General features: G+C 39.2%; 1 protein-coding gene across 2 annotated transcripts; it reads right to left on the minus strand.

Annotated features, from left to right (window-relative positions):
* Window positions 1-84,561: 84,561 nt before the first annotated feature.
* LOC149243519 (putative RNA-dependent RNA polymerase 1) lies at window positions 84,562-233,975 on the minus strand. Of its 2 annotated transcripts, XM_089374555.1 has the most exons (5): window positions 233,155-233,975; window positions 232,284-233,009; window positions 156,899-158,811; window positions 87,340-87,490; window positions 84,562-85,451 (listed from the first exon to the last, which is right to left on the minus strand). In XM_089374555.1, the coding sequence occupies exons 2-5, from the start codon at window positions 232,797-232,799 to the stop codon at window positions 84,687-84,689; spliced, it is 3,345 nt and encodes a 1,114-aa protein (XP_089230681.1). In that variant the 5' UTR covers window positions 232,800-233,009; window positions 233,155-233,975; the 3' UTR covers window positions 84,562-84,686. The 2 variants fall into 2 exon arrangements, with proteins under 2 accessions (XP_089230681.1, XP_089230682.1); XM_089374556.1 differs by having other exon boundaries at window positions 232,284-233,975.
* Window positions 233,976-288,358: the final 54,383 nt, after the last annotated feature.

Raw genomic sequence — 288,358 nt, forward strand, 5'->3', positions numbered from 1 at the left:
ATCATCATGTCATCAAGTGATCTCCAATTCCTTCAATTTCCATGTCATCAAATGATCTCCAATTCCTTAATTTTCCATGTCATCAAATGTAATGTCACCATATATGTTTGTCAGACCAGGCAGTAACTCCTCCAAATCAATTCATTTATTCATTCAGGTTGATCTTTATTATATACACGAGGAAGAGACTATTCACTTCATCTCCCGGTGTCTATTCATATTTCTTATTATTTATTTACATCAGTTACTTATTCACCCAATCCTGATGATTAGGTGTCAACATTCCCCCCCTTAATCTGAAGGGATGTTGGTGAGTCCAAGCATCGTTCTGAATCGTTCAAGCTTTTCTCTTCCAAGCGCTTTGGTGAAGATGTCTGCAATTTTCTCATTAGTGGAACAATGGCGGAGATGGATTGTTTTGGCCTCAACATGATGTCGAATTAGATGATATTTAGTATTGATGTGCTTCATTCGATCATGGAACTTTGGGTTCTTGGCCAACTTTGTTGCTGAGGTATTTTCAATCATGAGTGGAGTCAATTGTTCTTGCTTTACCTGCAAATCTTCAAGAATTTTTCTGAGCCACACAATTTCTTTTGTTGCCTCAACTGTTGCCACATATTCTACTTCTGTTGTGGAATCTGTTGGAACTTATTGTTTGCGTGATCTCCAGGAGACAGCTCTTGATCGAATACTCATAGCATAACCTGAAGTAGATACCCCAGTTTCTTTGTCTCCATCGAAGTCTGAATCAGAGTATCCAATCAAGCTGAAGTCATCCACCTGTGTATACTTGATTCCAAAGTCTTGAGTTCCCTTCAAGTACCTTAGAACTCTTTTTGCAGTAGACCAATGTCCCTCACAAGGCTTTTTCATAAACCTAGAGAGGACTCCAACAGCAAACGAAATGTCTGGTCTAGTAGTAGTTAGGTAGATGAGACTTCCTACAAGTTATCTATACTTTGTTGCATCCTCAAATTCTTTTCCTTCAATGGATGTGAGCTTTAAGTTTTGTTCCATTGGAGTAGTAAGAGGATTGCATTTTGTCATGCCAAACCTGTTCAACAGATCTTCAATGTACTTTTTTTGAGAAATAAATATGGACTTCGGATGTTGAGTTACTTCAATACCAAGATAGTAATGAACATAGCCCAAATCAGTCATTTCAAAACTTTTCCCTAATTCCTTCTTTATGGATGCAATGTAGCTTTCATTGTTCCCTGTCATCAAAATATCATCTACATATACCACAAGATATACAACTATTTTGCCAACTTTCTTGACAAATAAAGTTGCATCATCAAGATCATAATGTTTGAAATTGAGTTTCAAAAGATGCCCAGTTAGTTTTTCATACCAGGCTCGCGGTGCTTGTTTGAGGCCATACAAGGATTTCACAAGTTTGCATACTTTATGTTCATTTCCTTTCACAGCAAATCCTTCAGGCTGGGACATAAAAACATTCTCTTTTAGATCTCCATTCAAGAACGCATTTTTTACATCCATTTGATGGACTTTCCAACCGTTCTAAGCTGCTAGGGAAAAGAGTGTCCGGATGGTAGCCCATTTTGTTGTGGGGGCAAAAGTCTCCTCATAATCGACCCCTTCCTTCTGTGCAAAACCTTTTGCCACAAGCCTGGCTTTGTGCTTGTCAAGTGAGCCATCAGCTTTATACTTGTTCTTGTAGACCCACTTGCAGCCAATTGGTTTGATTCCTAATGGAGGATCAACCAGCTTCCAAGTGCCATTCTTTATGAGGTCATCATACTCCTTTTGCATTGCTTCTTTCCATTCATCATGAGAAGCAGCTTCTTTGAAGGAAGTTGGTTCAACATCTGTAGACAAATTCAATCCAGAATCATAAGAAACATCCATATCAACAGGTGAATTAGAGTCATCTACATCACATCCATTTTTCCGGTTTGAATTTCTAGTTCCTGTCTTTCCAACCTCATCACGATGAACACTTTCAAGTGTCTTTATCAACCACTTTGGAGGACCTTTGTCAAATGGTCCAGGTTGCTCCGTTGATTGAGTTGAGACTGAATCAAGATTGAGTCTCCCAATTCTATCAATCACATCACTTAAAGCATCATCCGTTGTTGGAGTTTCATGCGAGGGAGAGAGTTCTTCAGAAGAAGATTCCACATTTTGATCTAGTATAGGAATCCCCTCCTTCAAGATGTGGAATCTGATTATCAATTCTTGAAATGATTTTTCATTTGCAAATCTATCCAAGCGATCAAGTTGCCACTCAAAAACATTGTCAGTTTTGGATGATTCAAGAAAAATTACATCTCTAGATACAACAAACTTTTTATTGACTTCATCATAGAGACGGTATGCTTTGGAGGTGTTTGAATACCCCAGGAAGAAACACTTACGACTTCTTGTACCAAGTTTGTTTCTATGTACCTTTGGTATCTGTTATCACTCAGGTTTTTCCCAAAAGTTGTAAGAAAGGGAATACTGCCGAGGTAACCACAGACCAATCTTTTAGATACATAATCTAGCCAATCTGTATCCAGAGAGGGCTCTCTCTTTATGATTTGGCTTTGTTTTTAAAGGTGTTAGGCTAGTTATGAAGTTCAAGGGTTTTGTTTTGAGTTTGAGTGGTGAGATTCGATAGAACAGTGAGGTAAAACAAAACAGTTCAGTCCATTGGGCATGATGGAGTCAAAGAAAATGGTTTCACGGAGCGAGGTAGTCAAACAGGGAACAAATGAAAAACTTGAAAGCAGATGGAATGGGCTCAAATGGGTGAAGTTAAGAATCCTTCAGCATATTGAAAGAGGGAAAATGGATGATTAATGATAAGGAGCAGTTAAGAATTCCTTAGCAAATAAACAACGTGAAAGAATCAAGAAACATGAGCAATTAAGAGTTCACTGCTTATTCTCATTTTGAAGAAAACACAGAGAATAATAAAGACTGAATGCAGAGTGCAATCAAGCAAATTCTGAAATTAACCTTTTTCTTTATCATTCAGATTATGAAACACAGATGATATAATAGACTAGGAAAACTGTAAAACAGAAAATATAGGGGACTTATTGATCCAGAGTTTGATTCAAGAATTCTGTGACAAGTCCTCTGCTTCAATTCTTCATCCAGTAGACCAGACAATAGTATGATTTCCAACAGCTCTTTATTCCAAAATTTTCAGTATTACAGCATAGTCTAAGAATTTACACACCACAGACCTCCTCAATACTCTAATGGAGGGGGTATATATACAACAAAATATGTACAACAAATATCTCATAATAGCTGTGAGATAATATCTGGGTCTAACTAATAAGAGTTTACAAGTCAAATAGAAATAGCTGACTGATGTTGTGCTGGAGGCAGGCCTTTAGGGTTCGGCTTGCAACTATATTCTGTCGTAGCTCTGCACCGACTCCCTGTCTTAACTGTGCATTTAATTCTGATCTACCCTCTTTAATTATGTTCTGACATCTTCAACGTTGATCTGATACTCTTTTAATGCTTGAACTGATACTCTTTTACTTGTTTTGATGCTCTTTAATGCTGAACCGACCCCTGCCCATCGTTGTCTGGCAAAATAGAACTGCTAACGTGTCTCCTCATCTCCTTTCTCTAGCAATTTTTGCACTGATAGCCGACTGTTGGAGATAGATAAAATAGGTACCTGCGTTTACAGAGGAAAAACTATATGTTGCAGTTTGAATGGCCTTGAGCACGTTGCTGGAGCTTTTCTGGTCAGGTAGTGGAAATGCGACCTCAAACGACTTTATTCTGCAGGAGAGCGCAGGGCGCTGTATGCAAAAAAGGATAACAAAAATGACCTTTTTCCCTTTTATTGAACAAAAACTGAAATTTTGGCAGGAATTTATTGTTTGAAGGACGGATGACGTCAGCGGAGGTACGGTATAGATGATGTGGCGGTGACATCAGCAAAGGACAGCTGACGTCAGTAGATGACATTAGTGGAGGGCGGTGGTAAGCGATTTGGCCCACACCGCTTTTGGGGCTGGGTGGTTTTGGGCAAAGGGCGAGCGAAGGCTAAGCAGTCGACACGTGGATTTGTACAAGCGGCAAAACCACCCGTTCCCTATGAGTTAACGTTCAGTGATGGAGGGGGGCGCGAAATAAATACGGACCATCGGATGGTCAGACGATGATCTGACAGTGGACGGAACATGAACTTGGCAGAACGTTATGTTGCGGGGCCAGCTTATAATAAAACAATGTTTTTAATGGTATCGGGGCTATTTTGATTGGTCTGTGGGGTTAGCTATTTAATTAACCCGGATGGTTTAATTAAATCCATAATTGCGCAGAGGGGAAGGCTTAGAGTTCTTAATAAGTTTCAAACAAACTTATTAATCCCTGCTTTATACACAGTGAATATAGTTTATAATTAACCGGGGGCAGGAATATTAATATTTTTTGGGTTTTCAATATATTTTTATATAGTACAGGAAAGGGAAATGTTTACATGGGAGTTATATAATAAAGGTTAATTGTTAATATGAAAAGATGTAAAATGAAAGTGCCAAGTTAAAAAACAATTTGTCTTTTGCAGTTTAACTTAGGCTTTGAAGGGGAAAAAGGTTTTATGAATGAGAAATATGGCTATTTCCCTAAGTAAAATGGAATGAGTGGCTTGTGAATGATATTAAGTAGATATTAATACCTTTGGAGGGGAAATTAGTAAATGATTTAGGGAAAGTATGAAGGGGAGTTAGTTATGAAACCTGCCTCGCTTGAGCTACATCAAAAATATATGTCTTTTACTTGTGATGGGAGTGAAACTTAACTCACTTTTTTTGAAACATAATCCATCACAAGTCTCATTCTGCAACACCAATCTACCTACCCTACCTACCTTGCCTAGCATTTTTTCTTTTATTTACTTGGGTGCACTTAGACTAGCAAACAATTTTCAACTTATCTTTTATTTTCATGGTAAGCCTACCTAAGTCTGCACTTATTACTACCAAGGGTTCAGATTAAACTGTTGAGCTCCTTTGCTTCTCTACCTATCTACTTATCTGCCAAGATTAAACAGTTTGGCCAGATTTTATTCTCTATCTCTAAAACAGGAAATTCAAGCAGAACTGGCCAAGATTAAGTTGTTTGGCCATTTATCAATTGTGGCATGAAAGAACAAGCTGCACACAATGCTTTATTTACAGAAAATGAAAAAGTAGTGGCTTTTTGGACTCGCACACTTTCCTGGTCTTTCTTTATTTGGGGTTCATTTCTTCTCATTTTTTCTTTTGACCATTTTATTCATTTTACCCTTTGATTTTTCTTTTAGGGCATACCCTCTTTACATTTTTTAATTTTTTTATTTTTTGGTAATATGGAAACCTTTACAGCAAGGAAAATATGAACATATTACAGAGCTCAACCAGTCAATCATGAAATATGACACCTATTGGTATAGGAGTATAATAGTGGCTCCACATGGGGATGGCTTTCCCTAGTGGAAAGTCAAGAACAGTAAATTAGATGGCCTTATGACTTTTACTGTGTTCTGAAATCTTCCTTTGTTGGTTTCTTTATTGCATGTATGATAGCACACTTGTGAAGCTTAGGGCCTTCTCTTCGGGCTTCAACTGCAGCAAGTTACTATCAAATCCAAACTGTGACATTATTAAGGATATAGTATGTACATTTTAGAGTCAAAATTCATCAAAAAACTGGATCAAAGTAATGTTTCAGCATTCGACCATTCATTGGTCCTTCTTCTGTTTCTGTACCATCCAGGCTCTTCAGAAAGTAAGTATTGTTCCCTTGCAATGCATGGATGATAAATGGCCCTTTCCACAGGAATTCAAACTTCCCATGCTTTCCATTGTCTTCTCTCCTAGAATCCCACCTTAGAACTTTGTCTCCAATGTAGAAGTCTTCTGCTTTGGTCCAAATATCAAATATTTTCTTGAGTTTTTCTTGTAACACTTGGGATCTTTAGTGCACTTCTTCTCTGGTCTGCTGCAAATGGATGGTCTGATTTATTCTCCTTTGAATGTCATTGGGTTCCACTTGAGTTTCTTGCAGCAATTTCATTACAGGAACTCCTAACAATGATGGAAACACAACCTCCATGCCATAAACCAACTCATAAGGGTTGATTCCAATAGATCTCTTTGTAGTAAGTCTCTCTACCCATAGTGCATTTGTGAGCTTCTTGTGCCAGTTTTTCTTGTTCTCTTCCAACAGTTTCTTAATAATATTAACCAGGCTTTTATTGGAGGACTCAGCTAGACCATTACCTTGAGAGTAATAGGCTGTCGAATGGCCTAAAGTGATATGGTATTTGCTGCAGAAATTTATCAGTTTCCTAGACTTGAAGGCAGCAACATTATTGGTTATAATCTTTTCAGGACAGCCAAACCTAGACAAGATGTTGGTTTCTAAGAATCCTATAATCACTGAATCATCAGCTTGTCTAGAAGGAATGGTTTCTATCCATTTGGTGAAATAGCCTGTGGCAGTAAGAATCCATTTGTGTTGGAAAAAAGAGGGAGGGTGTATTTCTCCAATGAATTCCAAACACCATTGTTGAAAAGGCTTTCAGCGGAAATTGGTCTCAAGGGCAAGGGTAACAGTTTCCTTTTGCCTTCAAAAATTTGGCATTTGTGGCAAGCAGTGACAAACTTCTTTACATCAGCAAACAAGGTTGGCCAGTAAAATCCAGCCCTTAGGATTTTGTCTGCAGTTGATTTCCAGTAGAGGTGTCCACCGCAGTCCCCTACATGAAATTCTTTAAGAACCTTGTCAGCTTCTTCTTTTATTAAACAATTCAATAAAATACATTCATGATTTTTCCAAAAAAGAGCATTATCTAAAATACAAAATTTTGAAGCTTTCATCTTTAAAAACCTTTTCTTTGTTCTGGATAACCCTGTAGGAGCCTACAGGTTTAATAATACATGAATTATATCAGCATACCAAGGTGATTCTAAGAAGGCCTGGCTGATTTGTGGAGTCGCCATCTCCTGTTCGTTATCCAGTTCATTAATATCCAGGGCTTGAAAGTTTGTTTCAGTCATGAGTTTAGCTAATCCTTGTCCAATGTCATACTCCACTATTTTAGCTATCCATTTACCCTGTTTGCCTTAAGTTCCATCTTGAGTCAGTATATCTTTGACAACAACATTTGGAACATAGGCTACTACATGGGAGTACAGTATATAGACTCTGAAGTCTTGAATAGCTTTCACAAATGCATAAGCTTGTTCTTCCATGATTTTGTAATTCAGAGGTGTATCTCTAAGTGCTTTACTAAAAAAGGCTATGGGTTTTTCACATCCTTGATCATCTTTCTGCAGTAAAACATCTGCTATCGTGTGTTCTGATGCAAACGAGAAAATTATGAAGTCTCTATCGAACTTTGGACTTGTAAGGACTGGTGTTCTAGTCAAAGCCATTTTAATTTCTTCAAATGCTTGCTTGGCTTCTTCTGTCCATTTAACCTTTGAATCCTTTTTTAACATGTTGTTCAGCAATCTAATTAATTCAGCCAAATTAGATATGAATCTTCTCAAAAAGTTAATTTTCCCTAGGAAATCTTGAAGTTATTTGACATTTCTAGGGTGAGGTATTTGCAGAATAGCTTCTACTCTAGTAGGATCAATTCTCATGCCATCTTTGGAGATGATGTGGCCTAATAGTTTGCCTTCCTCTAGACCAAACAAACACGTTTTAGGATTTAATGAAATACCATACTTTCTGCATGTTAGGAACACTTGTCTTAAATGATCTAAACGTTGTTGATATGATCTAGAAAATACAGTGAGGTTATCTAGATATACAACCAAAAAATCGTGAATTTCTTTTGCAAAAGCTATGTCAATTGCCCGTTGAAAGGTTGCTCCTTCATTCTTAAGTCTGAATGGCATTTTAACATATTTAAATGTACCCCATAGTGTTGTAAATACAGTCTTTTCTTGGTCATCAGGATGAACCAAAATCTGATTAAAACCTGAAAACCCGTCCAAAAGTGAAATCCTAGAAGCACCTACTACTCTTTGTAAAATGTGATCCATCTTGGGTAAAGGGTAGTTGTCTTTCAAAGAAAACTTGTTTACATTTCTTAAGTCAACACATAATTTGATTTCTCATGTTTTCTTCCTGGTAGGCACTAAATTAGATACCCACTCTGAAAAACTGATTGAAGCAATTATCCCTGCATCATGCATTCGCCTGATTTCTTTTTCAATTAAAGGGAGCAGTACAGGGTTGATTCTTCTGAGTTTCTGTTTGAATGGTTTTTTATTTTCCTTGAGGGTTATTGTATGTGAATCACAGAGGCGTCATAAGATTTCAGGTCTTCATAGCTCCAGGAAAAAACATCCCGAAATTCTTTGATCAGTTCAACATACTTAAGTTTTTAATCGGGGGGAAACGATTTGGACAATTTTACCATTTTTGGATTTTCTTTTGTTCCTATGTTGTAATCTTCAGTGTCTGCTTTTGGAGGTTCCATCTGAAGTTTCTTTGGAATTTCATTGAAATCAAAGAGATCTTCCAAAGGGGTTAATCCTTTGGGTAAATGATTGTCTTTCAAATTGATAATTTCAGATTCTCCTTCAATAATCTCATCAACCTCTATTTCTTTTAGATCCTGTATTTCCTCTTTGGTAAATTTTGTTGGATGAAGCATTTGAGTTGCATTTTCTGTTGAAATGTCTGTTTCTATCTGATTTGTTGGATCAAACTCACTAACTGTATCTCCATCTACGTTAGTGCTGAAAAATTCCTCTTCTAGAGTTAAAAAACTGTTGATCTGTTTATCATTGTCAAACACCTGCCATTTCTTTACATTATCAGGTATGGCTGGCCTGTGTCTAATTTCTATTTTGAATTAATGATTTGGCTCAAATGGTAATTTACAGAAGCTGGCAAAAATTGCTAGGCTATGAGCTTGCAAGTTATGTTTTCTCGGGATTTTGGCAAGCTGAGTTTCCAGAAATGTGTTAAGGATCTCTATGGCTGCTCCTTTGTACTCTCTCAATCTGGGATCATTTGTCAAGAACTTCCCTTTTATCTGTTGAATGATTAAATTGGAATCTCCTAGGGCTGACACTCTAGTTTCTCCCAATTTCTTGACCAGTTTAAGACCTAGCAATACAGCTTCATATTCAGCCATATTATTAGTTCACCTAAAGTTTAACCTGTAGGCATGACCTTCAGCATGATTGTTTTCAAGATTGTGCACCCAGACTCCTGCTCCAGCTCCTAATTTGTTCACAGAACCATCAAATTCTAAGTACCACAGGATTTCATGTTTATAATTAGCATCTGGAGTTTCAGAGATTTGTTTAACAAGGAGATTTGTTTTTTAGTTTCTTCTGATTTATCCAAAGTTTCATGATTCTCAGAAATTTCTTGGATTCGGACACTGGACCTCTCATTTGCTATTTCTTCCGTTTCATCTGCTAAAGCTTTTATTTCATGTGGGGGATCAATTTCAGCATTGTAAAGGATAAAAGAATCCATATCTGAATGTACTGAGTAGAGGTTTCTCTTGAATACTCACTACATACTTCATTAAGGTTTCTCTATATAGTCTCTTGGGTTGACCAAACACTGAAATAGTGGCATAAGACATGTCTAACTGTAGAGATCCTTGAAGCTTTGCTCCCCAAGATCTAGACAATAACATACCATACTTTGGAGTAATATCAGCTACTACTATGTCCATTAAGATGGTTTTGGTAGGATATTGGACTAGTGACACACATAAGTCTTTGATTAAACCCAAACATTTGACCTGACTTGAATCAAAAGAGAAAAGGTCTTTATATGGTCTGGTGATGTCAAGGTCAAGTTTCTCCATTACAGATTTGGGCATTAAGTTATGAGAAGCACCTGAATCAAACATGGCGTTATGAAGTATTTTATCGTGTATGTTTAGACCTACATAGAAAGGGGGAACTTCTCCCTTTACTGTTTTTCCATTTACTCCAGGGCCAAATATCAATTCAGCCAGTTGATAAAAAATGTTTACTGAATCTTCATTCACGGAAATTTTGAGTGATCTGCTGATTTGACTTCTGTAGACATCATGTTTAGCTAATTCTGATAATGGAACAGCTATCTTTAGTTTGCCTACTTTTGTCTCAAGATTAAAAGGTTTTTCGGTCTAAGTTTTTATATTTCGAACAGCTGGATTTTTTGCATTTTTGTCCTCTTCAGGGGTGGATTTATGTGCTGAAATAGCTTCCAAATCAAGTTCTAGAGGCTCTCCTACTTTTTCTTTAGCAGGAATAATAGTGGAAGGTTGTCTGTTGGGTGGCTATTTGTTTGGTATATCTTCAACGATTTCGTTATCAGGGCTAGGATCTGTTCTAGCAAGAATATGTACAGGCGGGTTGCTGATCTTACTTTTGTTAGGCTGCTTGGTATCTTTTTGTTTATTTTTTTTAGGGATATCTATCCTTCTGCTCCTCAGATTGTATTGTTTATGGACTTCATAAATGGATGTGTCATATCCCTCCCTAAAGTCAAATGTTTTACCTGACTGAGTTTGGAATTGTTTAAGGCTGTGAGCTTCTTGATCCTCTTGGGTCAAGAAAACTTCTTGTTCATTGTTGAGTCCCATCAAATTAATTTGAATGTCTTCTGTTGGTTCATCAGAAGTTGAGGCTTCAGCATAATTTTCTTGAAATGGGGGTCTAATATTTTGGTCAGGCCCTGTCTTTCCAGTGTTAGGATTTTGATTTTTCCTGAAATTTGGATTTCTTTCAATATTGCTTGGTTAACCATCCCAAGGGGACTTTCTCTCGATTGTTTCCACTCTATCTCCAAGTCTATCCATTCCTTTAATTATAGCATATAATTTATGTTCAAAGGCAGAGGGTTCTTCTTTGAAAGGTGTCCTCCTTTCAACTCTAGCTCTAGATCGTTTCGATATCAGATTGGCCTCAACACTGACAGTTATGCTCTGCATCTCTTCTAAGTTTCGAGGAGCTCTTTCCCTAAGTTGGTATGCCATATCAGAATCAAATGCATCAGGGAACTTGATCAAGGCCAAATCTGGAGGAGGTCTGAGATTTTGAGGAATGGCATCGTATACATTATTGAATCTGGTACAGTAATCTTGGACAGTTTCTTGTGTGCCTCTTCTTAGATTTTTATACTCTGATAAAATGTGGAGAGGATCTTTCTTATTTTCCCATCTATTCAAGAAGGTCTGATAAAGAGCTTGTGGATCATTGATACTGTTTGCAGGGAGGGCTCTAAACCAGGTTCTAACATCTCCAGTTAAACTTTGAACAAATACTTTCATTCTAACATCATCATCATCAATCTCATAACTTTCAAAATAGTCAGTCATTTTCTTGGCATGTTGTTGAGCTGTGTAAGTGTCAGTACCGTTAAAAGAAGGGGTTTTACTTTGATAGTCTTGAGGCATAACCCCTAGATTGGCAGGTAAGTTTAGGGGAGTATATCGGTTTGCCATGGTTGCAAAAACAGATGTGACAACTAGAGGAGTAGGGATGACAATGGGAATGTGCGTTGTAGATGGAAGAGTGGCAAGGGTAGTTGGAGGTGCTAATGGTGAACTTGGAGAAGCTGTAGTAATCACAGAAAGGTTTGGTGTTTTTTCAGAGGTAAGCTCAGATTGAATGGAGTTCTGCAAATGTTTGTCAAGGTGTGAACTAGCAGAATTTTCTTGGTTCTCTTGTCTTCTAAGAATCCTAGGAATCATATTAGGATTTTCAAACATAGGTGGGGGATTAGGATCAGGATTTGATCTAGTGTAATGAATCTTTTCGGAAGCCAGTTTCTAGGTGTGTTTTTGGTTTTTTTTTTTGAAATAGTTTTGAAAATACAACTTTTAACAATCTTTTCTAGGAAGTTTTGGATGTGGGAATTTTATACTTTCCTAAAGATTTTATGAAAATAGGAACTGATCAAGTATTTGAAACCAACCGTTCAATACATAAACTAGACCGGAGATAGACTAAAGCAGCATTTATTTACTTCTGCAATTGCAAAGCAAAAGCATTTCAAAGGCTATCTGGCTAACTTCGGGCTCCATCTATAGCTTATGAAATAAACAATAGTAACAAACAATTATTCAGGTCCCCAGTTGAGTCGCCGATGATGTTATCACTCACGTTTTTCCCAAAAGTTGTAAGAAAGGGAATACTGTCGAGGTAACCACAGACCAATCTTTTGGATACAGAATCTAGCCAATTTGTATCCAGAGAGGGTTCTCTCTTTATGATTTAGCTTTTTTTTTAAAGCTGTTAGGCTAGTTATGAATTTCAAGGGTTTTGTTTTGAGTTTGAGTGGTGAGATTCGATAGAACAGTGAGGTAAAATAGAACAATTTAGTCCATTGGGCATGATGGAGTCAAAGAAAATGGCTTTCTGGATTTGGTTTCCTAACAAAGGATGGTTTCACAGAGCAAGGTAGTCAAACAGGGAACCAATGAAAAACTTGAAAGTAGATGGAATGGGCTCAAATGGGTGAAGGGCAGTTAAGAATCCTTCAGCATATTGAAAGAGGGAAAAATGATCATTACTGATAAGGAGCAGTTAAGAATTCCTTAGCAAATAAACAACGTGAAAGAATCAGGAAACATGAGCAATTAAGAGTTCACTGTTAATTCTAATTCTAAAGAAAACACGGAGAATAATAAAGACTGAATACAGAGTGCAATCAAGCAAATTCTGAAATTAACTTTTTTCTTTGTCATTCAGATTATGAAACACAGATGATATAGTAGACTAGGAAAACTGTAAAACAGAAAATATAGGGGACTTATTGATCCGGAGTTTGATTCAAGAATTCCGTGACAAGTCATCTGCTTCAATTCTTCATCCAGTAGACTAGACAACAGTATGATTTCCAACAGCTCTTTATTCCAAAAGTTTCATTATTACAACACAGTCTAAGAATCCACACACCATAGACCTCCTCAATACTCTAATGGAGGGGGTATATATACAACAAAATATGTACAACAAATATCTCATAATAGCTGTGAGATAATATCTGAGTCTAAATAATAAGAGTTTACAAGTAAAATAGAAACAGCTGACTGATGTTGTGCTGGAGGCAGGCCTTTAGGGTTCGGCTTGCAACTGTCTTTTGTCGTAGCTCTGTGCCGACTGCCTATCTTAACTGTGCATTTAATTCTGATCTGCCCTCTTTAATTTTGTTCTGACATCTTCAATGCTGATCTGATACTCTTTTAATGCTTGAACTGATACTCTTTGACTTGTTTTGATGCTCTTTAATGCTGAACCGACCCCTGCTCACCGCTGCCTGGCAAAATAGAACTTCTAATGTGTCTCCTCATCTCCTTTCTCTGGCAATTTTTGCATTGATAGCTGACTGTTGGAGATAGCTAAAAGAGGTACCTGTGTTTACAGAGGAAAAACTGTATGTTGCGGTTTGAATGGCCTTGAGCACATTGCTGGAGCTTTTCTGGTCAGGTAGTGGAAATGCGACCTCAAATGACTTTATTCTGCAGGAGAACGCGGGGCGAGGTATGCAAAAAAGGATAACAAAAATGACATTTTTCCCTTTTATTAAAAAAAAAATGAAATTTTGGCGGGAATTTATTGTTTGAAGGGCGGATGACGTCAGCGGGGGTATGGTATAGATGATGTGGCGGTGACATCAGCATAGGACAGCTGACGTCAGCGGGGGGGGTGGCGGTGGTAAGCGGTTTGGCCCGCACCGCTTTTGGGGTTGGGTGGTTTCAGGCGAAGGGCGAGCGAGTAGGCTAAGCAGTCGACATGTGGATTTGTACAGGCAGCAAAACCAGCAGTTCCCCACGAGTTAACGTTCAGCGATGGAGGGGGGAGCGAAAGAAATACGGACCGTCGGATGGTCAAGCGATGATCTGACGGTGGACAGAACATGAACTTGGCGGAACATTACGCTGCAGGGCCAGCTTATCATAAAACAATGTTTTTAATGGTATCGGGGCTATTTTGATTGGTCTGCAGGGTTAGCTATTTAATTAACCCAGATGGTTTAATTAAATCCATAATTGCGCAACGGGGAAGGCTTAGGGTTCTTAATAAGTTTCAAACAAACTTATTAATCTCTGCTTTATACACAGTGAATATGGTTTATAATTAACCGGGGGCGGGAATATTAATATTTTATGGTTTTCAATATATTTTTATATAGTACAGGAAAGGGAAATGTTTACATGGGAGTTATATAATAAAGGTTAATTGTTAATATGAAAAGATGTAAAATGAAAGCGCCAAGTTAAAAAACAATTTGTCTTTCGCAGTTTAACTTAGGCTTTGAAGGGGAAAAAGGTTTTATGAATGAGAAATATGGTTATTTCCCTAAGTAAAATGGGGTTTTTACTTATGCAATTGATGAAAATGGAATGAGTGGCTTGTGAGTGATATTAAGCAGATCTTAATACCTTTGAAGGGGAAATTAGTAAGTGATTTAGGGAAAGTATGAAGGGGAGTTAGTTATGAAACCTGTCTCGCTTGAGCTGCATCAAAAATATATGTCTTTTACTTGTGATGGGAGTGAAAGTTAACTCACATTTTTTGAAACATAATCCATCGCAAGTCTCATTCTGCAACACCAACCTACCTACCCTGCCTACCTTGCTTAGCATTTTTTCTTTTCTTTACTTAGGTGCACTTAGACTAGCAAACCCTTTTCAACTTATCTTTTCTTTTCATGGTAAGCCTACCTAAGTCTGCACTTATTACTTCCAAGGGCTTAGATTACACTGTTGAGCTCCTTTGCTTCTCTACCTATCTACTTATCTGCCAGGATTAAACAGTTTGGCTAGATTTTATTCTCTATCTCTAAACAGGAAATTCAAGCATGAACTGGCCAAGATTAAGCTGTTTGGCCATTCATCAATTATGGCATGAAAGAACAAGCTGCACACAATGCTTTATTTACATAAAATGAAAAAGTAGTGGCTTTTTGGACTCACACACTTCCCTGGTCTTTCTTTATTTGGGGTTCATTTTTTCTCATTTTTTCTTTTGACCATTTTATTATTTTTACCCTTTGATTTTTCTTTTAAGGCATACCCTCTTTACATTTTTTAATTTTTTGATTTTTCGATAATATGGAAACCTTTACAGCAAGGAAATGATGAACATATTACAGAGCTCAACCAGTCAATCGTGAAATATGACACATATTGGTATAGGAGTATAACAGTATCAAGGCATAACAGGTGGAACCAAAAACCCTGAGATGCTTTACTGAAGGAATATGCCCATACGACATTTCATATGGAGTCTTTTTTCTAATAGCATTATTCTTTATATATGCAGCACATAGAACAGCATCAGCCCAGAAAATTATTTTTACATTTTTGAAGAAGAGCATGGTGCATACCATATTTAAGATTGTCCTATTCATTCTTTCAGCTACACCATTCTGTTGGGGATTATAAGGCACATTGGTTTGATGTTTGATCCCATGTTGGCTAAGATAGTTTTCAAATTCATTTGATGTGTATTCTTTTCCATTATCAGTGCAAATAGACCCAATATGAGATTGTGCATCATTTTCAATCCATTTATGAAAGTTTTTGAATGTTTGAAAAGCATCAGATTTTTTCTTCAATAAATAAACCCAACACATTCTGGTGTAGTCATCAATAAATGTCATCATATATTTATTTCCATTTGCAGAAGGAACATGCATTGGACCACATAAATCTAAATGAATGAGTTCAAGTTTTCTACGTGCTCTTGAATGTGAATCATGAAAATACTGTTTGCTATGCTTTCCTAGAATGCAATCATCACATTTCTTAAACTTCCTAGGAATTGTAGGCAAACCAGCAACACCACTTTTCTTCAACAAGCGGAGGCTGTCATAGTTCAAATGTCCAAATCTAGCATGCCATAATAAGCTTGATGGAAGTGTACCTTCTTCATAATGATAATTGTATGAGAAATGTTGTGCACGAGCAAAGGTACCTTGCAGCTTGAGAAGCCTTTCTTCTTCTATTCCCCTCATGACAAGTGAGTGGTCAGATGCTTTTCTCACCTCAAGCTTGCCATCAAACATATGAATGGGGTGACCTTACTGGCAGATGTGGACAAAGGACAGCAAGTTTCTCTTCAGCTATGGGAGATATAGAACATGATGCAGAAGAAAGTCTGGAAGACCAGGCAATTTAAGCCTGATTGTGCCAAGCCCTGATGGGTTTATTTTTGATTGGTCTGCAAAGTATACTGCTCTATCAACATTGTCAGTAAATTCTTCAAAAAAATCATTTCTATGAGTCATGTGGCAAGTTGCTCCTGAATCAAGCAACCAATCATTTTTCCAAGAAGCAAGTGAAGCATTAAATAAATCTTCATTTACTCCAATATTACATTGTGCCACAACATAGTGAGCGGATTCAGGTGCTTTACCTTTGTCTGTGTCATTATTTTTACCTTTCTGTTGGTTTCTTTGCTGCTCAATTTTGTCCCATGGTAATTTGCATGTAGAGGCATCACATGATCCATTTCTTTTGTAGCGTATGCAGTGAAAATCTGTGTTTTCTCCTTGAGAGTGTCTGCCCCCCCTGCCTCTGAAATATCTTCCTCTTCCTCTTCGACCACCACTTCCTCTGAAAGAATCTTGAGCAGGATTCTTTTCTTTATGAGCAAGGCACATAGCCTCTTCAGAAGATTTAGGGGCTATCTTATTTCCAAAAGCTTTCTCTCTTTCAGCAAATTTTTTCACAAGAGAGTCAAAGGTAATATCTTTGAGATTTCCATTTGCTTGCAATGACTCAAGATAATTGGAGTAAGTAGGATAAAGTGCCTTGAGAAAAGTGATAAGAGGAATATCCAATTCAACCTTAGTGGCTTTGATATCATGCATTATAGATTTTACTTTGGATGCAAGAGCAAGAGGATCATTATTTTGCAATTCAAGGGTGAAGAGTTTAATCATGAGTTGAACAACTTCAAGTGTAGAATGTGAGTCATAGAGTTCTTTCAGCTTTTGTAAGGCTTCGAAAGCAGTTGAAAATGGTGAAATATGGCGACTCACCTCTTCACTTACAGATGTTGCAATTAATGCATAGGCTTTGTTGTTCTTATTTTCCCAAATGGCGAGCTCTTTGTCTGAGGTAGGTTGTTCTGGCTCTTTGTCTCCGTCTCCAATACACACTCCTTTCCACAACTCATTGAAAATGAGGGTGTGTTTTATCATCCGGGACCACTCAGGATAGTTCTCCTTTCCAGTGAGAACTATTCCCACAATAGATATGATTAAATGCATACTGTAAAAAAAAACTTCTGCTTTTGATGGAAAAAAAATGCACTGTAGTAGCAATATTCTGAATTCTTATGAAAACCAAGAAACAAGCTGCACAGATATTCTAATGCTTCTTTTGGAAAACAATGAATAATATCATGTCAACAGTAGAGCCCTCAAAGATCAACAATCAGGTAGGCCTCGTCCATTATCCCCAGTTTCAAATCCTTCCACACGAAATCAACAGTCTTCTAAAGAGATTCTTAACAGTGTGAAGAATAGCCACCCAAGTTGTTCTACAGCAAAAATTCAAAGGAAGAAGCCTGAAATTGATAGGACATCAAGACAATCAGGATCTTCGAAATCTTCATTCCAATTTCTTATTAAAAAGAGTACAAACTCAGCCCGGACATTAAACTAGTTCAGAGGGATTGAGGACATCCTCATAGATTTATAAAAGTCACAATGCATATAACATTGGCTCAAATAGATTCAATAGCAGTATATATAACAGTATATATAGTGACCGAGAGAACATAAAACATAACAGTAGCTGAAGCATAAAGGGGCTTAATTTCCATCATTATTTTCAACGCTTGTGTGTATCCTGGAGATCATGTTCTTCAATTCGATCTCCATTTCAGAAATCCTGGATTCTAGATACACGAACTGCTCTTCCAATTATGCTAAAATATCAACATTAGCTCAGCTTTTGATAAAGGATAATCACTTCAATGTTCTGAATTCCCCTTTGATATTTCAGCGACTCAAATTTTGTATGCATTGCAAGATCTTCTCGAGGTGTCACACTTTGCAAAAGCATTACAACTATATTCGGCTTCCAAGCTAGAGACGAGCTTTAAAACTGAGAGCAACAACAGAGATGCAATGTATGGAGCTGCAAAGTATGGAGTTGCAGTGTATGGAGGGTGGGGAAAGAGCAGCAGCATATGGAGGGAGGCCACTACAATGGAAACATCAACTGAACCAAATTTTAAAATGTATATGACAGAGGGCGCAGATTTTAAAACGTATATGACACTGCTTGGAGCAGGGTTCAGGCAACTAGGCAGAATATAGGCAGGAAACTAACACTAGGAGTTACACAAAAGCTAATTTCGGGAGCTGGCTCTGATACCATGTCAGACCAAGCAGTAACTCCTCCAAATCAATTCATTTATTCATTCAGGTTGATCTTTATTATATACATGAGGGAGAGACTGTTCACTTCATCTCCCGGTGTCTATTCATATTTCTTATTATTTATTTACATCAATTACTTATTCACCCAATCATGATGATTAGGTGTCAACAATGTCATCATGATAATGCAGTGATCCATTATGAACAATAGGCATCTAGGACAAGACTTCTTCTTAGTGGTTTGACATCTTCATTCATGGTATCCTTGTCAAACAAGAGTCTTGACTATCATTAGCCATCTCAGGAATATTGACATCTCATTCAATGCAATATTGACATCAATGACAACCTAGATTAACAATCTCCCTCTTTCTCATTGATGGCAATATTCTTGTGCTTCCAACATTCTCTCCCCCTTTGACATCAATGGAAAGCGAGGTGCCCAAGTACTCCCCCTGTCAAGCTGCTTCTTTTCTTCAAAAAGTAGTTCTTCATAGGTACATTACTCCCCCTTTCATTGTGCTCTTCTTTCTAGCAATGTGACCCATGATAGATGTGCTTATGTTTATTCATGTGATGAACCAACTTCCCCTATATACACGAACTCCTTTAGCTCATGAAAGATTACCTGCTTAGTGATCAAGTGGGTGAGATCTTTAATAATAGTTCATGGATGAATAAGTGATCATGTTCTTCAATGGAATTGCTCCCAAGAGACGATCTATCAAAGGATGATTCTCCATGTGGCTCATCAAGGATTTCATAGGGCTCATTCACAGATAGCTTCTGCAAGAATGCTTAATCATCATAAGCTCCTCCTAACTATATGCATGGTATTCCTTTTGGCAGAGTCCCCCCATCAAATTCTTAGATTGTCGAAGATCGGGTCAACAACATGTTGGCTGGAGAGTTCAATGGATTTTCGGATTGTATTTGCTTCCTTCTCCATACTTGTGTAACTTTCTTCTCTGGAATGGTTCTAGCTTGTGTAGGAGCCCAAGTCAAGTACAATTACGTGTCATATGACCAATGTTATGACACTTGAAGCATTTTATGTTGTTCATGAGTAAGAATTCATGATTTCTTGCAAAACTGCTTCTCGGAGATTGACGGGGACCATAATATTTATATTTTTGATATGCCCTATAATCTTTTTCCATGTGTCCAAAGTTTGTACAAGCATAACAATAACCAAGAAATAAAATTTGGTACCTGGGAGATGGAGATTTCATTGATGTACTTCTAAAGCCTTTCTGCCTTGGGATTCCTAGATAATATTCATCGCCTTTTGTATTCTTAACATCATCTGCAAGTCTTCTTGGAGTGGGATTTCTTCCATTGTTGTCTTTACTCTTCTCCTTGCTTTTGCTGGAATTGGGAGCATCATTATTTCCATCAGACTTCCTCATGTCCTTGTTGTTTGAAGTATGGTCACCCTTTCTTGAGGATTCACCTTCATAGCCAAGACCTGATTTATCAAATGGAGACCTTTGATGATTTAGCATGTCATCCAATGCTTGAGAGCTCTTCAAGATTTTGTCCATTCCTTCAACCTTTTTCCTTAGGGAGACAATCTCTTCTTCCAATTTTTCACAGTCGTTATTCCTTTTAGCTAGTTGTTTTTCAATTTCTTCCTTGATATGAGTAGCTTCATTTTCTTATATTTTAAGGGAGATGATATCTAATTTCATTTTGAAAATTTCTTCATTTTCCTTAGCTAGAATGCTCTCCATTTCTTCCTTGATCCTTATAGCTTTACATGTTTCAGCCTTGAGAAGGTTGATGTCAGATTTTAGTTTGAAGGTTTCTTCATCCTTGGATTTTAGTTGACATATCATGGTGTTTCTCTCCTTTTCTTCTTCATTGACCTATCCTACTATGAATGCCAAAGCTTCCATTGTCTTATCAGCTGCTTGTGCTAATTGTATTGCTTCTTCTAGTTGAGATCTAAGAGAGGAGACTTCTACCTTGTATTAATCAATATCTGCTTCAAGTTTTTTCAAGCTCTTGTGCCTTTGTTCAAGGTGACTTGACAAGGTATCTTCCCATTTCTTTTCCTTATCCAATTGATTTGTCATGGATATGACTTCTTCATGATGCTTTCTTTTGTTATGATGAAATTCCTCCTTAAGATTGGCGAGATCTTCATCTCTTTCTTGTACTTGAAGCTTGACAAGGTTAACTTCCTTCCTTGTTTGGTCTTGGTCACCAGCTAGATATTTCTTCTTAAGTTCCTCGTTTTCCTTTTTCAAATTGATAATCTCTCCCATGGCAGCCATAAGTTTAGTAAGGAGATTTTCTTCAAAATCGTCTTCATCCTCTTCATCTACTAGGTCTCCCTTCTTATTGTCATCATTCTTATCTTCAGCTATCTTGATGGTCTTTGGATTTCCTTCTTGCAATACATCATCTTCTTGATTAGTGATCAATGCTCCTTTTGAGTGAAGATCATGAAGTTTGTCCCATAAGCCTTTTGTTGATGAACATTTTTCCAAATTAACCTTGATTGAATTTGGTAGCCCATTCAAGATTGTCTTCATAGCTCTTGCATCGTACTCCTTGGATTCTTCATTCACTGGGTCATCAATAATCACTAATTTCCATACATCAATGCCTTGAGTTACTAGGAAATTCCTCATTCTCATCTTCCATATCTCAAAATTTCCATTGAATACGAGAATTTTCTCAAATTGATTGTCTTTATTTTTTATAATTGATGAGGACACATCTTAAGGAGGATTGGAGGATTTCTTCCTTGACTTCCCCATTTATGTTCTAAGTGATCAACCTTCAAGCTGTTAGGCTTTTAGTGAAGGCAATGGCTCTGATACCAATTGTTGGAAATACTAAGAGGGGGTGAATCAGTATTTCTTTTCAATTGTTACTTATACCAGTTAGATCACTTATATTTAGAACAAAAAATGAGCAATAGAAGTAAATGCTTTTATTAATATAATCTTTATAATGAATCAAGTACAATATGGGAGGGCCCCAACCCTTGATGAAGACACCCAAGCTCCAACCTGGGATGTGCCAAGCACCTACTTGGACTTTAGTGAGGCTCTGACCTCTAGGGCTTTGACCCTGTCTTATCCATAGCACCAACCTAGAGTTTAGGAGCACCAGCTCCAAGGACACCAATCCTATAGCTTTGCTTTCTCATGATATGTTAGATTGTTCTTCACGAATCCCAAAGTCTTCTTCACTGAGCCCTATCAATCTTCAGCTTCACCATAGTCTCCATGTTATAGCTCTAATACCACTTGTTATATATCTGATACCACTTGTTATAGATCTAATCCAGAAATATATGATAATATAAATAAACCCAAGAAATGATAAGATCTGAATATAGAAATATATAGAAATGTTTCTTTATTAATCAAACCCTTAAGGTAGGGCGACACCATACATTCACTCCTTAAGGAAGGAGAACACTCCATAAGCCATATGCATGTTCATACAATATTCCTTAACACCTCTCCATGTGGAGTCTCTAGCCTCTATATAGGCCTCATACATACAATACCATGGGTCATTACCATGGTTCCCTCATACCATCGAACTAATACCATGGGCCCATTACATTATTACTAACTACTTTTGGTCCCTTACATGATACGGGTTAACCACCTTATTTATTACTATGGCCCATCGCATTATTACATTATTCCTTTAGGTACCTCCCTTTGTACCTCATATTATCCCCCTTAGGTATATAACATTCCACCCCCCTTAACATGTTTCGTACATAATAAAATCTACTTAAAAGAGTAGTCCACAGGTACCATGCACGTGCATCTAGCCATCCAAGAGAAAGGTGAACCCTCGATCCCACTGGTGCCTCGCTCGCTTGAGATGGAAGTTGACCGTGGCAGCTCTTCTATGTTGATGTGTAGTAGGTGGATCTTCGCTCCGCTCTATCTGTCATGCGGGGGTTGTTGTCCTTGTGGCTAATTGGTTGCCATCTTGTTGGTTGTTGTCTTGTGGGGTGATGTGGGTGATGATATGTTGAAGTTTTAACCCACGGTGTATTTTTCTTTAATTCACCCTTTACTAGAGCCTGATTGTTATCTAGTGCATGTTTGGGTGCTTGTTTTGGTGTCTTATCTTCCAATATTACTTCAACCACTGAGCCCTCATCTGATGTATCGGCACCTGTAACCTTTTCTGCTTCAGCCTTTGTTTGTGTTTGATTGTCAATCATCACTGACTCATCATCTGATATGTCAGTCCCTGGAACATCTTCTGTTCCAGCCTCCATGTACTCTACATGTTTATTGATGGAAATATCCTGTAATGTAATTTTCTTCTTTTATACCAGAGCTTCAAGAATTTCTTTTGCACATTAATATTGATAGTACCCACAGATTCCATCCAAGGATATCCCAAAACAACATCCATATTATCCATCTCTGAAGTATAAAAATCACCATGCAACACATACGTATCCATAGAAATGTTCAAATCCTTATACACTTGAACATCCTCATCATCCACCTGTGTGTTTTCAATGTGTTTTGCTGTAACTTGCAACTTTTTTGCCAAATTAACATTGATAACATTATGCTTGCAACTAGGATTTATAGAAACAATGATCTTCTCCTTTTGAATCAATCCATGAACCTGTAATAAGGATATACCAATAGGAAATAACCCCACATGTTTCCCCTTATCTTGTTTTCTAACTTGAGACCATTTGTCCATAAGGAGTTTTTCCAATTCTTCATTCAAAAATTTGGACAAGTCTTTGATGCCAAGTGAGTTCCACCATATGGCGGCCTCTTCTTTCAAACCAATTGGTACTATAGACTTCCAAAATACCCCATATATGCTCTTTATTTTTTGTATTAATTTTTCAATAGTAAGGCTATCATCTTGTCCTGTAAAATTTTCCATGAAGAGAGTTTGAGAAAAATTCACTTACTTGGCGAAAATTTGAAATGGCCACAATTCCGTCAATATTGATCAGAATCTCTATTATGACATATTTTCGGAAATGGAACAACCATTCTGCATCTGCACATGTGATTGAAATCTTGAGCCAGACACTGTAATTTCATATCTACGTTGCAACTCTCTCGCCATCACCAAAATTTCTCAAAAAAGCGCTGATTTTAAATCAGCAATATCTCCCTCATCCGGACTCCGATTCAACTGATTTTTTTTTTTGAAATTGGGTATTTTTTCACAAAGAATTCAAATCTGCAACTAGATTTTGTAGATTTTGCCCCAAAAAGTACAGATCTGTGCCGCAAACTCGCTGTCCCGAAAAAATGTCTGCAACACCACTGATTTTTAGATCAGTGATATCTCCTTCATCCGGACTCTGATTCGGCCGATTTTTTTTTTGAAATCGGGTATTTTTCGCAAAGAATCCAAATATGCAATTATATTTTGTAGATTTTTCCCCAAATTGTACAGATCTAATTTGCAAACTCGACGCCCCAGAAATCCTGCAAAACATTAAAAAAATAATAATAATAAATAAATAATAATAATAATAATTAAAAAATAAATTAATTAATTAAATTAAATTAAATTAAATTAAATAAATTCTCCACTTTTGCCCAAGAAAGTGCTCCGATACTACTTGTTATAAATCTGATACCACTTGTTATAGATCTAATCCAGAAATATATGATAATATAAATAAACCCAAGAAATGATAAGATCTGAATATAGAAATAGATAGAAATGCTTCTTTATTAATCAAACCCTTAAAGTAGGGCAACACCATACATTCACTCCTTAAGGAAAGAGAACACTCCACAAGCCATATGCATTTTCATACAATATTCCTTGACACCTCTCCATGTGGAGTCTCTAGCCTCTATATAGGCCTCATACATACAATACCATGGGTCATTACCATGGTTCCTTTATACCATTGAACTAATACCATGGGCCCATTACATTATTACTAACTAGTTGTGGTCCCTTACATGATACGGGTTAACCACCTTATTTATTACTATGGCCCATCCCATTATTACATTATTCCCTTGGGTACCTCCCTTTCTACCTCATATTATCCCCCCCTAGGTATATAACACTCCACGTCATATCATCAATGACAACCTTGTCTTATAGAACTTGTCACCACTACTCTTCATGTCACCCAAACAAAAGTTTCCAAGGTTACCTCATCATGGCTTCAATCATGCATCAAGACCTCCAAGATTGTCTACAAGGGTCTTCAATTTTAAGCCCACTCGACAAATGTCTCAATAGCTACTCAAAAGGTTCTTCAAGAATGTCTCCAAGACAACTTCTAAAAATGATGTACTACCTCCAACGAGATGTCCTCAAGGTCTAATTCAAGAACGCTTTCAAAGTCCTGACCAAGATTGCCCAAGATTTTCCATCGAAGGCTATTCCAAAAAAAATGTCGATCCCTACTTCAAGATTTCTTTAAGAATTTCTTCAACAATGCTTCAGTGATGTTCTATGTATGTCTCTAAGACTAAACATGAAAGGTTGCTCCAAAAGGTCTTCAAAATTGCTCTAAGGGTCTACAGGTGCACTTCAATGGGTAGCTACACAATGTCTTTAAAATTTTCTTTCCAAGTTTTCTTCAACTAAGGTCTTGAAGCTTGTTCTAAACTGTCTTCACGATTCCTTCAAGTGCATACTTTACAGTAGTTCCAAGATTTTTTAATGGTGTAACAATTTTGACTTGAAAGCAGATTTCAAGATTATCCTAGCACTGTTTAAGACTATCTTCTAGGTTGTTTTATAATGCCATCATAGTCTTCTTCAAAGGCTTCAAGCCTTCAGCTCTACGTCTTAAAAAAATTTCTCAATCTTTGACCCTTACAGCTGTAGTAGCTTCCTACAACAATAGTGATATAGAGATAGGAAATGCCTCATAAGAAATTGTCATATACCTTAATCCTTATTGTTGTAGCAGCCTATCAATATCCAACGAAATTATGTTAGGAGTATCTTTCACAAATCCGAGATAAAGATAGATTGATCGAGCTTCTTCCCAAGTAATTGTCTGAGGCCTTGAAAGGTTTCCAAAGTCTATTGTCTAAATTATGGCAGGACTATTTTCTGTCCCAAAGTTTGCACTTCTTCCATAAAACCAAGGCACGAGAGTCTACAATCTATCCACAAGAGACTGTTCTTGAGACTATTCTTCAAAGAATGTCCATCCAAACCACACAAGATTTGTCAAATAATGATTCATGCTTCTTCAAAAGGTGAAACAAGTCTTGAGATAAAGATATATTTATTACAAATAATCCTCCAAAGGTAGTTGTCACAAGTTCTGTTCTTCTATCCTTAAGTCCAAGCTCTTTAAGAATATTTTAATCACCGAAAATTCCCAAACTGTGATCTTAAAACATCCTCCTCGGCCTCCTAGTTGTTCTATCCCTTTTCTCTATGTTTTCACCGAAATTACTTGAGGAAAACAGAGGTCCAAGCCTCTCTTTATATACCCTTTCTATCCTTGAAATGAACAGTCGCGTCCTCTATTTGGAGGCTGACTTGTGTAGTTCTTCTCAGGTCAGCTCCATGTCTAGATTTAATAAATTAACTTCGAAAATTCATAACTTTCAAACCACTTGGAGTTTTTGGCTATGTAATAGCTCATTGGAAAGGAAAAATTATTCTCTAAAAGATGGTCTAGGTATTATAATGAGATTATGCCTCTAAGGAGGTGAAAATTATTTTTTAATGTGATTTTTCATTATTTAGTGCAGAAATGATTAGGACAGTATGGGCTTCTTCTTTTTTAGCAAGTGTTTTTAAGTGATGTCTCCACTAGTTATGTCTTTAATCATCATGTCATCAAATGATCTCCAATTCCTTCATTTTCCATGTCATAAAATGTAATTTCACCATATATGTCATCATGATAGTGCAATGATCCATTATGAACAATAGTCATCTAGGAAAATACTTCTTCTTAGTGGCTTGACATCTTCATTCATGGTATCCTTGTCAAACAAGAGTCTTGACTATCATTATCCATCTCAGGAATATTGAAATCTCGGTCAATGCCATATTGACATCAATGACAACCTAGATTAATAGAGTGGAGGCATGTACACCTGGTAAATATGATGTGTATTTGTGTAGCCTACAAAGATCCCCCTCTCACCCACTTTTTCTTGCTCTCTTTGGAGACATGATAATAGACTATGGATGAAAAATGTGAAAGTGGGAGACATCTGGCTTCCTCCTAGTGAAAGCCTCTTTAGGAATAATCATTCCAAGAAATATGTGAGGGCTCCTGTTCTACAAGTAAACAATTGTATTGCAAGCTTCTACCCACAAGGATAGTGGCAATCCCTGGTTATGCAACATTTCTCTAGCAGCTCCTACAATAATTCTATTTTTCCTCTTTTCCACCCCATATTTTGTGTATTGTGGGGTGAAATCAACTCCTTTCTAATACCCTCCTTGGCACATAATTCTTTGAAGGCATTAGGCAAATACTCTCCTCCATTATCACTTCTTAGGGATTTAATTTTCTTTCCAATTTCATTTTCAACTAAGGCTTTAAATTAGCCCCAAGGGTTAGCTCAATTGGTCAAGTACCCATCAGTAAAACACCTCGATAATGGGAGGTCATGGGGTCAATTCTCCTAGACACCCTCAGGGTTAGGCTTTTCTAATAAAAACGACAGGATGTGATTCCTTTGAGGGGAATTTCCCATATATTTCCTCCAGAGAAAACTAAGGGTTTAAATTTGATAAAATTTGAATAAACCTCATCTTTCCTCCTCATGAAATAGATCCAACATTTGTGGGAAAAATCATCAATGAAGATCACATAATACCTGTGCTTTGCAGTTGAGACTATGGAAAATGGTCCACACACATCTGAGTGAACTCGCTCCAAGATGGCTCCAACTTTTCTATCTTAGCCCTAGAAGGAGGATTTAACATATTTTCCAAGAGTGCATCCCTTGCAAACATCATGTTGATCAAGGGTGCATTTTGGAAGTCTAGTGGTGATCTGTTACATTATTTTCAAAGCTCCATGGTGTAGGTGTCCCATGCACCTATGCTAGATCTCTCCAACATCTCGGCCTTGAACATGTTCTGCCTTGCTACTCAATGCAACACATGCATCAACTTCTAGCTTGTAGATATTTTTAACCCAAACACCAATTTCTTTTACTTGTTCAATAGAAACATGATTCAAATATGTTTTCCCTCTAGTGAACACCACATCATATCCTTTGTCTTCAAGTACAACTACAGAAACTAGATTTTTCTTTAGACCAGGCACATACATTACATTCTTTAGGTGAAGATGGGATCTTGACTCCCTATTAAAGGTGACAGTGTCAATCCCTTTGATATTATACCTCCCATCATCTCCAAGCTCTATGTGTAATTATAGGTCCTTCTCCTCTAAGTTGCTGAAGAAATCCTTATTTCTTGTCATGTGAAATGACGCACAAGAGTCTAAGTACCATATACTACCTCGTATAGTACTTTCCATGCAAGCAATGAGGGTGAAATCCAACTCAAATTGTGATGTGAGAGCATCTCCTCCCGCTGCTCCTGCAGAGTTCTTACTAGATTTCTTGTGTGGACACTTGGTTGCATAATTTCCATACTCATGGAAATGAAAGCATTTAATTTTTTTGCGATCTTTCTTCTTGCCATGGTTTTGGATGGACTATGTCTTGCCTTGGGCCTTCTTACTTTTGGCTTTCTTTCCTTTTCCTCCTAAGGCAAAGTTTTCTTCTTCATCAGTTTTGGATGTGACACCATCTCTAGTGTTTCTTCTAATCTCCTCCTGCACCAAGTCATACCAAAGTCTCTCCCAATTTGGGAGCTTGTCTATTCCATTAACTGAATCATGATAGTTGTGCCAGAACTTTGGAATACTAAGGTGTGTTAAGCTCACAAATTAAAATGGCGACACATTTTCTCCAACTTCTCCAAGTTCATCTCTCAGCTGAGTGAATCTGGATATGTACTAAACAACAATTTCATTTTTATTCCTTCAAATGTTCCTGAGCTTATCTTTCAATTCCAGTTTCCTGGAATCACTACTACTTTGGAATAGATATATGAGGGTTTTCTGCATTGTATAAACAGTCTCCTTGCCATGCAAATTCGAAACCACATGGTCTTTGAGTCCCTCCAAGATAATCCTCCTTGCTTTTGCAGTATCTTTCTTCCACTGAGCCAACTGTTGTGCATCTGATGTTGTTGATTTTGGAATATTAGTGTTTGTGTACTCCAATACTCCATTTTCATCTAGAACAACTTCAATTTTGTATTTCCAAGCATGGAAATTTGAAGTTCCCTCCAATGCATACTCAAGCCTCAATCCATTGAAAGACATTGTTCCTGCACTGAAGAAATTTTTGCACTTAAATTCCTGCACTTGTAGAATTTGAATTCCTACACCACAAATATACTATTCGAAATTTCTCTAAGAGATGATTAAGAACCATGTTTCTATGTAGTTTTCAATAGCTCTGATACCATGTAGAAATAACTCGAAATTCAAAATTGCTAATGAATTCAGACTGAAAACAATAGACACATTTTTCTTCTACTAAGTCTACAAAAGGAAAAACATATATATGCAATCATTCAATCACAATGAACACAATTTTTATTAGGGAGCCCAACTGGGAAGAACCCCTCCTCTATTTTGTATTATATCAGAAGAGGAAAATGATCTATTACAATGACAACTTCAATGCTTGAACATCAACCTACATTGCAAAACTGATCTCCTCCTCATGTACCTACACCGGCCAATACTTAGGGAAAATATGCCTCCTGCTTCCGACCTATTTCCTTACGCAATTCTTGCTCCTAAATAATAGGGAAGGTCATATTTCCTTGTGCAAATCCAAGAGAAATGGCTCACCTGCTACATGCAAACTCTATACAATCACTAGTACACAATAATGATTACAAGTATGCATTTTTCCTCCACTTCACTAGGAAATTCGAATTGCATGCATGACTAGGGCTATTTTTAGTAATTTGACTAACTAACTGAGAGATCAGTGAGTTAACAACAATTACAACTACTCAACTAAATTCATACTAACTCTATTCTAAACTAGAGCTCACATAATTGAGTTTCACTAACTATAACTCCACTAGATTGTTGGATCTTAGTAATCGACTCATGTACAACTCTACTTATTTCGCATAAACTCGAATTGACTAACTTAACTGAGTGATTTTGCCATGTCACTCTTGCTAACTGCATGTTAACTCATTTTTCTGAAGTGGAAATTTGAAATTCCTCATTTGACTAAGGCACAAGTCAAATGAAGTCTTTTCTTGCTACAATTTAACAGATGATGAATGCAAAGAAGTCCAAGTTCAAGAGGGAGTTGACTTCTTTCAAAAGATAAGTATCATATACCTTTTCTTTTCGATTAAGACTATTGTTATTGTCTTTAAGTTTTGGTTAGTCTATTGTCTATGTATTCTCTTCTCGGTTATAATTGTTCTCTCATATCCTCCCAAGTGAGGATTGCAGGAAAATAGCTACGATAACCCAAGGCTTTGGCAAAAGAAGAATGAATGATAGCCAATAAGACTTTTCAGATGTAGTCTAGAAGAAGAACCGAGGAGTTGGCAAACCTAGAATTTTTTAAGGAGCCTCCTGATTAAAGAGGACCTTGTACTTTGGGAAAGAAGGATTCTTGAGCCAAAGGAAGTAATATTGACTTCAAAGGGGGAAGTAACATTGACTTCAAAGGGAGCTAGAAGCAAAATTTGACGTGAAGAATCTTACAACTTGGGACTTGAGGTTACATCGATTGAATTCACAGTGATTATAATGAAGAGCAATATTATTAATCATTGAGAAATGAGAACCAGGAATGTAGAAGCACATTATGATGATTGATTCGGGAAGCTACAAGTATATCTTCACTAACGAACAAGTAGTCGATGCATTTATGAAGTTCCCTTTCATGGAAAAGGATGAGTATTTTTCAAACAGGCTTAGACTTGTGGATATCTCCTCCTTGGTTGAGAGGGAATGAAGCTAGACACCGTGTTCTCAATGTGTCACATACTATGGCCAAGACTAACAACTATAAGCCTAGTGCATGAACACAGGTAGGGAGAACGGTGGATTTGATAAGCATCGGGGATTGACATTCTTGAAGATTTGTACTATGACTAGGACTAACAGTTGTAAGTCAAGTACATTGATCTAAGATAAGAATGGTCCTTAGTACCAACATTTCATGGTGTCAAGTATTGTGAAACTGGACTAGGAAATGGTCTTATGAGGACATACCTTGGTGAACACTCGGGTGGGGTATGTTCCTTCAGAGGTGGTGATGTCTAAATTTATGCCTCCCAACAATGTGCTCTGATCTAGTGGAGAGATAGGGCTTACTTGTCAAGGCCTTGGTAGTTTGACAATGTTGGTTATGATAATGTAGTCATCATTGATGCTTATCAATCTGAATCCTTTCTTATAGAAATTCTCAACTCGAGAATATTTTGATAGGTCATTCTGAATACCTCCCTAGTTAAGAGGGAGTGTTGAAATCATAACTAGGTTCGGTCTTCATAATTATTGTACATGTATTAATATGTATTTCATGTAAAAACAAAAAGAAAACATTTTATTTTTATTTTTATTATCAAGTGCGTTCTTCATGCTTTATTTTGGTCAAAAGAAAAAGTTAAAGGGCATGTTCTTCATGACTCTATGGAAAGAAGAAAATTTTGAAATTTTGTAAATGACATTTGTCTCTCAAGTTGCCAAGTCGGCCCTCTAGTAAGACATGTTAGCCTCCCCAAAAGACATGTCTCTTCACATGAATGAACAACTATATATTGACACCTATGCTCAACATTTTGACATCCAATTCAGTCTCTCTTTTGTCGAAGACAATTTAGGTCTAAGGCATATTCTGAGGTGGATCCTGAGGCACATATAACCAAACTTCTTTAGAAGGAAGTTCCTAAGGCAAATATAACCGAACTTCTGAGGAAGTTATTGAGGCACACATAACTGAACTTCTGTGGCAGGTCCTTGTTAAATTTTCTTAGGGCTATATTGTTTTGTGCTTTGATAATTACATTTCTTCATTAACACATTACATTCACCCCATAACATCATAACGTTATTCAGATTTACATCATTATTCAGCAGCATTTGAAAATATATAGAAAGAACAATATCATCATCATCGATGAAAGAGAACATAAAGGAACAATAGAAGAAAAACATTCACACATAGAGACACCAGGATTGGTCAGGGACCAAGGCAAAACCCACTATGGGGAAAACCCTTTCAAATGCTTCTTCTTATTATATCGTCATCAAATGATTCAACAAAAGAGAGTAGAATGATAAATATCTTTATCTATGCAACTATTCACCAAAACAACTACAACATCCATGAAATTATCCCAACAATGCTTATACTAAAAACCCTGATACAGAAACCTGTAATGAACTGTCACTGTCTGGGGTCAATTATCGAACTCTATGGTCAAAGAGTGAAATCTTCGGAACATTGATATTTCATCTTCTAGGTCATGGCCGCATGGACGAGGACTCATGTGAGAAACTATAGCTTCACAGTTTCTCACTTAAGCCAAGCATGTGAGTGGTTGAGGTCAGATTTGGACTGCGGAAACCCTAACTCCCAGTCGCATGGATGGAGAGTTGTCTATGCGACCGAAAGGATCCAGTCGCATGAATGAGCTTCTGTGCGAGCGACTGCAGTCTACTTCTTCTTGTGTTGTGTCTGTGACTGAGGTCCAAAACCCTAGATCAGAGATGCGAACTTCGGACCCTGCAATTTCACCTCAGCACGAACCTGTTCCTCCGTGAACGAGCCTTAGACCTGTGCGAGCCAAAAACCAAGATAGAGGAGTGTCTCATGATTGTGTCTAAATGGGTAGAGGTCACCCTATATTTATATTCTTCCAAGGTGGTCCACTTTTCTTTAGGGCTAACCTTATCAAATATGCACATGTGGGATTTTCTTCATAAGTACACTTTCCCTTATCCAATTTGAGTGATATTTAGGTCGATTTTGGTCCTCTCGAAAAAAAAATTCAATGTAACTATTATATCCATCAAATGAGTTGTTCAAAGTGGAATTTTATCGCAGTTGCATATTTTTAACACTCCCTCTCAACTAGGGAGAATTCCACTTGCATCATGTCATGAGTATCATGTCAACAAATCATATCCAATATCAAGTATCTCATCATCACGTATCATCACGTATCATCATTGATCATATCAATTCATCTCTTGCTTATTCCTTCTTATCTCTTGATTGTCCCTACTCATATGCTGAATATTCTCGAATCTAAAAGAAGAAGAATTTTGACATCGAAGGGGAGCTCAATCTACCACCCTTTCTCCATCGGGCTACTACCAGGAATCACATTGGAGAGTCAATTCACATCATCATCATAGATCATGTCATCAGGGATCACATCTCCACCTGGAACCACATCAAGGAGCTTAATCTCAACCCAGAATCTCATGGGGGAGCTACTACTACGACCCCATATCGAGCAATATGATATCCAAACACACAGGGGAGCACATCTCAACCCTGGAATCACATCATGGAGCTCATTCTCAACCCAAAATCACATAGGGGAGAAAATCTCAACCCAATCCTATTTCATGTTGATCTTCCCATTGATGAATCTAAGTAGTCATGTGGTAGAAAACCTGCATCAAAATTGACTTAGGTTGTACACCCCAAGTACACTCTCAACCCATTGGCTAGACGAGGAGTGATATTCCCAACAAGCCAAGCTTGTGGGTATGATGCCAAATGGGGTATACTCTACAAACACCAAGATAGGGGAGCAACATCTCCGACCCTATGAAGATAGGGGAGAAGTATCTTCAACCATGTGGGTAACAAATAAGGGTGATACCCTATTGTCCAGATTTCCCTGAACCTCGGGAGCCCTTCTATCTCAATTCCTCACCCTCGGAACTCAAACAAGGGGGGGAAGATTTGGCTCAATGTCCTCGATCAACGATTCTCTCTATCATATCATTATGTTTCTTTTAGATATCAACTTGATCATTATGAAACAATATCAATTGTCTCATGTTCATGTAGGTCATTACATCAAATATCATATTAGAACATAAAAAATCATATATATATATATATATATATATATATATATATATCAAATAAAAGATACCATATTCATCCTCCCTCTCAAGGAGGTGTCAATCACAAGTATATGCTTGTCTCATACAGCAACATTGTCTCAATATATGAAGGTATCTCAGTCCCAACTATATATGGGATTCTCTTCCAATCGGATCCCACTCTTTGTCATCGCAATGTATCCATGTCATATTCAAAACTTTCTCAAACATCTCTCCAAAGAGCTTCTTCATCTTTCCTCATAGCTAGTCATGCTAGCAACATCATACTCAACCTCAATTGTGCTTAAATCTATAGACCTTTCATATCATGGAAAATCTTATACTAAGGAAACACCCAGATGCACTCATCAATAATGATCCCAAAAATAATCATTACATCCATGCAGTCATATATCACAAGAAGAATTTTTCAAATTAAAAATATATCATCTCATGCAAATATCTCGAAGGGTGCCCAGTGGAAACTCTATGTTTATGAAGCAGCTCGCAATCACGAATTCATCCAAGTTCTATGCAAATCATATATATATATATATATATATATATATATATATATATATATATATATAGAGAGAGAGAGAGAGAGAGAGAGAGAGAGAGAGAGAGAGAGAGAGAGAGAGAGAAATGTTCAAAACAGAACATCAATGCTTCAATCAATTGCCAGTCGCCAAGTCAAGTTCAAAAATATCTCTTCACAACATCATGAAATCCAATCAGAGTGTCAAAGGATTTGCATTTCCACTTCCAATACTTCTTCAATAGCTTCACAATGTAGATTATTTTTTCCCAACTTTAGAAATTGATTCACCATGCCATGATTCATTATTTTGAGCTTTGGAAGCCATTTCCCTCTTACTTAGATCATCAGAGGCTCATTACCTATCAATAGTAGACCACCAGCATATAAATCCAAAACCAAAATTAAAATCATACCTTGGAACAATTATGGAGTAGAGGTTTGGATCAACCCACCATCCTAAATTCATCAGATAACCATCAATGCAGACACATCAAGATTGAGGAGCTTGATTCCTACAATGCTCTCTGAAAATATAACACTTTTCCAAACCAATATGCTTAGTATTGTACAATCAAATCAAATAAGTTAGCTTATCAAAGTTTAGACGCCAAATCAGAACCAATATCAAAATCATCACAATATCACAGTATCATATTCTTTATACCAGGTGACAGGTAGACCTCTCACCAAGTCACGACTTCATCTATTATCATGCCAACAAGTTGTCATCTACCATGCAATATGAATCCAAACTTCATCAACTTATCATCATTATCATAATATAATCCACTAGATGCAAATGCATACACCAAGAATAAATTATGCAGGTTTTATCCATTCATTGTCATATTACTTCACATTGAATCACATTTGTCAATACTTCAACCCATTATGCTAGGAATAAGGAGGCCAATACAAAACCATTATCGGATACCCATATTAGTCACTGAAGGTCACTATGCCCACATAGAATAAATCATTAGTCATCAAATCAAATCATTAGATATCAAGTCAAATCAAAATTTGTTATCATAGAGATATCTATAGCCCCAAAACATTTTTCAACATCAAGTCAAAGTTCTAAGTCATCATCATGTCAAAACTCCAAACACTGCTTATCTATATTAAACAACCAAATCATGTCAAACTCTTGTAGCACAAACTTCAAACATAATGACATATCTATATGCATGTACTGGCCACCTGCACACACAAGTTTAGTCTATATATTCATATTGTAATAAACGTTTTCTCTCATGGATATTTTTATTGTCTGCTCCACATTTGTAGGACTGACATCCTTCAGGTAAACATCTGACTTCATGCACAAAACTTCATTTTTGTGTCCAGCAGGCGTAGTCGCACCCATAGGCCTTCTTGTGTGCGGTTGGGAGACTACAGTCGCACCCTTGGCCTTACTTCCATGTGGCTGAGAGGCTATAGTCGCACTTGTAGGCTTGATTTCATGCAACTGAGGCTTAAGGTAAGGGAAAACTCTCTCTCCTCATGTTAGAATTTTGCTACAGACAAACAATGTTAGAATTTTGTCTATTCATGTCCATAAATCATACTTCAACAATAAAGAATATACATATAATGAAAATGAAAATAGGAGAAGGGACCTTATGGAGAGATTCTCCCTTTGAATAGGAAGTCACTTCAGTAATCTTCATTCATGCCATCAACCTGTCTATAATGATATCATGCATCAACATATTTGTTAGATCATAAAGTTAGATCATATCACATATTTATCATGGTTATATCATGTTATCATCATCTACTTCATCATGACATCAATCTTTCATCAAGGGTTAGTTTTAAATAGCTAATAGGATCATACTCAAGAATCATGATCACAACATTAATTCTTTGTCACATAACTCAATCCATCAAGTCAAGGAATTCAATTTTACCATATGCCATAATTGCTAAGCACATTAAAGCATAACCATGGTCAACAAAAGATCCTGAATATAAATCTCATTGGTATACTTCTAACATCATGGCTACCTTTTCATAAATAAATAGTGTCAAGTTACCATCTACTAGAATCAAGGTGCTAACCCTCTTTACGGGATAAAGATATCCAAAATGATAGATGTTAGCCAAACATCAAGTATACCACTATATCAAAAATCAACATTAAGTAGCCTCATAAAATCAAGAATTTCATCATGATAAAGAAGTAAGATACTTATTCAATACCAAGTGCACCATTTCATCATAAGAACCATGAATCCAAATCACTTTCATATGTATGAGCTATTTGTGAAAGAGACATTCTCATCATACCTTAGGGCTTACCTTTCCATCCAATTTGCAATTGAAACATACCACCATACATACCTTGTAGTGATTAGATACCTGTGTACCTTCTTATTTTACATAGGCAACTTGTAGCACATTGTCACCTTTTCATCAGATGCCTCTTTTCCGATGCTAGATCTTCTCTTCCTACACTAGCCATGATCCTCAAGAAGGATCCACTTATCATATCTCATCAAGAAGTTAGAAGCATCCAAATACTCAAATATATATGCAGGAAGCATAAGTAATGATCAAAACAATAATAGATCCATAAGTCTAAACAAAAGTAAAGACATAAAGAAGCATCATAAATCGAAAAGTACTTATCTTCAATGAGAGGTGATCATCTCCCTCTTGAACCAGCCTTCAAGAGCCATCATTGTCCATTCATCAACTTTTATCAACAATCAGGTCTACTAGAGACTATCCCATCTAGGGCTTCATCAAATCTGTCACAAGTTCTTGAACATCTTCTTATTGACCATGCTAGGTTTCATATCTCAAATCTTTGCCATAAAACATGGTTTCTCTCAAACCCTAACTACATAATATTCATCAAACCCTAATACACAAATTACCTAAGATTTTCTCCAAATCCTAGAATTCTTTTAGGTCTCCACCAATATCTTCTTGCTTCCATCAATGGTGTCATTATAGGGGTGATCTCCATGACTTTTCTTCAACCCAACACTGATACCATGTTAAATTTTCTTAGGGCTATATTGTTCTTTGCTTAATAATTGCATTTTTTCAAACACATTAGATTCACCCCATAACATCATAACATTATTCAGATTTACATCATTATTCAACAACATATGCAACTGTATAGAAAGAAAAATATCATTATCATCATCAATGCAGCAGAATATAAAGGAACTATAGAAGAAAATCATTCACACATAGAGACACCAGGATTGGTTCGAGACCAGGGAAATACCCACTATGGGGAAAACCATTTCAAATTATTCTTCTTATTAGATCATCATCAAATGATTCAGCAAAAGAGAATACAATGATCTATACCTTCATCTATGCAACTATTCAAAAAAACAACTATAACATTCATGAAATGAGCCCAACAATGCTTATACTCAAAACCCTAATTCCGAAACTTGTAATGAATTGTCATTGTCTATGGTCCATTTCTGAACACTGCGGTCATAGAGCGAAATCTTCGGAAGACTAAGATTTCATATTTTAGGTCTTGGTCACAGAGAGGAGTCATGCGAGTGACTATAGCTCCCCAGTCTCTCCCTTAAGCCTGACATGCAAGCAATTGAGGTCATATATGTATTGTGGAAACCCTAACTCCCAGTAGCATGGATGGAGAGTTATTCTTGCGACTGGAAAGTTCCACTCGCATAGATGAGCTTCTGTGTGAGCGATTGTGGTCAAATTCTTTGTGTGTTATGCCTACGACTGAGGCCCAAAACCCTAAAATTAGAGATGCGAGCTTCAGACCCTACAATTTCACCTCAGAGCGAACCTATTCCTTTGCGGACAAGGCTCAAACCTGTGCGAACCAAAAACTAAGATAGAAGAGTTTCTTGACCTTATCAAATATGCACATGTGGGCTTTTCTTCATAAGTACACTTTCCCTTATTCGATTTGAGTGATATTTAGGTCGATTTTGGTCCTCTCGAAAAGAGGAATTCAATGCAATTATTATCTCCATAGAATGAGTTGTCCAAAGTGGAATTTGACTGCAATTGCATATTTTTAACAGTCTCGAGGCACATAATCAAGATTTATGTGGCAAATTCGACAAATTCATATGCATGCTCTACTGTGATAATCTTTCTATGTGATGTGAATACTATTCCTGTATATGCTGTGAATTATATATATGATGTGAGTTCTGTGAAGTGAATACCAGTTCCTGTTGACATATTTCTGTATATTAGTGTAATCTCTTGTGGCATCATTCATGTAATGATGCAAGCATTCTATGACACCTATAACTCTATGACATGGAAAATTGACTGACCATCATATGGACAAAACATGGCAGAGGTTGGAGGGCATACTTGGCACTTGGACCACTGGTTAGTTTGACTTGGTTTTCTCTTGTTGATTAATAATCTATAAGGAAAGGATTGACGCGTTTTACCCTCGTGGGTTTTTCCCTAGCCTCTAGTTTAATATTTGGTGTCTCTTGTCTCTTGTGCACTATGATTTCTATTTTTTGTATTTGAATGATAATTGTTTGATGAATAATAAAGGAAAAACTACAGAAGAACACTAAATCACTTTATAGGTAATTATCATGCTAAGAAATTCTCCCTTGCATTGGAATTTCAACACAATCATACCACTAAATTCATACACCTTTTTTTTTTAACTTACCTTTAAATTGAAAAAGAATTAAACATGATTTTTAAAACCAAAATTCAGTTCATCATGACTTCAATGGCCCAAATCCCTTTTGGCTCTTTGACACATCATGCTAGTGATACTTCAATCTCTCTCTACCAACAATAGTCCCTAGGTTTTCATGCTTGCATAGAGTCTGTGGCATCAGACTAATGAAGTTGTAAAAGTAGAAACCTTGTCTTTCAGATGCCCAAGACTTTTGTATGGATTTAAGAATGTTGGGCTTTGATACCATACACTGATATCATGAACACAAATGAAACCAAGATTGCATTAATAACGAGAATATGAAATCTTTGTTATAAAGGATTTCAAGCTAGTTCAGTCAATCCACTCTATGAGTGTATGATAGATTGAGAAATATGCTAAACCAAAATAAATGATAAAAGCATAACATAACTTAAAGTTGAAATGACTTTATTGACGCCTATGTCTAATATCTAGTTGACCATTATGATGTAATAATTACTTTAACAATTTCTAGTAGAGATTTAATCTCCTTTGTGATGATTTTCCAAATGGGAACCAATGTGGGAAGTGCCACCTTCACCTGTGTCCACTAATAATGTCTTTTGCAATATGTCCTTTCTCCCATTCTTCCTTGTTTCAATACAAAGCTTCCTTCCTCCCCAAGACAAACTTGTGACTAAGAGTTAACATCACTTCTTCAGCATTTCGAGTTCATGGTTCAAAAACCCTAGTCCCAACATTAGCATTCTTCCTTCTTTTTCTTCTTCCCTCCCATTTTCTCAGTCTTCTTCTCACATGATAATGATTAAAGGAAATATACAAGCATTGTCCAATTATTTTGACATTTTAAAGATGCATTTTTCATCCACGTAACTGATCACCTTCCCATCTTTGAAAATAAGATTCACCCATCAACAAATATGCACACATTTGCACCATTAAAAGTTATATACGCTTTGCACTTTAATTTGACTTCGTGTGGGTATAATAAATTTAATATGACATCATATTTTTGTAGCTAAACAAGTGATTTTGGGTATATAACATTTATACTTTGAACTTGAATTTGACTTGGTGTGGGTATAATAAATTTAATATGATATCATTTTTTGTATCTAAACAAGTGACTTTATAAATATATAATATTTATACAATACGCTTCATGTGAGCACTTCACTCATCACTAAGGAAATGGAACAAGAAATAGTGAATGCTCAACAAAAAGTGCCACTATATAATCAAAGAAAAGAGTGCTTCCTAAAAATGTCACACTTCCTCTACTTACTACAACACTAATCTCTAATTTTGATTTTAACTCCTAGACTAATCACTAAACACACATTAAATGAATTATCATAAGCAACATATACAAAATGAATTACATTATGATTGGTTGCAAAAACCTGCACGCTAATTTAGTGGTGGTATTGATAATGTTAATAATTGGTGCAGCTACATAAGTATTGTTGTTGCTCGGAATGTACAAACAATGCGAAAACTACTCATGGCGGGGATTTTCATTCTGATCCCCGCCCACTTTGTTCTAGTTGTCTCCTAACAACAGGATATGGGGGGTAGTCCCTATGGAAACAAGATGAGAGACAGTTGGGAAACAACCTATCTAGGATACACAGTTGAGTAGCCTAGTTACTTGATAAATTCAAGCAAGATACAAGATTGGATTTACTATTGATACTAGTGCCTTATGGGGTCAAATTCTCGATTATTTACAAATTAGAGGCCAAGTAACTAGATGAACAAGTGCTGCTTAGGTACTTATGAGAAGGATGTGAGTGATTCTTGGGTTAGTATTTCTTGTATTAAGTACTTTGATTGTGATTGATCATGCGTTATGTCAATAAGTTCTTGCTAATAATTTATAATCTTAACCACAGGAAAATGTGAAAGGATAATCTAGCCAATGGAGATGATTGTTACCACGAGTTTATTAAATGCTCACACTCAATTCAAAACTCTCGATATATCAATGAGATACGTGCCAATATTTAAAACGCTTAGAATTTAAATGTCAATTAGAATGCTATCAAATTATCAATTTTTATGAAGAGACCAGAGATGGTAATATCAAGTCCAAGGCTTCAATTTTAATGAACGAGGTCAGATATCAACATCCAATGAGCCTTTCATATTTTTTCAAGATGATCTCAAAGTGTTTTAGAGAATGGCATAAGGTGGATAAATTGGAACTATGGATCTTCACAAGATACCTAACATTAGATACCTCTTATCCAATGCATTAAACAATGAAACACCAACAAAGAATGAACTAATGGAAGTACTTGGTGCCACTTATCATATTTAGCTTTAAAATAAATGAGTAACTAGGACATTAGTAAATAAATTAATGTTAAAATTAGTACCTCATATAAATGCAAACAATGAGCACTTATGGGTGCAAGGATGCAATTGATGAGATGCAAGAGGCAGTGGAAGAAGATGATCATAACATTCCTCTAAAATGATGATAAGAAACCCAAAAAGATAGGCTCATGCAGGAGTGCGGTGGTGTTAAGTACCAAATGCAAAGCTAATTGTAGAAGTATGATTCCAATATCTTTTAAGATGCTAATGTTTAGTGATTTCAGAGTTTGGTATGGCTTTAAAAAAATTTATGAAACTAACTCACAAAAAGATACAAAAGATAGATCAACGACTTAGAAATCAGCCTCTTTGAGGGGGCAACCTCCTTTACATTACACAAATGAACAATTCTTGGATGATAGAAATGACAAAACCTCATTTCTGTATATAGGATTCTAAGGGATCATAATATAACCAAAGTTCACCTAACAATAATAATATAAGGGCACAAAAATAACAATAGTGGGCTTCTATGGGGCACAATAATAACAATATGGGGACAATAGGGGCACAACAATAACAATAAGGGCTACAATGACAATACTAATGGGGGAATAACTAGTATTATAGGGACCTAACATGCCCCTCTCCTTCAAAAAAGTGTTGTCCTCAATGCTTGAGTAGGATTCTTTTGTATAAAATTCTCATCCTCACATGTGGAATCCTCAGCGAGTAAGTTCTTCTACTTGATGAGATACTTTGAAATTGATCGATTTCGCTGTCGAGTTCTTGTTTCTATGACTGCTTCAAGTTCCAATATGATTTTTCCTTCCTCATTAATTTCTGCCAATGTTGTTTGAATTGGGCACTTGTCACCTATAACCTTCTTTAAGCATAAAACATGGAAAATTGGGTGCACTTGGGAAGTTGCAAGAAGCTCCAATTTGTATGCCATAGTACCTATCTTTTGCAACACCTTGTACGGACCATAATACTTTGGTGATAATTTATTATCCTTCTTAGCTTGCTTGAGGGACATTTGTTTATATGGTTGTAGCCATAGGAATACCCAATCACCTACATCAAAACTTTTTTCGCTACGATGTTGATCTGCCTATTGTTTCATTCTATTATGCGCCAAAGTGAAGTTATCCTTTAAGAGTTGGAGAACTTGTTGTTGATGCTCAATGTGATCTTCCACTGCTTGAACCTTAGAATTTTCTCTTAAATATGATGTGATGGATGGTAGATGATATCCATAAAGTGCCATAAATGGGGTCATTTTTGTTGCAGTATGGAATGAAGTGTTATACCACCATTTAGCTAGAGGCAACCATTTGACCCATTGTGTCTGTTTATCAGATACAAAGCAATGAAGATATCCTTCCAAACATTTGTTTAGTATCTCAGTTTTCCCATCAAATTGAAGATGATAAGATGAGCTATGAGCTAACTGAGTACCAGGACAAGAAAATAATTATATCCAAAAATTTCCAGTGAAAATGGGATCTTTGTCACTTACAATAATCTTTGGGTTTCCATGTAGCTTTTGAATTGTTTCCATAAATGCAGTAGAAATTGTACTCAAAATGGATGAGATAATTCACAAAAGTGTGCATACTTGGTAAGTCTGTCAACTACCACCATGATAACACTCTTTCCTTCGGACTTGGGTAAACTTGTGATAAAAATCCATTGAAACCTCCTCCCAATGTTGGCTTGGAATGGATAAAGGTTGTAATAGACCTGGGGTCTTACTTGTTTCAACTTTATTTTGTTGGCAAACCAAACATTCCGCCACAAACTTTTAACTATCTGATTTAAGGCCATCCCAAATAAATTCCTTCTTAACCCTGTGGTAAGTTTTTAGAAATCCTGAGTGCCCTCCTAAGGGAGAGGTGTGCAATTCCCTAAGAATTTTTTGTTTGAGTTGGGAATTCTTACATAGGTATTACCGATTTTTGTACCATAACAAATCATTTTTCCAGCTAAATGTATCAGATGTACTGGGATCTTGTTGTAACTTTTGAATAAGTTCCCACACTTCTTCGTCATTCTTCCATTCATACCTTACTTCATTTATCCAATCTAGTTGGATAATAGAAATGGCGCAAAGAAATGCTTCCACATCCTCATCCTTTCTTGAGAGTGCATCTGCCACAACATTTTGCTTCCCTTTTTTGTAGATTATTTCAAAGTCATAATCCAACATATTTGTGACCCATTTTTGCTGCTCTTCTAAAGATAATCTTTGTTCTAAAAAGTATTTAAGACTATCATGATCCGTTTTTACCTTGAATTGTCTTCCCATTAGGTAGGGTCGTCATTTCTTAAGTGCATGTAGTATTGCCAACATTTCCTTCTCATAAATAGCTTTGTGTAAATACTTTCCTTTGATTGGACAACTTTCGAAAGAAATGGGTCTTTCTTCTTGCATTAAAATGGCACCAATTCTATTTCCTGAGGCATCACATTCCATAATAAAGGTTTTTGTGAAGTCCGATGTAGCTACGACCGATGCTTGGCACATTTCCTTTTTAATATGTTCAAAGGCCTTCGTTGCTTCTAGAGTCCATGAAAATGCATCTTTCTTCAATAATGTTGCTATAGGTGTTGTTGTTCTCCCATAATTCTTAACAAATTTGCGATAATACCTTGTCAACCCGAGAAATCCTTCCAGATGCTTTATGGATGTGGAGATTTTACATTCCTTAATGCTTTTAATTTTGCTAGGGTCTACCTTAACACCTTCATGAGATATAATATGACCACGATATTCCACCTCTTGTACTCCAAAGAAACATTTGGAGCTTGTTGCATATAATTTTTTTCTCCTCTAATAGTTTGAGCACCCTGTCAACATGTTGAACATGATCCTTCCAAGACTTGTTGTAGATTAGTATATCATCAAAAAATACTAACACAAATTTTCTAAGGAAGGGTTTGAAAATGGAATTCATCAAACCTTGAAATGTACAAGATGCATTGGTAAGGCCAAAAGGCATGACCAAAAATTCATAATGACCCTTATGAGTCCTAAATGTTGTTTTCAGAATGTCTTTAGTCTTCATTCTAATTTGATGATATCCTAAACGAAGATCCAACTTGGTGAAGTAAATTTATCCATGTAATTCATCCAATAATTCATCAATGACAAGAATGGGAAATTTATCTTTAATAGTGAGCTTTTTGAACTCCCTATAATCTGGACACATGCGCCATGATCCATCCTTCTTGTGAACCAATACTACTGGAGCAGAGAAATAACTTTGACTAGGTTGAATTATACAAGCCTTTGCAACCATACGTTCAATTTCACTCTTTTGGGCATAGGGATATCTGTAAGGCCTGATGTTTGGAGGAACATTTCCTGGAATCAAATGAATAGTATGATCATGATCACGAATAGGTGGGAGGCCTTTGGGAGTCTCAAATATCTTGGAATGATTGTTCAAGACATTTTGGAGATCTGGATAAATATATGATTTCGATATGGGAACCTCTAGTGAACATAATTGTGTTATTATGCCTCGTTGTTCTTTCTTTAGAAGTTTTGTCATTCCATTAAAGCTTATTATCTTTCCCGGTTTCCCTGTGATACCCCTTAATTCAACTTCCTTTCCTTCTGAAGAAAATTTCATGCAAAGTTCTTGAAAATTAAAATCTAGTGTACCCAAGGATTGTAGCCATTGCACTCCTAGTACAACATTAGCATCACCCATTGGAATGGAAAGCATTGGGCTATTCAATACATGTTCTCCCATGGATAGCTTGATATTATGGCGCTTTCCAGAGCAATTTATGATTCCTCCACTTGCAACCATCACTTGACACTCTGGTTCTGGATATAGGAAGCAATTCATTTCCTTGGCTATCTTAAAATGAATAAAATTATGGGCACTGCCCGAATCAATCAACACTATTACCTTTTTCTTCTTGATATGACCTTCTATATTGATAGTTTGAGGAGTAGTAATTCCAACCAAGGCATTACAAGATATGGTCAAATTCATTTCTTGCCACCCTGAATGTCTTCTCCAATGAATCAAGTTCCCAAAAGCGAACCTTATGTTGGATGTTATCCTTTAAAGTCCCTATGAACACATCAATCTTATGCTCCTCTGGAATATCTTTTACCCTTATATTCAATTTTTGGAAGTCCTCAATGTGCTCCATCATTGAACCCTTTTGTTTAAGATAAATCAAATGGCTAAAAAAAGTGTTGTTTTTTGTATCATCATAATGTGCTATCATTTCATCCGTAAAAATTGCCCAAGTGACAATTTGTTTATGAAAGCAAAGCAAAGCCATCAATACCATACAAATTGATTTGGTTCAAAATATAAAGTTGTAATGCGTATCTTTTGTGTGTTTTGCACATTATGGAGATCAAAATATTGCTCCATTTGTAGTATCCATGTTACGAGATCCTTGCCATCAAACCTCCTCATATCAATCTTTGGAACATGGTGGGTATTCAATCCATTGTTAGAGTCTAGGAAATCATGATTAACATTTATTTTGTTCTCATCATGAGTTTCATTTACTACCCTTTTGCCATTAGTAAGAATTTTTTGTAGAAACTTTGTCAAATTTGTCTTCAAATCTTCCATATTAGCTTCCACGCCTTCCTTTAAACCATCCATCTTAGCTTCCATGCTTAGCTTCCATGTCATTCATCTTAGCTTCCACGTCTTTCTTTAAACCATCCATCTTAGCTTCCACGGCCTTTTTTAAACTGTCCATCTTAGCTTCCACGCCATACAGCGTAACTTCTACGTCTTTCTTTAAACCATCCATCTTAGCTTCTATTACTTTTTGTGAGAGTGAATTTTGTTTCACTTGGTCTCGTAATTTTGATATGTCATGTTGCATTTCTTCCTCTTCTTCATGAGTCATGCTAGAGCTTTCAAGTAGCTTACTAGATGTTTCCATTTTCTTTCTTCGAAGCATCAATTAATGATAATAATGCTTCATTATGTCCTTTGAATTCCTTCAAAATAATTTTTCAAACTAAACCTATGCAAAAATTTAAAAAAACTACACACATTTTTTCACTTTGTAGGAGTTCAATATTGAATCTGTTGTATCTCTGTAATTGCGGATCTCCAAGGTCTGAAATTTCTTCCTACGGTAGCCCTCTGAGTCCTCTTTCTAACCCCGCAAATCTAATCAAGATTGGATTCTCCAAGGAAGAGTTATGTCAAATCTCCCACGATGACCTGATTATAGACTAGTTCAATAGAGCGAACTTGTACGAAGTGCCACGTGTCATTGTTTCGACCTTAGGACCTGAAACAGATACACAGAAAACTAAAAGCCATCCTTTTTCTGCGAATTCATACAAAATTTCAATCTGATGCTCAAAAAACAAGTTACGCCAATTTTCCCCAGGTCACCTATTTGAGATATAATTTGGGATCCTGCAAAAACCCTAGCTTCCTTGGATCATATCTCCAAAAATATAGCGAGAAAAGATATGAAATTCGGACCCAAGGTTCAGAGCGATTTTGACTCAAATGGTTTTTTTTTAGTTTCTGAAACGTCACAAAAGAAGTTATAGTGAAAATGTCGCGATGACCTATTTGGAGCAACGAAACCCTAGAATCCAAAGCTCTCATACCAAATGTTATGAAACCAGCTCACAAAAAGATAGAAAAGATAGATCAACGACTTAGAAATCAGCCTCTTTGAGGAGGAAACCTCATTTACATTACACAAATGAACAATTCTTGGATGATACAAATGATAAAACCTCATTTCTATATATAGGATTCTAAGGGATCACAATATAACCAAAGTCGACCTAACAATAATAATATAAGGGCACAAAAATAACAATAGTGGGCTTCTATGGAGCACAATAATAACAATATGGGGGCAATAGGGGCACAACAATAAAAATAAGGGCTACAATGAGAATAGTAATGGGGGAATCACTAGTATTATAAGGACCTAACAAAAAAATGTGATAGCCATTAAACCTTTTACAACAATGAATGCCTTACTTATGAGTTCATTGACCTCTTCTTATGAATGTTTCATTTGATATCAATTTTATTGAGGTTTTTACATTGATGTGTGATCTTTTGGCGCTGCAAATATGAGACAAAAGGATAGAAACAAAGTGGTAGCCCAAGACCAATTAGCAACTTGCCCAAAACCCTCTCAGAAGATGAGCAATCTTTTTAGCAAACTTACTCCAGATCTCTGTTTTATGCCCAAAGACTAGCTTAGAAAATGAAGATTGATCCACGGTGATGGAGAGAGGAAAGGAGATCAATATCACAAAGATGAATGAGTTGCATAAGAATCCAAGGGCTAGGTGGAAGAGGGAGAAGGCCTTGTTAAGGTTGTGATGAGGGAGGAGCAGCCCTGTAGGGCCTATGGAAGAGGGACAAAGAGGACAATGAAGAGGAGACAAAGATTGTGGTAGCCTTGAAGTAGGGTTGCAGAAGGCTGAGGAGAGGGTTGTGGGGGTAGAGGAAGGCTTCTGTAAGAGGATGAGGGAGGCAAGACGCCTGCAACAAGGGCTAAGGCAGGTTGTTGTAAGGCAACAATGGAAAAAGGGAGACTGTCGCAGAGGGATAAGGGAAGATAGAGGGTTAAGCAGAGGTAGAAAAGGGGATTTGGGGGGATAGAATATGAGGGAAAAGGTTTTCATGAGGGCGCTGGGATGGCAAGGAGAGACTATGATGACAAGGCACAGGAGTAAAGTAAGATGCCTATAGGCCTGTAGCAGGCCTGAAAGGAGGTTGATAAGGAGAGGATAGGGATAGTAGAAGCCGGGATATAGGCTAAAGGAGCCATGACAGGCCTAAAAGAAGGGAGAATGAACCAACAAATGGGAAGAAGAGGAAGGAAAGGGGAGATGATAGAGGAAGAACAAGGCAATGAAGGGTAAGGAGGGATGAGGATAGGCCTTCGGCCTAGCAAACCAAGGCAGAGTAAGGTTGGAATAGGGTAAGGAGAGGTCACGACCAAGGGATCAAGGCCATATTAGGCCAACACTTGACCTGGGGAAGGATAAATCCACGACCAAGAGAGAAGAGGTGGCCACACTAGGCCTATAGGGCTAAAAATTGATTCAAACCCTCGCTGAAACCTTAATTTCGCTTCAGATCTCTGAATATGCCAAATTTCACCATGCAATTTCAAAATAGGGCTCGTAGATTCTCCTTTAGTTTGGACATTGAATTTTAGCGGTGGATCTTGCCTTCCTAGGCCTAGATCACTCCTCTAGGAGCCTTGAAACCCTTGAATTTCCTTATATCCAAATTGAAGCTTTTCTTGCATAAATAAACTTACAAACACCCCCAAAAAAACCCCCGATATATACAAGAAAATCTAAAATCCCCAAAACCCAAGTTAGAAATACTAATTTACAAAATTAATCTACAAAATTACAAATATACAAGGGTTTTAAAATAAATTTTGAAAAATATTTTTTATGGATTTTTTTTTTTATGAATGACTAGAAACATATTAGAAACCCCAATGTACACTATAGCCTTAGTGAAGATTTAATCCACCATACAAATATTTGGAATCCAAGAAACAGTGATCCTTGTCCAAGTTTGTGTACTTGCAAGCTAATGATTGAAGTACTTGCAAGCACTATGTATTTATCCCAAAAAATAATTTTTTAGATCACATGGGGAATCAAACCACCTAATATTAGCCCAAAACTATCAGTAACATGATTTTATTTTCATCTAATAGAAAACAAATATTATCAATATTTAGCAAAACATAGAGATGCTTGTAGTTAGCACACACCACAAATCAATAAGCAAGAACACCTTGAATTTCACCCCAAAGTCTTTATTATGATAGAAAACATAGTTTTCAGCGGGACAATAGTTACAAATATGCTTCAACAACAAATTTTCTAGCCAAATATCAATATGCTAGAGATTCAAATTACTCTCTAATTTGTAGATTTATCCTCCTAGTGGAAAAATAATGGCTAGTTTCTTTGATCCTTGTCAAAATAATCTCAGTTGTTGATAAACACTTTAAGATTTTTTAATCTTGGCCCTTGTTTTTTTTTTTTGAGAAATTTTTGAATTTAACTTTTAATTCCATTTTTATTAATACAAAATTAATTATTTTGAGTTAATTTCCTCAAAAAAATGACTTTGACTTAACCACCAAGGTCCAAGGGTCCAAATTTTCTTGAAATATACAATATTCCCTTGGTGGAAGACCTTTAAAAATTGATTTCTTTGAGACTCATGAATTTTTCCACTTGGAAAAATATTTTTACTAAGACAATTTAATTTTGTTTCTAATTAATTAATTTTCTCGTTTTGGATTTAATTTTATTTTTCTAGAAAAAATAATTAATGTACACGAGGGGATTTAATTATTTTTCCACCCTCTAATACATAAAATTTTATATTTACAACCCTCAAAGGGGGAATACACATTTGGCTTAGACTCTCAAGACACATAACCCATCTGGGACACAATATGATCTAGTAAATCAAGTGATTTGTAATAAAATAATTAATCCAACTAGCTTGAATTATTCCCAAATCGCTCTTACATCGGACTCAACTAAAGACACTAGGAATCACCTAAGATTTTGATAACAAATTCCACCTTAGATTTGGGGTTTAAGCTTGAGGGAAAAAACTATTTTGATTATCCGTGTTTAGAAACACAGGTAATCATTGAGGTTAAAAAACCTCTTGTGATGAAATTTGTCATCAAAATCATAGGCTTATCTATGTTTTTACATATACTCAAGGTCTTACTAGGATCATTTACATTACATAACTTGCAGAATGGATTTACAATGACATGTAGACTACTGGTAGATGACCCAATCTTGTTGAAAAAATTTGGCACTTCTGCTTCCTTGGAACTTTGACAAATTGAGTGCAACATCTAGCTCCATATGGGGACACATTGCTTCTTTGAAGTAGCATGATAACCCCTAAATCCTACATCCAAGAAGACAAAATTCCATCAAATAGATATCCATTCAACATCGAAATCATCATGCATATATAGAAAATATCACTGGAATAGAAAAATATACTCTAATAAATTGAAATATAAATAAAATGCGTGAAATAAAACTATCTATTGACATGAAATAAAAGGGAGTAGGGTTAGAGATACTATACAAAACGATGCACTATGGCATCAGATGTCTTCAACATAGTGCATATTGAGAATTTGCCGACTTTCCGACAAGTCGTGGGTTGCTTCTCAAATGCGATGTTGAATTTCAAAAATGCTTGGACTTTGACTCATCTGAATATTGAGCTTCTCTCTTCCATTAGATGCATAAAACTTCTTCCTTCTTCTCTTTTGCGCTTTATGGTGGCTTTCAGTAGGATGCGATGTTGATGTTGATGTTGATGCGATCGGTGTGCAACTTTCTACATGATTTGGATAACGCTCATCCAGAAGATTTGGAATGCATATGACTTTTGTGAGCTTCTCTTCTTTATTTTCATGACCTTGCTCTGTCGAAACCACTGGATTGGTGTCGCGAACATCGATTTGATTCCCTTCAGTCTTCGTCCTACTTAGATCATCTTTGTTCAACATGTCTCAATGGAATCAATGACTTCTTCATAATAAGATGAAGGTTGCTTTGGCAAGCTAGGAGGTTCCTACACTGGATCCTTTGGTCTTGGATGGAGTTCATGAACCTGTGATTTTTCCATCTTTTGTAGCTTACTTTGAAGAGTGGTCTGTTCCATTCTTATGGCATTCATTTCGTCAACATGTATCGATTCCATAATTTTCATTTGTTGTATGTAATCAACCTCTATGTTCTTAATCAAGCTCTGCAACCTATCTTCAATGGCATTCATTTGGTCGGAATGTTCATCCTTAATAGCATTGATTTCCCTGACATGATTTTTCTCCATGGTGATCATTTGATTAGAATGATTAGTCTCTATGTCCTTTATCATTCTATTATGATTTTCTTGAATATAATTTATTTCTTTCTTAAGATTTGCTTTTATGGAACTTAGCTCCTCAACATGTTCTTCTTCTATGGTATCCATCATGTTCTGAAAGTTGATATTTTGGTTATACTTAGTAACTTCCATTTCCTGCAACTTGTTCTTTATGAAACTCATTTATCTAGTGTAATCTACTATTAATTTTGTTTGGCTAGACTACATGTCTTTGATTATCTTAGTTAATTCCTTAACAAGACACTTATCATTTTCCTTTTCATTGTCAAAATGATTAATTTGGTTACTAGTCCCTGCCTTTCCACTATCGCGGATTCTTCTTGCAACCGCACAAGTGGATTCATCATGAAACTGGTCACAAGATCTACAATATGGTGCTTCTTGATCACTATAATGTTGTAACTCATTCTCTTGCAGCTTCTTTATGTAATTTTGCATATCATTGAATTGATTTCTTTGCTCATCATGCGTACTTTTAATGATTTCTATTAATTCTTTAACCCCATATTCCTCTTCTGGAAAGTCATGAGGATAACCTTGAGTGTTAGTAAAACGACAAGGGGCGGATAAGTCATCCATGATGACTTGCTTAAGGGGAAAGGGAAGCTAATGGATGTCAACGAGATATCCTTGTTCAAGACAATCAATAAATCCACAAGAAGCGAGCTTCTACCAGGAATTATTGTAAAAAATGAAAGAATTGGAATCGCTATTTGAACATGAATCTATGTCCAAAATCCAAAAGGCAAAAAACCGAAAAGTTAGCCAAGAAGAAGCAGGTGGATATCAAGGAAGGCTTCATGTCTAAGAAAATTGAAAACTTACTAGAATGTAATTTGTTTAACCAAGCCCAGAGAGCTAGGTTAACCAAGATACCAGTAAGCTTTTATGAATGGATGAATCAATGGAGTTGTCACCCAAACAGGAAACTAACCCAAATGTCTAGGTGTTGAAGTGCAAACAAAAGAGTGAACAAGTTGATAAGAAGCTTAGTCAGATATCAAAGCGCCAAAAAATATGGTGCTTGATGTATTAAGAAGATGAAAATGAATTAGAAGATTATGAAGATTGTCGTTGAAGCGCCGAGAATAAGATTCTCCTCGGAAACGGTACCAAAAATGTTGTCGCCGAGAATGTATAGGCACTGTTAGGGCTCTAGGAAACTCTCCTAGGTTGTAGCTCGAAGATGCCCGGTAACATATAATCTTCAATATGGTTCTAGGAACTTATTGGGATGGGTGATGGTTTGGTTCAAGCCAGACAACCACTTCTACTATGTTTTCACTCCAAACATGCATGAACACCCTCAGACTACAAGGCTTTAGACCACCAATACTTAACAATTTGGGAATTAGGTGAATAGACGAAGAATACTAACCACACCAGCAGATGCATACAGAATGTAAGATGGCCAGCTGCAACTAGGAAAGAAACTTGCAAATCTAATCTATCAATGCAGAGATAAGATGACAGTTATCTTGCATTAGATACAGAGGAAGCCTGAGTGACTTACTCATTGATACATTTAATTATCTAATCCAGAGATAAGATGACAGTTATCTAGCATTAGACGTAGAAGAAATCATGAATACAAGCCTTCAGGCACAAGCTTAGAACAAAGGAGAAATGGGCATTGAGTAATTAATAGCAAAAGATGCTTGCATTGTTGAAAATGAATATGAGACGCTGCAAGTTATAGAATATCTACAATCTCTGGAAGTTGAACTAAAATGCAATTGCCAACCTTTATTACATCTTGCTTTCGGCTATTTATAGTTTACTTTTACAATGTCGTTTAGGGATGGATGGGTCTTAATCAACCACCTACTACCATTAACTGTCTAATAGCGTCTTTGAACATAGTTGCTTTCTCCACTATGAAAACCTGATCAGTTCTTGTACTATGTTGTCCTGCCAGGTGGTCGGATTAATTATAGCAGTGGAGCTAAGTCGTGCTATGTCCTTTCTTCCTTCGGCCATGCTTTCTGTTAATTCAATTTCACGGTCAGAATGTCACCAGACTGACAGAGTTGGCCATCTTCTTCTTCGTGTAACAGACAGGACGTGGGGTATGGAGTGCATAGGCGGATGGACAGTCAGGAGTGATCGTGAATGATGGTTGTCGGATCAAGGGAGACATACAGTGGAGATTGTGTGTAGGGAATTTGAGGTCGTGGTGGGAGCGGGACATGTTCGGACCGTTAAATCTCAGGTGGACAAATCAGACGATTATCGGGTGGAAGAGGCACGCAGGTGATATGACCCAGGGGTGATTTTATTTGAGTGGTAATGGTTTTTATCGGAAGGGCCTCGGGCGGTAAGTGAAAAGTGTCAGAACTCGCCCAATGGCATTTAGTGGATGACACGTAGCGGCGAAGGAGAGAGAGAAACCACCCTCATTGAGCAGGTACTTTCGTGCTAGTTGCCTGTGCGATATGAGCGAGGACCGTTAGATCTGGCAGGGATCATCTAACGTAGGAGAACGATCAGGCATGTTGCGTTGATCGGATGAAATGTGGGCCATTGGATTGGCGGAGTAGATCAATGGCAGAGAAGTGGTGAAGGTACGAGATGCTTTCGGGGAATGTGTTATAAGCGCGTAAGACATATGGGTAAGGTTTTATGGGTATTTTGGCTTTCGCGCTTGGGGCTAAGGCCAAAGGGGTGTTTTGTCAGGATTAGAAGGTTAATAAAGGAAGCGGGAAAGGTAAAGTGTGAGCGGGATAAGGGAAGAAGTGGAAAATGGCCCGTGTAGGACCCCTTTAAGAACATAAAAGACGATTGAATCTTTCCGTTGACCTCCAAAAAGTTAGCATTGCACTTCAGGGCTAACACTGGCTCCTTCTAGGGATGAAATCCTCCCTGTGAGGTTTCAAGAACCGTAGACCACTACCCTTTACATAAGAAAAAAGATCAGAAATATTACCTAGTATTCCATTGGGCATGGAGTCTATCTAAGCCTACACTAAAACTTTAAAAATAACATATTTACAATACTGAGGCCTGAAAGCCTTAAACAAAATAAACTTTCAAAAATCGCCCATTGATTGGGCCATCAAAAACAGTTTCTCCTTCCAAAATTTGCATCATGAAAGTATTATTCTCCTAGACCTGAGAGATGACAAATGGTCCTGTCCATAGAGCATCGAATTTACCATGATTGCCTGTCTTTTCCTTCAGTGCATCCCATTTGAGAACCCTGTCACCAACCTGAAAATTTTCCATCTTTGCCTTTCTATCGAAAGCTTCCTTGATTTTCATTTGATGTATTGCAGACCTCTCAATCAATTGATCCCTGATCTAATGAACTTCAGCCAAGTCACTCATCCTCCTTGCCATGTCATTTATCTCGTTCTACTCTTCTTGCAAGAATTTGGCCACAGGGAGGATCAATTGGATTGGAAAAGCAGCCTCAGCGCCATATACCAGCTTGAATGGAGAATTCCCTGTGGACTTCTTGGTGGTGACCTTGTCAGCCCACAATGCAAACTTTAGTTTGGAATCCCAGCTCCGCTTTTTGTCTTCCAACAGCTTTTTTATTATCCTTACTAGGCTTTTATTGGATGATTCTGCTAGGCCATTACCTTGAAGATAATACGAGGTGGAATGCACTAGTTTAATGCCCATTGAGTCACACATGTCCACCAATTCTTTCACCCTGAAAGCTATTGCATTGTCTGTAACCAATTTGTTTGAGCAAACCTAGTGAAAATGTTTTCTGTCAAGAATTTCATGACAACTTAGTGATCAGCGTTCTTAGTGGGGATGGCCTCGATCCATTTGGTAAAATAATCAGTGGATACTAAAATCCATCTATGCTGGCCACTGGAATGAGGATTAATCTCCCTATGAAATCCAAACCCCACTGCTGGAAAGGGCCACTAATATGTATTGGCTTCAGGGTCAAAGATTTCAGTTGTTGCCTTCCTGCAAACCTCTGGCACTTGTCACAAGATTTCACAAATGAAAACACATCAGAGACAAGAGTGGGCCAATAATACCCGGCTCTCAGGATCTTGTGGGCTGTGGTTTTCCAATAATGATGTTCCCCATAGATGCGAGAATGGAACTGGTGCATGACTTCCACAGATTGCTCTTGGTCTAGACATCTTAAGAGGATTCCAGATGGGTCCCTCCAATAAAGCAGGTTTCTATTAATACAAAACTTGGCTGCTTTGAGCTTAATGGTCCTGGCTTGGCTTGAACTAAGGCCTGGAGGAACTTCTAGCTTCAACAGGAAGTGAGCTATTCTAGAATACCATTCACAAGAAGCCAAATTCTCAGCTAATGATTGGTTCTGCTTTCGTTCTTCTGTTGCCTCCTTTGCTTGTTCAACCTCTGAATCTGCACCCAGGAAATTTATGTCCAGCAGACTGCAATTTTCCTCACCCATAAGCTTAGCCAGGCCTTGGCCTTTGACAAGCTTGGTGGGCTTTACCTCTATACTGAACTCTATGAGTTTTGCAACCCACTTGGCCCTTCTTCCATCAACATCTGGCTGCGTTAGGACATCCTTTACTGAAGCTGAAGGTACATAGGCAACCACTTTGGAGTGCAGAATGTAAACTCGGAATGCCTTTAAAGACTTTATGAGAGCATAGGCCTGCTTCTCAATAAGGTCATACCTTAATTCAGCATCTCTCAAGGTTTTGTTGAAGAAGGCCACTGGGTGTTCTATACCTTCATCATTTCTCTGCAGTAAGACTGCTGCAAGTGTATCATAAGAAGCAAAAGAGAAAATACAAAGTCCTTGGTGTAGTCTGGGCTGACTAAAGTGGGAGCTTCCATGATAGCTCTTTTGATGGCTTCAAAAGATCTTCTTGCAGCCTCTGTCCATTTTATCTCTGACCCCTTCTTTAACATGGAGGTGATGTGCTTCACTAGTTTTGCAAAATTGAGAATAAACCTTTTTACAAATTGATCTTACCCAAAGAGAATTGAATGTCCTTCTTTGACCTTGGGACAGACAATGTCTGGATTGCTTTAACTCTTTCTGGGTCGATCCTGACACCTGTAGCAGAACAACATGTCCTAAAAGCTTGCCTTCTTCTAGAGCAAACTGTGACTTCTTGGGATTTACTGAGATTCCAAACCTTCTGCACTTAAGAAACACCTTCCTCAAATGCTGCAAATGATCCTCATGACTGCTAGAGAAAACTGTTATGTCATCCAGGTAGATAAGGACAAACTTGTCCTTCTCTCCCACAAAGGCTATGTCCATGGCCCTCTGAAAGGTAGCCCCAGCATTCATCAGTCCAAAAGGCATCTTGGAGTACATGAAAGTGCCCCAAGGAGTAGTGAAGGCAGTCTTCTCTTGATCTTCTGGATGTACAACAACTTGATTGTAACCTGAAAATCCATCTAAGAAAGACATGACTTTAGCCCCTGAAACCATTTGTAGAAAATGTTCCATTTTGGGCAGGGGATAGTTGTCTTTCTTAGAGCATTTGTTGAGATTTCTGAAGTCGAGACAAAGCCTGATTTCTCCACTTTTCTTCCTCACAACTACCAGGTTGGCTACCCACTTCGAATATCTTAGGGGAACTATGATCTTGGCAGCCAACAGTTTCTTAATCTCCTTTTCAATCAAAGGTAGCAGTAGAGGGTTGATGGGTCTCAGCTTCTGCTTAAAAGGGATGGTGTCTTTCTCCAGTGGAATCTTATGTTGGATGATGTTTTTGTCATAAGTCTTAAGGTCACTGTACTCCCAGGCAAAGACATCAGCGAACTGCTTCATCAGGTTGCAATATTCAGAACTTTGGGTAGCAGACAAGTGGGTGGACAAGTTTATGTACTTTGGATGATCTGGAGTCCCTATATTGTGTCTATGGACTACAGACTCATTTTCTTGTTGGGCAGGCTTATAAGGTACATCATTATGGTCAAACAACTTCTCTAGAGGTATCATCCCTTTAGGTATATGGATACTGGGCAGTTGTACAATGCTGTCCTAACCAATTTTGTTTCTCAGCTGGGACTGATGACATTCCTCCATGGCTACATTCTCTTGATCAATTTGCATTTCAAAGAATTCATCAATGACTTTTGGAAACGTATTGACTTCATCATCATCCTTAAAAACTTTCCAATACTTGACATTGTCGGGCAAGGATGGTCTATATTTCACTTGGATTTCATAAGTCAATCTAGGAGGCAGAGAAGGGATAAAAGTGCTAGCAGACACAACAAGGGAGTCAGCAAGCTGATTCTTAGCCCTAGGGATGTATGAAATACTAAAGCTATTGAAAGAATTCTTGAGCTTCCATACCTCATATATATATTCTTTCAGCCTGGGGTGCCTTGCCTAGAAAGTCTGGTTCACCTGTTGAATAATAAGGTCTGCATCTCCAAACACCTTCAGATGTTTGATGCCCATTTCTTTAGCAACGTTCAAACCTAAGATCAAAGCCTCATACTCTGTTATATTTTTGGTGACCTGAAAAGTCAGCTTGAAAGACAGATGTATGCATTCCTGTGTTGGGGATACCAGCGCTACACTTGCTCCTGTAATTTCCCTAGAGCAAACTCCATCAAAGAACATGTCCCAAATTTGTCGACCTTCTTCCTCTGTGACCTTACAAGTTGATTTCCTGAGCTGCATGGAAGCCAACTGAGATTCTTCTATTTCGAGAATACAAGCTCCAAAGTCAATATCAACATCATAGATGGGATGATTAGTGGGATGCTTCTCATCACTAATGATATAGGCCAACTGAGCTTCTTTGTATAATCTCCTGCTTTCTCCTCCAACAACCAGGACAGTGGCATATGACAAGTCATTCTGCAATGTCCCACCCAATCTTTTAATCCACCCTCTGGAAAGTAACATGCCAAACTTAGGGGGGACATCTGCTACCACAATATCCATCATCATGCTCTTCATGGGCAGCTGAGACAAGGTGATGGCTAAGTCTTTGATTAACCCCAGACATTTCACCTTTCTGGAATCAAAAGAAACAAGTCATGATATGGCCTGGTGATGTCAAGGCCTAACTCATCCATGACAACGTTTGGCATTAGATTATGGCTAGAACCTGTGTCCAGCAGACAATTGTGAAGGGTTTTGTCATGAATAGTCAAAGAGACATAGAATGATGGGGAGCTATCATCAGAGGGTTCAGTCCTTGGGCTAAGCACAACTGCAGGTTTGTCATCTTGCAAATTCACATAGTTGTTTGATGCTTGTGTGGCCTTAAGCTCAAGGGCTTCAAGGATGGGTCTCTTAAAGGCTTCATTCTTTACCAGTTCCATCAGAGGTATAGATATTTTCAGCTTCTGGATTTCTGATTCAAAACTGAAGGGAGAAGGGGACTTGTCAGGACCTCTTACCTCTTGAGTTGGGGCTTTTAGGCTGATGGGATCAGCTGCTGGTCATTTTTGCTTGCTAACTTGCTGTTCTACAGGGACAACAGTTCTTTGGACAGGGGTCTCCTTGGCACTGTTCATCTTCGACCTCAGATTGTATCTTCGTTGATCTTCTGTTTGTAGAACAGCTTCATTGTCCCACTCTTGGCTGATTTGGTCATTGGATAATGACTTCTCATAGGCAACTAAGGTCAAAAAGGAGGCACTGCCTTTGTCTTCCATGCAATGGATCTCATCATCTTCCTCAAACTGCTCCTCTTCCATGACCACATTCTGGAAAGGGGCCTTCACTCTTTGGTCTTCATTGGCATCTTTGCTCCTTTGCATGATTTGCAATTACTCATTTGCTCTTCTATATGGATTCAGATTTCTAGCAGCAAAGGTGTTAGGAACTCTTTCTTTCCCGAGGTGCTGCTCAACCTTTAATTTGGAGATTTCAAAGGCCAGGGATTCTATCATCTTGGTCATTTTATCTATCTTGGGGTCTAAAGATGAGGAAGATTCACCCCTCTGTCTCCTTCAGTCAACATGTCCCTTGAGTTTCTCTGCAGCCATGATGTTGGACTCTACCTCCAAAACTGCATCCTGCATTTCAGCCAGAGAAGCACATCTTCTTTCTCTCAATAGCAGGCAGAAGTCAGAATCAAAGGCATTGGCGTAGGTGAGCTTGGCAGAGGTGGGAGTAGGTTTCACTTCAGCTGGTATCTTGTTGTACATGCGGTTAAACCTTTTATTTAAATCGGAAAGTGACTCCCCATTTTCCCTTTTTAGGTTCCCAAACTCAGTATGATAGTAGAGAAAATCTTTCTTATCCCCCCAATGCTTTAGGAATACATCATCTAAGGCCTCAATATCTGTTATAGATCTAGGGGTCAATTCTCTGAACCATTTTCTTACTTCTCCATCTAGGCTTTGGACAAAAACTCTCATCCACACATCATCTTCACTAATGTCTAGATTATCTACATAGCTATAAAAGGACTCAAGATGTTCTTCAGCTGTAACCCCTTCAATCCCAGTGAACTTAGGCATGTATTTCTAATATTCCGCAGTAGGCATTGCATTCAAAGGAGTGGGCAGTACTAGCGGTCCATACCTAGCAGCTATGATTCTTTCCATTTTGGTGAGTGATTGTGGACTCGCCATGGCTGTGGTGGATTGAAGAATGCTAGCAGTCTGAATGATAGAGAGCTGGGGAGTGACTGATAGGACTAAAGGAATATGAGGGATAGGATGTGAGGTTTCCTTCGGGCTTAAAGCAAGAGAAGAACTTAAAGAATAAGGAGCTTTATGAATCTCTGAAAGTTTTTCTTCACTGCTAGTGTTAAGAGCCTATACTCTCAACATGTATTTGTTCTATTACAAGCCTTTATTTCATAGATATGGAGGATTGTTTAGGTTTAAATGATCCTGATGCTCCTTATGTGATATCTTTCTTCCTTTGATGATCTTTTCAGGGTCAGGTACTGGGTTAGCTGGTGACTTCTAAGGATTTCTCTGAGTATGCCTCACAAACTGAGCCAGAACTATGATGTGGAGTCACCAAAAGGTTCGGCCTCCAGTAGAGTCGCCAGATAGATGATTACAACCAAAAATGTGTCCAGACTTTGTCTATCATCAAAGCTGGATATGTGTCGTTCTCCCAGGGAAGTTGAGCTTCAATCTCCTCTCCCCGGCAACGGCGCCAATTATGTTAGGGCTCCAGGAAACTCTCCTAGGTTGTAGCTCGAAGATGCCTAGTAACATATAATGTTCAATATGGTTCTAGGAACTTATTGGGATGGGTGATGGTTTGGTTCAAGCCAGACAACCACTTCTACTCTGTTTTCACTTCAGACATGCATGAACACCCTCAGACTACAAGGCTTTAGACCACCAATGCTCAACAATTTGGGAATTAGGTGAATAGACAAATAATACTAACCACACCAGTAGATGCATACAGAATGTAAGATGGCCAGCTGCAACTAGTAAAGAAACTTGCAAATCTAATCTATCAATGCAGAGATAAGATGACAGTTATCTTGCATTAGATACAGAGGAAACCTGAGTGACCTACTCACTGATACATTCAATTGCCTAATCCAGAGATAAGATGACAGTTATCTAGCATTAGACATAGAAGAAATCATGAATACAACCCTTCAAGCACAAGCTTAGAACAGAGGAGAAATGGGCATTGAGCAATTAACAGCAAAAGAAGCTTGCATTGCTGAAAATGAAAATGAGACGCTGCAAGTTACAGAATTTCTACAGTCTCCAGAAGTTGAACCGAAACACAATTGCCAACCTTTATTACATCTTGCTTTCAGCTATTTATAGTTTACTTTTACAATGCCATTTAGGGATGGAGGGGTCTTAATCGACCACCTACTACCATTAACTGTCTGATAGCATCTTTGAACATAGTTGCTTTCTCCACTACGAAAACCTGATCAGTTCTAGTACTGTGTTGTCCTGCCAGGTGGTCGGATTAATTATAGCAGTGGAGCTCCATGACTGTTTAATTCGGTTGTTGAGTCGTGCTATGTCCTTTCTTCCTTTGGCCATGCTCTCTCTTAATTCAGTTTTACAGTCAGACTTTCACCAGACTGACAGAGTCAGCCATCTTCTTCTTCGTGTAACAGACAGGACATGGGGTATGGAGTGCATGGGCGGATGGACGATTGGGAGTGATCGTGAATGATGGCCATCGAATCAAGGGAGACGTATGGTGGAGATCGTGTGTAGGTAATTTGAGGTCGTGGTGGGAGCGGGACATGTCTGGACCGTTAGATCTCGGGTGGACAAATCGGACGGTTATTGGGTGGAAGAGGCACACAGGTGATATCACCCGTGGGTGGTTTGATTTGAGTGGTAATGGTCTTTATCGGAACAACCTCGAGCAATAAGCAGAAAGTGTCAGAACTCATCCGATGCCATTTAGTGGATGACATGTAGCGGCGGAGGAGAGAGAGAAACCACCCTCATTGGGCAGGTACTTTTCGTGCTAGTTGCCCGTGCGATATGAGCGAGGACCATTAGATCTCGCGAGGATGATCTAACGACGGAGAACGATCAAGCATGTTGCATTAATCGGGTGAAATGTGGGCCATTGGATTGGCGGGGTAGATCGACGGCGGAGAAGTGGTGAAGGTATGAGATGTCTTCAGGGAATGTGCTATAAGCACATAAGACATATGGGTAATGTTTTATGGGTATTTTGGCTTTCGCGCTTGGGGCTAAGGCCAAAGGGGTGTTTTGTCGGGATTAGAAGGTTAATAAAGGAAGCGGGAAAGGTAAAGTGTGAGCAGGATAAGGGAAGAAGTGGAAAATGGCCCGTGTAGGACCCCTTTAAGAACATCAAAGATGACCGAATATTTTCATTCACCTCCAAAAAGTCAGCACTGCACTTCAAGGCTAACAGGCACTACGACAATTGCTCAGGGCGGGGGTTGCCACTCTGATCCCCACCCACTCTGTTCTAGTTGTATCCTAACAACAGGTTATGGGGGGTACTCCGGCCGTATGAAAACAAGACAAGAGACAAGTTGGGAACCAACCTATCTAGGGGACACAGTTGAGTAGACTAGCTACTTGGTGAATTTAAGCAACGATATAAGATTAGATTTACTATTGAGACCAATGCCTTATGGAGTCAAATACTCGCTTATTTACAAATTAGAGGCCAAGTAACTAGATGGACAATTGTTGCTTAGGTGCTTATGAGAAGGATGTCAGTGATTCTTGGGTTGGGATTTCTTGTATTAAGTACTTTGGTTGTGGTTGATCATGCGTTATGTCAATAGGTACTTGCTAATAAGTTATAATCTTAACCACGGGAAAATGTGCAAGGATAATCTAGCCAATGCAGATGATTGTTACCACAAATTTATTAGATGCTCACACTCAATTCAAAACTCATGATATATCAATGAGATGCATGGAAATATTTAAAACACATGGAATTTAAGTGTTAACTAGAATGCTATCAGATTATTAATTTTTATGAAGAGACCATAGATGTTAATATGCTTAAAGTCCAAGCCTTCAATGTTAATGAACTAGGTTAGATATCAACATCTAATGAGCCTTTCATATTTTTTCAAGATGATCTCAAAGTGTTTTAGAGAATACGATAAGGTGCACAAATTGGAATTATGGATCTTCACAAGATACTAAACGTTAGATACCTCTTATCCAATGCATTAAACAATTAAACACCAACAAAGAATGAACCAATGGAAGTACTCTGTGCCACTTATGATATTCAACTTTCAAATAAAAGAGGAACTAGGAGAGTAGTAAATAAATTAATGCTATAACTTAGTACCTCATATAAATGCAAACAGTGAGCACTTATGGATGCAAGGATGTAATTGATGAGATGCAAGAGGCAGCAAAAGAAGATGATCATAGCAATCCTCTAAATTGATGATAAGAAACCCAACAAGACAGGCTCATGCAGAAGTGTGATGGTGTTAAGTACCAAATGCAAAGCTAATTGTAGAAGCATGAATCCAATATCTTTTAAGATGCCATTTTTAGTGATTTCAGACTTCAGTATGCCTTTAAAAAATGTGACAGTCATTAAACCTATTACAACAATGAATGCCTTACTGATGAGTTCCTTTACTTTTTCTTATGAATGTTTCATTTGATGTAAATTTTATTGAGGTTTTTCCATTGATGTGTGACATTTTGGTGTTGCAAATATAAGGCAAAAAGATAGAAACAAACCGGTGGCCCAAGACCAAGCAACAACTTTCCCAAAACCCTATCAAAAGATGAGCAATATTTTCAGCAAACTCACTTCAGCTCTCTGTTTTATGCCCAAATACTAGCTCAAAAGATGAATATTGATCCACAATGATGGAGGGGGGAAAGGATAACAAGATCACAAAGAGGAATGAGCTAAGGAAGAGGATAAGGGCTAGGTGGCAGAGGAAGAAGGCCTTGTTAAGGCTGCGATGAGGGAGGAGAAACCCTGCAGGGTCTATGGCAGAGGGACAAAGAGGACAACAAAGAGAAGATAGAGGCTACGATAGCCTTAAAGGAGGGTTATGGAAGGTTAAGGAGAGGGTTGTGAGGGAAGAGGAGGATGAGGGAGGCAAGAATCCCATGATAGGGGCTAAGGTAAGTTGTCGTAAGGAAGCAAGGGAAAAAGGGAGATTGTCGCAGAGGGATAAGGGAAGACAGAGGGTTAAGCGAAGGGAGAAAAGAGGATCTAAGGGGATAGAAGATGAGGGAAAAGGTTGTTGTGATGGGGCTAAGAGAGTAAGGAGAGGTTGCAATGACAAGGAGGAGTAAAGGAAGAGGCCTATAGGCTTGCGGCAGGCCTGAAATGAGGTTGATAGGGAGAGCATAGGGATACCAAAAGCAAGGATATAGGTTGAAGGTGCCACGAAAGGCTTGGAAGAAGGGAGAATGAGCCAACGAATGGGAACAAAAGGAAGGAAAGGGGAGAGGATAGAGGAAGAACAAGGCAACAAAGGGTAAGGAAGGATGAGGACAGGCCTGCAACCTGGAAAACTAGGGCAACGTAAAGCTGGAATAGGGGAAGTAGAGGCCATGGCCAAGGGACCAAGGTCAAATTAGGCCAATGCTTAACATGGAGAAGGAGAAATCCATGGCCAAGAGAGAAGAGGGGCCTTGTTGAAGCCTTAATTTTGCTTCAGATCTCTGAATATGCCAAATTTCACCATGCAGTTTCACAATAGGGCTTGTAGCTTCTCCTTTTAGCTTGGATGTTGAATTTTAGCGGTGGATCTTGGCTTCCTAGGCCTAGATCCACCTCTAGGAGCCTTGAAACCCTTGAATTTCCTCAGATCCAAATTGAAGCTTTTCCTGCATAAATAAACTTACAAACACCCCAAAAAAAAAACCCTCATAAATACAAGAACATCTAAAATCCCCAAAACCCAGTTAGAAATAATAATTTACAAAATTAATCTACAAAACTTACACATATACAAGGGTTTTAAAATAGATTTTGAGAAATATTTGTTTATGGATTTTTTCTTTGATGAATGGCTAGAAACACATTAGAAGCCACAATGTACACTATAGACTTAGTGAAGATTTAATCCACCATACAAATATTTGGAATCCAAGCAATAATGATCTATGCCCAGTTTTATGAACTTGGAGGCCAAGGACTAAAGTACCTGCAAGCACTATGTATTTATCTCAAAAAATAATCGATTAGATCACATGGGGAATCAAACCACCTAAGATTAGCCCAAAACTATCAATAACATGATCTTATCTCCATCTAATGAAAAACCAGATCTTACCAATATTCAACACAACATAGAGATGTCTGTATTCAACACATACCGCAAATCAATAAGCAATAACACCTTGAATTGCACCCCAAAATATTTATTATGATAGAAAAAATAATTCCCAACAGAACAATGGTTACAAAAATGCTTCAGCAACAAATTTTCTAGCCAGAGATCAAAATGCTAGGGACTCAATTGACTCTCTAATTTATAGATTTATCCTCCAAGTGGAAAAATAACGGCTAGTTTCTTTGATCCTTGTCAAAATAATCTCAGTTGTTGATAAACACTTTTAAATCTTTTAATCTTGGCCCTTGATTTTTTAATTTTGAGGAATTTTTGAATTTATTTTTTAATTCCATTTGCATTAGCTCAAAATTAATTATTTTGAGTTAATTTCCTCAAAAATTAACTTTGATTTAACCACCACCAAAAATTTTCTTGAAATATATAATATTCATTTGCTGGAAGACCTTTAAAAATTGATTTCTTTAAGACTCACGAATTTTTCCACTTGGAGAATTATTTTTCCTAAGACAATTTAGTTTTGTCTCTAATTAATTAATTTTCTGACTTATGATTTAATTTATTTTGCCAGAAAAATTAAGTAATTTACACATGAGAATATTGAATTATTTTTCCACCCTCTAATACATAAGATTTTACATTTACAACCCTCAAAGGGGAATACACATGTTAGTGTGAAATTTTTTAGAAAGTGTACCAAAAACACTTCACTTAAGTCACTAGGTGACAAGTGACCCTAACAAGAATTTGATGGTTGCTTGCGATTCATATCTGCTATAAAAATGGAAAAACCTACAACAAAAATATATACGATCCAGAATAGAAAGCAACAGTAAAAATATTCAATGCAATAATCCAAATGGAAAGACTTGAATTGAATAAATTATTTATTAAAAACATCTGGTGAAAGAGATTTACAAAAGGGTCTGTAAGTCCCCCTCCGTGGGATGGGTCCTTTGATGTCCTTGATGCTTCAAAAACCGGTCTTCTCTCTCGATATGTGAAAATCCCAGCGAAAATGTGGAGAACTCCAATGAGAGCTCAAAGAAAAAAGACGATAATGGTAACGATGATTATGATCATGGTAAAGAATGAATGGAAAACCCTCCTATTTATAACAAAGTATTGAGTTAATCTCAAAAATGGATAATAATAAAATAATATTGACCAAATCAAGATCTAACCGCTTGCAATACTTTATTATATTTATTGGAGAGAGAAAATACATTTAAAATGGTTAAATATCTTTATTTTGAAATAATTGACAAATAAAATGATTTATTAATTATTTCACGAGGATTAAGGGTGGTGTGAAATTGAAATAATTATTAAATAGTGATTTAACAATTATTCCAATAATGAAAATAAGGAATAATAAATAAATAGTGATTTATTTAATTAATCTTAGGAGATTTAGTCAAATGTGACATGGAATAATTATTCAAACAATGATTCAATAATTATTCCTAGAGAAAATTAAATAAATAATGATTTATCTAATTATTCGCATGGGCTTTTTTATTTAAATAAAAAATAATTTAATAAAAATGGTTTACTAAATTATTTTCCACAGTGAAAGTGATTTTACTATGGTAAAATTAGTCCTACATAGTGTATTTCGATCCACCTAATTAGAAATGGCTAGGTGATCATTTTTTGGTAATAACATATTGTCCCCCAACATATGAGTGTTAGGAGCAAATCGTATGACTGAAATACGTTGTAAGTTACACTTCGACGAGACACCCAAGGAGCATTAAAGAGAGAGAAAGAACTAAAGCAATGCAAGGATGCACAAATTGGAGGGGGCGAGACCAACTAAACTAATATAAGTCTCCTTTTATGTGGGAGTACATGATCTCAAATGAGGCAGGGGATGCATACCCTACCCGTCGAGATAGCTGCGTACAAAGAATAATGATGAGCCCAACAATGTGGGACTAAGCTGAAAAGTACATGATACATGATACACTAGCATCAATGGACTAAAAAATAATACTATGGATCCCATATACATAATGCGTCTGGAAAAACATAGGCTAGCACTGAGTACAATAACATCTGAGTACATGAGACATAATGCCCCTCAATCTGACATGGTGAAGGGGGGATCGCAACCAAAGAATCCATGTTGAACAGGAAAGGGCTCTAAAGATCTGAATGGATCATCGAAAGGAGACGTGTGTTATGGGCGTTGTAAGTGGCGAAGACTGGACTCATCACATTTGTGGAACTGCATCTGAGGTTGGATCAACATTTGTGGTCATTTGGGCATGTGGGGGGCTACCTGAAGGGCCACCCCCTCATGAGGCCTGAAACATCTCACACACACCCAGGAATCATTGGGACAATCGTTTGGATCACCGAACCATCAAGTGTACGAATCTCAATCATGCGATAAGGAGTTGGTGTCGAGCACGTGAGAAAAAACCAAGTCAAAGGAAAATGATGATTCCCTTTGCTTGATTTGAGGCACCGAACAAAGATGGAAGCTGGAACCAAGGTACATCGCCCTCTAGACCACTCTTCTGGAATAAATGTGTTGAGGTCGACATAAGAGGGTTCGCCAGAGTTAAGGCAATAAGGAATCCTTAACAAAGGCACGAGGAATCATAGTAGAGTGACTGATGGATTGACACTGGGGATGATGATGGAAGGAAACAAGATGGGTGGCGGACTGACGAGTTCCCTTGTCAAAGCATATAAGTATGGTTTACCTGGGAGTGACTGACTTGATTCCAGAGGGGATGGTCAATGACTCAAACGGGGTTCGGTAAAGACAGAGTAGTAGATTTGGAGGCCAATAATGAATAAAATGGGATGTATGTGACACAACGATGTATGGAATATTGTAATTGGACTCAAGGGGACTCGAAATAAACACCATAAGTACAAGGGTGATTCATCTCGGATGCTCTGAAGAAGGTTGACTCAATGATGCTGCTACGTGTGGGAGGCTCAGAGGGGACCATGAAAACATGAGTAAAGGATGGTTACTCATGATGAAAATTGACACGTGAGTCAACCAGTGCAAAGGTAAAGTGGTAACAGAGTATGGGTGGCTCAAATGAAGAAATTCGGTTTTAATAGGCGGCAAAGTGAGACTTCATGGAAAAAATGGCTTCTCAGTGAAGTGTCAAATTACCAAAAACAAAGAGAGGCCGATTATAGAACTCGACGAGAGCTTTCCAATGATGCTTACGGTTCATCAAACAGAGCTACGGTTTGGTTGCAATGGCGACAAAAAAACTAGGGTTTTTCTTATAAAAGAGTTTTTTACCCCCAAATCCAATTCATTTGCATAATGAGTTGTGGCTAATTTGGAGAGGAGGAGAAGGCTCTAAATCTTGTGGAGATCATAGAGGACAAACCGATCGTCGGAATTAGGATTTGTGACTTTCAAGTAAGTGGTCTTTCTTATCTAAAAATGGCCTTAATGCTTCTTGGAATGATGGTTCCTGGTGAAGAATTAAGGAAAGAGGAACACATGAATGAACTATTAAAGAAGGTATAGGATCATCCTCACCCACCAAGTCAAGCATGGGGACCGGGTGGTAAGTGAGGCATCACATAGAATAGATTGTTTGAAGATATGATTCAAGCATCTACAGTATGTGATGTGTACATGGCTCGTTGGAGAGGCTAGTAGGAAAAAATATCCAAGGAATGAGAGGATAATCGATCATACTTGGATCGTTGGGGTCTAGGTCAAGACTTATGTTAATCAAGTGAGAAGGTGGCCAGGGGCCATCATGCTCCCCAAGCATGAGATATTTCCCCAACATATGTGATGGAGGGGACTAATCAGGTATGCAAAGGTGGGAATAATGCCCCTGTCTGGATGAGTTTGTGGAGCGCCATTATGTTTCAAGCGCTCAAAAAATGGTTAAGCATTCGGTCCTACTGGCACGAGATCCTCCAAAGGATGATGAGGAAATGTAGGGGCATATGTGCCCCCCACTTTTGTATGGATAGATGAAGCATGTTATGGGTATGCCTGATGTATTTAGAGTAGTGGACTCCAAACACATTTTGATGATGTGATTCGCCATTTGTTTACGGTTGTCTTCTTATGGGAAGAATGGATAGATACAGTTAGAGAAAGGAAATGGTGGATTACCAATCTCATTTGGTATTGCATATATGAATCAAATGGATTGAATTTCTGGGTTTGCATACATGGTGTCACTATACCAAAGAGCGGCTTCGAATATAATGAATTGATGCTCACTAAGAAAACATGGTCGTTGACCAACAACAATGTCTAATGGACTGGGTTGTTGAGGTAAGATGGAGGGATGAGTAACTGGATCATCCTAAGAGTGATATGAAGTGATATGAGACTCTAGAGGTTCTTCTAAATGGGGAAGAATAATGGTACTAGAGTCGACACTACCAGATGCACTAAGAGGGTTGGGGAGAATTGTTTCTCCTGGACTCTAAAAAATGGATGCCCCCTTACCCAAACATTGAGTGGTAATGTAATGGCCACAAGGTGGATGTGGTTTGAATTCATGGGTTCGAAGTAAGGGGTTATTGAACCAATCGACCTCATAATGGATGAAGTCTTTGGACTCCACAACATATTGATCGTGGGTTAGTTGTGGAACGAAGTACGCACGATGGTGCATATCATCCCAAGGATAATCAAGAGTGGTCATGGCTTCCATGATGCCTTCATCAGAATGGAATATGGGAGGGCTGGAGGAAGAGAGACCACATGATGAAGAAGAGCTACCCAAGGCATCTTCATGAGAGACAAGGTTCACATACACATCATCAAGGGTGTGAGACATATGACAAGTAGATGGAAGATCTATTGATGTTGAGACTGGGGTGTTCGTCGAAGAAGGTTCAACAAAATCACAATAGGAGACATCAAGGGAGTTCTAATGCATCGATCTCATGGATGACGACATGTAGAGAATGTTAGCAATATTATCCATCATCTCGACATCAGGGAGAGGGATCACAATGGGTGTTTGAGAGACCTCTTGTTCTAGTGTAGGAGTGGGACCACAATCCGTCGGTAGAGGAGAGGTGGACTCGCTATGAACAACCTCTAATTCATGAAACATTTGAAGTGTCTCATGAAAACCTTCGAGATGGGGACAATGATGAGAATAATGGTCATAAGTATCAGACAAAGCACATGGGTGATTTGTGCATAATGATCTGTTCTTCTTGACTGACTCAGGAAAGGTGACATGGACCTTAAGAATGTTAGAATTAGGGAAGGTATCAAAAACCACATCCTTGACATGAGGGAGTTCAAGACAATTATTGGTGGCATGACCAACAAAATCACACAAAACACATGGAGGAATAGGCTTTGGCGGCTTAGGAGGAGCTAGAGTTGTTGGGCGTGCCTTGTCTTTAGTTTCTTTTTTCTGGGCGTTTGCCCCCTCACCAAATGCTTTTGCAACAGGAGTAGCTTCCGATTGAGGTTGTTGTGGAACTGAAGCAAAGGCAAGGGTAAGAACAACAGGTTGGACCAGGGTCAAAGCAGTGTAAGGTTTAAGTTGATTGGATGGAGTGTTTGTGGGAGGATCGATGTACCAAACTAGGATCCCCAAGGTAATGTTGGATAAACTCAACGTACCCATAACAGGTGTAGAATAAACTCCCAGGGTCGGGGGGCGGGAATAAGAACGGTATCTGACCAGAAGTATAATGGCCTGGAGGAATTGCTCCTAGATGGTTAAGACCTGGGGGAATGATTATAGGGGAAATGGACTAGGAGAGACACCAGCAAAAGGAAAAGGTCCTTGAAGAGTAGTACCGGAAGGTTGGGTTGAGTTAGGAACAACAGGTTTCAGAGGTGTTTTTTGTTGTGGAGACATACTAAACCATTTATGGGCAGTCTGTGATGCTTGGAGCATGAAAACACTAGATGAGCTAGACTCAGAAGGGGTCAGTGGTGGACCACAATAAGCACCAAGTAACGTGGAATCTTTGTAGACTCCTAGAGATACATTGGTGATGGACAAGACGGTCTTATTGTCAATCGCAAAAGATATGTTGGACTAAGGTGAAGTTTGGGCTTCAGGATCATAGTACTTCAACTAATCTACGGTGACAATCTTTCAATTGTGGGGAAAGAACATCTTACAGTGACCTACAGATGCGACAACGGACATAGCATAGGTATAACTACGACCCAAAAGGATGTTATAGTCTAAGGGAGCATCAATGACTTCAATGTCAATAGAGACAGTCTTGCCGACAACTGTGACTAGGTAGTTGTGAAACAAGCCAAGGGGTTGAGAAGGATGACCATCCCATGCACGAGGAGTGATGGTGCACGGGGATAGGTCAAGAGAACCAAGTTGCTTCCAAACATTGGCAGCCATCACATAGGTGGAGGCACCTTTGTCAATGATACACCGCTGAACAGTGGCATTTCTAATGGAGACTGGTATTTGAAATGCAATGGATGAAGGTAGGGGAGGATTTTCCGACTTGTCAACATGAAAGACAATCATATGATCGTCTTGGGGATCCACGACACCCAAAGCAGATAGTAGATCTTTCCATTGGGATGGGCACGTATGGAGGACTTCCAGCGTTGAGATGGTAGGAGACTGCGACAAGTCATCTACTATGTTATATGTATGGGCGGCTTTGGCAGAAGCAACATTTCAACGTAACAGACCTTTGGGGATCTTGGGAATAACCTTGACCTTACGCTGAGGTAAGGTACCATTGGACGATAGAGACTCGGTGGAAAATTTGGGTTGGGACTCAAGCGCAGACTTAGCGGATGGCTTTTCGTATTGGCGTGATCAAGTCTGAAAGTTGACTTGCTCAGTATTAACCTCATCAGAATTCATTATAAGAATTTGATAATCAAGGTGACCAGATGGTGGAGCTCGCTGAGTTTCCTGACCTGTGTAGGTTGGGTAGCTATATATCCTTGGTGAAGGAAAGGATTGGTAAGCATTGCAGGTTGAGATGAAGTGGGAGGGGGAGGAGGAGCAGTGGGTTGCGATCCTCGAGAAGCAACTACTTGAGTTTCCCATGCTTGACGCATCTTAGGTAAAAGAGGACACTCATGAGTATAATGACCATATATCCCACAACAAGCACAAGGATTATTCATACGAAGACCCTTGTTTTGCTTGGGTTCACTGCCCTATTGCTGGGTTGCAGGGTTAGGCTGAAGAACCTGAGGGGCATTGGGTGGAAGGCCCTAGTTGCCTTGATTACCTTGAGACTGTTGGTTCTCATTACCCTTCCCCTTATTCCTTTTCTTGGGGTTGGGGGGATGAGGCCCGCTCTGCTAAGCATGCACTTGACCTTGTGGAGGAGGTGGTTGTTGTGGCAAGGAGGAGCAGGCAAGGGGGGCTTGGGCGCTAGTGCCAAAGGGTTTGGAGCGTTAGGCAGTGTATACTGATAATAAGGAGATGGGGCAACATTGGGATAAACAAGCGGTGCAACAGCTGGCCCTGGCATTTGTTGATGCAGATGGGGATATGCATATGGCGTGTTGGGACCTGGATAAGGGTTGCCTTGTGGAGGATTGGGGGAGGGATAATTGTAAGTGGAACTGGTCCCTCCCTAAGGTGGACCATAACTCATCTAAGGTGGAGCATATGGTTGAGGGTGTGATATGGTTCCAACTATGCCATCTGCAACATGAGATGTCCCTGGTGCATTAGCAGCACCAAGCCGAGGCAAATTGGGGATGACAATGTAAACATAACCTAACTGGGTCGTAGATCATATCAAATTTTAAGGCTAATTGGAGTGCATCTTCCTCAGATTGGGGGGAGTGTAATGCGACATCTTTAGAAATGGGGGCCAACAATGATCTAAAGAACCAATCCATATAGGCTTAATGTTCGAATTCAGGAGCTCTACAAACACTCCTCCTTCTTCGTCATTCCTGAACATGGTTAGATAAGCGAGTGGCAAAAGTTTGACAGAAAAAATTAAATAGTTCAATACTAGTCTCATCACGAAGAGGTAGCTGGAAATATGAAGAAAATTTATGGCAAGAGTCGCAAAAGTGGAATGAGTGGCTCTGGTTTTATCGACATACCACTTAGCAGCAACTCTAGTGAGTGTGCGTTGGAACAGAGAAAGACGAATAGAGTCTTCATTAATGGAATTCGATAAACACCACATGTGGAAGGGACGAACATGATTAGTTGGATCTTCTCCAAAATTACCTTCAAACTTTGGATTTCTGAAGGGAGTTTAGTAGGCATAGTTGGCCAAGTGGGATCATGGAGAAGAGGATCATTGATCAACTCGCTAAAATCGGTTAGAATCAAACCGGCCATAAAAGGAAAAAATGGAGTAGGAGTGACCACACTGGTGGGGGTTCCGCTGGTGGGGGTACCCTGGTTGGTACCTGGGTTACCACCCTAGTTTCTTGCACCCACGTTGGTGCCTGACATGGTGGCAATATGGGGTTGAGAAGACGCAGAATCAAAGGATGAACTGGATGAATTAGTAGAATCGAAATCAGAATGATGACTCAATGAAGCACTGGGAGGATGTACTCTAACTCGACGGGGAGGAGTAATATGTCCTAATGAGAACTAAGAGTGAAGACCTCGAATCTGGCGCAACAAACACCTAGGGGGTGCAATGATGTCAAGACAATAATGATCTAAAAAATAAAGGGTGATTATAGGAATAAAAGAACAACAAACAACAAACACCTTGTGCAGTGGTACCAAGTGTAAACTAACTATTTTAATGATGTTACTGTAATACAAGAAAGCACGTTCTATCAAAGAAAAATACCTCTAGCCTATAGCTGATCTAAATCCTCAAACAATCCTAGATCTATTGTTTCATATGGCCTTCCAAAGAACTTTTTACTTGAGGGAATTTAATCCCCAAAAGTAGATTTGTCCAGAGAAAGGTGGGGTGGAGAACCAACTGCTTACCACAACCAGTCCTATAGGGTGTTTTCTTAAGATTGGTCACTACAATTACCTTTGTCCCATGGGGGTGGTCGAGTCTTGATCTTCTTGGTAGTCATCCAACGCACGGGATTCCCTACCATGGGTTGGGTAGCCCCGAGGAGAACCGTTCACATGATGACCTAACCTAACCCCCCTGAATCAAGTTTATGACGCACTCTGGTTGTGGATGTAGGATGGTGAAGGATTTTAAGCTCCCTAATATGTCAACTTCTATGTCTCAATGAACGCAGTCGATGGGTGTTATTGAAAGTCTACCCCATTGATCCTACACCTACACTACAAAGATTGTTTGGCCCTGGTGCCCAAGTGGGCTTAATCTATGGGTGTTGATTTATTAAAGTGTAGTGTTTCAAGTCTTGGCTTGGCAGTGTTAATCAAACTCACGTTCGCTTAGGGTGTGAGTGTGTGAAAATAACGTGTCAAGTGGATGAGTTAATTAAGTAAGTTTCATGATGCCATGTGTTGTTGAAAATAAAGTGCTGATATACTGTCAATAAATCTGAAAATGACAGAAAATAAACAGTCAATCAAACACACAAAACCTCAACCACAAAGGCTACCAAGCAACAAAGAAAGAGAGGGAAAACAAGCTACTGAAAGACACATAAAAAGGGCCTAAAATATCTAATGTCAAGGGACTAGGATCTAGAGGCACTAATCAGTGATAAATGGCGCAGACAAACAACAAAAATCAAAGGTGAAAATTGTTGAAAATGATAGGTGTGAACTTCTAAAACCTAAGATGTTCAAGGGGATCCTAAGGGGGAAAAGGCAAACCCAAACTCTAAAGGGAGAAAAAATAAAAAGAGTTGAAAAGTAATTGGATCAGACTCAAAAAAAATCATTCATTGAAAATGCTGAAAACCCTAAACTTCTCACTCAGCAAATATATTCCTAAAGATGTAGAGATGTACTCTAAACACTACGGGGCTTTTCCCTTTCTCAAAGAGACAAATTAAGTGTATCTAGGCCTAGGGGAGACTGAAAACAGAGGTGAAATACTCAATCCAGTCTGCAGACAACACTCTCAGCAATTCTGAAAATTTTCTTAAAAAAATCCAGAAAAATACCAAAACGTAGGTACTGACCTGGAACAGTGGAAAATGCAGTTTTTGTGCCAAATAGTGCGCTCTGGAACATAGATCAAGGGCTGAAAAGTGCATTTTGCTCCCGAGACTCTCAGTCGGCAGATCTCGCACAGATCTTGTCATCTCCTACTCGGTTGGTACCTGTGAACTACAGAAAGAACCAGAAAACCACAAAAATCCGAAAATTTGACAAAAAATAAATAATACTATAAATAGAAATTGAGAGGTTAAAACTAGTTGTAGAAAACCCTTAAATTTACTGGAACTTCAGTCACCCAAAAACGTTGTTATTACACCAGCGGAGTCGCCATTTATTGACTGCAAATGTAACTAAAAAACCAGTGGAGTCGTCATTTGTTAGTGTGAAATTTCTTGGAAAGTGTACCAAAAATACTTTACTTAAGTCCCTAGGTGACTAGCGACCCTAACAACAATTTGATGGCTGCTTGTAATTTAGATCTGAATAAAAATTGAAAAACCTGCAACAAAAATATAGACGATCTAAAATAGAAAGCAACAGTAAAAATATCCAATGCAATAACCCAAATAGAAATACTTTAATTGAATAAATTATTTATTAAAAACACCTGGTGAAGGAGATCTACAAAAGACTCTATAAGTCCCCCTCCATGGGATGAGTTCTTTGATGTCCTTGATACTTCAAAAAACAATCTTCTCTCTCAATATGTGAAAAACCCAAACAAAATGTGGAGAACTCAAATGGGAGCTCAAAGAAAAAAGACGATAATGGTAACGATGATTATAATCATTGTGAAGAATGAATGGAAAATCCTCCTATTTATAACAAAGTATTGAGTTAATTTCGAAAATGGAGAATAATAATATAATATTGACCAAATCAAAACCTAACCACTTAAAATACTTTATTATATTTATTGGAGAGGGAAAAGATATTTAAAATGGGTAAATATCTTTATTTGGGAATAATTAACAAATAAAATGATTTATTAACTATGTTGCGAGGACTAACGGTGGCGTGAAAAATGGTGATTTCACAATTATTCCAATAATGAAAATAAGAAATAATAAAAAAGTGATTTATTTAATTATTCCTAAAAAAAATTAGTCAAATGTGACAAGGAATAATTATTTAAACAATGATTTAATAATTATTCATAGAGAAAATGAAACAAACAATGATTTATCTAACTATTCGCATCAGTTTTTTTATTTAAATCAGAAAATAATTTAATAAAAGTGGTTTACTAAATTATTTTCCATAGTGAAAGTGATTTTATTATGGTAAAATAAATCCTACATGGTGTATTTCGATCCACCTAGTTAGAAATGGCTAGGTGATCATTTTTTAGTGATAACAATACATTTGGCTTAGACGCTTAAAACACATAACCCATTTGCGACACAATATGATCTAGTAAGCAAGTGATTTGTAATAAACTAATTAAGCCAGCTACCTTAAACTATTCTCAAATCACTTTGACATCAGACTCGACTAAAAATACTAGGATTCGCCTAAGATTTTCAACAATAAATTTCACCCTAGCATTAGGGTTTAAAATGGAGGGAGAAAACTCTTTTGATTAGCTGTATTTAGAAACACGGGTAATCAACGAGGTTAAAAAATCTCCTATGATGAAGTTCGTCATCAAAATGATAGGCTTACCTAAGTTGTTACATATATTCAAGGTCTTGCTAGTATCATTTACATTACATTACTTGCAGAATGGATTTATAATAACATGTACACTGTTGGTAAATGACCCAATCATGTTAAAAAATATTTGCACTTTCGCTTCCTTGAACTTTGACAAATTGAATGCAACAAATACCATGTTAATAAATTCAAATATGTTATAATAGTAACAAATTATTACAATTCAATTTAAAAAATTAAATATACAACACATATCATATCAAAAGTGTGAAAGGATCATTAATTCAAATACACTTTGTTACAACGCAATTTTTCAAAGTACACCGAGATAGAACTTGTAACATGTTAAATGCCTTCAAGTACCTTTCCATTAAACAACATACTCATTTCCAAGAACAAAAATTCCCAGAGTGAACGAGGATAAAACTTGTAACATACTAAATGCCTTCAAGTACCTTGTCGTTAAAATACGTACTCATTTCCAAGAACCAAAAAAGGATTGAACTCAAACAAGGTGACGCATAAAGTTACTTGTATTTCACTACTTTTTAAAAAATCAGTTATGATAAAAGACCATAAAATTTAATACATTCGTATATATTTTTATAATTAAATTCTAATAAACAATACTTAAGAAAATTTTAATTATTAAAAATGAATTTGTGATTAACTAGGAAGTGGATAAATCTTGATAAAAACTTTAAATGCATATCTATATATTTTTCCTAGGTAAGGCAAATAACCAAAGCGACTATACTTGGAATCTCAATCATGAGGTGGTGGTCAAGATCTAAGTTTATCTATCATTCTTATTTCATGTGAGGACCCTCTACTATGTTTATTGTTCATGGGCCAAAAGCCCAACAACATTTCTATATAGATAGATATCTTGTATTGTTAAATTTCAAACTGCTCTATGTTATTTCAATTACTTTCACTCAATTCAATTTTTCAATTAGTAATTTTTAATCAATAATTAATATTTCTAATTATCAATAGTAATTGAAGATAGAACAAGAAATGCAATGACAAATGAGACAATCAACACATCAACAAGAGACACCAAATTATTGTTCAATGACAAAGGAAAAACTAACTACGGGGAAAACCCTTCGTAATTCTTGTTTTTATTAGATTGTCATAAAATGTTCAGCAGAGAGAACAATGAGCCAATACAAAATCATCCAACGAAATTAACCCAACAATATTCAGAAATATGTTCCCAACATTAATCCAAATCAGAGAATAATTTTCTTGTTTGCGGTTAACTATAGTCAACTGCGGTCAAATGTCAAATTTCAGCCCTAAAAGCCCAACCGCACGGGGGAAGAGGTGTGTGTGCAGTTGAGAGCTTCCAACCACACAAATGTGCCTACCTATCTGCGATTATCGCCAAAAATTGCATGTGTCAAGCCTGCAGTCAGAAACCAAAAACCCTAACACGTGAGAGCTTCAGACCCTACAATCTCGGACCTATGTGAACCAATTTCTTCGACCTAGCCTCAGACATTTGTGATTCAATAAAAGAAGAAAAGAAGAAGAATATGTGTGGTGATGTCTAAATGAGCTTGAGGTCACTTGTATTTATAGGCTTCCAATGGTGTTAATTTTCGTGTTAGGGTCGACCTGATCAAATGTGACATTGTGGGCTTCAATTCAAAAATATCTCCCCTTCTCCAAATTGAGCGCTTCAATAATCAAAATTGGTCCTCTCAAAAAGAGGAATCTAGTCTCGTGGTTGGAATTTGCCACTGAGCTTCCAAATTAACATTCCCTCTTAGCTAAGGAGAAATTCCAACTGCTAATCATATGTATTTTGTCATCATATCATGTCCCACCTTTGCTCAACTCTATCTGCTAAAACATTCTTGAATCTAAAGAAAAAGAATCATCGAAGAGCATTAGCTACCACTCTCTCAAGACAATGAGGAAGGTCCTATGGGACACTCTCACCTCATGTCATGACATAAGAGAGCAAACATCTTCCACCCTATGTTGAGCAATAGGAGTCACAACATAGAAGAGCTAACGTCTTCCACCCTATAGTATCGCATCCATCGTATTTCTCCCTAATCTTCCCAACAACTACTCTCAAGAGCCATGTGGTAGAACACTTGCATCATAATCAACTTGGGTAACACACCTCCAAGCACTCTCTCAACCCATTGGCCAAACGGGGAGCGGTAATCCCAACAAGCCCAACTTGTAGGTATGATGCCAACTAAGGTATACTCTGCACGGACCAATATAGGGGAGCAACATCTTCCACCCTATGGGTAACAAATAGGGGTGATACCCTATCGTCTAGAGATCCCTCAACCCAAGGAGCCCTTCATCTCAATTCTTCACCCTGGGAGCTCAGACAAGGGGGAAGAGTCAGCGCAGTGTTCTTGATTAGTGATGTCTCTTATCAGGAGGGGTCACATCCATCAGTCCAAGCTTCTCTCTAAAGACTAAGAACATTCCTTTTGGCAAAGCCTTAGTGAGAATATTTGCAATCTCCTCATCTATCGATATATGGAGTCTAAAGGCTCCTCTCTACACCATGTCTCGAATGAAATGATATCAGATCTATATGTGCTTGGACTTGGAATGAAATACGAGATTCTCTACCAGACAGAGCCCACTCTTGTTGTCGCAATATCACTGTAGTGTCTAGGACCTACTCAAATAGCTTTCCAAAGAACTTCCTCAACCAAACTACTTCGCAGCGAGCTATGCTAGCGGCAATGTATACTACCTCGGTGATACTTAGTGCTGCGAACTTCTTCTTCTTACTCATCCACGATATCATGAAAAATTCAAGGCTAAAACAACATCCAAACATACAACACATATTTCATTAAATTTGGAAATATTTTATTACAAGTACAATGGCTAGAATTGAGTTCTTTGGTTATTTGAAATTCTAGATCCATCATTTAATTCCATATTTAATGAAATATGTGTTATACTCTTCCTGTCGACAACATTTCCTGCCCAATCAACATCGATATATTCATGAAGTCTAACATCTCTGACAGAATATTTTAAACCAAGGGTGATCGTCCCATGCAAATATCTCGAAATGTGTTTGGAAGCAATATAATGTGCAAGGAGAGGCTCAGTCATGAATTGACTCAATGTGTTCATTACATAGCATATGCCCAGACGGGTGTTCACTAAGAACATCAGAGACCCAATCAACTGTCTATACTCGAATGGATTCGCCAAATCGGGTCCTGCAACTTCTCCACATAACTTCTTGAAATTCATTCCCATCGGTGTGGACAAGGCCTTGCATTTTGTCATACCAAATTTCTCCAACAGTTTCACGACATATTTTCCTCGTGAAAGGAAAATCTCACTAGGCCTTTGCCATGCCTCAAGGCCTAGAAATTAGTGCACGAGTCCAAGGCCCATCTCAAATTCAGAGGCTAACTCCCTCTTACACTTATCATCAGGGGCTCACTACTTATCAAGAATTGATCGTCAACATATAAAAGCGAAATCAACGACATGCCTTGGACTACCTTAAAGTAGAGGTTAGGATCGACATTGCTCCTTGTGAATCCCAACTTCACCAAATAATTGTCTATGCAGGCATACCATGCTCTAGGGGCTTGCTTCAAACCATACAATGTTTTCTTCAACCTACAAACAATGTTTTCTTCAACTTGCAAACATGTGTCTTTAGATCCTCTATTTCAAATCCATGTGGTTGTTCAACGTACACTTCTTCTTGTAACATGCAATGGAGGAATGTTGTTTTCACGTCCATTTGATGAAGGGTCCATCCTTGACTTGCAGCAAGAGAAACTATTGAATGAATGGTTGTATATTGAGCCAACGGTGCAAATATATTGTCATTATCTTCTCCCTCTTTCTGGGAGAATCCTCGAGCCACGAACCTTGCCTTATATTTCTTAATGCTTCAATCAACTCCATGTTTGATCTTGAATAACCATTTTAAAGCCACCATAGATTTCCCCTTCGGTCTCCACACAACATCCCATACGTCATTTTTCATAATTGATTCATATTCTTCGGCAATAGCATCATTCTAAACTTGTTCTTTCACAGCTTCTTCAAAGGTGGGAGGATCAACTTGAATCATAGTGCTCATAGCTGCAACATATCCTTGGAACCTGCATGGCTTCTTGCTTTCTCTAAATGATCTTCGAACGGGAATGCGTCTCTCATCATCCTATAATGTGTCACAAAGCCAAAGTGGCCTCTTCCTAGCAGGAGAATCACATGGAGGATCTAAAGGGTCCATGGGCTCCATGAGATCATCAAAAATGTCTCTCTCGGATTCAGGCACGGAAGGACCATCTAAAATATCTTTATCATCATTCTTCTTCTCAGGAGGAGGTGGATGAAGGTCTCTTGCTTTCCCAAGGGTAGCATCTTCATCGAACATTATATCCCTGCTAATTTCAACCTTCCTTTGACCAGGAATATATATTCTAAATGCTTTAGAATTTTCACAATATCCAATAAACGTACATTTTCTTCCCACGGTTTCCAACTTGTTTCTTTTGTCCTTCGACACGTGGAAATATACGGGGCAGCCAAAGATACAGAGATGGACAACATCGTGCTTGTCCCCTTTGAACACTTCTTCGGGGGTCTTGTTGTCCAATGCTTGATGAGGCACCATGTTTTGAACATATATGACAACATTCGTTGCTTCTCCCCAAAAGAACTTCCGACAACTTTTAATCATGGAGCATGGCACAAGCGGTTTCTACAATAGACATGTTCTTTATTTTAGCTACTCCATTTTTTTCGGGAGTATAAGGCACAATTGTCTCTTTCTTGATACCTTCCTTCTTGCAACAATCAATGAACTCATTCGAAATGTACTATCCACCATTGTCAAACCTAAAGATCTTAATTTGCTTCCATGTTTGATTTTCGACCAAAGGTTTGAACTCCTTGAACATTTCGAAGGCTTCATCCTTATGCTTCAAATAATATATTCACATCTTTCTTGAGAAGTCATCAATGAGGTGATGTGGTAGAGATGGCCACCAATAGAATATACAAGCATCAGACCACATACATTGGAATGAATGAGTTGGAGGATGTCATTTGCCGTGTTCTCGCCAGAGGGGAATGGTCCCCTTGTCTTCTTTCCACTGGCACAACTTAAACATACTCCATCATGTTGGGCTTGAACATCGAGAATACCAGAGACCAATTTCTTCAATTTTGGAAGAGCATCATAATGTAGATGGTCCGCTCTTCAGTGCCATAGCTTTCTTAGATGATTAGTATCCTGGACCAATGCTAGAAGAGGTCTACTAGTGATTCTATAGAGTCCTTCAAATCTCGATCTCAATGTAAATACATCTCTCATATGTCATCCAACACGCCAAGTAAGAACCTTTCCCTTGATGAAGGCAACCCTCATCCATTTGTCTTCGAAAGTAGATATTGATACCAGACTCTTCTTCAATCCCGAAACATACATTACATCATGGAGAAAAATAGATTCCCCGGAATTCAAATGAAATTTGACAGACCCAAAGCCTTTAACGAGATCACTGGAGTTGTATCCAAGAATAATTTTCAAATTTGATTCCCTCTCTACCAAATTAGAGAGAAATTTTACCAAAAAAAATTAAGAGTGGCCCCACTATCAACCAACCATCCCACGAATTTGGAGGAGAGGAACTAGTGAGAGCAAAAATAAGAACATATTTGTATTGATTGCCAACATTACTTTCATACTTGCAGTATCTTGACATCTTTTGAGGACGATGATCTTCTTCATGATCACTTGGAGCATCTCTTCTTCTTCTTTCATCTCTTCCATTATGATCATTCCTTCAGTCATCTCTTCTTCGATCATCAATCTTGTTATTGTTGCTTCTATTGTAGCGTTGACCTTTGTTCTTCTCAACACAATCTTGGGCATGATGATCTTTCTTATGACAATTGTAACATTCAATGGGTGATGATTCTCTATCATTCATTTGCTTTGAGCTTCAAGGAGGAGGCTCCCTTGAATTTGATGGACCTCCTTTTCCTTTTCTCTTCTTGTTTTGAGTGACAAACGCAACGAGCTTTCCTTCTTCATGATTTTGAATCTTACCTCTTGATATCATCATTGATTCTTCTTGAGTGAATTATTCAACAATCTCATCAAATGACGAGAATGTATTGTTGTTGCTTATGGCAATAATGAAAGTTGCCCAAATGGAAGGGGGACCTCTAAGGGTTACAATCACCAATTCCCTGCCAGGCACAATTTCCCCAACTCTTTGCAATTGATATTTAAGACAAGATATCCTCATAATGTAGGATTGCACAAACTCTCATTTATTCATCTTCCTATTTTGAGTTGATCTTTCAAGGAGAGGATTTTATTCAAAATGTTGACTTCATACATGTCAGCGATCTTATCATACGTGTCCTTAGACTTCCTCAAATTTCCAACATATGCAAGTAAATTATCTTGTAAACCATCAGCTATAATTTTCTTTTCTTTTAACTCACCTTTCTTGTGCTTATTCTTGGTAGCAGCGGAAGCATTCTCTGGAGGCTCAGGTATTTTTCCTTGAATCAATTCCAAAACATCGTTGTTATCAGTTATGATCTCCAACTTGATTTTCCATGCAACAAAGTTAGATGAGTCACCCAACTTCTCATGTTCTTTGAAGAAAGAGGAAGACATATTTGACTTTGATTAGATAGGCTCCTTCAACTTTCCAGAGATGATTGCGTCAATTCTTGTCTCATTTTGGGCTTGTCCTTCACCTTAGCTCTGATACCATGATAGATTTCAGACTACTCCATGCTATTTCAATTACTTTAGCTCAATTCAATTCTTCAATTAGCAATCTTTCATCAATAATTAATATTTCCAATTATCAACAATAATTGAAGATAGAACAATAAATGCAACGACAAAGGAGACAATCAACACATCAACAAGAGACACCAGATTTTCAGTCAATGACTAGGGAAAACCCTTTGTAATTCTTCTTCTTATTAGATTGTCATAAAATGTTTAGCAGAAAGTACAATGAGCCAATACAAAACCATACAGCAAAATTAACCCAACAACATTCAGAAATATGTTCCCAACATCAATCTAGATCAAAGAACTTTTCCTGTTTGCGGTCAACTATGGTCAAATGTCAAAATTCATCCCTAAAGCCCATCCGCATGAAGGAAGAGGTGTGTGTGCGGTTGAGAGCTTCCAACTGCACAGATGTGCCTACCTGCTTGCAGTAATAGCCGAAAATTACATGTGTCACGCTTGCGGTTGGAAACCAAAAACCCTAACACACGTGCGAGCTTCAGACCTTACAATCTCGAACCTGTACGAACCAAATTCCTCGACCCAACGTCAAACCTATGCAAACCAACCAATGAAAAAGAGAAGAAGAAGATGCTTGGTGATGTCCAAATGAGCTTGAGGTCACTTGTATTTATAGACTTTCAAGGGTGTCCATTTCCCTGTTAGGGCCGACCTGATCAAATGTGACATTGTGGGCTTCAATCCAAAAATACACTTTCCCTTGTCCAAATTGAGCACTTCAATAGCCAAAATTGATGCTCTTGAAAAGAGGAATCTAGTCCCATGGTTGGAATTTGTCACTGAGATGCCAAATTAACATGTCCCTATTCCCCCCACCAGCTAGGATGTGAAAAGACGAGCAAAAAAATGTTCAAGGACTATATGATAAATCATATAAACTTTTTTATGAAAGTATATAATTAAAAGAGCACTGCAAAGACAACAATCAAAATAGAAGGACTCATAAAGCAGAGAGTCAATTTTACGGTTGGTACCAAAGTGAGATAAAATGTTATCCGGACTTGCACCTTGAACCAAAGTGAGGGAAAATGTTATCAAGGACTTGCACCTTGAGGCCAGCTTTCAGAGTGGCCAAACTTTTAGTGCATGCAGTACTCCATAAACCATTCTCACCTTACAATTATTGCTGGACGCAGGGAGCAAGATGAAATAGGAAAGAAAATCAACAGCTACATTGGAAATGAGCCAAGCTTAACAGATTTATGCAAAGATAGAAAAATGATAGCATAAGATGGACAAATAAATTAAAGAATTTAGAACTTTCCATTATATCAGAATGCAATCCATAGAAAATATATGCAAGCCACAGTTCTCCTCCTAAATCTTAGGCTTGAATCTGGCAATAGACAAATATGGATATTATGTATGTCATAGTATTTGTACTGCTGGTTCTCTTTTGAATATTAAATATGGAACTTTGAATGGGAAATACTGCAAAGAACAAATCAATCTTAATGCAAAACATCCATCACACATTGAAAGAGAAATCAACCAGAAGAACAAAATGAACATTGAGGTAAGTTTAAAATTGGAAAACTGAAAATGTCACAAAAATTAAACCACATTCATTCAGAAGGCATTTATCAGTATGTAAGAGGATTACATCATAAACAGACTCGTCTCATGAAAGTTATCCTTTCTTCAAATGATTGAATTTTTTGACATTGAGTAACACATCATATACGACCCATGGAAAGCTGATGAAGTGAACTTCAGTCCAGTAATCTGGGTGATATGTGACATGATACCAAGCACATGCAAGGGCAGAGTCTTTGCGGTGCACTCTACAAGTTTCCTGAAACCAAGCCCGAGCTTCGTTGCGAAGGGCCCTTACTGCCACCATAACTTTCTCCTTGATGTCACCATATCTTTTCTTCTCCTTGTCAAAGAATTTTGAGAAATGGATTATATTCCCACTTAAAATTTCTGCTTCACTTTGTACACCATAATATTCCATCAATGCACCTAATTTGCTGTCATACCAACTTTTCTGCGTCAATGCATTGTCAATAAATTCTTCAAAGCCTTCAACTTTTAGATCGTTATCATATGCCTTGTGAGCATCTTCTCTAGTAGACATAGACGCACAAGGAATCTCTTTTGATGAGTCCTTTATTGCTCTGTAAAGCTTACCAAGTATCCCAGAAGATATATACATGGGTTTATTCCCTTTCTCCATAAAGTCTGGAAATTCTTTGGGAATTAAGGATAAAGGCATTTCTGCAGGTACACCGGTCTTGGCAAAGTCAACTGCCTTAGAATGGAGCCTTGCTAAAAGTTGGCATTTTTGGCTTCGTGCCTTAAGCGGATCTCTGTCAGCATATACTACATGTGCATTGGCTATAACCCCCAAGCTGTCATTCAGCATGTAGTTCACAAAATATTCTTGGATTTCCTGAATCAAAAAAGCATTACTTAAGTCTTCTAATATAAATTACAAGATTTAAAATTATGCATTAATTTCACTGTTTTAAATCTTGAAACGAAAAAACTACATTTTGCAATACGTTATACTATAGTAATGGGATATGTGATACCGAAATTAATGGGGAAGAGTGAATTTGAAAGTCTTCTAATGAACAGAAGCAAGCATACCGTTTATGCCGCCAAACATGGCATAGATTAAGAATTGAGACTGCATCAATGTTTAGGACAGGAATGGGGAGTTTGCTATCAGAACAAAATTTCTGCAGCCCATTTTATTGGGGAGAAGAGAAGACAAATTGTATGAACATGAAAGGGGTGAAATTGGGTTGAATTGGAAGAAAATTTTTAATAAAGAGTATTTTTCAATAATACAATGTCCATTTCATGTCATATATATGTTGAAAATAGCAGTATATGATTACGAGGTCAACAGTAGATATCATTGCCTCGTGTTGATTGATTACTATTTGTCATGTACACTATGAGGAACAGATTTGTGAGCCCTAGGGGTTAACTAACTGGTTGTCCCCAATGTTGCTGGGCATTTGGCTAATAAGATGCCATAAGGTGCCTAGTTCGAATCCCCCTGGGTTAAGCACACTAATCTATGTCCCCAATGTTACTGGGTATTTGGCTAATTAGATGCCATAAGGTGCCTAGCTCGAATCCCCCTGGGTTAGGCACAGTAATCTATGCTGACAGATTTGCTAGGGATGCCATCCATAAATGTGGGATGCATCCCTTGGAAGTTGGGTTTTCTCATGAGGTTTTTCTTGGAAAAGAAATTGAATAGATTTATGTAGCAATCTGTGTTAGGGATCTATTATAACAAACACAATACCTTTTGAATTTTCAAATAGGAAGACTCAAAGGAGACAGACTGGTCTGACCTTATTGCTTCCATCTCTGAGCAACTTTTCTGCTGTTGGACTGAAGCACACTTTAACTTGATAAGGCCCATAAGATCACGTTATCCGTTGACCAAGAGTTCTGGACAGTGAACAAAAAAAGCTTAGCGGACTTCCTTGGAGGACTGCCAGAAACACAACCAAGAGTTCCTCACAGAAGTCTTCTCACTAGCAATTTTCCCCTTAAGAGTATGGTGAGACAGGCACCTCTAGAATCGTGTCTCCAAGAGACTCCATCCATATTGTACTCAGGATTCTATCCTAGAACTTTATTATAGCTAATCTTCATGAGATGAAATCGTTCAACAGATCCTGTGATTTCATGGAAGTTTATCAGGGCAAGTGGATTGTTTTTCAACAACTAGCGCACTTACTTTTATTTAGCTACTGTGCAGTTATAGAACTATATTGCTTTCTGGTCATTTTTGTGAATATTAATATAACTCCTTCCTCTCCTCCTCATGAGCTGGTTTAAAATTTTCTCAACAAGATTCTATAAGTTTGAGCTTCATCAAGTAAATTTACCAAAACCTAAATTCAAATTTGAAAGATCAATCAAGAAGATCCCATAAGCATTGGCGTTGCTAAGTGGTGATTGGAAAATTGCATAAAATATGAGATTAAATAAAATAAAATAATATGAATAATGTGGGCATGTGGTCTAGTGGCAAGCAGTGAGGTGATCAAGCTTGTGTTAATGCAGAGACTCAGTTTCAAAAGCCCACAAGTGGGGGTGAATGAGACAAGGTGCAAGACCTAGGTGATTTTGACAGCGTAGATATGCCCCTTGTAGCGTAGCAGTGGAGCCAAAGGGGCAACTATAAGTTTCTATAAGCAGTACTTACAAATAACAACAACAACACTTCCAAAACACAAACATGTTCCCATCCTCTACTTTTTCCATCACAAACATCCCCCCATCTTCCCCAAAAAGGGAGAAAAGCATACCTTGATTGTCACATCATGGTCTAGTTTAATTGGTTGCCGACCAACATAATCCATTGGGGAATCTTGCTCAGGTGGAATAAGCAATTCATCCCAACTTACGAAGTATAAGTCACCATCCAAATCACTCCCAGAACATTCATATGGGTGAGGCCTACAAAATGAACAATAAAGAACATTTAAATCATAACTCCTCTCAACTTTTAGAACTTATTTTATTGTTGCATTAAGTGTTATATAGGATTCATCCATATGTGACCCTACGTCAGAATTGCTTTCAAAATGCAGAAATGTGGCAAACTGTAGAATATTTGGCAAGCTTTGCAAACTACCATGAATTTGATTAATACGTTTTCTTCATTAAGTGCATATTTTACACTGAAGATAGCTTGAACCATAAACTCCATGTCCATCTCAACATAAGGTAACATTTAACTACACTTTTTAGACAGAAAATCCCAGGTCTAAGATTTTAACAGGCAACTAGAACAAACTTCACAAGCAAAACTACCAAAGACTAATGGAGATTTATAAATTGACAATATTCTAAATATTGTGTGACGAACAATAAAGATTCATCGTTCTGATGACTGCAGAGTCTTCCATTTAGAACATACAAATGTAAAAGAAAACACTCTCTTTTGTGAAATCTACAGAAAAATATTACAAAAATCAAAGCAAAGGAGGAAAGGTATATACAATGGACCTTCTATCCTCTTCCATAGAGCTTATAATTCTGGAGTAAAAACGGAATAAGCTACAGAATCAAAAGCTTGAGAATCTTTAACCAGCAAAGCACCCTTGGCCAGCCACTGGTGATGTACATCACCACCCCCGCATAGTACAAAATGCAAACAGAGATCTCTAACCTCAGCTCAAAAACAATCCTAAACCAAAGCTTCCAAAGGGTGAACAAGGCAGAAAATCCCAAGCACTGCCAGATCCTAACAAGAGATGAGTGAACTAGATGCTGATTTTTTGTGTAGCATCGGGAGGTATTCCTACATGATCAAAGGGTGTTCAAGTCGGCCCTAGATGTTAGTTCCCTATATTACTAGTGTAGCCCCTATATTGTTATTGTTGTGCCCTTGCATTATTATTGTTATGTAGGCTCTAATTATGTTTTGACCCGTTAGACTCCTTATGTATACCAAGGAGGTCTTGTCATTTGAAACATCCAAGAATTGTTCATTTATGTGATGTAAAAGGAGGTTTCCCCCTCGATGTGGCTTATTATCAAGGTGTTGATATATTTCTTCTTATGTTTGTGTTATTTTGATCTAAGTACATAATATTTGGTATCAGAGTTCTGGATAATAGGGTTTTGCTACTTCAAATCGGTCATCTTGACATTTTCTCTATAACTTTTTTTTGACAAGGCTTCAGAAGGTGAAACTTTGACCACATGGAGTAGAAATATTGATGAACATCGTGTCAAAAATTCAGATCTTGGTTCACTATATTTTCGAAAATATGGTCCAAGGAAATTAGGGTTTCTGAATGCTCCTAAATTATGTCTCAAATAGGTCTCCTGTGTAAAATTATCATAACTTTTTCTTCGAGTATCGGATTTTAATTCTCTAAAAAGCAATTGAAATTGCACTGAAAGTAGTTTTTAAGTTTCAGGGCTTAAGGTTAAAACAGTGACACGTGGCATCCCATACAAGTTTGCTATACTTAACCAATTCATAATCAGATCAATGTGTAACATTTGGCATAAATTTACCTTGAAGAATCCAATCTCAGTATAACTTGTGGGGTTGGAAAGAAGACACGAAGAGATACCTCAAAACGAAATTTCAAATCTTGGGAGGCCAAAATCACAGAGATACAACAATTTCAAGGTTGGACAGATCAACAAGCTCAAAATCAAGCTCTTAAAAACAAAAAAGGTGTGTATTTTAAAAATTGCATAACTTTTGTTTGAAAAATCAGTTTGAAGTGATTCAAAGGGCGTAGTGAAACATATGTATCATTATTTTATTTGGTTCTAAATGTCTCCCAAACAAAAAAATGTTACACTCATTAAGCCCCCAAAAAGTTCTACTATGACAAATAACGAAGAGGAAGAAATGCAACATGATATATCAAAATTACATGACCAAGTGCAACAAATTTCTCTCTAAAAAAGAGCAACCAAAGATGAACTAGAATCGATGTTGAATGTTAAGATGGATGGTTTAAGAGCAAACATAAAATCTTGTTACCTCTCAAATGAGCAGGGGAGCTAGGAAGCAATCCTATAGGTCTCCTACTAGGTCAAGGGAAACAATGGAGCTTTAGCCCACTGTCATCTCAGCTAAGACTCCTACTCTTTATGAACTTTCACCGATGGGAGGAAACTCGGTATATAGGGAATCACCTATGAAGAGTAGATCAATGAAATGGATAGGAAGTGATTCCAATGACCCTTTCCTAGGAGAAACTCAAAATTAGGGCTTGCTTGCTTTGTAAGCAAGGTGTAGAGTTCTCAAGGAGGGATTGATGAGGACTTGAGGGCTAGGTTTAGGGAATATGACTTGCCAAGGAGCTTCCTAATCCTCAAAGTCCTTATGGAACTTGGTTTCCCAAGTGGTCTTTGGAGAACTAACTTTGTTCAGAAATGGGACCACATAGGACCAAGTGGATCCCAAGTTAGGTCAAGGGGATAGGGTTTAGCAACCAATGATGGGCTTGACCTAATCAAGGAGGAGGGGATCAAAGCAAGAATTTTCAATGAAAGATGACACATTGATCCGTTGAGGTTACTAGTCAAAGGAGACCATAGGCTAGAAACGATCTTTGAGCTAGGGCTTGAATTATCTCAGAAACCAACCGTTGAAATTGTCTAAAAATTGGAGGGCACCTAGGAGAAACTCTAGTGTAGCTCTACCCTCAAGATCAAACTTTTCTGGTGGAGTGATCCTCGGGAAAAATGATGCCCTAGGTCACCTATATGAACTAGACCTAGAAAAGAAAGGAAGAGGGAAAAGTTTATGGTTTTAGGGTGATCACCTATGGTAGACCATTGCCTAATCCTTTGGGGAGATTGGAATGAAGAATGATTATGAATTCGAATTTGATTTTCTGGGTCGAGGAGGCCTTAAAGACAAATTTGCTTACCATTAGGGTAGAAGAAAAGCAACTTCAAACACTTTACACTTCATTTTGCAAAATAGAGGGCTTATCAAAATAAATTTCAACAATGAAATATCCCTAGGAACATTCATTCATTATACATGGCCCATACATGAAGCAACACCATCTAGATACAAAATTTCCACAACTTTGCAATAGTGAATGCAGTAATTAAGCCCTAGTATAGTGAAATTCCCAACAACAATGTATGTGACAAAATAAAGAAAGAATAACATTAAATTGCACTTACATGTATAAGAATATATCCAACCATCCAAAAATTTTCCAATAAACAAGTTCCCAGGCATGATAAAATGATCCAAACATCAAAATTCATTCCATGCTCCAAAATTTCATCCTCCAAGAAGGATAGTGAAGTTCTCTAAAGAGATACAAGTCCAAAACCAAGTGATGATGATCAAATGATTCAATCACACTTCTATTTATATGCTTCCTAATGAATTCAATTTAGCTAATTAGGCCTAATTCAACCCTAGAAGAAAATAATGTGCATAATAACACTAGCTTTTGGTGACAAACCCACTAAATAACTCAATAATGCATGAATAACCCTCTCAAGAGGGTCGAATGATAAACTAAGTGAGTCGTTTGGCCTTTGAGGAGGCTTAATGAAGTCCAAAGGGTGCCATGATGAATAAATGGGCTTTCAACATAGTGGACAAGGGTTTGGCCCCTTGTTTTCCAAGCAAAAACCTATGGTGCTCCGAAGTGGGAGTGGGGGCACAAGGTCATCTTCATGGGTCTCCAAATGGACAGAAGTGCCTGTATACCATCTATAAGGGTTGGAATGATGACATAAGCCCTGCCTCTGCAGCAAGGAACAATCCTTTGGACCCTGGAACATCTGCCAAGCGTATGGTGCATCTGTGGAGTAAATTGGGCATGGTGAACGAGGTGCATCATCCTCGTCCAAAAGGTGGAATAGGAGCAATCAACGAACATTGTTGGGGATCCAAGAAGTAATCTTACATATGGTGGAGGCCCATGGCTTTCAACGCTCACCCTACAAGTGCCAATGTGGCCCTCTGAAGGGCTAGGACCCTGTATAGGGAGACCAAGCCCCAAATGGCAATCCACCTACAATCTTGTATAGGATCCAATGCATTCCCTTGCCCTCCAATACAACAAATCATTAGAATAACCAAGTAAAAGAGCTTACAAGTCATGGAACTAGTGGGGCACTTCATGGTGGCATGCCAAGGACACTATTAGGTGGTTTCAACCTCTAAAGGGGGTGACATGTCCATAGTACATCCTTCAAGAGGTAGGTGGCAAATGATGTAACGATGGAATGGAGTGGGGATTAGGGGATACATCCAGACCACATGTCAAGGTACATTGGGTAGCTATAACAAGGGAAGCCCACACTTGGGTATCTACGCGTAGGAGGGAGCAAATTGTGGTACATGAGTTACCCCGACCTTTGTTTTTCCACCCTCCTTCATATGCCTTTTTCCTTTTATTGATTTTTCTTCATAACTGCTCGGGACTCCGGGGAATGGAGAGCATGATGTGTGAGATGTAACAGTGAATACCCCCTTAAGGAGGGGCGGTTCATCACCCACCGGGGGTTGGGACAATCATGGGTTCCTTACTGATAGAGGGGGCTCATCTAGGGCCCATAGGAACCAGGGTGATGGCCATGGGTAAAGGGGTAGAGCTCATGTTTGGATTTTACCCACATGCTAAATTTGTATGTCCCGGCCATCTTTTGCATTTTGTGGTACATTTCTTCTTGAAAGTTGCCACATTATGTTTTTTCTTTTCTTTTTAGTTGCATCAACCTCTAGGGCATCATTCCAGTGCCGACCCAAAATGTGGGCAAGTGGGAGGGGAGGCTAGCCCTATGTGGACCCGGATGGGAAAATAAATGAATGAGGTGGAAATGAGTGGTAGGGGAGTTATGTAGGTGGTGCGGGAAGCAGTCCACACAACAAAAATTGGGATTTCCCATGAAGTGCCAACCCAAAAGCCCAAAGTCAGTAAAGGGGGCCCCACAAGACTAGGAGACAAGGGTAACAACGAAATCAGGCAATGGAGACAAGAATACAAGCCTAACCCACTCTTTCCGCCAAATCCCCCCACCAATCCATGCCCAAAAGTGCCCATGACAAGTAAAGAAAATTACTCAACTATACCAATGAAAAGCCATACCTTTGGGGTCAGAAGACCCACCTTCAAATATACATTCACGACAAGTGGTTGAGGGTCCACATGGCAGGCTCAGATGGCAGAGAAAATGGCACATCAAGCTATCTGGTGGTTGCAAGGGGCTACTGCCTGCCAACTAAGGACCATCCAGGAGAAAATTTTCTCCTATATAAACTACCCACAGGTGGTGGGTAACATCTGGCTCCAGCTAGGACATGAGCTCTCGAAAAAATGCGTGAAGCTACTCGAAAGAGAATTCATGAGAACACTAGCAATCTCTCAGTCACTGTAGACTTGTTACTTGCACATACAAAGACTAAGCACATGGGGCAACATGTTTTTATGGTGTATTATGATCACCCATGCTTATTATTAGGCCTTAAAAATCAACAATAAAGAAAAGACATGCAAATTTCATCTAAATGGAACTTAATTTATTATGAGAAATATGATATGATGTTAGTTCTAATGAAAAAATCAACATGCAATGCATCCTACTCTAACATGCATGTGGTACAATCTCAAGTGTCAAGGAAAGGAGTGATACGACTTAACTTGAACAGTTGGGGCCAAAGTTCATCGTTCAATTTAGCAATGTAGTAATAATCCTCCTCGACCTTCCCATGAATCTTGACGGGAATTGGGTTTTTATCAACCAAGACCACATCCCCAACCTTGTATTCTTTCTTAGGCTTCCACCTTTTGTTTGTTTTGTGATTTGGTCGTTTAAGAATGCGAACCTCTTGTGAAGGGAGGATGGGAGAGGGCTCCTTATTCTCATGTATCTTATAGTATGGGATTGGTCCTGGCTTGACCACATGAGAAGGATAAGTAGGCTCTCTCTAAAGGATGAAGGGGCTTCCATCAGATTGAGGGATAATGGTGTATGATAGGTCCATTTGAACATGCCCTCCTACAGTAGCTCCCCATTTCCTAGATAGGAGCATCCCCCATACATCAAGGATATCTATGACCACAACATCCATAAGAAAAGATATATCAAGGTTCATAGCTAAAGAGATCTTAAGGTCTTTTATGAGGCCTTCCACTTCCACAGGCATGGAGTTAAAACCACATACCTTCTTATATGGCCGAGTGATGTTAAGACCCAAATGCTTCATGACTTTTAGAGGCATGATGTTGGCGGAAGCCCCTAAGTCCAACATACAATTATGTAGCAAAAGTTCATTGATGGCCAAGGTAAGCATGAATGGCTCATGCCTGGGCTTAGATTGGGGAGATGAAGGTTTAACAAGTCTTTGGGCAATTCTTCCTATTCGAAACCCAAGGATTTCTTGATTTGTTGTTGTTTCTTGGGAAGTTTTGCAATCTCCTTTAGGGGAACCGGTACAATTATTCTCCCTATAGTAGTCTCTATATCAATGTCAAGCCCAACTTGTTTTTCCTTTTCCATCCCTTTGATAGGTTGCTTCTTTTGAGGATTCTTTTTGGGATAAGCCTTCTTTGGGAGATCCTTCTTTGGAGGGTATTTAAGGAGAGGTTCTTTACGAGAGACCTGCTTGGGAGTTCAGCCATCTTTGTCAGGTTCCTTGGAGGTTGTTGGGTCTTTACTAAGTTATTTTTGTGAATATTGGATCCCTTTGAATATTCTACTATCATCAGCGTTGAGAATCGGTTCTTTCTTTTCTTCTTTAATGACAACCTCACTAATGGGGGGGTAAGTGTACGAGCCGCCTAGTAAAATATTGAAGACATCAGATTCCACAAGGTTTTCTTGGTCATCGACTTCTTCATCTTCGCTTTCATCCTCATCACTTTGTTCCTCCTCAGAAGACAAGTCTTTCTCCATAGTGTTTGTCAAAGCCAAGGTGTTGGGGACTTGGGATGAGCTAGGTTTGTCTTCATCATTTTATCTTCTAGGGAAAGGCTTTCCTTTTGGGATGTAATTTGATTTTTGGGCCTTCTCCAAGGCAGTGAGTTTGTTCATGTAGATCCTATCTCATGCATGCATTTCTTCATTCATCTTCTCCATTCTTTTGAGGATCACTAAGAGGGTTTCTTCGTGTTGATCTTTGGATTTTTCTTTCTTGGCCTCAACTTTGGCTTTTGGTCGTTCATCAACATCCATCCTAGAGATTCTTAAGTTTTCCTCAACTTCCATTGCTATCTCTTTTTCCTCGGAAAATGTGAAGCTTTCTTATCCCCCAATGTATAGGTTAGGTGGCCACCCACAGCGTTGATGAATCTATCCAGAATATTAGGATCGAGAGGCCTCAAATGATCAGGGATATCCCTGACTATCCCATCAAATTTTTGGATGAATTCACGGATCTTTTCCCTTCCCCTGGTTATTTGGTAAAACTTGTCAATGTTAAAGGTTCCTTGGCATTAGATGATCACCTTTTCATAACATTTCTTCGAATTGGTCAGAGTCATCTATGCATCTTGGGGGAAGGCTAAGGAACCATTCCCTTGATTGTCCTTCAAGAGACAAAGCAAAGAGCATCTTAATGCTCTCTTCATCAAAAAAACATCCTACATGACAAGTGCCAATACAAATATTCAACAAAATCACTGGCACTTTTGGTAGTGTTGATTTGGGGTAGCATCAAATGTGCTCTAGCCATGAAAATTGGTGGAGAGGCTAAAGCACATGAGATCTCCAAGACCCAAAAATGGTTTGGACAGATTGTACCCGGTTTGGGAGATATTAAAATAATTAATATTTTTAAAGGAGTTCCTAAGTATAAACTTAGGAAAAATAAAATATTAATGGGTATTAATATAAAACTAGGTTAGAAGGGTCCAAAAGTCATGGATCAAGCCAAATCTAATCTTAACCATTAATTAGAGATTTAATCTCGATCGTTGATGGACCAATGAGAAAAGTATAAGAAGAGGCTTGAGGGTCAGTGGGAGAACACACCAAGATTGATCAGTCAGTTAGATTTTCTGGAGTGGGGTCTGCTGAGAAAATTCGAACAAGTGCTCTGAGTTGCAGCGAGGCGCAGTGAATACATAGCAAAGAGGCAGAGTTGGTACAATGGTAGACAGTGCAGAGCTTGGAGAGGTTGACACAGAGGCAACTGGGTGCTATGCAGAGGCAACTAGGAGCTACACAGAGGCTAGCAGAGCTGACACAGGGCCAAGAGGCAGCGCTAGGAGGATTTCGTGCGACAGACTGGGAGCTGGTGAGTCGGGTAGGGTGACGCAATCCCTATTAGAGTGACGCAGAGCTGTGGAAACTACAGTTGTTGCTGTGGGATCGTTCATCCGGTGATTAACGAGTCAAAATATCTGTCTCTGAGGAGAGGTACTACTGCCGAGGGCATTCTCGTTGGGTGAGCCATTTCTAGCACCCTAGTTGTATTCTGAAAACTGCATAATAATAAAACCCTCTGAATCGCTGCACCGGTTTTCCCGCTTTGGGTTTTTCCGGGGACATTGGTCCAAAAATAACGGTGTCACTTGTGTGCTTGTTTTCTTTCAGTTGATGATCTGTAGATGTTGATATTGTTCTTGTGTTTATTTTCAATATTTATATGGTAAATACCTTGTTAAGTAATTAAACGAGTAGGAAGAAATAAACTAGATAGTACAGGAAGAATTTCTAACGGTTAAACTTAGAAATTCCAACATGTTATCAGAGTGTGGTTGCAAATCACAAGGATAACTGAAGGCATCAGCTGAGCAGAGCATTTGTAACAGATTCAGTTGTCCCAAGTGACAGAGTTGATCATTGCAGAAGGCAACAGAGGAAGGAGTGACGCAGAGGGACTGCGTCATCATTATGGGCCGGAGAGAAGCAGCACAGACACTAAGGGAGGCAGAATCAGGCTCACGCAAAGCTGCGTAGAGCCCAGGAGGGCTGACGCAGTTGGCTGGGGGAGCTGATTTGCCGGTGTCACGATTGTGCAGAGCCAAATGGCTCAATCCTTCAATTGCTGGGGCATAGAAGATTGTGGGTAATTTGCGGAGCGAACTTGGTGGGGTACTACGGTCAGAACAGTACCTAATAGGGCAAGACCAAGGAGGAGGGAGTTGCTGCCGAGACAGATTTCTAGCCAAGAAATTTGGATCAGTGGTGCAGTTGCACAAACAATCGGAGTGGGGCAACTTGACGTTGGCAGAGGGTTTTCCAAAAGGGAAATCGAGACTCAGAGGGATTCGAACCGAGAACTTCCAGACGAGAAGTTGAGAGACTCAGCAGGAGTCGAACAAAGGGCTTCCAGGAGGAAAGTAGAGAGACTCGGAGGAGTCGAAAGAAAAGCAGCGAGATGGTCGTGAATGGGCTAAGAGATCAGGATGGGCTGGATAGAGTGTCCAACTTTGTGGTCTGGAAGGCCAGGATCTTGTCCATTCTAGACAGATATTGCATCAAGGACTTCGCCTTGAAAATAATAGCGATCTCAGTTGACCCAACTGAAAATGAGAAGTACAAGGAGGCAATGGACAAGGCGAAGTGCATCATCCTTGATGGGGTCAAGGATCATGTGGTGCCGCATATTGCCGAAAAGGATACGACAAATGAGATGTGGGAGGCCCTAAAGAAATTGTACTAACATACTTCCATGCAGAGGAAGATGTTACATGAAAATCAGTTGCGGTCATACCAGATGCAGAAGGGAGAGCAGATAGTGTCTTCCTCGGTCGATTGAAGGAAATCCGTGACCAGCTAACTTCCATAGGGGCCACGTCGGATAAGGAATTGATGGTGAGGACCGCACTGAACGCAGTTTCCGAAGATTGGGAAGCGTTTGTCCAAAGTATACTGGGCAAGTCAAAGCTTCCAGATTGGGAAGAACTGTGGGCGGCTCTTCGTCAAGAAGAGATCAGACGGCTGACCAAGGCAGGGCGTAGCAGTAAAGAGGTTAGGATCAAGGAGGAGGAAGAAGAGGATGCGGCTCTACCATATGCGGGAAAGCAGGAGAAGCGGAAGAAGAAGCACCTCTCCAAGGTCAAGTGATTCCATTGTGGGGAACTGGGTCATTTTGCGAACCAGTGTCCGAGGAAGAAGAACAAGGGAGAGGCTCCTGAGACCAAGGCAACGCCAATGAGGGTGGAAAAAGAAGTCGAGGAGGATGACGATTGTGCCATGAGTGCTCATGTGCCACTTGAGAAGAAGTGGGGAGACATCGAGCTGTAGTCAGGAGGACTACATCGATGAGGGGCAAGATCCTTGAGGTACCCGACCTCTTGGATTATACCTTGCTACGGAAGCCCCGAAGAGGAGTAGCAGGACTGGTGGATGTCGATAGAGACAGATGCGGATGAAGCGGCAGAGAGTGCTACAGTGCAGGAGTCCCCAGACAACGCGAGGCTAGCAGGCTGCAATAGTGCGAGAGGCACGGGAGTGTTGCACCAGTGCAAGATGGCACAGAGAGGTGTGCAACGGTGCGAGATGCAGGGAGTTGTTGCAGCAGCGCAAAGGTCAGTAGAGGGAGCACTTGTTAGCGGCAGAGGGAGCTTCAGCATCGGGAGTGTTTCTAGCCTGACAGGGATGTCAGATGTTGGGTGGATCAGTTACTTACTTCTTAGTAACTGAGTTGCAGTGCAATAGCAGTTTGCAGTAGCACGATGCAGCATGAGAAGGGGATGCAATGCAGATGCAGTGTTGGGTGTATGGACCAGCAGCAGCACGGATGTAGAGGGCGTTGCCGTACGGATGCAGCAGTGGCAGTGGCAGGGCCATGGGCAGTAGTACAGGATGCAGCAGTGCAAAGGATGTTGGGTTGGGAGACCTAGCATCAACACAGGGACCGACGCCAGATGATCAGGGTGATGCTCAGTGAGGAGTATTACTAGAGCATAGTCCTCGCTAAGAGAGAGTGTTGATTTTGGGTAGCATCGGATGTGCTCTAGCCATGAAAATTGGTGGAGAGGCTAAAGCACATGAGATCTCAAAGACCCATAAATGGTTTGGACAGATTGTACCCAATTTGGGAGATATTAAAATAATTAATATTTTTAATGAAGTTCCTAAGTCTAAACTTAGGAAAAAAAATATTAATGGGTATTAATATAAAACTGGGTTAGAAGGGTCCAAAAGTCATGGATTAAGCCAATTCTAATCTTAGCTGTTGATTAGAGATTTAATCTCAGTGGTTGATGGACCAACAAGAAAAGTATAAGAAGAAGCTTGAGGGTTAGTTGGAGAACACACCAAGATTGATCAGTCAGTTAGATTTTCTGGAGCGGGGTTCGCTGAGAAAATTCGAACAAGTGATCTGAGTTGTAGCGAGGGGTAGTGAATACATAGCAGAGAGGCAGAGTTGGTACCAGAGAGACAGCGCAAAGCCCGGAGTAGTTGATGCAGAGGCAGTTGGGTGCTACGCAGAGGTAGCTAGGAGCTGCGCAGAGGCTAGTAGAGTTGACGTAGGGCCAAGAGGCAGCGCTGGGAGGATTTCGTGGGACAGACTGGGAGTTGGTGAGCTAGGTAGAGTGACGCAGTCCCTATCAGAGTGACACAGAGCAATGGAAGCTGCAATTGTTGTTGTGGGATCGTTCATCCAATGATTAATCAGCCGGAATATCTGTCTCCGAGGAGAGGTACTACTGCCGAGGGAATTCTCTGTTGGGTGAGCCATTTCTGGGCACCCTAGTTGTATTCTGAAAACTGCATAATAATAAAACCCTCATAATAGCTGCACCAGTTTTCCTGCATTGGGTTTTTCCAAGGACATTGGTCCAAAAATAACGGTGTCACTTGTGTGTTTGTTTTCTTTCAGTTGATGATCTGTAGATGTTGATACTGTACTTGTGTTTATTTTCAGTGTTTACATGGTAAATAACTTGTTAAGTACTTAAACAGGGAGGCAAAAATAAACCAGATAGTACAGGAAGAATTTCTAACGGGTTAAACTTAGAAATTCCAACAGGTAGCATCGCCATTGAATTTGGGAAACCATCTATTGTATTTTACAGGTAAGGGTTTGGGATCATCACTCAACTTCAAGGGGGCAAAGACACTAAACCAAATGCCTCTCACTTTTGGTCATCTTGGGTCGGTCTTGTTTTGGGTCAGTGTTAGAGGTAGAACCGTAGATTCCATCTTTGTGGTAGGTTCACTGAACTTTTCAAATTTTGGTAAAAGAGTTGTCCCAATAGGTGATAGAGTTCATTCGTTCCTTCTTGCAGCGGCCCTAGTTAAAGGAGGAATATTGTCACCTTCAAGCAAACTAGGGGTTTTGACAATGAATGGAGTTGCCAGAGGAATATTAGATTGTCGTCAACTGAATCAATTCCTCATTGATTCACTAGGGAGGCAGACCTGCTTCCTCCCTAGCAACGTCGCCAAAATGTTACCTCTCAAACTAGCAGGGGGGCTAGGAAGGGATCCTATAGGGCTCCTACTAGGTCAAGGGAAACAATGGAGCTTTAACTCACTGTCACTTCAACTAAGACTCCCTACTCTTTACAGACTTTCATTGATGGGAGGAGACCCGATATATAGGGAATCACCTATGAAGAGTAGATCAATGTAATGGATAGGAAGTGATTCCAATGACCCTTTCCTAGAACAAACTCAAAACTAGGGCTTGCTTGCTTTGTAAGCAATGTGTAGGGTTCTCTAGGAGGGATTGATGAGGACTTGAGGGCCAGGTTTAGGGAATATGACTTGCGAAGGAGCTTCCTAATCCTCAAAGTCCTTATGGAACTTGGTTTCCCAAGTGGTCTTTGAGGGATTGATGAAGACTTGAGGGATAGGTTTAGGGAATATGACTTGCAAAGGAGCTTCCTAATCCTCAAAGTCCTTATGGAACTTGGTTTCCCAAGTGGTCTTTGGAGAACTAACTTCATAGGAAATGGGATCACATGGGACCAAGTGGATACCAGGTTAGGTCAAGGGGATAGGGTTTAGTAACCAATGATGGGCTTGACCTAATCAAGGAGAAGAAGGCGATCAAAGAAAGAATTTTCAATGAAAAATGACACAATGATCCCTTGAGGTTACTAGTCAAAGGAGGCCATAGGCTAGAAACGATCTTTAAGCTAAGGCTTGAGTTATCTCGGAAATCGACGGTTGAAATTGTCTCAAAATTGGAGGGCACCTCAAAGAAACTCCAACGCAACTCTAGCCTCAAGATCGAACTTTTATGGTGGAGGGATCCTCGGGAAACATGATGCCCTATGTCACTTGTATGAACTAGGACTAGAAAAGAAAGGACGAGGGGAAAAGTTTCGGGTTTTAGGGTGATCACCTATGGTGGACCAGTATCCAATCCTTTGGTGAGATTGGAGTCGAGAATAATTTTGCATTCGGATTGGATTTTCTAGGTCAAGGAGGCCTTAAGGACAACTTTGCTTAGCATTAGGGCAGAAAAAAAAAAAAAAAAAAGCATCTTCAAATACATTACACTTCGTTTTGCAAAATAGATGGCTTATCAAGATAAATTTCAAAACGAAATATCCCTAGGAACATTCATTCATTATAGATGGCTTATCAAGATAAATTTCAAAACGAAATATCACTAGGAACATTCATTTGTTATAGATGGCCCATACATGAAGCAACACTATATAGAAACAAAATTTCGACAACTTCGCAATAACGGATGCAGTAATTAAGCCCTAGTATAGCAAAATTCCCAGCAACAATGTATGTGACAAAATAAAGAAAGGATAGCATTAAATTGCACTTACATGTATAAGAATATATCCAACCATCCAAAAATTTGACAATCAAAAAGTTCCAAGGCATGAGAAAATGATCCAAACATCAAAATCCATTCCATGCTCCAAAATTTCGTCCTCCAAGAAGGATAGTGAAGTTCTCTAAAGAGATACAAGTCCAAAACCATGTGATGATGATCAAATGGTTCCATCACACTTCTATTTATATGCTTCCTAATGAATTTGATTTAGCTAATTAGGCCTAATTTAGCCCCTAGAATAAAATAATGTGCATAATAACATTAACTTTTTGTGACAAGCCCACCAAATAGCTCAATGATACATGAATAAGCCTCTCGAGAGGGTCGAATGATAAACTGAGTGAGTCGTTGGGCCTTTGAGGAGGCCTAAAGAAGTCCAAAAGGTGCCATGATGAAGAAATGGACTCTCAACATAGTGGACAAGGGGTTGACCCTTGTTTTCCAAGTAAAAACCTGTGTTGCTCCCAAGTGGGAGTGGGGGCACAAGGTCATCCTCATGGGTCTCCAAATGGATTGGAAGTGCTTGTAGACCATCTGTAATGGCTGGAACGATGACATAAGTCCTGCCTCTGCAGTGGGGAACAATTCTATGGACCCTGGAACATCTTCCAAGTAAATGGTGCATTTGTGGCGCTGGTTGGGCATGGTGAACCAGGTGCATCATCCTCATCCAAAAGGTAGAATAGGCGCAATCAACGAACATTGTTGGGGATCCAAGAAGTAATCTCAATTATGGTGGAGGCCCATGGCTCTCAACACTCACCCAATGTGGCCCTCTGAAGGGCTAGGACCCCGTATAGGGAGACCAAGCCCCAAAGGGCAGTCCACCTGTAATCCTGTATAATATCCAATGTGTCCCCTTGCCCTCCAATACAACAAATCATTAGAATAATCAAGTAAAAGAGCTTACAAGTCATGGAACCAGTGGGGCACTTCATGGTGGCATGCCCTTCCATAGTGGGCTTTGGTATGTGCAAGTGTCTCCAAGCTCAATAGGGGGTTAGCCAAGGACCCTATTAGGTGGTTTCAACCTCGAAAGGGGGTGACATGTCCATAGTACATCCTTCAAGAGGTAGGTGGAAAATTATACAACAATGGAATGGAGTGGAGTTAGGGGAAACATCCAGACCACACGTCAAGGTACATTGGGTAGCTATAACAAGGGAAGCCCACACTTGGGTATATAGGCGTAGGAGGGAGAAAATTGTGGTACATGAGTTACCCCAGCGTTTGTTTTCCACCCTCCTTCATATGCATTTTGCCTTTTATTGATTTTTCTTCATAACTGCTCAGGGTTCCAGGGAATGGAGAGCATGATGTGTGAGATGTAACAGTGAATACCCCCTTAAGGTGGGGTGATTCATCGCCCACCAGTGATTTGGACAATCATGGGTTCCATACTGATAGAGGGGGCTCATCTAGGGCCCATAGGAACCAGGGTGATGGCCATGGGTAAAGAGGTAGAGCTCATGTTTGGCTTTTGCCCACGTGTTAAATTTGTATGTCTCGGCGATCTTTTGCATATCCTTGTACATTTCATGTTGATAGTGACCAAATTATGCTTTTTCTTTTCTTTTTATTTGCATCAACCTCCAGGGTATCGTTCCAGGCCCGACCCAATGTGTGGACAAGGGGGAGGTGAGGCTAACCTTATGTGGACCCAGTGGACACATGTGGACTCGGATGGGAAAATAAATGAATGGGGCTGAAATGAGTAGTAGGGGAGTTACGTAGGTGGTGCGGGAAGCGGGACCACGCAACAAAAGTTGATATTTCCCATAATGGGGCTGAAATAAATTTTAATCTAAAATACTGAAAGGAAATCTAACTATCAAATTGAAAGCACAACTATTCTACAAAACTTGAAATTGGAAACTATTCTAGAAAACTGTGAAAAGCAATGATTTGTTAACAAAATCTCAAGCGCAAGACCCTCCAAAGATTACTAATGTGTGTTTTCTATCAAGAACCAACCATAGATCTCTTGGAACATACTTCAAGAAAAGTGTTTTGGATTTTTAAGTTTATATTGAGCACTCAGCCTATAACAGACAGAAAGCAAGTAAGCAAACTATATTGAAAACAGAGAATTCAAACATCTAAAGAGATTGAAAATTAAATCGAAGCAAATACTAAAAAAAAATGAAATTAAAATGACAACTATACTATCTCACAACTCCACAAGGGGCCCTCCTCGTGAGTGTGAGGAATTATAAACTCAGATCACTTGATTTAAATCACCAATATCATTAAGAATTGCGCCATATCAGAGATTACATTCACTGAAAAAAATGGAGTTCTTCCTCAAATAATATCAACAATTACAAGTTAATAGTCATTATTGACATCTGATTCCCTCCTCTCATCAAAGACACTGTAATTTCTAGAGTTTTGAGGCAATTAAGAAACTCAGAATTTCTTGCTTAAGTTTTGGTCATGAGATCAGTTTTGAAAATAATATCTAATCTTATTTGATGGATCCTTGGATCAAAGATCAGCCCAAATATGATAAGAATGATATCCCTGCCACGAATTTGCCAAAGAACAGCTCATTCTAATATTTATGGTGACTGTGCATTGAATGACGAATTGGAAAACCGTTTATCCACGTAATATGCAAAATAGGGCTCCAAAGAACCTGGAAAATATCCCAAATGTTAACGAATTTGAGGAAATCGCTTGTAAGGAACCTAATTGGGCTCATTCTGAAGAAAATCCATGTTTTCTTTTTCTTAATTTGTTTTCATTTTCTCAGAAAACACATTTGAAGTTGACTGGTCAAAACTGTTGCGTATTACCTTTGATTTCTTGCTGGAGGTTCACATGTGTGCACTGGGTGGACTTTGACCAACATAAATCCATATTGGAGCTTCTAGAAACCAATTCCAAGTGTCGACTTTCCTTCTAGAGTGGTGCTACTACCTCAACCATGGAAATAACTACAGAAATTGATTTAGCCGCAAAAACTTGAACTTGCTAAACTGTCATTAGTAAAACCATGCAAAATTCTTCTTAATTCATTAAAAATAATGGAAATAATAATAATAAACCATGTAAATATGTATGTGGGAATTTGGTGCATTTATGAAGAAATATGGTTAAAACTGATGACAATGGGTGAATGGAATGATGAGAAAATGGATGGTTTCATCAACAAAATTATGACAAATTGGAGGCCCAACAACTATATCATATTATGGGGTAATATAAATGCTACATCATAAAGAACAAGCTCTAACCCTTGAGCTATGCACCATAATACAAATGCTACATCATAAAGAACAAGCTCTAACCCTTGAGCTATGCACCATAAGACAAATGCTACGTCATAAAGAGCAAGCTCTAACTCTTATGTTATGCATTGTAACACAAAGCATTATCAAGCATAAGTAAAAGGTGCACCAGAGGGGTGGAAAACAAAGGCCAAGCAGGGTAACTAATGCCTCCACGATTGCTCCCTCCTTTACATCCGTACACTTACGATGTGGACACCCCATCAGCGTGTGAAATTTCCACGAATGCAATAAACTGGAGTTTAATTTTCTATTTACTATAGATTATTTGTCTTATAAATTATTATTCGACAAATAACGATTAAATCACTATTGCATTCTTCACAATAAAAATAATGTTGTGAAATATAAGAACTAGAACTAAGAAAATATGCACACACACAAGAATATGACAGTTATTTTTGGACAAAATGCCCCTGGAAAAACGTTAAAGGGAAAATCAGTGCAATAAATGAGGGTTTTATTATTATTCAACAATTCAAGAGTACAATGATTTGCTTGCCTTTATGGCAAAGCTCCGACAATCTCTACTGGAAAAATATACTGGAAGACACCACGTCTCCCTTTGCAATCGATCTGGCTCTCTCCCGGCAACTCACACTTCTTGGCTATTCCAACTGCCTGTCTGGCAATGTGTACAGCTACCTCCAGAAAATTCGTACAGCCTAGAATCACCCTCCTGCAAGTCGTCCTGCCTCCCTCTGCCTTTGAAACTGTTGACACCTAATCTTTGGGATTAGGAAAATCCATGTACATATTGTAAAAAGCAAAATCAAAGAAATTGGAAGATGAAGAGACATTGGGAGATGAAACCCAATAGTCTGCCTCTCCTTGTATATATCTATGCTTTCTCTTAATACAAAAACATAATAGATTCGTGGAGTTACTCTCCTGTCCTGACACGGTATCAGAGCCACAAGTCCTTATTTTAGTTTTCTGCATTGTAACTCCTATCAATTTCCTTCCATTAAACTGTCCCTCTGTTCCCTATCAAATCTTTGCAGTTGAACAGACCAGTTTCTCTTCAGTGTGTTGTTGAATTATCTCTGTGATGAATCTTCTCCTCGGCATTCGCGTGTGTTTGAATGAGATTGACCTTTGACCTTTGTTGTGTTGGACTGTGCGTTGATCGATTCACTGTTAATTGAATGTTGGCAGTACATTGTATGCAGAGTGAGAATGGTGCGGTCAGCGTCGAACAATTTGCATTAAATACATAGTGTTTGAAGCATTGAACATGTATGTATGCTCTGTTGTATTGATTGAATGTTGTGCATGAATGTTTGCTTTGGGCATTGGAAAAAAGTTGGTCGAATGTTGCGCTGAATCCCTGTGCGGTGGCTCTGTCATGACTGAGTTCAATCCTGTGTTGCAAGAAATTTCTGACCTGGATGAGGTATATACATGTGCGTTGGCCATTTATGTTGCGATGGTTGCAATTCCTTGCTGCCATGAGTAATTTTTGAACACTCTGTAATTTGATATGCGCTGCTTGGATGGTGTCTGGTGAATGGATGGTGCATTGTGGTTTTTTTTAAGGCCAAGTGTGTTGTGATGGGCATATGTCATTGAGTTTTGGAATGGCATATAAAATTCGCTGAATGGCATTTATGGTATACAATATGAAGTGCACATCAAGTTTTATAAGTGGGTATGGCATGTATGGTGTATAATATATAGTGCGTATGTTGTGATGGCATATATGGAAAGTGAATATGTTGAGTGAAATATGGTGACTATATTATTATACATATTCTTTATATGTTGGACTCATAATTTTAAAGAAGTGCTTGTAGTATGGTATGTGCCATTCGCTTCTTTTTATATGGTAATGAAATTATATGGAGGTATATTTGAGAGCCTATTGTGAAAATTCCTAATCTTCAAGGAACCCCTATTCCAGCAAATCTGAATCTACTTCGCCTACTTGATTTTTAAATTACATTCATCAAGTTATTCTTTTGAATACTGAAGCAAATTACTTCTGCAACCCACACTAATTAAATATTTGATCTCATGAAACAGAAAATAGAGCAAAGAACAAGATACGTAGGACACACTTATTTTTGGACACAATAGTCCCCAGAAAAACCGAATGCGGGAAAACTGGTGCAACATCTCTGAGGGTTTATTATTACGCAGGAGAAATATCTGAATACAAATCTAGGATGCTCATCTAGCAATCCTTTACAAAGAAAAATACTGGCAGAAAAACTGAGTGAGTTTTACCTCACTTCACCCGGCAGAATTCCAGCTAATCCAGCACAAGACTGGCTAACCCCGACTATTTCTACGTTGGCCCTGCGTCAGCCTTTTAGGCTCCGTGTTTGCTCTATGTCACCTCTCCTGCACTCTGCGTCATCTTTCCCGGTTGTTCCAACAGTTCCCGGCTAGTCTGGTTGTTCCTGGCAGTTCCGGCTTCTGCCCTCTGTGTCAGTTTTCCTGACAGTTCCACAATTCTGGCTTCTGTCCTCTGCGTCAGCTTTCCCGGCTGTTCCGTCAGCTCCCAACAGTTCTGGTCGTTCCCGGCAGTTCCGACTTCTACCCTCCGCATCAGCTTTCTCGGCAATTCTGGTTGTTCCTGGCAGTTTCGGCTTCTGCCCTCTGCGTCGGCGTTCCCGGCTGTTCTGGCAGTTCCAGTTGTTCCTCGCAGTTCGGTTGTTCCTGGCAGTTTCGGCTTCCGCATGACAAGCAGCATTTTTGCTCTGCTGGCTCTCTTCGCCTCTCTGTTTATATTCTCTAAAAATTCCTTCTCCCAGATTCTCACTGCCCCTCTGCTGCAAAATGATCACTTAATTCGAAATCCTTAGCAAATCCTACCCTGTGTGTTTCCAAATGAACCCCAAGCCTCCATTTTATACTTTTCCTATTGAGTCTTTGACGGCCGAGATTAAGTCTCTAATCAACAACTAAGATTAAAATATGACTTGATCCGCCTTCTACATCATTCTCACCCATATTTTGATTAATACCCATTAATATTTTAATTTTCCTAAGTTTAGACTTAGGAACCCCGTCAAAAATATTAATTATTTTAATAAACTATAATCCGGATGGAATTTCACCAAACGGTTTCTAGGTTCTTTAGAACTCATGTGCTTTAGCCTCTCCACCAATTTGCAAGGCTAGAGCACTTACGATGCTACCAAAAACTAACACTCCCTCTTAGCGAGGAAAGTGCTCTAGCAATAATGCCCAACTGCATGTTACTCTGCTTCTGAAGCATCTCCCTTTCTGCATTGTGCTGCCACCAACAATGTGTTGCTCCTGCTACTGTACTGCTACCCATGACACTGCCATTACCACTGCTGCATCTGTACTACAGCTCCCTCTCAAACGCTGCATCTGCTATGCTGCTAGCACTGCCACTGCTAACACTGCATCTATACTGCAACTCAGTTGCTGAGAGAAACAACTGAAAAACATCCAAAATTAGTTGAACTTAATTGTGTTCAACATAATACAATGAATGTTGGAATCTGACTGCTCTAGTCTCTAACCCTCTGAATCTTCTGCTCTGTTGTTGACTCCTACACTGCTACCAACCTTGCTCTGCACTGATCAATCTTTGGTCTCCAGCTACTACATCTGCCCTCCAAACACTCCACTGCATCATCTGACACTAGGTCCATCTCACTACTACTGAATCTTGGGCTCCCGTAGCAAGGAATTGATCCAAGAGGTGGACTCCTCAAGGATCATGCCCACATGTAGTCCTCCTGACTACAACTCAATACTGCCCCATCTCCCTCTTGGAGATGCATAGGCACACATGGCATATTCTTCCTCGTCAATCTTCGCAGCTGCAACCTTCGGATCATGCTTGTCATCCTTATCCTTTTGCTTCAAAAGACATTAAGATGCCAAGTGACCCAACTCGCCACATTTGAAACATTTCCCCTTTGAAATGTCCTTTTTTCGCTTCTGCTTTTGTTGTACCTTCGATGCTAGAGTTGCATTCTCCTCCTCCTCCTTCGTCTTTGTGCCACTTTCACCGCTGCCACTAAGGTTGACCTTCACTAGGTCCCTCCTTAACTCCTCCTATTGAAGAGTTGCCCACATCTCCTCCCATGAAGGTAGTTTCTCCCTGCCCAATATGCTTTGGACGAAAACTTGCCATTCATCCGAGACTCCATTTAGGGCTATCCTCACCACCACGGTTGGTTGAGGAGTGGACCCCACTATAGCAAGCTGGTCTCTAGTGTCCTAAAGACGTTGAAGATAGAGATTCACCCCTTCTCCATTCTGCGTCAAAGTCCACTGCAACTTCTACTCTAAATACATCTTCCATTGTTCAAAAGAGCCTTCATACAGAGAAGACAAGGCTTCCCACATCTCCCAAGCTGTATCCTTGCCCTGCAAGAGTGAGACTACATGATCTCGAACTCCATCAAGAATCAACCTCTTTACCTTCCCTTACTCGGCCTTGTATTTCTTCTTCTGATCGTTGTCAGCAGGAACAACTACAACACTTTTGACATAGGCCTCGAGATCACATTCCTCCAGAACAGCGAAGATTCTGGTCTTCCATATGACATAGTTGGAGGCTCCGTCCAACCTGTCCTAATCTTTGAGCCCATGCAATGCCATCTCACCCAACTGTCGAACTGACTCCTCTAGTCACTGCTTAGCACAGCTGCCTAGCAAGTGAGAAATTTGAACTTTCTAGCGGAAAGTTACCTGAGGAGAAAATTCCCCTTCTACGTGTCTTTGTTCTTTTCCAGCAAATTTCTGCCCCGGCAAAAATTGCGCCCTTCTAGCATTGCGCTGAGGCTCTGCGTCACTCCCTCTACCTCTGCAAGCTCACGATTCGAAAATCGTACCTCTCTATCGACTCACTTAGAGAGAGATTGCCTCAAACCAACTTCCCAGCAAGGACTGCGCAATCCCTCCAAAGGGATTCGAACTACTGCCAAGTGAAGCTTTCAGCCTCACTGCTCAACACTAGATCTGCGCTTTTCTATTTCAAAATCAATGCTCTGATACCATGTGAAAATTCGTAATCCTCAAGGAACCCCTACTGCAGCAAATCTGAATCTACTTCACCTACTTGATTTTTAAATTACATTCATCAAGTTATTCTTCTGAACACTGAAACAAATTACTTCTGCGGCCTACACTAATTAAATATTTGATCTCATGACACAGAAAACAGGAGCAAACAACAAGATACATAAGACACACTTATTTTTAGACACAATAGTCCCCGGAAAAACCCAATGCGGGAAAACCAACGCAACAACTCTAAGGGTTTATTATTATGCAGGAGAAATATCTAAATACAAATCTAGGATGCTCATCTAGTAATCCTTTACTGAGAAAAATACTGGTGGAAAATCTGAGTGAGTTTTACCTCACTTCACCCGACAGAATTCTCGTTGATCCGGCACAAGACTGGCTAACCCCGGCTATTTCTGCACTGGCCCTGCGTCAGCCTTTCAAGATCTGCGTCACCTCTTCTGCCCTATGCCTCAGCTTTCCCGGCTGTTCCAGCAGCTCCCGGAAGTTTCGGCAGTTCCGGGCAGTTTTGGCTTCTGCGCTCTGCGTCAGCTTTCTCGGTTGTTCCGGCAATTCCGACTTCTATCCTCTGCATCAGCTTTCCCGGCAATTCCAGCAATTTCGGCAATTCCAGCTTCTGCCCTCTGCGTCAGCTTTCCCAGCTATTCCAGTAGTTCCAGCTTCTGCGTGACAGACAGCTTTTCTGCTTTGTTGGCTCTCTCCTCCTCTTTGTCTGTATTCTCCAAAAAATCCCGCTCCCGGATTCTCACTACCCCTCTGTTGCAAAATGATGACTTAATCAACCTTGCCCTAAGAATCGAATTCTAAATCAATTCGTTCTCTTCGTGTGTGTTTCCATCTGAACCCCAAGCCTCCATTTTATACTTTTTCTGTTGATTCTTCAACGACCGAGATTAAGTCTCTAATCAACGACTAAGATTAAAACATGACTTGATCAGCCTTCTAGATCATTCTCACCCAGATTTTGATTAATACCCATTAATATTTTAATTTTCCTAAGTTTAGACTTAGGAACCCCATTAAAAATATTAATTATTATGATAAAATACAATCCGGGTGGAATTTCACCAAACAGATTCTGGGTTCTTTAGAACTCATGTGCCTTAGCCTCTCCACCAATTTTCAAGGCTAGAGCACTTCTGATGCTACCAAAAACTAACACCTATATCATTAATTGATGTTTTTTGAAAACATAGTCAGTCAGCTTTATTGCAAAGACATCAAGTTTTTGTTGCAATTATTGTAATTATTTCGAGCACAGATCAGATTATATGATGCATCCACTTATCTCTATAGTTGGAGTGGTTCTCTCCGGCAAAGAGAACTACCATGAGTGGGCCAGGAAGATAAAGCACACCTTGATTTTTAATGAGTTGTGGAAAGGAGTTTGTGAAGGAGAAGGAAGCAATCCTCTCGAAAAGCCTACTTTGGACAAGGAGCTTGCCATTTGGGAAAACGAGAATAGCAAGGCCTAGGCCTTGATTGCAGCGTCAATAAATGAAAAGGTGAGTCGTCATATTTCGCCATTTTCAAATGCTTTTGAAGCTTTAAAGAAGTTGAAGGAATTATATGACTCACACTCTGAACTTGAAGTTGTTCGATTGATGATCAAGTTGTTCAATCTTGCATTGAAAAATGATGACCCTCTTGCCTTAGCATCAAAAAGAAGACCATTATGCATGACATAAAAGCCACTGGTGTTGAAATAGATGTTCCTCTCACTGCCTCTGCCAAGGCACTATATCCCACTTATTCACGTTATCTTGAGTCATTGCAAGCAAGTGGAAAATTTAAGGATATTTCTTTTGACTCCCTTGAGAAGAAGTTTGTTGAAAGAGAGAAGGCTTTTGGGAAGAAGACAATTGCTCAGTCTTCTAAAGAAGTTGTGTGTGTTTTACAGAAAGAGAAGAATCAGGGACAAGATTCTTCTAGAGGAAGAGGTGGCCGAAGAGGAAGAAGATGGAAGAATTTTAGAGGCAGGGGGCGGACATTTCCAAGGAGAAAGCTCTGATCTTCATTGCATACAGTGTAACAAAAATGGACATGATGCTTCCACATGTAAGCTGCCTTGGGACAGAATCGAGCAGGAAAGAAATGAAGAAAAAGGTAAAACACCTGGTAAAGGGAAAGGAAAAGCACCCGAGTCCGCTCATTATGTTGTGGCACATTGCAACATTGGAGTAACTAAAGACTTATTTAATGCTTCACTTGCTTCATGGAAAGATGCTTGGTTGCTTGATTCAAGAGCAACTTGCCACATGACTTTCAGAAGAGATTTCTTTGAAGAATTCACTGACAATGTTGATGGAGCAGTCTACTTTGCAAACAAGTCAAAACTCAAGCCATCAAGGCTTGGCACCATTAGGCTCAAACTACCTGGTCTTCCAAACTTTCTTCTACATGATGTTCTATACCTCCCGAAGTTGAGGAGAAACTTCTTGTCTTTGGTCCACATTCGCCAGCAAGGACACTCCATTCACATATTTGATGGCAAGGTTGAGGTTAGAAAAGCATTAGATCACTCACTTGTCATGACTGGGATAGAAGAAGAAAGAATTTTGAAGTTGCAAGGAACCTTTGCTCGTGCACAGAACTTTTCATACAGTTCTCACTATGATGAAGGTACACTTCCATTAAGTCTTTTATGGCATGCTAGATTTGGACATTTGAACTATGAAAACCTTCGTTTGTTGAAAAAAAATGGTGTTACTGGTTTGCTTACAATTCCTAGGAAACTTAAGCAATGTGATGCTTGTATCTTAGGAAAGCACAACAAACAATCATTTCATGATTCTCATTCTAGAGCACATAGAAAACTTGAACTCATTCATTCTGATTTATGTGGCCCAATGCCTGTTCCTTCTGCAAATGGTAATAAATATATGATGACATTTATTGATGACTACACCAGAATGTGTTGGGTTTATTTATTGAAGAACAAATCTGAAATTTTTCAAACATTCAAAAACTTTCATGCATGGATTGAAAATGATGCACAATCTCATATTGGCTCTATTCGTACTAATAATGGAAAAGAATATACTTCAAATGAATTTGAAAACTATCTTCGCCAACATGGGATCAAACATCAAACAACCATGCCTTATAATCCCCAACAGAACGGAGTAGCTAAAAGAATGAATAGGACAATCTTAAATATGGTACATTCGATGATGTTTTTCAAGAATGTTAAGTTGATGTTTTGGGTTGATGCAATTCTATGTGTTGTGTATATAAAGAATAGGTGTCCATCTCATGCTATCAAAAACAAGACTCCCTATGAAATGTGGTATGGCCACATTCCTTCGGTAAGGCATCTCAGGGTTTTTGGTTCCACCTATTATGCCTTGATACCTAAAGAACAAAGAAACAAACTCAATGCAAGAAGTTGAAAATGTATCTTCTTGGGGTACTCAGATACCTCCAAAGCATACCGTCTATATGATGAAGAGAATAAGAAATTTATAATATCTAGAGATGTGATCTTTCTTGCATCTTCCAAGACTGATAATGTTGTTGAGCGACAGTTTGATCGCTTGGATAGATTCGGACATGCAAAGTCTTTTCAAGGGTTTGATAATGAGATTCCACATCTTGAAGGGGGGATCCCTATACTAAATCGATCTATGGAATCTCCTGCTGAAGCACTCTCTCCACCTCATGAAGCTCCAGCCACTGATCAAGATGACACTTTGAGTGATATGATTGACAGAATTGGGAGGATAAATCTTGATTCATCCCCATCTCAGTCAACTGAGCAGCCTGGGCCATCTCAGAAAGATCCTCCAAAATGGCTAACAAAGACACTTGAAAGTGTTTGTTCTAATGAGGTTGGAACGACAGGAACAAGAAGCTGAACCAGACAAACTGGAGGTGATGTAGAAGATCTTGATTCACTTGTTGATATGGATGTTTCTTATGATTGTGAATTAAATTTTTCTACAAGTTTCGAACCAACTTCCTTCAAAGAAGCTGCTTCTCATGATGAATGGAAAGAAGCGATGCAAAAAGAATATGATGCTTTGATAAAGAATGGCAACCGGACGCTGGTTGATCCTCCATTGGGAACCAAACCAATTGGTTGCAAGTGGGTCTTCAAGAACAAGTATAAAGCAGATGGCTCACTTGACAAGCATAAAGCAAGGCTTGTGGCAAAATGTTTTTCACAGAAGGAAGGGGTTGGTTATGAGGATACTTTTGCCCCCACAGCAAAATGGGCTACCATCCGGACACTCTTTGCCTTGGCAACTCAGAACGGTTGGAAAGTCTATCAAATGGATGTAAAAACTACTTTCTTGAATGGAGATCTGACAGAGAATGTTTTTACGTGTTGTTACTACTCAAAATAGCAGGGGAATCACTAAATGAATGGATCAATAAGAGGATAAGGAGTGATTCCTAAGGCCTATTCACAAAAGAGGCTCAATTAGATAGCTAGCTTGATTTGAAAGCGAAGTGATGGGCTCTCTAGGGAGGGCTAAGAGGATTCTTGAGCCTAGGTTTGGAAGAGATAGCTTGACAAGGGGCTTCCTAGACCTAAGGATCCTTGAGGAGAATTGGCTTTTATATGATCTTTTTAAAATTAGACTTGTAAAGTTGCGAGACCACAAAGGACCAAGTGGACTCAGAATTAGGTTAAGGGTATGGACTTGATCAACCAAGGAGGGGCTTGACCTAATTATGGAAGAGAAGAGGATCAAAGGACAAATTTTCTTTTGAGGATTGAATATAATGATCCAAATGAGGACACTAGCCAAGGGAAACCTGGGGCAAGAAATGGTCTGTGAGCTAGGGCTTGCTAGATCTCGAGATCCCACTGTAAGAATTGCTTCAAATTTGGAGGGCCTCTAGAGGAAACCCTAGCGCAGTTATGGGCCAAAACTCAAGGTGTTTTGATGGATACAATGGAATTTATGTGATGCCCTAGGTGATCTATTAGGGATAGTGACTTGACTTTAGGAGAGATGGATTAGTTCCTTGCCTTTGGGAGAGATGGAGTCAAGGTGAACTTGTGATTTCGAGAGACTATACCCAATCAAGGAGGCCTTTAGACAACTTCGCATGGAAATTAGGGCATGAGCGCAGCTACCCAGGGAATTTATACTTCGATGTGCAATGATTGATGACTTATCAAGATGTATTCAACAAAAATAATCTCTAGGAACATTCACCCATCCATACATGACACATGCAATGGTGCAACACTTCAGAAGATCAAAATTTCCACAACTTCGCATAGAATAGCAGTAAATTTCAGACCTAGATAGCAAAAATCCCAGCAACATTCATGTGACAAAGTAAATAACAAGAATAAACATGAAAAAGAACACTTACATGTACAAATGAGTATATCCAATCATCAAATTATGCCAATGATGAAGCTCCAAGACCAAGAAGAGAGAACCCAAACATCAAAATTCATCCATGAAACCAAACTCATCCTCCAAAAGGGAATGCCAAATTCTCCAAGTAGCTACTAAATCCCAAAACCAAATGATAATGAGAGAAATGAATCACCTCTCATCTATTTATACAATCTCTAATGAGTTTGATTTGCCTAATTGACTTAATTAAGCCCCAAATAATAAAATAATGTGCAATAATAACATCCCTTGGTGACAAGCCCACCAAGATAGCTCAATAACATAAGAATTGTTGGCATTATGATTCAAGTGTTGTCTTTGATGGTAACTCACTCAGAAGTATGATACAAGTGTTGTCCTTGATGGCAACTCACTCAGATGACAGATCATAGTGCAGCAGGTCAAGAGAGAGGTATACGCAGGTTGACCGTAATGAAAGTGCGTATACACGCGGGTTCTCAGAACAAAAGGCGCGTACACATACACACGTAGGTTCACAGAAGGAAAGGCGTGTACATGTCGGAAACCATGGTTTTGGTCCGTGGTATTTGATCCATGGTATTTTGGTATTGGTCCATGGTATTTGGTCCGAAGTGTCGACCCCAGGTATTGGGTCCAAGGTATTGATTCTACATGGCTTTGGACCATGGTATTGAGAGAAGCCTAAACCTATATAAGGAGAAGATCATTAGGCCAAGGGAGTAGTGAGTATGTGATGAATATCTGATGAAGTGTGAGATCTAGATGCTGGTTATGGGTTGGTGATGCCTTGCTTGATCTGAACCAAGGAGGCACTCATGTGAAGGATGATGAACGATGGATCGGGATCTTAAGGCTTGGAATGATTATCATTATATGGTTTGATTATGGATAGACTAGATCTATTGACGCATGTTTATTGTATGAATGTTATGATCTGGGTATGACTGATGTTTGGAACAGCGGCAATGTTATGAGTAAATATTTGCAGATCTGTACGCGGGTTGGCTTTGGTGAAAGCGCGTATATACACAGGTTTGGTTCGTCAAAGTAGCGTATACAGTATGAGATATGATATTTGAGGTTGCAGTTGGATCTGGTTATTATTGCAGAGTTCTGTTGTTGATTGTGTTGTTGACAGGGTGATTCAGAGATTGTTGATTGCAGTAATGATTGTTTTGTATTTATGGATCCAGTATGAAAATGTATGAAACGTGGTCCCTGGATGATCGTAGAGTTCAGTAGGTCGGCGCCTACGTACTAGTAAACATATCGGCCAGTACAAGAGCCAAGGGGTTGTAGCTCCCTTCCAGGAGCAGCTGGAAAACGAGTGAAGGTTGGAGCCTTCAGTAGGTCGGCGCCTACGTACTAGTAAATGGAACGGCTAGGACAAGAACTAAGAGGGTTGTAGCCCTCTGCAGGTTGCAGCCTGCGTGCTGGTAAAGGACTGCACCAGTACATTGTAAAAGAAGTTTCTTATTAAAGGAAGATAGAAACAAATTGCAACAAGTGGTTTTCACCCACATTGGGTTTCCACCTTATATCATGGTGTTCATATGTGTGGCTTATGTGTGATGATCTGTTCTGTTATACTGCTCCTGTTTACTATTAATATGGTTAATAACGTTCTGATGCATTCACTGAAGATAAACTAACTGAATCATAAGATCACTGTATGTACGCTAGTTTCATCTAACACAGTCGCGTATATATGCGGATATCCTGAACTGAAGCCGCGTATATGAATCTGAGTATAAAAATGAAAAAGTATATGATGTGCTAATACTGATTCACCGCCCCTCTCAGTATTATTTCCAACAATTGGTATCAGAGCAGGTCCTTTGGTAGAAGCTTGATCGCTTGAAGGAGATCCGTAGAACAATGGGAAAGAAAGCGCGTCAAAAGAAGAACACAGCTCAAAGGAACAATGACAGCCTGCCGGTGAGGTGAAGCAAGTATTCAGATCCTAAATCACCTCAGATTGAAGATGGACAAGCAAATGAAACATCAGATAAAATTATAAATCAAGAAGATCTACCTAGCAAAAGGGAGAGTGCCCACAAAGAAGAAATTATCAACTTAAAAGCTCAGCTGGAATGTGCCTTCAGAGTTCGTCAAATGCTGCAGATGCTGAATGAAGAACAAGAAAATGAGATTCTCAATCTAAGGCAACAAGTGGAAGAAGGAAGAAGAAGAAGCAGTATCTTGAAAAGGAAGAGCATCATCAGATTGAGGTAAATATTTTGAAAGGCAAATTAGAAGAAAAAGATAAACTATTACGATTTCAAGATAGTACTAAGATTTTGAATGATATTCTTAGTAGTCAAAGGTCGCCTGCTATCAAAACTGGTCTTGGTTTTTATGAATCTGCTAAAGGTGAATCTAGCTCACAAGGTGAGGCAAGGAACTCTAATGAGAAATCAAAAATGATCAACGAGGAGATGAGAAGACAACCCCATCAACAGCCAAGGAAAGGAATTCCTCAAAGAAAATCTTTTGCTCCTAACTTTGGAAGTGATAGACGATTATTTCCTCCAACGAATAATGTTGAATGTTATGTATGTCATAATCTTGAACATGTTGCAGCCAGATGCAGAAGTAGAATGGTTCAAACAGAAAGATCATCACGTTCCAGGTTCTTTAAGGGATATTGTTTTTCTTGCAATATGTTTGGTCACAAAGATGTTGATTGCTACAGAAGGAATATGAAACATGTAAGATGTTATGCATGTAACAAGCTTGGACACATAGCAAAGGAATGCAGGAGAAGATTTTGGACACCATACCAAAAGGAGAAAACATCATCACAGTTGAAGATATGGAAGAAAAAGGAAGTACAGCCAGAAAGATGTGGCATAGCAGAGTACACAGACATGACAGACTCGGAGGAAGCTGAAAATGTGGAACCTCTGTGTTCTAAATCTCATACGCCTGTTTCATGAAGACAATACGCGTATATACGCGAGTTAGACGCTGCACAGTCGCGTATATGGAGTTCTGAAGAAAAGCAGCAGTACAAAAGTCAGATATGGTTCAGTCACTGGTTGATGATGGCATGGCACAGGTTCAGGGGGAGCATATACTTCAAATAATGCATTGTTGGCATGATGGTTAGAAGTCTTTGGTGATGATGCTTATGTAGCTAAATGATACATCTTGCTACTTATTGTTGGTCGGTCAAAAGAATGGTATTGCAGGTTCCAAGTCTGAATGCAGATCATACATGGTGTATGATAGTTGCTGGTCTTGATTAGATTGCTGGTCTTTATTTTGTTACCCCACTATGCATGGGATGGATAATGTAATGGTTCTTGTTGTTGAGTCATGTATAAACAATGATGTATCCCCACTTGGTTAGGAGATTGATGTATGTATAGTCATGTTATGCGTTTGCAGACCTTGCATATGCTCAGGGGGAGCATGGACCGATTGGAACATCTTGGCATGTACAAAGGGGGAGCTCAATCAAAGATTTCAGCAGGTACTCAGGGGGAGTATGGACAACAGATGGAGATCAAAGAAGAGAATATCTTGGTCCGCCCTTTGCCCTTGATGTCAAAGGGGGAGAGTGACTTGGTGTGGTTGTTGCCATCAAGTCCAAAGGGGGAGATTGTTGGCATTATGATTCAAGTGTTGTCCTTGATGGCAACTCACTCAGAGGTATGATACAAGTGTTGTCCTTGATGGCAACTCACTCAGATGACAGATCATAGTGCAGCAGGTCAAGAGAGAGGTATACGTAGGTTGACCATGATGAAAGTGCGTATACACGCGGGTTATCAGAACAAAAGGCGCGTACACGTACACACGTAGGTTCACAGAAGGAAAGGCGCGTACATGTCGGAAACCATGGTTTTGGTCCGTGGTATTTGATCCATGGTATTTTGGTATTGGTCCATGGTATTTGGTCCGAAGTGTCGACCCCAGGTATTGGGTCCAAGGTATTGATTCTACATGGTTTTGGACCATGGTATTGAGAGAAGACTAAACCTATATAAGGAGAAGATCATTAGGCCAAGGGAGTAGTGAGCATATGATGAATATCTGATGAAGTGTGAGATCTAGATGCTGGTTATGGGTTGGCGATGCCTTGCTTGATCTGAACCAAGGAGGCATTCATGTGAAGGATGATGAACGATGGATCGGGATCTTAAGGCTTGGAATGATTATCATTATATGGTTTGATTATGGATAGACTAGATCTATTGACGCATGTTTATTGTATGAATGTTATGATCTGGGTATGACTGATGTTTGGAACAGTGGCAATGTTATGAGTAAATATTTGCAGATCTGTACGCGGGTTGGCTTTGGTGAAAGCGCGTATATACGCAGGTTTGGTTCGTCAAAGTAGCGTATACAGTATGAGATATGATATTTGAGGTTGCAGTTGGATCTGGTTATTATTGCAAAGTTCTGTTGATGATTTTGTTGTTGACAGGGTGATTCAGAGATTGTTGATCGCAGTAATGATTGTTTTATATTTATGGATCCAGTCTGAAAATGTATGAAACATGGTCCCGGGATGATCGTAGAGTTCAGTAGGCCGACGCCTACGTACTGGTAAACATATCGGCCAGTACAAGAGCCAGGGGGTTGTAGCTCCCTTCCAGGAGCAGCTGGAAAACGAGTGAAGGTTGGAGCCTTCAGTAGGTCGGCGCCTACGTACTAGTAAATGGATCGGCTAGTACAAGAGCTAAGAGGGTTGTAGCCCTCTACAGGTTGCAGCCTGCGTGCTGGTAAAGGACTGCACCAGTACATTGTAAAAGAAGTTTCTTATTAAAGGAAGATAGAAACAAATTGCAGCAGGTGGTTTTCACCCACATTGGGTTTCCACCTTATATCATGGTGTTCATGTGTGTGGCTTATGTGTGATGATCTGTTCTGTTATACTGCTCCTGTTTACTATTAATATGGTTAATAACGTTCTGATGCATTCACTGAAGATAAACTAACTGAATCATAAGATTATTGTATGTACGCTAGTTTCATCTAACACAGTCGCGTATATACGCGGATATCCTGAACTGAAGTCGCGTATATGAATCTGAGTATAAAAATGAAAAAGTATATGATGTGCTAATACTGATTCACCCCCCCCTCTCAGTATTATTTCCAACAAGAATAAGCCTCTCAAGAAGGAATAATGATCAATATAATCAGTCGTTGGGTCATTGAGAAGGCCTAATGAAGTCCGAAGTGTGCCATGGTGAGAGAATGGACTTCAAACATAGTGCAGAAGGGGTTGGCCCCCTGTTTTCCAAGCAAGTCACTGTGGTGCTTCCTAGTGGGTGTGGGGGCATAGGGACATCCTTATGGGTCTCCAAGTGGATCGGAAATGCCTATAAACCATATGTAAGGGCTAAGATGATGACATAAGCCCTCCCTTTGTCTCCTACTGTGAGACACATCTTCATCTGGACCCTGGAACATCTTCCAAGTCTATGATGCAAGTGTGGAGTCGGTTGGACATGGCGAACCAAGTGCATCATCCTCATTCAAAAGGTGGAACACGAGCAATCAATGAGTGGTACTAGGGATTCACGAAGTACCCTTTGCTATGGTGGAGGCCCATGGCTCTCAATGCTCACCCTTTGCCAATGTTGCACAAAGCGCCCCCCACGGTTCCAAGCCCCGAAGCGCGTCCCGTATGGAAGCGCCTAGGAAGCTTGGCCGGAAGCACGCTTCCGAATTTTTTGTCGCTTCCTGGAAATTCAGAAGTGTGGTACAGAAGCGCCGCTTCTGAAGCGCTGAAGCGCGCTTCGTACGGTGCTTCGGGTGTCGGAAGCGTGGCGTTTTGAAGGAGGAAGCGTACGCTTCCAGAAAAGCACTTAGAAAATCGTTTTTTTTCAAAAAAAAAAAAAATTTTAGGTGAGTTTGCTTGTTGGGGGTGGGTCCACCTTGGGTTAGGGTGACGAATGAAGGCAAAAAAAAATATAAATATAGCAAATGCTCCCTCATGGTAATGTTAAATTCTTAAAGTAAAAGTGACATTCTCCTTTATTTTTCATTTTCATCCTTTTACTTAAATTTTTAACATTACCATGAAATGACTCAGAATGTTTGAGATTGGTTCCAGCCTCATTGGACTTCATATGGAGAAAATAGAATTTCATATCCTATTCAAAATTCAGTAGACTTAGCAGTTTTCAGTAATTCAGGATCAATGGGATTGTGGCATTTCAATAGATTATATCAAGTATGAAGGTATGCGATTAGCATTTAATCAAGAGCACCAAGCCCTATATGTACCCTAGTGTTGGTGGTGTTAATTGTTGAACTGCTTTGTCACGCGGCACGCCCTTAGCAAAAAATTACCTTTCAATCAAGTCAAAATCATCGATCAAGCATGTTAAGCTTTTTCTACCATATTTTAAGTCTTGAATTAGGTAGTTTGATCAAAATTGGGCAATGTTGACTAATATCCCTAGACAATCGAGGTAGAGGCGAAGGCTAGACAAGAGGAGAAGAATCTAGATTCTAGATGGTTGATGCATCTAAATGGTTGATGCTCAAATAATTAATCATTAATGTACAATGGATGTTATATCTATCTTGATTTATGCAAAAATATGCATGTTTTCATGTCTTCTACAACTAATTTGCTATTTGGGATGTTTGTTTTGAGTATAAATGCAAAAAAATATAAAAATATATATATATAGCAGACGCTTCCACGGATGCTTCGCTTCCTAGATTTTTGGAAAATGATGCTTCCGCGTCCCCACTTCCAAAAAACGCTTCTGCTTCGCCCCCGCTTCATGCAACATTGGGAGGGCTAGGACCCCGTATAGGTAGACCAAGCCCCAAATGGAGACCTACCTGCAATCTTGCATAAGATCCAATGCGTTCCCTTGCCCTCCAATACAACAAATCGTTAGAATAATTAAGTAAAATAGCTTACAAGTCATGGAATCAATGGGGCACTTCATGGTGGAATGTAGTTCCATAGTGGGCTTTGGCATGTAAAAGTGTCTCCGAGCTCAATAAGGGGTTTAATCAAGGACCCCATTAGGTGGTTTCAACCTTTAAAGGAGTTGACATGTCCATGGTAGATCCATCAGGTGGTAGGTGGAAAATGATATAGTGATGAAACAGAGTGGGGGTCAGGGGAATGCTCCAAGCCACATGCCATGGTACAAGGGTAGCTATAATAAGGGAAGCCCACACCTAGGTATGTGAATGTAGGAGGGAGCAAATCGTGGTACATGAGTTACCTCTACCTTTCTTTTTCCACCCTTCTTCATATGTCTTTTGCCTTTGATTGAGTTTTCTTCATAACTAATCGAGGCTCCAGGGGATGAGAGCATGATGTGTAGGATATAGTAGTGGATACCCCCTTTTAATGTGGGGCATTTCATTGCCCACCAAGGGTTGTGACAATCATGGGTACCTTAATGTGAAGGGGGCTCATCTAGGGCCCATAGGAACCAGGGTGATGGACATAAGTAAGGGGTAGAACTCATGTTTGGCTTTTGCCCACATGCTAAATTTGTACGTCCCGACCATCTTTTGCATTTTGTGGTACATTTCCTATTGAAAGTGGCCAAATTATGCTTTTTCTTTTCTTTTTCGTTGCATCAACCTCTGAACATCATTCCAGGCCCGACCCAAAGTGCGTGCAAGGGGAGGGAGAGGTTAACCCTATGTGGACCTAGTTGACACATGTGGACCCAGATGGGAAAAGAGATGAATGGAGCTAAAAATGAGTGGAAGGGAGTGATGTATATGGTGTTGGGAAGCGGGACCACACAACCCAAATCAGGATCTCCCGTGTAGTTCCAACCCTAAAGCTAATGGCGAGTAAAGGAGATCCCACGGGACTAGGATACAAGGCTAACCACGAAATCAGGGAATGGAGACAAGAGTACAAACCTAAGCCATTCTTTCTGCCAAATCCCCCCACCAATCCATGCCCAAAAGTGCCCATGACAAGTAAGGAAAATTACTCAACTATACCAATGAAAAGCCATACCTTCAGGATCGGGAAGCCCACCTTCAAACATACAATCATAATAAATGGGCGAGGGACCACATGGCTAGCTTAGCTGGCGGACATAATGGCACATTGAGCTATCTGGTGGCTGCAAGGAGTTGTTGGTTGTTAGCTGAGGACCATCTAGGAGAAAACTTTACTCCTATATACACTACCTATAGGTCGTGGGTAACATGTCCCAACCAGAAGGATTTGTTGTGAAGGATCAACATCACAAAGTATGCAAAATTGTCAAATCCTTGTATGGCCTCAAACAAGCATCGCAACCCTGATACGAGAAATTGGTTGAGTATATTCTAAAACTCAATTTCAAACATTATGATCTTCATGATGCAACTTTGTTTGTCAAGAAAGTTGGAAAAACAATTGTATATCTTGTGGTGTATGTAGATGATCATCTAATGACAGGGAACAATGAGAACTACATTGCATCCATAAAGAAAGAACTGAGGAAAGGTTTTGAAAGGACATATTTGGGCTATGTTCACTACTATCTTAGTATTAAAGTAACCCAACATCCGAAGTTTATATTCCTCTCTCAAAAGTACATTGGAGATTTGTTGAACAGGTTTGGCATAGCTGAGTGCAACCCTTTGACTACTCGAATGGAACAGAATTTAAAGCTCACATCTACTGAAGGAAAAGAATTTGAGGATGCAACAAAGTACAGATAGCTCGTAGGAAGTCTCAACTACCTGACTACTACCAAACCAGACATTTCATTTGTTGTTGGAATCCTCTCCAGGTTTATGCAAAAGCCTTGTGAGGGTCATTGGTCTGCTGCAAAAAGAGTTCTAAAGTACTTGAAGGGAACTCAAGACTTTGGACTCAAGTAGACACAGGTGGACTCACCAACATCCCTTCAAGTTAAGGGGGGGAATGTTGACACCTAATCTTTGGGATTAGGAAAATCCATGTACATATTATAAATAGCAAAATAAAAGAAATTGGAAGAGAAGAGACATTGGGAGGTGAAACACAATAGTCCCCCTCTCCTTGTATATATATGTGCTTTCTCTTAATGAAAAAACACAATAGATTCGTGGAGTTACTCTCCTAGCCTAACAAAAACCCACTCGCTCTGCCTCCAGGACACTGATCTGACAACTAACAACTGAAATGTGGCTTCTCCAGCAACTCACACCGGGAAATTTGGCTACTCGCACTAGTTGTAGTGGCCTCCACTTCCTGTCTCCAAGACACTAGAAAATACTAAGGATAATTTCTCTAGACTCTACTCTCAAATCTGAATTGATCCCTCTGTCTTTGATGCTCCCCTAGCGTCAATTGTGCCCTTGTTAAATACCTGCAGCTGGGTAGTCGAACTACTCACAAAATACTCTATATCACCGGCCACAATTACATCTCAATCGATGGCTAAGATCATCTTGACTTCATCCATGGAAATCTCTAGAGCAAAATCGAACTTCGTTAATTAATTCACTTTAATTAACCAATTTTCCCAAGTTAGACTTGTGAATATTTTAATTATTGGCTAATTAATTTAATTAAGGTATCTCTAAGTATTTTCTCACGAAACCTTTTTTGGGTTTTGGAGATCTTGTGTTCCTTAGCCTCTTAGACCTCATAGAGACTAGAACACTTGTCTATTGCTACCCCAAACTCAAAATCTAGCACTCCCTCTTAGCAAGGAAGGTGTTCTCCACTATACCCATCAGCTCTTTTGAAGTAGACAATATCAACTACCTCCTGGTTTGTGGGAACATATTGTAGCTGCACTAATCCACGCTGCACACAATCCCTAACGAAGTGGTACCATATGTCAATATACTTTGACCTATCATGAAACACTGGATTCTCAAAGAGCCTGATGCAACTCAAATTATCGCATTAGATACTGGTCACCTCCATCTTTTGATCGAGCAAACTCACTAGCAGCTTCCGAAGCCAGATAGCTTTGTATGTGGTCATGCTAGTTTCCATGTATTCTACCTCTGCAAAACTCAATGTTATAGACTTCTACTTCCTGTTGCATCAAGATACAACCCCTGATCCAATGCTTAAGCACACCCTAGATGTGCTTTTTCAATCCACTGAACTGTCTGCCCAATCTACATTTGTATAACCACATAACCTAGCACCATCACCTTGAGTATACCTCAACCCATACTCAATTGTGTCAAGCAAGTACCTCAATATATGTCTTGTTGTTGTCCAATGAACCCTCTTAAGTCCCACGATAAACTGACTGAGAGTGGTGACAGTGAGATAGATGTCTCGCCTGGTGTTAACCAGATACATGAGTAGACCGATGAGTTGTCTGTACAAGGTTGGCTCAACATCCTCGTCCTTCGATGCATCTATCTTTCTCTAGTTAGTGATCATAGGCATGGACATAAGTATATAATCCTGCATCCTGAACCTTTTCAGGATCTCTGTAGTATATCTCCCTTAACCAAGGGAGATCTCCCCATTCCTTTGCCATGCCTCCAAACCTAGGAAATAATGCATCAATCCCAAATCCTTCATGTCAATTTTTGCTGCCAGGTTCCTCTTGCAGTCCTTTATGAGCGTTGATGAACCTGTCAGATAGAGGTCATCCACATACAACACTAGGGTGAGTGGTTCACCCTCTACCATCAGATAGTAAAGGTTGGGATCTTCATCACTCTTGACGAACCCCATCTACTGCAAGTAGCTATCAATCCAACCATACCATGCCCTGGGAACCTATTTGAGCTTGTATAACGCTCTCTTCATCCAGCACACGTGTGTGCCCCTCTCATGTGACTTGAAGCCCTCTAGTCGTTCGATGTATACCTCCTCCTCTATCACCTCGTTCAAGAAAGTTGTCTTGACGTCCATCTGGTGAATCTACCATCCCATCTGCACTGCTAAAGATATTGCTGACCAAATGGAAGTATATCTAGCCACTAGGGCGAAGGTCTCCTCATAGTCTACACCTGCCTTCTACACATACCCCTTGGCCACAAACCTGGCCTTATACTTCTCCATGCTGCTATCTACAGTATACTTGATCTTATAGATCCATCTGGAGCTTACAACTAACCTATCCACAGGCCTAGGCATCGCCTCCCATACATCGTTTATCATGATGGACCTATACTCCACCATGTTATCTTGCCACAACTGATGTTGTGCAGCCTCTTAATAGTTGGAAGGTTCAACAACCTATGCCATCAATGCTTGGTACCTATTTGATTGTCTGCACTCCCTTTTGCCCGTCCTAGGAGCCCCCATAAACTCTTGTGCATCCTTCAGCATCTAACGAACTTCTCTATTGGTCCGATCGCTAGTGGTGGGTGGTTCGACCAACTCCTCATCCTGCTTCTGTTGCTTTGCTTGTTGCGAACTTGCTAGATCCCCTGCACTTGAGCTAGTACTTGCATTGGTAACTGTACTAGAACCTTGTAGTTGTCTCTGCGATTGTCCCTGCTGCTGGACTATTAGAGCTTCTATTGGCTCACTCTGATCATTTGTCGACGTCTCGCGAGATCTTCTAAAGGCCTTTTCCTCCATGAACTTCACATTTAATCTCATGATAATTCTCCTACTGTTAGGAATGTAGATCATGTATGCCTTTGAGGTTTCACTATACCCCTTCTTTGCAGTCTGATCCAGTTTCATGTGTTTTTCATCTAGCACATGGCAGTATGCTATACTACCAAATATTTTGAAGTGACTAGCCTCTGATTTCTTCCCTAAGAAAACCTTCTCTGGTGTTGTCTTCGCCAACGCCCTGTGAGGGACCCTATTATATATGTACATCGTTGTGCTACATGCCTCTTACCATAGAAACTTGGGCAAGTCCTGATCATATAGCCTTTGTGGCCCCAACAATACTCTTGTTTTTCTGCTCCGCTACTCCATTCTGCTATGGATTGTATGGAGTGGTCCACTCATTCCTAATGCCCTCCTTCACACAGTAATAGGTGAAGTCACTATCTGTGTACTCTCCCTTGTCCTTGGTCTTCAAAGTAGATCCAAGTCTTCCTAGAGTAGTCATCTACGAAGGCGACTAAGTACTCGTATCCTCTGAGAGATTTAGTGGACATTGGGCCGCAAATGTCTGAATGTACAAGTTGTAACACCCCATCTGATCTATTGCCACTTCTTGGGAATGTTGCCTAGCATATTTCCCAAGTACACACCCCTACACACATGATAATGTTATGTGCTTAATTATGGAACACCTATCATTGTCTCCTCAAGCATCCTAAGTGCTCCATGGTGTAAATGTCCCATTCTCCTATGCCACACTTCATTCAGGTCTCTCCCACTACTACCGGTGTTGTTGACTAGGGCCTTAGGAGAATCAAGCTGCAACTTATACAACATGTTGCTTCGAGCCCCAATCTGCTTCACCTTCTTCCAATATCGATGTTTGATGAACACTTTCTTCCCTACAAAGTGAACATCATATCCCTTGTCCGATAACTCTAGAACTGAATTTAGATTCATACCTAAGCCCAGCACATGCAGTATATCTATAACATTGGTGTTTTCCCCTGACTCCCTCTGAATATCGATGGTACCTCTCCCAATTGGAGTACATTTATTTTTGTTTCCCATCTGGATCTGGAAGTCCATCTACTCCTCCCTATAGCTAGAGAAGTAGTCTTTAACTCTTGTCATGCTTGTTGGTGCTCCTTATCTATATACCAAACACCCTATGAAGTCGAGCTAGAAAGGCAAGCTATCTGAGTGAATTCATCTTCCAATATGGCAGACAAATCCATAGCATCCTAATCTTTGAATCCCTCTACGTCCATACTAGAAAACCTAAGAAACTCAAATACACTAGAGAAGTCTTGGGTATAAATCTTCGTGTGCTCTCTCTTCCTTGCCCTGCGTAGAGTTGCTATTGCAAAACCCTATGTTGCAAATTTTTGCACTAGATCTGCTCTATAAATCTCTTATTTGCTCATTAGAAACCTTTTCCAGCAATCCTCACTGCCTGCTGCTACTACACTGAGACAAATTGCACTTTTCCTCCAACCTAGACTGGAAATCAAATTGCTTCCTTTCTGTAATTTTTCATTGCCTGGCTAGGCCTGCTCAGTTCTGGTTTAATGTGCTTCAAATCTTCGTCTGAACTACACAACCCTCGTTGCTTTCACTTCTAGAGCCTTTGATTTGATATTTTCAGCTCTGATACCATGTGAAATTTCCACGAATGCAATAAACTGGAGTTTAATCTTCTATCTACTACAGATTATTTGTCTTTCGAATTATTTTTCGGCAAATAACGATTAAATCACTAATTGTAGGAATTTACAGTGTAAGAATGCATTCTTCACAATAAAAATAACAATGCGGAATATAAAAACTGGAACTGAGAAAATATGAACACAAACATAAAAATATGATAGTTGGAAAACCCTGAAGGGAAAACCAATGCAACAGATGAGGGTTTTAATATTATTTATCAATTCAAGAGTACAATCTGCTTTCCTTTCTGACAAAGCTCCGGAAATCTCTGCGGGAAAAATATACTAGAAGACACCCTATCTCCCTCTACAACCAATTTAGCCCTCTCTCTCGACAACTCGCACTTCCTGGCTATTCGCACTACTTGGCTAGAAATGCATACGGTTGGTTGCCTCCAAAAAATTCACACAACCCCGGAATCACCCTCTTGCAAATCGGCCTACCTCCCTTTGCCTCTGAAACCAAATTGCTCTTCCCCCAAGACATTAATCCGACAAGTGGCAACTAAAATGTGGCTTCTTTGCTAACTCGCATTGGTTAATCTGACTACTTGCACTAGTTGTAGCAACCTCCTCTGTAGATGAATTCAACCTCCTCTTCCTGTCTCTTGGACATTGGAAAATACTGAGGAAAAATTCTCCAGACTCCTGCTCTCAAATCTCAGTTGATCCCTCTGCCTTTGATGCTTCCCTAGCTTCAACTACGCCTTTGTTGAATAACTACAACTAAGTAGTCGAACTGCTCACAAATTACTCAATATCTTCTCCAAGCCCTTCGACTTGCTCTTATAATCTCTCATTGGAGTCTCAATGGCCACAATTACATCTCAACCAATGGCTAAGATCATCCTAACTTCATCTATGGAAGTCTCTAGAGCAAAATCGAACTACCTTAATTAATTCATATTAATTAACCAATTTTCCTAAGTTGGACTTGGGAACTTTTTAATTATTGGCTAATTAATTTAATCAAGGCGTCTCCCAAGTCTTTTCTCGCGAAACATTTTATGGGTTATGGAGATCTCGTGTTCCTTAGCCTCTTAGACATCATAAAGACTAGAACACCTATCCACTACCACCCTAAACTCAAAATATAACACAGTTGATCCCCTTGATCATGGCACTTGGCCATGAAGCCTTCTCCCATCCATTGTCATAGACTTACAATAACACTTGTTCATTGAGGGGTTGACCTTGGAACTAGCACTTCCCCTTGAGGGTTGGAAGCATCTAATAGGGTTGACTATTAGCTACCTCTATCAAGGTAGGGAACACCTTTACGAGACTTGGTCTAGTTAGATATCGGAAGGTGATCCTTGTTTGAAGTATTAATATGACCTTAATGTGAAAATTTCTAAACTGAAATTCTATTACTGCAGCAATTGATTTATTTCACTTACTTATTTATCTCAATAAGTTATTTACGAAATTCCTTCAACAAATATTAAAATAAATTCTACTACAGTTATCACACAATTACCCAGAGAAAAAAAATACATGCACAAGAATCAATCACATCGACACAATTATTTTTGGACAATTGTTCCCGGAAAAACCCAACGCGGGAAAACCAGTGCAGTAGATGAGGGCTTTATTAATCTTCAGCAGCAATTTCTTTTACAAGGAATGATTTTTACAGAGAACTAAAAGAAAACGCCTGAGACTTTCCCTATGAGACTATCTAACACTTTGGATACCCTGCTCCCACTTCTGCATCACCCCTGCATCACTCTAATTGACCCAGCGTGGCTCTAAGTGGCTCTGCGTCCCTATGTGTCAACCTGCATAGGCCCTGCGTCTCTCTTTCTGCACTGTCTTCCACTGCCCCTGCATCACCTCCTCCTCAATATCTGCTTGTTGTTGAAGCCCTCCTCTTCCTCCACCATGCAACTCTCTCTGAAATCGATATCCTCTTCCTTCAGAATCGAATTTCCTTGAGATACTAAGTATCGGTCGATGTTCTTCCAAATGACCCTCAAGTCTTCTCATATACTTTTCCTGTTGATGAATCAACGGCTGAGATTAAATCCCTAATCAACGGCTAAGATTAAAACAGACTTGATCCTCATCTCTTAGAAGCTTCTCATCCTTATCTTTATTAATACCCATTAATATTTTTATTTTCCTAAGTTTAGACTTAGGAACCCATTAAAAATATTAATTATTTTAATAACTCCTCATCCGGATGGAATTTCTCAAAACGATTTCTGGGTCTCGGAGATCTCATTTGCCTTTGCCTCTCCTCCAAATTTCAAGGCTAGAGCACATCTAATGCTACCACAAATCAACACTCCCTCTTAGCGAGGAATGTGCTCTTGTAATGCTCCATCACTGAACAATCACACTGGTAACTGCGTTGATGCTTGGCCTGATGCCTTACATCATTTTCACTACTGCTTCCTGTACTATCGCCCATGACACTACCATTTCCACTGCTACATCTGTACTGCAGCTCCCTCTCAATCTGTTGCCTCTAGCATTGCCATTGCTAACTGCTGCGCTGCAACTTCTGATACTTATCCATTATTGAAATGGATTCTTTACCATCCCCATCTTCTCCCTGAAATGAACAAACTTTGTTCTTCCTAGAGCCTTGGTGAGGATGTCTGCCACCTATTCTCCTGTCAACTGTACTACCCTCATTGGACACAGTTTCTGACAAAGTGAAACCTAATATCAATGTGCTTCGACCGATCATGAAATACTAGATTCTCAGAGAGCTTGATGCAACTTTGATTATCACACATGATCCTAGTCGCTTCCATCCTTCTCCTGAATAGATTCACAAGCAATTTCCTAAGCCATATGGCTTCACACAAAGTTGTGCTAGCTGCCATATATTCTGCTTCAGCTGAGCTCAAAGCCACGGATTTTTGTTTCCTACTGCAAAAGGAGGTCATTCCTGATCCAATGTTGAAACAGTACCCAGTTGTACTTTTTCGATCTACTGAACTTCCAGCCCAATCTGTATCAGTGAACCCACTCAACCTGATATCATTGTCTTTGGTGTACAATAGTCCATGCTCGATTGTTCCTTTTATATACCCGAGAACATGTTTGGTTGTTGCCCAGTGCGCCCTCTTAAGTTCTACCATAAACTGACCGAGGGTATTTACAGCGTAACAAATGTCTGGCCTGGTATTGACCAGATACATCAGGGACCCTATGAGTTGCCTGTACAAAGTGGGATCAACATCTTTATCTTCTGATGCATCAATCTTCTTCCAGTTGGTGATCATTGGAGTAGCCATAGGTCTAGAGTCCTGCATCCAGAATCTTCAAGATTATTGTAGAATATCTCCCTTGTCCCAGGAAGATCTCACCCTTCTGCTGGCAAACTTCCAACCCCAAAAAATAATGTATTTGTCCCAAATCCTTCATGTCGAATTTTGTGGCTAGGTTCTTCTTGCAATCTTTGATGAGCCTAGATGATCCTCTCAGGACGAGATCATCCACATATAACACAAGGATTAGAGGCTCATTCTCTACAACTAGATAGTAGTGATTAGGGTCTGCGTCACTCTTAACGAGTCCCATCTTTTGCAATTAGCCATCAATTCGACCGTACCATGCCGTAAGTGCCTGTTTCAGCACATACAAGGCTTTCTTTAATCTGCATACATGAGATTTCTTCTCATGTGTCTCAAAACCTTTTGGTTGTTCAATGTTTACTTCCTCTTCTATTACCCCGGTCAAAAATATCGTTTTGACATCCATCTGATGGATCTCCCACCCCATCTGCGCTACAAGGGATATCACGGTCCTAATAGAAGTATACCTAGATATTGAGGTGAAGGTTTCTTCGTATTCTATCCCTTCCTTCTAGGCATACCCCTTTGCCACAAACCTGGCTTTGTATTTCTCCACACTGTCGTCTGCAGCATATTTGACCTTGTAGATCCATCTCGAACCTACCACTGACATGTCCTGAGGCCTAGGTACCACTTCCCAGACATCATTGACCATTATAGAGTTGTATTCTTCCACCATAGCATCTACCCATACTTGATGTCGAACGGCCTCCTGAAAACTAGAAGGTTCCCCAACCTGAGCTACTAAGGCTTGGTATCTGTCTGGTTGTCTTCGCTCCATTTTACTATTCCTGGGTGCACCAATGAAGTCTTTTGCATCCCGTAAAATCTGTCGGAGTTCCTGGCTCGTTCTTCCACTAGTAGTAGGTACATCTATCAACTCCTCTTCTTCCTGAGATTCCTCCTGTTCTGAAGCCTTTTCTTCAGGAGGATTTCTGGTACCAGTTTCTATTGGTTTAAGTGGTCTAACCAACAGCTTGTCTCTCGACTACTCCTCGGAAGGCATTTCTCGATATTTTCCGAAAGCTCTATCCTCCATGAACTTTACATCTCGCCGAACTACTACCTTCCTACTCCTTGGAAGATAGACTCTGTATGCCTTAGTATTCTCGCTATATCCCACAAAATATCCTTTCTCAACAGTTTGATCTAATTTCTTTCTCTTCTCTTCGGGTATACGGCAATATGCTAAACTCCCAAATATCGTGAAATGACTGACTTCAGGTGTCTTCCCAATGAAGACCTTCTCCGGAGTGATTTTGCCCAATGCCCTGTGAGGAGTCCTGTTCTAGACATAAACTGTCATGTTGCATGCCTCTTCCCACAGGAATTTAGGCATATCCTGATCATACAACATTGCCCTAGTTGCTTCCAAAATAGACCTGTTTTTCCTTTCTGCTACTCCATTCGGCTCCGAATTATAGGGAGCTCTCCACTCTCTTCTGATGCCTTCCTTAGCGCAAAAATTAGTGAAGTCCTTGTCAACATACTCTCCACCATTGTCCAAGCACAACAGTTTTATCTTCTTTCCTGTCAGATTCTCCACTAGAGCCTTGAACTCTTCGAATCGACTGAAAACCTCATCCTTGGTTTTCAGAAGGTAGATCCAAGTCTTCCTGGAATGGTCATCGATGAAGGTGACGAAGTACTCGACACGGCTAAGAGCTTTTGTGGACATCGGTCCGCAGATGTCTAAGTGTATCAATCCTAACACACTCTTCGCCCTATTGTTACTTCTGGAAAATGCAGCTTTGGCATACTTGCCTAGAACGCACCCTCTGCATACATCATCCCATTCAGTACTTAGTTTTGGAATTCCTGATATTGTTTTCCTAAGAATTCTCAAAGCCCCATGGTGCAAGTGTCCCCATCCTCTTGTGCCATAGCTCATTCAAGTCTTTGTCTCCATTACTGCCTATCATTTCCATTGGTGATTCTAGTTGTAGCCTGTACTTCTAATTCCAATCTGAGCCTTCTTTTTATAACTTGTGTGTTTGACATACACTTTCTCCTCAATTAAGAAAACGTCATAGCCCTTGTTTTGAAGTTGAGATACGGAAAGTAAATTCATCCCCAATCCCGGCACATGCAGCACATTGGTTGCTCGAAGTCGCTCTCCTACTTTGGTTTGAAAAACTATGGTACCTCTTCCTACTTGAGTACACTTTGCCTTATTCCCCATGGTGATTTGAAAAGTTATTCTTTCTTCCTGATAATCTGAAAAAACATTCTCGGATTCCTGTCATATGCCAGGAAGCTCCACTTTCTATGTACCAAACCTTCGAGGAGGCAGAACTTGCAAGGCAAGCGACTTCTTCTTCTAATCTGGAAGTTAACATCAAAAATTCATCCCTTGTGCATCCTTCTGAAAATCTGCGCAAGTCCCTTTGAGTGGATGCCTCTGCATCATGCTCTTGACCCATAATCGATTTTCCTTCCCTAGTGTCGGATCTCTGCTCTGATACCATGTGAAAATTTCTAAACTGAAATTCTATCACTGCAACAACTGATTTATTTCACCTTCTTATTATTCTCAATAAGTTATTTACGAAATTCCTTCAGCAAATATTAAAATAAATTCTACTGCAGTTATCACATAATTACCCAGAGAAAAAAAATACATGCACAAGAATCAATCACATCGACACAATTATTTTTGGACAATTGTACTCGGAAAAACTCAATGCGAGAAAATCGGTGCAGCAGATGAGGGCATTATTAATCTTCAGCAACAATTGCTTTTACAAGGAATGATCTTTACAGAGAACTAAAAGAAAACACCTGAGACTTTCCCTCTAAGACCATCTGACACTTTGGAGACCCTGCTCCCACTTTTGCGTCACTCTGATTGACCCAGCGTGGCTCTAAGTGGCTATGCGTCAGCATGCATAGGCCCTGTGTCTCTTCTCTGGATTGTATCTCTCTTTCTGCGCTGTCTTCCACTGCCCCTGCGTCACCTCCTCCTCGATCTTTGCTTGCTGTTGAAGCCCTCCTCTTCCTCCACCCTGCAACTCCCTTTGAAATCGATCTCCTCTTGAGAATCGAATTTTCTTGAGATAACGAATATTTGTCAGTGTTCTTCCAAATGACCCTCAAGTCTTCTCTTATACTTTTCATGTTGATGAATCAACGGCCAAGATTAAGTCCCTAATCAACGGCTAAGATTAAAAACAAACTTGATCCTCATCTCTTAGAAGCTTTTCATCCTTATCTTTATTAATACCCATTAATATTTTTATTTTCCTAAGTTTAGACTTAGGAACCCATTAAAAATATTAATTATTTTAATAACTCCTCATCCGGACGGAGTTTCTCAAAATGATTTTTGGATCTTGGAGATCTCATGTGCCTTAGCCTCTCCTCCAAATTTCAAGGCTAGAGCACATTCGATGCTACCACAAATCAACATTTAACATTCATGTTTTGTCCACTTAGATGCATATATGATCTTAGTCTCTGATGGATGGTTGCTTTCACTTGAGTTCATGTTGTTTTTGTCAGGAGGTCCACAGTAGCCCAAGCCTTGACGGCACCCACTTCATTGGTACATAAGCCTCTTCAGAGAGATAGATGGCTTAGCATATGCAGTGTTGAGAGAGTTGAGCCTCTTGATAGCTTGAGTAGAAGTAACAGTCCCAGAGCACCCTCAGGACCCAGGACATTGGTCTACTTTGACCTAGCATAGAGGATTCTTCATGATGACACCAATGGACACAGCATGCCCCTTGTTGATTTTGGGTAGCATCGGATGTGCTTTAGCTCCGAAATTTTGTGGAGGGGCTAAAATACATGATATCTCCAAGACCCAGAAATCGTTTGAAGAAATTCCACCCAGATTGTGAGTTATTAAAATAATTAATATTTTTAATGAAGTTCCTAAGTCTAAAGCTTAGGAAAATAAAAATATTAATGGGTATTAATAAAAATATGGGTGAGAAGCTTCTAAGAGGCGAGGATCAAGTCTGTTTTAATCTTAGTTGTTGATTAGGGACTTAATCTCGGTCGTTGATTCATCATCGGGAAAAGTATAAGAGGAGGATTGAGGGTCAGTTGGAGATACACCAAGTGATCAGTCAGTTCGATTACTTTGGGGTGAGGTTTGCTGAGAAAATCGAACAAGTGATCTGAGTAACAGTGAGAGGGGCAGAAGTAGAGATTTGGATCGGAAAGGAGTTCCGAGCCAAAGAGTACCAATTAGAGAGGCAGCGCAAAGGCCTATGCGGCCCAGGAAGGGGCTCACGCAGTGCTGACGCAGGCCAAGATGGTCTCTTGCAGTGGTAGTGCAAGATAATCGTCAGGAGTTCGAGCTTTTGTCGGAGAAGTGAGGTTCTGAGCCGGGAGGGTTGAACAATAGTCTTCCTCCAACAAATCAATCCAGCAAAAGCGGTGACGCAGTCTCCTAGAGGCAAGACGTTGGCCCAAGCAGTGATTGTGCTGGGATTTCCCAGTGTTTGTCAGAGTCAGGGCACTTAGTGGATTAGTTGTGACTTGGAGAACAAGGTAAACCCTCGTATGTATTTCTTGCTGCCAAGATTTCTGAAAGGTTCGTCAGTGTGAGAGGCAACCTGTTGTACTCGGATTTTGCTTGCTTAATAATACAAACCCTCTATCTGTTGCACCGGTTTTCCCGCATTAGGTTTTTCTGGGAACATGTTGTCCAAAAATAATGGTGTCCCTTGTGTGCTTGTCTCATCTATTTTTTCAGTTTATGATCTGTATGTCATTGTAGTTTGCAGTAGTGTTTTTCATCAATGTTTATAAATTAAATAACTTGTTGAATGTAATAACAAGTAGGAGATGATAAACCAGTGATTGCAGTAGGATTTCTGATGTGTAGATTCAAAAATTTTCACATGGTATCAGAGTGTTGTAGATCACAGGACACTGAAGCCATCAGCTTGGAGATCCAACAAATCTGCTGCAGAGAGGCAGCTATCCCGAGTGACAGCATTGTTCCAGAGCCAGAGACGCAGAGGGAGAATGACGCAGTGCAGCAGAGGTGACGCAGAGGCTGAGCCAAGTGAGGGTGACGTAGTAGCTAGGAGGAGCCCACACAGTAACTGCGTCTGCTATCTAGGCCAGCGCATAAGCAGAGAGGGGCAGATCAGGGTCAAGTAGAGCCACATCATCTTTCTAGACCAGGAAGGATTGACGCAGTGGCCAAGAGGAGTTGATCTAGCTCACGCAGTGATTGCATAGAGCTAGAGGAGCTCAGATTCTTTAGTTGTCGGGGTAGTAGAAGTAGTGCAGATTTGATCTGAGGTGTTGGTAGGACGTTGTTGATGTTGGTGCAGAACAGCGTCTATGGAGACGAAACCAAGGTAGAGGGAGTCATTACCTTGACGGATTTCTTGCCAAAAGAAATCTAAGTCTGGGTTGCTGAGCAGTAGCAAAGGAGGATTGGAGAAGGGGTGATTCGACATTATTTGGCGGGAGGATTTCCGTGAAGGAAATCAGGACTCAGAGGGAGTCTAGAAAGAACTTGTTCCTTAGAGGATTTATAGCGCCAAAGAAATCCAGATCCGAGTCTTGCTGGGGCAGCAGTAAGAGAGGGAGAAGAGAACTTGTTCTACACTTGTTTGAGCAGAGATGGCAGTTAATGGACTAAGGGATCAGGACAGATTGGATGGAGCATCCAACTTTGTCATCTGGAAGGCCAGGATCCTGGCAGTCTTGGACAAGAATCGCATCAAGGATTATGCCTTGAAAGTGATGGTTGTATCGGTAGATGTTGATCCTCTCAAGAAATACGAGGAGGTTCAAGCGAAGGTGAAGTGCATGATCCTGGACGGGGTCAAGGATCATGTGATGCCACATATTGCTAAAAAGGAAACAACAAGGGAAATGTCAGAGGCCTTGACCACCTTGTATGAGGGTACTCCCATTCAACTGAAGATGTTGCTTGAGATCCAACTGAGACGGTATCAGATGCAGAAGGGAGAAAAAATTGATCCCTTCCTTCTCAGGTTGCAAGGGATTCAAGACGAGCTGACTTTCGTGGGGTCTACACCAGATCTTGAGTTCATGGTCAGGACTGCCTTGAATGCAGTCACTGAACACTGAGAAACCTTTGTCCAGAGCATCTTGGGCAGGGCTTCTCTCCCCAGTTGGGAGGATATGTGGGCAGCTCTTTGACATGAAGAGATCAAACGGTTAACCAACGCAGGAAGTAGTGGCAAAGGAGCGAGAGTCAAGGAGGAAGAGGAGGATGCAACTCTCGCATCAACGGGACAACCAGGGCAGCAGAAGAGGAAAAAGAAAGACATAACCAAAGTCAGATGCTTCAGGTGTGGGGAACTGGGACATTTCGCCACTTCATGCCCTCGGAAGAAGGGCAAGGAAGAGAACTCTAACTCGAAGGCTGCTGCAGCGAAAGCTGACAAGGAGGATGATGACGAGGATTGTGCCATGAGCGCTCATGCACCTCTGGAGAATAGGTGGGGCGACATCGAGTTTTAGTCAGGAGGACTACAAATAGGGCAAGATCCTTGAGGTGCCCAAACTCTTGGATCACATATGGCTACGAGAGCCCCTAATGAAAGTAGCAAAATGGCGAGAGTCAGTTGGTGCGAGGGATGATGGAGCAACAGTGGCAGAGCTAGAGTGCCAGAGTCTTATGCACTGATGCAGCGCAATGGACGTTGCAACTGTGCAGGAGGCACAGAGAAGATTGCAACAGCGCAATAGTAGCAAAGGGTCAGCACAGATTAGCAACAGAAGTAGCTTCAGCATCACAAGGCATCCAGACTAACCAGCATGTCAGCGTTTGGGTGACTTTTCAGTTGCTTACTTCTCAGCAACTGAGTTGAAGTGCAGCAGTTAGCAGTGGCAGTGCTATGGGCAGCATGATGCAACATATTGAGAGGGAGTTGTAGTACAGATGCAACAATGGCAGTCGCAGTGTCATGGGCAGCAATACAGGATGCAACAGTGCAGTGGATGAAGGGCAGCAAGCCAAGCATTAGCAGCACAGAGGACCGATGTCATGGATTAGTGTGATAATTCTATTAGGAAGCATTGCTCAAGCAAATTCCTCGCTAAGAGGGAGTGTTGATTTTGGGTAGGCATCAAATGTGCTCTAGCTCCAAAAAATTTTGGAGGGGCTAGAATACATGAGATCTCCATGACCCAGAAATCGTTTGGAGAAATTCCACTCAGATTGTGAGTTATTAAAATAATTAATATTTTTAATGAGGTTCCTAAGTCTAAACTTGGGAAAATAAAAATATAAATGGGTATTAATAAGAATATGGGTGAGAAGCTTCTAAGAGGCGAGGATCAAATCTGTTTTAACCTTAGTCGTTGATTAGGGACTTAATCTCGGCCGTTGATTCATCAACAAGAAAAGTATAAGAGGAGGCTTGAGGGTAAGTTGGAGATACACCAAGTGATCAGTCAGTTCGATTTTTCTGGGGCGAGGTTTGCTGAGAAAATCAAACTAGCGATATGAGTTGCAGTGGGAGGGGCAGAAGCAGAGATTTGGATCGGAAAGGAGTTCTAAGCCAAAGAGTACCAGTCAGGGAGGCAGCAGTAGCATTAGAGAGGAAGTGCAGAGGCCTATGCATCCCAGGAAGGGGCACACGCAATGCTGACGCATGCCAAGAGGGTCTCTTGCAGTGGTAGTGCAAGATAATCATCAGAAGTTCAAGATTTTGCCGGAGAAGCGAGGTTCTAGGCTGGGAGCGCTGAACAACAGTCTTCCTCCAGCAAATCGATCCAGGAGAAGGGCTGACGTAGTGTCCTAGAGGCAAGACGCCGGCCCAAGCAGTGATTGCGTTGGGATTTCGCAATGTTTGTTGAAGTCAAGGCACTCAGTGGATCAGTTGTGACTTGTAGAACAAGGTAAACCCTCGTATGTATTTCTTGTTGTCGAGATTTCTCTAAAAGGTTAGTCATGTGAGAGGCAACTTGTTGTACTCAGATTATGCTTGCTTAATAATACAAACCCTCTATCTGCTGCACCGGTTTTCCAGCATTGGGTTTTTTCGGGGACGTGTTGCCCAAAAATAACGATGTCCCTTGTGTGTTTGTCTCATCTATTGTGTATGTCAGTGTAGTCTACAATAGTGTTTTTCATCATTGTTTATAAATTAAATAACTTGTTGAATGTAATAACAAGTAGGAGATGATAAACAAGTGATTGCAATAGGATTTCTGATGTGTAGATTCAGAAATTTTCACACCCCCGAACTGGCCTTGGCACAACCTAATGGGCAGGACTTGATTTAGAGCCCAAATAAGGATGGTCTCCCATTAAGAGACTTGAGACGGCTTGTTGCACCTAGAGAATCCCAAACGCTGGAGAGAGGAGGCCTTACTTTAACAGTTGGATACTCATGGAGATGACATGATAGCAACCCAACTGGACTTGGGACTCTAGAGGAAGATTTGAGGGATATCCCTCAAATTTTGGATAACCCTGGCACCACGACACCTTTTCACACATCATCACACCATGACATGGCATTTGGAGCCCTAAAAGGGCATGACGTCAACATTTTTAGAGGCTACAACTCACAGGTGTGGGCAATTATGTTTTATAATGTCACTTAGCTAGTGGGTTGGCTTGTGACCCAAGGTCATCTTATGTTAAACTTGTTTTAGGTGATTCCATAGTCAAAAATTAGGTGAAGTTGACCTCATACAAATAGAGATTACCTCATTTGTCTTTTCATCGTCACTTGTGGATCAATTCGGCATGTTGTCAATAGTCCGAGAAAGCAGTGTACAAGCAAGCGAAGAAAATGTTTCAGAGATCAAAGTCATCTGCCAACATGAAGTTATCATTGTAAACCCAATTTCTACAAGGTTTATTGTAAATGATGCTAGTTTGACCATTTAATTATGTAACAACACCTAGTTGAGCCTCTGATTTTGGCAAAGGATCTCATCCTAGGAAGTTTTTTAACATCCCCGAATTATGTGTGTTTCTAAACACACCTAATCGATAGAGTTTTTGTTAATTTTAGGTATGTTCTATGCTAGAGCAATTTATTTCAATTTTCACAGTTAGCTCAATATCTTTTCCAAATTAGCAAGCACATCAACATTAAAGTAAACTGCAGATAGCACATAAATATAAATCGCAGAAGACAAGCCAAGACAAAAGGACACAAGATGTGGCGCTAGCCAGGGACAAACCCCAATGTGGGGAAACCCTTGATCAATTCTTCTTATATGTTCTTCAATAGTTTAGCAGAGAAAGAGAGAGAGATAGTACGTTTACAACAGAAGTCAACACTTTGACTTATCTAGATAAGAGCATAGATCATCTCTAAGAAGATGATACATGAGATCAGTTGAAAACATGATGTTTCAACTGATTCTCCAAGGTGACTCCTTCACCTATCATTACGCTGCATTTCGTCATCACGCTGCACCTCACTGCGCTGCACCATGCTGCACCCATCATCACTACGCTGCATCTCATCACGCTTCATTAATCATGATTGTACCCATCATTGTACTGCATTATGTGCCATTGCTGCACCATGTTGCCATCCTGACCTATGTGTTGGTTGCACCTTCCTTGCTTGTTATCCCTTGCATGCTTGTTGTCCTTAGCATGCTTGTTGTTACATGCTAGTTGTCCCTTGCATGCTAGTTGTAACATTGCATGCTTTGTGTATTTGCTGCTAAGTACCATACAACTGTCCCAATGTTAGTTAGTTGTCCCTTGCATGCTGCTCTCCTTTGGAGACAGATGCTCCGGCTATTTCGGTAGTTCCCGGCAATTCTGGCAGTTCCAACTGTTCCCAGCAGTTCCGGTTGTTCCTAACAGTCCCGGCAGTCCCAGCTTTTCCGGCAGTTCCAGCTTTTCCGGCAATTCCGACGCTTCCAACAGTTCCGGCTTTTCCGTCTTTTCCGGCTTTTTGAGCAACGTAGAGCTTATTCTCCCATGACTGCATTTAGATCTAGGGCATGTTATCTAGGGCAGCGTATACCCTAGGGCACTCCCTCTAGCTCTCATCTTCATCAAACCCGAAACAAGATGAAGTGAGATCACAAGAGTGAGTGTGTGTGTGACAAATGACTTCAAGTCCTCTTCTATTTATACTAAAACGTAGAGGTTGAATAGACATGACTGTTGGGCTTCTGAGCCTACATAAGTTGCTCGCCGACTTGAGAATTTGTCCATAATCAAAATAAATTCATATCTTCATAAATACTTATCGGAATCAAATGATCTTTAGATCAATCCTACACCTCTCGATGAGAGGGATCCAAGAAAAATATCAGCTACCATAAATAAGATGACCCACATGGAGTTTTGCCCTAGTTGCCAATTTTAACATTTTTTCTTCCAGCTTAAACCCCAAAGCTAGGGTGGAATTCGTTGACAAGGTCTTAAGGGAGTCCTAGTGTTATCGAGTCTATTATAAAAATGTGTTTGCGAATAATTTTAGTGCATGGTCCCTCGCAGTCAGACACCATGGCTAAATTATTTTATTACAAGCACACTTGTTTTCATACTAGATCATATTGTGTCACAGAATTGAATAAATTATTGAGAGTTTATGTCTAAATGTGTATTTCCCCTCTTAAGGGTTGAATTTGTAATTATTTTGATGTAAAAATATTTTAGTGCATGGTCCCTCTCCTAAAATATTTGAGGATGGAAAAAATTATTAATCCCCTCTAGTGTCAATTAATTAATTTTTCTGGCTATTAAATAAAATCCTAAGCCAAAAAATTAATTAATTTTGAGTCAAAAAAATAATTATAGAAAAAATAATTTCTCTCCAAATGGAAAATAACCAAAAATTTGTGGGTCAAAAAGAAGTCAATTTTTTGAGATCCTCCACCAAGGGAAAAATGGATATTTTAAGAAAGTTTGAGCCCTTGGACCTTGGTGGTTAAGTCAAAGTCAAATTTTTTAGGAAATTAATCCAAAATATTAATTTTTGGATTAATTAAAAGTGGTATTTAAGAACAATTCGAATTTTTCCTCAAAATTAAAAATTCAACTATGGAGATTAAAAGATGGTCAAGTTATTTTCTACAGTCGAGATTATTTTGATGAAGATCAAATCAACTAGCCGTTATTTTCCACTTGGAGGGGTTTCTTTATATAAGGAAGCTATTTAACTTCTATTTTCCCATCTTTGGATGAGGCGAGTTTTTTTGCACTGGGCTACAGCTCTGTTGGGAACATTTTTTATCATAATATAAAGACTTCGGAGTTCAATTCATGGTGTTATTCTATTTGCTGATCTGTGATATGTGTTGGCTATGTGTTTATCCTATATTTGCTAAATAATTTTTTTTAACTATTATTTCATTTACCGGTGATAAGAACATTTTATTGATACAAGTATCTTAGGTGATCTGATTCACCATATGAGCTAACAGTTTATCTTAAGAATTTATAGAGATTTACAAGGACACTAGCCCTTAGGCTCCAAGTTCACACACTGTGGAGAAGAGTCAACCTTGTTTGGGCTCTAAACTTTCATTTTGCTAAATTATTTTGCCGAAGGGTTTTGGCTTTGCTAGCTTACGAAATTATTCATCCATAAATTTTAATTTAAAATTTTCAAAAAAAAATATTTGATCTTGGGCTAAAATGAATTATTTTGCTAATGAGACATTGTAATTTTAATTTGTAGATATTGTGAACTTTTGTACATTATTTTTAACCCTAGTTTTATTTTTTTGTAGATCTTGGGGTTTTTAGGATTTTTTGATATTTTGTATATATATTTTTGTATTTATCTAACATGGGTTGTCTAAATCTAGTTTTTAGTTGTGAGGATTTTGTGTTTAAAGACTTATGGCAGGTGAAAGCCCCATCGATTTGAAGTGAGTTATTTTGTAAATCTAAAGATTTTTGCTCAGTGACTTTTGGCTAGCACTTTTATTTTGGAAAGGATTTGTAGGGCTTCAAAGTATATAGGCCTTTATTGGGCCCTGATCTACAAAACCCATATCACCAAATCTGGACATTGGGCCTGGAAGTGGAAGCCGCTAGCCTTAGAGGGTCTTTTTGTTGCAGCAACTGGGGTTTTCCGAGGCAAATTATTTTTTGAAGTTGTTTTAAGGTGGATTCTTAAGTTTGAAGGCATTTTTTGGTGTTTTGAGGCTAGTTTGGCCTAGCCGCAAGGGCTAGAGACCATTGTGGGCCTAGACGTTGGGTTTAGAGCGCATTATATAGCTTGGATGTGGGGTTTTGGTGGTTGATTTATTTTATTTCAGACTTACATTTGTGGTTGCAGGTGTTGGAAGTCCACAATTTGCAATTCAAGACCAAAATTGGCCTCATTGCTGCCTTGGCTAGCTAAATCAGCCATTGGACATGAGGCCTAGAGGCCTTGAGGGTTTGCTTTTTTCCTTACCTTCTCTTTCGCTTGCTGCATAAATCAAATCAAATCTGAACAATTTATTGCAGACCTTAAATATTCCAGAGAAACAAGCCTAAAAACACTCTAAAATCATCACAAATTAATCTCAAGAATATTATAAGTATTTTGGCTTTGTTTTTCATGTATTTATGCGAATAGATCTTGTTAAAAAGTTGTTGATCTCTCTGTTAACAATTCACTGATTTGAATATTCAGAGGTCTGATATAAATTTTAGAGATCTGATCTAGAGGTTTCAGTGGTCTTTTCCTGGCCTAACTTGTTCTTCTTGTCATTAAAAGTATTCTTTGCGTACTAGATTTTCTATCTCTGCATTTAAGAGTCCATATTGGCATATAATTGATTGTCATCTATTGGATAATAACTTGCAGCAATCTGAATTTCATTGGCAATCAAATCAAAGAATAAGCCAAAGTAACCCCTTAATAAGCTAATAACCCATATAATGCATCACACTTTGATTATAGGGGTTTAATTCATCAATCTTATTGATTTATGTTGGTTGTCCTATGCATTCTTGAGGTCTGATCTATATTGCAGAAATCTTATATAAGTTTGCAGCAGTCTGATATAAGTGTTACAGAAAGGTGAATGGTGAAACCCTAGAATCGCGGCGGAACGTTTGGAAAACATGAGCTGACTGTCAAAATGGCGACGGCGGTTACAATGAACGGCGACTGTTGGGCACCTAACGGACTTGGATGAGGCTAACAATTCTTGGCACAGGTGAGGCTAGAGAGCAAGTTGTGGAAGGGAAACAGACCGGCCAAAGAATTGCTTAGAATATTCATTGTGCCAGGGTATTGTCGGAAGTAGACAGAACTTATCAGTGCACAATTCATCGGAACAACAACCGTAACAAACATCGCTTGCAAGGAGGAATCACTGGTTCACTACTCATTAGACTCGATGGATACAACACCAATTTGGACGGTTGATCCACCTCAGCATCCTGCTAGGCAAACACCAGAAAACCCCCATGTACCGGACATCCATGTTGGGGCATATATATCTGAGATGGAGGATGAAGTGGCCACCCTCAACGACCTAGGGTTTGTTCAATCGACCCCAGCAGTACTTCAGAGTTCCTATACAACTTACAGGATGAACAACCTCAACCGGTACTAAAAATACCGTCTCCTTCTGAGCTACAGTATTGGGAATATGAACAACAGGTGCAACATACATCTAGTCCTGGAGAGACATCCGTGGCAGCAGGGGGTTTACTTGGTCATGAAGCAACCACATTTGGCATAGAAAATATAGGGCTCAACATACCGGATATCCCAGAGGCCGACCCCTGGGATGATAACCAGCCAAAGGTGTCTGAACATAACCCAGAAAATCACCCACAGAGGACAGGTGGGAAAAAATCCAAGTGCACTAAGGTGCGGGAACGTGGGCAACTGCTTGTTTTTGGAGAAGGCATAAGTATGGCACAGGCTGCGGACATTGAAAGCACAGTGATAGTCAGTCGAGTCAAAGGCCGGAACTATTCCTCGGCTAGGTTAAAACGTTGGACTATGGAGATATGGGGCCACATCCTGGATCAATTGTCAGTTGTCCTTACTATGACGCACGAATGGTTCGCCCTCATCTTCGCTAGACCAGACCAAGCAAATTGGGTGTTGTCCAAATACTGGCACATAGAAATGACTCTGGTACTACTTAAGCGATGGATGCCACTTTTCGACCCTGAAAAAGAAAAATTGGGGGCGGGACCTATATGGGTACGACTACCGGGTCTACCTCTACAATTTTGGTTGGAGGATGTATTCAGGTGCATTGGGGATGATCTGGGGATATATCTAGACCATGATAGATCATACATTGAATCCGATAGCATTGCCATTGCTAGAATTCTGGTACATTTGGATACCAGAGAAGGGCTAGTTGAAAGTCTTCGCTTACAATACAGGGAGCTCATTAGATGGCAGATCCTAGACTATGAGGGGGTACCTTTCCGGTGCAGGCGATGCCATGAAGTCGATCACTTGTATAAATATTGCATGTTGATCACCAATGTGCACATCGAGTCCCCAAGAAGACAAGTGACAACGGGCACACAGACACAATTGGATATTGGATCGACTCCTGCACAAAATACACCAATGCAACCCCCGAGGCGGCAAGAGAGACTAGGAAGACTCCTCAACAAGCGAATGCTCGGACTCCTGATGCACGGGTCACTCGATCTCACTCCTCGGGCACTAGTCCGATACCGGGTACTCTCATATCCTCTCCTCCCATATCTTGTAATGTTTTGAATTCTGAATATGCCAATTTATCAATTGTTGCATCGGGTTTGGGTTTATCTGCATGCAATTTGAGTCCCATCACATGTCATGTTGCATAGGGCCCCCCCACTGCTCTGGCTACTGATCCTACCACAATTGAGGGTATGCCCTCATTACATTATGAATGGGAGGAAACATCGGGCAATAGCTCACAACATAGATACAATCTTTGATCCCTTGCCCACCCCAAGCCACATCACACCTTCGGCCTGGGTGATGACCCTCCTCCTAAATCTCAGAAAATTCCCAGGGGCAGGCAATCAAATATATCTAAGGCCATCCAGAGGGCTGGTATTGAGGTGGCGATGGGCATACAAACTTCCATTGACTGGGTTCTTAGAGCACAAGGCAACCCTGAATTGGTTACCCCATGAAGTGCCTATCTGAGAGGATCGATGTATTATTCCTTCAAGAGACATTGGGAGAGGAGGTTTCCATCAACACCTTACTGGCAACCATTCTTTCTGGCCAGACATTCCATACACTTGATGTGAGAGGTCGATCAGGGGGATGCACCATAGGTTTCAATAACATAACTATTAATATTGAAAACATATGGGGAAGTGAAGGTGTATTGGGTGCAGACATCACATCTATTGAACTAGATGCCCCACTCCACTTGATAAATATATATGGACCCTGTCATAATCGTGTGGGCTTCTGGGATAAACTGATGACTTCATCTTTTATGGATAAGGACAATATCATCATTAGCGGAGATCTGAACTTCTCATTGGGACATGTTGAATCATGGGGCGCTCGAGCACAGACTGATCCCCTCACTGAATACTTTGAGCACCTATTGGATTCACATAACCTCCTGAATATAGACACGGCCAAGATCCAGCCTACCTGGCGAAATAGGAGAATAGGCGAGGATGCACTGGCCTGAATATTGGACCGATTTATCATTAAAGCACCACTGGTGGATCATTTGGACAGAATTAGATAGTGGGTGGGATCAGGGGGAATATCTGATCACTTCCCTATTTTTTTTGAAGTCATGAATTCCAATTGTAAGCCAAACTCTCCTTTTAAATTTAACTCGGCCTGGCTTGAGGAAGCAGAATTGCATAATATTGTAAAGGAATCTTGGATTCACTGTGGCCAAGATAACAACTCCTCACCGGCCGCAGTCATATCTAGTAATTTATCCCGGATCAAGCACAGGACTATATTATGGGAAAAAGGGAAAAAGATAAGAGACGATGCTACAATACTGAAAATTGAAGCAGAAATTAAGGAGATGGAGGGCACTAGCAATTCAGGTTATATATCCATTGAAAGGAAGGAACAACTTATCAAGTTGGAAGCAGAAAATATTAAACTCTTAAGACAGAAAGAGGAGACTTGGCGATTAAAGAGCAGAGCTATTTGGCTATAGGTCGGGGATGAAAATACTAAATTCTTCCAACAATGTGCCAGGGGGAGGAAATTAATCAATACGATATGGAGTTTAAGAGATCAAAATGGTAGGGAGGCCAACACATTCAGTCAACTTGCAAATATGGGCACTAGACATTTCTCCCAAATGTTTAGAGCCCCACGAGAAGCTACCATTGTAGAAGTACTCCACATTGCCGGGACAATGCCTCGATTTGTGGATGAGGAGGATATGGAGATATTGAACAAGTCGGTCACGCTGGGGGAGATTGAAGTTGTTTTGAAGTGGTTCAAAAAAGACAAAATCCCTGGACCAGATGGATGGCCTATTGAATTTTATCTTACCTTTTTTTACCATATTGGATCAGATCTCCTCATGGCTATTGAGGATTGCAGACTATTTGGGAAGATGCATGAGGGGTTTAATTCTACATTTATAGCACTCATCCCCAAAGCTGATAACCCCCAGACTTTTGATGACTATCGACCTATATCCTTATGCAATTTCATATACAAAATCATATCCAAGATCATTGCTATATCCACATCAAGCCCATCTTATCCAAGCAGATATCCAAGGAGCAATTTGCATTCCTCAATCATAGACAGATCCATGAAGCCATTGGTACTACACAAGAAGGGCTACATTCCATTAAGCTCAAGAACATTAAGAGCATCATTCTCAAGATTGACCTTTCTAAAGCATTTGACTGAGCAAGTTGGACATACCTTCAACTTATACTTACCCATATTGGCTTTCCACATACTTTCATTAAATGGATTATGTGTTGCTTCACATCTGCATCATATAGCATACTCATCAATGGGGTTGCATCCAATTTTTTCCATGCTGAGCGCGGCCTCAAACAGGGGTGTCCTTTATCACCCCTCTTATTCCTCCTAATTATGGAAGGTTTAAGTCGGCTCATATCCAATGCCCAAGCATCCAAGTCTTTAAGTGGGGTCAAGATGACAGATGTATCCTATCTTACGCATCTTTTATTTGTCAATGATGTAATAATATTTTTAGATGGATCTATTCGGGACACCACTTGTTTCAAGCATATTTTGTCCCTGTTTTGTAAAGCTACAGGAATGATGCCCAATTACAACAAATCAACCATTATGCCTGTATGTTGTTTACTAAATGAACAAAGACATGCACTACAACAATTTCAATTCACAAGACTAGACATGGAGGTCGGACTCAAGTATCTTGGATTTAGACTCAAACCAAATGATTACTGCATAGCGGACTGGTCATGGCTCATTGCAAAAATTGAAGGGCGCATCAACATCTGGCAGCAGAGATGGCTATCTAGAGCATGCAGATTAGTACTAATTAAATCAGTACTAGAGGCTATACCAGTATACTGGATGGCTCTGGCCTGGATACCAAAAGGCATCACCAACAGAATACAACAAATATGCCACAGATTCTTATGGAGAGGGAAGCATGTTGGAAGGACCTTTGCCTGGGTGAAATGGGAGAGAATTGGAAAGCCCAAAAAATGGGGAGGATGGGGCATAAAGGATTTGAATATATTTGCATCAGCTCTAGCAACAAAAATGGGCTGGCAGATAATAACATCAGATAGTTTATGGAAAGAGGTGGTTTATCACAAATACATATACCCTCTTACAGTTATGGAATGGGTTCGTAGGCCGAACAGGGGTAATACTGGTTCTTCCATCATATGGAAAGCTATTACTCATTCCATATCAGTCATAAAAAGAGGATTGGCATGGCGGATTGGATCAGGTGAGCATGTACGCCTTGGAATTGATGCATGGTCGGGTTGTGGAAATGCACATATACTACCACTGGCGCTCAAACAGTATCTTGAACTGGCCAGTATCACTCAACTCTCCCAAATTGCAGATGGGAGAAACACTACATGGCTCTCACAGGCTTGGTTATCAGCACAGGACCTCATGTTACCGGATATTTGGAGAAACAATTGGACCAGGTGCATTGGGGCACTTGATGAGTCACTTGTTAGAATTGTTGATCGAGAGGATGAAATCATTTGGGCTACATCCCCTCGTTGTCGTTATACAGCCTGGGATGGATATATTTTCCTTATATCGAAACAAGAACCAGTGGAGGTTGTTTGGTGGTGGCGACCCCTCTAGAAGCTTAAGGCACCACACAAATCCCAGTTGTTCATGTGGTGCATATTATCAAACAAAGTGCCTACTGATGATAACCTAAATCATCGGGCTATACATGGACCATCACGATGTTGCCTTTGTAAGGAACAGGCTGAAGACATAGACCATCTCTTCCTTCATTGCCCAATAACAAAGCAGGTGTGGAATCAGATATATATCTCCCTCGACATCAATATCAGATGGTATGGGGCACAACTCACCACTGCTTGGCAAACATGGTGGACCACAGCAACATCACAAAAAATCTGAAATCTCCCTCTACCTGTCTGCTAGGGTATATGGTTGACAAGGAATCGGATCATATTCCAAGACTCCCTCATTCAGTGGACATCAATATGAAATAACATTGAAGCACTATATCACTTAGTACCTAAGGAACAAACATCGAAACCTACTCGTACTATTACTCCTGAAGTTATTGATAGAACATTCCCATGGGCTTTTTTTTATGGATCAGCGCAAGACACTGGTTGTGGGGGAGGAGCAATACTATTCATATCGGAAAGACATTATTACAAGCTCAAAATGGGATTAGGGCGGGGCACAAACAATTATTCAGAACTAAACAGCCTCAGACATCTACTCATTTTTGCACTTGAGAAAAACTACAACAAGATACAGATCTTTGGGGACTCAAATATTGTCATCAATTGGTTCAACTTTGCATCTCATTGTCACATGAACACACTCAGGGGATTACTGGATGAGGTCATTACACTAAAATCACTTTGATTTTATTGTTTGCTTGCACATATACAGGGAAAGGAACAAGATTTATGACGGCCTTTCCAAGGAAACTGCATAGCAACCTAGGGGGCAGTGGATAATTCAACAACACAGAGAACAGGAAATATATCAGTTCTTCCATAGGCCATTGATCGAGCACAAAGGGGGGGATGTACCGAATGATCTTCCATGATCATTTGGCTGGTTTTGATTTTTGATACATATTTTATGACTGTTATGATGTTATTATCATGTTTATCTTATATGACTTTTTATGTAAATATTTATGGTCCTTTTTTGAACTATGATGTGACACTGGATAGATGGCTTGGTCCATCTCTGATATTAGCATAATATTTATGCAGATGATACAACATGTAATTTTCTTTTTTTTTATAATGGAAATTACGATTTTATTCTTAGGAAAAAAAAGTCTTACATAAACATAATTGTTGATATATTGCTCTTAAAAACTCATATAAATAAGCCTAATACACTAAGAAATCATCGTTTTGATTAAAGGGTCGAATTGGTCATTAATTTTCTTCATTTGCAATCAAAATATTGGACGGTTATCATTGTTAAAGCTGCCTGATCAGATTTAAATATCAGTCCCTATGACCAAATTTTAATAAGCCTAACAAGTCTAAAGGTCATCTCGCTAATTGCTAAAGGTTTATCATTGAAATGTGATTGTTTTCAAGTGATTTTTAGGACTGCCATTGAGTAACTTGTTTGCTGATCTATAACAGTGAGTTATTGCAAAAGGAACTCTCTAATATCTTAAGTTGTTTTGGTATCTTGATAATAGTCTTGTCTTGACTTTCCTCTTGCATCTTTGCATCTTTGCATCATCACTATTAGCAATCTCATTTTGAGCTTGTCTCTATTGTCATCTAATGTGCTTAATTGGTTTATGATATAAGTGGTAACTTGCCTAATCACTGAATAATATTACTAATCATAAGTAAGGTCTTGTTGACATAATTGATAAGCTCTAATTGTAATTGTTAATTTCATTTCACTTGAATTGTTAGCCTTGTCTCATTAAGTGCTTCAGTTTGTTCTTAAGTAACATTAAGTAGCGCAATAATAAGTAATCTCTCGACAATTGTGCACTTGTGTTTCACTACAATTGTTTATCCTGCTTCACTTGAGATAGTTGTTCAATTGCTCCTTAAGTGCTTCATTTAATTGCTCTCATATTGAATATCACTACAAGCATGTGAATTTAAATAATTTATCTTATTGGAGTATTTAATCTAATTAATAATCGCATTGAAGCATTCCTTCATCTTGCATCTACATTCTCGGCATAGTCTTTCCCTAATCAATTTAGTTTCAAGCATAAGTGTTAATTTTAGGCAACAATGGTATGTTCTATGCTTTAGAGCAATTTTACTTCAATTTCGTTATTAGCCCAATATCAATATCCAAATTAGCAATCACATCAACATGATAGTAAAATGCAAATAGAACATAAACATAAACAGTAGAAGAAAGGCCAAGACAAGAGGACACAAGATGTGGCACCAGCCAGAGACAAACCCCAATGTGGGGAAACCCTTGATCAATTCTTCTTTTAGTCTTCAATAGTTCAGCATAGAGAGTACAATTTACAAATCTGATATTTTGTAGCAGCAGTAAAAGAGCCCTAACCAGAAAAGTCAACGCTGGTCAACAGGGCAGATTTGACCCTTAACAAAATGGTCAACTTCAGTCAACTTCGGCCTCCAAACAGCAAGATGAATCAGCCCTCAAAACAGCCCAAAACAGTGCAGTCAAACTAGTCAAACAGCCAACCCTACGGTCAGCCCTAGCTGCAGTCAACGTTTGACCTCATTTTTTGTGCCCAGAAATGTGGCCTGCCCAAACAGAAGTATCTCACCCAAAAAAAGCAGTCAAACAGGTCAACGTTGCTGGTCAATGTTGGTCGAAACATTCCCTAAAATTTGTTCAACGCCCAAAACAGAATTTCATCCTCCTTTCCTTCGCACCTGTGAGAGAGAAAGCTGCCCAGAAAATGCGTACCCAATCAGATGAGGAGAGAGAGAGATGTGTGAGGATGAGTGTGTCCAAATGAGGCTAAGGCATCATGTATTTATAGCAAATGTTGAGGATGAATAGATGTGACTGTTGGGCTTCTGAGCCTACATAAGTTTGTTGGCCAACCTTGACAATTTGTCTATAATCAAAATAAATTCATAACTTCATTTGTACATGTCGGAATCGGATTATCTTTAGATCAATCCTACACCTCACAGAGAGAGGAATCCAAGAAAAGTATCAGCTGTCATAAATAAGATGACGCATGTGGATTTTGGCCCTAGTTGCCAATTTTAACACTCCCTCTCAACTAGGGAGAACTCCATCTGCTAATCCATCTGCCAGTCTGTACAATCTCTGCCATCAATGCACTTCTCTGCTCTGCTGAACTATGAAGAAAAAGAAGTGATCAAGAATGTATCATACCATTCTCTACTGATCCGAAGTCAGTCCCAAATAAAAGAAAGTGTCTCATACCACTCTTACTGACCCAAAGTCAGTGCCAATTGATCCCAGGAGGCTCAGGGATTTTACCCTTTACATAATCCATCACTTCTTGTTCTTCCAAGGTCAAATCAAGAGACATCTTCCATCCATGAGTCAGATTTATCATGGAGCTTGTCTTCGGCCAAGAAGTGGGATGAGGAACCCATTGAGCCTTTTGTCGTTGTCCAACTGTCTTTGGTGATTGCTCTTTCACTCTTGCTTGAGCTTTGTCTTCACCTCAGCTCTGACACCATGTTAATTTTAGGCAACAATGGCATGTTCTATGCTTTAGAGCAATTTTACTTCAATTTCTTTATTAGCCCAATATCAATATCCAGATTAGCAATCACATCAACATGATAGTAAAATGCAAATAGAACATAAACATAAATAGTAGAAGACAAGCCAAGACAAGAGGACACAAGATGTGGCACTAGCCAGGGACAAACCTCAATGTGGGGAAACCCTTGATCAATTCTTCTTTTAGTCTTCAATAGTTCAGCAGAGAGAGTACAATTTACAAATCTGATATTTTGTAACAGCAATAAAAGAGCCCTAACCAGAAAAGTCAATGCTAGTCAACAGGGCAGATTTGACCCTTAACAAAATGGTCAACTTCGGCCTCCAAACAGCGAGATGAATCAGCCCTCAAAACAGCCCAAAACAGTCCAGTCAAACCTGGTCAAACAGCCAACCCTGCGTTCAGCCTACGCTACAATCAACGTTGGTCAAAGTCAACGTTTGACCTCGATTTATGTGCCCAAAAATGCGGCCTGCCCAAAGAGAAGTATCTCACCCAAAAAACGCAATCAAACAGGTCAACACTGCTGGTCAACACTGATCAAAACACACATTGAAATTTAGTCAATGCCCAAAACAGAATTTCGTCCTCCTTTCCTTCGCACATGTGAGAGAGAAAGTTGCCTAGAAAATGCATACCCAATCAGATGAGGAGAGAAAGAGAGATGTGTGAGGATGAGTGTGTCCAAATGAGGCTAAGGCATCATGAATTTATAGCAAACGTTGAGGATGAATAGACGTGACTGTTGGGCTTCTGAGCCTACATAAGTTTGCTGGCCGACCTTGACAATTTGTCCATAATCAAAATAAATTCATAACTTCATTTGTACATGTCGGAATCAGATGATCTTTAGATCAATCCTACACCTCTCGGAGAGAGGAATCCAAGAAAAATATCAGTTGTCATAAATAAGATGACCCATGTGGATTTTGGCCCTAGTTGCCAATTTTAACAATAAGCTTGGTTGATAGAAAGATATGACCACCTTTTATCTCTTTGCTTGGGAAGGATGGACCCTCTTTAGTGGTTAACACAGTGACCTTGCAGTCGTCAGAGCCATAGTCTCTGCAGCGCCAAAGGCATCGGGTGGTTAGAAGTTTAGAACTCAAGGGGAGAGATCGTTAATCAAGCCATAGCTTGCTTCCCCTTGGTTTCTCATTGAAGAATTCCTTCATCTTGCATCTACATTCTAGGCATAGTCTTGCACTAATCAATTTAGTGTCAAGCATAATCTTGGTTGATAGAAAGATATGACCACCTTTTCTCTCTTAGATTGCGAAGGATAGAGCCTCTTTAGTGGTTAACACAGTGACTTTGCAGTCGTCAAAGCCACAGTCTCTGCAGCGCCAAAGGTTAGAACTCATGGGGAGGAATTGTTAATCAAGCCATAGCTTGCTTCCCCTTGGTTTCTCTCCACAACTTACTCTAGAGACTAGCCTCACAACAACTAGGAGGAACGATTCACCTAATTAGGCATATAATTTAAAATAAACCAACACCCAGCATCTCACTTTAATTTTTGGGTGTTGCATCTCATATAGGATAGTGAAGCATCCTGAAGCAACAACTGTTCATCTAGTTGTTGCGTAGATAATTTGATTAAGCAAGCGTTTTGACTCCATTAAGGCACTGGTCTCTCAAGATAATCTAATCTAATCTAATCATTAAGCTTGCTAAATTAACCAAGTTGTTAGGCCATTCAGTTATGTCTCCCGGACTTGTTGGTTGCCAACGGGTCTTTTCATCTTCACATTTCATAAGGACTATTGCCCATAGACTATTGTTGGGAGACAGCTAGAACGGAGAGGGCAAGGATTAGAGTGACAACCCCACCCTGATCGTTGTCACATCATGCCTGTACAATTTCAGCGACAACAGACCTCTTTGAGGATTTCAACCTAGTTGAAATTGACTTGTATCTTTGTGGAGATGTGATATTTTGGGGAGTATTTGCTTTTGGAGACATTCTCTTGTTTTGGAAACATGATTTTAGGATAATAAATGATTGGATCATATATCTCTTGTGAGTATTCTATGTTTTTGAATATCTTGTAATGGCTATTGCATGGAATGGTTATTTTTTAAAGTTTCTATGTGCTAGATTTTATTAAATATATTTCTATGAAATATGGAAAAAGTATTGTATTCATTACCCTGATAGAATGTGTGACAATTCCTTAAGTGACTCTTCATGTTAAGCTCTCCTTAATGACTTTATCCCCCATAAAATGATAGCTAGGGTTTGAAAACTAGGGTTTTTCATCATCCCTTACTCCATGCTAGGGTTTGATTTTTCCAAAAGTAGTTGTCCCTTTAGACTCCATCAACTAAGATCAAGCACTAGCCTCTCCACATAGGTGATCACACCTTTAAATTTCCCTAAACCTGAATTTCTCTCTTTCCTTAAATTTTTGACCATTTAAGGCAAGTCACTATTATAGGGCTAGGGCTAGGGCTGAATTCATCTAGGGCAAGTTTGTTTTGCCTTTGGTAGAGTTCTACACATGGTTTGCAACTCATTTCCTCAAAATCATCCCTTTTCCACGGTAAATTCTTCTATTTTAGAGCTGACGTCATAAGCCCAAGGTAATTTTTCCCCAGATCAAACCCTAATCTAGCCCTAGTCTTCAAACTTGGGGTTTTTTGAAGGTCTTTTATTCCAAATATTGATCATATCTATTTTGTTAAGCCTTTTCTTGACCTTGTGTACCGTGGTGAGCCTTTTATCCTTCCCTATTCACTAAACCCTAGGTCAATTAGGCCCTATATAGGTCTTTGGAGGATACACTTTTCCTTCTCACTAGTTTGAGCCTTGTCCTAAAGCTGAGTGTCCTTCCTTAGCCTATCCTTGTCACTTCTAAGCTGGAGACCTAGAATATCCATTAGGTGACCCACATACGAAAGCCTTCCTTGTGGTGAAAATCCACTAAAGAGAAAGAGGTGGTGGTTGTGGTGATAGTGGGCCTCCACCTCATAGTATTGTCCCTTGGTTTAGTCCTTGTCTTGCAAGGCCACTCACAAGACCTGCTAGATTTTGAGGCAACAAGCCCTCAATAAATCAAATGGAAAAATTCTTACACAACTATAGCCTTATTAAGCCAAAATATCAACATGCAAAAATGTTGGAATTGGGGTACTACAACTGAAATGTGAGAAACCTTTGGAAGTCATCAACAGGCAAGGAATAAACAATCCACCTTATCTTAATTTTCTGATGTTGCAGGAAATGATTTGCAACTTTATGCTTTAGGGGTGAAGGTATAGTAGTTTTGAAGTGGATTTTGGCAACATCACAGGCTGCAATGGCCACCTGGTAGTTTGATGACCACACAAGGACGGCCATGGAAGTGAGAAAGGTTTATTTGGGAGGCTCCTCTTTTCAAGGATGACAAAGAGGTACTTTGAGATTCCAGAGAATAAAAGCATGCAGATAGCTAAAGAAATCCCCTACCAGAGTTCAAGAACTTGCAATGTTGCTTATTTAACATTCTAACTTGGAAATAAGTCATTTAATTTGTTTTTTATTATAGGACTAATTCATTCTGGAGGTAAATTTCAAAGCTACACATTTTGCATGGAGATTGTGAATAAAATTTCAAGGATGTTTGTTATTGATTGACTGCTTCATAAAATCAATCCAAAATTTCCCTAACAACTGCATATTTCAACGTTCTTTTCATGAATACTTTACAATAAAACGTTGAACATAGCATTAGCATTGAAGTTCTTACCTTTCTCCCTTTTGTGGAAAAACTAAGCAGTCAACCATATATTCATGATCAAGTCCAGGAACATGGACAGCATGCAAAACTCTTATGTCACCCGGATGAAGACATGGGTTTTTTGCAACTACCACTTTTCCTTGCAATATATATGTTTTGTCCCTATCAATGAATCCAGATGCAGAAAGGCCATCATCATAAATCTTTGTGTTTGCTTTAGAAACTTGAATAAATACTTCACCATAGTTTAAGGTACCAGTTTCATCCAAACATCCTATTAGGACTCGACCTTTTGGGACAAATATACGGCACTTTGTTCTTAGCTCTAGCAACTGATATTCTCTGAAAGCTTGAAGCATCATCGAAAGATAAGGCTCTGTATTAGGACTGTAGCCCCCAGATAGCATTTCAATCAGAGTCTTATGATCATCTCCTGAAGACATTATCTGCAAGGTATCAAGAGCCATGTCGCTACTGATCATTATTTGATCCAAATGCACCATTGTCTTTTTCTGCAGGCATTCAAAATTCTGGTCGGGTACGCCCAATGTTGACAACAATGTGATTATTTCACGGTTCAAGAAGGCAGGCAAAAACCGGCTCCAGTTTAAAACATCTAATATTGTATTCTTTGAATTAAATTTATGCATGCTTGGTCTCAAAGATAGTTTGTGATAGGAAGTGGGATCAATAGCTACAACACCTTTGTAGCCACCATACCTTATCTGGAAAGCTGATGGAGGAGCTATTGTACTCAGTCCACATTTATAGGCTATTTGTTTTGCTAATGGCAAAGAAATCTTTCCAATGCCATCTGAAAAACAGTACTTGATGCCATCAGTAGAGACCTCAATATCAGGGATAATGAGGACCTCATGCTCTTGAACATTTGATGTCTGCCTAGAAGAACTAAATGATTGCCCCATTCTTGCTGCACACTTGGCTACATTCCTGATATTGTCAAAGTCACCCATCCACTTTCTGATGCTGTCAGCAGTGACTTTGTCATTTGGAGAAAACATCCAGAGAGAATTTTCCCTCAACTGACTGGCTGAAAATGCTAGGAATTCAAACTTTTTCTTGCCTACTACAATTCCATCCTTCAGAATTGACAATATCCTATCGTATACTTTTGTTCTTTGTCGCTTCGCTAGAAAACCATATTCAAGTTTGGAAGTAAGTGCATTTGAATGTAGCTTATTCCAGTCCTCGTCAACAAAAGAAACTCTGAGGAAATCATCAATATATTCTGCAAAGTGCCTTGTCACACGGTTTGAAACATTAAGCTCAGGGCCTAAAAAGTAGACCTTAGAAGGAGTAACTAGAGCTCTATGAAACTTCATTATAGCCCTGTCTGTAGAGATTGTAGCAGATTTCAACCGCTTTTCTGAGTTTCGTAACTTATTTAATTGATTTCGAAGCCATATTTCCGGTTCAAAACATGTGGTCTTAAATTTATGCAGTTCTGCCAGGGCCAGACGTATATGTAAATCTGGTGTTTTGTCATTCTGTAGTAAATCAAAGAACTCACGAGAGAGTGTTGGCCCACTCAGTATCCCATAATGAATGAGAGAACTGATTTGGAAATATATTTGATATGATAGATTAACATCCTCTGGAGCATTAAGACTTGGAACCATATGTGCAAAGGGAAAAAATGAAGTACCATTTTCTAGAGTAATTTCATCTTCCATTTCCTCGTGGTAAGGCATGCTTTCAATGATATGAGCAAGTTCCACAGTAGAAGGAAGCTCTATGCAAAATGAAGTGGCTTGCCCAATGCTACAAAATGCCGAAAAATCAGTTGTTCGAACCCATTGAAACTCAATATCCTCTTTGCAAAATTTGTACCGATCCTCACCACATTCTGGAGATAACTTCTGCACTTCCACCTTTTGAAAACATTTTGGAGCAGACTGCAACTGAAACAAATATAATCTGAGGATTAACTGGAGACCTCAAAATAAGAACCCCACTCATGCCTCAACAAGTTGATTAAAAGAAACAGGCACAGTTGTTCAATCCAAAATTTTTAGCAATTTATTTATCGATTTAGAAGCGACACTCTAAAACATAAAATCAAAGGTGATTTCCAAGTTCCATGCCTTACTTGAGCTGCAAAACTGGTTTTCCATCAAAATTTCGATCCCTTGTTCATGTTGTGAAAATTTCCAAGCCTAGGTGCCTAATGTCCTTATCATTTCAATTAAACAATAAATTGTTGAATTTAATCAATGCTGAAATTAAATTTAAACCATAGCATCAGTCACACAATAGCTGAAAATTAAATAGCAGAAGCATAAAACACAGTTTCGCACATACATGGGTAATTACTCCTTCAAAATCAACTTTTCATTCTTTCAAAAAACCTACAAGGAAACGTCCACAAGCTGCCCACAAAAAACAGGACTGCAAATTACTGAAATCACCCCAAATGGAACGGAACAACCTTCTGAGAGAGTACTGCCTCTTCTATGGCTGTACTGCCTGACTGTATGGCTTACTGTAGATGGTGTATGGCCTGTCTGCATGGACTGTATAGACAAATGTATGGTCTTTCTGTACTACTGTACAGGTCTGTATTGTCATGTCCGTATGACTGAACAGACTTCCGTACAACTGTATTGAAGTTTTGAACTATTCCATCTACAGTACAGAACTGTGCGTATCCCTGTATGGGATTACACACTGCCTGGACATGTCTCTTTCTTGGCTGCCTGCTTGCCCTCTCTCTCTCAACACACAACCTACTGAACTGTTCAACTATGATAAAAGCCTCTACCTTGACTTGTCTTTATACTTTTTGTTGAGAATCTATTTTTGAGATTATTCCTAGTCTAAGTCATGCATGACGTACACCTTTTAGACTCAACTGCTAAATATAAGATTTTCATTTTGTTACTGAAGTGAATTATGAATTACAAAATAGAATCACTTCTTGAAAATATCTCGAACTGCTTTTCATATGTTCACACTGAACCTGTGTGGAAGTTCATATGCAAGTTATAGCTATAATTCTCAACACATGTCATGCCAACTATAGAGAGTGCACGGAATGTCGAAAAACTGTTCGGTTTGATGCTTCTCTTGAATAGAAAATAGTAAAAACTTGAACTTGGGTTAACACTAAGTATACTGTAATATGCCAGTTTTGACCCCTGTAATGTTTTGAATTAGATTATGTATAAATTGTAAATGCATGATTAGAATGATGATTGTCAAGCCATGTGAGCTTAAATAAATGGCCCTATTTGTAAATGTTGTAAATATACTAATATGGATACTTGTGCGGAACTCAAGGCCAAAAGCCCAACTAATGAATGGATAAGCATATAAATGATGAAATATATTTTTATGGACTGTGTGTTAGCCTTGCCACAGCGAATTACCGTGATGTAGATATTAATTCTGGAATACAACATAAATAGTCCAAGATGGCCAAAAACAGGGCTATGGTTCCACCAAAGGGGAAAAGGAAAGGGGACCTGTTGACTGCTAATTTGCACTTGGCAGATATTGTGAAGACTCCATAGCCCATGACACAGAGTGTACATCAAACTTTTTTAGAGTTCAGAAGTCAGCAGGGCCTTCCAGCCCCTTTCTCTCTCCCCTTTCTTCAGTTTGTTTTCAAATTCCGCAACCCTATGGGGAGTTGTAAAAATGTTACTAACATGATGAATAAAGCTATGTAACAGGCCTAGGAGACTTGGGACTCGGTCAGCAAGTGAATACACCCTGGAGTGTTTTTTTCACTTAGATAATTATTCTCGTTTTTTAACGACAAATAATTGATTAAGTGTTTTCACTCACTTATATCCCCAAAGTTGGGGTGATGGCTTGAAGGTTGAGCCCCTAGTCCATCTTATAGTATCTATGGTCGATGTATATTACCATGTTAGGTCATCTTTGAAATTTTGCAGAATTTAACTAAGTCTAAATAGCAATTTTTAGTAATTAAAAATTTCCTGCAGGATGGGATTTTTTAATTATTTTTTATACAAAATGTAATAAAGTGATGCGAGAAGATGTTGAGGGTGTGTGAGTATTCAAAATTCATCCTCTCCACCTCAATATTCTTCTACGAGACACTTTGGGGGTCAAAAGGTCACTTCTAGCCCCTCCAAACCCACTTTTCCTAAGTCTATTGGGAAAATTGGAAATAAAATGCCAGAAAAATTAATAAGTGGAGAAAATAATAAATATTTCCACATGACAAATGAAGTGGAAATGACATGGAAAATAAACTCAAGCCAATAGTTAGTCAAAGGACAAGTTTGAGGGTGATTTGGCACCCACATCATCAATGGGTTAATGCATTCCAAGGAAATCGAGTTAGTGGCCAAGTGTGGGTTCGATTTGCTTATTTGACAAGTCGAATCTCCTCGGGAAGTTAATGTATGGATTGAGGGATGGTTGAAGATTATGATTGAGAGATTTGTGGAGACTGGTCTCCGCACACTCCACATGTACACAAGCAGCCAGCTATGAGGATCTGCACACAGCAGTTTGGGATACTCTTCTTGCTCACACACAGCAGTGGATTGGCACATGTTAATAGGTGTGATGTTATGGTTTTTTTTATTGGAGACTCGTCTGGGATTTTGCCTCCCCTCACCCACTCGTATTCTACACTTGGCAGCCCATCAAATGTACACATGAGAAAAGGAAAATACGTTGGGCAGAACAGGGAGTACGCTGCACACTTTGATGCCACCTACCAAAGTTCGATTTCACACTTGTCTTGGCCCTCTCACATGCAATTTGACTTGGCATTGGGATTGTCACTCTTGCTCCACTTGTCATTGGACTTCTTCATTTGGGATTTGCTCCTATTCTTGTATAACGAGTCCCATTGGGCTCTATCATTTTCATGGTTCGAAGCTAGATGTTTTTGTTACTATACTCAAATTTCTATTGCTCAATAAAGAAAATCCTTTGGGGGATACATGCTTGTCTTGTGATGCTATGCTTTGAGGATGAGGTAAAAATTTAAAATGTGTCATTGATTTTGTTCTTCATGCTATGATTATGTTTCATTGAGTTTATATTACATAAGCTAATTGATTTTGTGTATTGTCTAAGGGCATTATTGTCTAGGGAAGGGATATTGCAACTACTTGCAATCTCCCTTGAGCTTGCCATATCCTGAGCACTTGTAATTTGTTGTTCTTGGTTGAACAACAAATTCAACTTGGCCTTCATATGACAAGTCTCCTTTTGCACTAACAATTGGTTTTGCAAGTGTTTATTGTGTTCAAGGCAGGTTACCAAGTCCCTTTGGAGATTGGGGACGTCTTCGATTGGACCATCCATCTCCAAAGACCTCAAGGAGCTCACAAGTCACTCAAGCTAGGCATTTTCCAAGGACATCATTTGACAATTGATAAGGGGGTTTCTATAAGCCTTACATTCTTCCTTCCATCAAATTTGAAATTCAATTTCTATTGGTTACTTTCTATGTTGCCAAGAAACGTGGGTTCCGAGATGGGTGCGTCACTTTTTGAAACAGGGCACGTGGGTTCGTCAAGGGTATATTATAATTTATATATATTATATATTTTATATTTTATAAATTATAATATTTATAAATTTTCAAATCTTCCAACTTACATGTTAACAATTGTTCAAGTTGAAACCTAACAATATGCATGTTCACCACTGTTTAAGTTGAAACTTGAAACCTAACAATTTGATACTCATCTATGACACTGGCTGTCAAACTAAAACCCTTTTAAAATACACATACACTTCATTATTAAGTTGAAACACAATGTTGTTAAGGTTTATAATAAAGTTAGTGATAGAGGCGACATATTCATGCTAGAAAATATAATTTGATTCCTATCAGTCAAAGAATAACTATAGATGAAGTTAACCTCCAGGAAATTCATTATTGTCAATCCCTCAGAGAATGTTTCCAAATAACATAATGCCATCCTTCTACCAATCATTTCATGAACAACACTTTAGCTTATATAATTAGTTGACCTACTAACTACATCCCAGTAAACTATGAAGGTTGAGAATAGAGTTTGCACTGAAAATAACATAACAACCCTTCCAGTATGATTCTACCATATTCAAATAAAAGTATGGTACAACGATCTGGTTGCATTAACCTGGCAATCTTTAAAACCCAACTTCAACTGTAAAAATGTCATTATAGTGAACTGGTTAATTAAGGATGCATTAAACTTATTAAGTTATTTGTAAGCTACTCTTGGGCAGGAGGAGATTATCTTCCATCTGATATATCATATGGATATCCAATACCCAAATCATTTCTCTATCATTTGTTTGATACTGGAATTTTGAACTTCCATGAACTTATTCAACCCAACGACAAGCCATTACGTGGAATGTGAGAAGAAAAGTGTTAATTTTAGATAACAATAGTATGTTTTGTGCTTAAGAGTAATTTAATTCAATTTTTTTTATTAGCCCAATATCAATTTCCAGATTAGCTATCACATTAATATGATAGTAAATGCAAATAGAACATAAATAAAAAGCAAAAGACAAGCCAAGACAAGAGGACACAATATTTGGCGAATGCCAAGGAAAAACCCCAATGTGGGGAAACCCTTTGATCAAGTCTTCTTATTATTCTTCAAAAGTTCAGCAGAGAGAGAGAGAGTACAATATACAAAATTGACTTGCCCAAACACAGTCAAATATATGAAGTCAATAGGATGCCCTAACTAAGAAGTCAACGTTGGTCAAATCAGCAGAATTACTCCTCCAAATCAGCTCGGTCAAATCCAGTCAATTTGGCCTCCAATAACGGTCCAAATCAGCCCAAAACAGTCTTGAACAAATTAGTTAAACTTGGTTAACACACAGTGAAACCTGCGGTCAAACCTGCTGTCAACATTGGTCAAACAGCACATAAAATCTCGGTTTCTATGCCAAAGAATGTGGCCTACCCAAATAGAGATATTCCCACAAAAATCACAGTCAAACAAGGTCAAACGTTGCCCGGTCAACGCTGGTCAAACTTGCTGCAACTTGGTCAACACTAGAAAACAGAAATTGCAGTCAACCCTTCGCACGTGTGGAGGAGAAGAAGGTTGTCCTAAAATCATACAACCCAATCAGATGAGGAGAGAGAGATATGTGTGAGATGAGTGAATGTCCAAATGAGGTAGATGCTACTTCTATTTATATGCAACGTTGAGGGTGAATAGACATGACTTTTGGGCTTTTGAGCCTACATTAGATGGTTGGCCGACCTTGACAATTTGTCCATATAAGAAATAAATTCATAATTCCATTTATACTTGTCAAAATGAGATGATATCTCCATCAATCTGACACCTCTTGGAAAGAGGAATCCAACAAAAATATCATCTCCATCATGAGTCGGTCCAAGGTGGAGTTTGGCCCCAGTTGCCAAATTTAACACTCCCTCTCAACGAGGGAGAAATCCACCTGCCAAACCATCTGTCAATTTGTACCATCCTGCTTTGCTCTGTTGAACTATGAAGAAGAAATGATCGAGAGTGTATCATATCACTCTCCACTGACCTGAAGTCAATCTCCATTGATCTCATATCAATAACAAACATCCTAGCATAACGAGTATGGTAGTACACGATGCGTCCATCGGTAGTACTATGGTCCCTATCCTCATTTCACTACTCATTGGCCAGATGAGAGGTACTTCCCATGAGTCTTGGACTGCATGGGTTGAATGCATCGGCAAGAGAAGGTGAACCACTCATCCTACTCATATGCCATAGGAGAAGGTGAACCACTCATCCTATGCATATCTCAACCATCATGGGGTATCATAGGGGAAGGTGAACCACTCACCCTATACACAGCACACCACTAGGGAAAGGTGAACCACTCACCCTATACACAGCACACCACTAGGGAAAGGTGAACCACTCACCCTATGGTCGCTCATCTCTCCAAGAAGTACCCCAAGCCTCCCAGAGCTCAATATCCAACTCAAACAGGACCCTCATAAGAGGGTCTCTCCACAACTCCAAGTTGTTCACGGAAGGTTAAGAATTTGATCTTCCCCAGGGGCTTCGTAAGAATATTTGTGACCTAATCATCAATCACAATGTGACAGAACCTTATTGCTCCCTGTTGCACCATATCCCAGATAAAGTGGCACCTGATATCAATATGCTTGGAGCGGTCATGAAACACGGGATTCTTAGAAAGACGAATCCCACTTTGGTTGTCGCAGAAGATCACGGTGGTATCCAGCACATGTCCAAACAGCTCACTAAAGAGCTTCCTCAACCAAACAGCTTCACAGGAGGCCATACTAGCAGTAATATATTCGGCCTCGGCGGTGCTCAAAGCAACCAATTTTTGCTTCCTGCTCATCCAGGATATCGAAGCAGAACCTAGTGAGAAGCAACATCCTGATGTGCTCTTACAATCCACCACACTACCAGCCCAGTCAACATCAGAATAACCATGGAGCCTCAAATTCTCGGCAGTGTATCTCAGTCCATAGGTGATTGTGCCCCAGAGATATCTCAAGAGATTCTTGGTAGCAATCCAATGTATGTGATGAGGCTTGACCATAAATTGACTCAATGTATTCACTGCAAAGCATATGTCCGAACGAGAGTTCACCAAGAACATCAGGGCCCCCATGAGTTGACGATACTTAGAAGGATTTCCCAAATTGGGCCCAGCAGCACTTCCACATAACTTCTTGAAGTTAAGTTCCATCGGAGTAGTCACGGACTTACAATCCACCATCCCAAATCTTTCAAGTAGCTTCACAATGTATTTTCCTTGGGAAAGGAAAATCTCACCTGGATTTTGCCAAACCTCCAAGCCTAGGAAGTAGTGCATCAATCCTAGGTCCTTCATCTCGAATTCAGAAACCAACTCCCTCTTACATTGATAAATAAGAGGGTTTGCACCTGTCAGAAAGAGATCGTCCACATAAAGTACCAAGATGAGAGGTCTATCATTTTCAACCTTAAAGTAAAGGTTCGGATTAGCTTCACTTCTTGTAAAACCCAGCTTCATCAGATAACTGTCGATCCTCTCATACCAAGCCCGGGGAGCTTGCTTCAACCCATAGAGGGCTTTCTTCAACCTGCATGCATGTGTCTCCCGATCTTGAACTTCGAACCCCTCGAGTTGTTCAACATAGACTTCCTCCTTAAGTGAGCCATGTAAGAAGGCAGTCTTGACATCCATTTGATGTAAATACCATCCTTCAGAGCCAGCAAGCACAATGATTGAACGGATAGTGGTATATCAGGCAACAGGTGCAAATATTTCTTCATAGTCCACACCTTCCTTTTGAGAGAAGCCTCCAGCGACAAACCTGGCCTTGAACTTTTCAACACTTCCATCAGCTCCATGCTTGATTTTGTAGAGCCATTTCGAGGTGACAACAGATTTGTCCTTGGGTCTAGGGACCACATCCTAGACATCATTCTTCATAATCGACTCATACTCTTCATTCATAGCATCCCCTTCCAAACTTGGTGCTTCACAGCTGCTTTAAATGTGCAAGGCTCAGTTTGAACAATGGTGCTCATGGCAACTAAGTACCCTTGGTACCTATTCGACCTCTTACTTTAACGAAAATTCCCCATTGGTGCAATATGTCTTTCGGCATCTTCGAGAGTTTCCCTAAGCCATGAGGGTCTCCTTTTTCAGGAGGAGACCCTCATGGCTCACCCTGCGGTTCTCCCTGCTTTACTGTATCTGCTTCTTTGTCCTTCCTTGGAATAGGAAGGTTACTAATCTTCCCAAGCGCAGCATCTTCATCGAAGGTGACATCATGACTTATCTCCACTTCTCTTTGACCAGACGCATAAATTCTATATGCCTTGGAAGTTTCACTGTAACCCACAAATGTTCCTTTCTTCCTAGATGCATCCAATTTGCTTCTCTTTTCTTTCGGCACATGAAAATACACAGGGCTACCAAAAATTCTAAAGTGAGAAACATCAGGTTTCTTACCGGTGAAAAAATCTTTGGGGGTTTTTGGAGTCCAAGGCTTGATGAAGGCATCTATTTTGAACAAACACAACAGTGTTGGCAACTTCTGCCCAGCAGAACTTCGAAAGGCTTTGATCATGAAGCATGGCACGAGTGGCTTCTATAATAGAACGGTTCTTCCTTTCAGCAACACCATTTTGCTCAGGAGTATATGCGGTAGTAATCTCCCTCTTAATGCCAGCTTCTCTACAATAGTCATTGAACTCGTTTGATTCATATTCGGTTCCATTATCGATCCTCAATATTTTGATCTTATTCCCTGCTTTATTTTCAACCAAGGCTTTGAAAGAGCGGAACCATGTTAACACTTTGTCCTTCTTCTTCAAGAAATAAATCCAAGTTTTGCAAGAAAAGTCATCCACAAAGATAGCATAATATAAATATCCTCCCAAAGATGTCACGGGCAACATACCAGATAGATCAGAATGAACCAATTGCAAAATGTCAGTAGTCTTACTATCTTGAGGGGAATGGTCCCCTTCTATGTTTTCCTTCGGCACATCCTTGACAAACACCTTCATGCTCTACTTTAAATTCAGGCATACCTGTCACCATCTTCCTTGCATCGGGTGGAGCCTTATAATGTAGATGAGCAAACCTTCAGTGCCATAATTCGGATTGAAGGGATGTGTCGCAAAACATAGCTCCCAATGGACTTCCTCCAACTTGATATAAGTTGTCAAGCTTGAATCCAAGAGTAAATGCTTCTTTGAAATTTCTTTTCCAAACACGTACCTTCTTTCCATCAATGAATGCCACCTTGAATCCTTTGTCCTCCATCGCCAAAATAGATACCAAGTTCTTCTTTAGATCGGGTACATAGAGTACTTCTTGTAGATGAATGGTACTACCTTGATTTAATTGAAGTGTAACATTTCCAACTCCTTTCACAGGATAGGCGGCATTGTCTCCAAGAATGATTTCCAAATTTGTATCATTTTCTATCAGATTTGAAAGAGCATCCTTATACCCAGTAAAGTGCCTTGAGACACCACTATCAATCAACCAATTTCCCAAGGTATCTAGAGAGGCAGTGGAGAGGGCAGATATAAGATAAAATTCTTTTTGCTTGTTATCTACAACATTAGATTTATCATACCTGAAGTTTCTTGATCTTTTAGGAAGTCGAACATTTCCATGTTGAGTAGCAGGAGCACTCCTTTTTCCTTTGTTGTTGAATCTGCCATTCCTTTGATTGTTGTTACCTGTGAAATTGTTGTAGTTGTTGTTGTCATCATCCCAAGGTGTATCTGTTGATTTGGGGTAGCATCGGATGTGCTCTAGCCATAAAAATTGGTGGAGAGGCTAAAGCACACGAGATCTCCAAGACCCGGAAATGGTTTGGACAGATTGTACCCGGTTTGGGAGATATTAAAATAATTAATATTTTTAATGGAGCTCCTAAGTCTAAACTTAGGAAAAGTAAAATATTAATGGGTATTAATATAAAACTAGGTTAGAAGGTTCCAAAAGTCATGGATCAAGCCAAATCTAATCTTAGTCATTGATTAGAGATTTAATCTCGGTCGTTGAATGACCAACAGGAAAAGAATAAGAGGAGGCTTGAGGGTCAATTGGAGAACACACCAGAGTGATCAGTCATTTTATTCTCTAGAGCGGGGTTTGCTGAGAGAGATAGAATCAGTGATCAACAGTGAGGGGCAGTGAATACATAGCAAAGAGGCAGAGTTGGTGCCAGAGAGACAGCGCAAAGCCCGAAGAGGTTGACGTAGAGGCAGCTGGAGGCCACGCAGAGGTAGCCAGGAGCTGCGCAGAGCCCGGAGAGGTTGACGTAGAGGCAGCTGGAGGCCACGCAGAGGTAGCCAGGAGCTGCGCAGAGCCAGTAGAGGTCAACATATGAGACGCAGAGGGTCTAGGGGGTAATGCAGAAGCTCCAGAAGCTGACGCAGAGGTTAGCAGAGCTGACACAGGGTCAAGAGGCAGTGCTAGGAGGATTTCGTGGGACAGACTGGGAGCTGGTGAGCTGGATAGGGTGACGCAATCCCTATCAGAGTGACACAGAGCAGTGGAAGTTGTAATTGTTGTTGTGGGATCGTTCATCCAGTGATTTATCGGTCGGAATATTTGTCTCCCAAGAGAGGTACTATTGTCGAGGGCATTCTCCGTTGAGTGAGCCATTTCTGGCACCCTAGTTGTATTATGAAAACTGCATAATAATAAAACCCTCGGAATAGCTACACCGGTTTTCCCACATTAGGTTTTCCGGAGACATTGGTCCAAAAATAACAATGTCACTTGTGTGCTTGTTTTCTTTCAGTTGATGCTCTGTACATGTTGATATTGTACTTGTGTTTATTTTCAGTATTTACATGGTAGATAACTTGTTAAGTAATTGAACAAGTAGGAAGAAATCAACCAGATAGTACAGGAAGAATTTCTAATGGGTTAAACTTAGAAATTCCAACATGGTATCAGAGTGTGGTTACAAATCACAGGATAACTGAAGGCATCAACTAGCAAAGCAATAGCAGCAGAAATAGTTGTCCCGAGTTACAGAAGTTGTTCCTAGCAGAAAGCAGCAAGGAAGGGGTGACGTAGAGGGCCTGTGTCATCAGCTCGAGCCAGGAGGAGGATCAGCGCAGAGGTAGAGAGGAGCAGATCTAACCTACGCAGTGCCCAGTCATCTTTCTCAGTCAGGAAGGATCGACATTGTGGCCAGGAGGTGCAGATTTTGCCAATGTCGGGATTGCACAGAGCCTAGAGGCTCAGTCCTTCAATTGTTGGGGCATAGGAGGCTGTGGATAATTTGCGGAGCAAAGCTGGTGGGGTACTGTGGTCAAAACAGTACCTAACAGGGCAAGACCAAGGAGGAGGGAGTTGCTGCCGAGGCGGATTTCTAGCCAAGGAATCTAGATCAGTGGTGCAATTGCACAGACGATCGGAGTGGGGCAACTCGACGTTGGCAAAGGGATTTCCATAAGGGAAATCGAGACTCAGAGGGAGTCAAATCGAGAACTTCCAGACGGGAAGTTGAGAGACTCAGCAAGAGTCGAACAGAGGACTTCCAGGGGGGAAGTAGAGAGACTTAGAGGAGTCGAAAGAAGAGCAACGAGATGGCCGTGAATGGACTGAGAGATCAGGATATGCTGGACGGAGCGTCCAACTTTGTAGTCTGAAAGGCCAGGATCTTGTCCATTTTAGACAGATATCGCATCAAGGACTTCGCCTTGAAAACAATAGCGATCCCAATTGACCCAGCGAAAAATGAGAAGTACGAGGAGGCAATGGCTAGGGCGAAGTGCATCATCCTTGATGGGGTCAAGGATCATGTGGTGCCGCATATTGCCGAAAAGGATACGGCAAATGAGATGTGGGAGGCCCTGAAGAAATTGTACCAGCATACTTCCGTGCAGAGGAAGATGTTACTTGAAAATCAGTTGCGGTCATACCAGATGCAGAAGGGAGAGCAGATAGATATCTTCCTCGGTCGATTGAAGGAGATCCGAGACCAGTTGACTTCCATAGGGGCCACGCCGGATGAGGAGATGTTGGTGAGGACCGTAATGAACACAGTTTTCGAGGATTGTTAAGTATTTGTCCAGAGCATATTGGGCAGGTCGAAGCTTCCAGATTAGGAAGAACTGTGGGCGGCTCTTCATCAAGAAGAGATCAGACAGCTGACCAAGTCGGGGAGTAGCGGTAAAGGGGTCAGAATCAAGAAGGAGGAAGAAGAGAATGCGGCTCTGGCATCTGCAGAAAAGCAGGAGAAGAGAAAGAAGAAGGACCTCTCCAAGGTCAAGTGCTTCTTCCATTGTGGGGAACTGGGTCATGTTGCGAGCCAGTGTCCTAGGAAGAAGAGTAAGGGAGAGGCTTCTGAGACCAGGGCAGCGCCAACAAGGGCGGAGAAAGAAGTCGAGGAGGATGACAATTGTGCCGTGAGTGCTCATGTGCCACTTGAGAAGAAGTGGACAGACATCGAGCTATAGTCAGACGGACTACAGGCGATGAGGGGCAGGATCCTTCAGGTACCCAACCTCTTGGATTATACCTTGCTACGGAAGCCCCGAAGAGGAGTAGTAGGACTGGCAGATGTCGATAGAGACAGATGCGAATGGAGCAGCAGAGAGTGCTACAGTGCAGGAGTCCCCGGGCAGCACAAGGCTAGCAAGCTACAACAGTGTGAGAGGCACTAGAGTGTTGCACTAGTGCAGGATGGCAGAGAGAGGTGTGCAACGGTGCGAGATGCAGGGAGTTGTTGCAGCAGCGCAGAGGTTCGTAGAGGGAGCTTCAGCATCGGGAGTGTTTCTAGCCTGACAGGGATGTCATAAGTTGGGTGGATCAGTTACTTCTCAGTAACAGAGTTGCAGTGCAGTAACACGATGCAGCATGATGAGAGGGGGATGCAGTGCAGATGCAGTGTTGGGAGGATGGACCAGCAGCAGTACAGATGCAGAGGGAGCTGTCGTACAGATGCAGCAGTGCCAGTGGTAGAGCCATGGGCAGCAATACAGGATGCAGCAGTGCAGAGGATGTTGGGCGGAGAGGCCTAGCATCAGCACAAGTATCGGTCCCAGATAATCAAAGTGATGCTCAGCGAGGAGTATTACTAGAGCACAGTCCTCGCTAAGAGGGAGTGTTGATTTGGGGTAGCATTGGATGTGCTCTAGCCATGAAAATTGGTGGAAAAACTAAAGCACATGAGATCTCCAATACCCAGAAATGGTTTGGACAGATTGTACCCGGTTTGGGATATATTAAAATAATTAATATTTTTAATGGAGTTCCTAAGTATAAACTTAGGAAAAATAAAATATTAATGGGTATTAATATAAAATTTGGCTAGAAGGTTCCAAAAGTCATGGATCAAGCCAAATCTAATCTTAGCCGTTAATTAGAGATTTAATCTCGGTCGTTGAATGACCAACAGGAAAAGTATAAGAGGACGTTTGAGGGTCAATTGGAGAACACACCAGAGTGATCAGTCATTCTATTCTCTAGAGCGGGGTTTGCTAAGAGAGATAGAATCGGTGATCAGCAGCGAGGGGCAGTGAATACATAGTAGAGAAGCAGAGTTGGTACCAGAGAGACAGCGCCAAGCCCGGAGAGGTTGACGCAGAGTCAACTGGAGGCTACACAGAGGCAGCCAGAGGCTACGCAGAGGCAGCCAGGAGCTGCACAGAGCCAGGAGAGGCCAGCGTGTGAGACGTAGAGGGTCTAGGGGCTGACGCAGAAGCTCCACAAGCTGACGCAGGGCCAAGAAGCAGTGTTGGGAGGATTTCGTGGGATAGATTGGGAGCTGGTGAGCTGGATAGGGTGACGCAGTCCTTATCAAAGTGACGCAGAGCAGTGGAAGTTGCAATTTTTGTTGTGGGATCATTCATCCGGTGATTTATCAGCCGGAATATCTGTCTCCGAGGAGAGGTACTACTGTCGAGGGCATTCTCTGTTGGGTGAGCCATTTCTAGCACCCTAGTTGTATTTTGAAAACTGCATAATAATAAAACCCTCTAAATAGTTGCACCAGTTTTCCCGCATTGGGTTTTTCCGGGGACATTGGTCCAAAAATAACGGCGTCACTTGTGTGCTTGTTTTCTTTCAGTTAATGATCTGTAAATGTTGATAGTGTACTCGTGTTTATTTTCAATATTTACATGGTAAATAACTTGTTAAGTAATTGAACAAGTAGGAAGAAATAAACCAGATAGTATAGGAAGAATTTCTAATGGGTTAAACTTAAAAATTCCAATAGTATCCCTTCTATTAGGACACTCCCTAGCATAGTGGCCAAACCTGTAACAAATGAAGCATCTTCCCTTCCTTCCATCTTTGAATCTCAGTCTTCCTTGACATTGCTTCTTTGAACCTGCATTTTTCTTCTTTTTAGCATGAGCGGAGAATGTAGTAGGATCGCTCCTATTAGAAGGCATGTCTCTCTCCATCATCCTTGTCTCTTCTTGAGTACATCTAGTCAACGATTCATCAAAACTTGGAATCTTGTCATTGTTGAGGATAGTAGTGTTGAACACATGCCATTCACAAGGGAGACCTCCAAGGGCAATGAGAGTGAGCTCCCTATCAGCAATAACTTCTCCAATTGAAAGAAGATCATTTTTTATCTCGATAATCCTCGTGAAGTAGGATTGGATATCTTCACCTCTCCCCTTCTTTATGTCCTTCAACTTGTTTTTGAGAAAGAGGACTTGATTTGGGTTGCTAACTTTGAACATGCCAACCAACCTGTCATACATCTCCTTAAATGTGTTCAAATCGGAGATGTATGCAACCAAATGCTTGCTAAAAGAGTCCCTGATGATCTTCTAAGCTTTGACTTCACCTTTCTTGTACTTTATCTTAGCAGCAGCAGGTGCATTTGAAGGAGGTTCAGTAATCTTTCCATGTACATAGTCCATAACATCCTTCTCTTCCAAAGTTAAATCAAGAGACATCTTCCATGCATGATAATCAGACTTATCATTGAGCTTGTCATCAGGTTTGAAGTAAGATGCGGAGGCCATTGAATCTTGTCCTTGTCCAACAAATCTCAGTGATTGCTCTTTTCACTCTTGCTTGGGCTTTGTCTTCACCTCAACTCCAATACCATGTTAATTTTAGATAACAATGGTATGTTCTATGCTTAAGAGCAATTTACTTTAATTTTTCTTATTAGCCCAATATCAATTTCCATATTAGCAATCACATTAACATGATAGTAAATGCAGATAAAACATAAATAAAAAGCAAAAGACAAGCCAAGACAAGAGGACACAATATTTGGCGAATGTCAAGGAAAAACCTCAATGTGGGGAAACCTTTTGATAAAGTCTTCTTACTATTCTTCAAAAGTTCAGCACAAAGAGAGAGTACAATATACAAAATTCACTTGCCAAAACACAGTCAAACTGAAGTCAAAAAGATGCCCTAACCAGAAAGTCAACGTTGGTCAAATCGGCAGAATTACTCCTCCAAATCAGCTTAATCAAACCCAATCAATTCAGCCTCCAACAGCAGTCCAAATCAGCGCGAAACGGTCCTAGAGAAATCGGTCAAACTTAGTTAACGCACAGTCAAACCTGTAGTCAAACTTGTTGCGGTCAACGTTCGTCAAATAGCACAGAAAATCTCAGTTTATGTGCAAAGAATGCGGCCTACCCAAACAGAGATATTCCCACAAAAATCGCAATCAAACAAGGTCAAACGTGCACATTCAACGTTGGTCAAACTTGTTGCAACTTGGTCAATGCTGGAAAACAAAAATTACAGTCAACCCTTCGCATGTGTGGAGGAGAAGAAGGTTGTCCTGAAATCGTATGACCCAATTAGATGGGGAGAGAGAGATATGTGTGAGATGAGTGAATGTCCAAATGAGGTAAATGCTACTTCTATTTATATGCAACGTTGAGGGTGAAGAGACATGACTTTTGGGCTTTTGAGCCTATATTAGATTGTTGGCCGACATTGACAATTTGTCCATAGAAGAAACAAATTCATAATTCCATTTATACTTGTCAGAATGAGATGATCTTGAGATCAATCCTACACCTCTCGAAAAGGGGAATCCAACAAAATATCATCTCCATCATATGAGTTGTCCAAGGTGGAGTTTGGCCCTAGTTACCAAATTTAACAAAAAGGATTTATGGACAAATGAAAAACATCATCAAGAACCCCTCACGCACCCATTTTCAGGGTTCACGTACCATTTTTGGGGTTCGGCGAACCCGTTTACACAAAAGAACCTAGCCCAAAGATACTGAGTAACAGGTTTTTATGGGAAGTATTGGATTGTTTTGGGTTCTTTTAAGAGGTACCCATTCCAGCACTCAGTTCTTAGGGACAGGAACCCGGGATGGGTTCGAGAACCCCACCCCTGGGTTCGTGAACCCATGCAACACGTGTTACTTTAAATTGTGCTTCATTTCATGTCAAGCACAGAAGGCTAGAAAATTGGGATTAGGCCCATTTTTCTCTCATTAAATCAACTCATGCAAGTTGATCTTAGTGAAAAGATTGTTGTAATATCAGTGTATTTGCTTTAATGTTGGATCTATAACTTCTTTCCATCTCATGCACTTGATTTCCTCTTATATATTTCAGCTCTTTATCTCTCTTGCATGCTAACTTGTCCTATCAATTGTGCATAGGGATTGTAGATGATTTCAATTGGAAAAAGGCTTAGAGGCAATTCAAGTTTGAGAAGATAAATCAAAGCACATGCCTTGGAGTCATTTCACCTTTGAACCTTCAAAATTAATATTCTCTCCTCGTTATTCATCATTTCTTCTTCTAGAAGCTCACATGCTTGAGGAGTTGTGATTCTTGTATTTCATTATTCGCTAAAGGCCTTCAAGCCTTTTCTCTTGTAACAATTTCTCAATTATATTTGTAATCATTCATTTGACACTTGTTGGGAAAGAGTGGTTTTGGTCTCCAAACTCATATTGTAAATTCTTCCCAAAGCTAAGCCCTCATTTCTATAAGAGGGCCATCACATCATTAACTAATAATAAAAGAACTATTTTTCTTTGGAAGCTTGGGGATTCCCCTTGGCATCCCATTCTTCTCTCCTTGAGAGAAGGAGATCTTGTGTGTTTGTCACTCTTCTATTTTCCTTATTTTCCTTTTCACTCAAGTAGATTAATTTCATTTCCATCATGTTTCACTCTAATGCTAATGATCTAATTGCATGCAAATTCCTCCATTTACTACCACATTTTTCTATTAAGTCAAGTGGTTATTTCAATTTCCATTTTACTGAGTTATCACTTTTTTTCCAATTGTTCATTTTGCATGTTAATTTCCTCAAACAAATTTAATTTAATTTCCATGCTAATATCTGTATACAATTTAATTTAGTTTCATTCACATAAAAGTTGTTGAAATATGTAACTAGGTTTGGTCTTCATAATGTCTATTGTAATCATGATTTTATGTATTTGATATTAAAGAGAAAAGAAATTTATTATTTTCATTCTTGAGGCACAGGTTTCATGCTCAAGATAAATTTATTTATAGGTCAAGCACCCATTGAGTGCTTCTAGGTTTTGTTAATCTAGGTTGTTATTGATGTCAATATAGCAATGTTTGTGATGGCAAATTCTTTGATACATGATTGCCCATTGATGCCCATTGATCATAATGCTCATAGTGATGAAAGTTTGATATATGATGAGATGATGAGATGGAGAACCCAAGTGAGACAGAATAGAAGCAGTAGATACGTGAAGCAACAGGAGCAAGAAGCCAAAGAGGAGAAGCCATCGTGAAGCCAAAGAGTAAGATGAAGAGTTTATCGAAAGCCATCAAAGAAGCAAGTCATCGGAGCAAGAGAAGCAGGTTATCGCATATGCCCAAGGGTAAGTGTTATCAAAAGAACAAAGAGCAACATCGATAACAGAAGAGTAAAAAAGAAAACATTGGAGGAGCCATATAGGAAGAGCGGAAGAGTGAAGTGAAGTCACAGGAGCAACAGCTATCAGAATAGCGGAGGTTAGGAGTGTACGGATGTTTTGATCATGGCTGAAGGCCCACTAAATCCTAGCCGTCGATCTTAGCCCGCGCTAAATCCTAGTTGTCAATCTCATTTTCAAACGCTTACGTCACTGTCAAAGGCGGGGGTTAGGCCTATGTTTAACCCGTGTGCTAGTTGAAGACCTGCAGGCCGTAGATTTGATGACCTCGTATATCCAATAGATATCGAGTCATAAAGTGATCGGACATTAATCTCAAAACAGACCCAAAATTTTATAGATCAAGGATTTATAATCCTTATCAGCTCCATAAAGGCGGTTAAGCGTCACGCAAGTTCCCCAGCTGATATCGTTGTGAACCATTGGATCTAGCGCGCCTTGACCAAACGGTGGAGGATTGGTGATTGGGTTTGTTGATCAGGTGGATCAACAAACGTCGGATTAATGATGAGATCAACAGTGGAGAATTAATCCGATAAGACTTGGGACCCGAGAAGTTTATGGACACGGGTTTATTTTAATTATGGGGTCCGGTCTTGTGAATTCAGGTGGGACCAGCGTTTGTTTGCGAGATTAAAGGAATAACTCTGACTTTTCATGAAGTTGCGATTGCGATTAAAGGTGATGACGTGGCATGTGGGACCTCCATGTGGGTATAGCAGCTCTTATATGGTTTCCGTGAATAATCAAGTCTATGGATAAAAGACTCTCCGATATATATTTTTAATATACAAGTCAGCCTCCCTCCAATAGACATGTCCTTTGGTCATTGGTGAAACTCGTATAAAAATGAGTTAAAAGGCTTCAATTTTGAGTATCCATCTCAGGCACACAAATAGAGCATGAAGTTCACAACTCATGAACTTGAAGAGACAGAGGAAGCCAAAGGAACAGTAGAAAGAAGGAAGCCGAAAGGTTCAGCAGAAGAAAAAGGAAGCTGAAAGGTCCAGCGGAAGAAGATGAAGCCGAAAGGTCCGGCGGAAGAAGATAAAGCCGAAGGTCTGGCTGATGCAGAAGGCGAAGTAGAAGACGAAGGCCGAGCTAAGAAGGAAGATGAAGACAGAGTGGGAGGACAATCTCTTGACCTGATTCATCTGGAAAGATAGGGTTAGAGCCCTTGGGGTTGATGCCTTAGAATTGGAAGGATTGGTGTCCTTGGAGTTGGTGCTCCTAAATCCAAAGTTGGTGCCTTAATAAGATAGGGTCGAAGCCCTAGAGGTCGGAGCCTCATCAAAACCAAGTTGGAGCATGGAACACATTTATATTGTATTTATTATTTTATTCAATAAAATTATACTTATACATTTCTCTATTTAAATTGTGAAGAATTAAACTGGTAATAATAACAATTGAAAGAAAATATTGCTTCACCTCCCCCCCTCAGTATTTCCAACAATTGGTATCAGAGCAGGCTTCTTCATATCAGCCTAACAACTAGAAGAAGGATTCTTAGTCACAATGAGAAATCAAGAAGTGTCAGGAAGACCTCCTCTGTTTGATGGCACAAATTTTGGTTTTTGGAAAAAAAGAATGTCCTACTACTTAATGTCCCTTGGACCTGAAGTTTGGCATTCGGTTTTAAATGAATACACAGCTCCTTCCACTCTTCCAACAGATCAAGACGAAAGGAAAGCTTACATTGCAAATGCAAAAGCCTTAAATTCCATCACTAGTGGGATCACTGATTCTGAATTTACAAAAGTCATGAATTGTGACTCAGTGGAAGAAGTATGGGATAAGCTAGTTAGCTTATACGATGGGGACTCCAAAGTTAAGAAGGCAAAGCTTCAAACTCATAGAAGACAATTTGAATGTCTGAAAATGGATGATGAAGAAGATATTGCATCATACTTTCTCCGAGTAGCTGAAGTGGTCAACTCTCTTAAAGGATTGGGAGAAAACATTGAAGAAAGCATTATTGTTCAAAAGGTCTTAAGATCTCTCCCAAACAAATTTGACTCCAAAGTGCGTGCTATAGAAGAAATGAAGGACCTAGATACTCTTAAGATGGATGAACTTCATGGAATCCTCATTGCCTATGAGATGAGAAAAGGAAGCCCAAGCTCCAAAGATGCAGCATTCAAGGCCTCAAAATCAAAAAAGGAGAAAGAATGGAATACCAGTAGTGATGACTTCGATGTTGAATCCGAATTGGTGTAATTTGTACGAAGACTAAAGAAAGGATCTAAGCTAAAAGTTAAGTACCCTCTTATTTGTTTCAAATGTAGAAGAATAGGTCATTATGCTGCAAAATGTCCTCTTAAGCATGATAGTGATGGTGAGGAAAATTCTAAAAGGATGGTATAAAAAAAGAAGGGGATTAATAAGAAGAATTTCTTCTCTAAGCAAGATGACTCTGATGAAGGTGAATTTGTAATCATCAAAAAGAAATCAACTAATTAGTTCCCGCATCGCAAAGAAGGTAATGATGAATCAGATGAAGAAAATGACCATGCTGGAAGCCAAGAAGTATTATTCATGGCATTCACAAATGATGATGATTTAGGTCTAGAAGGAAATGTAGATGAATTGTTAATGAGTGCCATTGAAGAAAATGAGAAATTACGAAATAAAATCATTTCTCTCAAGGTAGAAAACGAGGAAGCAAAAAGAAGGGAAGACCTCTTGAAAAAAAAGCGAAAAGAAAAAGAAGAAATTTGTGAAGAACGTGAAGCCGAAATAGTATCTCTGAGGAAGGAATTGGAGCAAGTTAAAAAGGGTTGGGAAAGCTCTCAAATACTTGACATTATCCTAAATGATCAAAAACCTCAACATGACAAATCTGGGATAGGTTTTAAAGGAGAATCATCAAGTACTAAGAATAATGCAAAAAGCTATGCCGACATACTTTCTAGCAACCCAAAAGAAGAAAAATCATTTCATCAAAGACCCATCTCAAATCCAAAGAATGAAGAGAGAGTAACTCCAAGGAAGAATGTTGATTCAAATCACGGCTATTACAACAGGTACAAAACTATCTTTTTTGGGCATTGTTTTTATTGTAAAAATTTTGGTCATCAAGCTAGACATTGCATGGCCCGTAAGAATGAAACACCAAAATTGAAGGATCAAACAAACAAACCATATGGTCTCAAAGGGCAAGGACAAAATCAAGACCTACAACTCTTTTTATCCCTTGGCCAAATTTGATCCAATTTGCTCATTATGTAATGATTATGGACATAATGAACAAAATTTCCCCCTCAAAAGAAGAGAAGCAAAAAATGAGAATCCCAACACGGATAAATGTGGCCTAGCTCTATATGCTCACAGTGATGAAAATCATTAGTTTGTGGATAGCGGGTGCTCCAAACATATGACAGGGGGCAAAAGGAAGTTTGTCTCATTGAACAAAAAGGAAGGAAATGTATCCTTTGGAAGTGGATCTACCAAAATTGCTGGAAAAGGAACTGTTACCCTTATTAATGGAAAAGGAAAGGCTCAAAATGCTTTGCTAGTAAACGGATTCAAACACAATCTCTTGAGTGTTAGCCAAATCTGTGATCAAGGACATAATGGTGTCTTTAGCACTATAGATTGTGAAATAAAGAACTCTTCCTCAGGGGAACTTGTGGCGAAAGGAGTTAGAACATCAGATAACGTCTACATTCTGAACAAAAATTCAAGAAGATAAATGTTACTTAAGTCAAACAGATGAAAGTTGGCTATGGCACAAGCGACTTGGACATACAAGTTTCGATAACTTGATCAATATCAGCAAAATTAATGCAGTATGAGACATCCCAAAGTTATTCAAGCCAAATCAAGGAATATGTCGTCCATGTCAACATGGAAAGCAAACTAGAACAGCGACAAGACCAAGGAGTTTTCTACATCAAAACCTCTGGAGATCATCCATGCTAATTTATGTGGACCAACTAGAACTCTAGCACTCCAAGGAGAAAGGTACTTTGCTTTATTTGTTGATGACTATACTAGAATGATGTGGGTATATTTCATAAAATATAAATCCGAAGCATTTGAGTGTTTTAAGAATCTTAAAGCTCTTGTAGAAAATGAAAAGGATTCTAAGATTAAATGTCTTAGAACGGATAGAGGGGGAGAATTCACATCAAAAGAATTTGATGAATTCTGTAAAGTACATGGAATCGAAAGAGAACTCTTTGTTGCCAGAACACCCAAGCAGAATGGGGTAGTTGAAAGAAGAAACCGAACAGTTCAAGAAATGGCAAGAACAATGTTAATAGCAGCTGACTTGCAGCGAAAATTCTGGACAGAAGCAGTCGGGACAGCTATTTATACCTTGAATCGAACTCAACTAAGACCAAATAATGAGAAGACTCCTTATGAATTATGGAAAGCAAGACCTGCTTCAATAAAATACTTCAAGATTTTTGGAAGCAAGTGCTTCATAAAAATCAATGATGACTCACCAGGAAAATTTGATTCTCCGGTTGACGAAGGAATATTCCTTGGATATTCTACAAGGAGCAAAGCCTACAAGTGCTACAATAATCAATTACGGAAAAGTGGAAAGCGTTGATGTGAAGATTGATGAAGACCTTCCAGAAAAAGAAATTGAAGATCATGAAGTTGCCCTCTCATTGAAGAAGAACCTAAAAAAGAGGAAAAAGATCAAGAAAAACACAAGGAAAAAGAACCATCTCAAACCCCTTCAAAGATGAAGTTTCTCTAAAAACATCACGCAGAGGAGCAGATTATTTGGAAATATAAATGAAGGGATGCAAATCCAAAGAAGGATGACAAGTACACCAAAGAAAAATGATGTTGCTCTCCTATCTATGATAGAACCAGAAACATTTACTCAAGCATGTAAGGATCCTCATTAGGTAAAAGCCATGGAAGAAGAAATGTCTCAAATCGAGAAGAATGAGACATGGGCTCTGGTACCTTGTCCAAAGGATAAAAATATAATTGGAACCAAGTGGGTGTTCAAAAACAAAATGAATGAAGATGGACAAATCATCAGAAATAAGGCAAGACTTGTTTGTAAAGGTTATTCACAAATTGAAGGAATCAACTTTGAAGAAACCTTTGCACCAGTAGCTTGTGTGGAAGCTATAAGGATGTTCTTGGCATTTTCTTGCTCAAAAGGATTTAAAATCTATCAAATGGACGTAAAATCAGCATTTCTGAATGGGGAACTCAAGGAAGAAGTCTACATGGAGCAACCAAAAGGGTTTAATCTAGCAGAAGGAAAAGACTTTGTTTGTAAGTTGAAAAAGGCATTATATGGGTTGAAACAAGCTCCTAGAGCTTGGTACGCAAGATTGGATCACTATCTACAACAACAAGGCTTCAAGAAGGGGGTGGCAGGAAGTAATCTCTACATAAAGATGGATGAGGATAAGTTACTAGTCACTCTTGTCTATGTTGATGATCTGATTTTTGCTAGTAATAATGATGAGATGAGCCATGAGTTTGCTCAAAATATGTCAAAAGAGTTCGAAATGTCGATGATAGGAGAGTTATCTTACTTCCTTGGACTACAAGTATCTCAAACCACGGCAGGCATGTTCATATCTCAAGCAAAATATCTTAAAGACATGCTTAAAAGATATGGAATGGAAGACTGTGCACCCATGAGCACACCTATGACCACAGATTGCAAATTAAGCAAAGATGATGACTCTCCTTCAATAGATGCAACTCATTACAGGTCAATAATTGGAGCCCTCCTATACTTAACTGCTACGAGACCTGACATTATGCAAGCAGTAGGAATGGTGGGAAGATTTCAATCAGCTCCTAAACAATCCCATTTGTTGGCTGTAAAAAGAATTCTCAGATACTTGAAAGGAACTCCTGATTTTGGTCTTTGGTACCCTAAGAGCTCAACTCTTACTATGACTGCATACACCGATGTTGATTGGGTCGGAAGTGTCGATGATCGAAAAAGTACTAGTGGAAATGCATTCTTCCTAGGAGATTGTCTAGTATCTTGGCTCAGCAAAAAACAAACATCCATATCACTATCTACAGTTGAAGCCGAGTATATAGCTGTTGCAAATTGTTGTACTCAAATATTATGGATGAAGGAAGCTCTGAAAGATGTCAACATAGGTACCAATCAACCAATCACAATCTATTGTGATAACACAAGTGCTATCAGTCCCAGCGAAAATCCAGTGATGCACTCAAAGACCAAACATATACCAATCAAGTATCATTTCCTTCGTGAACAAGTCACTAAACAAAACATCAACTTCGAATATATCAATACTAAGGAGCAGATAGCTGATATTTTCACAAAACCTCTTCCTCGAGAAGCATTTAAACATCTTTGCCAAAAGATGGGGGTTATTTCTCTAGCATCATATTAAGTTGATTCATAAAGATGTTGCATGACAGGGGGAGCAATTCGACATGGGGAGTCCTTGTGCACTCCTTTTCCATTGATGTCAAAGGGGGAGAGAAGAATAATATTGCCATCAATGACAAAGGGGGAGATTGTTAATCTAGGTTGTCATTGATGTCAATATAGCAGTGTTTGTGATGGCAAATTCTTTGATACATGATTGCCCATTGATGCCCATTGATCATAATGCTCATAGTGATGAAAGTTTGATATATGATGATATGATGAGATGGAGGACCCAAGTGGATTGAATATATATATATATACAGACAGAATAGAAGCAGTAGATCCGTGAAGCAATAGGAGCAAGAAGCCAAAGAGGAGAAGCCATCGTGAAGCCAAAGAGTAAGATGAAGAGTTTATCGAAAGCCATCAAAGAAGCAAGTCATCGGAGCAAGAGAAGCAGGTTATCGCATATGCCTAAGGGTAAGTGTTATCAAAAGAACAAAGAGCAACAACAATAACAAAGGAGTAAAGAAGAAAACATCAGAGGAGCCATATCGAAAGAGCGAAAGAGTGAAGAGAAGTCACAGGAGCAACAGCTATCGAAAGAGCGAAGGTTAGGAGTGTAAGAATGTTTTGATCGTGGCTGAAGGCCCGCGCTAAATCCTAGCGTCGATCTCATTTTCAAACGCTTACATCACAATCAACGGCGAGGGTTAGGCCTATTTTTAACCCGTGTGCTAGTTGAAGACCCGCAGGCCGTAGATTTGATGACCTCGTATATCCAATGGATATCAGGTCATAAAGTGATCGGACGTTAATCTCAAAACGGACCCGAACTTTTATAGATCAAGGATTTATAATCCTTATCGGTCGTAAAGGCGGTTAAGCGTCACGCAAGTTCCCCGGCCAATATTGTTGTGAACCATTAGATCCAACGCGCCTTGATCAAACGATGGAGGATCAGCGATTGGGTTTGTTGATCGGGTGAATCAACAACCGTCGGATTAATGATGAGATCAACGGTGGAGAATTAATCCGATAAGACTTGGGACTAAGTGGACCCGAGAAGTTTATGGACACGGATTTATTTTATTTTGGGGTCTGGTCTTGTGCATTCAGGTGGGACTAGCGTTCCTTTGCAGGATTAAAGGAATAACTCCGATTTTTCATGAAGTTGCGATTGCGATTAAAGGTGATGACGTGGCATGTGGGACCTCCATGTGGGTATAGCAGCTCTTATATGGTTTCCGTGAATAATCAAGTCTATGGATAAAAGACTCTCCGATATATATTTTTAATATACAAGTCGGCCTCCCTCCAATAGACGTGTCCTTTGGTCATTGGTGAAACTCATATAAAAATGAGTTAAAACACTTCAGTTCTGAGTATCTATCTCGAGCACACAAATAGAGCATAAAGAAGTTCACAACTTGTGAACTTGAAGAGACAGAGGAAGTCGAAGGAACAGTAGAAAGAAGGAAGCCAAAAGGTTCAGCGGAAGAAAAAGGAAGCCGAAAGGTCCAGCGGAAGAAGATGAAGCCGAAAGGTCCAGCGGAAGAAGATAAAGCCGAAGGTCTGGCTGACGCAGAAGGTGAAGTAGAAGACGAAGGCCGAGCTAAGAAGGAAGTTGAAGACAGAGTGGGAGGACAATCTTTTGACCTGATTCATCTTGAAAGATAGGGTCGAAGCCCTTGGGGTTGATGCCTCAGAATTGGAAGGATTGGTGTCCTTGGAGTTGGTGCTCCTAAATCCAAGGTTGGTGCCTTGATAAGATAGGGTCGAAGCCCTAGAGGTTGGAGCCTCATCAAAACCAAGTTGGAGCTTGGAACACATTTATATTGTATTTATTATTTTATTCAATAAAATTATACTTATACATTTCTCTATTTAAATTGTGAAGAATTAAACTAGTAATAATAACAATTGAAAGAAAACGCTGATTCACCCCCCCTCTCAGTATTTCCAATAGGTTTATCATAGAATTATGAAGTCAAAAGAGTCATTGTCATACATCTAAGACCCCTTCGGGAATGTTGTATCTTGTAAAGAAAAAATTTTGTATAGTCAAAAGTGTCATAAAGACCCTCCAAGACCTTGTCAAACAAGTCGGCCTACAGGAAGGATCAAGTCAGCCTCATGGACAGCAATTCGACCTGCTAAGAAGTCTATATATAGGAGAGAACTCGACCTCCTATGTACACTCACTCATTCCTCATCATCCAAGCGAGGAAGAGGCAAAAGAAAGCAAACGAAGGACAAAAGGAAGGACAAAGTTTTTGGATTTATTCTCTATCTTCTTCTCACACGTGCGAAGATTGGGCAACTTTACTACAGCAAAGTCTAAGTTGCGGAAGAAATTGTTGGGAAGTCGAAGTTGCAGAAGAAACTGCTGGGAAGTCGAAGTTGCAAAAGAAACTACTAGGAAGTCAAAGTTGCAGAAGAAATTTGTTGGAAGTTGCTGGAAGCTCCAAGTTGCTGGAAGCTCCAAGTTGGTCGAAGTTGTTGGGTCGAAATCGCTAGAAGCTGCTAGGTCAAAGGCGCTAGAAAAAGAAGGAGAAGTTTGACTTGTTCTTGGAGGGGGCTTTGACAAGGGTCTTAGGTCTTGGAATTCATCATTTGAAGTTCTATAAGAAGAGAAGAATTCTTGTGGGTTTTCCTCTCAAGAGGAGAGGTTTTGGCCCTGGCTTGCATCCTACATTTTGTGTCCTCTTGTCTTTTTGATCTTCATAGTCTGGTAGTTTTGATGATAATAACATAATAATAATCAAGTGAAAGTAGAAGCTAATCAAGTTAAGTAAAAATACATCACAAGAAGTTATCAAAGAAAGAGAAATCACCTAATCTAGCTGCCCCTAGATTTCTCAATGTGCTCTCACAGCTAAGGTGACTACAACAAGAAGGATAAAGCAGCTTGAAGAAGGATACACGAGGGCCGAGCTCAAGGACTATCATCAAAAGGATCACTCTAAGAAGCATCGAGCATCAAGAAGGACTCTAATCTTAAAGCATTTTGAGAAGCCTGTACATTCTAGATTATCATCCAAGAAAACAAGCAGAAGCATTGCCATCATCATCAAAGAAATCAAGGTGATCTACCTCTCTTTGAAGAAAGGATCACATCTCAAGCATATTTGAAGAAAGACATCTCTAGAAGAAGAAGTATTGTCATCTTCAAGGAAGCAAACATCATCAATCATCATCAAAATCAAGAAGGCATCAAGTTGAAGATATCATCATCAAAGGAGCACCTTCACTTGACAAGTAAGTATATTTATATCTATGTCTGAATCCACTATCAAAATGACTTCATTTTGCAAGGAGAGCAACAAATTGGTTGGGTCATGAAACTACCTTGCATGGAAGAAGATGATAGATTTGATCCTCATAGAGAATGAAGTTATTGAATATGTCAAGGGCTCCATCTCGAAACCATCTCAAGAGCAAGCTCAAGCATTATCGCAGTATATGAAAGGGGAAATAAGGGCTCAAAGAATCCTCACAGAATCAATCAAGGATTCACTCATCCCTTATGTAGCAAAGGATCAAGATGGAGACATCGAAAGAAATCTATGAAAAATTGGTAGAATTGTTTTCTGTAAGCACTGCAGGAGAAGTCATATCACTCAGAACCGAATTGCACAAAATGAAGGTATCAAAGGAAGAAGGGATAGCCTCATACCTTATGAGGGTGTCACAAATAAAAGACCAACTACAACAGTTAGGGGAAATAATGTCAAATAAAGAAATGGCCACCGTTTTGCTCAATGCACTACCTGATGAATGAGGCAACTTTGTATCAAGTATCTATGGAAAGAAGGAAGCCACTCCATTCAATGAACTTTGTTCATTGTGTAAGATTGAAGAAACTAGGTTGAAGGTAAAGAGCAAAGTTGGATCAAATGAACAAGTTCAAGCATATGTGACCATGGCTAGGAGAAAAGTAAAGTTTGGAAAATTTGGTCCTAAGGAAAAAGAAGAAGATCGATATGTCAAAAATGCAATGCTATGAATGTAACGAATATGGGCACTTTAAAGAGAATTTTCCCAAACTCAAGAAGGACAACAAGAAGAGAAAGGAAAGAAATGAAGCCCAATTTACTGAAGAAGTGGAAGAACCTGAAAAGAAGAAGACAAAGAAGGAGGAAGTGAAAGATCTCTACTATGACTAAGATAATCTCCTTCACTTAGTTATTTTCAGTTTTGTAGAAAATAGCTATCATGATGGAAAGCATCACTAGCATCAAGATGCATTAGAGTTGAAATAAAGATGACATGGTCATAGAAGCTTGGAAGGATAGCTGAAGTAGAAATCTACATGGTTGTAGCAGTCATCATGATAGAAAGAAAGTAGTTGATGGCATCTCCATTGAAAACATATAAGGACAACCAAGTAGAAGTATATAAGTCATCTAGCATGATAGAAGATAGAGAAAGGTCATCATACATCATCATTATTAGAAAGGAGCATTTGCAGAATGAGGATCATCGAGATCCTCCACTAGAATCTTTATAAGAAGGTTCACCTCTACTTGGAAGAAGCAAGTGTCTCGTTGATAGTCTACATTCCACCTTGTGTGGGATCCATTGTTTAGAAGGATGATGGTATGGTGACAAAGGAGTGCAGCATGTCAAGATGGTTGAAGTACTTTCATCTTCAAGCAAGGAAAGGAAGTCTAGATGACCAAATGTAGAACGAGGTATGTATATACCTGGTAATAGAGAGATAAAGTCATGTCATCATATGGTTGCACATAGAAGAAGGATCTCTTCTATTACAATAATGCATAATCAAAGAAGAAGGATCTCTTCTATTACAATAATGCATAATTCATGTAGACGATGTACCTTGAACTCTTCTACATATTGATAAGATGAAATCAACATAATATGACCTCATATGAAATATGAGGTGGTTGGCAGCTATGATGAAAGAACTATGTATAGAAGTTCCTGGGCAAGCAATATGTGAAGAAAGGAAAAAGTTTTCATGAAAGATGCAACTATAGTCACGTAAGATAAAATAAGTAATCAACATTCAATAACTAGAAGAATTAGCTATGACATCTTCATGGAAGAAGAAGGTATGAAGACCCTGATATGTATAATGGAAAAGGAAGACCTTGGTAATGTATGTCCTGGAGATGGGTTCATAAATGTGAAGGATGTTGATGTTGCAAGAAGTTGATGTCATGACGAAAGGCCATCATTAAAAGGTAACTTTGATTTGATGTTCATTTTGATTTTTGAACAAAATTTGGCTAGGTTGAAACAGGGCTACCTAAAGAGAGTCGTAGATGTCACCTACAACTAGTACTCATGAGATTGGATGGAAGATCTTGAAAGAAACATGACCTGGAAGAGGTAGTTGTATGAAGGAAAACCAAATGTGGACTAGAAGATCACTTTCCAATGAAGAAAAGGATGACATGACTATTGGTTCAATACTATGGTTTGTTGAAGGGAAAGTGATGGAGAAGATGGCCGATGCCCAACAATGAAGTGATAATGAAGAAGGCACTGTAATAAAGAAGATAAAGTTCATGACATGATGCAAAATGAGGAGCCCTACAAGCAGCTAATAGTACCATGATCTCCACCAAAGAGCAAATGGCTACTGATTGGAAACAAGTCCCTAGGTAAGAGGGATCTTAGGTACATTCCTTTTATGGGAATGTGTAGATCCTCCCTAGTTGAGAGGAAGAGATAGACACATCATTCTTGTCTTCATGTTATGAATAAAGAATGTAGGATTCGGTAAGCATCTGAGATTGATTCCGATACTCTTTGAGGATGTGATAAGGTATCCAATAGGCAAGAGTATTCAAAGAGGAAATTCCTTGAGGATGTGTTATTCCAAGATAGGAATTTTCCTAAAAGGACATACCCTTTGAACACTTGGGTGGGGTATGTGCCTTAAGAGACAATGATGATGGTGTCTATCAGCCATTGTCTCACCAACATTGTGCTATGATCTTGTGGAGAGATAGAGTTGTTAGTCAAGGCCTTGTTATGTGACAATGTCGGTTGGTATGATGAGATGCAATGAGATAAGCTAAATAATAGCTTATAAGATGGCTTGCTAATCCAGCTCTTCTTATGAGAATTCTTCAGTAAGAGAATATCCAAGTACCATGTATGGATTATGAATACCTCCCTAGTTAAGAGGGTGTGTTGAGATATGTAACTAAGTTCGGTCTTCATAATGTCTATTGTAATCATGATTTTATGTGTTTGATATTAAAGAGAAAATAAATTTATTATTCTCATTCTTGAGGCATGGGTTTCATGCTCAAGATAAATTTATTTATAGGTCAAGCACCCATTGAGTGCTTCTAGGTTTGTCATAGAATTATGAAGTCAAAAGAGTCATTGTCATACATGTAAGACCCCTTTGGGAATGTTGCATCTTGTAAAGAAAAATTGTATAGTCAAAAGTGTCATAAAGACCCTCCAAGACCTTGTCAAACAAGTCGGCCTACAAGAAGGATCAAGTCGACCTCATGGACAGCAATTCAACCTCCTAAGAAGCCTATATATAGGAGAGAACTCGACCTCCTATGTATACTCACTGATTCCTCATCATCCAAATGAAGAATTGGCAGAAGAAAGGCAAGCAAAGAAGGATAGAAGGAAGAAGGACAAAGTTTTTGGGTTTATTCTCTATCTTCTTCTCACACGTTTGAAGATTAGGGTACCTCTACTATAGCAAAGTCAAAGTTGCAGAAGGCACTGGATGGAAGTCTAAGTTGCAAAAGAAACTGTTTGGGAAGTCGAAGTTGTAGAAGAAAGTTGTTGGAAGGTCGAAGTTGTTGCAAGTTGTTGGGTCGAAATTGTTGGACGCTGCTAGGTCAAGTAGCTGGAAAAAGGAAAAGTTTGACTTGGTCTTGGAGGGGTCTTTGACAAGGGTCTTAGGTCTTGGAATTCGTCATTTGAAGTTCTATAAGAAAAGAAGAATTCTTGTGGGTTTTCCTCTCAAGAGGAGAGGTTTTGGCCCTAGCTTGCAGCCTACATTTTGTGTCCTCTTCTCTATTTGATCTTCATAGTCTGGTAATTGTTTGATGATAAGAACATAATAATATTCAAGTGAAAGAAGAAGCTAATCAAGTTAAGTAAAAACACATCAGGAGCAGTTATCAAAGAAAGAGAAATCACCTGATCCAGCTACCCCTAGATTTCTCAACAAGTATCATATAGTTTGTTAGTTTAATTTCATTTACTTGCAATAACAATTTATTTTCAATTTCCATTCCATGCTTAGTTTAATTTCACTTACATTGCAAGATTTCTAATTTCAAGTTTCATGTTTTGCAGTTTCATTTGATATAGAGTGCTAGTTCATTCAGAACTTGTCACACTACAACTCATTTCATTTGTTCATTGCACTTTGCTACTTTACTTTGAATATTATTCAAAATTGCAATTTATCATTTTACTCACTAAAATTAACCTCCAACATAAGTTGGTTGTATAGAGACTAGGACCCCTTCCTCAATACTCTTTTCACAAGTTTGTGAGAAAGGTAAACACGTGACCAGGCAGTTTAGGTTCGGCTTGCCTAGCGTTGGACAGTTGGCACGTGAGTAGACTTGATGGACTAGGTGGATACTCATTAATGAACCTAACCTACTACGCTTGAGGCCCCTTGCTACCATCCCTATCCTTACAAGGGTAAAAGTTTAAAGAGGAAGTTTCACCTTAGAATAGGCCTGATAAAATAAACCAAGAGCATTCACATTACTTTACTTTCCCTGCAACATATTCCATGTTCATGCTATCTTGAATGCCATCTCATTGATCTCGTTTCATTGTTCACCTTTTCAACTAGCATTTCACATTTTTGCAAGTATTGTGGGTTTACTTTTACAAGTATTTACATTATTGTACTTAGAACATTTCATTTGAAGTTCACTTGTTTATCTTGAAGCATTTGGAGGTTAATTAATTATCTTGGAGTATCTTTCATTGATGCAACTTTTCCTTCAAGAATATTTCATGTGAACATATTTCACTTTCAAGTGCAAATTGTATCTTTACTTGCTATCTTTCATTTGTATGATCTTGCTTTACAGGTAACATTTCCTTCCTTGAGCATTTATCTTCTTGCAAGTTTACTTATTTGGCACTGGTCTTATTATTGCAATTCTTGCAAAAGATCTCTTTATTGAAAATAGAAGCGAGAAATTGATTCCTTGATTTATGCCTTAATTCAAGGAGTCAAATTCGAGTTCCTTCTTGTGCATGCACAAGTTCCTAAAAATTAGGAGATTCCCTAAAAATTAGGATGAGCTATGATGCAATTAACTAATGTCCTCAAGTGGAAGGACAAGTTGTCTTCTACTACGAGTTTATTGAGGAAAAGGAAGAGTGGTTGAGTTTCAAGTCTTAGATTTGAGGCAAGATGGGTTGTGTGTGAGTCTTCACTTAGTTAACTCAATCAATCAGAAAATCAATCCTTAATTAGAAAATTCACTAAACTTAGCCATTCAAATTGCTATAAAAGAAGGAACGAAGACACACCTTGAGATCATAATTTTGTGTGAGCTTGTGAGAGAAAGAAGCCAAGGGGTTTTCTTGTGCAAATTGTTGAAGGAGCAAGATCCCTTAGAAGTGCGCATAGATATAGGGAATTTCCCTATTTAATAGGAGCCAGATTTGCGCGAGGAATTCAGGCTTCTAGTGCGCATAGGTTTAAGGAAGCAGGTCCAACATCTTGCAGGTTGTTTCAAGCCTAGACTAACGCTGAGAGGTCATTGTATTCTCTATTGAAGCAAGTGTATTTGTAAGAGATCTATTGCTTATTATTCTTCAATAATATTCTCAAACAAGCAAGGGTTTTCCCAATTGGGTTCCCTAGAAAAAATTATTGTGTTCTCTTGTGTGATTTGTGTACTTATTTTTGTTCTACTCCGCTGCAAATTTCGTAGAGAAATTGTGTTTATATGAAAAGAAAGTATCTTTTAGATCGTTCATATTAGCAGATCGGAATTTCGTGGACTTTCTACATGGTATCAGAGCAGTGATCAAGAATCGACAAGCACATAACTTTCAAGTTTGAAAGATGACACACACAGGAGTAGGATTAAGAGAACAAGATAGGCTTGGTGGCGCCTCAAATTTTGGTACTTGGAAAGTTCAAATAATGTTTTTGTTGGATGAGTTTGACCTGAAGGATTATGAAAGGAAGGCGTTGCAAAACCTTCAAATCCAGACGAGTTAAGGATTTTCCAAATGCAAATAGCCAAGACCAAGAGGATGATCCTAGATGGACTTCGGGATCATGTAGTCCCTCATGTTGCAGGTAAAGATACAGGTAAGGAAATGTGGGATGCCTTAGTCAAGCTCTATCAAGACCCTTATGAGAATCGAAAGATGATTCTTGCTACCACTCAAACTAGAAGGGGTCCTAAAAGGGAATCCTTGAAGGGATACTACTAGGCTAAGGGCAACAATGGAGCAATAGCCCACTGTCACCTCAGCTAAGGCTCCCTACTCTTTACAGACTCTCACCGATGGGAGGAGACCCGTTATGATAAGGATCACGAAATGGATGCACCAATGATAGGGTGAGGGGTAATCCTAGAAGCCTATTCACAAGAGAGGCTCAGATATGTGGCTTGCTTGCTTTGGAAGGCAAGGTTGAAAGCTCTCAAGGAAGGGCTTAAGGGGAATTTCAAGGTTTAGGTTTAAGGTATATCTCTTATAATGGAGGTTCTAGGCCTTGAAATTTGTGAAAGCTTGGATTCCAAGTGATCCTTGAAGAATTATCCTCAATAGTGTGTGGGGCCACAAGGGACCAAGTGGACCCAGGGCTAGGTCAAGGGGGTAGGGTTTAGCAACCAATGATATACTTGCCCTGTTCTGGAGGGAGAAAGGGACCAAAGAAAGAATTTTTAGTGCAAGACAATGTGAAGATCCCAATGAGGTTTCTAGCCTAAGGAAACCAAGGGCAAGATTCAATCTTGAGGCTAGGGCTTGAGATATCTCAAAATCCCACCATCGGAATTTCTTCAAAATTGAAGAGCACCTAAGAGACACACCAGTGCAGTAGGGGCCAAGAGATCGAATTTTTTTATGAGTGGTTTGCAAGATAAATGATGCCCTAGAAGACCTAATGAGCTAGGCCTAGAAAAGAAGAGGGGGTGAAATGAATAAGGTTTAAGTTGATCACCCTTTGGTGGACCAGTGCCTAATCCTTTGGGGAGATTGGAGTCAAGTAGAATTATGACCATGGATTTTTGGATTTTTTAGGTCAAGGAGTGTTGACTTTTGGGTAGCATCAGATGTGCTCTAGCTCCGAAATTTTGTGGAGAGGCTAGAACACATGAGATCTCCAAGACATAGAAATCGTTTCATGAAATTCAACCTGGATTGTATTTTATTAAAATAATTAATAATTTTAATGGGGTTCCTAAGTCTAAACTTAGGAAAATTAAACTATTAATGGGTATTAATGAAAATATGGGTGAGAAGCTTCTAAGAGACAAAGATCAAATCTAATTTAATCATAGACGTTGATTAGAGATTAGATCACGGCCATTGATTTCTCAACAGGAAAAGTATAAAGGAAGGCTTGGGGTTAGTTGGAGAACATACATAGGGAGAGCAGCACTTGAGCTAGATCGAAATTTTGGGGCATGGTTTGTTGAGAATTTTGGAATAAGCTTCTAGTGCAGAGAGGGGCAGTTCGGCAGCGGGACTTTGGTCCAAGGCCGAGAATACATAACAGAGAGGCAGTGCAGCACCAAGGAGAGACAGTGCAGCTCCAGTAGGGTGACGCAAACGCTGGAGTGTTGACGCAGTCATGCAGACGCATCGCAAGGGTTTCTGTGAGGAAGATCGGGCATCATTTCAGTGGATCGATTTCTGAGCCGGGAAGGCTCACCGGGAGGGTGACGTGGCTCCTAGAGGAGGCGACGCAATCCCAGCGCAGAACTAGGAGCAGCCATCGCTACACAACACTAGAGATAGTGCAGTCACTTGTGGGGTTTGTTCATCCAGTTGTTGAATCCGCCAAAATATCTGTCTTCGGATAGAGGTACTTCTGTTGGATTTATTCTCTATTGGGTGAGTCAGATTTGGCACCCTAGTTGTATTCAAAAATCTACATAATAATAAAAACCTCATATCTACTGGACCGGTGTTCCCACACTGGGTTTTTCCGGGGACGTTTAGTCCAAAAATAAGTGTCCTTTGTGAGGTTGTCTCATTTATTTTTTCAGTACTTGATCTGTATGTTGGTGTAGGCTGCAGTGTATTTGCATTAATATTTTCTGAATAATTCTGAAAATTACTTGTTAAAATGAAGAACACAAGTAGGTAATGCAAATCAATTTACTATAGTAGGATTTCTGATTTGTTAGATTCAGAAATTTTCACATGGTATTAGAGCGATTGCAGATCAAGGAGGACTGAAACCATCAGCCAAAGGACAGAGGAAAAATCTGTGCATGAAGACAATTGTTCCGAAAGACAGCGCGGTTTCAGGTCAAGAGAGCAGAGGAGGGGTGACGCAGTCACCAAGGGAGGCTCACGCAGAGCCTGCGTCAGCCTGATTGGGTGACGTTATTGCTGCAGAGGGCAGCGCAAAGACTGTTGAGTCTTAGTTTTCCAGTTGTTATGGTTGGAGGTGCACGCAAATTTTATCTGCAGTTGCTAGTGGGGTGCTAATTTTGTTGGTGCAGAACAATACCTAGTGGGGCAGAAGCAAAGTAGAGAGAATCAGTTCCTCAGAAGATTCCTTGCCAAGAAATCTAGATCCAGTGTTGAGCAGCAGCAAAGAGAGATTAGAGAGGGGTGGTTCAACAGTGATTGGCAGAAGGATTTCCGTGAAGGAAATCAAAATTTAGAAGGAGCTTGTTCCTTAAAGGATTTCTAGTGCCAAAGAAATCCAGATCCAAGTTTTGTTGGGGCAGCAGTGAAAGAGGGAGAAGAGAACCAGTTCGACACTCATTTTGGCAGAGATGGAAGCCACATCTCCAGGAGGGACGTTGGGTGATCTAGAGTTGTAGTTCGAAGGGACTACAGCAAAACAGGATCCTTGAGGTGCCCAAACTCTTGGATCACATACGGCTACCGGAGCCCTTAATGATAGTAGCAGAATGACGAGAGTCAACTGGTGCGAGGGATGATGGAGCAACAGTGGCAGAGCTAGAGTGCCAAAGTGTGAAGCAGCGCAGTGGAGTGTTGCAGCAGTGCGGGAGGCACAGCGCAGATACAACAGCAGCACAGTAGCATCAGAGGGTCAACACGGATTAGCAGCAGAGGTAGCTTCAGCATCACGAGGTATCCAGACTGACTAGCATGTCATTTTTTTAGAGGCTTTTTCAGTTGCTTACTTCTCAGCAACTGAGTTGCAGTGCAGCAGTTAGCAGTGGCGGTGCTATGGGCCGTATGATTCAGCATATTAAGAGGGAGTTGCAGTACAGATGCAACAGTGACAGTGCCAGTGTCATGGGCAGCAGTACAAATCAGTGTTGTTAAAATCGCGATAAAATCGCGATTTTATCGGAAAATCGCGATTTTTTACCTTTCCCGATTAAATCGCGATTTTTATACCAAAAAATCGCGCCTTTTTTTTTATACCGATTTTTTCGGAAAAAATCGCGTTTGATTTTTAAGGAAAAAATCGCAGGCCGTCGGGGCAGCGGGCTTTTAATAGGCAAAAAACGATTTTTTTAATTTCATTATGCTGTCTGCGCGCGGAGGAGGAGAAGAAGAGGTGAGGGAGAGGAGCTGAAGGGTTTCCGTCGAATTTGGGAGCGAATCCAAGTGGTTTTAGGAGAAATCCAAGACAAGATCACCAATTTGTCCATAAAAAAGGTATGTAGATTAATTTTTTTTTGTTTTGCTTCTATAAAAACTTTGTTTTACATTGTTTTTCAAGAATTTTTTGTAATTTTTCATTGATTTGGGATGGGTAATTTGTTATGACTATGAGAACCAATTTTTTATTTTTATTTTCTCATTTTTTTTAAACATTGTTTATTTTTTTTGAATTTTCATTGTTTTTTGGCATTTGCCATTGGCATTTGGTTGGGTAACTTGGGTTTAGAAATTGGGATTTTGGAAATAATTAACTTGTAATTTTGTAAATGCTAAATTGTAATTTGTATTATGTAATCCTAAATTCCTATTTCCTAATCCTTATTTTTCCATAGGTTTGCAAATTCAAAATTCAAAAACAAACATGCCAAGGAAATTGGATCCTTTCTGGGAATATGGTGACCCTAAAACTCCGAATGATAGACAAAACTTGTATTGCAAGTTGTGTGGAAAGGAAATATTCGGGGGGGTGTACAGGTTGAAGTTCCACCTTGCACAAATCCCTGGACATGATGTGGGGCCCTGTCTAAATACAACTGCTGAAATTATCCAAAAAGCCATGAGAGCATTGGGAGAATTAGAGCACACTAGAGAGGCCAAAGAAGAACTCAAAAGGCAACTAAAAAGGTCAGCTGAAGGAAGTGGGCCAAGTGGCACTGGTTCTACTGCAGCATCAGTCAATCCGGTAGCTGCATCATCATATTTTGTTCCTCGAACCACACCTGGTTCACAACCAACTATTGGTTCAATGCTAAAAAGAACTGAAAAAGAACAAGCTGACAAGTTGATGACAAAATTTCTCCTCTTGAGTGATATTCCTTTCAGTATTATAAGGAATAATCCATTTTTCCAACCTACTGTTGATGCTATTGCCAGTGTTGGCCCGGGGTACAAAATCCCTTCTCTTCATGATTTCAGAGGCCGGCTTCTTCAAGATGAAAAGCGTGACTGCACCCAAAGATTGGAGGATTTTAGGGCATCATGGGCACAAACAGGATGCACTGTTATGTCAGATGGTTGGACTGACCAAAAGGGGAGAACCCTTATAAACTTCTTGGTTAGTTGTCCCAAGGGGACTATGTTTATCAAATCTATTGATGCAACTCATCAAATCAAAGATGCAAGAACTTTATGTGATTTGCTGGATGTGTTTATTTTGGAGGTGGGTGCAGAAAATGTTGTCCAAGTCATAACGGACAATGCTGCAAATTATGTTGCTGCTGGTAGAATGCTTATCGACAGGCATCCTACTTTATTTTGGACACCTTGTGCTGCCCATTGTATTGATTTGATGTTAGAGGACATAGGGAAAATTCCCTTTGTCAAAGAGGTTGTTGACTCATCAAAAAGCATCACAAAATTTATTTACAATCACACATCTGTGCTTAGCTTGATGAGAAAATGCACCAACAACAAAGAGTTGGTGCGCCCCGCCATTACACGGTTTGCGACGAGTTTCATATCTCTTCAATCCCTCTTGAATTCTATGTGGGATTTGAAGAGAATGTTTCTTTCAGAGGAGTGGCGTGCTTCGTCAATGAGCCGCAAACCAGAAGGAGAGGCCGTCTGCAGACTAGTTTCATACCAGGAAGACTTCTGGGCGGGAGTGCAGGAGGTGTGCGCTGTTACAGAACCTTTGGTAAAGGTTCTTCGGTTGGTTGATGGTGAGAAGCCCGCAATGGGCTATTTGTATGAAGCCATGGACAGGGCCAAAGAAGCCATTCGGTCCTACTATGATGATAAGGGAGATGATGGGTTTCAGAGACAACTCCTTCTATGGGAAGTCATTGATGAGCGATGGAACAACACACTCCATCGTCCCATTCATGCTGCTGGGCTTTTCCTGAACCCTGCATTTTCTTATGCATGTGGGTTTAATTTTGATGTTGAGGTCGTGGAAGGATTATTAACCTGTGTCCAGAAGATGGTGAGATCTCCAGAAGAACGTATGGAGATCTCTAGACAAATTGAGCAATATAAGTTGTCAGGTGGCACATTTGGCTTTGAGATGGCTGTCATTGATAGGACGATTAAAATGCCAGGTATTTTTTAGTTTGTACTTTGTAACTTTGTTTCAAATTTCATTCTCTTCAAATTCCATTTTTTTCTTATGTTTATTTAAAATTTTATTTGTAATTTTGTTGTAGACGCATGGTGGAAGATGTATGGTGTCAGAGTACCCCTTTTGCAAAAGCTTGCCGTACGCATCCTCAGCCAAACATGCAGCTCCTCGGGATGTGAGCGCAATTGGAGTGTATTTGAAAAAATACACAACAAGAAGCGCAATAGGTTAACACTTAAACATTTAAAATATTGCAAATTTCCAAATAAATTTTTGAATTCATTAAAGTTTTAAACAATATTTTTTTTATAATATTAATTATTAATTATTATTTCATGAACTTTGTACAGGTTGGAGTCCCATAGACTTAATGACATGGTCTATGTCTACTACAATCTTCGATTGTGGGTGAGACAACTAGAGAAGACACCTGATACGGAAGCCATCTCATTGGATGGGATTGACACCACTGCTGAATGGAGGGTTGAGACCGAGAGGCCTCTCATGGATCCCATTGATGATTGGTTAGTGCAGGATGAGGGGGAGGAGGAGGGGGAGGAGGAGGAGCAGGAGGAGCAGGAGCAGGAGCAGGAGCAGGAGGAGGAGGAGGAGGAGGAGCAGGAGGAGGAGGTGACACCGCCTACCCGGGCTACCACTACCACCAGTAGAGGACGTGGTCTCCGTCCACCTCAGCCTCCTGTAGCTGCTACTACTAGTTCTTCAGCTTCTAGAGCACGTCAGACTCCACTGCCATTTCCACCAGCACAGGCACCAGCTTCTACATCTAGAGGGAAACAGAAAGTTGTGCCATTTTCTCGCAAGAGGGGCAGAGGAAATCAATAGGATTAGACTTTCATTTTATTGTATATGACATTATGACATGATGAGATACATTATCATATTTTTTGTTGATATTTTGAGGCTGAGTTGGGACTCAGGACTTACTATTCAGGACATGATTCAATGTTATGTGTGATTTTAGCGCTAGAAATGATATTAAACATCTTATATATTAGTTTTTTTATCATATTTATGTGTCAATGTATTTATTTTATGTTGTAGATGGTTTAGATATTAAAAAAATTGAAAAAAAATGAAAAAAAATGAATATTTTTGTGCCAAACGCTTTTTTCCCGCTTTTAACGATTTTTTCCGCTTTTTTCCCGGCGCCGATTAAATCCCGCTCGCGCTTTCAACAACATTGGTACAAATTGCAGCAACACAATGGATGAAGGGCAGCAGGTCGAGCATCAGCAGCACAGAGGACCGATGCCATGGATCAGTGTGATACTTTTGCTAGGAAGTATTGCTAGAGCACATTCCTCGCTAAGAAGGAGTGTTGACTTTTGGGTAGCATCAGATGTGCTCTAGCTCCGAAATTTTGTGGAGGGGCTAGAACACATGAGATCTCCAAAACCCAGAAATCGTTTGGTGAAATTCCACTCGGATTGTATTTTTTTTAAATAACTAATATTTTTAATGGGGTTCCTAAGTCTAAACTTAAGAAAATTAAAATATAAATGGGTATTAATGAAAATATGGGTCAGAAGCTTCTAAGAAACAAGGATCAAGTCTAATTTAATCTTAGTCGTTGATTAGAGATTAGATCACGGCCGTTGATTTCTCAACAGGAAAAGTATAAAGGAAGGCTTGGGGTCAGTTGGAGAACATACACAAGGAGAGCAGCACTTGAGCTAAATCAAAATTCTGGGGCATGGTTTGTTGAGAATTTTGAAATAAGCTTCTAGTGCAAAGAGGGGCAGTTCGGCAATGGGACTTTCGTCCAAGGCCGAGAATACTTTGCAGAGAGACAGCGCAGCACCAGGAAGAGACAGCGCAGCTCCAGCAGGGTGACGCAGAGGCTAGAGGGCCGACACAGTGACGCAGAGGCAGCGTTGGGGTTTCTGTGAGGCAGATCAGGGATCATTTCAGTGGATCGATTTCTGAGCCGAGAAAGCTCACCGGGAGGGTGACGCAGCTCCTAGAGGAGGTGACGCAGTCCCAGCACAGAGTTGGGCGCAGCCATCGCTACACAGCACTGGGGACAGCGCAATCACCTGTGGGGTTTGTTCATCTAGTTGTTGGATCCGCCAAAATATCTGTCTCCAGATAGAGGTACTTCTGTCGGGTTTATTCTCTATTGGGTGAGTCGAATTTTTGGCACCCTAGTTGTATTCAGAAATCTCCATAATAATAAAACCCTCATATCTGCTACACCGGTGTTCCCACACTGGGTTTTTCCATGGACGTTTAGTCCAAAATAAAGGTGTCCTTTGTGTGGTTGTCTCATTTATTTTTTCAGTACTTGATCTGTATATTGGTGTAGGCTACAGTGTATTTGCATTAATATTTTCTTAATAATTCTGAAAATAACTTGTAAAAATGAAGAACACAAGTAGGTAATGCAAATCAGTTTACTGCAGTAGGATTTCTGGTTTGTTAGATTTAGAAATTTTCACAAGGAGGCGTCAAAGACAACTTTGCTTATTAGCATTAAGGCAGCGGCAAAGGCATCTTCAAAAGCTTTATACTTCGTTTTGCAATATAGATGGCTTATCAAGATGAATTTCAGTAATGAAACATCCCTAGAAACATTCATTCATTATACATGGCCCATACATGAAGCATTCATTATCTAGAAACAAAATTTCCACAACTTCGCATAAAGAGATGCAGCAAATAAGCCCTAGTATAGTGAAATCCCAACAACAATGTATGTGATGAAGATGGAGAGAAAGAATAGCATTAAATTGTACTTACATGTATAAGAATATATCCAACCATCCAAAATCTTGTCATTCAAGAAGCTCCAAGACATGAGAAAATAATCCAAACATCAAAATTCATTCCATGCTCCAAAAATTCGTCCTCCAAGAAGGATAGTGAAAATCTCCAAAGAGATACAAGCTCCAAATCCAAGTGATGATGCTAAAATGAATCCCCATCACTTCTATTTATACACTTCTAATGAGTTTGATTTAGCTAATTAGGCCTACATTAGCCCCTAGAATAAAATAATGTGCAAAATAACTAACTTTTGGTGACAAGCCCACCAAACTAGCTCATAAACAAAAGAACAAGCCTCTCAAGAGGTCGAATGATCAATAATACATGTCGTTGGGCCTTCTAAGAGGCTTGATGAAGTCCATAGGTGCCATAATGAGAAATAGGAATCTCAAAAGTAGCGAACAAGGGGTTCGGCCCTTGTTCTCCAAATAATAAACCTATGGTGCTCCCCATGGGTGTGGGGGCACACAAGTGTCCTCATGGGTCTTCAAACACATCGCAGATGCCTGTAGACCATCTGCAAGGGTCAAATGATGGTGTAAGTGATGCCACATCATCATATAGGTCTTGGGTCATCTACCAATTGCATGATACAACTATGGGGTATAGGTGCTCCCAATGGGTGTGGGGGCACACAAGTGTCCTCATGGGTCTTCAAACACATCGCAGATGCCTGTAGACCATCTGCAAGGGCTCAGATGATGGTGTAAGTGATGCCACATCATCATATAGGTCTTGGGTCATCTACCAAGTGCATGATACAACTGTGGGGTCAATTGGGCATGGTGAGCCAGGTGCATCTTCCTCGTTCAATATATGAAACTCAAGCAATCTCTGAAAATCTTTGGGGATCCATGGAATGTTGTCTACTGTTGCGGAGGTCCATGGCTCTCTACACACACCCTACATGTGCCAATGTAGCCCTCTGGAGGGTTAGGACCCCGTATAGGGAGACCAAACCCAAAATGGAGACCATCTATAATCACGCATAAGATCCAATGCATCCCCGTGCCTTCCAGTACAACAAGTCATTTAAAGAAATCGAGTTAAAGAGCTTACAAACTATGGACAACAAGTGGGTACTTCATAATGGCATGCCCTTCCATAGTAGGCTTTGGCATGTGATAATGTCTCCAAGCTCCAAAGGGGTTAACCAAGTGCCCTATTAGGTGGTTTCTACTCTTAAAGGTGATGATATGTCCAAGGCACATCCTTCAAATGGTGGTGGCATGTGATAAAGTGCTGGAACGGAGTAAGGGGTAGAGGGGGAAATCCTGAGTCACATGCCAAGGTACAAGGGTAGCTAATAAAGGGGAAGCCCACACTTGGGTATATATTGTATAGGAGGGAGAAATCGCGGTACATGGGTCACCCCAACCTTGATTTTTCCACCCTTCTTCATTTGTCTTTTGTCTTTTATGATTTTTCTTTCGTTAACTACTCGGGGCTCAAGGAGTAAGAGCATGATATGTAAAGTTACTAAGTATAGCAGTGGATACCCCCTTTGGGGGGGGGCAGTTCATTGCCCATTAGGGGTTGGGACAATCATGGGTTCCTGAATGATGAAAGAGGCTCATCTAGGGCCTATAGGAACTAGGGTGATGGCAATGAGAATGGGGGAGAGCTCATGCATTGGCTTTTTCCCATGTGCTAAATGTGTTTGTCTCGACCATCTTTTGCATTTTGTGGCACATTTTCCTGTTGAATGTGGCCAATTATGCTTTTACTTTTCTTTTCAGCTGCATCAACCTTTGGGGCATCATTCCAGGCCCAACCCAAGGTGTGAGCAAAGGGGAAGGGGAGGCTAGCCCTATGTGGACCCAATGGAGGAATGTGGACCCAGGTGGGGGAAATGATGAATGGGGTTATAACGAGCAGAGGGGTAATGATGTATCTGGATGAAGGAGCAGGACCACACAACCAAAATCGGGGTTTCCCATGAAGTACCATCGAGAGCCCAAAGGTCACTAAAAGAGATCCCATGGGACTAAAGTCCAAGGGTAACATCCAAAAGAGGTCTAGAGGACAAGAGCACATACCTAGCCCACTCTTTCTGTCGAATCCCCTCATTAATTCATGCCCAAAAGCCTCCATGATAAGTAAACTATAATACTCAATTACCAAATGACAAGGCATACATTTAGGTTTGGGAGGCCCACCTTCAAACATACGATCATGACAAATATGTGAGGGGCCACATGGTTGGCTCAAGTGGCGAAGAAGTGGCACAATGAGCTAGTTGGTGGCTGCAAGGGGTTGATGGTTGCCAGTTGAGGACCATCTTGGAGAAAAAAATTCTCCTAGGGATATCACCCAAAAAATGATGAGTAAAAATTCTCAAGGATAAGTTGAGAACAATCAATACACATAAACAAGGGCTCCACAATCTGATGAAGAGAAATGTCTCTTGGACCAAGCCTACATGACTTGACTGTCCATAATTAATTGTCACCTTCAAAAATTCATATCTTCGTTTCTAGAGCTCTGATTTGAGTGATCTTTGGAGAGTTGGAATCAGCACACCTCAAATTTTCTCATGCTCAAATTCTTCATGGTTTTGGCCCAAATCCCGATGGGTGCAAAACCCCAAGATTGGGTTTCAAGCCCACAAGCCTACTTGTGTTGCTTTGCCCTTTGATCCCCGAACACTAGGGTTTGGAGTGCCTCCCAAGCTACACAAAAATCAACACAGAGGATTGTTCCCCACTGCAAAGGCAGAGCTTATGTCATCATTCCAGCCCTTACAGATGGTCTACAAGCACTTCCGATCCATTTGGAGACCCATGAGGACAACCTTGTACCCCCACTCCCACATGGGAGCACCATAGGTTTTGCTTGGAAAACAAGAGGTCAACCCCTTGTCCACTATGTTGGGAGTCCATTTCTTCATCATGGCACCCTTTGGACTTCATTAGACCTTCTCAAAGGCCCAACAACTCACTCAGTTTATCATTCGACCCTCTTGAGAGGTTTATTCATGTATTATTGATATATTTGGTGGGCTTGTCACCAAAAGTTAGTGTTATTATGCACATTATTTTATTCTAGGGGCTAAATTAGGCCTAATTAGCTAAATCGAATTCATTAGGAAGTGTATAAATAGAAGTGTGACGGAATCATTTGATCATCATCACTTCGTTTTGGACTTGTATCTCTGTTTCGCTATCCTTCTTGGAGGAATAAATTTTGGAGCATGGAATGAATTTTGATGTTTGGATCATTTTCTTGTGTCTTGGAGCTTCTTGACTGGCAAATTTTTGGATGGTTAAATATATTCTTATACATGTAAGTGCAATTTAATGTTATACTTTCTTTATTTTGTCACATACATTGTTGTTGGGAATTTCTCTATACTAGGGCTTAATTACTTAATCACTACATCCATTATTGCGAAGTTGTGAAAAAATTGTTTCTAGATAGTGTTGCTTCATGTAAGGGCCATGTATAATGAATGAATGTTCCTAGGGATATTTCGTTGTTAAAATTTATCTTGATAAGCCATTTATTTTGCAAAACGAAGTGTAAAGTCTTTGAAGTTGCTTTTCTTATGCCCTAATGCTAAGCAAAGTTGATGCCCTAATTTGACCTAAAAACTCAAATTCAAATTCATAATCATTCTTGACTCCAATCTCCCCAAAGGATTAGGCACTCGTCCACCATAGGTGATCACACTAAAACCATAAACTTTCCCCCTCTTCCTTTCTTTTCTAGGCCTAGTTCATATAGGTGACCTAGGGCATCATTTTTCCCAAGGATCCCTCCACCAAAAAAGTTCTATCTTGAGGTTGGAGTTGCGCTAGAGTTTCACCTAGGTGCCCTCTAATTTTGAGACAATTTCAACGGTTAGTTTCCTTGATAACTCAAACCCTAGCTCAAAGATCGTTTCTAGCCTATGGTCTCCTTTGACTAGTAGCCTCAAGGGATCATTGTGTCATCTTTCATTGAAAATTCTTTCTTTGATCCCCTTCTTCTCCCTGATTAGGTCAAACCAATCATCGGTTGCTAAACCCTATCCACTTGACCTACCCTAGGGTTCACTTGGTCGCGTGTCGTCCCATTTCCCATCAAAGTTAGTTCTTCAAAGACCACTTGGGAAACCAAGTTCCATAAGGATTTTGAGGATTATGAAGCTCCTTTGCAAGTCATATTTCCTAAACCTAGCCCTCAAATCCTCATCAACCCCTCCTAGAGAACCCTACACCTTGCTTACAAAGAAAGTGAGCCCTAATTTTGAGTTTCTCCTAGGAAAGGATCATTGGAATCACTTCCTATCCATTTCATTGATCTACTCTTCATAGGTGATTCCCTATATATCGAGTCTCCTCCCATCGGTGAAATTTCGTAAAGAGTAGAGAGCCTTAGCTAAGGTGACAGTGGCTAAATCTCCATTGTTTTCCTAGACCTAGTAGGAGCTCTATAGGATCCCTTCCTAGGCCCCCTGCTAGTTTGAGAGGTAACAAGAACTATAAAGAGTTTGATTTCCTTAAAGGGTTCAATTTTCAGAGAGCCAGTAGTGCTGGAAGAATTCGAGCTTCAGTAGGAAAGGAAAGACAGTTAGGGGCAGGACAGTGAGGCTGGAGAAAGATTTCCAGATCCAGCGAGTGCATTTTCAGAGAGGTCGAAGTTTCTCCAGGAGGTTGCGCAGTCCTAATGCAAAAGCCTCAGAGGGCAGTTCGATTTGTTGGGAAAGGAAGATGTTTTCAATTCAAGAGGCCAGGCAGAGGTTCCAGAGTGTCGAAGAGGCATTTTCCCGACCAGCAGCAAACAGGACGGCTTGATTAGTAGACATTTCGGGCAATAGTTGCAAAAGGCAGCTTTAGGTTGACGCAGGGCCTGCGCAGACCCAGTTGGATGGCTTGCTTTTCAGACACAGTCCAGTGCTAGAATTGCCCGAAGTGAGGGTAATTTCCCTCAGATTATTTTTGCCAATATTTTCTCTCCAGGAAGTTGAGAAATCCAAATGGAGGCAGTAAAACGATTTCTCTTATTATGACATTATCTTGTGATGTTTTTCATTATTATTATTTGTTCTTTCGAATTATGTTTTCTAATCATCAAGATCAATGCCAAACAACAAATAGAAGAGAACACAAGATGTAGGCATGTCGCCAAGGCAAAACCCCATTCTAGGAGGAAAACCCATCAAAATTCTTCCTTCAATAGATTCAAGATGAGACTACCAAGACCCTTACAACTTAGACTCTAGACTACCTCCATCAAGTCATCCTTGTTTATTCTTTCTTTCACTGTATTTGCATACAGAGATCTGTCACTGTGTTAGCACCGAATTCTTGTCACTATGTTTGTAAGGAGACATCATCACTATAATTCCATCAAGACCTTGTCACTATAATGCCACCGAGATTTTATCATCGTAATGTCACTGAGACTTTCTCATTGTAAGAGCACCGAGACCTTCTCACTGTGGGAATACCGAACCCTTCTCACTGTGGTGACACCGAACCGTCATCACTGTAGTTACACCAAACCCTCATCACTATAGTTACACCAAGACAATGATTGCACCAAGACTGTGGTAAGGTAGCACAGAGATTGTGGTAGTATTGAACCTCAATCCGTATTTACCAATCCTGATCCGAAGTTAACCTACTGCGATTGCACCAAGAGTATACTTGTGTTATCCGAAATTATTTCAAACTATGTTGCGGGGGAGCGCCCCCCCTCCCCCCGATCCCGCTCCCAATCTGCGCTCCGGGCGGGAGCGACTCGGGAGCGGGTCGGGAGCGCGCTCCCTAAAAAAATTTTCACTCCCTGCCTTTTTGGGAGCGTTTTTCCTTTTTTGCAATTTTTTTTTTGTAGTAATGTTTGGAATGCAATTTTTTTTAAAGAAACAAATAATTTTTGAGTGAGGCAGCTTAATGATCAAGTCTAGGCCCTAGTATTGATATGCTATTCATGGTAATGTTAAATTCTTAAAGTAAAAGGTTTCATCCTTTTACTTAAATTTTTAACATTACCATGAAATGACTCAGGATGTTTGAGAGTGGTTCCGGCCTCATTGGATTTCATATGGAGAAAGTAGAATTTTAGATTTCATTCAAAATCCAGCAGACTTATCAGTTTTTAAGGATTTCAGGATTGGGGGATTGCAATGTTTCCATTGACTTTTGTCATGTATTAGGGTATGGAACTCGTATTTAATCAAGAAGACCAATCCCTATATGTACCTTGATGTTAGTGACATTGTTTGTCGAACTCCTCTATCATGACCCTCCTAAAAATGTAGACATCACTCAAACAAAATCTTGACTTGACATGCTATGCTTGTTCTATCTTATGTTAATGCTTAGAGGGTGATATTAATGACAAAGATCCCTATAGATACAGAGGTAATGACAAAGATACCTCTGGATATTAATGCTTAGAGGGTGATATTAATGACAAAGATCCTGATTTTCCAACAAGACTAAAAAATTAGACATTTCTCGTGGTGGCAAGAGGCCCAAGCATAAGAAATAGATAATAGATTTACTTCTCTTTTCTAGTTTCTAGTAGCTTTTATAACTATTGACTCTTTCATATTTATTATGATATTTTTTTAAACAATATATGACAATTTAAGTTTAAAGTTGGCAATTATAACTCATTAGTAATGAATTATGAATATGATGCTTCATGAAAGTTGAAAGTTGTTTCATTTCATTTCATGTTAGATATTATTTGTTGTAATGGTTACACTTAGCTTACAAGTACAACTTTGGTGATCAATGATGATAAATGTTATATATTGAATTTTGAAAGCTTGAAACTTTAAGATTGATGAATCATGAGACTCAATATGTTGTATGTTACTATGTTACTAACTTGTGGACGTGGTTGATGAAGATTATAACTTCTAGATGATTGTTGTTGTATGGTTCAATCTATGTTTTTTATGTTTTTTATATCTAATTCATTATTCTACATGTTTTTGTTGACATATATGTATCAAAATATAAAAAATATATATAATATATAAAAAGCTCTGGGATTCGCTCCCAAACCGGGAGCTTCTGAAAATGTCGCTCCCACTCCCGTTTTCGCTCCCGCTCCCAAGTAACATTTATTTTCAAAGATGATACGAGATTGTTCTTCTCTATTCCACCGAACCTTTCTTCTGAGATTTATGTGAGCTTCTTGACTGAACTATGGAGCAAGGTATAGACTCGTATATATAGTTGTTCCTTCTTGAAATAAGTCGACGTGACTTCATGATCAGTTGTGTCTCCATTTAAGATTAGGCCAACATGATTTCACTTGAATGTGATCGACTTGATGATGATCTATTTGAAGCCGACAAAAGGAGACTTGAAGGAGTCTCTGACCAATAAACAAATTGACTTTGACCCAAATAAACAATCCTAAAGCCTACAATGGAGGCTTGACCTATGACAATTGACCCAAGCATGAACCCATGCTTTAACAAGTCAATTCAATAATACTAAAAAATCTTTTTGCTTTTCTTTTGACAAATATATTACATTCTGACTTCAAGTACAGTCATGAAGACAAAACCTAGTTACATTCTTCAACACTCCCTCTTAACTAGGGCGGTATTCATATTTACATATAATCAAAGACGTACATGGAAGATCTCAAAACGCATCATCTATGAAGAAGTTTAGGCATTGCCATGCCATGGACTAGATTCCTGATCAGGGCAATATATCCAAGGTCTCTCAACAATTTAGGCACCGCAATTCCACGGACTAAATTCCTTACCATGGCAATCTATCCGGGTGGGACTAAGATGGACTCAAGCTTTCAGCCTTTCTAGGTACCATCGGGCTTACTTGCTAACCATCAACCCAGAGATCCAGGTGTGTGTCAAAGCTCAATGACCAACGCCACCCTTCCAACTTCGGGACCTAGACATCAACACAAAGTGTCGGCCAGATGTCCTCCCAAGCAATGCTTCACTCACAAAGCCTCAACACTCCTTGATCTAGCAGATCAAGGACAACAAATCTCTCTCGATAAAACTTATCGATAACCAGAATGCTATAAAAAACTTCAAGAGATTTATCTGTACAAACACAACCCCAATCAATAATATACTTTCACATGTGCATAATCAAATACAAACCTTCGAGAGATTTATCTATACAAACACAACCCCAATCAATAATATACTTTCACATGTGCATAATCAAATACAACCTTCGAGGTCTTCCAGACAACTTGATGTTGTTTCTCAACTTTTCATAGTAGGACTATCAACCAAATCTTTGATAGAAGATTCCCAATCAAACACTTTCCTTTCCTACTTCATATGCAGCAACATTCTTCAACCGGATCCTGCTTTCCTTCTTTCAGGAGAACATCAAAATGCATTCTCCAATTTCCTTCTCTCACTCATGGCCTTAACTAAAACTTACGGTTGTTAGTCCTGGTCTAGTGCATGACACATGAAGTAGAGAACCATATTTGTCACTCCCTCTTAATCAGAGAGGATCTAATCATTCATTCTTCTACAAGGAATATTCTCAACCATCCTCTTATCGTAGGGAGATTTCATCCAAGCTCCCTCTTAACTTTAGGGAGTTCTACTTCTTTACAACATCGAAGAATCTTTCGTGACCTCCACTCATCTCATCGGAGTTATCATTACCATCACCATTCACATCATGCTTATCACATCAAACATCTTCACCATTTTGAAGATGATGTACCTGCACAACTTAGATAGCAAGTACAACCAAAACTATAGAAGAATGAAGTTAACCATATCAAAAAATTTATAATAACGAAAGCATTAGACTTTACAAACATAATCAACAAGAGAACATATTTCAACATTTTCGACTTCTTGCGCAGATTCAGTTACAAACCCTAAATCACATCAACAACTCATCAAGATATTAAACTCATTATATCTAGGGTTTCAATATTCTTTTAATGACATGACAAGTTCTTTCATAAACCCTAGAAACAAATCAGATGTATCTAACAATTTTCAAATTTCATATGTTAGACTTCCCACTAGGATTTCAAGTAAACCCTAGATTTTATCCATGAGCTCCAACAATCAAAACCAATCACAGCTTGATCAACATCATGATTAGCACCTATTATGGTTTGATGTAAACCCTAGATTTCCATCTACAAATTCTCAGCAATCACTATATAGATCCATAGATTCCATATTGTTGTACATACTAGGGTTTAGCTACAAAACCCTAGATTTCCCAAACAACATCATCCTTGAACATCAAATTTTGATTAGGGCTTGTTTCCAAACCCTAGGACTTATGACCATTAATAATTAGGTCAACACATATATCTAGGAATTCATCATCAATCATAAGCAACATATGTCAGGCAATATTAACATATTAGACATATACCAACCTAGACCAAACTAGGGTTTCAATCAAACGAACACATACCTAGGGTTTCATTCCTAGGACTTTAAATACATAACAAGGGACTTGCTTATAGGCCCAACCAAACCTTAAAGATCTAGGGTTTCATAACTTAGCAGAGCAAACACTACTATACCAAAACTTCAAAGGTTTGGGATTTCAGACAACACTGTTTCAACCCTAATAAGTTAGGGTTTTCATGATCATACCAAAACCCCAAACATGACATCATCAACAAAAACTTCAAATAGCATTTCCCAATAACCCTAAGCATTTTTAGGGTTTCAGACATTAACATTAGCATACCCTTAGGTTAGGGTTTTCTAGAGAACTTGTCTAGGGTTCTATAAAATCAATTAAGAATATGAGGAGGGTAGATTTATCAAGTGATGAATCACCCAAAACAAGAATCATTTTGATTCAATACAGCTAGAAATAACGATGTTAGCAATGTGACGCAAATTTCAAAATAAGATGAATGTACCTTTTATATTAAGTGTACAGTGTAAGACATACTTGGAGATGTTCCTTAACAAACCTTGTAGGGACTCCTTGAAGTGCCATAATATTTTGTACCTATAACAAATACTTCTAGGCAAAATATGTTCATATGATGTTAATTCTCAATCTAAATTTTCTAACAATGGAGGATGGAATTCTTTATATAAAAATCAAATTTATCTTTCCTTCTAATTAATACTAAGATTTTACTTGACATCCTAGATTACTTATAAAGATAAGGCTTTAAGGTTCTTGAATATCATTTAGGTATTACATTTTTACCTTAGACTAACTGAAACTAGGACCAAAAAATCTACAAGCTCACAAAAATATGTACCTCCTGTTTACATACCTTGAACTTCTTTGATTGAGAGATCAATGTTTCATAGGACTCGATGCTCTCCTTGGAAACTATAAACACATTGTTAAATGACTAAAGCATAGAAATCATAATACTTACTTGAGTTCCTTGTGCTGGTTCTTTGTGCTTTCCATAGGACAGACTTCGGGTTCTCTTCAAACTAAATACTTCTTGTAGTCATAGATACCTCAGATCATTGGTAGATTTCCATAGGTAGCTATTCTGAGATCCTTTTCCTCAACGAGTTGTAGACCGAATGTGCTACTTTATAGTATACACATATCACTGCTTCAGCACTTAGTGCTTCAACATATCAATGAGCCTGAATTCTTCTTCATGATTGTGACTGTGACTTCTCCCCATTTCTGAAGTTGTTTTGAATTACAAACTCAATTCCTTAAGATAATCTGAATTATACTATTGTCTAAATTTCTTCACTGCGATGAGACCAAACTTCACACTGTACTTACTTCTGAGGTATCATTAAAGTAAAACCTTCTCACTTGATTTGTCTCCTTGAAACCTTTTATGTAATTTAAGTGAAGTATCATTTCTTGACTGTGATTTTACCGAAAACCTAGGAACCCAATTTCTAAAATGATCCGAATTATCTAATTCTAGACTCCTTCTTAAGCTGGGATCTTGATCTAACTGATATGTTCTTCAAAACAAATGCAACCAGAACCTTTACTGAGTCTTCACACTGCCTTTGATTATGACCTTGGCTCTGATACCATGTTGAGAAACCCAAGGGGAGGGTGTTAAACGATTTATCTTATTATGACATTATCTTGTGATGTTTTTCATTATTATTATTTGTTCTTTCAAACTATGTTTTCTAATCATCAAGATCAATGCCAAACAACAAATAGAAGAGAACACAAGATGTAGGCACGCTGCTAGGGTAAAACCCCACTCTAGGGGAAAACCCAGTGAAAATTCTTCCTTCAGTGGATTCAAGATGAGACGACCAAGACCCTTAAACTTAGACTCTAGACTACCTCCATCAAGTCATCCTTGTTTATTCTTTCTTTCACTGTATTTGCATACCGAGATCCATGTCACTGTGTTAGCACCGAATTCTTGTCGCTATGTTTGCACGAAGACATCATCACTGTAATTCCATCAAGACCTTGTCACTGTAATGCCACCGAGATTTTATCATTGTAACATCACTAAGACTTTCTCATTGCAAGAGCATCGAGACCTTCTCACTGTGGGAATACCGAACCCTTCTCACTGTGGTGGCACCAAACCCTCATCACTGTAGTTACACCGAACCCTCATCATTGTAGTTACACCAAGACAGTGATTGCACCGAGACAATGGTAAGGTAGCATCGAGACTGTGGTAGTATTGAACCTTAATCAGCATTTACCAATCCTGATCCAAAGTTAACTTACTGTGATTGCACCGAGAGTATACTTGTGTTATCTAAAATTATTTTAGAGATTATCCGAGTTTGTTCTTCTCTATTCCACTGAACCTTTCTACTAAGATTTATGCGAGCTTCTTGACTGAACTGTGGAGCGAGGTATAGGCTTGTATATAGTTGTTCCTTCTTGAAATAAGCCGACATGACTTCATGATCAATCGTGTCTCCATTTAAGATTAGGCCGACGTGATTTCACTCAAACGAGACCGACTTGATGATGATCTATTTGAAGCCGACAGAAGGAGACTTGAAGGAGGAGTCTTTGACCAATAAACAAACTGACTCTGACCCAAATAAACAATCCTAAAGCCTACAATGGAGCCCTGACCTATGACAATTGACCCAAGCATGAAGCCCATGCTTTAACAAGTCAATTCAATAATAATAAAAAATATTTTTTCTTTTCTTTTGACAAATATATTACATTTTGACTTCAAGTACAATTATGAAGATCGAACCTAGTTACATTCTTCAACACAGGATAGCCAGTTTTTGGCATCTAGATTGTACTCAGAATTTCTCATTGCTGCATAATAATAAAAACCCTCAATTGCTGCATCGGTTTTCCCAAGTTGGGTTTTTCAAGGGACTTTCGTCCAAAAATAATTGTGTCGTATTTTTTTGTGTGCGCTAGATTCTCTCAGATTCCAATGCTATTTTCTTCCGCAGTTTTATTTGTGAAGATCACAGTGTGAATTATTTTATATGTGTCATAGTAGATAAATTGTTAAATAAATTAACAATTAGAAAAATAATTTCCAGTTGCTTTGATAAATGAAAATTTTCGCAGTCCATTGGTACATCATCAAGAATCCCCAACGCTAAGCAAGAGAAGCTCATCATTCTAGCATCTAGAGGTGCTATGGGGTATCCATCAAATGTTCAAGTCATCAAAGTGCCCAACGCTTTGCTATAAATGGGCAACACTATGTCTGTCGAATCATCATGCTCTCTAGAAGTGTAATGTGGCCTAGGCATCAGGTGGAGTATGGTGTCGTCAAGGCCTTAATTGCTCTAAACCACTTGGAAAAAACCATCTTAAACTCAAGTGAAAGCAACCATTCACTAGAGACTAAGACCATACATGCATCTAAGTGTACCATACTTTAAGTGTTTAAGGCATATTAACACTTCAAGCCAATATCACTTTCAAATATCTAACTAGACCAAGTCTCATAAAAGTGTTCCCTACATTTCTAGGGGTGGCTAAGTAATCAACCCTATTAGGTGATTCCAACCCCTAAGGGTAGGTGGCATTTTAGAGGTCAACCCTTCAATCCATAGGTGTTAGTGCAAGTAGGTGGCAATGGAAGGGAAGGACTTCATGGCCAAGTGCCATGGTCAGGGGACCAACTAATGGGAGTCCACATCCTAAGTGTATAAATGTAATGGAAGGAGCAATCGTGGAGGCACGAGTTACCCTTCTCGGCATGCTTCTTCCACCCCTTTGGCATGCCTCTTTTTTATAATTCTTTTTATTTTGGGGCATAGCTCAAGGATCAAAGCTTGCTCTTTATGATATAGCATTTGTTTTGCCCCTTAAGATGTGATGACTTTTCACTCATCAAGGTTGGGGCATGCAAGGGTTCATTTTGATGGATGGAGCATCAAGTGCTCAGGAACCGGGTGATGGCTAATGAGGAGGGTAGAGCTCATGCTAGGTTATTGCCCGTGCGTTATCTTATGTCCTAGCCATATTTTGCATTTTAACTTTCTTTTTTCTTTCATTGTGGCCATCTTATGCTTTTTCATTCTTTTACTGCATCAACCTCCAAGGCAATGTTTTCTAGCTCGACTTATAGATGTGGATAAGAGAGTGCCAAGTCCCAATGAATCAATGACAGTTAACCCAAAGAATGGAGATGATACCAAAGGAGAAAATGTAACATGGAAAACGTTTAAGTATGGTAAAGGAGAGTGGACACGTTATTTCAATCCAAGTTTTCCAAGTAGTGCCCCTCCTAGAACCCTAAGCCTTTAGGGGAGGTCCCATTAGACTAGGGCTAAAGATCAACCCCCCTAATAAGGTGAGAGAACAAGTTTACAGTCAATATCAGTCAAACATCCAAATCACCCCTTTATCCATACCAAATGCTCAAAACATTAAGTAAAAGCATTCGATTGCAAAATGATAAAAGTAACTATTGAGAGGTAGCCCACCTTCATCCAAGAGGAATGTTGGATGGTGAGAGGTGTATGACTAGTGTAGATGGTCGAGGAATTGGCATGTCATCATCAATGAGCAAATGTGTAGGGTTGTTGGTTGGTCGAGTATCTAGGTTAAGAGAAAAAAAAATCTCCTATAGGATTACCCATTTTGGTGGGTAACAGATACCATGGTTATGGCCATCTTCTTTGAAGCCTTTCCCATTCCATGACCACAGTGATCACATGCATTTACGGATTGATGGGCCTACCTGTGAAATGTCTCTTCCCTTAGGGGCTAGAAGCACTCTTAATAGGGCTAACTGCATGATCATCCCTAATATAAGTGTGTTAACTTGCTTACAAATCATGAGCTAAAAAGACATTTGAAGCAGTGTTGCAAGAACCATCCCCCCCCAAGGATCCAAAGGCAGATCCGCGTCCCGTACGGATCCGCCACCGATCCTTCGGCGGAACCGCAGATCAGAAAATCGAAACCGCGGTTCCTCCTTTTTTTGGCAGTTCCTGCAAAATTGGATTCATGGGGGGCCCGATCCGCGGCTCCTACTACCCAATCCGCGATTACTATTTCCCAATTCGCGGATCCAGAAAGGATCGGGTGCAGATCTATGGAGTTTCGGGCATGTATCCACTGCGGATCGCAAGCAGATCCAAGAGAAGGTGGACGGTTCCACAGGGCTTATTTTGTTTTTTTGTTTTTGGAAATTCCGAATTGTTTTGTGAGGAACTACACTTTTTGAATACTCCCAAGGTGCCCCTTGATGCTCCCTAGATGCTCCCTAATGGTAATGTTAAATTCTTAAAGTAAAAGGATAGAAATGAAAGATAAAGGAGCCATCCTTTTACTTAAATTTTTAACATTATCATGAAATGACTCAGGATGTTTGAGAGTGGTTCCAACCTCATCAGACTTCATATGGAGAAAATAGAATTTCATATCCCATTCAAAATTCAGCAGACTTAACAGTTTTCAAGATCAATGGGATTGTGGCGTTTCATTGGATTATATCATGTATGAGGGCATGTGATTGGCATTTAATCAAGAGCAACAAGCCCTATATGTACCCCAGTGTTGGTGTTATTGATTGTTGAACTCATTTGTCATGGCCTTAGCAATTATGTACCCTTCACTCAAGTCAAAATCATTGATCAGGCATGTTAAGCTTTCTCTACCATATTATAAGGCTTGGATTAAGCTGTTTGATCAAAATTAGGCAATGTTGACTAAAATCCCTATAGAATTGAAGTAGAGGTAAAGGCTAGACAAGAGAAGAGTAATCTAGATTGTAGATGGTTGATGTTGGAATAATTAATCATTGACGTACAATGGATGCCATATCTATCTTGATTTATGTAAAAATATGCATGTTTTCATGTCTTCTACAACTAATTTGGTATTTTGGATGTTTTCTTTAATATAAATGCAAAAAAATATAAAATATATATATATAGTAGATGCTTCCGAGACGCTTCGCTTCCTAGATTTTTTGAAAATGACGCTTCCGCGTCCCCGTTTCATCCCCGCTTCGTGCAACATTGATTTGAAGGCAAGGTTTTGTGAAGTATTTTTGTGCCCCTAACATTGAATATGGTCCACTATGATACTTTAACGGTTTTTGTCCCTAATGATGTTGATTTCACTTGACCTTTAAGTTATGTTTCAGGTGGTTAATCATACATGTAGTGGAGATCTCTTGAGGGATAGCTTGACACCTTTCCAACACAATAAAAAGAACGTCTAGCCCAACTTTGAGAGCACATATGACACTGCAGCCACAAAATTGCCCTTCATGATATCAACGTTGGGCTTTGAGGAGCCTCAATATGGTTGTATGCTCCTTGCCACACCTCCAAAAGTTGAAATGTTGAGCCAATAAGCCAAGGCATTGGTTTGATTAACAGTGTGCCCAGATGGACCCGACACACCCCCAGGCTAGCCTTGAACTTGCTTGATGGACGTTGCCCTATTCTAGAGCCCAGATGATGATGGAGACCACTTGAGATGGCTTGGGAGGGTTAGCACACCGTATTTGATGCCAATACTTGATCCTAGGGCTGCCACATCACCTATGCATGCCCTAGGAGGGTGGCATAGGGCTTCTTGATGACAACGGTTTGGTGGAAGAGATATTACTTGGAGATGTACCCATGCATTTTGATTATGTCCCTTGGAGTGAGGATCATTTTTGGACCCACTTTGTCACTTACTTGATGGAGATGCCCATTTTTGGAGAACAACATCATGTTGGAGAGCCTTTTCCTCTCACACGTGTGGAGGATTCTATGACATTTCTAGTATGATTTATCATTTGTATAAGAGCCGTCCCCAGAAAAAGCCTCAAGAGCACCGTTGTTTTATTTATATTTCAAGAGCTCGATCAACTTGTGATATATTAGCCTAGTTGAACACTTCAAGCAAACTTTTAGGATTTTTCATTGTAAATTAATAAAAAATGACTCGGTTTCCCTCATATAAAAAACGGAAGTCATTTTCAATAGATCATCACACACACTCATCTCTCTTCTCTTGAGCGAGTGCACACTAGCTCTTTTCTCTATTTCTCTTCGACACAATGGCTAAATGATGGTGCAAATTGTCTTGTTAAGGATATTTTTGTAAGGAGAGACTATCTTATGCATTGATGAAATGATTCTTGCTTGAATTGTGCAAGTTTAATGCCATCTTCTTCCATTTTGCATGCTATTTTTTGAAATTGGGATTTATCTTGTACCATATTAAAAAGTGCAATATCTTTCATAAACTCTTAATTTATGTGATTATACAAAATTTGTCATTCAAAATCCGTGAAAGAAACTTGTTTTCATACATCCTTTGACTTTAAATCTTCTATGAAAGAAGTCGCTAGGGTTTCTAAGAGAAGCATATTAGGCTTCCTTGCTCTCTATTCAAATCACTTCATCATTGACCTTGCCCTAATTGACTCCATTACCCAATTGAATAGAGGCACTAGTATGGTCGTGACGAAAAAATTTGTCTCTTTTCTTTATTTCCACTAGTATGTCTAGATATGTATTGTTGTTACATGCATTTTCAACCATTAAAAACCTAAAGTTAACCCATCCTTTACTTACCTCTTTGATAGCCTATAGTCCTTTGTTGATCTTAACCTTTTGAAGGCTATTTTTTTTGTTATATGCCATTGCATGTTCTAAATTTGCATATCATAAAAATCATACAACTTTTTCCATAGTTTATTGGGATTGGTGGAAAGTGTACCTGAACATTTGCAAATTTTATCTTGGTCTCTGAGGCTTTGTTGGTACCCTCTTCCATTATCGTTAGACTCTTATCATCCTTGAACCCTCCTTTATTGAAGACATTTCTAGGTGATTTATCTGCAAGCTCCTTAGAGAGCCATTTGGCTTGGAACCCTAGTCATCTAACCTCTAAGTCTTGTCGAGGAAGCCTCCCTTGTGGAGATAACATCCGACCATAAAACACCATGAGAGAGGTTGTTGAGGTGACAAAGGTGGCTAATCTCTTTGTTTCCATAAGACATAGTTTACCTAGTGAAATTTTGCACTAGGCCTGCTAGATTTTGTAGTAGCAATCGCCACTAAAATAAAAGAGGGATAGTTGTTGAGATGACAGTGGTGACACCCCTGTCTTGTTGTGCAAGCTTCTTACATGGTGAAGGCTTTGCACCAAGGTGCAATACTTTGCAACAACAAGCCCCATATTTCTATTGTATATGTGGTATATCCTTTGCATGAGTACTCTCAGGCATTGGATGTTACGTTGGGTATAGTACGGGGGGGTGCGGTGGTTACAAGGAGAGCGAAGCCCCCTACTCGGGGGGTTTGCAAGAGGGAGGGGTTACAAGGAGGGCGAAGCCCCCCACTCGGGGAGGTTTGTAAGGGGGGTGAAAGCCCCCTACATGGGATTCAAGTGTTTGTGTCTATGTTTGGCAGTTATCAACACATTATTTTTGCTTTTAGTGGTTTTCTGGACCATGGTGGTTTAACTGTTAAAATTGGAAACTAGAGCCAAACTCCATGTGGGTCATCTTATTTATGGCAGCTGATATTTTTCTTGGATCCCTCTCATCGAAAGGCGTATGATTGATCTAAAGATCATCTGATTCCGATAAGTATTCATGGAGTTATGAATTTATTTGTGTTATAAGACAATTCGTCAAGGTTGGCCAGCAACCAAATAAACCCCACATGTGCTCAATGTTTTAGTATAAAAGGAGATGCCTTGATAGTCATTTCTACACACACTTCTATCTTGATTTCTCTCCACTTGTCTTTGTAGCCCTAGACGTTGGAGGAAGGAGAATGTGCTTGCTGCAGTCAAGAAAAAGAAATATGATGCCCTAATCTAGAGGACGCAGCCATGAAGAAAAGCCCTACGATATCAAGAAGGAGCCTTAACCTATACGTTGGTCTCCACGCAAGTCTAGAAGGAGGCCTACAACCCTAGATGTGTTGGCATTATGATACATATGTTGTACTTGATGGCAACCCACTCATCTCAGATAATAAATTATAGTGTAGAGAAAAGTTCACGCACTTATATGCAGAGAAAAGTTTATTTCATGTAGAGAAAAGTTCACGCACTCTTATGCAGAGAAAAGTTTATTTCATGTAGAGAAAAGTTCACGCACTTTTATGCAGAGAAAAGTTTATTTCATGTAGAGAAAAGTTCACGCACTTTTATGCAGAGAAAAGTTTATTTCATGTAGAAAAAAAAGTTCACGCACTTTTATGCAGAGAAAAGTTTATTTCATGTAGAGAAAAAGTTCACGCACTTTCATGCAAGGAAAAGCGCGTATATGTTGGAGAACTTACCTTTGGTCCATGGTAGTTAGTCCTTAGTATTTGAACCTATGGTTTTGGACCATGGTACCTCGTCAAAAGTGTGTATATGTTGGAGAACTTACCTTTGGTCCATGGTAGTTAGTCCTTGGTATTTGAACCTATGGTTTTGGACCATGATACCTCGTCAAAAGTGTTGATCTCACGCACTTTCATGGTTGGTTCATGGTATTAGTCCGACAGTTTTTGATCCTATGGTTTTGGTCTGTGGTATTGCATCCAAAAGTGTTGATCTCACGCACTTTCATGGTTGGTTCATGGTATTAGTTCGACAGTTTTTGATCCTATGGTTTTGGTCTGTGGTATTGCATCCAAAAGTGTTGATCCCAAGTATTGAGTCCGTGGTATTGTGTTATTAGCGTTTTGGACCGTGGTATTGAGAAAGGACTAAGGTTATAAAAGAGGAAGGAGATCATTTGGCAAAGCATCTTCTGAATTATCGAATATCTGATAAAGTGCTAGATCTGGAATATTGTGATTGGGTTATGGTGCAGATCTGGATATGAATGAAGAAGGAACCTGAGCGTAAGGAGAAGGATAAGTTCTATTGATGGGTCAAAATCTTAACGCTGGAATAGTGGTATCTCTATATGATTTTGATCTGTGATATGTAGCATATGCTTGATCTATAAATCTAATAATCTGGGTCTGAATTATTGATGCATGTTTTATTTTACACATGTTATGATCTGGGTATGTCTGATGTAACAACTGCAAAGTTATAAGGAAATATTTGCAGATCTGTATGCGGGTTGGCTTTGGTGAAATCAGAGATTGATGATGGAAGTGTAGTTGATGGGTTTTTGATGTTCTTGGATCCAGTCTGAAAATTAATGAAAAGTGGTCCTTGAAAGAAAAGAAGTAGGGGATTGTAGCTCCCTTCCAGGAGAGACTGGAAAACGAGAGAAAGAGTTGTAGCTCTCTGCAGGTTGTAGCGTGCGTACTGGTAAAGGACTGCACCAGTACAAAATCATTGTAAAAGGAGTTTCTTATTAAAAGAAGATAGAGACATATTGCAGCAGGTGGTTTTCACCCACATTGGGTTTCCACCTTATATCTGGTGTTCTTTTGTGTGACTATTTGCTTTTCTTGTTCCTGCTCATTATTTTATGATTCTGACATACAAAGTAATGATCAATATTTGAAGAATTATTCAAAGTATAAATAAGGAAGATATATTTTGATAATACTGATTCACCCCCCCTCTCAGTATTATTTCCAACAATTGGTATTAGAGCAGGTCCTTCTGAAGAAGCTTGATCGCTTGAAGGAAGATCTAACATCATGAGCAACTACGAGAGAGAAGCATCAATCAGGCCACCGATTTTTGATGGGACAAACTTCGTATATTGGAAGGTAAGAGTTACTGCCTATCTTCAATCTTTGGGTACAAAAGTATGGGACATTATAGAAACAGGGTATACTTTTCCATCAGCTACTCCTACAGATTCAGCTAAGAAGAAGAAATATGAAACAAATGCAAAGGCGGTTAATACTCTTCTAGGATGTCTATCTCAATCTGAATTCGTGAAGGTTATGCAATATAAATCCGCAAAAGAAATATGGGACAAGATTGTTTTGAGCTACGAAGGAGATGAACAGGTAAAACGTGCAAAACTTCAAACCCTCAGGATTCAGTATGAGAATCTCAGAATGTATAATGATGAAAGTGTGGCTAACTATTTTCTTCGTGTGGATGAGATTGTTAATTGTATGAAAAATTTGGGTGAAGAAATAAAAGAGGCTGTTGTGGTTGAAAAAGTTCTAAGATCTTTGTCACCTAGGTTTGAATCTAAAGTTTCTGCTATAGAAGAAAAGGAGAATCTACAACATCTTAAAATGTCACAACTACATGGAATGCTAACTGCTTATGAAATGAGAAAAGGAGGTCCATCTGACAGGAAAGAAGCTGCCTTCAAGCTTCAGGTAAAGGAGAGTACTATGAATCAGGACATGGGTCAGAAGAAGAAGAAGAATCAAATTTTGTCAGAAATCTTCAACGGGGTGCTGGACGGTTCAGAGGTAAGTTACCCTTCAAATGCTTTTCTTGTGGAAGAGTAGGTCACTATGCTGCCAAATGTCCTCATAAGGATAAGATCGACAAGGGAAAGGAACCTATTAGATGGAACAAGAAACAGAATGCAAATAAGAAAAGCTACTACACTCATGAAGACAGTGATGGTCTATCAAATAGTGATGAAGATGAACGAGGTAATGACTATAAACTTTTAATGGCTTTTGAAGATGATGATTACATGGATGCTATAGATGTGGATAGTTTTTATGAAGAGATTTCTAGACTTAAGACATTTATAGAAGAAAAGAATATGGTCATTAATACTCTACAATTTCAAATTGATGAAAAAGAAAAATATCTTGAAAAGTTAGAAGGTGAAATTGTTGGCCTTAGAGAAGAAATTGAGAAAACAAAGGCTATTAATCTTAAGTTTGTCAAAGGATCTGAAACTCTGGATGAGATCATCAATGTACAGCGTTCTCCGCTAAACAAGACAGGTTTGGGGTATAATGGAGAAACATCTCAAGCATCCACCTCAAAGAGTTATCTTGATGCAGCAAGAAGGAATGAACAAAATCACAATGAAGATCACCAGGTAAAGCAGGGACGAATTACATCAAGAACGAACAAAGACTATCAAGTAAACCAGGGGCAATCTGTCTTAAGGATGAACAAAAGCTACAACCAGCCACAGGTAAAATCTTCTCAATTTGCTTCAAGAATGGATGACAATAGAAATTACAATCATTTGGCCGGTAGATTTGATAATCGCAGAAGTTTCTTCAATGGGCAATGTTTCTCTTGCCATAACTTTGGTCACAAAGCAGCTCAATGTGTTGCATATAAAACAATCATGACTAGAGAAGCTCAAAAACAAAGAAGTATGATCGGGATTACAAAAAGGACCTATAACAACTTTTCGGCTCTTGAAAATGAAGTTGAATGTTCTATTTGCAATAATTTTGGTCATGAAGATTCTGAATGCAGGAGCAGGTTTCAGCAAACAAAGGAACAAGCCTCAAGCACCAGAACATGGAGAATAAAGGAACCACAAACAGAAAGATGTGGGATAGCCTTTTATGCAAAGGGACAGGAAAATCTATGGTACATCGACAGTGGATGTTCGAAGCATATGACAAGTGATAAATAAAAACTTGAATCATATTCTGCTTTAGAAAAGGGAAAGAAAGTTTCTTTTGGAAATGATACTCCAGCGGCTATAAAAGGAAAAGGCACAGCTCAGTTAAAAGAAAAGGTCAAAGCTGGAAATGTTTTGTATGTTGATGGCTTGAAGCATAACCTTCTGAGTGTCAGTCAGATGTGCGATCAAGGAACCGAGGTAATATTTCGATCAAATGGATGTAGCGTTCGTGATCTTGATACAGGGAAAACAGTGATCAAAGGTAGAAGAACTCCAAATAATCTATACATATTTGAAGAAGGACAACAACAATGCTATTTGAGCAAGGATGATGAACACTGGTTATGGCACCAGAGGTTGGGGCATCTAAGCTTTTCACAAATAAGGAAAGCATGCAAATATCAGGCAGTTCGTGGTCTTCCAGATATCAAAATTCCAGACAACACCATATGCAAATCATGTCAGTTTGGAAAGCAAACCAGAACTAACTTTCCAAAGAAGGAAGGATCAGCTAGCATGCCTCTTGAGCTAGTCCATACAGATGTATGTGGTCCATTTAGGAAAAGGACACCTCGAGGAGAAGAATACTTGATATTATTCATTGACAATTTCTCCAGGTTTGTTTGGTTAGGACTTTTGAAGCACAAAGACGAAGCATTTGAAAAATTCAAATCCTTCAAAGCCTTGGTTGAAAATGAATCAGGTTACAAAATTAAGTGCCTCAGGTCCGACAGAGGTGGGGAGTTTACCTCAAATGAATTTTTCGATTTCTGTGAAGAACATGGGATAAGAAGGGAATTCTCTACAGCTAGAACTCCTCAGCAAAATGGAGTGGTGGAAAGGATGAACAGAACAGTCCAACAAATGGCCCGTGCTATGCTTGATGAGTCCGGAACTCCCGCAACTTTCTGGGGTGAAGCTGCATATGCTGCGGTTGTTATTCTCAATAAAACAAATGTCCGAGTGAACAGCACTCAAACTCCTCATGAACTCTGGTATGGTGAGACTCCTTCGGTAAAACACTTCAAAATCTTTGGGAGCAAATGCTATATTAAGAATACTGATGAGCAACTTGGCAAACTTGAACCTAGAGCAGATGAAGGCATTCTTCTTGGTTATTCTCCACACAGCAAAACATATAAGTGCTACAATAAAAGACTTGGAAGAATTGTTGACAGCATTGATGTAGTGGTTGATGAAAAAGGATACATTCCTAAGCAAGTAAATCATGAAAATATCGAAGAAGATGAAGACTACCCTCAAAGACAGAATGATGAAGAATAAGAACCTCAAAAAGCACCAAAGGAACAGATAAGGGTAGAAGAGAAGACTCCATCCAGGTACGTTCAGAAGAATCATCCAGAATCTCAGATTTTGGGGTAAAAAGAAGCAGGTGTACAAACAAGAAGAACAATTGCAGAAGCTTCAAGCTATTTGGCATTACTCTCATCCACTGAACCACAAAATGTAAAAGAGGCATGCAAAGATGAATGTTGGGTCAAAGCAATGGATGAAGAACTTGAGCAGATCGAAAAGAACAACACTTGGGAGTTGGTTCCTAGACCAAAGGATAAGAATGTTATAGGGACAAAATGGGTCTTCAAAAATAAGTTGAATGAAAATGGGGAAGTAATTAGAAACAAGGCCAGACTTGTTTGTAAAGGGTATGCGCAGCAAGAAGGAATAGATTTTGAAGAAACTTTTGCTCCTGTTGCAAGACTTGAGGCCATCCGAATGTTCCTTGCTCTCTCAAGCTTTCAAAAGTTCAAAGTATTTCAAATGGACGTGAAATCAGCCTTTCTGAATGGAGACTTAGAAGAAGAAGTATACATTGAGCAGCCAGATGGTTTCATTCTTGGAAATGATCCAAATCTTGTATGCAGATTGAAAAAGGCTCTCTATGGTCTTAAACAAGCTCCAAGGGCTTGGTACTATCGTTTGGACAAATATCTTCATCAACAAGGTTTTTCAAAAGGATCAGCAGATAGCAATCTTTATATAAAAATTGAAAATGACAAATTGCTAATACTTGTTGTGTATGTAGATGACATTATCTTTGGCAGCAATGAAGAATCTATGAGTCAAAGCTTTGCCTTGGTGATGCAGAAAGAATTCGAAATGTCCTTGCTTGGAGAATTGACATATTTTCTTGGTTTGCAAATCCAACAAAATGAAGGAGGGATCTTCTTGTCTCAAACCAAGTATCTCAAGCAGATTTTGAAGAAATATGGTATGGAAGAAGCAAAACCAGTATGTACACCCATGGTCACAGGATGTAACCTCAGTGCAAATGATGAATCAGCAGCAGTGCATCAACCAACTTACAGATCTATGATTGGAAGTCTACTTTATTTGACAGGTACCCGACCAGACATCATGCATGCAGTGGGAATAGTTGGAAGATTTCAGGCAAATCCAAAGGAAACTCATCTTCAGGCAGTGAAGAGAATCTTCAAATATCTTCAAGGGACTCAAAACTATGGCTTATGGTATCCTAGAGATACAGATCTCACACTTCATGCTTATACAGATGCAAATTGGGCCGGAAGCGTGGATGACAGGAAGAGCACAAGTGGTGGTGCATTCTTTATGGGTTCCAGATTAGTATCTTGGTTCAGCAAGAAACAGAGTTCGATTGCCTTGTCTACAGCTGAAGCAGAATATGTTGTTGCTGCATCTTGCTGCAGTCAACTCCTTTGGATGATGCAGACCTTGCAAGATTTTCAAATCACTTGTACACCACCCATCTCCATCTTATGTGATAATACAAGTGCAATCAGCATTTCAAAGAACCCAGTCATGCATTCAAAAACCAAGCACATACCAATCAAGTATCACTTTCTCGGGAACAAGTGCTTGAACAAAAGGTCAAGTTGGAGTATGTTCCTTCTAAGGAACAGGTTGCTGATATACTCACCAAACCATTGCCTAGGGAGACCTTTGAATACCTCAGGCAAAAGCTGGGGGTTGTTGATGCATCATCTTGTTGTTGAATCTCTTCTGATTGTTGGTTGTACACAAGGTTCATCTGAAGTATATGCGTACATGTGCTGGGTTGCGGATTGGTCAAAGATCGAATGGCACAGGTTCAGGGGGAGCATATCATGCATTGTTGGCATTATGGAGGAAGTACAGAAGGGGATCATGGATGCTGGTCTGAATATTGCTGCAATACGTCTCTATCTCTTTCATGGTCATGGATTATGGTTCTTCTTTGCAGATCTGGTTTATAGTCAGGGGGAGCATGTTCTTAGGGGGAGCATAACCCTTTGCCCTTGATGTCAAAGGGGGAGAGTGATTGGTTGTTGTTGCCATCAAGTCCAAAGGGGGAGATTGTTGGCATTATGATACATATGTTGTACTTGATGGCAACCCACTCATCTCAGATAATAAATTATAGTGTAGAGAAAAGTTCACGCACTTATATGCAGAGAAAAGTTTATTTCATGTAGAGAAAAGTTCACGCATTTTTATGCAGAGAAAAGTTTATTTCATGTAGAGAAAAGTTCACACACTTTTATGCAGAGAAAAGTTTATTTCATGTAGAGAAAAGTTCACGCACTTTTATGCAGAGAAAAGTTTATTTCATGTAGAAAAAAAAGTTCACGCACTTTTATGCAGAGAAAAGTTTATTTCATGTAGAGAAAAAGTTCACGCACTTTCATGCAAGGAAAAGCGCGTATATGTTGGAGAACTTACCTTTGGTCCATGGTAGTTAGTCCTTGGTATTTGAACCTATGGTTTTGGACCATGGTACCTCGTCAAAAGTGTGTATATGTTGGAGAACTTACCTTTGGTCCATGGTAGTTAGTCCTTGGTATTTGAACCTATGGTTTTGGACCATGGTACCTCGTCAAAAGTGTTGATCTCACGCACTTTCATGGTTGGTTCATGCCACATGGTATTAGTCCGACAGTTTTTGATCCTATGGTTTTGGTCCGTGGTATTGCATCCAAAAGTGTTGATCTCACGCACTTTCATGGTTGGTTCATGGTATTAGTCCGACAGTTTTTGATCCTATGGTTTTGGTCCGTGGTATTGCATCCAAAAGTGTTGATCCCAAGTATTGAGTCCGTGGTATTGTGTTATTATGGTTTTGGACCGTGGTATTGAGAAAGGACTAAGGTTATAAAAGAGGAAGGAGATCATTTGGCAAAGCATCTTCTGAATTATCGAATATCTGATAAAGTGCTAGATCTGGAATATTGTGATTGGGTTATGGTGCAGATCTGGATCTGAATGAAGAAGGAACCTGAGCGTAAAGAGAAGGATAAGTTCTTTTGATGGGTCAAAATCTTAACGCTGGAATAATGGTATCTCTATATGATTTTGATCTGTGATATGTGGCATACGCTTGATCTATAAATCTAATAATCTGGGTCTGAATTATTGATGCATGTTTTATTTTACACATGTTATGATCTGGGTATGTCTGATGTAACAACTGCAAAGTTATAAGGAAATATTTGCAGATCTGTATGCGGGTTGGCTTTGGTAAAATCAGAGATTGATGATGCAAGTGTAGTTGATGGGTTTTTGATGTTCTTGGATCCAGTCTGAAAATTAATGAAAAGTGGTCCTTGAAAGAAAAGAAGTAGGGGGTTGTAGCTCCCTTCCAGGAGAGACTAGAAAACGAGAGAGAGAGTTGTAGCTCTCTGCAGGTTGTAGCCTGCGTACTGGTAAAGGACTGCACCAGTACAAAATCATTGTAAAAGGAGTTTCTTATTAAAAGAAGATAGAGACATATTGCAGCAGGTGGTTTTCACCCACATTGGGTTTCCACCTTATATCTGGTGTTCTTTTGTGTGACTATTTGCTTTTCTTGTTCCTGCTCATTATTTTATGATTCTGACATACAAAGTAATGATCAATATTTGAATAATTATTCAAAGTATAAATAAGGAAGATATATTGAAAAGAATTTGATAATACTGATTCACCCCCCCTCTCAGTATTATTTCCAACAAGATGCAGATGGAAGGCAGCCCTAACGCAGACCTAAAAGGCTGCCCTAAACGCTGATCTAATCCAGTCCTAAAACGCTGGTCTAATTCAGCGCTAACCGTAGTCAAACAAGAGAGTCTTAGCCGCAGCATGAAGGGTCAAACGGACAACGTGTAAGCTGCCCTAGACAGCGTGAAGGGTTGTGTGGACGGCAGAGTCTTAGCCGTTGTATAAAGGGTCAAAGGGACAACATGGAGGCTGCCCTAGATAACGTGAAGGGATGTATGGACAGCAGCTTCTCAAGGGAGGTAAGCCGCACTCTTTTCAAGGACTATTGTCGAGTTTAGAGGTGGTTGTTAGGGTACTATTGATGCCCTAACCAGAGTTGTAGAACTACAACAGTGCACCAACATTCAAGTATAAGTATGAGGATAATTTGATGAGTGTTGTTAGAAGAATCAGTGTAAGCATGTATAGCTTGGCAAGCATAGGAAGCTGTGATGGGACAGCAGTTGTGACATGGCAGCAAAGGTACATGACGCTACAAACTTATTGGACAGCACAATGATGGGACAACAACATGTTGGGACAGTAGCATGTTGGGACAATAGCATGTTGGGACATCAGCATGTTGGGACAATAGCATGTTGGGACATCAGCATGTTAGGACAACACAATGATTAGGACAGCTATGACATTGTGCAGCAGTGGCACAATAGGACAGCAGCAACAACAAGTACATGGTGGTTGTACATAGTGGTATGGTACATGGGACAAGTGTATTTAGTGCAGCAAGTTCATGGTGTTGCAATAGTATGGTACATGGGACAGCAACAACAACAAGGTGCAGCAAGCATAGTGCTGCAAGCACATTGGGACAGCAGTATGGTACTTGGTCCAGCAAGTACACAAAGCAGCAATGGTGCAACAAGCACATGGGTGACAGCTTGGTGCAGCAGTGGCACAAGGTACAGCAATGCTAAACACTGGGATAGCAGTGCAACATAAGGTGCAGCAATGGCACAAGGTACAACAGTGCTAAACACTAGGATAGCAGTGCAACATAAGGTGCAGCAGTATGATGTGTACAGCATGGTCATAAGGTCCAGCATTGTGATGATGGGTGCAGCATGGTGCGGCACGGTGAGGTTCGACATGATGATGAAATGCAACACAATGATAGGTGAAGGAGTCACCCTGGAGAATCAGTTGAAGCAGCGTGTCTTCAACTGATCTCATGTATCATCTTCTTAGAGATGATCTATGCTCTTATCTAGATAAGTCAAAGTGTTGACTTATTTTGTAAATGTATTATCTCTCTCTCTCCCTCTGTTGAACTATTGAAGAACATATAAGAAGAATTGATCAAGGGTTTCCCCACATTGGGGTTTGTCCCTGGCTAGCGCCACATCTTGTGTCCTCTTGTCTTCTGTGATTTATGTGTTTATGTTCTATCTGTAGTTTACTTTAATGCTGATGTGATTGCTAATCTGGAAAAGATATTGAGTTAACTATGAAAATTGAAATAAATTGCTCTAAGCATAGAACATTCCTAAAATTAACATTAACCCACTATTTTTTAGTTTCAGTTGAGAAGCTACAGTTGTATTGTGATCCTAGGGTAAATGGATTGGTGGTTTATGGATGCCACAGGATACATATATTGTATTGTAATACCGTAAAGATAAATATACTGAATAATCTTTATGGTTTTTCCAGTTTGGGTTTCCAGGGTAAAACCTCTATATTAATGTGTGTATGTGCGCCATTGCATCTTTTCTGTATTATTATGAATCTATTTGCAAAAATTAATTTTACATGGTTAAAACCTACAATCTCTATATGCTTAGACCATTGATGCCTTGGGATATTTGTTGGGGGTCACTCCTCTTCAAGGGAAAGTGAGGGATATTTTTCTCCCTAGTGGCTCTAAGATGGTCCACAACCACTTTGTTGATGTTTCACGAAAGTGAGGGATATTTTTCTCCCTAGTGGCTCTAAGATGGTCCACAACCACTTTGTTGATGTTTCACTTATACTGATTAGTGTTGAGAGGAATTCAACCGATGGTGCTTGCGATTATTTACATACATTCTACTTAGCATCAAGTGTTGTGGTCAATGGCCACAAGACTAACTTTTGGTTCATAGGTTTGGATTTTTTCCTAACTAGATTCCCTTGGCTTGGACATATATTTGATTCAAAGTAATTCTTGGATATTTGGGCATTTCCTTCAATGTGGGTCTAGCCAATTTCCAAGTGGGATTGGTGTCTTTCAACATCTCCAAAGGAAACTTCATACTTGGTAGCATAAGAATACCCCCTTTGTTGGGAAGTTGACAATGATTGGATGGATCCCACAAGCCCCGCACATTTACTATGTTTCAGAGCAGATCTTGAGATCATACTTGTGGTCAAAGCATGTTAGAGAAAGAGGCCCCCCTTTGGTTCCTTTGGATTTGTGCACTATGCCCCAAGTTGAGGAGGGGCTTAGATTCATTGATGTTGCCACTTAGGGCTTATTTTGGTTGCCAAATGGGTAGCGAGGTGTTTAGAGGATGACACTATATCGCAGATTCTGGTTTTGCATAAGATAATGTCAATGCAACATGTAGGGAAGGTGTCGAGGACCTTCACTTTGCGTGATATCATTTCTTCCTCCCACTGCTTCCAAGTTTTGGGCTCTCTTATATTTAGCAGTATTTGGTTGGCATAAAATTAGATGGAAAGATTAGTTACGTGGAGCATGGAAGGCAACAAGGCAGGTTGGGATCTCACACACTGCCCTATTTGGAGATGGTGGTCTTATGGCACTTATCTTAATGACTTGCCTCACCTTTAGGCTCATCAGCTAAGCAAGATAGGCATCTTCTTTTGGAGAAACTTGTGGGACATTGCTACTGATCCAGGAAGGACTTACAGTCCTCAGCTTAGGTGTATAGCCTCCTTGCATCCACTCAACATTCAGTTATGGAGTTGCTAGGGCTCATTTGCCAGCAAGATCTGTTTAAAGCAAACATTGGGATGTTGAGGCCATTTTAGAGGTATTGGAGTTTGACTTTTAGTAATTCATTGCAGCAATATGACTCTCATCGGCTTTACTCATCATTGCATAAGAGACATTCTTTATCTCCATTTCTCAATGTGATATGGATGTCTATTAATTCGGAGGATAGGGGAGTGCGAGTTTTTGCTTGGCTTGTTATCCACCAAAGGATCCCCCCCTAAAGCCAGATTGCTTTCTAATGGACTTTGTCCTGTTTGTCACCACTTTGAGACAGTGGAACATATTTTTTGGGAGTACAGTTTGCTAAGATTTGTTGGACATTAATTCAAGAACATTACTTGTTCCTCTTTCAAGGTTGGATACATTTGTGAGTGAAAATATTTGGCAACTACAGCTATCTAGTTTCCTCCTCCTGCATTGGGAGTTAGTTCACCCTCTAGAAGCTTCAGTGTAAATTTGTTTTTGAGGTTCAGGTTAGCTCTCTACTCAAAATTCACATTTTGTGCCCTGTAGCATGATAAGGTATGTCGCCAGCTATTGGCCAAGGGAATTTTGTTGATCAATGATGCTCAAGGATTCTGTTGTTTATTCAAGCTTTATTTCAGCATTAGCAGCTTTTCAGAAGAGGATATAGAGTAAATTGTACATACGCTTCCACCATTGTTTTGATGTTTGTAGATATTATTCTGTAAATATAAGATGTATTTTGAAAAACAAAGAGTCAGGGGTGGCAGGGGAGTTTCCATTTCGTGTCCATTCCATCAATAGGCTCATTGCAAGATGTAATATTGCCATGGATTCTAATACTGGATCTGCTTAAACATTAAGATTTAATTACAAGTTACCTGAATTCTTTAAGTTTCTTTTCTACTTTTTATGTCATTACTGAGACATTATTTTAATTTAAGGGTTCTTTTGATTCCATAGTGCAGGAAGTGAAGTTGTTTCCCCTGATTACACCATCAACATGTTTGGATTTTCTGATTCATTGTATCGAATCCTGAAATATGTTTTAAATTCTTAACTTGTGTAGAGTCATACTTGTGTGCAGGCTTGGCCTCTGATAGCCAGTTATTTTGAGTAAATGGATATTTTGCATGTAAAATACCAGTTTGATGGACAAGCATGAAAGGCAACTATGCTAAAATTGGTCAATCCCAACGTTATCGCAAGTCTGAGGCAAATAATAAGGGAATAAAAAGATGATGCAAATATTGCAGAAACACATGAATCATGATACACTACCTTTCATGCCATGCAGGACAATGCTGATGCTCAATTGATTGGCATATAAACTTATGGATGACAAAGGGGTGCTGATCATCAAAATCCAGAAACAAAAAGTACAAGTCCAGATTCATTGCATTTCAAATTCCAGCTTGACATGAGACTACTAAATTACCTACACCCATTTCTACTATGGGGAGTTCCCACTTTTAGCCACTCTATAAGAATCAGAGTATTTTGCATTGGGAACATGTTTCACTTTTGGAGCAAGCCACAGAAGCATGCTTACAAATTCACCACATCCAATCGCATTGGAAGTGGCTAAGAAAGAAAAACAGGTGCGTAAAGTAATCCCTTCACTCTCTGTCAAAATTATGGAACTGAACCTATGGACAAACGACAAAGATCTTTCTTTCATTTACCGTCATCTTGGTGAGTTGAAACTAAGCTTCTAACTTTTCGATAGTTAGCAACTTAGCAGTATGAAAAAGTCTCCACCGAGCCCCTTGAGAGCCTAATGCTAAACAACTCTCGAATGGGAGACTCCAGATTTGTTTGAATAGACAAGAGTTGAATATCAAGATGAAACAGCCAAAAAAATCCCAAAACAAAACAAATAAATATCTATACATTTACACCGAAACATGTGATGACCTGTAGCAACTTGAATCATATGGGATCTGCCAAACCAATCTGCAAAACTGTATTATTGGAGAACCGGTTCCTAAAAAAGTTTGATTATTATGCAGTGAATGCAAGTATTAAAAGGAGTGATACAAAAGAAGAAAGATTACATTTCACCACCAAAAGTAAAAGTTTGGCATTTCCCAAATCCTACCCAACAATGAATCGCCATATGACACAGATGATGGCATGAATAGATCCTAAATGCAAGCATTGTGATAAGGGAATTGGAAGCTTATTGCAAAATTTTCGTGCCTCGCCTTATCCGGCTTAAGATGCAACTGACATAAATAAATGATGGAGATATATGAAGAATGCAAGCATACCTGTACCAAAATAGCATCTGTCCTCCTTTCTTTCAAAATGCATGCATAACTCTGAACAATGTCCCGAAAACCAACCTCCAACTTATATTCCACCCCACCCTCACTAACAAAGAAGTCAATTTTTTCCCTTTCCAGTGCAAATTCAGCAACGACATCACTTGCAGACCATAAAACACACAAGACATTATGAAACACTCGGCAACCCACAAGCAGCTCTGCTCCGTGGACACAGTAAGTTGGTCTGGGGACAATGTCCTTCTCTGTTGAGCAAGCAATAAGCCTATCCTTCTGAAACAAGAGAAGACCCAATTGGGAAAGTCTGCATACCTCTTTGGCCGCATCAGCGTTATCGAACTGGACCCAGCCAAATCCCCTGGACTTCCAATTTGCTCTTTCAGTCCTGATCTCACAGGCATAAACACTATCCCTACCTACAATGCCCTCCATAAACTCCACCAGCTCCTTTGCAATGACAGCTAGTGGTATACTTGAAACTTTAACTGTACAACCACCCATGATTGTACCAGAATCTACACTATCTCAATTATTCTTTATTGAAACTCCTTCAACCCCAAAAATCAAAACAAGGACTACAATATCAATTTTTTTGCCAATCAACCGTCTTATATGCCTGGACCATGGACCAATAATTGAAACTCCTTCAACCCCAACAATCAAAACAAGGACTACAATATCATTTTTTTGCCAATCAACCGTCTTATATACCTGGACCATGGACCATCATGCACATAGTTATGTTTGTTACATTTTGAAATCCCTCCATTGTTCTTATTTCTTTTACCCCAACAATAAAATAAAATAAAAAGACGGCAATATCAGAGAGCTCTTGTCCATCAATTATGTTGCATACCTGCAGCAGGATGAGCATCATTTGTCCGTTCCATTCTGAACCCTTGCTCTATGAACTCCAAATATTCTTTCAGCTTTTCTTCTACCATAAGTCAGAACTCACAACAATGCCCCTATGTACACTCATGCTATTTCTTCTACCCAACCATCTGTGTGTTATCACAATCAGAGGAATCTCTGTGAGTTTTTAACCTCACCCATCACAATTCAGATGCACCACCAGAGTCTATGTATACCCACCTTGTCAACCTACATTATCCAGTATCATAACCCTTGTCTGCACTGATGCCTACGTATACACATTGCTCAACATCATAACCCTCCGTTCACCATATTATTCCTCCACGTTGTGCTTAACGGAGAACTAAACTCAACATCACAAAGCCCAGACTGAATTTTGTCTCCCAGAACGTACCCCAGATGTCATACATCCTTTTACTATTATATATACACTGAATATATCACAATCAGATGTATCTTTTTACACCTCGGCCATCACACCCACTTTGCATCGGAATTTATGTATAGACACCTTGACAATCCACACACAGCAACATCATAACACCGTTTTGCAACTGATCACTAAGTACATACACTGCACATCCACACCCTTCAACATCATTACCCACATTGTAGAGCATTCTTCCTCCACATTGTACTTGTAAAAGCGCTGAGCTCTCCCTCCAATATTACAAAGCCCGAGTATTACTCCCATCCTGTAAGGACCATCAGCTTACGATACTTTATACACAATGCATATATCCTAACATGCAAGATCAACATCATAGGTTATATTTTATTGTAACTTGGCACTAATATTCTGTATTTTGTTTTGTCATCTCGCATCATCATAGACGCTAATGCCATGTACTCGACCATGAGTATATCCACGCCTCCCAACATGGTAAACCGCGTTTTATATTTTTCCTGGCGTCTAGTCTAACGCTTGTCTAACGCTTTTAAGCAATTTTTGGCAGGTTTATATTACAATTGGTTTTTGGTCCAAGTTTTTTTTTTATCTTTTTGCTTTTCAAAATGCCCTATTAAGTTTTATAAGGCAGATAGGTAGATGAAGCATTAAAATGATTTTTTTAAAATTAAAAATATTTTGACTTGGTTAGTGTGTTGTTTTGGGGGCAATTTAAGTTCTTCCACGTGGCGGTAATGAATACAAAATATGGTAAGTACATCATGTTGGGTAGCTTGTCCGCAAACGTTTTAGAAATTGTGTTAGTTTTTATCCTCCTAATGCTAGATGTAGATGTGGTGAGTATAATCATTGTTTGGGAGATGGAAAAGTTGCAGTTTGGAAGGTTGCATTTGTTTGATTCATTCAAAGGGCTCCTTAGGAGAGTCAAGCGGGGTTTAGAAGTTGGTGCACACTAGCAAACGAGGGATGCATTGCAAGCCAGAGTTGATCAGGTGTTTATTTGGGATCTTGGGTCTATGTCTACAAGGGGATTGGTGCAGTCTGGGATTCCTGCAACTTCACTTGTCTCAGTTGGAGGGCATCTAGTCTTTTGGCCTCAGCTCTGCAACGTGAAGATAATTGCGAAGGTTATTCTATCTTCTTGGGCTTTGTTTGGGTTTCATGTTACTGTTCTTCTTATGTGGTGTTCGAAGCGAAATGTACAGTGGGTTTTGATGTTGTGCCATGCTGGTAGGAAATCTGGGTGTAAGAGCGGCCTTTGGTTTGTTGAGAGAAGCCAGAGTTGTCGGGGTAATAGCTCTCGACCTAGCATGGTCAAATTTCTAAGGCTTGTTCGGCTCTCAGCATTACATTAATGTAATGGGTGTCTAAGTCAAGGTTGGGTTGCAACAAACCAAGTAGTTGTTGGTCCCCGACTTCGAGGTACATTCAACCTTGGTTTGTTTATTCCTTTGTGTGAACAATTCTATCAATTATGCTTGTAATAGGGGTTATGGGCTCGTCTCGGACCTTGGGTTGAGTCTATGTTTGTGCCAGGGTAGGGGCCTGAAATTTTTAGTGCATCTCCGCGAAGGGTGATCAGCAGGCATGGTAATTGCCCTGGTGAGAGGTCTTGGCAAAGGTCTCATAAAGTGCAAGCCACTGAAATGATTCGCCAGCACAGGCGTGCCCGACGAGGTGGTGGTCTTTGTGGTCAGCAGGGGTGATGAATTAGGAAGAGATGGGATGTATGGATATGGAAGGAGAGGTAGCACATGATCAGGCCCCCTCTCCGAGCCGCGTAGAACAGTTGCCCTCCCTCGGTACGATTGTTGATTAACTACGGGATATCCAAGCCAACTTGGACATCCTCCGCAAACACAAGTATGATGACCAGAATGATATCGTGGCTTACATTAACGACGTGCAATATAGCTAGAATGAAATCCTAGAGCAGTTGGATCCGGTGAGACATAACCAGTGCCACACTAATGAGAGAATGTATGAAACTGAGGCGTGTTTGGCTCACAAACTTTCATGTCCATAAAGGTCATGATCCTCCAACAGTTCAGGGTGGTCAAGCTTTACACCTGCACCCCCCCTTTGATATGAAAATCGCAGGTTGTTTTTTAGTTTTGTATATTTTTTGGAATATTTGGTCATTTTGTCCATGGGATATGGGCAATGAATGGGCACATCTCTTATGCTTTTGTCCAACTCTCCTTGCTAACAAATCCAGTTGGAGTGAAGCGGGAAGGGTTGTATGTTATCGGAATGTAAATTGTTCTCCTTTGATAATATAATGAATGTTCTTTGACCGACATATATATATATATATATATATATGGCGATTCCTATTTCCGCCACAATTCTTTAATTAATGCCCCCTGACATGCGGGGGCATTAGGGAAATATAACGCGAGCTGAAAAAGCTGGAGGTGAAAAAAAAACAGCTCGCGTTATATTTCCTTAATGCCCCGCATGTCAGGGGGCATTAATTAAAGAATTGTGGCGGAAATAGGAATCGCCATATATATATATATATATATTATTTTTTAAAAATAAAAATTATTCTTCAATTAGTTAAAATTATTGATGTGACTATTCTTATGGGTTTATTTCTAAATTGTTAAAAATTGAAAATATAAAATTGAAAAAAAAATACATAAAATTGACACTTGTACTATAATGTTTACAATTTGTACCAACTCTTTTATTACAATGTAGTATCAAATTTTTCTAAAATCTTATAAATTTTGATTTATAAAATTTTTAATAAAATAATTCAAAACAATTAAACTACAACAATAAAATTAAAATAAAATGCAGTTCATTCAACACATTAAACTATGTCATGGTTACATAACATTAAATTGTAAAACTTGGACCTTGGTATATATGTCATTGAATTTTAATTACTAATTTATGGTTTATAACATTAAATTGTAAAACTTGGTCCTTGGTATATATGTCACTGAATTTTAATTACTAATTTATAATTTTTTTAATAAAATAATCCAAAACAATGAAACTACAACACATTAAACTAAATAACATTAAATTGTGAGACCTCGTATGACATAGTATGTATGTCATTAGAATTTAAAGTAACCTCGTATGACATAGTATGTATGTCATTAGAGTTTAATTACTTTCAAATATGATGGCTAATGCACCACAAAGTAAATGTGGCATAGTAAAATGGATATTATTTTTATACCATTTGAATTTGTTTCTAGTGAATTTGAATTTGATGAATACAAAAAATGAATTTTGGGGATGTGATATGAAATATAAAATAAATAGTTGAAAATAAATGGCTTGCTAATGGGTGGTAAATGTGTAGCGTTGTATATGTCCATTGTTGGATTTTGGTAGACCCCTTATCCAAGGGGGACATATACAATTCCCCACATCTTGCCAATGGGAAATAAAAGTGTTGGGATTGTATATGTTCATCCTATCGTTGGATTTTGGCAGTTCAGTTATCCAAGGGGGGATATATATAACCCCCCCGCATCTTGCGAATGGGAAATAAATGTGTTGGGGTTGTATATGCTCATCCTTGGATTTTGGCACGCCAATTATCCAACAATAGGCATACAGCCCATTAACAGACCAGTTATTTATTATGAGATTGTCTTTCGGATTAATCACGACATTAAGTTATGGTCGACGTTTTGAACCATCTAATGTGGTTCATCCTCAGGACAAAAGTGAAAAAATCAATCTATCCAAAAGATTAAATAGTAAAAATACATCCAGTTCAGAGTTAGCCATAAAAGTCGTTATAAATTAACTAGTAGGAATGAGTTGTTGAATTAACTATTTTTTATTTATAATGAGTTATTGAATTAACCATTTTTTATTTATATTAAATTAAATTAAAATAAAATAATATGTAATTAAGAACTATATGATGATGATGATGATGATGATGATGATGATGATGATGATGATGATGATGATGATGATGATGATGATGATGATGATGATGGTTAACGTCCACTGAGACCAAACTTTGGTCTATCGGACCTAAAGAAACAAATTATTTAGTTTGATTTAAGATTTTATTTCTATGCTCAAAAAGCTTGGAGAGAAGCCTCCCAAGCTCACTATAATTTTGACATCGTAAAAGGCTAGGAAGGTCAGTATTGTGACAAAGATTATGAAACTGAGATCTAATGTGGTTGTACGCGGGGCACTTTAAGAGGAAGTGGTATTCATCCTCAATGTTCCTATTATCAGAGAGATGGCAGATCCTTTCCATCCATGGTGTTTTAGGAACTGCCCAATGACCTGTTTCACTATGGAGCTCATGAGAGTTCGTTATAATCTTTGCTATATTAATTCTCTTCTTTGAGCTAGCTAAACTAGAGAGATACTTTTGATCTTCTAGGGTGGGGTTGATGACCTTCTTATAATAACGTAATTTTCTTTTAGCCGCTAAATCTTTCTCACACCACATTTTTTCTTTGAACTTAGAAGTAACAATATTTTTAATGTTATTAATGTTTTGCAATGCATCATTCTCGTTGATCTCCCAATGGTTTAACCAGGCCCTCGTGTCTTTATACCACCCTCGTTTAAGCCTTAGTTGGTTTTGGGTGGAATTTAAAACTAGCTTGGGAAGTCTATGATCTCATATGTTATTGAGCTTGTGCTTGTACAACAGAAGCCTAGTCATAACTAAGCTTTCGATAGAGGAAAGACCTACTTCTATAAGCAGAATAAAGTAGAGCGTATTGCTTTTAATTTTCAGGTTATACATTATAAAGCGCTTCTGGATTTGCTCAATCTTTATATGACTAATAATAATTAAAATAAATTTAATATTATTCAACAATTAATTTTTAAAATTGTTAAATATTATTAAATAATTAATTAAAAATATTATTATATTAAAATATCATAAAATATTTTAATAAAAACAAACTTAAAATTAAATTAAAAAAATTAAAAAATCAAATCAAATATAATAAAATAACAATAATAATAATTAATTAAAAATAAAATAAAATTATATATATATATATAATCGGGAGGAGAAATCGAAAATCTTGTTCCAGTTATTTGTTAAACTGCTGCCCAATCAAAACCGTATAAAATCGTGTGTGCGTTATAATAAATAAATTTAAAAAATTAAAAAATCAAATCAAATATAATAAAATAACAATAATAATAATAATTAGTTAAAAATAAAATAAAATTATATATATATATATATATATAATCGGGAGGAGAAATCGAAAATCTTGTTCCAGTTATTTGTTAAACTGCTGCCCGATCAAAACCGTATAAAATCGTGTGTGCGTTATGGTCACATAAATGCCATAAATTCCCTGAACAATGTGAGCAACAATGGGCTCACATGAATCGAAAAAAGTTATGGTTGCATGAGAGTAAAAATATGAATTTTACGATTTAGTAATCGGATTTTCTCGATGAAGTTGATTAATTAGAAGTTTTGTTTTTTCTCGATGAAGTTTGATTAATTAGAAGTTTGTTTATTTTTATTTTACATTTTTAATGTGGCAATAATAAATTCAAATAATAATCAATATAATAAATCTAAATCATTAAGGAATTTAGACTTCTGTGATTCATAATATTGTTAGATAATCTTCGGCATAATCACATAACCAATCTTTTGTCGACGCGTTTCGAACCAACCAGTGTGGTTCATCGTCAGGACAAGTTGAAGAACCAATCCGGCTTAGCGTGATTAAATAGCGTGTGCAGAGACTCCAACGGCTAATTTTGACCGAATGATCATGGTCAAACCACTAAACACATAACCAATCTTTTGTCGACGCGTTTCGAACCAACCAGTGTGGTTCATCGTCAGGACAAGTTGAAGAACCAATCCGGCTTAGCGTGATTAAATAGCGTGTGCAAAGACTCCAACGGCTAATTTTGACCGAATGATCATGGTCAAACCACTAAATCAGTTAATTAATATTTCCCGAAAAAATTCAAAAAAGGAATTCATAAGGTAATTTAAAATAAATAGGTATATTATTGTTATTATCCAATTATCAAGAGAATACATATTTTAATTATGATGGTCATTATATATATTAATTAATCTATATTTAATTATTATGAAATACAAGTATTAATCTCTATTTTTATTTAAGATGGTCATTATATCTCATAACATATATTAATTAATTTATATTTAATTATTATAAAAATACAAGTAATTAAATATAAATTAATTAATATATGTTATGAGATATAATGACCATCTTAAATAAAAATAGAGATTAATACTTGTATTTCATAATAATTAAATATAGATTAATTAATATATATAATGACCATCATAATTAAAATATGTATTCTCTTGATAATTGGATAATAACAATAATATACCTATTTATTTTAAATTACCTTATGAATTCCTTTTTTGAATTTTTTTCGGGAAATATTAATTAACTGATTTAGTGGTTTGACCATGATCATTCGGTCAAAATTAGCCGTTGGAGTCTCTGCACACGCTAAGCCGGATTGGTTCTTCAACTTGTCCTGACGATGAACCACACTGGTTGGTTCGAAACGCGTCGACAAAAGATTGGTTATGTGATTATGCCGAAGATTATCTAACAAATCTAAATCATATTTGAATATAGATATATTTTAATTGTTAATTGTTGTGTTACTGAATAGAAGTGACGGTTATGGTCCATGGTTTTATATGAGTTAGGTATTTGCAAACAAAGTTACTGAGTTTTCAATATAATAGTCTAAGCACAGCTGCCATATTAAAATTAGGTTGTTTTTACTGTGATTTTTTGGAAGTTTTTTGGGTGGATTTTAATTTCTCTAAAATCTAGCAGAAATTTATTGGAATCACAAGTTTGATGACTAAACAAAACTAATTTTTTTTTTTTTAATGGGAGGGGCTAGTTCCATTTAGAAGCATCATGGGCCCTCTTTTTTTACATATACGTGTCAGAAACCCTGACAACCGTCACATCGAAGATCATATTTCAACCACATGGGGCAGAATACGCTGCAGCTCCGTCACATCGAAGATCATATTACAACCACATGGGGCAGAATACGCTGCAGCTCAGCAGGGATTGAACTCGACCGGGGCATGCAAACCGACCGCCCGATTGAACTCGGCCGGGGCATGCAAACCGACCGCCCGACGGTTACATCATGCACTCACGTGCAAACAAAACTAATTTATATAACACAAATCAAGATATCACCACAAATTTTTCAATCGAATTCTTACACCCTAAATTCCAAAAAAAAATCACTAAAAACAACTCCCATTAAAAATACAGAATCTGATGCAGAATGAGTTTTTGCATCTTCAGTCTCTTTAATTTTTACATCTTCAATATCTTCAATATCTTTAGTTTTGTAAATCTTAAAATATCATTTCATTTCTTATGGTTTATTCATTACTTTTACATCTTCAGAGTAGCCAAAGCCACTGTGGGTACGCGTCCTGGTTGTTTTGTGTCCGCTCCTCGACCTCGGGAAGCATAAATTAATGCGTCTCCCCTGTTTTTCGTTCACTATTTCGACGAACTCCATTCATTTAATACAAGTTACATCATAAAAGTAGGCTTAGGTTTCATTTTGATTTGGGAGCTCTGAAAGAAATGAAGGATCGTCAAATATTGTTGACCTCAAGCATCACAAGGGTTCTGTGCTAATGAGCAACATCACTGTGCACACAATCTGGTATGGCAATTGGGGCAGGGACGGAAAGGACATTATTAATTATTATTTTTATGTCCATTTCCGATGTTCACGGTCAATGTCCATCTGTGAGCCATGGGTGGAAAATGGTTGAGTCTTACGCGGCCCAAATTGGGGCCAATGTAAGCACAAATATTTCCTTGGAAAATCCCTCACCTGTCTCACGGTTACCGGATGTTATTAAAAATGTAGTCACGGCCCTGCAAAATCCATAGATGCCAGAAATTGTCTCTATCTTCTCCTTACTTGAAAGGATGTCGTGGTCCAAGACTTCTGTAAAATTGCCTGTGGTTTTCATTACTTCACGGTCTGGGGAATAGATTTCCCTAGCTCTAGTTTAACTAGACTGTTTTTTCTGTGAAAATTATGGAAATTTTGGTAATATTTTGATAAAACGAGGTAAAGATTTTTATAAATTCAGGTGACAGTTTTCAAACTTAAAAATTTTGGATGTTTCAGAGCGTTTTTAGATGCAGAATCCATTTCCACCATGACGTGCATGATATGACGGCTGGGGCGGTTGGCTTTCGCACCCCCCAGCCGTGTTCGATTCCTGCGGCGGCATTTACTGAGGCCCCCCTCGCTTCGGCGATTTGTAACGGCTATGCCGTATTCTGCTGGCTTCGGCCATATTGATTGTAAAAATCTGTGGGCTTCGGCCATATGAGGATTTCTCCCTGAAAAAAAGAATCCATTTCCACCATCAATAACATAATTCATACACTGCCACTAACTTTTACCCAAATTCTGATATTTTTAACCCTCAAAGCCATTCCTCCACCTCCATAGACAATGCCGATTCCTGTATGCCGGGTTGGGTTGGGTTGGGAATTCTGAGTTGGGTTGGGAAGGGAATTCTGAGCAGCAATGCCCGAGGACTTGCTTCAATCCATTTGTTGTTTCTTCTTATAGGAATGGAACTCAGCCTTTCAAGGGGCTCAATAGAAATATGAGAATAGATGGGATGATCAATGTGATTGGTCATGAATTAGCAGAAATGGCTTTGAATCCTCTTGTGAATGCCTGGTAATGACCCCACCTCCCTAAGCGAGATTGTGGATCTGTGTGAAGGAATCTAGGGCACTGGTGGAGTTGGATCCTACATAGGGCAAGTCATGAATGATGTCCATGGAGCTTCTTTTAACTTGAATGGTGGACAGAAAGTTCTTGGTCCATTCGTTATGAAATCCTATTTTGAATGCATGTTATGGGCCTAAAGCTACACGTGAACGACCCTAGCACATATTTTAGCCCTCAGTGATGGGATTACTAGAGCACTCATTTTGAACTCTGTATTTTTTTTTTCCATAAACTCTTTACAGAAATAAAGCTATGCAATATTGATTGTCTTTCAAATATTTTCATAAATTCAAACCAAAAACAATGACGTAATTTAAAATAAAGAAAATACAATTGCTTTGTCGCATTTTGAAAATACGTTTAAGATTTTCTATCTCTGGAATCTTCTTAGAGAGTTTGAGATTAGTGTTTGTGGACTATGCTATTATTGTTGATTCGCTCTTAGTATTGGAAACCCCGTGCTGTAAGATGGCTGGCATGGAGGGTTAATGTGCAACTGAATTCGAGCTCTCATATCCAGTGGTGTTAAATGCATGTCTCAGAAATAAGGCGAGGTGCAGGGTTTTTAAAGAGTAATAAAGGTCATGTTTAGGAACATAAAAATAAAATAATTAGCAAATTTAAATAAAGCAATTAGGAAATTATTTGAATGTTTAATTTTTTTACAGGTTTTGGATAGACACTGATGCGTGTTCCATTAAAACATTTTTTTTATGTAATGGGTGCTTTATTAAGACATTTTTTGGATGTGAAGTCACTGGTTCAGTTCCCCACCCACCCTGATTGGGGTGATATATTGAACATAGTCGGATTCAGATAGTCCCTCCTGTAGTGTCTTGGTCCTCCATAATTGTAACAAATCAGTTGTCCTCGACCTCTACCAGGCCCTCCTCCACCTCGGCCTTAGTTGCACCCCTGATACTCACCTCGCGCTCCCCCAGTGCCTTGGTACGGAGGTTTCGTTTCTGCCTGCACCCTGTATGCAGTTGTCTTGTCCATCATCAATTTTTAACATCAGAAATTGCACTAGTCATGACCTACAGATTGACAAAATTTTCAAAATATTTGTTGTGGTGTCTGCACGAATTTCTGCAAGAAATGGCAATTATCAATCACATGTTTCCCTGCCACCTGGCATATAGCGCACCATAGCATGGACCCGGCACTTGGTCGTGCCACAACCTCCAGTCGTAGAGGCATTGGTTCCCCTGCAACATAGTTTGCAAAGACTGCGCAGTGATCCTTTTCATGCCCTTGACCCTTTTATTTTAGGCACCAAACTTCTTCGCGTGCCTCTGGTCGAGTTTTTCTGTCCTGCTTCAGACTTTGCATTTTGAGACAAAGGTTTTGCAACTGCACATGAATCTGTTGAAACCCCATATTAGCATCCCGCATTGGTGTCTCATGCAGCCTCATCGCGATTTCCAGAGCTTCTTCCTGGGTTCCAATCTTCTATTGTGATAGCGCAACCCTTAGGTGGGGCAGGAGCGAGGCCACAAAACATTCACGGTGCTGCCCATCAGTTAGGTTCATGTTGGCTTTACGGATCGTACACTTCAGTCTTTGATCCAAATCCTAGGGCGTCTCCCCTAACTTCATCATGATCTCCTTGAATCCCACAATCGGCTGTGATTGAGACTTAGATCTAGTGAATTCTCTATTTAGCGTGACCTGGATATCTGCCAACGAGAACGTTGGGTTATCAATACTATACTTAATGTACCATGTTAGTGCGCGGTCCTGCAAGGCACTAACTAGCGTGGCTTTCTTCATTTGGTCATCCACGATACCCTGGGCTTCGCATACAACCTTTTCGACGAACCAAAACTAGTCCAGATCTTCATTCCCTACACCCTTTAATACAAGTAGTTTTACGGAGTTCACCATATTGAACAGTGATGGAGGTGGGGGTGGTGTGGGCGATGGGCTGAGAGGTGGAGGTGAGGATGGAGGCAGTGTGGATGGATGGGATGAGGATGGAGGTGGTGTAGGTATTCACGGGAACCATTGTCTTATCAGCTGCATAGCGATCAGTGGAGAAGACTACGTTACTCCTTCATCGTCACTCAAGGGAGGCCCGATCAGTGGGCTATACTCAGGACCTTTTCTTCCTTCATCCCGGAAAGACTTTCCGCTTTGTATAGCTCCAAACATCAAGGTAACCGCATAACCCGCTGTTCACACAAGAGCATCTTAATCCAAGTATTTAGTGACTTTAAATACTTACCTCACGGTCCTTTAAAAAAGCGGAACTCTACTTCACTATAATTGACAGATGTATCGACCGCAAACTCTGTCACAAATCCTCCTATGATGTAGTCAAGCCAATGGTTGACAACACGCACAATCTTATCTTCAGAAGCTTCCAATCTTCATACTAACTATAGTGTCCAAACAATCGAATTATCAAGCTTCCACCTTCCTTGGCTGTTTTCCAACTTCGCGATCCACTCGTATAGCTCAGTCGGGAAGGAACATAAGAAGATTTCATGTATTTCTGTAAGAAGATTTCATGTATTTATGTGTACAGGTATCTGTCCAACCATTGTTCTTTCGTCAATTACGGGCTCTTGTTTTTTTGCGCCGCGAATTCATGGATCTTTCTATCCAACCAGTTTTCAATCTCTTTCTTAGTTGGATTCTAATGATACGACATCACACATCTCATTATGTAGATCTCAGTCCTGGGAATGAAACCATTTTTTGGATTGATGGGCCCTAACCGAGGTTCAGCGTTAGGTAGCCAAGCAAATCCCTACACTACTAGCCCTTTCGACATCAGTCTATGAAGCGCAGACCAAAGTCTCACCTGAAGCAGTATGGGGGGATGCAGGAACCAAGTTTCTGAACCTTGAGATGGTTGTGATGTTGGTTTTGTACTGTAATCCCTACCTTCGCGCAGATCGATAAGCCTTTAGGGCTTATCGATGTATTTCCTCTTTCGTCTTTTAGAACCTCCGAGAAGGCATCCGACTGTCCTTTGCGCAACCCTAAACAATGGTTTAGGCACTTATGCGCCTCTGTAACTATGTTATTGTCTCGTTCCCTTAATTATCTTAGTGGTTAGACAACTTTATCATGCAATTAAGATTACCATCGCATAAACATACATTATTACTTGTGTTCAAATAACAGATAGTAATAGATACGTTTGCGCATAAATTTAACATTATAATGTAAACCTAGTGCTTAACATATCATAATCAGATGCAATAATCAGAGACATAAAATACAGTAATTCCATAATACTTCTCTTTATTTATAATTCAAGTTCCCAGTACAGACTCTATTCGCCCTGCGCACAGAGCTGTAGGGGTCTGCACAGTTAGCTGCGGACTTCCACCCCAGGCCTCTACGCACTCAGCTACAGAGCCTTTTCCTACGCTAAGACTCTCGCTCTTAGCTCACCCAAGCTTACTGATGACTCATTATTTCTAATTTACTTACTGTTCTTGTCTACCTAGGTCTTCCAAGACTTCCCTTTTTATACAATCCCATGGTGCGCAGACCATGGGTAGATCTCCAAAACCAACACAACTTATCTAGACTAAGGGCAAAAAACCCTTTTAACTTTAGACATCTCCACTCTCCACGACCACAAAATGCGGAGACTTTACATTTATTTACACAAAATTCGGGCCTTCTACCCCAAAACTTGGGTGTCTAACCCCAAAATTGACCCCCAGGGGACCCGTTCCCAACACATATTCTTAGAATGTCGCGATCGGAAAATCGGAGTAGAGACTTTATCGCATATTGCATTTCGGGATTTTCTTTAGGATGTTAATAATTGTTACATGGAAAACTGCAATATGTGATTTATGATGATAAATTTTTAAGTCTGGGTTCTTTTCTAAAGGTTTATGGCAAATTTTAGAGTTAGCCCTTATTTTCAAAAGCTAAAAGTTTAAAAGGGTCCCCATTTATATGTCAAATATTAACTATTAATCCTTATAAATGGGGGTGTTGTTACATAGTACAACAATTGGCGATTCACTTGGGAGAACCAACTATCTCTTATTGGTCTTTTGAAATCTCTAAAAATTTCAAAATTAGAAGAGTTATAAGAATAATAATTACACGAGTTACAAACTAAACAATATTTCTCTAAAATCATGATCACTCACTTAATTTAATTATTCAACTACTTTACTCTTGTAATGATAAAAATATAAATGTTTGCATCAGTCTATACTAAGATTTGAAGAGATATAGTAGGTGTCTTCTACAGATTAGTTTTTATTGTTTGCTCATTTATCATAGATATAGCCTTTGCTACTAGCAGGCGTTCATAGCCTTGACATGGTTATCTTTTAACCAACAATGATTCATTGTCCCATCCGAAGAAATTTTCAGAATTCAAAATGATATTCATTTGCTTTCTTCCTCATTTGGATCTTGTTTTTTTCTTTATGTAATTTTTATTTTAAAGTTTCTTAAAATACATTGTCTAGGCTTGGTAACCCAATAATGACAATGCCATTCACTGGTTGTAGTTAAACTGAACAAGCTGGCTCTTGATGAGACCCCTTGTCCTTTGATTGATTAGATCATTGGCTATTACCCTGTTTTGATATGCAATATTAGTAATATTAGTTTAATTATTCCCCTATTATCATGGTAAACAAGCTCATAATGAGACTTATTATATTTTAAGTTTTGAATAGTTTTGAATTACACTCTGAAAAAAGAAACCAGATGGGGTGAATAATTGGCTGTTTTTAAGAGTTTTGGATGATAATAATAGATTTTTGAGACACTGATCTATAGAGAGTTCTTATTAGGTTAAAGATTATTTTCTTGACTGATAAAAAAACATCTATACTTTATAAAGATTAAGAGCTTGTTCATAGAATAAGTGTTTTTTAGCAAGGTCAAGTTTTTTCCAAAGAAATAGGGTTTATTTTGATACTCAAACGCTCTAATTATTTCCTTAACTTTTCCTATATATAGGAGCAGAAAATCAAATATTCTCAGAGACTTTATTTTGAGAAGCCAAAATTAAATACTATTTATCTTTTATTTTTCCTAAGAATCTTGAAGACAATATGATACAAAACTAGAAGAGGTTGTTTCTAGGAAAAGTATTTTTTCAAAATTTTCCCATTAATGGGAAAAGAATCGATTCTACCTGATAATTCTTCTAAAAGAAATGTTGATGAACCAATTTTCTCAATGATTTGGAATGGTCCAAGCCATAGTCTTTGGAATTTGGTGTGTTTTCCCTTTTCCTCGTGTACTTTGTCCCATTTCAAAAGAAGATCACCTATTTCAAAGGTGTTATGAATAGCAAAGGTTGTATCAAAAGAGGCTTTGGCTAACTATTGGTGATGGGAATTGGTGGCTTTAGCTTTTTCTGTTTCTTCTTTAAGCTTAAGGATCTAAAATTGTCATGCTTGAAGAGAAGAGGAGGGACTTTCATTAATAAATTACACTAGGATGAGAGATGGGATTTATATGTTTGTGGGGAGAACTTCTTCTTTTCCATAAACTAAAGCAAAAGGAGAAGAACCAATTGAGGCCTTATGTGTTATTCTATCTTCCAAAAGAGAAAATGTCAATGCCTTGTGCCAATTCCTGTGATTTTGGTCTATAGTCCGTTTAATGATTCTGATAAGGTTTTTGTTTGTTGATTTAGCTAATACATTACCTTGTGGATAATAGTTGGCTGAATAGCTCAATTTGGAACCTCTTTTTAAGGAAAATTATACCACAGAATTTCCAGGAAAATAATATGCATTATCAAACATTAAAGTTGTAGGTAGGCCAAACCTCGTGATTATGTACTGATCAATAAAGTCTGAAATACTTTATGTGTAAGCTACTTTTAATGGGATAGCTTCTACCCATTTCGTGAAATAATCAGTAGTTGTAAGGATGTACTTGTGTTGCTTGGAAGAGTTAGGAACAATCTCACCAATTATATCTAATCCCCATTATTCAAATGGTTGATGGATATTCATTGGCTGTAATGGGAACGCTGGTTTCTTTTCTCTTCCAGCTGCAATTTGACAAGTTTTGCATTTTCTTGCATAGTCATGTGCATCCTTAAATAGTGTTGGCCAATAATAACCTGCATGCATGATTTTGTGAGTTGTGATATTTCCTCTTAAATGACCTCCTACTGGTCCATCATGTAATTCCTACATAACCTTTTCAGCTTCAGGTTTTTCTAGGCATCTTAATAATATTGAATCATAATTTTTTCTAAATTATACGTCATCAATAAATTCATACTAATTTGATTTCAGCCTTAAAGCACGCTTTGTTTTGTAATTGAGATGCATAGGAGCATATCCATTCTTTAAATAAAACTTCAAATCAACATACTGTGATTGGGCATCGTTGAGGCTTACCTCTGATATTTGCACCTCATTACCTTGGTCTTCTTCTGTTGATAAATGGGACGCTCCAGTTAGCATCCTGCAAAAACCTTGGCCCCTAACAGTTTTAGCTGGTCAGATTTCTACATTGTACTCTTGAAGTGCATTGACCCAATTTGCTCTTTTCTCCCCTACTTCTGTTTGAATCAATAATTGCCTTACTGTAGGGTAACGTACCACTATTTTTGTATGAGTTTTGAGGAGAAAAGGTTTGAAATATTTTAAGGCTTTAGAGACAGCAAAAGCTTGTTTCTCAATAGCTGAGTAGTTTAGCTCGACACCCTGTAAATTGGAACTGAAAAAAAAAGAGAGAGGTGCCTCGATGTTCTGATCATTTAGCTGTGTTAAGACTTCTGCATATGATGTATTAGATGAGAATGTTTACAATACAAAAGGTTTAAGAAAGTCTGGAGTTGTTAAAGAAGGAGAATTGATAATGGACTTTTTGGCTAACTCTAATGACTTTCATTTTTACCCCATTTGAAGACTGCATTCTTTCTTATCATGGATTTAAGGGGTGAAACAATCTATGAAAAATCGGGAACAAATATTTTTACAAAATTAATTTGGCCTAGGAATGATTACATGGTATTTTTGTTATGTGGGAGAGGAATCTTTTCAATTTCTTGGATTATATCGCGATCAATATAAATTCCTTTCTTGGACACTATGAACCTAAGAAGTTTTCCTTCTGCTAACGCAAAGTATGAATTTTTGGGATTTAGAGAAATGCCATATTTCTTGCATCTTTCAAAAATATCCTTTAGGTCATTAAGATGATTGTTTATGTTTCTAGAGTAGACTGTAATGTCATCTAGGTGAATAACAACTGATTTATTAATCAGACTTTTAAAATCAATATCCATGGAGCGTTGAAATGTGGTACCTGCATTGATCAGTCTGAAAGGCATCTTATGACAAGCATATGTCCCCCACTTGGTCTTGAATGTTGTCTTTAGTCTGTCATCTGGATGTATAAGAATCTGATTGTATCCTGAAAAATCCATCTAGAAAAGACATTAACTCAGAGCCTGCAATTGATTGCAATATTTTCTCCATGGTAGGCAAAGGAAAGTTATCCTTTTAACAAGCTTTATTTAAGTTCCTAAAGTCAATACAAATCCTAATATCTCCATTCTTTTTTCTGACCGGGACCATATTTGATACCCATTTTGAGTGTCTTACGGGAAAGATTATCTTTGCTTTCAGAAGTTTATTTAATTCATATTTGATTTGGCTTTCAAGGTTTGGATGAATCTTTCTAAGCTTATGTTGAACTGGTTTCTCATTAGAGGTCAGTGGAATAGTGTGTTGGATTACAGAGGCATCATAGGTCTTGAGATCTGAGTAATCCCAAGAAAAGACACCTTTAGATGTTTTCAACAACTTGATGAATGATATCCTTTCTTCGGGTGATAAACCAAGACCGAGGTTGACATTTTGAGGCTTTTCATATGTGCCGAAGTTTACCACTTCATATCTCAAAGTAGAACTCTGAGTTTTGGAGTTGGTAACCTTTTTAAATTTGTCTTTCGAATCATAGAGATCTTCCATTTTGACTACAGAATTTGGAATTGGATTTTAATCTTCTTTATGGTTGATTTGTAGGTCATGTTCATGTTTATCTATGACTTGTTCCTCATAAGATCCTTCTGATGTAAGGAAATAAATTATATCAGCATCATTATTAAACACTGTCCAATTTGTTACATTATCAGGGATGGATGGCCTAAAAATTAACTCTATAGAAAATCTATCTGGACTAAATTCCTCCGAAGGTATAAGCTTAGATGCTACATTAGCAAGTAAATTAGCACTTGCGTTTTGTATTCTAGGGACTGAAGAAATGTTAAAAGTCGTGAAGTAAGGAGTAAGATTCTAAACTAGGGATTGATAATGTTTGAGATGCCCAGACACACAATGGATTGTGTTTCTTACCTTTTCAATAACTATCTCAGAGTCTCCATATACTTGCAACTACTTGACCTCAAGGCCAATGGCTTTGTATAGCCCTTGAATCAACGCTTCCTATTCTGCAATATTGTTAGTGCATTGAAATTCAAGCCTGCAGGCTAGCATAATTTTATCTCCTTGCAGGTTGATTAAGATACATCCAACACCTGCACCATCTTCAGACTTGGAACCATCCAAATAAATAGTCCATAATAATGAATTATCTACAAGTTTATCAACTACATCTATACACTTGGAAGCATCTGCTTGTGAAAAATTTTGTATCTGAGATACTACATTATTATCAAAAAAGGGATATATTTTTGCATTAAAGGATCCTAAGAATGACTAAACTGAGTAGTTTTCGATGATATTATTGGTGAAAGCTATTGGCTTATTGCTCCCCTCAAGATTAGTGACTGTGTACTTCATGAATTTCTCACGGTCTATGATCCAGGTGGATGTTGGTGGCCACCCACCTATCCCATTTGGACCCCCACAACTGTCTTGTTTAGTTTTTCAGTTCCCTAAATTATATCACAATTTACTATCTTTAGCAGTTTTTCGGGTCCTGAACTTCCGGAGCTGTTTTGAGGCCCCAAACAACGTTTTTTGGGAAATCTGGGGCAACATGGGTCCATGGACCGATGTTGCCTCCCAAAGTGGTAGTGCTCGGATAGATCTTTCTAATGAGCTATTGTACGCGTCAAACAGAGATCGTATTCCAAAGTTACGACCCCGGGAAATTGACGTACCAATTTACCCAAACTGGGCCCACAATTTGGCGTTTCATCTTTTAGGGTTAGGTTCCGGGATGTGAAAGGTTTTCCATTGTTTCTCAACAATAAATAGGCCTTCGAGCCTCATTGTAACATAGTTTTTAACAGTTTAGAGGCATGTAGCCCCCACATCTCTTCTCAGAGATAAGCTACCATCGCCCTAGCTGGTTTATTTCCATTACTGTTTGTAAGCATATTTCAGTACTTTACATTAATGAAATGAAGTATTATTTCCGCTGCATATATGTGCTTATGGTTATCTCTGTAATTTGTTGCGTTCCTGTTTAAGTCCGGATCAGTGGTATCAGAGCGGTCTGCTTTTTCTCTTTTTTTCTTTGCATGTCCCCAACGAGGTCGAGATATAAGGAGTTAGGGCTTGAACTGGTCGAACCTTTGCAAGACTAGCCTCGCAAATCCCGACGGCCTCCCATGGCGGATGAGAAGAAAGATGAGGGGGCAGGAGATCCTATCAAAATCTTGCTCGAAGAAGCCCTCGAGCGACAACCGAACGCGATGATGGACAACTTTTCCCAGATCCTTCAGCGGCTACCCAGAAGCGACGCATCGGCTTCCAGCAGCTACTCTGGAAACTCCACGCCCTTTAAGGTACAAGTTAATTTTGAAATCCCCATATTTGAGGGTCAGATAGACACAGATGCCATAGATAAATGGTTAAATCTGCTAGAGGGTTATTTTTCTGTTCATGAATTTTCGAGTCGGGAAAAGATTGTTTCCGCTCTTCTCAAAGCAGCCCCCCACGTCAAGGACTGGTGGGAAACCTACTACGAGCAGAAGGATGAAAGTACAGGCTCACTATTTTCAGCCGCACCCACTTGGAATGACTTCCGGGATGCCATCAAGGAGTAGTACTACCCTGTCAAAAGCTATGAGGACAAATACATCAAATGGACCACACTGCGGCAGGGACGAGACCAAGATGTGTCGAAGTTCACAAACATTTTTCATACCCTTCGCACACAGTTGGGTATCAAAGATTCTAAGCTACATCTGGTACTTAAATACCGCGGCTACCTACACAGATACATCCAGGAAGAGATGGAGTTCTTGAACATCTCCTCACTCGGCATAACATACCGATACTCTGTCAAAATCGAGCAAAAGTTCAAACAGAAGAAGCGAGACTTTGGATCTGCAAATCCAAAGCCCAAAGGACAAAGCCAAGGCAGGGTGACCCAAGGCAACCCGTCGAAGCCGAAAGAAAGGAACAACACCACGAAGCTGAATAAGGACACAGGAAATTGGTGTGAGTTCCACAAGAGTCCCACTCATAACACAAGTGAGTGTCGGACCAAGAAGTCGCTGGTGGCCGAGTTGAAGGCTTTTGAATCAGATGCATGTTCTGACCCTGAGCCAGAACCCGACAAGGGGAATGGAAAAGGGAAGCAAATCATTGATGTGGATCCCAACGCCACTGTTGCCACTGCTAAGATAATGAGCCTGAAATCCAGAGGAAGGGGAGCGTCTTTTCCACTCATAGATGTGGGTGAAGGGTTCGCCGCTGCAATTCATTGTCGACAGTGGCAACCAAAAGAACCTTATTTCAGCAGAGGTCATGAAGCGGTTGGGCCTACCGACTACACCACACCCCCAGCCGTACAGTATCGGATGGCTTCATGAAGGATGAGATCTCAAAGTTCGCCAGCAGTGCCGCCTTCCCTACAGCATCAAGCCCTTCACAGATGAGGTATTGTGTGATGTTACACCTTTGGATGTTTGTGATGTATTACTAGGCCAACCATACTTGTGGAGACGACATGCTGTGTATGAGTCAAGGCCTCGTGCTGTCATTATTTATTTTAATAATTCATTATACAGGATACCGGAAGTAGCCCCATCTACCGCCACATATTTGATCACCGCTAAGAAAGGCAGCAAGCTCATCTCCCAGACCAGGAAATTCATCTATCTGGTTCACTCCCAAAGTAAGGGGAAGATTGTCATCACATCCATGACCCCCGCGAAGGGTTCCTCCATGCAGCAGCAACAACAAAGGGATACAGTCATGACAAGACACAGGAACAACTTCTCCTCACCCACAGGGGTACCACACAAGTTTCAGGTGGGCGACAAAGTTTGGTTACATCTGCAGAGAGAACGCCTTACCAGAACCCATCAGAAACTCAGGCAACTCCGACATGGTCCTTACACCAGTACCAAGGCTACGGGCAACAATGCTTTGAAGAACAACATTCCTCCATTCCTTGGCTTGCACTGAGTGTTCAATGTACACCATTGTCGACCATGCTTCCCACCATTTCTGGACACATCAGAGATTGCAGAACAGCTCACCAGAGACCCAGATCAACAAAAGCTTCCTCATCTCAGGGAGGAACTCAATGCAATGGGGACCATTGCTTCCTAAGGGGGGAGGAATGATCCAAGTGGATGTTGGTGGCCACCCACCTATCCCATTTGGACCCCCACAACTATCTCTTTCAATTTTTCAGTTCCCTAAATTATAACACAATTTACTATTTTTAGCAGTTTTTTCAGGTCCTGAACTTCTAGAGCCGTTTTGAGGCCCTAAACGACGTTTTTTTTGGGAAATTTAGGGAAACATGGTACCACAGACCGATGTTGCCTCCCAAAGTGGTAGTGCTCGGATAGATCTTTCTAACGAGCTATTTTACGCGTCAAAAGGAGATCGTATGCCAAAGTTACGACCCCGGGAAATTGACGTACCAATTTACCCAAACTAGGCCCACAATTTGGCGTTTCATCTTCTAGGGTTAGGTTTTGGGATGTGAAAGGTTTTCCATTATTTCTCAACAATAAATAGGCCTTCGAGCCTCATTGTAACACAGTTTTTAACAGTTCAGAGGCATGTAGCCCCCACATCTCTTCTCAGAGATAAGCTACCATCGCCCTAGCTGGTTTATTTCCATTACTGTTTGTAAGCATATTTCAGTACTTTACATTAATGAAATGAAGTATTATTTTCATTGCATATCTGTGTTTATGGTTATCTTTGTAGTTTGTTGCGTTCCTGTTTAAGTCCGGATCAGTCTACTCTGATTTGGTTAGGTTTACCATTATATGGCGCCCACATATGAGACCAATCAGTTGAAAAGTATTCGTGTAACTTTTCAGACCAATCCCTACCTAAACTTAAACCATAGAATTCAGGGATATTGGCCGCTAGAATATTGATTACCTGTGAAACTTTTGGGTTGAAGGAAAACCTTATTAAAATTGATATCATTTCTTTGAGTACCTCTACTTTTGTCTTGTCCGGTTGAACTATGTGTACAACATATTTTTGAGGTGTGATATTTAATTTAGTGCACACAGTTCTTGGCATGATGTTTGAAGAGGCCCCTGAATTAGAAAGGCAATTATGAATGTTTTTGTTGAAAATCTCATAAGTAAGAAGGAATGGAGGAGTATGAGAGATAGATCTATCACCTATTAGAACTAGATCTGTGGGATTTACTCTATTTGAAGATGAAGGAGGCTTTCCCATATCTTTAGCAGCTTGAGTAACTACAACGGCTGGTAAAGGAGCTACAAGAACTACTTTTAACTCTCTAAGTAAGATTTTTTGTTGTTGTTTGAGTTTAGTCAATTCATGTAATAAAATATTTTCTCTCGTCTTTTTCATATCTTCGACTATGTTATATTCCACTGTATCTGAGATTACTAAAGTTTTAGAAGCATTTCGAGGATCTAATGGAATAGAATTAGTTTGAGTAGTCTTATATTTCTTAATTAGTGTTTTCTCCTTTACATGAGTGGCAACTTTTTGTTTCTGATTTGATGTTGACGTATCAGTAGAGCTTTTACTTCTTGTAGCATAGCTTCTGCTTCCTCTTTAGTTGGTAGAATAAAATCCCAGATTCCATTTAACTCAACTTCTTCCTGAGTTTCTGCTCCTTCTTCAATTGTTGAGTCTTCTTCTAGTTATTGATCAGATTTAGCATTTGAAATAGTATTTGGTGGTTGGGATGTAGAAGAAGGATTTCTTTTAAATGGGTGAAAAGCTTTCTTGGCAACAGATGATTTTGCAACCTGTTTCTTAATTTTGACCATTTCATTTGACATGGTCTTTAACACCTTTTGAAGGCCTTCAAGGTCAAAAGGGTCCTTTGGAGCTTTCTTTTTTGAATCTTCCTTGAATGTTACTTTCTTTGATTTTCTTTCTTCTACCTGTGATCTCTTTTCCAAGGCGATAATTCTCCTTTCTACAGACAAGGCTTTTTTCATGTTTTCTACAAGGGTAGCCATATTGGCTCTATCTACAAAAATTGAGATATTAGAGAGAAGGGAGGATATGTACCACTATATTTGTACATCCACTCCAGGTCTAGAGACAGTTGAGATTTTGTTCAGTAACTTGTTAAATCTGGAGTTGAAGTCTTTGATTCTTTCATCTGATCTTGCTTTTAGGTTGGAAATATCATTAATTAAAAATGCCACGGTTCTATCATCACCAAATTTTGCAAGAAATAGTTCTTCAAAAGCGTCCCAGGTTCTTATTGAGCCTGCTGGAAGGGAAAAGTACCAAGGTCCTGCAGATCCCTAGAGAGTATAAGGAAACAATCTGATAACAACATCTTCATCCGCAACTCCATTAAGGTTCATGGATAACATAAATTTATTTAGATGTTCTTCAGCAAGAAGACCATCATCGGGACTATACTTGGGTAACCATTTTTTTGGGTTTCCTGGAAGAGCATTTGGATTAGCAACCAGTACATCACCAGGGTTTGCCCAAGGTTGAGCACGTTGATTAGCTATAACTTGTGTTAAGGGTTGCGAAGATGAGGAGGCAAGTCCGGAAGTAGATAGGGATGGTGAAGAACTTGTTATTGGACTAGTACTACTGGTAGAAGCACTAATTGTTTGATTTGAAAAAATGGATAGTTGAGAAGAGGCGAATTGAGCAGGAGTGAATGGGGGAGTAAATGGAGGGGAAGGTGATGTGATCTCGCTGGTATCTGATTCAGATTTTGATGTGGTAGCCTTCTTACGTCATGAATGAATGGGAAATTCAAAAGGGGTTACTCCAAGATTTTCACTTTATAATCGAGTTAATACACTAGTATCTTGTATAGGGAAGTGACACTTTCTTTAGAAATTTCGGGTTTTCAGGTTTCTCACCAGAAATGGATATTTGCTCTAATTTTTGTATTAAGGAGTGAAATTGGGGAGACTCGAGAGTGTAATCTAAAGAAGGTACTTGGCTTAATACTTCAGGAGATTACAGATAGGTTTCTATAACTTCATATTCCTGATTCAGATATTTTTAAGTAGATCTGGAAGATGTAGAAGTTCTGTAGGGGTTTTGACTCTTATGAATGTTTTTCAATTTATCTTTAGGTTGATATTCCATTCATATCTGAATGGCCCTCCTTCTAGCGTCAAAATGTTGAAGCCTAAGATTTCTACTGCTCTAACATGGGGGATAACCACCTGGTCCGGACATTAGAAAGAAACTCCTTTTCCATTTGGTATGGTGGCTCCGACTCGGGATGATGGGACCAGTTTCCCAATGTGGGTTTGAAAATAATGATGGGTGGTTTTCAAGTGATTTCAATAATAATAATGATAACTAAATGATCTATTCTAACATGCAAATCTCTAATTAACTTAATCTAATATAAACCCGGGGTATTCTATGTGATATGCGATCTGAAAAAGATATATGTTTTGGTACATGGTAATAAAGATCATTCGCATGTTAAACATAGATGATAATATGTAAAGATAATTTCTTTGATTAAATATTTAGTCAAAGAAATGTGGAAATTATATCACATATATTTAATGATCGTATATGAAATGAAACGATTTCAGCTAAGTATTATACAAAGTGCAATTAACACAAAACAGAAAGAACATACTCCATGTATAATTCATGAAATGAAATCTTATCACTAATTTAATAAAACATAACTGATCATACAATATCCAAGTACCATATGTGTGAGGTTCTGCTCATTTGACTAGTGACATAGATCAGCTCCTTTCTTCAATCAAATTGTTCTCACAGCATACAGAAGTGCATCAACAATAGACAATAGTTTGATATTTAAAAGTAATGACCATGTTCCATAAATTCATCAAGGCATCTACAAACTTACAAAAGTGCATTCTTTGCAAATGTTTTTTGATAAAATCGTGGACCCTTCTCGAAATGCATTAGAAGGGTATAAATACTATCTAACTAAAGTTTAAATATAGATTATACAAAATATCTGAGGCGGTTTAAAACAACCTTCCTCTTAACTAGTAATTAACTCTAAAAATAATATCCATTTAATGACTAGAGGTTATGAAGATGGCCTGTTGTCTGCCAGCTTTTCCTTGAGGTCACATATGTCGGAAATTTTTTTTACTTGAGGAGGTGCTCCGAATTGCATTCTGACCTGTCCTACAAAGATGACATCTATAAGAGGTGGCAACATCCTTTGCATTGAATTGAGTGAACAATTCAGTGTCATAATTTGGCTGTGAGGTTTGATGAGAAATTGCCAATATGCCTCCCAGTCAGTCTTCGATAATTTCATGATTGCCTCTCTTTGGATTTTCATCTTTGCTTTCCAGTTTTTATCCAAGTCTCTCATATCTGGAAGTGACTTTGGATCACCTTCTTTTATCAAGTTGGTGGTGTGCAAGGTATGATTGATTACCTTTATTATATTCTTTACCACTCCTGTTGCTCTTGCAACTACCAATTCTGCCTGCTTGATCAACACATCCCAATCTATGAATAATATGTCTTTATGTGTCTTCAATCCCTAGCATATTAGCACTTCTTCCTTCTTCAGATTCTTTCCATTCAATATAGTCATAGATCTTAGTATTTAAGTCATTAAACTCAGTTCTCTGATCAATTTAGTTATCTATAAATCGATCACTAGTATTCAAATAATGGGTGATATTAGACATCTTTTGGCAGAATAGATCTTGTTGTTTTGAAAGAATGGAGTTTAGCTCCAATTCCTCTTTGATGAACTCATCAATAGTGGGGAAATATTTATATTTCACCATATTCTGCTGCAACTCTTGGATTTGCATATTCTTTGTTGAGACATCTGTTTCGTAGCTTATCCTAAGTACTTCCATGCTTTGTTGCAATTGGACAATTTCTTCGGTGGCTTGCTTGTTAACATTTGTTTTCTCGATTTCCAGATGTTGTTTAAGCTGTGATATCCTTTCTTCTCTTACTCTTAATAAAACAGATACTTTAATGGATTTATCAATGGTGGTAGTAGCATATGCCCCTGCAAATTGTGGCAACCTGGTTAAATATTCAGTTGGATTTGAAGGAATATCCTTCCAGACTATATCCATTGGTTCATTCCCTGGTGGGATTTCAGGTGTTTCCACTCTTCTTCTCTTCCTCTATCTTCTTACTACAGCCTTATGTAGTGGACTGTAGAATACATCTAAAGGAGGAATTTCTGTGACCTTTAGGATAATCTCAAATGTCAGAAATGTAGGTATGATTTCCTTATTTTGTGAATTTTTCCATTGTTCGTCCATTGTTTCAGACTCTAAAACTTTCTGAGTTTGTTGTGGAGTATGATAACCTGTAGTTTCTTGGACATCTATTGTTTTGGAAGTATCTTGGAGTTTTTTATTAAACCGGTCCCATTCCTGCTCCATATCGCTACTTTTGCCTTTGGGACCGATATCCTGAGTTAGGTCAGTTTTGACTTGTTTCTCAGCTGACCTTTTGCTAGATTCTGTTGTAGCCTTTGTTTCCTGTGTCTTCCCTGTGTTTTTGGCTGCATTCTTTTGAGATTCTGTTTGAGAATTTGGTTCCTCACTGTTAATGGTCACACTAGGTGTAGGTTTGTCATCAGTTCTTAACAAATCCAATGGGATTGTTTCAAGCCTCTAATTTCTAAATCCCCGAAACCTTATAAAGTCGTCCGGATTCAAATTCACCTTTGCCCAATTGAATGCTTGTTCAAATGACTCAGCTGATTGTAATAAATATTCAAATTTGAACTTCATGGATAAAGGGTTTGATCTTTACTGACATAGTAAACCTGTGTGCTACTTGCTCTCGGTCAAACTACTTGGTTGGCAGAGTAGTCAGCCTGAGTCTCTCTAAGTTTTGTAATTCTTTGATTGCATGGCCGAAGTTCGACAATGGAAAATCACCACACTGGATGGGAAAGGGTTTCCATAGTGATTTTTTCATATCTTTCAAAGTCCTCGTTAAGCCTTTCCCAACAGTTTGGTGAGCTATTTATCTGTCTAACAGCTTGTCGGGGAGATACAAAGGAAGTACATGTGGTTCTGTTGTACTGCCATAAAATTTAATATATGTGAACCATTTCTCAGCAAAATGCTTGCCTACTACAAGGTCTATAGAGGCATCCTTAGAAAATCTTGCGGCCTTTTTATAAAAAATCATTTGATGTAATGGTAGCATAACACCATTGCATATCTTGTAAAAATGGGGTATAAAATGGGATTCCCACATTTGTTTATGACTGAGATGGATGAGGTATGGGTCTTGCAAGGTACATTTCCAACCCATAATTGGAAACTTAGTGTAGAAACAGATAGAGTCCATGATATAAGCACTCATAAAAAATGGAGGAAAGATTTCTGTGGAGGTGGATCTCTTTTGATGACATTCAAAAATAGTCGTAGCTAAGTTGTCGGATAGGATAGTAGCCTAATTCATTATATGAGAATTAATACATGCATCGATTAAAGGGACCCATTCTATAGAGAACTTGGTATTATCAAGCATTCCATACAATCTACATAACATGGAGGCTGCATAGTTATGGGGATTTGCTAAAAGGCTATGGGATACATACCCGTCTTTTCATATTTGAATTTGTTTTCTTTGACTCTCCATTCTTGAATCATATTAAAGGGTTCTTCATTCTCTTTCACGAACTCAGACAGGAATGATTTATCATATATATCCTGAGGTTTGGGAAGATGATACATTTGTTTCAAATCTTCGACTTTAAATGATCCCATCAGCTCCATCTTTGAAGTCTTGAATTGGCTATCTTCAATATTGACATTCTCCACTACCCATCTAACCATATCTGTGTATGGTAGTATCTTGGCTCTTCCTCCTATTCTGTGAAGAAAAGATCAAGAAGCGTCTCTGAATTGAGTTGTCGAGGTTAGTATTGAATATGTTATTGCCTTGGTAATAGTAACTTCAGGCTTCTCATTTTCAAGTCTATTGTAGATTACTTCCCATGCCATTGCTCCTCCATTGGCACTGCAAACCGTATCAGAAAATATGGGCGGAATTTTTGTAACCTCAAATCCTGAAACACTTTGTTGTTTCTATTTTTTCATTACCTTTTGTAAGGACATCTTTTTTGAAAATTTCCTGAAATGAAAGAGAGATATATCAGATTAAATAGTAGAGGGTAATTAAGACTGAAGAGTTCTTTGAAATTACTTGAACGTGAAAAGATTTGAACGCAATCTCTATATTAACTAGCCATAACTAATGAAAGTCATGTCGGGAAAGCTGTGAGGAGGCGAATGGCGAAAACGAGGGTTTCTGAGTAACTGTAACTGTTTCAGAGCTGGAAGTGCACAGATCACGGATAGCAGCACTGTTAAGCAGGGGACAAGAGCTGACCGTCCAAATGGGTGCAGAGGGGTCCATTGGGACCCCTACCTATAAACAAATAATCATGCAGAAACAGAGGCAGCAAGCGAAGGAGGGAGTCAGAATCACGGGGAATGACAGGTTCAAGCAGAGCGGCGGGAAAAACAAGGAGAAAAAACAAGTGGAAGACAATGAACCAAGTAGCAACACAATAGTTAAAGGAAAAGAAGATGAGGGTTTGGAAGATAATGAAGACAGAAACGCTTCAGGACAAAATCTGACAGAAAACAAGGAAAAACAACCAGGAGAAAACAGGGAGCCCACAGACAGTAGGCGGGGGAATAAAGAGAAGGAAGGGGACACAAGCTCGAACCCCAACAAAAACTCAACAACAAACGGTATTTGTAAACCAAGAAAAGCTGGCAGTCTCAGAGTTGTAATAACGGATCCAGAGATTCAAGCCTATAGGGAGCACATGGCAGAACATGCAGTCATATGCAAGTTCATGGGAATGTGGCCAACTGAAAGAGCCTTATGTCAGTGGATCAGACAGCATTGGAAGCCCAGAGGAGATGTTAAACTGCACTTGGGAGCCAAAGGATTCTTCACAGTTGTGTTTACTAACCTGGAAGACAAGGACAGTATTTTCGATGGAGGTCCGTATTTCATGGCCTCAGCTGGTCTATACATGCGACCATGAAAACCAAACTTCGTTCCAGAAAAAGAATCTTTTACTCAGGTTCCAGTGTGGATCCGCTTGTTCTCTCTCCCGACAGACTATTGGGGTCTGAATGCTCTAAAACAAATTGGAGATCAGTTGGGAACTTTTATCAAAGCCTCAGAGGCAACATTGCAGAAGAAATACACTTCATGCGCAAGAATATGCATGGAAATGGATGTATCAGGAGCACTGCATGAGGGGCTATGGCTCAAGTACAGGGATGAGGATTATTTTCAGGCAATAGACTATGAGCAGATCCCGTTTCGATGCCGTAAATGTCATGAACACAGACATTTAATAAGGGAATGCCCCATGAACAAGAAGGAGGAAGATACTAAAACAGAACAAGCAAATAAAGGCAAAGATAACTTTATAACACCGAAGTCAAGGCAGAGAGCCAACAGAAGAAGGGTATACAAAGCAGGAACAGATAGAAACAACAACAACAATACCTTTGAAATCTTGGATTTGGAAACAGACTCAGAGGAGATACAGAAAACCCTAACAGCAGATAAGGGGCTAAGAGACAAGGAAGAACAAACCAGGAAAGAAGAGGAAGAGGACAAAAACAACAACGAAATCCAAATGAGGGAGCGACCAGAAGAGCCGGAGGAGGATGCAGACATGCTGACCAGTGATGGAGGAAGCGAGGACATCGAGCTGGAGGAAGCTTTAGCCCAGGAAGGGATGAATCTACCCGTCATAGTGGAGAACTAGAAAACTCAAGGTATAGAAACTGCATCGGAAGAAGAAATCAAAAAAATCAATGATCTGTTCACAGCAAGGCAGAAAGCAGAACTAGAAAGGCAGAACAGGAAGCTAGGCATAGCAAGAGGAAATGGTATCCACCCAAAGAGTCTTCTCTGGAACTCATCAAGCTCAAGGCAAAAGAAGAAAAGAGGCCGAAAGACAAGCAGTGAAGCTTTGCAGGAGCTAGGAATGATAATGATCAACTCAGGGAAGATGAAGGCTCTTAGCGCCTTCCCGTCCTATCAATAATACCACAAGTTAGTCATGAAGATTATATCTTGGAATGTAAGAGGGCTAAACAGCCAAGCAAAGCACAGACTACTGAAACGCAAATTCCAGAAATATAGACCGGAAATCATGTTCTTACAGGAAACCAAATGTAGCAGTTCCAGTATGGCAAGGATTACCAAGAAGATCGGAAGGCACATAAACTTTCTAGAAGTTGAAAGTCAGGGCAGAGAAGGAGGCCTAGCAACACTATGGGACACAAGAGAGATTCAGATTCTATCTGCAGAAGCGAACAAGCACTTCATTGATGTGGAAGCTCAACCCACAGGTAATCCTGAATCATTTTTATGTGTAAATGTTTATGGACCACAGAAGATAGAAGATAAAATAAGTTTTCTGAACTCCTTAAATAGACTTATTATTAGGCATCCAATGTCCAAGTGTATTTTGGGGGGTGATTTCAACATGATAACAACCCTTCTAGAGAAGAAAGGGGGTCTAAGGAAACTTAACAGGGATGCGGAGTCTTTCACCAGTTTCATTGAGAACGCCAAATTGGTAGACATTCATACCAAGAGTGGCAATTTTACTTGGAATAACAGAAGAGGGGGAAATAGAATGATAGCCTCTCGCTTGGACAGATTTTTGATTTCTGAAAGCATCATAATGGATGGTATCCTTGTAGAGTCAGACATCCTTCCAAGTGGAGGATCAGACCATTGGCCAATATCGCTCATAGTTGCTGTTCATGGCACACCAAGGAATAAACCCTTCAGATTTGAAAACTTTTGGTTGGATCATCCCAACTTCCTTCAGCTGGTAGAGAACTGGTGGTTAGAACCTCTGGAAGGTAAAGGTTCTAAAATGTTCAATCTGCAGAAGAAATTAAGACTCATCAAAGATAAGATAAAAGAGTGGAATAGAACGGTTTTTGGAGATATCTTCAAGGAGAAAACCCTTATAGAAGATAAATTGGAACAAATTCACAGAGAGTGGGCAGCTGGGCAAAACAGTGAGGAATCTATCGAACAGGAAAAAACTCTAACTCAACAGTGGCACAGTCGATGTCGGCAGGAAGAAATTCTCTGGAGGCAAAAATCAAGAATTCAGTGGCTAAAAGAGGGAGAGCAGAATACCAAATTTTTTCACAGATCTGCTCTAGATTACAGAAGTACAAACAAAATTCTTGAGATGAGAAATGAAAATGGGGAGTCAGTGAAGAACCACCATGACATATCAGAGTTGCTCTCAGCTCATTTCAGATCCATAGCACAGGAACCGCAGATAAATAGAGAGGAAGCCATTAGGGAACTTCTAAAAGCCATTCCTAAATCTGTTACCTCTGAGCAGAACTGGGCCCTCAGCAGGGAAATCACATTGGAAGAGGTGGAGGAAGCTGTTAGAAGCATGCCAAACGATAAAGCCCCTGGGCCGGATGGGTTTACAATCAATTTTTACAAGGCTTGCTGGAACATTGTGAAGCAGGATGTTTGGGATGTTGTAGAGGACTCTAGACGCTCTGGAACAATTCTCAAATCCATTAATTCAACCTTTATAGTGCTAATCCCAAAGGTAGAGGAAGCCAACACTCCTGAAAAGTTCAGACCTATTGCTCTCTGCAATGTCATCTATAAAATAATATCAAAAGTTATTGCCAATAGGCTGAAGCCCATTCTTCCGGGCATCATCTCTGAAGAGCAATCGGGCTATGTAGAGGGAAGGCAGATATTAGACAATATTATTCTTGCTCAAGAGATGATCCACACTCTCCATTCAAGGAAAGAAGCAGGGATGTTAATGCAGCTTGATCTATCAAAAGCTTATGACAAGGTGAGCTGGAAATACCTTGAAGCTATTTTGGACGCTTTCGGATTCTGTAGGCAATGGGTTAACTGGATTCTTGCCCTCATCAAATCATCAAGGTTCTCGATCTTAGTTAATGGAGCCCCCTCTGAACCATTCTCACCCTCGCGAGGAATAAGACAGGGTGATCCTCTATCCCCTTTCCTATTCGTTATCCTCATGGAGGGTCTCAGCAGAATCATAGCCAAAAAGAAAGCTGAAGGGGTAATTAAGGGTCTTCAACCAATCCATTCTATACCTGCTACCACCCATCAGCAGTTTTTGGATGACACAATGTTACATGGCATCCCCACAGTGAAAGAGGCCTTGGCATTCAAGGAAATCTTATATCTCTTTAGCAGGGCCTCAGGAATGGAAATCAATTTTTCCAAATCAACGATTTTCTTCTTCAACACTCATCATGCTATTCAGGCTCACCTTTCTCAACTTCTAGGTTTCCGGATAGGCGGTTTACCTTCGAGATATTTAGGAGCTCCCCTAACTCTCCGACCTTGGCAGAAAATGCACTGGGAAAAGATCATAGCCAACATGGAAAATAGATGCAAACACTGGACGCACAGGGCGCTCAACTTTGCCGGAAGATTAATCCTCACCAAGGTTGTGTTACAGGCTATACCGCAGTACTTATTATCCATGCTACCGGCTCCTAAGGGGATACTTCAACAAATCAGGGCCATACAGAGATCCTTTTTATGGAATGGAAATGGGGACAAGAGAAAATGGGCACTCGTAGCCTGGAACAAATTATGCAAGCCGAAATCTATGGGGGGACTAAATTTAGTGGATCCTTCAGTCGTCAACATGACCTGTGGTGCAAAGCTATGGTGGAGATGGATTAAAGAGCCCAATCTGCCATGGGCCAGACACTGGAAAGAAAAATACATCCCAAACTGCAATTATCAGGATCTCATAAGATTGCAGGATGTTCCGGAGGGCTCGCCCATATGGAACCTTGCAAGACAAAACCATAGCTTAGTGCAGGAGAATAGCTTCTGGGAAATACGCAATGGAAGGTTTGCCCTGCTTTGGGAAGATGCTTGGCAGCAACTCCCAAAATTGGACACCCCAGAGCTAATTTCTCTCAAACAGATCAGCCAGAATGAAGGCAGAAATAGAGTCTGCCACTACTGGAATCAGAGCAGCAGAGATTCAAATTGGAGAGAATGGATACATCTCAACGTTGACAACAACATTGAGGGAAATGAAAGCACAAAGCAATTCAACGGTCAGATACTTAAAAGAAAGATAAGGAAAACAGAGGAAGATGATCAGCTAAGATGGGGCATGAAAGGAAGTGGCAATTTCTCACTAAAAGAAGCAAGGGAAATGATAGAAAAGGCAGAACAGGAGGAAGCAGTGCCCTGGTGCAACAAAGTGTGGGACAACTTATTTTGGCCGAAAATTAAAACATTCCTATGGCTACTAATGCGGAACAAAACCTTGACATGGGACAATCTGCGCAGAAAAGGGTTTGGTGGACCATCCAGATGCCCAATGTGCTTAGGAGAAGAAGAAACTATAAACCACCTATTTAATTCTTGTGACTGGGCAAACCATTTATGGAACTGGATGGAGGGAATTCTACGAAAATCAAACCGTGACAGAGATTCCATCCGAAATACTATTCTAAATTGGCAAAACAATTTTTCCAAAAACCAGAGAGTCAATAGCATCTGGAAAGCCATGCCAGGCTTCTTATTGTGGACAATATGGAAAGAGCGCAACAGGAGAATATTTCAGGATGAATACAGAAATACAGAGCAATCAAAAGTAACTATACTAACAAACATTAAACAATTAATTCAGACAAAATGCAAGGTGGATCCCAATGAGAAGCCATCGGTTCGGGACTTACATATCTTGAAGTGCTTTCAACTGGAAGCCAACCACAGCATATCGACGCCGAGACACCAGCAACAACCAAATTCGGAGGCCAACAGATGGAATTGTCCGCCGGAGGGAGGTCTGAAGTTGAATTTTGATGGTGCATCCAGAGGCAACCCCGGGATGGCTGGCATAGGAGGTGTTATTAGAAACCAGGAAGGAGAAATTCTTCATATTTACTGCAGGGCGCTGGGAGAAGGCACGAACAATGAGATGGAGTTCGCGGCGTTAGAACAAGGGCTGAGAATTCTAAAGAATTTACAGAATAGCAATGCAGTGGTGGAAGGCGACTCGTCCCTGGTCATCTCAGTCGCAAAGAAAATCCAGGGAGGCACTCAGGCTTGCAAAGCTACGAAACACTGGAGGCTAGCTAAGGTGACGGAGAACATTGCACAGTTAATTGGCGGAATGAAAGGATTAGTCTTTCAGACGGTGAGGCGTAAGGCAAATGGGCTGGCGGATTACTTGGCAAATTACAGCATTGACAACCAAGACAGGGGATGGGACAGCTGTTGGCAGCAAGTGGACAGTCCGAGCCTTAAGGAGAGATGCTTACAGCTGGCAAAAGAGGACTTGGGCAATACAAACCGGGCTTAACCGGAAAACGGTAGAGTATTACGGCACCACAAAATGGAACACATTGGAGACGATATGAGTTGTGAAAGTTGGCACAGGATGAAAGGACATGTTCGGCGGAAGCATTTATGGCAACAGAAGGCGCACACAGATTATATCTATAATATGATATATCGAAGGGACTACTGCTGCTGCCTCTTTAAAAGGATGGACACTTGGCACGAACACTTTCATGAAGGCACAAGAAACATTTATTTTTAGATCTGGAGGCATCACGTAGCATTCACGACCATCTACAAAAACTATGATGATAGTACTCCCACGTCGTTTCGGAAGGTGAGGCTCATCATGGGAAACTTCACGGAGAAAGGCTATTTAACAGACAGTCGTAGCAACGATTCCATCACTCTTTCTAAGGGCATTACTCTGGGTTACTATATTTCTTGGCTCCGAGCTGGTCATCAAGAAACGGATAACAGGGGCAACATGGATACTGGAAGTTGTCGAAGCATAAATGCAAACCAGGAGCTTCATACTGCGAGGAGCATGTATGAGACCCGAACGACAACGAGAAATAAACGAAGGATTGCTGATATGGAAGCTTCGGTTAAGGAGGAGGAATGGCCGCGCACAGAGGAGGACATAGCAAGGGAGGTCGACTGGTTGAAGGACCCGGGCACTGCCTCCAGGCGAGCTACGCAATTCGTGCGTACTCAAGCGGAAAGCTGGAGGATTAAAACCCTGTTGGCGAGAGCTTTGGATTCCAGGGATGAAGGGAACTAGCATTCTCAAGGGGAGAACTTCATTTCTGAGGCCCAACTGAAAAGTCTGTATGAGATCTATGAGGCGTTAGACCACAAAATCTCGGCAGTGCATGATGTTGCGGAATCTGTTAACAAAAAGTTAACTTTGCTTATTAGACTTCTACGGCAGACGCTGAGTCCAGATCCCTTGAGCTCTGATGGTCAGCAGCAGGCACCGCCGAAGGAAATTCATAATTATCGTTCCTTGCAGGAGAGAGTGGACAAGCACGTCCTGGAACAGGGTTTGGACACAGCAAGCAGGTTCGGGATGCCCCCGCAGTAAGTCGGGGCTGTCTGTTCCACCTCTTTTGTTTTTGCAGACTGTTTCGGTGGACTTCTTGGATTGTAACTTTGTCATTTCCTGAAAGTTTTTTTGTTACAGTGGTGTAGTTCAAGGTTAGCTTGTGTCAACGCTATGCGCAGTAGATAAATGGCCATGCCACCCTGCGTGGTGTGCGGTTAGCATTTTGAAATTTTAGAGTATTTTGAAGCCTTAGTGCTTGTGTCTTGTGTCTGTGGACCTGGCTTCCTCAGGTCTCGATCTGCATCAGCAAATTTTTTGTACCATATTTTGTTTTATAATATATCTATCTGACTTACACAAAAAAAAAACTAGCCATAACTTGAAAATATTAACTTTTCTCCTCGAGTCGCTAAAGAATAATTGCTCTGTCAACCCACTTGATATTTCATTTAAAACTTAATAAATTCCCCCAATTTACGTCTAATTTGCCACGTCGCTACTTTCAAACCTTGCAACATAGCGTTGTTCGTAGATAATGCGAAATGCGATTGTGAAATATCGCAATATTGCATTTTGCAATCTTTAAGGGATAACACAGTGGCATGCCTTGTCAAATTGTGATTTGCGAAATGCAATCACATATTCTTAGAACATCACAATCGGAAAATCAGAGTGGAAACTTTATCGTATATCACATTTCAGGATTTTCTTTAGGATGTTAATAATTGTTACATGGAAAAATGTGAGATGTGGTTTGCAATGATAAAAGTTTAAGTCTGGGTTCTTTTCTAAAGGTTTTGAGGCAAATTTTAAAGTTAGTGCTTATTTTCAAAAGTTAAAATTTAAAAGGGTCCCCATTTATATGTCAAATATTAACTATTAATCCTTATAAATGGCGGTGTTGTTACATAGTACAATAGGATTAGAGGAAGGATTCCTTTTGTATGTTCTGAAAGATTTGAGGAAGTCTCTACTACTTGTTTCTTGATAGCAACCATTTCATTGGACATGGTTTTAAGGACTTTTTGTAAACCTTCAAGATCAAAAGGATCTTTAGGTGGTTTTTTCTTGGATTCGTCCCTAAAAGTCACTTTCTTGGATTTTCGTTCTTCTAATGCATTTTTCTTATCTGTGTCTAGAATACGTTTTTCTATAGCTATGTCTTCTTTCATGTTTTTTGCCAAAGTTGATTTGGCAGCTCTATCGACAAAAATAGTTGTGTTTGAGGGAAGGGAAGAAATGTACCATTCATTTTGTACTTCATTGTTGGGCTTGGATGTCGTTGGGATTTTATTCAATAAATTATTGAAACGAGAATTGAAGTCTTTTATCGGTTCTCTAAATTTGGCTTTCAAGTTGGAGAGATCATCGATAAGAGTAGTCATTGATATGTCATCTCTAAACTTGGATATGAACTGCTCTTGAAAGGCATCCCAACTATTAATGGAACCTGATGGTAATGAAAAGTACCATGATCATGCTGATCCTTGTAACGTATAAGGGAATAATCTTACAATTGCATCTTCTTCCACTACTTCATTTAGGTTTATGAACAACATAAAATTATTTATGTGTTCCTCAGCTGGTAGACCATCATCATGATTGAACTTTGGTAACCATTTTTCTAAATGGGCTGGCAATGGATGTAAGGGTCCTGCCATCTGTACATCTCCTGGATTTTTCCATGGTATTTGAGGGTTTTGAGCCATCGTAGGTATCTGTGTAGAGGAAGATGTTCCAGTAATTGAAGGTGATTGGGTAGAGGAGGCTTGTGCTCCAGTACCTGTGTAAACCACGATCTAAAGTGGTGAGATGGATGGTTGATTTTGTGATGAAGTGGATGGAATGAATGAGGGTGTTTCAGGTGAGGATGAGAGAACCTCACTATGAGCTTCAGAGTGTGTTTTCTTAGATTTCCTTCGGTTTGGGAGAGGAAATTCAAATGGGGGAATCCCAAATTTTTCACTCTGTGATCTAGTTAACCTTTGAGAGGAAGGGAACTGAGAAGTAACACTAGCTTGGGATAACTCAGATTCTTCTTGAGATATTGAAATCCCCTGTAACTTATGGATCAAAGACTGGACTTCAGGGGTCTCTATAGAAGAAGAGTGTTCTAATTTTGAGATCTCAGTAGTGGATTCTAAGGGTTGCTTTGCAACGTCTCTCTTAGGATTTGGAGATTTAGATTGTGATCGAGAAGTTGGAGGAGAGGGTGAGGGAGTTTTACTCTTAGAATGGCATATTGATTTGAATTTACTTTCCATTCATAGTTAGGCCCTCCTTCTAGCACCAAGATGTTGGAGCATTGAAAATCATTGCTACAACATGGGGGAAAACCACCTAGTCTGGACCTTGGTTAGCAGCTCCTTTTCCGTTTGGTGTAGTGGCTCCGATTAGGGATAATGGGACCAGTTTCCCAGAAGAGATTTTGATAGTATTGGTGGGGTGATATATGATGTAATGAGGGAATGATTGAGCTAAGTGTAATCTAATCTAAACTACTAAACACACGCATATATCCTAGTTTGAACACTATTTAAATGTAAATATACCCGAGAATTAAATAAAGTATGTGATCTACAATAATGTCCTATAGCAATTGGTAATAAAGATCATTCAACTACAATAAGAAGTGAAATCGTTTAACAATAATTGTTTTGGATAAATAGTTAGACAAAATGATTGTGAAAGATATATCACATATGAAATCGTTCATGTATTCAGAAAAATTCAAAGCCAACATCATAAAAAAGTGTAATAATGCTAACTGTAATTCATACTTTCACACATAAAACAATTAAAAGAAGAAGTATTGCCTGATACATAAATAAAATAAGATCATGAGATAAAAGTACCATATATGATAAGTCCTGCTCATGTGCTTCAACAATATTGACCTAATTCCAATCTATCCAACACATTCTAAGAGTACAAAAGTGAATTTCAATAGAGCATGCTAGAATTTAAGAGAAAATAGATCATGTTCCATTCATTCCATCAGAACCTCCTCAAAGGTACAAAAGTGCATGTTTTGAAGAATGTTTCTGATAAAAATTTTGGACCCCTCTCTAAATGCATGAGAGGGGTTTAAATACTAAATGATAGGTCCTAAAATAGATTATTACAAAAAATAGATGAGGAGGTTTAAACGACCTTCCTCACATCATGCGAAAATAAAACTAAAATAAAAATAAAACTAAGTGACTAACTCCTTTGCATTTGATCTTTGAGATCGCAAATATCTATCATTGGCTTGAACTGTGTCGGTCGGTCGATCGCAAATTTAAACTACCCAGCAAATGTAACATTGGTCAGCACTAGCACCATTTTTTGTGTGGTGGTAGTTAAGCATCACAAGGTCATCCACTGGCTATATGGTTTTACTAAGAACTGTCAGTCTGGTTCCCAGTTTAGCTTGCTCATTTTTCTGATCACCTCATCCTTTTCCTTCGCTACATGCCTCCATTGTTGCTCTAACTATTTGGCATTTGGAAGAAATCCTGGTATAGAATCTACAACCAAATTGGCGCCATGTAGATTTTTGTTGATGGCTTCTGCTATGTTGTTTGTTTCTATTGATGCCCCCGTCGTTGCCCTTTCTGCTTGCTTGAGCCCTGAATCCCAGCCTGTGACAAGATGTCTTTATGTGATTCCTCCAGTTTTGGCAGATCAACCTTTCTCCCAACTTCTAATTCTTGCCAGGTGATAAAGTCATAAATCCTTTTATGGATTTTGTCATATTCAAGCCTCATGTCGACAACTTGGCTTATTATCTTATCATTAATCTCGCAAATTATTTGCGAAATTTTCTGGCATAGAACTTCCTTTTGTTGCATTAGTTGGGAGTTAAGACTGAGTGCTTCCTTTATGAACTCATCGATTTGTGGATTGTGTTTATACTTATCTATCGTAGCTTGTATCCGTGCATCTCTTTCTGCTAGGCTGACCTAATGTTTTATTTGCATATGTTCAAATTATTGTTGGAGCTTGGCTACTTGTAACTCTGCTTGTTGATTAGATTTCTCCTGAGCTAATTGTTGTTCCAACAGTAGAATATTTTGTTCTTTTTCTCTAAGCAGCATTTGGACCTCTGTCGCTTTGTCAATAGTTGTCGTAGCATAGCCTCCTGCGAATTGCAACAATTTTGTGAGGTTTTCAGATGGGCCCATGGGTGATTCTTCTCATACAATGCCCATTGGTTCATTATCGAGAGTCGTAATAATTGTAGCATCTAGATTTATTTTATTCCTTTGTCTCTTTACAACAACTTTGTCGGTAGGACTATAAAACACATATAATGGAGGGATTTCCTCAATTTTCAAAATAATTTTTGAAGTGGGGGTGGCAGGAAAGAGCTCGACATCCTGAGTGCCTACAATTTTCTCCATTATTGTTTCGTGAGTTGACTTTTTCTTAGTAGTTTGTATCTTAGATGTTTGTTCATCTATATGAAGCTTCTTGTTGAAATGGTCCCATTCCTTTTCCAAATCAATAATTGGGGGTTTTGCTAACTGAGTGGAAGTAGAGTGAACTTTTGCCTGTCTCTTTGCTGAGATTTGCTTCGTTGTTTGCTTTGTAGTTCTGGCTGTGTCCTTTTCAGATTCTTTGTCTTTATTGCCTCCACCATTTTGAGACTACTGCTATGAGTGCTCTGACTCATGAGTAGATCTCTCCTGGGTCTCTTTTTCAAAATTCTCTTTGGAGTTGTTCTCCAAGCTTACACTGGGAGTTGGCTCCCTTATTGGTTCAATCTGTAGTAGGTTCAATGGGACCTTCAATAGTCTCCTCTTTCTATATACATGGAAAGCCTTAACATCATCTGGGGTAAAAAGTAGTGATGCCATATGCGTCACTTCTGAAAATGTTTCTTTTTGTAGGAAGAGGTCATCGAAGTCATCTTCCTCATGGGTGAATGGTTTCACTTTCACCATAGTAGTGAAGTCCTTGGCAGTGCCATTTGGGTCATACTACCTTCCTCGGAATGTAGCTAATTTCAGAGATTTCATAATCTCTGCCTCTTTACATGCATGTCCAAAATCATGTAGTGCAAACACACCACATTGCAATGGAAATGTAGGCCAAATGGCCTTTTTCTGTTCTTTCAACCCTCTGCTCAACCCACCTTCCCCTATCGTTTGGTAGGTTATCTCCCTGGCCATTAACTTGTTGGGGACATAGTATGGGAGGACATGTGGTGAATCAATGCTCCCAAATACTATGATATAGGTAAATGTCTCCTCCCCAAACCATCTAGCTACATGCAAGATATCTACTTCAACTTATTTGGAAAACCTAGGGGTGGTTGTTTTGTAGACTTGTTTACGGATAGTCAGCATAACTCCTTGAAAAATCTTGTAAAAATGGGGGTGAAACTGAGACTCCCATAAACTATTATGGTATACATGGATAGGAAGCGGGTCTTGCACAGTCCGCTTCCATCCCATAATAGGAAACTTGGAGCTAAAACAAATTGTGTCCATTACAAAGGCACTCATGAAAAATAGGGGATAAACCCTTAAAGAGGGACTTATTTTTCTCCTATACTCCATAATGGCTTTCACCAAATTATCAGAGAAAATTTGAGCCTAATTCATTATTGTTGTGTTAATAGCTGCAGCCACTCTAGGGAAATTTTGGTACTATCGGGCTCATTGAACAATCTACATAGCATGGCTGCTACAAAACTATAAGGGGGGAGATAGACGTCGTAGAATACATACCTGTCTTATCGCGTTTGATCTTGCCTTCACTTTCTGTCTAGGCCCGTGTGGCTTCTACCGGGTCTTCATTCTCCTTAGCAAATTTCTCGAGGAACTCTTTATTGTAGAGCTTCCGTGGCTCTGGTAAATTGTACATAAGCCTTAGGTTGTCTACTGAAAAAGATCCCATAACCTCTTGCCTGTTATTCTTGAACTCTTTGTCTGAGACGTCCACCACATTGATTATCAACTTGACCATATCTATATATGGGATTATCTTTGGCCTTGCGGCTATGCGGTGTAGAAACGAGCATGTTGTCTCGAAGTAGGAGGCGTTGGAGGAATCATGAGCATCGGTTGTGGCCTTTGCTACCAACAACCTTGACTTTTCCTCCTCTAACAAATCATACATGGCTTCCCATGTTGAAGTTCCTTCGTCTCTACTGCACATAGTATCAGAGAATAGATGGATCATTTCTGACTTTTTAGACGCGGTTACCTTTCCCCTCTTTTCCATTTCTCCAAATGACTCTTGCTGCAGATTTTTCCTGAAATGGAGCAAAGTGGAAGCTCTCAGGTAGACACAAGAAAGAATAAAAATAAGAATGAATGATACAGATAACCTTGAAAAGGTGACAAGAAAGGAGTTTTAATTAAACACAGATGAAAAGATATCATATCATGTTGAGCCACTTTTCAAACATAAATTCCATTAACCCATACTAAATACCAACTAATGGTTCCTTATCGCTACCTTTATTGCTCATTAATGTTTTGCATCATAAGTTGGGAAAGAAAACTTTTAAGGTGGCGAACTTTAGTTGCGAGAATGTCGATTTTTCGATTGCGATGCAATATCGCAAATCGCATTATCGCATATTGATTGTGTGCTTTCTTAAAGTTCCTTAGGTTCCTGTGGGATGCGATATGCAGGACGTTCTTTATTGTTTTAAAGTGTAGCTTGTTTGATGAGATTTTACTTTATAAAGCTTTTTCATTTGCGCGGCGGACTTAAGTGCTACTTTATAACATAGGTTTCAATCGGGTCCAGGCTTTTATCGCATTTTTCAACATCGCGTGGTTTGTAAGGTTTTAGACCTTTCTTACGTGTTTTGGACGCAATGTGATAAGGTTAATCGTCTCATCACAATATCGCATTTTGCATGTTTCAACATACTTCGTGAGGGTGCGCCCTTTGTCAATGACAATATGTGATATGAGATTTTTAAGAGGAAATGTCATAGGACCTAGTTTTTAATGACAAAGCCTAATGATATCTAGGTTAAGTGTGGTGATTCCTTTAGATCGCATTTCGCGAGTTTTCCTTGTTAATAAGGCTTTTGACGCCCTTGGCCTAGCGATATGCGAAAAGGCAAGTATTGCTAGTTTTCAAAGGGTTTGACTTGATATCTTGCTTTATTCCAAAAATTTAAAAGAAAGTGCCTAAATGATAAATTTGTTTTTGAATGGTTTTATCAAGGGTCCCTATTTATTAATAGAATATTAGCTATTATATTAATAAATGGGGGGGTTGTTGAATAGCACAACACCATCATACTGAATGGGACTCCTACACCAAATGGTGTGAGGTCTAATTGGGATCTTATACCGGGGAGATCCTCTGAATGTTGGAAGATCCAACACCATCAATAGAATAACAAAAATACCAAGTCTTCCATACAAAAATTAGACAAGAACTTGACCAACCAGGCCTAACCATGATAAACATTCCATCAAACGCATCATGACCATTTCATCACAGGTCATAATTACATATCTTAACATAGGGATCTCATACTTATCTCAGAATCGTCAAGAAGGTCTGATTCCCTCTCACAATAATTGCATTATCATCTATTAGGTCATATATTCATTAACTAATCAAAACATGATGAGAGCCATAACTAGAGCTTGTCATAAAAATATGCTTATAACCAACATATAACCATAATAATAACAATGATGGAACAACCATCAAAGCCACATCATAAAAAGTATAAATACTCATGAAATACAAGGGGAAAATATCTCTTATTAACATATGAAAATCCAACCAAATCAGGTACTTCCACATACCACACGACCATAGATTAGGTTGAACCAAATATTTCTTTCAGCCAATATTCCCCATGCCATATTCCAAACATGAATGTGGGACTCATAACAAAACAACCAAGGCTTCCTAAGGTTTTACTGCATATCCCTCCTTTATCGATGAAGGGATTTTTAGGCCTGAAACCCTCATCTATACAACCAGGATTTACCGCAATCCCACCATTATTGTTCAAGGGATTCCTAGGTCAAACAATAGACATACACTACCAGGTTTTACCGCAATCCCACCAAAACTCGTCAAGGGATCACTAGGCCCTATACAAGCATGGATGCCTCTGGATTTCTTCACCAATACCTTGAGTAATTTTCCCATCTCCACTCTTGGGCTTTACCATGTATTCTGCCCTTACTAATAAAGGGATTCCTAGGCCCTTGGGAGTTTTCCTAAGACCACCTCACCCAGTTCCAAAACCATCCGGCAATCCAACTCAACCAAATGAAAGAACCCCATCACACCATGGGCTATCCAAAAATGGCAAGGGAAGGTTGAAAACCATTGCCACACCTGGAAAAACCCATACCAATGACAATAAGAGAACCAAATACACAGATTTATATACCATGCATGCCAAAACTAGCAAGTAAATCATACATGCAACTAGATACTTGCAAGTAATCTCGTTGTAGTCGCTTGATCCTTGCTTCAATTTTCTTTTCTGTCCTTCCTTTTCCTTCCTTTCTCCAATGCTAGAGTGCTCCAAGAATGCAATAAGTGTGCAAGAGTATGAGACAGATAGAATAGAGAGCGAGCTCCAAGCTAAAACTGACAAAATATTGTGAACTGATCCTCATAAACCTTTTTATTAAAGAGGCCTATATTTTCTTCATTTTCCATTATTTTCCTGCAATTTCCTCCTCACATGCAACCTCTGAAATTTCACCTTCATTTTCTCCTATTTTCCTTTATTTTAACAAATAAATACTATTTAATGTCTCTTTTCCTTTTGAAATCCTTTGTCGTTGACTTTTCCAATTTCCCCTTAGCCATAATAAACCAATTGAACACCCACTAGGATGTTTTTCCCAACATTCAACTTGGAATATGTGTCCCATGACCATGGTCTTATTTTTTCCTTTATCAACATTATTACATGGATTTTTAACTATGGTTGATACAAATTTCTCAACATGGTATCAGAGCTAAGGTCAAAGAAAGTTGAAGATCACTTTGTTGACAATTACTTGAAGAAACGAAAAGCAGGTATGGAAGAAAAGGTTGATCCCTCTATGGTAAGTCACTTGAAGCTAGGATTCAATATCATGAGAATTGCCGTAAGATGGATTTAAAGGATAATCTATAATCTATCTAGGAGAGTCAAGAATGAAGGATTCTTGATTGCACTTACATGTACTCTTGATGATGACAACGCATGGATCATTGATAGTGGAGCATCAAGACATATGACGAGAGAAAGTGGAAAAATTCATACTCTATCAAGGGAACCATCATCTCATGCAATGGAGCTAGGATACAACAACAAATATACAGTTAAGGGCTTTAGATCTACATTATTGAAGATGGAAAGTGGAGCAAAGCTACACTTCAACAACATACTCTATGTACTAGGTTTGAAAAATAATTTAATTTCCATTTCTTGTTTAGAATATAAAGGAGACGTGTTTGTCTTCGTAGATGGTAAATTTTTGGTTTGGGGAAAGGATTAAAGTATTGAAAAGGAAAAGGTTATTGGAGTTCATGAAGGAAGACTATATAGAGCTATAACACCATCTCCTCAAGCCCTAGTTCACATGGAGATCAATCCTATAGAAATTTGGCATAGACGGGAATATTCATTACAAGATAATACCATCTCTTATTCAAATGGTAAAGGGCATCCCAAACATCAATGAAGATCATCAAGGAGTCTGTAAGGCATATGCTTTAGGAAATAATATAAGGAAACCTTTTACAAATAGTGATACAAGGTCTAAGGAGATATTAGACCTCATTCATTCTGATGTGTGTGGGCCAACGTCTAACGAATATCTTGGAGGCCATCTTTATTATATGACCTTCATTGATTATAATTCTAGAAAAACATGGCTCTATCTTCTCAAGATAAAGGATGAGGTATTTGAAAAGTTCAAGGAATTTAGATCTGAAGTGGAGACCTTAACCGAAATAAAGATGAATATGTTTAGATCTGGCAATGGAGGTAAATACACTTCAAAAGAATTAATTTCATATTGTAAAGAAGCATGTATTAAGAGGGAGCTCATTGTTCCCTACAACCTTGAGGATAATGAAGTTGTAGAAAGGAAAAATGGAACAATTGAAGAATGCATATGAACTATGATATTTAATCAAGATCTACCAAAGTTTCTATGGGGAGAAGCAAAAATGACAACAATGTATATAAAAAATAGAAGTCCTCATAGAATCATTGATAATATGGCACTGAAAGAAGCCATGTATAGATCATCTCTGGATCTTTGGGGTGTCTCATTGATCTAGGTGGATCTTCAATAAAGTACTAGTGGCATGGTAGAAAGGCTCAAAACTCAAAGTGGTAGATTCTAAATGAATTCAACATAAGATCGAAGTGCTCATCTCCCTGACTCCAACGGTGTGAACGACACTCAAATCTGAGTCCAGATGACAAAGTTAGAGCAAGTCAAATTTTGAGTTTGACTTGTCCATGTGGCAAGAAGAAGATGACATGGCAAAGCTTCAACGAATGAGGGCGCACAACGTGGTAGGTATGATGGGCCTCGTATACCACTTATCGGTGAATGGGAGGAGCTCTTAAGGAAGAATCGACCTCTGGCATTTTCGACTACGATAGCAATATCGCATATCACATGTTGGAGGAAGAACAGAAAGGTAAATCGGCCTCGACAGAACTTTGTTGCAATGCGATATCTCATATCGCAATCGTATATCAAAGAAGGTTTTGAATCGGCCCCGACAAGACTCTGTTGCGATGCAATATCGCATATCGCAATCACATATCGAGAGAAGTTTTGTATCGGCCCTGGTAGGACTTCGTTTTGATGTGATACATATCGCATATCACAATCGCATAAAAGGGTTTGTGTTTGCGAAGTGGTCCAGTTGTAATCAGTGATTGCGATTTGTGACAGGACTGCCTAGACACGATATTTATAAATTGTATTCAATAAAATTGGCAAGACCGTGGTATGCAGACATGGGTCTGTGCATTGATGGAAGCTGTCGACTGCGAGTTGCAATGGACTACTGGATGCGAAATTTCATATCTTGTGTTTTATAATCTTGGCGGGTCCACCATATCGTAGAACACTAGAGCATGGGTTGGTCTATACGCCAATGGTTCCAACCGATTGCGATTGTGATGGGACTGTCGGATGCGATATGTTATATGTCATATTTTATAATTCTGGCAGGTCCATGTATCATAGAGTGCTGTTGTTTGGGCTTGGTCTATCTACCGATATGAAAAACGTTGATTCTCTGTTAAAGCCACAAGGTATAGAGAAATGTCGATTCTTTGTATTGTTCATCACTTTTAGGTTTCAAATGAACGATCTGTTTTGATTGTTTGATAGAGTTTTCCCTATTTGAAAAGGTTTATTTCCGTGCCTTATTCAGGCCCAAGAACCTCTATTGGAAAACGCCCTTTTGCTTAACTTGGCCTATGGTTAGAACTGCCCAGGTTTTGAGGGATTTTTCCACCAACTTATTTAAAGGACCATTTGAGTCAGAGGAAAGGGGGAGAGCAAAGAGCAGTGCAGGTTTGCAGAGCACGACAGTGGCACCTTCTCCTGGCAGGTGGTCGGAACCATTCCTTATCAATTCAAGAGGTTCCGAGAAGGTTACAGAAGGCCCAATTATCCGAATGGGGTGTTCAAATAGGCGTTTTTGCAATATTTTTCACCAGGAAGTCAGTGGTGTTGTCTGTTTCTAAAGATGGGGTCTCCATTTTCTAGCTATCTTTGAGATTGGAGGTATAAGTATGGTGATGTAGAAATCTGCTTGTACTTCTCTTTTTTCGTGCCACTTAATAAAAGAAGGACTCCCCACTATTGAGCAGGGTCCGAAGATGTCGTCCAGATTGGATGAACTCCGTAATAAAATCTCTGTGTCATGATCTTCTATGATGATGTCTCTTTGTATTCATTTTTCATGCTTATGTTTTTATGATTTTTAAGCATTGTAACTCATGTCAATTCCAATTCATCTATAAGCGAAAAAAATCATGGATCACTCACATACATCCATGTTCCAAAAGACAATCGAAAGAAATTAGATTTTACAAGGATAAAAGGGATCTTTGTTGGTTATAGCCTTTCATCAAAGGCTTATAGAATCTACATCAAGGAAGGAAGACAAATTGAAGCTAGCAGGGATGTTATCTTTAATGAAAATCATGTGTATAAAATATCCAAGGCTATACCAATCAAACCTGATGAAGAAGCTGTACCTCTATTTGAAGAAGAAGAGCATCATGACAAGACAACTACAAACCAAGAAGAAGAAGAAGAAGGACTAAGTGAGCATATTCAACTTGTAATCATTCCTTAAACAAAGAAGAGGCCAAATTGGTTAAAAGACACACTCAATAGTAGAAAATGATGAAATTAGTGACTAAGTGACTAAAAAAGTTAGTCACTACAATGATTTCAAGTGAATTACTACTAAATTTGAGAAATTTTAAGTGATCCAACTAAAAATGACTAACTTAAATGACTAATTTAGTATAGGGATAAAATATGTGACTAGATAATAAGTGACCCAACTAAAAGTGACTAACTTAAATGACTAATTTAGTCCAAGACTAAAATATATGACCAGATAATAATTGACAAAATATATGAATTAGTCATTTATGTTAGTAATTTTTAATTGTGTCACTTTGGAAATGGAAAATTACAATTTTGATACTAAAGTGTCACATTTTACTAAATTTTAACATTGCAGATGGATTCAGAGACCTCCTAAGAAGGATCTCTAAATCCATCTCCGGTGTTAAAATTTAGAGACATAGAGGTCTTTGAATCCATCTACGGCATTAAAATTTTGAAGACCCTTTAATTGTCTCTAAATTTTAACATTGCGGATGAATTCAGAGACCCTCTTCTCTGAATTAAGTAGCAGTGGTAAAAGTTAGAGGCTAGGGATGGAGTTATCCATAGGAAATTAATTGTTTTAATATTGAATTTATTGTTTGCACCAATGACCTGCATGGATAGTCAAATCAAATATTGACATTTATATTTATTTGGGTAAAGTTTAATTTTGTGTTTGCACCAATGCCTTCATTATAATTTTAGTAAAGGTAATTTTTAGATAGTTAAATATTTATATTTATATTTATTTGGCGATAAAATTTAATTTTTAAACTTCATTGCTTCATGTGAGTTCCTTTAAATCTAGAGTTAAATCTTCATATTTGCATTTAGTAAATAAATCATTATAACCTTACTTCATGTTAAAAGTTTGAATTTATTTAAATATAGGATTAAAATATAAATAGATAAACCTAACATATCTATATTTAACATATAAATATATTTCTAACACGCACGCACACAAACACACATATATATAACACATTGATGCAGGAGCAGCCAGCCCAAGAAAACTCATTGTATTTTGGTAGACATAGGGGTATTGTGTTTTCAAGGAAGTTGGTTTCCTAAGAGTGAATTAAATGTAATTATTAATGTTTTGAGTGGTTTTAATGAGAAAAGCTAGAATAGGAAATTAATTAAATAATGTGAGGCATATTTGTAAATGTTCTTGAATATAGGAGAACATGAGAGATTGAAGGATTGGAAATTAATTGTAAATCTTAGATTAGGAGTCAGGTCATGAATCTAGGGATTAGAAAGAAGTTTTAGGAATGAGGAAGAGATTTAGGAATTTTGTTAGGAAATTCATGGATCTAAAACAGAATTGGTTTTATAATCCTTGAGTATAAATGTAAGCCTAAAAGGTAGAGACAGAGGTTAGAAAGTGAGATAATTAGATAGTTAATTAGAGGGTGGTTTGAAGCCTACGGCAGATTCGTAAATAAAAGGCCATTGGCATTAGAACATCAGGCCGAGAGACAGAGTTCTTATTCTGTAATTATTTATTTGAATTTTTGTATACAGAGGTTGCTTTGAATCTATATAATTGTGTAATTCGTGTGTTATGTGATGAATTATGTGTTATCAGAGAACTGCATAATATAAATATATACATGTAGGATTGAGGCGAATACATAGAGGAGAAGAACGAACCAGAGGTTCGTAATGGATCTTTGAATCCATTAAAGGATCAAGAAATGATCCATGATGACATCAATCATTGGAGTTTGAGAAGTTCGAATGGATTTTGAACCCACAAGGAGTCGCGCAGCGCAAACAGTCAAGAACAGGAACCTTTAAGAAAACCTGGAAACCACATAAACTAGGAAAAATGGCGTAAAACCAAGTAAATAAGCGAGCGGAGGAATTAAGTTATAATGCTCAACAACTGTTGGTTGTGAAAAATCAACGGTTGAGATTAAGTCACGTCGATGGAGAACTGGCGGAATTATCAGAATGAGCCTTCGAGGATTGCGATGAGTAAGCGTCGATTAATCGTGGACGGTTGGATCATGGCTAGATCAACGGTCAAGATTTAATCACTTATCGGAAGTCGAAGGTTCCAAGGGTTTAAGCAGCGGTTTTCAGCAATGTTTCAATATCGCCGACAACAATAAATCAGCGATCGGAAATCAAGATTATCAGCGATCACCGTTCGGACTTATCAAAGCGCAGAGGTACGCGATATGGGATAAAGGCGGACCCGATAAGGGTATTGGCACGATTATATCCAGAGGAGACCTTTGTTAACAATAACCACGGAGGAGCAAGAAGCGATTGTGATAAAGGTGTATTAGAAAATGTGCAAGGGCCATACCAAAAGGGCGAAAAAGGTATGATTTTGCGGGTAATTCCTCTGTAATGTCTATTGATGAGAAATAGCGTCGAGACGAGTTTTTATGTGTTAAATACAAAGGATAAATAATGTTAAGGATGGGATAATTATAGACATGCGCTAAAAGGTTAATGGAATGGTTTAGAAGTGTTATAATGTCCCGATAGGGTGGAAATATAATGAAGGACTTGAATAACTTCATAAGAGATGGCATAAGGGTTGATTAAAGTCCCAATGGGAGTTTTGGCGGGGTGATTGGTTCCGATACAAAGGAACCGTAGATAGAGAGGACATTAACCATTATATATGGATGAAGATTTGACTACATTAATAGTTTAAATTCCTGGGACGATGGATTATGCATATTTATGCATACTGTGGGTATGCGCAGGGGTAACCCTGCGTCACATATAAATATATTTATAAGTAAATTTTCATAACTTAATTGTATACTTGTTTTTATTTTTATTTTTTATCAATTTAATTGTTTAATTGTTCTTTTTTTACTTTTATCAATGTTATTAGGTGACTATCATGCTCACTATGAATAATCTAATATTATCGAAAACCCAAACCCATTTTATGTGTTCTCTATCAATAATATTAGGTTCCAGTTTTGATGAAAATGGGAAACCAACTGGATGGCTATGAAGTTTATGTCTTCGACACCTGCCTATGAAACCCCCGTGAAAACTTAACTATGAACCCCGTTTCCACAAAAACTAGTAATTATTACCCCATGACATCTGGATATGAACCTTGTTTCCATGAAAACTGACTACTCTTATTAGGATGAACTCTCCACGAAATCTATATGTTTTGAACCATCCAAAAAACTGGTTTTTGGCGCCAATTTGTTTCCTTTGGTGGGAGTGTTTTGGTTATTGTTTAGACAAATTCATATGTGGTTAGGGATTTTTGAGGGTTGGGAAATTCTATATATATTTGTAGCTTCTGTAATGGATAAAATATCATTCAAGAGAACTTGGAGGCTCTTGAAGAGGTGGGAAATAGCTAATTCGCAGTTGAAGTGTGCAACATTAGAGAATTCACAAGTCAATTGGGTTTGTATATGTCTTATGTCCATGCATTTTTACATATCTAGATTCATGTTACAATAGTGAAAAGATAGATGCAACTTTTGGTATATAATAATTATGTATATACTTGAAACCTTAGTGTAGTCGGAAAGAGCAAACACGTGCGTTAAGGACACCTGTTAGTAATGATGCATCCCATTTGGCTACAATTTCCTTACATTTGTTTGAGATATTCACGTACAAGGGTTTGGATTTCGGGGTTTATGTTTTTATTGACAAAATTGAAAAATTTGACTCAAAGGTTTGAAAACGAAGTAGAGAACCATGGTGGGTATTCCTGATTTTCTTTTTGTTTGTCTATAACGAGTGCGATTACAGTTATTCGGGAGCTAGGAATCACCACAGGTTTTTGAATTTCATCATTTTAGTTTTATCTATTGTCTTTCCCAAGTTCTAAGGTTGCAATTGCTAATGAGTAGTTGTGGATTCTGAACTTGCGTCATCGTAATTGTTATCTATATTGGTTCCCACTTCAAATACCTTGGAAAAAGATGTTGAATGTGATTGGTAGAGTCATTACTCCTAGTAGCATGAGCTAGGCAGATGGATACCATTCTTCTTCTCTAAACTTCAATTCTTGTGCCTTTTAGGGGGGTTGTTTGACAACCCCCCTTATAAATCATGACAATGTAGCTTTTGAAGGAAGTTTTTAGACAATCCCCCAAACCCCCTCCCCTAAAGTCATTAGAATTAAACTTTTAGAGGTGGTTGTTAAATTACTCCTCCAAATGTTCAATTCTCATGAATTTTGGGGCAGGAGGATCTTTTGGTGTATTGAAGGAGGCAAAGGGACATAAGAGTAGAATGGATGGGTAGAAGTGAGAGGTTCGAGCATGATTTACTGACAAGTGCATCATGGGGTTATCCTAACAAATGAATGCCACATAAGATCCAGATACATCATTGGTCCCAAAATCTACCAAATTAGAAAATCCACTGGCATAGAGGATCATAATGAAGCAACTACGAGTGATAGAATAGTCCCCAAAAGGCTTGCCATCCAAATCAAAGTTAACAACATACCAAAAAAGAAGCGTGACTGATGGGCTAGAAAGACCTAGCCACCATGATAAGACCCCTGAATGACCCAATTTAAAACTCTTAGGAGATATATAAAACCAAAAAAATGCCTTTCACCAACACCAACGATGCCAACACCAACACCAATGACACCTTGGTCGAAATTTGTCCATTACCATTTATTTACATATTATCATCAAAACATTATTTTATAAAAATAAATAAAAATTAGATTTGAACTTTAATTATTTATTCATTTAAAAAATTATTAAATAACCAAACATATTATTTATAAATATTGAATTTTATTTAAAATAGATTTGGCGATGCCCAACCGAAAGCAAGAATTTTCGTAGCCCTGAACAGAGGCATATAGTTACCAAGTGCTTATTAACAAATATTAAATTTTATTTAAAATAAATTTGGTGTTGCATAGCCAAAAGTAGGGATTTTCGTAGCACTGAATAGAGGCATTTAGTTACCAAGCGCGAGCTAGCTCCCCACCCCTCTGCCAACAAAGGGAAGAGGAGAAAATGAGTAGATTTTGTGAGGAATTTGATAAGGGAAGTGGCAGGGTTTCCCCCATACGAGAAGCGGATGATGGAGTTGATGAAAGTGGGGAAGGACAAGCATGCTTTGAAAGTGGCAAAGAAGAATTTGGAAACACACAAGAAGGCCAAGAAGAAGCGAGAGGAGATGTCCAATGTCCTTAGAAAGATGAGGGTTGTTGGAGCTACTGAGAAGAAGAAATAAACTACTAGCATTGTTGGACAGATTTTGTGGAGGATAACTTGTTTCAGTTTTTTCCTTAGTTGGAGAGAAGTTAAAGAGGAATTTGTATAGGCTGCAATAATTTAATTAGTATCAATGCATTTTGTGCAACTAATGAGGTTTCTATGCATCGTCATACATCCTTTTACATCATTTTTACACAGAGTGTACGAATAAGGCAACATTAATCTCAAATCTTAATGATAACAATTTGAGCTTTTCTCATTGGGGAGCGAGGAGTGAATTCATTCACAAATCATTGTCTGGTATATGGTTAGATTCGTTGCAATCACCAAATTCTCAGCTACATATCTTCCTTCTCACTCCTCTGTTGATCTAAAATCTGCAGAACTTCAACAATTTGCAGAGAAAAAATCGAAGAATTTGTGTGTCTGCATCGAATCCCCAGACTGAATGGCGACCACAAGAACCAATAACATGCAGGCCAAGCTGGTGGGGTTTGATTATTGGCTCATCATTATTTTTTCTAGTAATGAATATAGTATTATCATCCTTGATGGGTTTTATCATCTTTCTGATTTTGAAGGGGAGCTTGTTATGGTTTTATTTGAGAATGAATTAGATGCGGGGTGTCTTTATTTTGGCCCTAAGGATTTTTATGCCCTCTCCAAGTGTTTATTTTCAACTGAGAATGAATCAGTAAAGGATCAGAGCAATGAGATGATTATATGGATAATATTAGGTGTATTGAGTGCTTCCTGGTTCATTTTATTATATGCGTGGCTTTGTTAAATTCGCAGTGGGCGGGTGTTGTTAATTTGATAAAATGATCTTGATGTTTATCTTCTAACGAAGCTGTTGGCTTAGATGTAACTTATTTTGTATTAGGTACCAACCGAGAACATCTGTCTTAGGATGACTGCATAAGGTGCTTCTTAATCGTTGAAAAAACAAACACCTAGCCAAAACCCAAATAGAGCCACAATAATATCCAAGAAACCAGACAGATCCTAGAAAGTCATTCATATCTCAAAGGACCCAGAAGAATTAATGGTTCCATCAATCCATAGCTCATAAAACATAAACCCAGAGATACTATCCAGCCCCCGCTTGGATAGGCCATCAACCTCCATGTTTTGTTCTATGTACACATGGAGGAAAGATAAATCAGAGAAAGAAGAATGGAGGGCATCAATATTAGCCATCCAATGATGTAGCAAAGGAACATATAGAGCGCTCCTCCCTTGCAACCAGTCAATGAGATTTTTGTCATTTCCAACAATCCTAATGGATTCAATGGCTAGCCAAACAACACTCTAATGTAAAGCCCACAGTGCCACAATATCGGCCCTGCAATTAGTGCCATCACCCCCATTCCAATAGAATCAAAATACCCTACTAGAAAAAAGCTCAATGAGAGCTCCACAACCACATCATCCCCCAACAAAATCCCCATTGAAAAATCCAGTAGGGAAGAGTGTCCCCAGATCCAAAATTCAAACAGTCCTTTGAGGAGACCTAGGAACCCAGGGGCCTATCTCAAGAAAGTAACCAACAATTTAACACTGGCAGAATAGTAGTCAGGGTGTCTGTCCTCAAAGATTGTAGCATTTCTAGACTGCCATATCCCCCAAAGAACATACATGGGGAGCACCTTGTATGGTCTTAGATTCAAGGACAAAAACATAAGACACTCAATAATGGAAGACCAATTCGAACCAACCCTAAGCTTCAGTGATCTTGCCACATTGTCCCATATGGCCTTGGCAAAGGGACACTCCAAAAATAAGTGAACAATGTCTAAAATGGAAAAAATGGAAAAAATGGCATCTACCCAGACCCTGAGGGCCCCTTTCATCAAATTCTCCCAGGTCAAGATGTGGTTTAAAAGGGTCAACCAGGAGAAACATTTGATCTTCAAGGGTGCATCCCATTTCCACATAGGCATGGTCCATTCATCAAAGGAACTGGGGGATGGAGAACCAGAAATGAATGCATAAATTTCTTTGACTTCTATGTTGCCTCCAACAGCTCGGCCACCCCAAGAAAGAAAATCGTGCCTATCATTTAATGTTATCCCTACCTCAATAAGATTGAGTCTATAAGACTTCCATTCAAGATCCAGTTTTGCATTCAGTCCCAACTCCCAAGAATGTGGCCATGTATGTAAGGGGCGGTCCAGGGAAGTCCTCTCCAAGTGTTTATGCCCTCTCTAAGTGTTTATTTTCAACTGAGAATGAATCAGTAAAGGATCAAAGCAATGAGATGATTATATGGATAATATTAGGTGTATTGAGTGCTTCCTAGTTCATTTTATTGTAGGCATGGCTTTGTTAAATTCACAGTGGGCGGGTCTTGTTAATTTGATAAAATGATCTTGATGTTTATTATCTAATGAAGTCGATGGCTTAGATGTAACTTATCTTGTATTAGGCACCAACCGAGAACATCTATCTTAGGATGGTTGCATAAGGTGCTTCTCAATCATTGAAAAAACAAACACCTAGCCAAAACCCAAACATAGCCACAACAATATCTGAGAAACCAAACAGATCCTAGAAAATCATTCATAGCTCAAAGGACCCAGAAGAATGAATGGTTCCATCAATCCATAGCTCATAAAACATAAACCCAGAGATACTATCTAGCCCCCGCTTGGACAAGCCATCAACCTCCATGTT

The sequence above is a fragment of the Pinus tabuliformis genome, chromosome 8 (assembly GCF_031772625.1).
Source record: "Pinus tabuliformis cultivar Carrire ecotype Pingquan chromosome 8, CPIR1, whole genome shotgun sequence".
NCBI classification, from domain to species: domain Eukaryota; kingdom Viridiplantae; phylum Streptophyta; class Pinopsida; order Pinales; family Pinaceae; genus Pinus; species Pinus tabuliformis.

Coding starts and splice junctions, on each gene's coding strand:
- LOC149243519 (XM_089374555.1), bottom strand. CDS start 232,799: ATGGGTGGTTGTACAGTTAAAGTTTCAAGTATACCACTAGCTGTCATT. Junction 158,812..232,283: donor CAGATGCTATTTTGGTACAG/GTATGCTTGCAT, acceptor TATTTGTTTCAG/TTGCAGTCTGCTCCAAAATG. Junction 85,452..87,339: donor ACCATGATGTGACAATCAAG/GTATGCTTTTCT, acceptor TTTTTGATTCAG/GAAATCCAAGAATATTTTGT.